This window comes from Doryrhamphus excisus, chromosome 1 (genome assembly GCF_030265055.1).
Source record: "Doryrhamphus excisus isolate RoL2022-K1 chromosome 1, RoL_Dexc_1.0, whole genome shotgun sequence".
NCBI lineage: Eukaryota > Metazoa > Chordata > Actinopteri > Syngnathiformes > Syngnathidae > Doryrhamphus > Doryrhamphus excisus.
The window spans coordinates 43,595,611-43,882,879 of record NC_080466.1 but is presented as its reverse complement, the minus strand read 5'-3'; the positions used below and the strand labels follow the sequence as shown (position 1 = coordinate 43,882,879).

The window sequence follows — 287,269 nt, the reverse complement described above, 5'->3', positions numbered from 1 at the left end:
GGTTCTCTGTCCCGGAGGAGAATAGCCCAAGTTGGACCCCGGCTGGACAGAGGCTCCTGTCAGCCGGCGTGTCGGCAGCACACACGTTCCATTCAGCACGGCTCGTAGGAAATTGGCATAGCATGTGGACAAAGCGGCGACAGTTAGAACATGTTCCATGCTCATCGCTCTGTGTGAGGGAGGGTGTTTACATGTGAGATCCTCTCTGTCCGTGCTCAGGAACGTGGAGGCGGAGGCGGAGTAGGAGGAAAGCCCCAAAGAAAGAAGCGTGGAGCGTACAAAGCACAGAGCTGTGCTCGGTAGAAGCACCCCTGGAACAGCGCAAGGTATGGTAGAGGAGTATTTTCACTTAGCCGGGTACACCAGGAATTCCGAGGCAAATTTAGCCATCATTCAGCCTGACATCTCTGAACATCTCCGTGGAGATGCTTTGAAGCTTGATTAGTGAATGACTGGAGATGGCAGTATTTCTCGGCAGAATAATAACGTCCTCTGGTGATATCCGTCCAAGTCCTTTCCAAGGAACAAGACACCTTTTGGAGTTCATATAGTGCGATACCACTCATTTCCTCTCTGATCAGATACCGCAAAAACGTTTTGCTGATATCGGCGTTACCAATCCGAAACTGAGACAGTAATCCCTCGCCACATCGCGCTGTCAACATCACCGTTTTTCATCCTCCCTTATTTTCTATGCCGCTTATCCTTACTAGTTTCTCACGGGCATGCTGGAGCCTATCCCAGCCGCCACTCTGCACTGGTGGCCAGCCAATGGCAGGGCTCATCCAGACAACAGTTCCCACTCGCATTCACACCTACAGACCTATTTAGAGTCGCCAAGGGGCGAATGTGCAAATCCACACGGAGATTCCCAAGCGGAGATTCCAACCCAGGTCTTCCAGATCTCCCGACCTTGTGGCCAAAATGAAGCATTTTCAAGCATACAAGAGGATAAATGAACCCACATACAAATCTAAAGCATTCAGAAAACTCATTCAAAGACATTGTCAGCATGATGTTGCATACCCCCCCAGGCGTGTTTACTTTGGAATCTAACTGTATGTACTTGTGTGATATCAGCATCTCGAGGCAGCGTATACTGTATAGTTCAGGGGTGCTCATTAAGTCGATCGCGATCTACCGGTCGATCGCGGAGGTGGTACTGGTCGATCGCTGGTCGATCGCTGGTCGATCGCTGGTCGATCGCTGGTCGATCGCTGGTCGATCGCTGGTCGATCGCGGCGTGACATTAAAAAAATATCATCCTAGCATCAATGCCGTCACTTGATTGACATACAGGGCAGCCATTCAGATGACAACTGAATGTTGCCCTTCGGGCGACCAATCAAATCAAACAACGTCTCTAAGTGCAGCAGAACTTACGATGTCAGCCCATCATCCATCCCCGTTACTTGATTGACATACAGGACAACCAGTCAGATGACAACTGAATTTTGACCTTTAGGTCACCGCTCATGCGTAAACAACGATGCAAAGTGCTAAGCTAGTCGGCGAATTGCGAGATTTTAAGCCCTCGCTAAAGTTTATGGTCACTAAAATGAGTGAAGGAGCTGGACCAAGTAAAAAGGCAAAAACTGGACCAAGTAAAAAGGCAAAAAACATATCACTTCCATACGGATATGGAATATTATACGGATATTATGATACGGATATTATCCATGACTGATAAACATTTGGAAGTGTGCTTGAGGCTGGCTATCAGCAGCTACTGTCCGGACTATGCATCCCTGGCTGGTTCAATTCAGTGCAAGTCATCAAAGTAAACTCAGGTAATTACAAAAAATGTTAATAGTTAATTATGTGTGTTTTGCAATATTGGCTCATTTGGTTATGTAAGGTACATCAACATACATTGTACGTACAAATAATCCTCAATACATTTGAAAATAAATAGATGTTTTGCATTTTTGTAGTGGGTAGATCATTTTGACTCGGTCATTTTAAAAGTAGCTCGCATGCTGAAAAAGTGTGAGCACCCCTGGTATAGTTCAACTTGAAATATTTGACCAAAGACCCTCCAGTGAAGAGCCTGCCCTCTCCAAACAGCCAAGAAGGTTTACAGGCCGTGACAGGGACAAGTGAAGAAGCTCACCTCCTAGCTGAATTTCACATGCACAAAGGGGGGGCGGGGGCGGGGCTAATGCTGGATGGAGAGCCTTAACAGATCCCAGACACTGTTTGGAAAAAACACCTGCACTGTCCAAAGTGGACTTTGGAGCGGCTCAAGGCAAATAGTGAATATGTGTGTGTGTATATGTGTGTATATGTGTGTATGTGCATGTGTGCGTGCGCACGCTGCTTTATAATACAAAACCCACCTGCCCTTCAGCTCGGGTCTGATGACAACAAATGCAACAAAGGCTCCATGGTGGTAGCACACAGCCCCCGGGGGCCGCATGCACGTCTGTATTCTTTCATTCATTCACCGCAGGATGATTGAATAGCCGTGTATATTTAAAAACGCTTTCATAGTGATGGAACACGGCGTTATGAATTAGCATGGAGGATGTTTGCCTAAACAAGGGTGGGGGTGTACTGGACTGGACTATTGTTGGAGTCATCCAAGGACACTCGAGGCCTTTTTGTCCGCTAACATCCAAGCTAGGAAATAGTGCATTTCCTTCACGTGCGCCACGAAAAGTATTGTTGTGCACAAACAAATGGGTGGGCCTCTTGTCAAGTTAACGCCATCGCTTTATAAAAACCTCATGTGTTCATAAAACACAAAAATCATAACCTCGTTAGCAAACAATCTGCTCAAAATTGAGCATTGCAGCAAATGTGTAAAAATGTTGACCTAAAACTTTTATGGTAATTTTAATATGATTTATGTTTATGTTGTATACATTGTTAAATTATTGAATCACAAATATTTGAATATTTGTATTTCCCCAAGGTCATTTTTCATAAGCTAAAACGTTTTCCTTTTGTTTTACACATTTATTTAATATATTATATAATGTGTAAAGTATATTATTATTACTGTAGTATATAATATCAAGTATCTTAAACATAAATCCGGAGGATCCTTTTGGGATCTGCTTTTTTGTGCGCCGAGTCATAAGAAACGATTCTGTAGCTTTAAAGGGGCGTGACTGCCATCTAGCGGTGGCTAAGGAGATGCACCGCTACGTGTCAATAATAATGCAAATAATGCCAACGTGAATATGCACATTTGAGGCAAGTTTTTGCAGGGTGCAGAACTTCTATCACTCTCACCAAGACAGGAAGTCCCGCACACGGCAGACATGCGGATAGGCTCATGTCGATACCATCCTTTTCCTACTGATATCGATCATAGCACCCCTAACATACAGTTTATATAAAATATGAACGTACAAATGAATAATAAACATATTCCAGTCAAATGCTAACAGTAACTTCTCCAGTCCGGACTGAAGTACTGTAGTACTGTAGTACTGTCAGTACAAAAGCAGTGTCAAGACTCAACATATACAACAACAGCCTTTAATTGGTATTTATACAAACACTGTTTTCAAGACATAACAACAGCAAAGAAAAAAGGCAACATAAAAAACCAATGTAACAAAAAGTGTGATGAATAACGAATTGAACCATTGAGTACCAAGTACCAGAGAGATGCTGATCAGCCGCCTGCAAGGACCTCCATCTTCACGAGTTCCAGATGCAGCAGCGTGTGTGACTGGAGTGGAAACATTCTTCCTCCCATTTTGGGTCTTCTTCATCCATCCAGTAACTTGAGTATGCTTTCCCGCTCCTTCAGAGCTTTCCAGGCTTGGTCTTTCTCCTTCTTGGTCGGCGTACGCTTCTTTTGTCTGGCTGCCATGATTCGCCGAAATCCCTCCATGACCTCGTTGTCGGACACCCTGACTCTCTGCCTCAGCTCCTGCTTGTGCATCTCCTCTTTTGCCAACCTGAGGAGCAGAAAGTGAATGTCTAATGGACCCAAAACACAAACCACGGGTGACTTTGTGGGACTGTACATCTTCTGGGTCGCCTCACCTGAGCAGCTCCTGCTTGCGAGCTCTGTTGTGAGCAATCAGGGCTTTCAGCTCCGCCTGCCTCTTCTGGAGCTCCACCAGGACCTCGTCCTCGCAGTCTCCTCCTGGACCGGGACGCTCCTCAGAGTCCAGGAGTCCCTGAGCGATCAGCTCCTCTTTGATCCGAGCTTCCAGAGAGCGTGTGTGAGGAGCACTGCAGAGGAACGTACAAGATCCTTGAACATTGCATCCACCATACTTTCCTCTACCAGAGGAGCTTCTCCCGGCCGACCTCCGTGGACGTACGGTGGGATAGCGTATCCGCATCTTGGATTCTACCGTAGGAAGCCAGTACGTCCATCTTGCCATGGAGGTGCCCACACATACGTCCGGTGAGTGAAGCATGTAACCTCCATGAAGCTACGTGCTCAACCAACTTCTTGAAAATGTTCTTCTCTTAAAAATATGACTTTATTGACATTATTCCGATATCCAACTTTTCCCCCAACCTAATTTTCCAAATACCATTTTGTTTGTCACAATATTACGTCTTTTCTTTCAATTTTTTCCCCATTTTTGCTGTTGTTTTCTATTATATTTTTAGCCAATAAAAAACACCCACAGGCTGTAAATGGCCCCGGGGCCACACTTTAAACACCCGTACTCTAACAGACACGATGTACCAGAGCGTTGAACAAATACCTAAAAGCTTTTCCTTGGCTTCGAGGAGAGGTCCCAGCGCCATCATTGGCATCCTTCCCTGAGATGTCTGGGATAGGAGAATCTTCCATGGGGGAGATGATGTTCTCCTGGGGGGGGCCAGAAAACCAGCTGAAATCTTCACACAAAGCCGTGGATCATGTCCACCGCATTTACCTCCACGAGAGCCTGGAGCAGACGTTGAGTGAGCGGACCGAAGGGGCAGCCGTCTTCTGGAGACTCGTGTTGGGACTCGGACTTTTTCAGCAAAGAGTCCACATCTACATGAGGATGAAAGACAGAGTCCGCCATTCATTCTGATGTTTAGATGTTTTTAGTGTAGGTGACAAAGCAAAAACACGGTGGACCCTCCGTTTGCGTGCTTTGGTTAACATGGAAAATTCGCTTGCTTAGTGTCCAATATGGCGCACATCTTGTCGCGTTATTAATATACTGTATTTTTATTTATTTACTTTTTTTAAAAACAAAAAACATCCTGCCGTGTCCGCTATGATGTCATCACTGGTTGACGCTCTAAAGGTTTTACAGTCGTAAAACAATTATTGTAAATATTCAGTGGGTTGAACATTGCCAAAATCGTGTTGCTAAACCTTTCATCATGCTATTGCTATTCGGGCTGTTCCTAACAAATCGATTCCCATGACGAAAACAGAGCGCCATCTTTTTTTTTTAAAGACACAAACAAGCAGGATGCCTTCACCTTTTGCATCAAGTTCAGACAGCGGACCTCCCAAAATACTCTTCTTCTTGTCATTGGCCCGAGCTCCTTCTCTTTGCTCCTCCAGCAGATCCTCCTGAGCCCACCGCTGTGAGTAGTGTTTCCCTAAAGCTGGAATCTACAATTCACATCAACGCTAAATATTAGCACACGGTCAAAAACAATCTGGAGGAAAGGCTTATTATGTCATACTTTAAAGTACTCCGCTTCATCATCTGGGGGTTTTAGAAGTTCCTCCAGCAACCGGATCTCTTCGTTTGTTATGTCAGCACAGTACGGCTCAACAGATGCCCAGAACCTGAAAAGACCAACAATCATTGCATTCATTTTAGTATGGAGACCCCCAGTATGGACCAGGGCTCACCTGTTGGGAGCATCATTTTTAGGAGTGCGGGGAATGTCTTGGGTGTCATCTGTAAATTCATATTCTTGGACTTTTGGTTGCAGGTTTTTGGATTTTGGTCTGCCCGGGCCCGGACCTGGCGCATGACTACTCTTGCCATCTAGTTTCTGCTTCTTTGGTTTGTGGCGAGATGACGCAGCAGGGTCCGGGTCTTTCCCCAGCTTCAGGAACCGCTTGTCTCCCTTTTTGTCCTGCCAGTCTGTGAGGATCTGCAATACAGGAACATTTTACCGAGTACGTGTTTTCAACCGGGATGGCAACCGCACAGTTGGTAGAATGCAGGGGTGGTTCCCTTGTGCTGCTCACCTGTCTCTGCTCCTCCAGAGCTCGGAGGCGCCGGTTGGCCGAGGACAAGAGCGTCTCCAACTCCAGCTGCAAAGTGTCCAGCTCCTCGATTCCAATGCCGTCGTCCTCCGAGCGGCCCAGCACAGCAGTGTACCGGGGACACACCTTGACGTGCTCCACTGGCTTGAAGTCATAGTACTTCAGAGGGGGGCAGTCCTTCAGCTCGCTCATGGTGACGGGTAACTGACGCCTGACTATATTGGGATAAACTGCACAGAAACAACATGGACACAGAAACAATGAGGAACGGTGAAGAGTGTGAACCTGTTGCGTCAATCATCATATCCGATTTTAAAAAGTGTGTAAAAAAATGGCGGTTTGGTTCATACATTGCCAGCCCGCAGGGCCTAAACCGTGAAGAGTGTTGGAAAATACCAACATCTACGACCGTACTTGCAAGGATACGCTTACCTATATTTTATGTAAATACGTTATATAAATCGTTGAGCGACATTAATGAACACGTTAGACATATATTTGTGAATTTTTACAAGCAACGATATTTACCGTCAGCGAGTGGCATCCATGATGGAAAATACCATTGTTGGACGAGGGATGTGAAACGTTAACTATACCTAAGATTGTAACAGATACATGAAATTTCAACAGCCATCTAAGAGCACAATGACGTTTTTGGGTAAATAAAAATGTTGGCTAATCAAGATTTCTCCAGTATTCAGAACGGATAATGACTTTACGATACTCGCTCTCATCCGGGAATGGTAGTGTCGGGTTAAACCATACTGTGTTATGGCATGGGTGAAAAGGATAAACAAATCCCGTCTCGCACCCTTTAATCTAGTTATTTGGCTGTAATAGTAAAATTGTTCAATTTTGTTTAAGAAAATTCTTTATACGGTGGCAGCTTTTAAACGAACAAAAACACAATCACTAAACAAACACCCCTTGCTCGGGCCAAGGAATTGAGTCATCCTTTAGGGTATGTTCGTTTCATTCAAAGCGTACACTCCACCTGGGCTGAGTGATGAGATTTAACAGCAGCACTGTATATTGCGTATCGAAATCTACTTCCGCATACAAAAAGATTCTAAACACAAGCGCGCCGTTTCGTTTCTGGAGTGTGTAGGATTTACGGAAGTGGAGTCACAGGCGTGGCTTAGGAACTTCCGTCTTTTACAGCGAAAAAATGGTAAGCGTTCTCTTCAAGTGTGTCTTTACTTACTTTATTTATACTTGTGCATTGTTTGTTTAAGACTAGATAAATGTTTGCCTGCTACCGTGGTGTTCCTGTAAACTGGGTCTTTCTGATTGCTTTAATGGAAGGACTCTATCCTCGTATAGATTAAAGCCACTCATCGTTATGCTGTCTTCCTTAATCGCCGTTCATTATATTTCTATTATCATTTGTGACGTCAGCTCTATATTCATTGACAGGGGATGCAAAGTAATGTTGGGAGATTCAAGAAAGCATCGCATCCACAACCACAATCATAAAGCAATGCATTAGCATGCATCATATTGAGGAATATTGTAATTTGCTCGGTAATTTATTTATCTCCAATTATAGCCATTATGTCCTTCATCGTAGCTTATTTTTAAACCGGACTGCCTTGGCCTTCATCCCATGCAAGTTTTATTTTGTGTCATCCATTTTCTTAGACAGCGACTCTGCGTCCCTACTTAAATGCTGTGAAGGCCACCCTGCAGGCGGCCCTATGCCTTGAGAACTTCTCCTCTCAGGTGGTGGAGCGTCACAACAAGCCCGAGGTGGAGGTCAGGTATGTGGAGGATCTGCTGGCATCACACAAGTTAGAACGTGTGCAAACTTGCGGATGGAAATCTACGAGGGCGGAGAAATGGTGCAAGCACAGGCAAGGTGCGAAGCTGCACACTCTTGGCAGGCATCAGGAGAACAAGATGACATTTTTCATATGGGACCACAGGGTGGGTGGGGGCCCGTTTAAAGCCCCCAGGCTGATTTGGGATGGGTATAAAAGTGCAGCTTGCCCCTATGATCCACCGTATTCCATTGTCAGTGCTTTCTTGTCGTTAGCCCAATGCTAACACGATGTCTGATGATTGCAGGAGCAGTAAGGAGCTGCTGCTTCAGCCTGTCGTGATCAGCCGCAATGACAAGGAGAAGGTTCTCATCGAGGGATCCATCAACTCCGTCAGAGTCAGCATTGCTGTCAAACAGGTGATGGGCTGACCCGCAAAGGCCCCTGAGGTCGTACAATTGGGAGTTCAACACAGATTTTCACAAAAGTATGCACCTAAATTAGCATCAGATTATAGCATTGATTACTTGGTAGACCATGGTGTCCATGGTTGATTAAATGGTAGACCAAGGTGTCCATGGTTGATTATGTGGTAGACCAAGGTGTCCATGGTTGATTATTTGGTAGACCAAGGTGTCCATGGTTGATTATTTGGTAGACCATGGTGTCCATGGTTGATTATTTGGTAGACCAAGGTGTCCATGGTTGATTATTTGGTAGACCAAGGTGTCCATGGTTGATTATTTGGTAGACCAAGGTGTCCATGGTTGATTATGTGGTAGACCAAGGTGTCCATGGTTGATTATATGGTAGACCCAGGTGTCCATGGTTGATTATTTGGTAGACCAAGGTGTCCATGGTTGATTATATGGGAGACCAAGGTGTCCATGGTTGATTATTTGGTAGACCAAGGTGTCCATGGTTGATTATTTGGTAGACCAAGGTGTCCATGGTTGATTAAATGGTAGACCAAGGTGTCCATGGTTGATTAAATGGTAGACCAAGGTGTCCATGGTTGATTAAATGGTAGACCAAGGTGTCCATGGTTGATTATATGGTAGACCAAGGTGTCCATGGTTGATTATATGGTAGACCAAGGTGTCCATGGTTGATTATTTGGTAGACCAAGGTGTCCATGGTTGATTATTTGGTAGACCAAGGTGTCCATGGTTGATTAAATGGTAGACCAAGGTGTCCATGGTTGATTAAATGGTAGACCAAGGTGTCCATGGTTGATTATATGGGAGACCAAGGTGTCCATGGTTGATTATGTGGGAGACCAAGGTGTCCATGGTTGATTATGTGGGAGACCAAGGTGTCCATGGTCAATTATTTGCTAGACCAAGGTGTCCGTGGTTGATTATTTGGTAGACCAAGGTGTCCATGGTTGATTATATGCGTCCTGTGATTGACCGCCGACCAGTCCAGTTTTTTTTTTTTTTTTTTGCAGAAAAAAACCTGCTTACTATTTTTTTTCCCCACCCCAGGCTGATGAGATTGAGAAGATCCTTTGCCACAAGTTCATGCGCTTCATGATGATGAGGGCAGAGAACTTCTTTATCCTGAGGAGGAAACCAGTAGAGGTAAGGAAGCGTGCTGTGAGTGTTTGTAGAGAAAGTAAAGTGACAGGATGTGAGTAAAATGGCGGCCCACGACGAATAAATGAACTAGTGAAAGTGGTGACAAGCGCCAAATTTAGTGAACATTTTTTGGAAAGCATATGTCGCTCTTGACGTTGTTACCCAAAAGAACGACCACAACTTATTACAAAGGGTGGAGAAATGAGCGGATTGCTTGCATTAGTTTGCTGCCTGTTTTAGCTGTTTTTATATCTTTAGAACACACAGAAAAGAGTAAGATGTATGTTCATGTTCATGCACTTTGACTATATGACTAAATCCACCCCCCCCCATTTGACAACCCACTCCCACGCATGCGTATGGTTGATTCGTGGTTAATGTACGCCCGTGTGATGCAGGGCTATGACATCAGCTTCTTGATCACCAACTTCCACACGGAGCAGATGTACAAACACAAGCTGGTGGACTTTGTCATCCATTTCATGGAGGAGATCGACAAGGAGATCAGCGAGATGAAGTTGTCCGTTAATGCCAGAGCCCGTATCGTCGCGGAGGAATTCCTTAAGAACGTAAGAAACTCGTAGTCTGTGAGCGTTCATTTGGTGCTTTGGTCTACAATATAAGTACTCCTTTGTTAATCATGTACGCAAAAAGAGTTACGTGGACCCGTTGGTTGTCTTTTTTTTCTCCCCCCACAGTTCTGAAGACTGCCTCCACTCGCTCTCCCACACAAAGTCTGTCACAGCCAATCAGGAGAGAGGAACTGGGCGCCTACCGCCAGTAGCGAGGGATCGACAACCAACGTGACTTACCCAGCAGTGGCGCTCGTTGGCTTTGTCTCCACGTGTCATCTCTGTAGTCGTGCATATCAGTGACTGTATATAAAGAAATACTGTCTGCCACTGAGAACTGATGCCCACACAAACCAAGGCGGGTCCTTCTAGTATGAAACACGCTGATATCCACGAACACAGAGACCACCAAATAGTCTGTCAGTCCGTCAGCCATTCGTCATTGTCTGTCTTGTCCTCAAATTCACATGCGGAAACTTGTGGAAATTAGTCCCCAAAATGAATGTGTAAAATAAATAAAGTTCCAGTGTTTCTACGTTCTGGCTTGGAATGATCTTTCATTTCCCAGTGGATGTGGATGTGGATGGTGCTGAACTGACTTTGTTGAAGCAGCAATCTGGAGGATTCTGCCATGCAAAATAGGACTCCCACGTTCAAACGAGATAACAATAAAATGAATCAATATGCAAATTAATTATGCATTACTGTATCCCACTGCGGCACTTCTCTGTGTGTAGGCCGCCATTTAACTATTTAATGCACTTTCATTGACATCTTTTTAGTGATAATGTCTGTTTGTGTACATTAAATGTATTTTTCGTAGCAATCCACGTTGAATTGAATTAGCCATACAAGACATCTGTATGTATTGTTTGTATTGAACTGTAGTAGGAGCTCTGGCCACCAGGGGGCGCCACTTCGCTCCAGTTTGGGTAATAGTCTTCCTAAAACAGTTGTGTTTTTCATGTCAAATTGTACATTTAAGCTCCTCTCTATATGTATTGTAGCCTTTTCCACAATGTGTTTATAATATAATATACTAAACAGTTAGTGCTATTGTGATGTGAAATATATAGTTTCGGTTATTAGCTAATTAACGAGTTCGTTTATTGACGTCGACGGCGCGGCAATATTGGATGTGGCCTTAACTTCCACAGGTAAGACTTAAAAATGACTTGGAACTGTATTTGGCCACCCTAACATATTTTTTTACTGGTTTTGTGACTAATAGGACGTTCCCGCTGTGAAACCAGCTAGCAAACAATGAAGAAAGGCACTTTATGAAATCCAGTCCTTTCCTCACATGAGTTCCATATCCAACATGGCGGCCCAAACAGGTGAGGCTGTTCTTAGGTACAAATGTCTATTTATAGATCTATACTGATGGTAGCTTTGATGCTGGTGGGAAAGTCCAGTTGGTTGTTGTCACATATTCCATATAGATATATATATATACATACTAGTACATATACACATACATGGGCTGCTCTAAAGTTGTGTTTCCTTTGTGTTAATATGCACGAATGATGTATTTGTAAGTTCTGTTGAATTCACACCCGATGCGGTGCAACACGCACGTTGTCATTAGTCGCGTTTACACATTTATCAACAGGAGTAGAAGTAGGAGAATTTGGATTTTTAACCAAATAAAAGCCTGAAAGACACTGTGTTATGTAACCAGCGTTCATTGCAGCGAAGACGATGGGTGACGAATGACTAATCCTTGAAGTGGAGAAATGTAACCTCTGATATGACCCAAAACACCAGCTTTACAAAGACAACATAAGAAAAAAACCCACAGCGGAGTGGGCATGGTCGGCGGTGGGCCATGGGTGGAATACATTAAAACAGAAGCCCGAAATCCAAAGAAGTACAGCTGAATAGTTGCAGATTCTGGAAGAACTAGAAAGCTTCCTGTGCTGGTTATTGAATGTAACTGCTCTATAGGAGTCCACAACTCCACACAAAGAGCCGAAAAATGAGCATAAACGGTCCCTTTTAAATGTACATGAATAAAACGCTGCTCGGACGTAACGTTTACGATACACGTGTGGCGTGAAGTCGGGCTTAGTTAGACATTAGTTGAGGCTAAAAATAGCATGTCTGCCTGTACGCTTCTTATCACACGTTATGTACTGTATATACTTATTGTCATGTCCAACACATACAAGTACACCAGCAGCTTATTCCAAATTCCTTCATTCTTCTCTTGGGAATACCGTATACAGCAGGCAAATAACAAATAAGTTAATATCATAAAAAAGTAACTAACTGTAATAGTGAACTGGTTACATGGTTGCAGTTTTAGTTCTTTACACTTAGTACACGTACCTTTGAGACAGTCATGCACGCTCCCACAAATTCCTGACCAAGCCGAGTACATGGAATACTGCATGTAGTGCACTCTTTTTTTAACTGGCCCCCTTTTCCCGGGAACTTCCAAGTGTAGTTTTCACACCGGGAAGTGAAAGGAGACGGAGCACAGGGAGATACCATTGAGCCATAAAAGGACAAAGAAATGGATAATCATAGTTTGGATACACCCACGTTTAAAGGGAACATAGAGAAAACAGATGTGTAGTGGGGGTTGGGGGTTGGGGGGCGGGGGGGATGAGTATATTGAACAGTTAAGACAAAGGGACAGCAACATTGTCACTGCTGTTTCCTGTCTCAGAGTCTTTATCCGATGGCGCGGAGACGGGCGTGTCTCGCAGGTTGTTTGGTCCACAGTTTGCTTGTCCTCCACTTTTGCCGGGCAAGTCTCCCGTAGACTCGGCGTCGGGTTCTTGCTGTGGAGCCGTGGCTAAAAACACAACAAAGTGTCAAATGCGGTATGGAATGGGGACTAGGGAACACAGCGCCCCCTTTGGGAAGCCCACCTGACTGAGTGCAGGACTTCATGTGTTCGGGCCAGTGAGCCTGCTGGCAGGGGTAATCGCAGTAGCTGGTGTTCCAGCAGCAGTAGAAGATGGCCTCCTTGCGGCAGTTAGCGCACCACTGTTTCTTCTTGGTTTCATCCACCGCTTGTTGCTTCTCCTGCTCCAGCTGTTTCTTCACCTCCGTCACCAGTCGCTCTCGTTCCTGCTCCAGACTTTGCCTCATCTCAGCCATTGTAAGCTCTGGAGTCGTGTACACAAAGTACGCAATATTATACACGCAGTATCAATCATTGACAAGTATTATCATTCATTCATTTTCTACCGCTTATCCTCACTTGCGTCACAGGGGGTATGCTGGAGCCTATCCCAGCAGACTACGGCCAAGAGGCAGGGTCCATCAGGGTCAATCACAGGGCACATATAGACAAACAACCATTCACACTCACATTCATACCTATGGACAATTTGGAGTGGCCAATTAACCTAGCATGTTTTTGGAATGGGGGAGGATGAACGGTGGAGGGTGGAATCGAACTCATGTCTCTTAGCTGTGTGGCCTGCGTGGAAGACTATATTGATGTGTTGTTTGCAAAACACACACAGAATTTCTGCCCCACAGATAATATTGACAGACTAGAGCAACATTGGAAATCCCTAGCATTATTATGATTATTATGATTATTATATTATGTTTTGGTGACTGCAAGGTTTGGCCACATGGAACACATTGTAACACAACATAACAACATGTATCGGTCAGAAAAGCCTCATTGGGGACCACTGAAGGGCCTAGACCACATGGATCCACTATCACACACACACACACACACGATTGATTGATGATTGATACTAAATCCATACCGAGGTTGTGCTTCATCTCCGCCAACTCCTGCTGATGTAACCACTGTAACTTTTCAATTTCAATCCTAAGTCGTCTCATCTGAAAGCAACAAAAGATGAGACCAAGCAACTTCATGGACACAAAGACCCTGTTAGGGCGCGGTATCATAATACCGTACGTAGACTGCAAACACCTACTTCGGTAATAGTACTTCCTGAAGAGCTCTTTGATAGGTCACTGTAGATTTCAGTCACCGTACCTTTGATCGCATCCATGATCTGGAAGACACAACCAAGTCATGCCACGCGTGTAGCGTGTGATCAACCCAACGTTCCCGGTTCATAATGCCTACTTTGTTGGTGTACTTGGCGATATCTGCAGCAACATCTGCCGAGGCTGTGGAGATGTACTGCTCGCTCTCCACCGATGAGGATGAAGAAGACGTGCCTAAACCCGACGCTAAGGCAGGACTGCTGGACACCAGGGTGACCGCTGATGTACTCAGTGGTGTGTCCTTCAGGTGCACGGCTGTCATGGAATATTCACACGTCAGTCATTGGAAACAAAGAGCTTGACGTTGTGGCGGCTCCTCAACGGAACCTGAAGTTGATGTGATGTACCTTTGATCGCCTGTCTGGTCTGATAACGTGTGCTTTGGGAAGATGCTGAAGATGAGGACGCTAACGTGGAGCCGTTGTCGGACGCTTGCGTCTGGCCCTGTCTGGGCGATGACGCTTGAATTTGGGCGGCCGCCCCGGGCTGCTGGCTCTGTTGCTGACGCACGGGCCACTTCTGCGAGGAGGTCTGGAGCTTGGCGGTGGGATTCCACACCACAGCGCTCTGCACTACCGGCACGGTCTCACGGGGCAGCAGAGGGCGCTGTTTTTTCAAAGCGGGTGTGGTAGAGGCTGACGAGGACGAGGAAGAGGGCGGGGTCGCAGGGGCACTGGAGACCGTGGCCAGGCTAACATTTGCTGGAGAAGGTGTGGTCAGGGAGATCATGGTGACAGGAACGGCCATCGGGGACTGCGAGGAAACGCTGGAGGGCGTGGAAGGGGTTGTGCTGTTTTGGGATGGAAGCGTCGAAGGGGTCAGGGACTTACCTTCAAGAGGAAGTACAGTACATTCGTTATTTGCCTATTGGACACATGAATCTGTCCGGATCGTGAATAAGGACGTCTCACCTTCACATTTAGCAGCAGATGACTCTTTAACAGTGCTATCCTTTTTACGTCTTCTCTTGTCCTTGTTGCCTTGCTCCTCCCCGAGGTCAATAACCAGCTCCCTCTCGGAATCAGAATCCTCCACGGGCACACGTTGCATCGCCTCTTCTGGCACCCGACCCTTCTCCGTGGACACGGGCGATGCTGGGGGAGATGTGCTTTTCTCTGGGCTCTCTTTCTCTTTGCTTCCTTTCTCTTCAGGCGAAGTTTCTGACGGCGTTGCACTGACATCCGCTGCTGCAGACTTAGATATGAGAGGGGCATCGGGTTTGTCCGCATGGCTGCATGGAGATGTTTGATCTTTGGCCATGCTCTCCTTCTGGACTTTCTCAGGGGGCGCGGAGTCCTGGGGATCTTTGACCTTTGGTCCCTCATCACTAGCATACTCACTGTCGCTAAAATCAGATTTATCAGAGTCCTCAGAGTCACTGTGCTCCACACCTTTGTACACATCAGCGGAGATCTCCTCGATACCTGCAAGGCATGGCAAGATGATGGCTGATGATGGAACACCAGGCAGTACTAGGTGGGCTGATTCTCATGCTATTGGATTGATGGCAACTTCAGCTGCTGGTTTCGCCTTTGGATCTGTTCTATCCAGTTCAGGGTACTGATGAAGAGCCTCAACGTCTAAGACAACCTGACCAGTCCAGTTGCCATCAATTCAATTCCCCAGTTTGAATGACATGCCACCATACGAGATGTTGCATAATACTGTGTTCACGTATAACACTCATGTGTTTTTCGGATGGACGTGTACTGACCCAGCTGTGCCTTACAGCTCTCAATGGTTTTGTCCAAGTTCAACTGGAAACGGCTCTTGATTTGTCTTTTTGGAGAGGTGAGAACAGGCGTGGTTCCCAGCTTCTGTTGAACGGTTTCACTCAGCTCTTTCAGGTCCATGTCTGCTTTACTGCGATCTGGAAGTACAGGACAGGAGTAAATCCCTAGCGGCAACGCTACACGCATTCGTATACAACAAAGGCCAAGAACATCACCTAGATGAAGGTTCAGGATGCTGCCTGTCAGCTGTGCCTTCTCCTGCTTGGGGTTGCTAAGAGATTGCGGGTGGGAAGGTTTGGGACTGTCCGATAAATTGGCAGCCTGACCAGTTCGAGTATGAGTCGGTGATGCTGGGAGATGCGGAGAAATTTACCAGTCAAGGAAAACATAGAAGTTGAAATTGTCTACAATTGTATAAAACGATTACCTGTAGGTTCTATGAATTCTTCTCCCATGCTTGCCTGGCTGTTTGGGGCTTTCATCTGGGACCTGTCTGTGGTGTCCTCCCCATCTGATCCAGTATGGGTTGAGGAGTTGGTGCTCATGGGGGAGCGAGGCATGTCACTCGGCAGTCTGCGACCTGTAGCGATCCCTCCGATGCCACTTCCACATAACATGGTTCTGGTTAAGGAGATCTTTGGAGATGATGTCATGTCAAAGCTGAGCTTGATTTTTTCCTGTTTCTCTGACTTGACGCTAGTGGATAAGGGGTCGGCGGGATCTTGCAGCATTTGAAAGCTGTTGTCTGGCGTGTAGGGTGTCCTGAAGGGAGCGTAGTTAAATACACCAAACTTCTTCCTCATGTTCTCCACGTAGACTTCCATCTCTTGCATGGCATTGTTGAAGATGCTTTTTGTCTTCTTCACGGAGAAAGGAATCTCTTTGGACATGAGGTAACAGTTATTTAAAGGGACCCAGGCCCTACAGGATCACATGAAATGTTAGCGACAAAAGGCTTGAGAGTTGACCACGCATTCAAACAAGGGAAGTCCAAAGAACCGAGACCTGTCATGCTGACCGAAGAAGCGAGCATCCACTTGGCCGTCTTTATCCCGCAGAGCTTTAGCTGGCCAAAAGGGAAACCCTTTCAATTTAGCCCACACCAGAGGGTGCGGGTTGCCCTGCGGACACAGTCAAACTTAGCAAACTTAGCAAACTTAGCGGAGCACCGTTGCTCCAATGGTGAATGCTGGAAGTGGTACAACGCCTGGTGCTTACACACGGCTCACAGAACCAGTTGTCCCTCTTTTGGCAAGCGGACAGATAACACTCGGGACAGACTTCAATCTCATTCATCTGCAGAATAAGGATTGAAAATTAGGGTTTGCTGAACCGATCGCTAATAATTAATCTTCAATACAAGAAATGACACAGACCGCATATTCACCTCATGTTCACAGATCTTAACGATGACTTTAGCCGTGGCTGTCAGTTTGTGATTGCCTGAAAGGAGAAATAACAGTTAAACAATTGATAGTCGTGATGCGACGGGAGAGAATGTAATTTTTGTGATGTACTCTTCTGAACACACTGTTTTGAGAAGCTTACTTAAGCGGCCCCACTAACTAACCAGAACCATGTTCCCGATCACGGAAATCCAACCAGAACTCACGGGACAAAGTGGGGGATAAGTCACAGTTGATGCACTACACTACAGACGGAGGTGTCATACAACCTCATGTCCAAAAATCCCAACTATCCAGTCAGTAATTCTAACTCAATCATCAGATGATGTCAGATGGTCATTTTGTGGCGGGGCTGAAATGCAGTGGAAATGGTGGTTTTGGGATTAAGTTCATTTTCATGACTATGAGGGACTTTGCAATTCATTTTATCACTCTTCATAATATTCTGGAATATGAAAATGTTGTTGTGGTCACAATATTGTGCCAATGATACAGTAGATTAATATAATACCTCCGTTGTATATGATGCAGTTGTGCAAAATCCATTTTGCATCTGCCAGGAAGGCCTCGGTGCAGCCGTACATTTTCTTTTTGACATTCTGTGTTGCAGAGAAAAAAGTGAATGTATATCATGCATATGTATTTAACATGTATTTATTGTCGATATCTAATATGAGTGTTTACCTTCTCAAGAGTGCAAAGATCCATCGGGTGAAAAATGTATTCGGAATAATCCGGGTGTTGTTCAAGAGAAACAGGTTTCTGGAAGAGCTCGGTCTTTAAAACGGAGCAAAAAGAAAAGATGAGGTTACGCTCAACTTGCATCTAATTCATTGCAAAGCCTTCCCCCTCTATCGCAGATGAGCACTCTACGACCATGCCACTACCAAATAGTCTAAAAGCCGAATCCAACAAAAGGAGCACAACCATGGAAGGAAGAAATCAAGACAGGGACTTGTTAGTGGTGTAATTGATTACCCAATTAAAAGTCTTTCTCTGCGTGGAAGCTGCATGGGGAGAGCGAGATGGCAAGCGAGGATGATCCTGAAAGAGAGCGAGAGGGGCAGCTGTATCCTTACCATCAGCTAGCATGTTTACTTTCAAGGTTCCCAGCCGGTTCACGGTTCACGGCCTTGCGAAGGTTGTGTGTGTTACATGAGATTATTTGGCCATGCAAATGAATAGTCTATCATGCTGGACCGCTCAAGGGCGCGTTCAAGGGAAGACTGATGAGATACAGTAGGATGATCGTAAAGCAGTGCATTGGCTGTCATAAGCGCTCTACACTGACCTGCCGGGAAAAACATGCTCGCAACATAAAATGGTTCGGAATTATAAATGGAAAAATATGACTTGACTTTGTGTTGTGTTGAAGCTTCATGCCCCGAATCCCCAGAGAGAGAGAGAGCGATACCGGAATACTTACACCGGGTTGTTTCATCTTCTGGAGAGCAAACTTAAGTAGATAAGACAGCTGCTCTATCGTCAGCATCATCATGGCTTTGCTCTGAGTCTCTATACATTCCGCAACTGTTATTTTCTACAAAAAAACAAAAACAATGAGAGGAAATTTGCGTTTGTGGTGTATTGCCCCAACTAAAGTCCCGAAGGTTCGAGGGTAGTCTTCGAATTTCTGTTTTCCAACACCCTTCCACTATAAATATTCCTGGGTGAGTACCTCGCACTCCGGACAGAACCAGTCGCCTTCAGGCTCGGCTGGTAGTTTTAAGCACTTGGCGTGGTACACCCTGGGGCAGAGCTCACAGCAGAGCACCTGACCCTCGCGGTGGCACAGCCAGCAGTAGAAGTCGTTCCTGCCATCCTGCGGTACAACATCAACAGGGTCTGTGGTGAGTGCTGGCTGCTTCACATAGTAAAAGGGACCATGTCTTAGTTCTGACTGGAACGCAGGCAAAAGAAACACAAGGTCGGGGGGGTCAAAATCAGGCAAAAGCTAAAGAAGCCAAGCAGAGATGCACAACAAGAGCAGACAGTTGCAATTGCTAAAAACAGTTTTGCTAAACCGTGACGGACTTTTAAAAGGCCCTGTTCTCTTCTCTTCACTTCTTGTCTAATATTAGCTAATATTGTGGATAAAGCCCTCCAATGTTACATTCTAAAACCAAGTCCAGTATCTTTGGCTTTTGATTGTGTTCCAAAGATAAGTTTCCCAGCTGATTTGGAGATATAGGACTTAGCGTCCTGCTGGTGCATAATACATTGCAGACTGCTGACATTGCAGTGTCGTATCGCTTGTCCTTAGAAACACAATCGGCTGATCTCTGGTGTTTCTGGTGGTTCGGTCCTTGTGTCCGTTTACAGTCCACATAGACCTGGCCTAAGGTCTAGATGTGGCCATGAAGGAGTAAGACCTACGCTTTATGCGATCATTCTCGACTATTTACTGATCTGGGTACATTTGCTTTGTTGCGGGCGATGGAGAAACACTTTGTTTATACTGTACTCCCATGAGGAGTACTGCCGTGTGTACTACCTGGTCTTTGCTGCTGGTAACGGCACCTGGTTTCTTTTTCTTTTTCACGGGGCCGGGGGAGGTGTCAGCAGACGAGTGACCATTGGATGAGTGGGAGGGACTTGGCATCTTTCGTTTCTGGGTCGCCCGCTCTGTTGACCCCGTGTCTGAAATTGATATGAATCAGCTCAGACTCGGTGATGGGCCCATTTACGCTCATACTGGATGTTGAAGTTGAAGCATTAGGAAACGCTTCTCACCTTTAGATCGTGTTGAGTTCTCCATTTCCTCAGTTAGAGCGTCAATCGTCTTCACTTCCTCTGCCACGCTGAAGTAGACAATAAGGTTTGGTTAATACGTCTCATGTACTGCAACTTGCAGCATAAAAGTGCTGACATAAGGTAAGATGCAAAACCGGACAGAAGACAACAGGACAGATGCTAACAAAGACATGTACAGTTGATCTGTGAACTAGTTTATTATATTTTCCACTCACCCCCATATTCTCACCACCCACGCTTGCCCTTGGAAAGACTTTTTGCTGTTTTGTTGTGGGTATTCATTGAAAGAGAACACCGACACTGGCTCAGCAACCTTTGGTGAGCCATTGGACACTAAGGATTGGTTCATAGTAGGTGCTGACGTCTTGGGTCAAAAACATACAGTAGCAGTTACCAAATCTGCAAAGAAGCCTCCCCTAGTGTTCATACGAAGCATAGACCTCAGCGCCACAGGGACGATGTAGCTGTGTGTAAGTGAGACCAGGGATGGTACCACCGAGATACCACCAGGAATGATCCCACTTTGAAGCCAAAAGGCTGCTGTGGAGGAACCTAATAATGCACATCAACATCAGTCCCTGCCACTCCTGACCATAGCAGACCATGTCCTCCCAAAAGGTAATCCTGGGAACGCCAAACACCTCACCAAACCCCCAACTGGAGAGCACGGTCTTCAGAATGGCTCAATGCCGACTGACACGCCTTCCTGCACTGCAACCCACCCAACCGTCCAAGCCTGATGAGATACCTGTGTTGTTTCCTTTTTACATTTTGTAATATGCAAAGGCAGACGTGCTGCTTGCCAACAGGCAAGGCAAGCAAATGTTTGGGGCCCTGGGCCAGGAGGGGGGCCCCCCCGAGGCATGACCTACTTTGATTCACTCCAGACAAGAGCGATGGGAAGACAGTGTTCCGCCGGCCAGGAACTCCAAAAAGGGTCCACGACTCATTCTGCATGTGCGTCCAGCGAATTTACCTCGGAGCTTTGAAACGTTCCTGGTGAATCTGTAAAAGTCCTCACGGCACCGGTGTTTTGGGAGACCAAATCCGGCAATTTTTGCAAATGCCTCTCAGAGTGGACCAATGCCAAAAGGACACAGATTGTCATACACACCAATAAACAAATGGCCCATTCGCTGTTGATGAAGTCACCCTTGATGCCAGCAGTGGTGGAAGACAACGCAACATAATGTCAAAGAGGGTTCTTCCTACATTCTGCATAGTCAGCATTCTTCCATCTGTGCTACAAAGTAAATTCACACTCTTGCTATCAACGACCAGCATTGGACAGCCTTTCTTCTTCTGTACCTTCCCCCCAACTATCTGCCCCTGCAAGGAGCGCCTCCTGGATGACACGTAATCATTTCAAAAGAAATACAGTGAGAACGTATTGATAATCCACGGTAGGGTTAAATATTGTGATTTTCACCCTGGCTGACATCGTAAAGTAATTACGTAGTTTGACAGCCCCCATTGACCGACCAATACGTAGAACAATGGGAAAGCTCATGGAGGTAAATGAAGATGGAAGGAAAATCATAGACGAGTGCCATTTCCAAAGCTACTGGTTGAAACAACTACACCAGTAAGACTTAGTTGGATGTGTTCACCACCACGTCTGATAGAAGACCAACTCCGTCACCCTCAGATGAATTGTTGTGTATGTACGGTAAAAACACAGGAAACTGGAAACTGCTGGAACATCAGTTTCACATTCCACGGTCATGCTGGTTTTAGATGACCATGAACTGAGTGGGTGCCAAAACCCAACACCTTCAAGCAGGCCTGAAATTTGCAGCTGCCCATAAGAACAAGAAAAATGCCTTGATGGCAAAAGTTTGATGATGAAATGAGGAGAACGATGGAGCTATTTAGCCACAAAGACAAGAAGTGCTGTATGTTTGGAGGAGTCAAGGCACGGCTTGCAAACCAAAAAAAACCCACGACCAAGGAAGCAGACCAAACCAACTACCAAGTATGATGGTGGTAGCGTCATACCCTGAGGATGTTTTGCTGCCAATGGTACTGGTCCACTACACAACAATGAAGTAGGAGGACGCCCATCAAATTCACTTCAAATCAACAGCTAGATGAAACTGAAACTTGGACACAGCTAAGTATTCCAACATGGCAGTGATCCCAGAAGAACACCAAAACTCTTTTGGAACGAATAAAGCAGGCTAAATTAAGATACTTGAACGGTCTTCCCAAAGCCCTGACCCTCATAGAACATTCATGGGCTATGTTGAAACCAACCAATAATACACAAACGCCTTGAAGAGTGGTGCGTTGTCCAGCCAGAATCATGCCAGAAGCTCGTTGATGGCTACAGAAATATTATCAGCGAAGTTGCATCCGTCTACCTGAACCTTGTTTATGCCCAAGATGAATATATGTCAACCTCTGGCGGCAAATGGACATGTGACCTAAACACCTCAGCGCCAACCCTTGCGTCCTTGTAGCCAGATTGCATTCCCGACTGCATGACATGGAGATGGTAATCTGTAACATGAAGAAGTCTGCAATGAAACGTCAACATCGGAACAGCTCTAGTGAGACGATGCTCCCAAATGAAAATCATTGTGAACCCAATCTCTGAGTCCACTGAATCCAGGTCTATAAATAACACAGAACACTATAATCCAATGTGACCGAGTGAAAAACAGAACAGACTCCTGGGTTGCCTTCAACCACCAAGTCAGGTTTGTTGATCGGGGGCTCTTAACAGATAAGCATCATGCTTTGTTAAATAGCCCCAACATTAACTTGTTGTGCAAAATATGGAGTCCAAATGCCCACCGCTTATTTGTCAGCATCAGAGCACCATTCACTTTTTAATAATGATGTTGACAAAGCCCCCAAACACCTCACCCGTCCTCCTCCTCTATCGCACAAGATAGACGAGGAGGAGATGAAATGTGAGTGGTCTGCCGTGAATGCCAACCACAGACGGAGAGAGACAGGAGTGCAGTGATGTGACATTACCGGCCTCCTCGTTCGTTCTGTTTGGATAGTCTCACGCAATTTATCCCAGCGACGGGCTTTGTAGGTCAGGAACACGGCAACAGACAACACGAGACATGTCAGACATCACATCCTCTGGTAGAAATAGCATCACACATTACAGCCTAGGTGCATACTGATACAACCATTTCTACATGCCGCATCCATCGCTACATCCATGCTTAAATGAAGGAAATGAACAGCATGCTTTGGTCTTTACTCACATAAAGACTCTTCTCCTATGCTTTCATGCTTTGCAATGATAGAGGCCGTTGTGGAATGAGGGAAAAGATGGGTCCAGGTATCCCAGAAGGCCTCCTCTCCCTGCTGCTTCCTCTTGCATTTGTCAATCTTTAACCTCAGCTGCGGGTTTCTGATTGGTTTGAGCAGAACTCGGAGAAGTCTGATTGGATGGAAAGCTCCATGTAGCACACAGGCTTTTCTGCTCCTCGGTCTTCTTAGCCTCTTTATTGCTGCAATGCAGAGGACTGCTTTTCACCCTTCCTGAAAACCAAGTCCCTCTTCCCCCCCAGTCAAGGCACAGCGAGGCTGTGCGCCTTTTAGCAGGCACGTGAAATGCAGCTCCACGGGCTGGACAGCGAGCGGATCAGCTTCCCTCCTCTCTGTGCTCTCCGCGGCGTATATGTATGGCATCCATTTTGATGAGACTTTCCCTCTCTCTCTCTCTCTTTCCGACAGCTCATACCGCAGACAAAACAAGTCCACGGCACCAGTTGAATGTTGAGAACAAGGACCACATGCCGCTTGTTACGTACCCCAGGGTGTTACTATGCAGTGGACACCAAGACCGGAGCTAAATGTCACAGGCCTCCCGAGGGCAGCTCTGAAGACAAAAGCAGTGACCGCCCCTTTCTCTGTTGCGTCCTCACTTTACACCGTGTAGGATATATCGGTTCTCTGCAACAAATCTAAAATATAAAATATAAATATGCAGCCCACGAACACGCCCAGGAGTCAATGCCGGATTCAGTTGCAAAATTTGATGGACTGGTAGGGACGAACAAGAAAAAGACTCTAAAGTTGCATTGATGGTTTTCAACAACGGGAAAGGAAAGTCAGTCTATAGAACGTCATCCTCGACTCAAACATTCAGTCAAACATTTTTGGATTTAGACTCTCCCGGCGGCAAGGTGTGAATAATATACTGTAAAGACAGTAACTGGCTGCAACAGCTTAAATCAACAACTCCATGGTGTGATTTTACCCGACTCATGCGTGCAGAAGGAAAACAAGCAACCGATATAGACTCTACATAGACACAAAGTCAGTCTAACCTGTTTGTCTTAGACTGGTTTTGGAGCCGAGGATGACATGAGATTTCGGTGCAGCGCTTCCCTGCTCCTTTCCTCCTTCTCACATTCAAGTCAGACAAGGGAAGCTCTCTAAGATGGCTGACACTCGGAAGCAGAGAACACTGGGAGGCAGTGCTCACCGTTTAAGCTTCAGCAATTCCTCCATTCTTGTGATACTACATAAAATACTATGCATCATTTCACAACACATACCCTAACACTGCTGAGTAGTCTACAGTCCTAGGCCGGTTTTTATTCCTAAGGGGGCATTATGTGTTACAGTGAAACACGTTTTATGTGAATGAAGAAAAATGTGGACTTTGGTCAAATAAATCAATTGGTCCCGGTCAGCTGCCAATAGCGCCCAGCCGTCCTGCGCTCATGCCAGTCAGAGGCCTAAATTAAACTTGCTGTGCTGTCAGTTTACCATCTGTTAATAACTACGGGTGTCCCCTTTGCAATGGTGCCTGTCTCTCCGTCTGCTTCCCTCAGCAGGCCGGACACCTTGAGAGACCAGGCCGCTGGGATTCACCGACATTCCCCGTTTCTGTTGACACTTTCAGTCAATACAGAGACCTCAGGGTTGGCTGGTGGCCTCAAACTGGGCATGTTCAGAGAGCAAATCCTGTTTAGCATTGGTAGTCTATGACAAAACATTTCCTCCCCTCCCCCGGGATTTGAAGGCATGGCTCATACGTGGCTGATGCCGTACCAACAGAGCAATACAAGTGAAAGAATGAAAATAGGGCTTACCTCTGTGGATGCATGTCTAACAATTCTGTGTGATATGTCAGTGCTTATGACAACATGGAGGACAGCCCTGTCAGCCCTCACCCTGCTCAGAGCACGGCCACGCTCTCCAAGCTGTCGGACGTGCTGCTCTCTTGTAAGGCTCGTCCTGACTGGACGGACAGGCGGGCGGAATGTAAGGCGGCTGCTGATTGGCTGCTGCGTTTCCGGGCTGCTCGTCTTTTGTGTCGCTCCGACAGGCGGAACCACGAAAGACGGAGCTTGAAATGCAGATCTCAGCATTCAGGTGTTGTGGTTTTATAGCCTTAATGGAGAAAGGCAGGGCTAAGACCGTGCTTCCATTAAAAGGAAGTCCATCCATGTACCCGCCTTTCATTTAAACAACACAGGAACCTTCATGTGTCTTTTCATTTAAAAAGTAAGGCTTTGGTGCAATTGGACTTGAGGTAGTCTCTGGATTTTAGGCTAGGGATTATCATCAATATATTTAAGCAGTTCAGAAATATAAAGTACTTGGCTAGGAAATGGACATAAGTCAAATAGCTGGACAAAACACAACTGGACTGACAATTTTTAATAGACTGGAATGACCTTTGACCACAGGTCAAGCATCTTGGCTCAGACTTGTTGTACTTAGTGTACTACTGTGCGACTGTTCTACTGTAGCACAGCTACTCAGCCATATAACCCTGTAAATGGATAGCGTCATAGCGTCGTTCACATACACGCTATGGCTTGATTCGCCTGATTGGCCGGATCATGACTGGTAATGGATTAGCCTTCAGCCACTGCCGTACCTTAGTCATCATTGAAAGTGGGGCGGGATCCCTGGGACAGCCACCCGGCCCTATAGCTCAGTGGTTAGAGCACTGGTCTTGTAAACCAGGGGTCGCGAGTTCAATTCTCGCTGGGGCCTTCTCATTTTAAGGTTGGTCAACAGGGTTTAAGTTTCTGGATTAGCTGAAACGATACATAGCCGTTTACCAATAATACCTTTTTGTACTGCCTAAAAAGTAACAATTTCCTTCGCAGTTGAATTATGGCTGACAGTACACTAAAAAGGAAAATATATGTATACATATACATAAACATGTAGCCCTTCTTTTTCTGCCATGATACCAACACTTACCTGCCATGTGCTTCTTTTTCTCGGAAGTCGTTCCGAGAAAAAGAAGCCCATCAATGACCTCTTGTGGTAAACATACACTGCAGCATCCCAGACAGTCCAATGATTTACCCTCAATGGTATCGTATGATCCATCTGTATCGATACTAACGTGGTTAGTTGATATATGACTATTGACTTTCACAAATATCAGTGTTTTGTTGTTGTTCATATCATGATATCATTACGTTGTTGTGTTGTTTACAAACACAGGGACCAGGTTATTGGAAACCGGACGTCCGTGGGGGCAAAAAGCCAAAGAGTTGAATAACAGCCATAGTAGTTTTTGCTTTTAAAAGGAGTGATTTTATTTTATGCATTAAAGGGAATAATTGTATTCATTTCTTGATATTGTTACATTGTCTCTATTGTATTATGCGACGGCATTGTGGGGTCAAAAAAGTCAGACATTACGAGAATAACGTTGTTTATTTACGAGAAGAAAGTCTTAAATTTACGAGAATGACTTGAATGACTTCCATAATACGACGACATATTAGGGCCATATTGACAAAAATCTAACACTTAATAAAGGTGTACATTTACGAGAATAAAGTCTTGAATTTCCAAGAAAAAAGTCGTACATTTCCAAGAATGACTCAAGCGACTTTCGTAATGTGACTGAGTATTCGGGCCACATTGAAAAAAACCTGATATTTCCGTCAATGTCGTACATTTACAAGAAATAAAGTTGTTTATTTATATTTAAATATATATTTATAATTTATAAGGAAAAAAGTTGTAAATTAAAATAATGAGAGATGATTAGAAATGACCTTATGTTACAGGCATCGCCTGAGACAGCTACGAAAAGGGGGGACTTGGGACCCTTTGTGACCTTTGCTCTTGGGCAAGTGGAGGGGGCGGAGTAAGCAAAGTGCACGTGAGAAGGGCTAGCCATGCTAATGTAAATGCTAAACGTCAACTGCTGTTTTGCTGCCATATTATAAATAAAAGCTTGCCTCAAGCAAGAAGAACGATTCCTTCCTTCCTGGAGAGCTATGCTCTATTTTCCCTCTGAAACAATAACATGTAATATTACGACTTTATTCTCGAAATACCCCGTCGTAGTATTTGTATATTATTTATTAGAGCATCGTCCACCCGGCTGGCAGGTTTCAATGATGATCTGCCATGTAATGCCTCCGGCAGGCCTCAAGATGGCGCTGTAGTGAGCCATTCCATTGCTTTTTCACATGACATGAATAATACTGTATTCACGTTGCACTTTGATTGTGAGGCTGGGATTCAGGATTCAGGATTCAGGATTCAGGGACGTGTCTGCTTAATATTATGATAGAATCAGGCAGTTTCAGGATCCAAGTAGCAGTAAATGTCAAAGAGTACTTGAAGAAGAAGAGAAATACCACCTTGTTATTGCGGCATATGAAACAACATGGACAAATTGAGGTTAGCATACATGATGTCAGATGGCACCAGTGGTTGTTAGCCTTGTTATTGCTTTGGGATGACATTGGAAAGGTTCACTTGGAAAAACTCAATCAGATAATGCAATGCAAAACGGATGTGTATATTTAAAACATAATTTGTTAATTTAAACATTTTAGAAATGTTTTCTGATGTACTGAAGCCGGAGCATGAAAGAACGCTTGATGTTAGCCGTTTGCAGGTAAACCAATCTGAATACAATAATGATTATGGGGCTATCTCCTGTCCTTTCAAACTGTTATCTCCTGTCCTTTCAAAGTAGCTTGACTGAATGAGGAGGGGGATGGAATTAAGTGTCTCACACTGGCTGAGGGGGAAGGTCAGTTTTGCATGTTTTGTTGGGGGATGGGGCACAAACAGGGGCCTCATGGCCCCTCTGTGGCTGGAATGTAATTGACTCTCTCTCTCACCCGGCAAATGTATGAACAGCCCCAAAAAGCACCACAATGACAAATTTGCTGAGCGGTCCTTTTATTTGTTGATTGTTGTGTGAGTTAGAGAATAAATGTCCATATTGCACAGGTCTACTGTATAATATGCTACAATGCATTTTTGGATATCCTGAGTGTGTTTGGTTAATTGCATACAAGGCCAATGACAATGAACTTCACTGATTTAGCTCTACAATTGATATCAAATATCATATTTCAATCAGGGGTGTCCGAACTATTGAAAAATAAACGGATGCAGGTTGTATTTATTTTGTAAAAAGGCAAAATTATATTATATACAGAAATGAGAATCAAAATCAAAACCTTTTGTGCCTTTTTTTGCTCCCTTTTTCTCACATTGTTGCATTTTTTTTGAGGGGGGGTAATTCTAATTGTATGTTGCAGCAATAAAGAAAAGAAGCAATTTCAGCCATTATGTTTCCATATGGATATCATTAAGAACTGCAGTATTATTAATGAGGAAAACAACAACACTTAGTTAGTTGAAGTGGGCATTTATCCGTAAATCAAGGTGACGTGTGTCCGTGGTGCTTTCTGTGAGGTTATCTTTTCTTAATGCATGCAAGGTAAAGCTTACCTGTACCTTCTCACCAGATGATGGCCTACTCCTGGTGAAGCAGGCGCTAATCATGCTGATTACAGCTGTGGATTAATAAGATAATAATTAATATGGATGAAAGAAATGTAAAATATATAATAATAATAACCACTAACGAGATCAGTGATTCCAGTTCATACCCATTGTGTGTTTTGTGCGCGCGCAAAGTGGCGTTCGCTTTAATGCGGTTTACAATGACTGTAAAACTACATTACCCAGAATCCCCGCCGCTCTGCCCACAAGCTGGCTCTCCGCTCAGGGAGTGTTTCCCATTTAAACAAACACGGTCCTGCTGAAGATGGCGGAGAGTTTGTAGAGACGTAAAAGAAACTGTTTCCCTCAATGAAAACGTCGAAGTCGGTGAGTTTATCCCAACTGCTTTTGTTGCCCTTCGGCGGCCGAGTTGAGGACACTGTTGCGTAGCTTGCGTTCGATTGCGTCCGTTCGTCCCAGACACAGTTGGTGTAGCTATGCCCGTTTCCGAAGCAGGCTGCGGTCCCTAAGCTGCCGCGGTACAACCAGACACCTTTCCGTTGCCACTTTCTTCTTGGCTTCTCGTTTATTCGCGACACCGCAAATGGCACATTTATGCATCGGATACAGCGATTGAATTCGATCCAACGGCGAGGCTTATAGCGCTTTGATTGCACAAACTTCAGCGTAATACCCAGTCCGCTGTCTTGGTCGCCGGTTGCAGCAGGATCCCCGATCACAGTCACAGTGGCTTCATGTATTGGCATCGATATAGTAGTACATGGATGATTGTTTATTTCTTGCCCCGGCGGACCGTGTGCTTGTACACAATACAACAGCTTTGCTTTGGGGGGGGGGGGGTATTTTTAGCCAGACGGGCTGACTTAACGTTCGCCCTCTTTTCAACTACCACTGGAGAAATTGCCTTTTAGAGTCGGTTACAAACTGACTCTAAATAGTTTGCTGCTCCACCATTTGAATGCTGGCTGGGTAACCCCCCCACACCCCATACCCCCCACTCCCACCCCACTTGGACTTCACTGCCTCCTGTAGTTGGCATTTTAGTCATAAACCTGACCCAGTAAGGGTGAGCTAACACTTGTCATTTTTGGTCTGGTTGTGGTGGACTGTGAATGCAGTCCAGGACCAAAAGGACTGGACCAAACAGGTGGGCCGAGACCACCTGAGAGGGTTTCTGGTGTGCAACCTATATAGATGCTTCATTGCCAGTAATATTTGGTCACACGTCATGTGATCAGATGGTGTGAACTCACTCCTCGATTCCATCGATGTTGGTCCCGTCTGCATCCCGGCACTGAGGCCAATTACTCGCCTCTGTGTTTGTGTTGACCAATAGGAGCTTAGAGCGGACCAGCAAACTTAATAATAATAATACATTTTATTTAAAAGCGCCTTTCAGGACACCCAAGGTTGCTGTACAGGAGAACTTGACCCGACAAGTTCCACAACATCTGTCTGTTATTTATTATTTGTAATCTCTGGTGACTTCCCAGTGCATGCTTTAATGGTATGTTGATTGTCAACACGGAGCCAGCATGGACGGCTACCTCACCCCTAGATCGGGTGTACTTAGATCGGGTGTACTTTGGTAGTAAGCAGTACCACTTTCAGATATCTTGTACGGTATGAGTGAAATTTCCTCAAAGCACTGACGTTTCCACTGGTGATGGACTCCTCCATGTTGGCTTATCTCCACCAGGAGCAGCTTTGCCACATGACGTTGGCGTCTTTGCTTTAGTTGGTCATGCAAAGGCTCATTCTGACTCCGTGATCTCTGGGTTGGATTTGGCTCTCTTTGCTAGGGGCCATTCTTTCCAGTTCCTGCTTAATTTACACATGCATGTCGAAAGCCAAGTCGTCCACTCGGCTTACTTCTTAAAACCGGAGGTGTTCCGCCCTGCAGAATCCTCCTGCTGACACAAGTTCTTGCAGAAAGTTTGCATAAAGCTGTGGTATGTTCATAATGTGGGTATTTAAGTTGCGTGACGCCGGGGATGAGCGAGTGAGGTTTAGCTGTCAGATGAGCTAACCCATCTTCATTTTGATTCCCATGGAATGCCGTTCCTCATGCCCACCTACGTGGTATTTTTGAAAGTGTCAGAATGACCACTGTGGGAATCTGTCCAATAGACTGCTTCTGCTCATATTCTTCGTAAATGGAGCCCCCTGTCCCCCATTCTCTGTCCTTTTATCTAGCACTTTTCTTTCTCCCTCACAGGGTGTCAGGCTGTGTTAACAATGAATCAATCTTTGGGGGCATTCTTTGACTGCAGATGGGGTGAAGAAGTGACTGGGATGCATGGCTTTGGCTCTTTGTCTGTCAGCCCGGTGCTCTCAATAATTCATTAACTTATCACTTTTTCTCATGAGACGGAGAAAAGTCGGTCTACAGTGGCAAATTCTTTGGTTGCATAAGCGTTATCAACTTCTGACTGCTCAAAATCCGGGGTGTCACTGAAGATGCAATTTGGTTATATTGCTGATATTTGGTATTGGTTTTTTACCAGTTGGTTTCATTTGACCATACATATGCACTTCCCGCATTTGTGGATTGGTTCCCGGTCTTCTATTGAGTACGTTTTGTGCACCGCCGTAATAAAAACATGACACAGATTGATGGACGTTTGGAAAAAAATCAGAAGTCTACTGCGATCATGTGATATGTAGTTCTCTATCCAGTTCTGTCACATAAAGGTATCGCTTTTGGAAAGATTTCTTCTGCAGGACCCCCATGTTTGACCGCTATCGGCGCGAGGTGGTAAAAACAAGGATAGTGTGTGGCAGTTCTATTTTTGATAGCTGTCACCAATCTGTTTTTGTCAGACCACATTTTTTTTCACTGATGTATGAATAGATAGAATTCCTTTCGTGTTAGTCTGTTTCTCCGCAGAGACTGGGATGAAGATAAGTTTCATTTGAAGCAACTGGCAGTCAGCAAGGTGGCATGTGTTCGTTTTAAGTTTTAAAAGACCGTTCTGTGGGATTTGCAGATTTCTATGCAGGCAAAGAATGCCTCCAGGCTGAATTACCTGTCTGACAGAAAATGTGGAACTTCAGCGTTGAACTGAGCCACACGGTCCCCCACATGGAAAATCTGCGACCATGTCTATGCTTATCTGCTGGGTAGCCATTTAATTTCCCTGCTTTGTTTTCACGTCGCTGGCAAGTCACGTTCTGCTTTTTGTGACAACCATGGTGTCCTCTGTGCTACTGGACTAGAAACATCTTAAGTTTGACAAAGTGTTCGGCCTACTCTTCAAATGCTTAGAGATCAGTAAAGTCACTTGGTTATTCTCCATCAGTGAGAACGTATCAATTGCAGGTTTAGTCAATTAGAACTCCCACCCGTCCCTCCTCCTCCTCCTCCTCCTAAAGTTCAGTAGACTTGACCTTAGATTACCAGTGTGTAGATGAGCCGGAGTCACAGTAGTCGTGACAACACAGCTGAAAGGGAAGCCTGATTGTATCCCCTAATTGAAATATGACTCCTAGGGCTGTTTGTCAGGCTGAAGTACCAGGCGGTTCAGAACTCGTCGAGAGAAAAAACACCAGGGTTGTTCACTAGGGGGCACGGTGAAATGTTTCATGTTGGTCATTGAATTTGAAATTGAAACTTTGTAGAGTTTTAGAGAATAAGTATAATGATTGTTTGTCTTGAGCGTTTGTAAAACCCCTCAAAGTTCAAGTTTGTGTCGTACCGGTGCTCTTGATCACCCTCAACAGGTAGGTTTGCTTTTTCTGCCTTCGTTTGCGCAGCTAAATATAGAAAACTCTGCCTAACAAGACAGGCGTGTTTCCACTGCTAAAATATTTACTGCTACTTTGCCCAAACAAGTGAGAGTATGAGGCCAGCCGCTCATACCAGATTGTTATTCACAGCTCAGAGGAAGCCAGACAGCCGGCTCTCGGAGTCGAGTCAAGCGGTGCAGGTTGCACTCGGACTCTATTTGAAGTCCCATCTCGGTCACCCGCTCATCCCCGAGTGTCAGGCACCCCGAGCCATATGTGGGCCACGCACACGTCTCAAAGCCAAACGGGCAGCCTGAAGCAATCATTGCACCCAATTCCAGTTTATAACCAGCAAGGATTTGGAACAGTTAACCCTCTGTAGTCTTTGCTGATTGGACCAAGCCGAGAGTTTATTGGCGACGGGGGTGCCAAGAGCATTGTCCCCCTCCCCTCCTTGCCCTTCCTCTTTAACTTCAACTCTCTCTTTAACTTTCTCTCCCCCAGCTGAAGAATGCCCATAAAACGGGTTCACCTGAACAAGTCCGTGGGGGTTGGTGGGTGGGGGGGGGGGGCTATCCCTGCCCCAGTTTTGGTGCCATTGTAAAGTCTTAGCAAGACCTTGTTTGTGTTTTGTTTGGGGCCGAGCGTATAAGAAATGCTTTGGGAGAGAGAGAGCGAGAGGGTGACAAGTTTGGTTTGTGTGCTAACTGCTACCAGATGCTCTCTCTGCCTGTTTGGCAGCTTCAAGTCAGGCAAGAGAGACTATTGGGGGGGGGGGTAAGACACTGCTGTCATTTCTGGGCAAACTTCTGAAATTGTACTTGGACTTTCTCCAAAAGCAGTTTTTCTGTTTTTTTTAATACTTTGCAAAAGGAAAAATATTTAGAGGCAGTGTTATAAATATTGTCACAGTTATCGGCAGTGACTGTTGTATTATGGTCGTTTGTTTTTGTGATGCGTTTTAATACAAATTTTTGAATCAGGGTCCTAGAACATATTATGGAACCAATTTGAGGGTTTGGGCTTCTACGGAAGACGTTGGAAGACTATACTTTATTATATTACGCGTCATTGTTAAAAGGGATAGATTGCGTTTTTTGTGTGGCATCCCCATCGGCAGTGTAGTGTATCAACGGCGACCAAAAAAATCCAATCTGTGCCTTTAATTCACAGAACGTCTGTGTAGATATTGAACATTCTAGTCTTTGGCAAGGCCATTATCACACTGTCAACACTTTATAACGTTGCACAAAACTTTTCGTGTTCCCAAATGATTAGTTGTTCAGCAGTGTTGCAACGTCGGTGAAGGGTCTTTCCTTTTTGATTACATTCCTCTGAGATTTACAACGCAGAACGAGACAACATTTTCAGTCTCTTCAAGTGCAATTTTGACTTTATAGCCACCTTCATTTCAAAGCTGAGTCTAGTCGGGAACAATCCCACAGCGCAGTTAAGGGCTCCAGACATACTGCAGCATGTTGACGCCGGCGAGGCATGTGCCGTATCGTTGGTTTTTGACAACCTCTGAATCTTAAACGCCACATTGTCTGATGCTCTTTGCCGCTAATAGCATTCTGTATCCTTGGAATAGAACTAGTGGCAACATACAGGGATTCTCATGCTTTATTTTGCTCACTGTCAATGTTCAAGTTCATTAGTGACGGGCTGTAACGGCCAGTCGTAATAAGGCAAGCTATCGGTGCATTCAAACAGGAACCCCCCAAGAATCTACAAATGGTTGTAACTGTGTTCATCCACAGTGGTTGGATCCAGGGAAGCATTCTCCTGCCATGAATAGAGAGGATAAAGGAGCAGCGGAATCATCAGAGGTTGAGGTGACCTCACAAAAGTCATTTTCCTCTGATGATTCTACCAAAATTGAGTTGAATGAAATATGATTAATCTGTGTTTAATCCGTGATATCGGGTGAGCAGGTTTGTAAGTAGTACTGATAATTGACAGATTCAATCAATGACATAACAAATAAAGGAGCCATTGGACGCAGCTTTAATATTTTGAGGAAGCAGACCGAATAAGACAAATAAGAAGCAACCCATCTACAATCCTTCTGTAGTAATTATACCGTATCTCCGCCATGTCCTTACTTCTCTACAAAGCAAAGTGCACACTTCCTTGTTTTGCACCTATCACGCACCACGGTCACATCAGGTCATACATAAGGCCCCTTCACTGATCTCTGGAATTTAGAAACACCCAGGTAAATAACTTCCCAGACTGCTGACGTTACCCAGTCGGTCACAATCGAGTACCTTTCACCAATTTGGAGTCGTTCATGAAAGGGTAAATCGGTAGATGCTGTAAATAAAGACGTTCTTTAAACCGACACCCTGTTCCCTCTTGTGACTGAATGGGTTGTCATATATCGGTTTATTTCAAGTCACTAATCTGATCCTGTTAAGTCCATTGTCAACATCTCGCCATCCTTACGAACAGTTCTTACTAAGAGTTGTGTGCCCGGATCCTATGGACGGGAACTGGGGGTGCAAGGATGGTTCTGGCATTGGCCATCGGCCCATATTTTTCCAGCCACCGTCTCCTTTAGCTTTGGCAGCCTGGAGCTAGCAATGGAGCTAAGGCTAGGGCTAACGCTAAAGCTAAAGCTAAAGCTAGGCTGGTAAAAGAGCCAAAGTTACCATGAGGAAATTTCAAGGGCATTCAGGGAATTGGACCACCAGGCATTAGTTTGTTTGGTAGATTAGATAATTTTATTAACTACATCACATTGTGATTTCCTTTATTTGTAAAAGAAAATGCTGATGTGCTCTTTATCTTTATTTTAGTAAGAGTAAGTTTTGTTTTTAAAATGACTAAAAAGTGTTATATTTTAGTCATTTGACCATTTGAATGTATTTTTGGCATAACTATCTCATGTGCAGTTCAAACAATACTTTTGTATTGTTCCGTGTTTTGGAACAGTGAAGGTGCTAAACTGGTAGCGGTAGGTCAGGCTTTTCAAAGATAGGTGAATATCGTAATGGGTGCGCCCCCAAAAAGGAGCAAATAGGGAGAGCGGTTCTGAGGCTGGCGTCACACCATCCTTTGAGTAAAATTCTTTGTAGGGGTCAGAGTTCAGGTGGCGCAGCATGGCGCTGTGATTGGCTGAGGAAAGGTGAAATGAAAACCACGGTAAACTTTTGACCCCAGCGCAGGAGCGCTGCAGGAACGCCCAGCCTCAGCTCTGGCGTGGTGGAACAGAGCCCGCTCTCTTCCTGTGTTTACTCCAGCAATCCAACAGGAACGTGGGGGGAGGGGTGGAGAGCACAGAGTGGGTGGAGAGAAAACACACAAGGAGGGGAGAGAGCGAGCGAGCGAGAGAGAGAGAGAGAGAGGGAATCAGTGCTGCCCTGCAGTCTGAAAATGACTATGTGAAAAATGTTCATGTACACACAGCCCCTGAAATGCAATTCTCAGTCCAAGCAGCTCATTTTGTCTCAACATTGGTTCATTTTTCAAAAATTGCATCAAATATTCATAACGGCTGACATATCCTGGCGCTGAATTATGTCTGGTAAGATGAGGGTTTTTTCAACGAGGTGTTATCACGACTGTAGCATGAATGCCGCTCCGACCCTGGCGCTGTGGTTCTGCTGATAAATGGTGACTTCGCCATTGATTCATGAACTCATTTCCATAATGTCGGACTTGTGCGGTCCCCGTTGCCGTCGCTTAGTTCAACGCTCGTCACTTCCTCACCCAGGCCTTACTGTTGAAGGACAATCTGGCACCTTAGGAAAGAGATGCCTTTATTAGATGGTAACTGTGTTGACGTTGGGAGCTCCTTGCTCGAATCCACGTGGGTCCTTTCCTGTTTCTTTCTGTTCTTTGTCTGCATTAATGATGGATTGTTGCAGGAGAAACACACACACACACACCATGGAATCTGCTTCCTCTTTGTTTCCACCTTCATTTATTTCTCGTTTGTAATTTGTAAGAAAATGGCAAGATCCTCACACGGCCTGCTAGAGCTAGCGCGTGTATGTTGTGTGCTGGCTGAGGGTGGGGGTTGTTTTTTTCGAGGGAAAAACACTCCTATGAAAGCTGCTTTGAATTATTGCCTCTTCCTTACCGCTGTCATGGTCGGACATGGCGTGGTTGGACATGGCGTGGTTGGACATGGCGTGGTTGGACATGGCGTGGTTGGACATGGCGTGGTCGGACATGGCGTGGTCGGACATGGCGTGGTCGGTCATGGCGTGGTCGGACGTGGCGTGGTTGGACATGGCGTGGTTGGACATGGCGTGGTCGGTCATGGCGTGCTCGCCCAGACTGACCAGGACGAGTACCTGAGTTGGTGTTTTGAATCATGGCATTTATGTGCTTTTTAAATGTCACTTCAGCAGCATTCATTGGTCAGATTCGGGCCGTTGCACTGCGGTTTAAGCTGGGCTATTGATAACTGACTCCATGTACCGTACACATCCTTTTACATCCTCGCCTGCACGGTCTGGATGTTGTTCAGATTGTTAAGATGGAGCATGGCTTACTTTTTCAGATTTATATGTAAGTTACATTTCAAATTGCGCTACGTATAACAGGGCTCTACGTTAAAAACAAAAATGACTTGCCCATGGGGAATCCTTAAGGTGAGAACTACTTGCCCGAACTTGCCCCATGTAAAATGAAAAGTGCCATAATGATATCATATATCAATATATGCTGATAATTCATCAGATAATAGTACTGATGCATTGTATTTGGAGGAATGTCTGAAAATTTGTGGAGATGTATTTAACATACATCTCCACAAATTTTCAGACATGCTACCTTACACATGGTAGTCGTAGTAAGCAGTGATATTTAGAAGTTGTGCACCACAATGAAACATTATTGAATAGACACATTTGTGTACTAGTAAAGTGTTTTTAATACAGAAAAAAGCTCAATGGTCAAACAATAATTTGTGAAGCAAAGGTGAGAAAAATACACAGAGAAATGGAAGCGCTAGATTTTGTAGCTTGTGCAAAATCAGCACTTGGTATTGGATCTAATGGGTGGTGTTTCATTGTGACCACTTCAAATAGTCACAGCAATGTGATTCACTCACCTGTGCCATCATTTGATTTGCTAACCGCTAATAAAATACTTGTTTAGGAGGCACTGCTTCATCACTTTTTGGTGTTTTCCTTCACAAGTTGTTGAAGAATTAGACCATGTTGGCAGGGACGCCATGATAGATGTTTTCCTAGTAAAACGATCGCTGATTGGTTGATCGCGAACAAGAACGGGTGTGGGTAAAACGCGGATTTGTGGATTACGGACCGCGGTCTAAATAAACTATTCTGATTGGTCCATTTCAAGATTTCCAAGGATTGCTTTGCAAATTACCACCGGAATTACGCAGTCCGTGTTTTACCAACACCCAACAAGAACCGTTTTAAAAAAACTCTTGGCAGTACGGCATGCTAAAGTGCACTTGCCCGACGGGAATATTAATGATTGGATTTACTTGCCCCAATTTTGTTTTAACTTGCCCCGGGCCATCGGTACATCGTTATTGTCGAGCCCTGTATAAGCACATTTAAGCAAATGTCACATATTTGTGGCCTAAATTGAGCATAAAAGTACTGTGTTTTGTACTGTGAAGTACAATGTAAGGCTTTCAGAAAACATACTGTACTCAGCGATTCAAAGACTGTCTTATTTATGTCCTATACTCTACCAGTCAACACTATAGTATATGTCTTTTCTCTCATGATGTCTGATACAAGTTATTTCATGTTGGAGGGGGTTGTAATGTTAAAAAATGTTTTCGGCCAATCAGTAATGTTGAATTTGGATTTGTAGTTGATGTAGAGCAGGGGTGCTCATTAAGTCGATCGCGAGCTACCGGTCGATCGCGGAGGTGGTACTGGTCGATCGCTGGTCGATCGCGGCGTGACATTAAAAAAATATCATCCCAGCATCAATGCCGTCACTTGATTGACATACAGGGCAGCCATTCAGATGACAACTGAATGTTGCCCTTCGGGCGACCAATCAAATCAAACAACGTCTCTAAGTGCAGCAGAACTTACGATGTCAGCCTATCATCCATCCCCGTTACTTGATTGACATACAGGACAACCAGTCAGATGACAACTGAATTTTGACCTTTAGGTCACCGCTCATGCGTAAACAACGATGCAAAGTGCTAAGCTAGTCGGCGAATTGCGAGATTTTAAAGCCCTCGCTAAAGTTTATGGTCACTAAAATGAGTGAAGGAGCTGGACCAAGTAAAAAGGCAAAAACTGGACCAAGTAAAAAGGCAAAAAACATATCACTTCCATACGGATATGGAATATTATACGGATATTATGATACAGATATTATCCATGACTGATAAACATTTGGAAGTGTGCTTGAGGCTGGCTATCAGCAGCTACTGTCCGGACTATGCATCCCTGGCTGGTTCAATTCAGTGCAAGTCATCAAAGTAAACTCAGGTAATTACAAAAAATGTTAATAGTTAATTATGTGTGTTTTGCAATATTGGCTCATTTGGTTATGTAAGGTACATCAACATACATTGTACGTACAAATAATCCTCAATACATTTGAAAATAAATAGATGTTTTGCATTTTTGTAGTGGGTAGATCATTTTGACTCGGTCATTTTAAAAGTAGCTCGCATGCTGAAAAATTGTGAGCACCCCTGATGTACAGTGAAGAGGAATCACTCATTTCCATCAGCAACACTGTCCTATTCATCAGAGGTTTTCCTTCTGGGCTTCAGCTAAGATGTATCCTGGAGGCTGTGGAGGCAGGCTGGATAGGAGGTGAGGAAGTTGTTGGAAGAAAAAGAAAGTCTTTCTGTATTTCCTTTATTGCACTTGATGGCCTGCGCTCACATGGAGCAGTACAATCTCTTTTCCTACCTTGTTGACGGCCAGATCAGTGGTTACCACAAGGCGACGTCTACAACACACTTAACTTGTCTCTAAATCCTCTTTTGGTGCTGCTTTTTTCTTCTTTTGCCGTGTTCATGTGCACGCACCCCAGTTTGTTTTGGGTGGGTCCGTGTTTATTGTTGGCCTACTAGTCATTGTCTCAGAGAGCTCAAGTTTCAGGCTTTTATTTCTGCTGAGCAGGAATGTCCTCTTCACTATTCTGGTCCTGGCTGCGTGACACTGCTGCTGTTCTGAGCTTTCGGGGCTGCTCACACAAATACAAATAAAAGTGGCTCGTTTACTCGTCATTGTTGGGAGTCAAAACACAAACAACTCAAAACTTTTGTCAGAGTTAACATTTTTGAATGCCACCGTTGTTGTTCCCATACGAGCACGCAAAGATGGTTGCTCGTGTCGCTCAAAATAATGTGCTTGATAAAAGGGAAGTCTTTAAGCGCGTCGCTCACTGAAAAACACCAAGCTGAGTATTAAAATGAAAACTGACAATAACCAGTTGGGGCAAGTTGGCACCTGACACAGGTACAACATGCTAATTACAGCGTCTTAAGGTGCTTTTGCACGACAATGAAAAATCTAAACATCCATTGCACAAGATTATTCACCAGTAAAAGTAGCCACATGAAAAGCGGTGCGTGACATATGCTTCTTAAAAACGGGCAACACGCGTTTATGCTGAGTTGCTGTGAGTCACCCAAAAAGGAATACATTGTCATGAATGCTAAACATTTTCTGTCCTGGTGAGAGTTGAAGGAGTGTAAGCTATTCACAACCAACAATGCATATAGTAGACCAGGGGTGGGCAAACTTTTTGACTCGCGGGCCGCATTGATATAACAATTTTTTGGGGGGGGGGCAGACTATATATTTTACACGTAACAGTCCACCTGGTATTATTGTATCTGTAAAATTGTCATGCAATCTGCTATTATTATTTATTATTTTATATTTATATTTAAATATTTTAAAAATAATAAAATATTATAATAATTAAAATAAAATTAAAATAATAATTATTATATTATTATTATGTAAAATATGCAAATATAACAATAGTATTATATATAATTAATATAATAATTAGCATTAATATAATAAATATAATAATCATAATAGTTATAATAATAATATAATAATTATTATTTTAATTTTTATTATTATTATGTGCTTGTGTCCCTTTTTTCAGGAGCACTTTGTAAACAACAGACCATGTCAAACAACGAAATTGATACAACCATCAAAAGGTTGGCTCAGGCCATGATGCCAGGTTGTATGTTGAGTTTAAATTAAATACTTTTGAAAGATTGGGCGGGCCGTATTCAAACACTTGGCGGGCCGGATGTGGCCCCCGGGCCGTAGTTTGCCCACCCCTGTAGTAGACAAATACCTCTCCTTTTCTCTATTTTTGTCTTGCACCCTCAGTGGAAGCTCCAATAATGATTAGCAATATATATATTATATACTAATCATACTGTATATAAACAAAAACGATTGACGACAAACACAATTTTTGAATTTGACCACATTTTGGGGCAAAGGTTCGCCTTCATGGTTACACCAAAACCTGGAGTCGAAACCATCAGGTGTTCAGCCATCACCAAAATATGAACTCTGTGAAAAGAGAGTGCCATTGTGATGGAAGTAGCTGCTCACGCTAGCACGCTAGCTGCAGGTTAACTAGCACATGATTAGTTTGGGACGGCGTACACCAGCGCCATGGCAGCAGGAGGTGATGTGACGTCAAGTTGAGCAGAAGGCAGAGCAGAAGGAGCAGAAGGAGCAGGGAGCCGCGGTTGCGAGGCTTAAGAGACGGGGAAATCCAGACATCGGGGTTGACTGCTAACATTAGTTGCCTACTCCGCTCCAGCCGACCAACTTGCCAATATACGGGGTCATCGGTTATCGAAATCAACACAAAACATTGCCTCTTCAGTTCGCCTGGCGTTTATGAACTTTGGAAACCTAGCATCTAGATCTCAATTAAGTTTCTTTTTTCCCTCCCCCATTTTCACACTCTTCTTTATCTACCAAGTCTGCATTGACTCCTCCCCCTGCCCTTACTCTACCAGTTGATGCTGCGGTCACATAACAAAGGACATCAGCATCATTTGACATCGTCTCAGCAACCTTCAGAGGCCGTCCAATCCGGGTAGCAGTGAAATTCGGGAGTTGAGTTTTTCCAGTTGACAAAAAGAGAAGCCTTTTGTCTGGCTGTTGAATTATTCAGCCGCGGCGTGAGCACAGCAGAGCGCCACCATCATGAGCGATGTGATCAGTGGTCCGCCTCGAAGCGACAGTCATGTGACGGTTAGAAAACTTTTATTACGCGCGTGCTTGTGTTTATGGCCGTGACTGAGATGCGGTGGTGGCGATACGCTTGATTTATGGTTTATAGTTTTCAGCTCCACCATCAGCTGAACGGTTCTTTGGATACAAGAATTTGCCTCGGCTCGTTGGTTGGCGGCAGGGTGCTGGCGTGAGTGTGATCCTGAAGGCAAGTCCTCGTAGTATTTGGGTCAGGGTTGGGACAAATCCCTTGATACCGGCGTGTGGCTTGAAATATAGTGCAAATGACTTTCTTAAAATGGGATAACTGCACACGGACATTCGGGAGCGGCCTGACAATGTCTCGTTTGTGTCTTGATGGGTTAGAACCACGACAGGTCAGTCAAGGTGTGTTTTTCCCACAAAGCCAGTAATTCTGGATGGGACGGTAGGGGGTGGTGTGGCAGGTGTGAAGAAAACATTTCATGACGTTATGTATTTAATTCGGACTTTTCCTACACTGTATGAGTACATTACCCCGGTTGGCAAGTATTTGTGCTTACTAAGCTTCTCGTGGTCAAAGCATGAGTCTAAACCAGAGTGACTTGTCAGAAGCAGCCTGATAAAAACAGTATGCAAATAGTGTGGATGAAATGGCAGCGGGCACACTTCCAGGAAAGGGAAGTGATGACGCAGTGGAACAAGCAGAGCAACGACCAAAACAGGATGCAACTTAATGTGGCTTTCTTGCTGAATTTTAGAAATCATTTATTCCCGTGCATTTCTGTGAAGCCGTTTGCAATGTTGCAGTAGGGACAACCTGTCAATCACGGTGAGATGTTTAGCCTTCATGATTTGGTTTGCTTTTTTAGGAGATGACGGCACACTGACGTCGCCCGGGGAACCTGGATGGCGCTGAGCTGGGGATTCTACACACCGAGGTGAGCATGCAGTATATCACAGAAGTCGGTACGCCCCTCACATATCACCTTCTCACACACAAACTACGATAGATGTACAACTTAAATACAACTTGGATCTGTAGGTGGACATCTCAGAAAGTCTGAGTACTGTCGTCCTCATACATATTTAACCTATTTAAGCAAAATCCTATTTATTTGCCTGAATTGATATCCAGTCCGGCTTGCAGTGCCGCTCACGCGGACCCCAGCAGGCACAGCGGCGAGCTCCTGCTCTGCCCTTGGAAACCCACAGCTGGACCACAGAGTGCTCCGGCGTCTGCGGTGTTGCAAACAAAAGTTAGACCGACAAGAAAGTCCTTTTTTAGTGTACATGTATACTGTGATGTACTGTACACTGACTACTCTAAAATATGGATATCCATATTTCCTGTCCCTTGAGAAGATGTACTGCCATGAACCTGGTTTCTGAAAGGTGAGGTCTGTAGAGACACACATTCATACCACTGTCCGGGCCTGGTACAATTTATTAATTATTGGATACCTGGCTGATTTTCAAACCATCTCATAAGATGAAAACGTGACGAGTTCTCATTCGGGGAAAATATGTAATCACAAAATAATTGAAAATGACCCTGATGATGTTGATGGCGTCAGTATTTTGCCATGTGGACGCTTGTCTGTGTTCCTTACCCCCGCCTCCAAGCAGGCAGGAAAGTTCACTCTGTCCGTAGGTTTCAGCACCTGGGTGCATTTGGTCCATAGAACAACGGCACGAGCAGAGTGAGCCCTTTTGTCAGCCATACACTGGCTGGAGGCGGGGCTGCTAGCATCCACACAGGCTACAAGAGAGAGCAACATGGTAGAAATTATTAGACACCCCCTCTAATTTCCATATTTCCGCGTTAAAACGCGTAGAAACCTGTTCCCCACAACCATAATAGAAAAGGCCACATTCCCAAAGGCTCCCATCCGCACTCCAGCCAGCTCTGCTCTTTCTCTGTCTCAGGATGTGATGACGTCTGAGTTTTGATGTCATCTTTCTCCACCGCCGCAGAGGTGAGCCGCAGGACAGGAAGGAAGGAAGTAAAGAAAAGAAAGAAGGGACCACAGCCCGAGGCAGGGACTTCTAGCTGGAGCAGGACAGACGATTGAATGTGGTGGAGTGGTGAAAGCTAGACGGACCAGCAGATTTATAGCATGGAGTGCGACTGTGAGACGGAACACCGTTCCACCACACAGCACCGGCAATAGTTGTGTATATTGATGGTGGGTGGGGGGGGGGCATAGCTGCATGTCCTAGCCTGAAACTGTGGCGCTGGAGTTTGCATAATTGCTCTCATCCGTTCTACACTTTTCAACCCAGGAATGAGCTCACTCTTTTGTGCTGAAAGACTGCTTGTTCCCGTGCGTTTTCCCCCACACAGACACTCTGTCTAGGACGGCGTGCTAGCGTAGCAGAGGGCTCCAATGCGGGAATAGGAATGAGGAATGACTTCACACGCTGGCTAACAAGGTTTCCTTCGACGTGAACCGAGATGAGGTCAGACTCGGAGCGAGCTGTGGAAGAGAACGAAGTGCAGCGTCACCAGCGCAGTAGTTGCGTCCCAACTAACCGAGGCAGGGGGAGAAGGGGGCGGGGGGGTTGTCTGAGGTTGGTATGCAAGGAAAGAGCAGTTAAAACCTTCTGGAGGGAAGAGCGGATGTAGCCTAGCGGAGAAAGCCCAGTAAATAGAATGCATACAGGAGTGCCTGAAATACTAAACTAGCAGTTTCCCTTTTCTTTTTCTGCTCATGCAGTCCGACGGCGAAGCGTTGCGCCGACTCCGGCATTCGCCTCGCGCACAGTGCGCTGCAGCATGCCTAAGCATGTACATACGTGCGCTAAAAAGTATATATACAGTACGTATGTGTCGCCGCTGCCGGCACACTGAAGAGGTACCATTCTAGCGGCCGAGCTGGCTGAACGCAGGATGACCCGTCTCCCCCGAGGCTTCAAATCACCACATCATCATCAGTCGCTCCTCACAGTGGAGCAGATGAGATTTCATTCCCATCAAGCACCAAGGCTGCTTTGCTAACTGGATAGTCTTCCCTCATAAATCAGAGTGGAAGCCATCGCGTTTATAAGCCCAGCTGCTTAGCGACTTGCTTCATTTCCTTTTTTTTTTTTAACTTCAACTTGACACCCGGCGTTCAACGTCGGCCTGAGGTTTGACATATTTTTCTGACATCAGAGGACACTTATCCTTTGATCACATTGTATGCTAGCATGTGCACATAAAACCACACTCCCGGCTCATTCCGTCTGATTTATTGCACTCTTTGTTTGCCGGTGGACGTGCTTAATATGTGGCTGTAAATTTCCAGGCGCTGATATGCTCTGACGATGAGCGGCATCGGAGACAACTCATTGGAGCCGCTGTGCTCGGACCGGAAACGTAAACTGTCCACCTGCGACACACCAGGCATAGGGTGAGTGCTGTTATGTTGAAATATCGAATATTTGACCGTTAAATGTGATTTCGTTGACTCAGTCGGCGCACGCCGTGCTGCTGCTTCAGGTATTCGTGTGTTTGTGCTGCCTTGCAACTATGTCAAGTAACGGAACAGCGTACCGTGCATACTGAGGGGCGAGGTTGTCTTGGCAACATGTCTAATCCCTATGGCGCCCTGGCAGGTGTGACAAGCGTCGACGGGAACAGGAGACCAAGTACATCGAGGAGCTGGCTGAGCTCATCTCCGCCAACCTGTCTAACATTGATAGCTTCAACGTGAAGCCTGACAAATGTGCAATCCTCAAGGAGACCGTGCGGCAGATCAGACAAATCAAAGAGCAAGGTACAAGCTCCGCCGTCCCACACCCACACACCATGAGCGCCGAATGCTGCGCGTGTCCTCTTTACTTGTATTCGGGGAATGGAGAGCGAATATGGTCTGGCGACATCGAGTGCCCGTCTGCGGAGCAGATGATGCTGGTGATGAAGTGGTGCTTTTGGTTTGCGGCCAGGCCTCGGATCGACGGCCAGTTTGGCCGTGTCGTGGAGGGTAAATGAACACGAGTAATGGAGACCGATCCTTGGTGGTCATGGCTCAAGGCCGCCAGCGACACTACAGATCTATTAGTCCAGGGGTGGGCAAACTACGGCCCGGGGGCCACATCCGGCCCGCCAAGTGTTTGAATACGGCCCGCCCAATCTTTCAAAAGTATTTAATTTAAAGTCAACATACAACCTGGCATCATGGCCTGAGCCAACCTTTTGATGGTTGTATCAATTTCGTTGTTTGACATGGTCTGTTGTTTACAAAGTGCTCCTGAAAAAAGAGACACAAGCACATAATAATAATAAAAATTAAAATAATAATTATTATATTATTATTATAACTATTATCATTATTATATTTATTATATTAATGCTAATTATTATATTAATTATATATAATAAAATTGTTATATTTGCATATTTTACATAATAATAATATAATAATTATTATTTTAATTTTATTTTAATTATTATAATATTTTATTATTTTAAAAATATTTAAATATAAATATAAAATAATAAATAATAATAGCAGATTGCATGACAATTTTACAGATACAATAATACCAGGTGGACTGTTACGTGTAAAATATATAGTCTGCCCCCCCCCGGAAATTTTGTTATATCAATGCGGCCCGCGAGTCAAAAAGTTTGCCCACCCCTGTATTAGTCCCAAAGCCTTCTTCCCATTGGAGACTAATGACCATCGGAACAATCTTATCTCTCAGCCATTTTGTGACTCTTCTACTGCTTTACCGTGATTGAATATGCAAATGAGGGCATTCTCCTGGCATGTATTAGCCTGATTGAGATGACACCTTTGCGTTTAAGTGGGCATGGCAGAGCAAGATACACCTCAAGCTGGCTTCACGGTCTTATGTCCAGCATCACGGGACCGCCAGGTTGCCATCGACGGAACGAAGGCCGCCTTTCTAAATGTCAACACATCTTCTCCTCCTTATGTACACATACTTTGAGTAGTGCAGTGGCATGGCAGATGGATGTGATTGGTCTCTGCGAGCGTGCTGTAGTCCAACCTGTTATGCTAGCGTGAGTTATCTGTAAAAGGACATGAATTCCAAGGTTACTATATTGTATGGCGTACTTGGCACTCCAGAGATAGCCCTGCTATATTGAGGGCTGTATAAGAAAGACTCAGACACATGCTGAATTTAAAAATAGAAAGGCATGTCAAGCCTGCATACGTGACTGGTGCTGCCACCTGGTGATGTGGAAAAGTCATTACATGCAATGGTTCCAAAAAGCCCAATGCTAGGGGGATTATCCTTCATCTTTGCTGTGCGTCGTTTTCTCAGGTAAAAATCCTTGCAATGCTGATGATGTCCAGAAGGCGGATGTGTCCTCCACTGGTCAAGGGGTCATTGACAAGGACCACCTGGGACCACTGCTTCTACAGGTGAGCATGTACTTTCTCACCCGGGCCACAAAGCCAACACAGCGTGCCTCGCCGTCCTCACAAGGCTTGCGGTTGACAAACGCCTCCACTCTTTCTCTCCTGGCTCCTTGCAGGCTCTGGATGGGTTTCTGTTTGTGGTGAACAGAGACGGCAGCATCGTGTTTGTGTCGGACAATGTGACGCAATACCTGCAGTACAAACAAGAGGAGCTGATCAACACCAGCGTGTACAACATCATCCATGACGACGACCGGGAGGAGTTCCACAAAAACTTACCCAAATCAAGTGGTGAGACAAGATACACAAACACCAGTATAATGTAGTAGTAGAAATACTCACAGAACACAGGCACAATATGTTGTAGTCATTTTTGGCAGTAACTTTTCTTTTGTGTCCAACCCTTGTAGTACCAAACGGGGCATCATGGGCGGGAGAGGCACCCAGACAAAAGAGCCACACATTCAACTGTCGCATGTTGGTGAACTTGGTCCACGGGTTGTCAGAAGAGAGGACCGGCGGTCAGCGCTATGAGACAATGCAGTGTTTTGCGCTCACCCAGCCCCGGGCCATGATGGAGGAGGGGGAAGGTATCCTTGGTCTCCTATAATAAACATATAATGCTAATATAATTCCAGTCAGTCAATGGAATATGACATTGAACAATTGTACTGTACCATGTCCCGATTCAGATCTCCAGTCGTGTATGATCTGCGTGGCGCGACGCATCACAGCGGTCGAGAGGACAGAGCGGTTTAGCACTCGCCATGAACTGTCTGGTAAGCGTCGACAGCAACGATTGGAGGATACGATGTGGTCATGTGACCACGCATTTCTACCTCCATATATTCTTACGTTTCATATACGTATATTCCACCTTGTCACCCTGCGTTCAATTCCTCCACTGCAGGTAAACTTATTGAAATTGAGCAGCAGAGCACTCTTCACACCACTATGCGTCCTGGGTGGGAGGACTTGGTGAGACGCTGCATGCAGATGTTCCTCAATCGAAGCGAAGGACAACCATGGTCTTACAAACGCCACTATCAAGATGGTTTGTATTTTGGAGGTTGCCAGTCAAGCACTGTGAAACTTTATGTTGTAGTTTATGTCTGGATATTATTATTATTATTATTATTATTATAAATGATCTCTCTGGACTACAATTTGTTCAATTAGAAAAGACCTTCTGCGGACCAACGTTCTCATTTCTGCTCAACAGCTGTCCACCACGGTCACGCAGAGACTCCACTGTACCGATTCTCACTCTCTGATGGCACCCCTGTCACGGCCCAGACCAGGAGCGACCTCTGCAGGAATCCCACCACCAACGAGCCCCACTCTTTTCTATCCACCCACTTGCTTCAGAGGTGAGAATTTAACCTTCGTTTAAAATGAATGTGATTTTGATGATACAGCACCATTGCCTCGCCGTCACTTAAATGGATATATTTTTAGGGAGCAGAATGGCTATCGAGGAAACCAGGTGGGAGGCATGAGGCCCCAAGCCATGGGGGTGAACAACCCCAGCCAACAGATGGGCATGGCCTATGGAATGGCTGACCAGGGAAACTCGGCCCAAAGAGGAGTGCCTCCTTACTCTGGGGGCAACCGCATGAATCAGATGAATCCCATGCATCAGATGAATCCCATGCATCAGATGAACAACATGGGCCCCATGAATTCCATGCATTCTATCAACTCGCTGAACCAAATGGGGCAGATGAATCAGATGGGACACCATGGCATGCATCAGCATCAGCACCAGCATCAGCAGCAGCATCAGCACCAACACCAGCATCAGCAGCAGCATCAGCATCAACACCAGCATCAACACCAGCAGATGGGTCAGTTCCATGGAGGTGGACCTGGATGTGGAGGATATGGGATGAGAATGACCAGTCCCCCACAGGCCAGCCCAGGGATTAATGCCCCCACACACAATGTCATGGGTTCGCCTCGAGTCAGGGGAAGTCCCAAGATGGGTGCCAGCCCCTTCTCTCCTGGAGGTATGGACCACGTGTCTCTAGATCTTTCAGCTTCATCACGATCAAGAACAAGATCTTAATTTCTCCTTGTGGCTTCACTTTTAGGGATGAACTCTCCCATGAGCTCCGGTCACCCGGGGAACTCGGGAAGTGGGACCACCACCTACTCCAGCAGCTCACTGAATGCTCTCCAAGCCATCAGCGAGGGTGTGGGCAACCCGTTGCCCTCCCCTCTTACCTCCCCCACCACACACAAGCCTGACAGCTCACCAGGTATCAATTCCACCAACCAGGCAGCCGCTGGGCCGTGCAAGCCCAGCCTCCCACCTCACTGCGACTCCAAGAGTCCGGGCAGCTCCATGGGGCCACCGGGGGACCAACAGTCTCAGCAGCACTCCCACACGCCCACCGGCGACTGCCCCCCCGACAAGCCAGACAGCCAGGCTGGCAGAGAGACGGGACCAAATATGGGAGAGTTAAATCGACGGGTACCTGACAAAAGCCACAAGAAGCTTTTGCAGCTCCTTACTTCTCCGACAGATGATCTGGCACCTCCTAACCACCCACCAAGCTCCATGCCGATGGATGGAAAAGAAGGAACAACGGGTGTCACCAGTCCGTCCTCCTCCAGCGGCGTGTCTTCCTCTACAGGCGGGGGCCATGGCGCGGTGTCCTCCTCGGGCAATGCGGGCCACTTTACAAGTCAGTCACTCCAAGAGAAGCACAAGATCCTCCACAAGCTCCTAAAAAATGGGAACACTCCAGACGAGGTGGCTCGCATCACAGCCGAGGCCACTGGGAAGAGTAGCTTAGATTCCGGCATGTCCGAGGTCGGAACGGCATCCGTGGGGGGAGGTAGAGGATCAGATCCAAAGCAGGAGCAGCACAGCCCCAAGAAGGAGAAACCCCATGCACTGCTTCACTACCTCCTCAATAAGGATGACACAAAAGAGGGTGTAGATATCAAACCAAAACTGGAAGAGCTCGAGGGGAGAGGAGCTCAAGGGGCAGGAGTCTCCAGCTCCGAGTCCCACAGCATGGACAGCAAAGTCAAGCTGGAGCCGTCTGATGAGGTAACAGTTGGACCCCACACGGGCGTCCTCGGCTTCGGTAATACGTTTCATCAAAAACGTGATTTGTGATTGTTCCAGACCGAGACCCTGGAGACCATCCTAGGAACCAGGAGTGTCTCGGCATTCTATCCGGAGCCCGATTCCAGGTCAGGGAAAGATGCGGGAAACAAACCTGGAAATCTGCCTGACGGTTTGCTTGGTAAGCAGTCAGATTAGATATTAATATAGCATTATTGTTTTATTTTACTATTGACATTTCCAGCCACGGTTTCCAGTGTCGGGACCGCTAACCCTTCTGTCGGGACCGCTAACCCTTCTGTCGGGACCGCTAACCCTTCTGTCGGGACCGCTAACCCTTCTGTCGGGACCGCTAACCCTTCTGTCGGGACCGCTAACCCTTCTGTCGGGACCGCTAACCCTTCTGTCGGGACCGCTAACCCTTCTGTCGGGACCGCTAACCCTTCTGTCGGGACCGCTAACCCTTCTGTCTGGACCGCTAACCCTTCTGTCTGGACGCTAACCCTTCTGTCGGGACCGCTAACCCTTCTGTCGGGACGCTAACCCTTCTGTCTGGACGCTAACCCTTCTGTCTGGACGCTAACCCTTCTGTCTGGACCGCTAACCCTTCTGTCTGGACGCTAACCCTTCTGTCTGGACGCTAACCCTTCTGTCTGGACGCTAACCCTTCTGTCTGGACGCTAACCCTTCTGTCGGGACCGCTAACCCTTCTGTCGGGACCGCTAACCCTTCTGTCGGGACCGCTAACCCTTCTGTCGGGACCGCTAACCCTTCTGTCGGGACCGCTAACCCTTCTGTCTGACCGCTAACCCTTCTGTCGGGACCGCTAACCCTTCTGTCGGGACCGCTAACCCTTCTGTCGGGACCGCTAACCCTTCTGTCGGGACCGCTAACCCTTCTGTCGGGACCGCTAACCCTTCTGTCGGGACCGCTAACCCTTCTGTCGGGACCGCTAACCCTTCTGTCGGGACCGCTAACCCTTCTGTCTGGACCGCTAACCCTTCTGTCTGGACGCTAACCCTTCTGTCTGGACCGCTAACCCTTCTGTCTGGACCGCTAACCCTTCTGTCTGGACCGCTAACCCTTCTGTCTGACCGCTAACCCTTCTGTCTGACCGCTAACCCTTCTGTCTGACCGCTAACCCTTCTGTCGGGACCGCTAACCCTTCTGTCTGGACGCTAAACCTTCTGTCGGGACCGCTAAACCTTCTGTCGGGACCGCTAAACCTTCTGTCTGGACCGCTAACCCTTCTGTCGGGACCGCTAACCCTTCTGTCGGGACCGCTAACCCTTCTGTCGGGACCGCTAACCCTTCTGTCGGGACCGCTAACCCTTCTGTCGGGACCGCTAACCCTTCTGTCTGGACGCTAACCCTTCTGTCTGGACGCTAACCCTTCTGTCGGGACCGCTAACCCTTCTGTCGGGACCGCTAACCCTTCTGTCGGGACCGCTAACCCTTCTGTCGGGACCGCTAACCCTTCTGTCGGGACCGCTAACCCTTCTGTCGGGACCGCTAACCCTTCTGTCGGGACCGCTAACCCTTCTGTCGGGACCGCTAACCCTTCTGTCTGGACCGCTAACCCTTCTGTCGGGACCGCTAACCCTTCTGTCGGGACCGCTAACCCTTCTGTCGGGACCGCTAACCCTTCTGTCTGGACGCTAACCCTTCTGCTGTTTTTGTGTCTTAAGATGGAGAAAAGTGTGCCATGGCCCCAGGTCAGCAGGGGCCCTACAAAAGAGCCTTGTCCATGGATGCCAAGTCGATGGGTGGGGAAGTGGGAGTTGGAGGGGGCTTGGCCGGAAGAAGGAATGTCCCCTGTCCCACACTCATAAAACAAGAGAACATGGACGCTCCGATCCGACCTGGGGGTGTTCCCAATGGCTTTCCAGGAGGCCCGGGAGTGTGCCCGCCACGAGGCAATCCAAGTAAAAAATCAAATTCTTAAAACCAATTAGAATCTAGTCCACCAACCAGAACCAGAACCAGTATCTGTCAGGCCGCTAAGCTTTGCTGTCCATGACCCCCTTGTGTTGAACAGGAGGCATGGGTAGAGGGATGGGAATGCCACAGCGCCCTCCAATGGCGGGGCCGGGAGATTGGGGGATGGTGAGATCCAACGCCCACCCCATGACTGGACCAGGTCACCCCGGTCGCTCCGGCCCAATGGGCGGACCCATGATCAACCGCTCCAACAGTGTGCCGGGAAACACCAGGTCCATCCTGCAGCAACAACTCATGGATATGGGTATGCCTTCTGTCCTTACTTGGATGTGGAAGGTGCTCCAATATACGGCACCGTGTGTGTGTACACTACTTTTGGCGACTGGAGTAGATGGTAGCATTGTCTAAACAGTCATCTCCATGGCAACAGATGTGTCTGAATGACATGTCTGCAACATCCTTTGGTGAAAATAGCAACCACTAGCAGTCACATGATGTGCAGACGGCCCCTTTTAAGTCAACGTTTATTGTAATATAGAAGTTTTAAATGGCTACTATTTCTTTTTAACATGGCCTGTGGATCATTTGGATTGTTTGGACCCCCCACTATTCCCTCTGTAGGTACCAATGATGGCAATATGGGCATGAGTCCATTTGGCGGGCACGGCCCACCACCACACTCCCCTTCTTGGCCGGACTCCGCCATCGGGATGGAACGACCGCAGACCAACGCCAATAGGTAAATGCACGGCTTTGCTCTGCTGGCCGGGGAACGGGTGTCGTTCATCGTGTTTGGCGCCTCACATTTTAGTCCTGACCAGACTTCGTTATAACAATCAGAGATAATGCATCAGGAGCACGTCACAGCGTGTGTTTCCGTGCACGGCCATTGGCAGGAAGGTCCTGCCAAACCGATGACTTCATACCTTCTGTTATCTTTTGTGATTAGGGAACAGTTTGGCAACCCGCTGGACGACCTCCTCGTTGCGAGCAGCGAGGGACCGAGTGATGAGCGGGTGCTTCTGGATCAGCTGGACTCTCTACTCAACACCGCTGACATTATTGCGCTGCAGGAAATAGACCGAGCTCTTGGCATCCCTGAAATAGTGGGCCAGGTATGGGAGGGGCTAAGGATCAACTGGTTACCCGGCACACGTCCGGTCTTCTTTTGGAAACCCGCATGCTCTTTGTGGTCTTTAAACCAGCTTCACTCCGCATTCACATTCAAATCCGCTCTCTGCACTGTAGACCCAGGGACCGGACGGCCAGGATCAGGGACCGTCTCAGTGTGCCCCATCAGAGCCTTTCTCACGACCGGACTCAACCATCGGCAATGAGCAAAAGCCCATGTATGGCCAGGGGTACCCCGGGCCACCCGGACCGCCCTCGATGGGCATGCAGCCTGCTTACGGTGGCAATGCGGTACCGGGCCAGTCTCCAGCAGGATTCAACCCCATGATGAATCAGATGGGCCAGACGGGAGGCTTCCCGGGCATGGGGGGCATGGGAAATCCCCGTGCCAACATGATGAGACCCCGCATGATGACGGCCACCAAGCCCCTCAGACTGCAGCTCCAGCAGAGGCTTCAAGGACAACAGGTGGGGGGTTGATGTGGTGGTACATACATAAAGTACTACATACAGTACTCAAGTACTGTTGTTTTCCTTGTCTGGCAGTTTATGAACCAGACCCGCCAAGGAATGAAGATGGACGCCACCCCTGGAGGAAACCCTGCCATGCGTGCCGGCATGCGGCCTGGCATGCAGCCGGGCATGCAGCCTGGCATCCAACCCGGCATGCAGGCTGGCATCCAACCCGGCATGCAGCACGGAATGCAGTCCGGGATGAGTGGTCAGGTACGTCGTCGCCCATCCATCACATTTCAAGCGCTGCGTCCATTTTCGTCCATCCGGAGTCAGTGTTTTTGTTTTTCGCTTGTTTGCGTTAGCCGGGTTTCCTGAATGCTCAGATGATGGCCCAGCGCAGCAGGGAAATGATGACCATGCAGATGAGGAAGCAGCGGATGCTGATGCTGATGCAGCAGCAGCAGCAGCAGCCGCAGCAACAGCAGGCGCAGGCACAGGCGGCAGCAGCAGGATTCAGTCCCCCTCCCAATGTGACTGCCCCGGGAGGGATGGACAACGCCATGGGAGGTCCGGCCATGAGCAAACCAGGACAGCCGGGATTCAACTACGGAGGTAACTATGGTGAGTCCAGTGAATGGAGATGTTCATCACCATGCTTGTTTGTGTAGTTCTGATGAGTTAGTCGACTCGGCCCCTTTCAACTTTCAACTGATGACATTTTGTTGCATGGCAGGGATGAGCCAGCAGGGGGAGCCATCATTTCTGGCCCCGGGTAGCAGCCCACCGGGAAACATGATGGCAGCGCGGATGGGAGGTCCTTCTCAGAGCAACATGATGTCAGGAATGCAAGGAAATCCCCAGGGAGGGGCCATGTACCCATCGGGAGACATGAAGGGCTGGCCCCCGGGGGGAATGCCTCGCAAAAAGTATGCAGCCTCCAATGTCCTCCAGCAGATATTTCGACTATTTCAAATCTTACAAGTCGTAGATTTTTACATTTTTTTTAACTTTAATTTTTCAACTTTATGGCATTTTTTCTCTTAAAAGGGGGCCTATTATTATTATTATTATTATTATGCTAATTTTCTACCCTGTACATAGAGTTGTGGACTCCTATAAAGCAGATGGACAGAAAACTTTTATATTTTGCAGAATCTGCACCCATTCCTATTTTTGTTGTTTTTTGTTACTTTTCATGTTTAATTGTATTTTTACAAAGTGCTAAAAAAGAAAAAAAAATAGCTGCAGGCCACACTGTCATCACCCTGGTGTGAAGAATCTTTCTGTGCTTGGCTCAGTTCTTCTTGTCTGTCTTCCAGCTCGTATCCCCAGCAACAGTTCCCACAGCAGAGCAACCAGGGCCAGTTTGGGAACATGATGATGAACAACTCCATTGGCAGGCCCGGTGCAGTCGCTGGGGCCGGCTCGGCACAAATGGGCCAGATGCCGGGCCAGATGCAGGGGCCCATGCCGGGCCAGATGCAGGGTCAGATGCCGGGGCCCATGCAGGGTCAGATGGGCATGAACCCCATGGGAATGGGTCGCATGCCAATGGGTCCGGATCAGGTAAGACGCTGCTTCTAACGTGTCACTCTGCTCATGTCGCACAACACATCTCCTCACCTGGTTTCCCTTTGCAGAAATATTGCTGAGGACACGTGGGGCCCTTGCTAGGAGGGGCCCGAAGATGGCCCTGAAAACACACACATTCTCCAGCATCAAACATGACACCAACATAAGACAACTCACTGCTCATCCAGGAGGAAGTTTGCCCCGAGGATAGCTGTGTGCCAGGTTTTATCTCCAATTGAAGCCTTGTGTGTGTGTGTGCACGTGCGTGTGCACGTGTGTATGACTGTTGAGCAGAACGGGATGACGGTACAACTGTCTCTGGCTGCACTTTAACCTGGAGGTTTCTGTATGGGGGGGAAAAAAAAGGATTGACGCAATATTTCCTCATCTCTACAGCCTTTCTGAAATATCGATGCCTTCATAATTTTGGAGCAATAACGTGTCTGTTCGTTTCGACTGTAACTGAGCATCTCAACCTCTGTTTTAGGCAAACAAACGGTACTGCAGTATTAGATGTCTCAAACATCGTCTGTGAATACGAATTGTAAATATTCTGCAAAATATATCAAACATGATTTTAAAGGCCTATTATTGCACAGAGAGTCAGACTTGCTTGTATTTTTGTGTCCAGTAGGTCAAAGCTCATTTGGTTGGTTTGTTTTTTTTTCCACCCCCAAACCTTTCCAAATATTACAGGTCTGATGGGCTCTCCCTTCCCTTCTTTGTCGTCTCCTTTTTTTTTTTTTTTTTAAACGCTGTATTTTTGTATTCTCTGAAAATGTGTTTATTTCACGTCTTAGTGAGGCACTTTTTAAATGTGACATGGATCTGACAAACTGAAGGTTTGAGTTTTATTGGAAGGGTTTTTCTGGACTGTGGGTCACGTAAAGATATTTTATTGGGTGGCGTGCGAGAAGGGCTTTGTGTGTGCGTCTGACTTGCAGCACCACGAACACAACAACAACAACACTTGCGGTCCTCGCAGTCTTCTCCTTCCTGCTCAGTTTCCATGGAGTGTATTTTTTTAGCCATTTTCGTTTGGACTCCGATTCTACCTTTTCAACATGCGCAATCCAAAGATATTTTTCCACGCATCTTTGTATAGTTTCTAAAGGTTTCTGGTGTACATTTGATGATGTGCGTTATTTTATTCAGATGGTAAATGGGTACATATCATAGATCTGTCAGCACGTATCCATCAGGAAAAGTTTTTCAACCCAAACCAGAAGACTCCACCTCAAGACATATCAATAGCTCATCTATTTTTTTAAGAAACAGCTTCATTTTATGGCCAGATTTTGTTACCTTTTTGGGGGGGATAACTTTTTAATGTTTGAATGAAGTGCAAAGAGATGCAAGAGATCCTATAGCTGTGTTCTCTTTGAGGTATGAAAAGCTGTCATTTTACAGGATGTATATTACAGATTTTTTTCCCCAGTTGATGTTGATATTGATGTAAATACAAATTTCTATTTAAACACTCTGATTGTGGTCCTCTGATTATCAGCGGGCACATCACCTGGTATATTATGTTTACAAAATAAACAAAGAAAACCACTACGTGTCATGTTATTGGTGGGAAAATATGGAGTATAAGTGCGGTATTGTAACACACAGACCAGGTAGGAGGAACAGCCCTCTTTATTGAAGTCCACGAAGCACTCCTGTCACAGCCGGAAGAGTCAATACGTCACTTCCTGTTAGCGCTCTATTTTCCTACCCTAACCCCGGAACTCTTCTTTTAATGGCAACACATAACAAAAAGGTCATTACAGTATTTTCTGACTACACACTGAAATACCGTCGAAGTATTTATATTTTTTAAAAAAATTGGCTAGGCTGTTTGAATTGCTTCGCATTCACCATTTGGAGTGTAACATCCGGGGACTGTTGCAATACAGTCCCCGGATGTTACACACAATGTCGGTATGAGAGCAGCCGCACGTGCAAGCCAAGAGCTGAAGAAGCGAACTGAATTGAAGACGCACCTCGCACTTTGGCCAGCAGGGGGCAATGTTGCCTTTCAACGGTGCCTCGCTTTCACCTCCTTACTGCTATAGCATAAAATAGGCATTAGAGGGCGCTAGAAACAACTTAACTGCAAATATTGGAGCCTTTATGTCCATGAAAGTCAATGGCTGGTTACCAAGGTTGAAAAAAAGACATCATGTTGACCAACTACATGATACTTTCTTTTAATATTGTATTAAATAAGGGGTGTTTTTTCCGAATAAAGGATTTTGTCATTGCCATACATATACTAGAAAGTGTAAAGCGAAAGTTTAAAAGTGCATTTGAAGAAATAAGTTGTCTGTATTCCCAGAGCTGTATGTGTGCAAATGATGACGTGTGTAGCAGATCTCTATCACAAGCGTGTAGTGTGGGAATCTCTGCCAAAGAGCGCGCCTCCCTCCCTCCCTCCCGCCCGCCCTCCCCGCGTGCTGGCGTGGTTCCCGGCCCATCTGCGGCCTGGCCCGTGGATTAGTGTTTGTTAATGTTTCAATCAGCTGTGTGTTGAGGAATGTGGAGCTATTTAACCTGAACTTCCCCAGGTGTGCCGAGGCGCCGCTCTGTCTAGGCCCCGCCGCCCTCCCCTGCCCTTGGCACAAAGCTATCACACAAACACAATCACACACTGGCCACGCCGGCCTGCAGCTGTGCGCATCGCACCGCAGGGAAATGGGAAAAACATTGCACCAGGGAGACAGAATAAATCTTCCAACGAATGGCCTCCCTCGCCAGAGCCGTGTTTTAACCCCTGATTTACACCAGAACACATCCAAACGCCACTTTTAACCGACGCCTTTTCTATCTGGCTGACACTTGGTCACGTCACCCGTGCAGGAAGCCGTGATGGGTTTTTACCATTAGAACGTTTTTGGATCCCTTCTGACGCATTGAAAACAAGTAGGCCGACTATTAAAACGGTCTAAGTCGTTGGACCATTTAGGTCAAACTTTGCTTCTCTTTGGTGGACTTCAAGTGAAACATGATCCCTTAATGAGCCAAATGAGCAGGTTTACTGTCTATGAGCACCGGCTTGGGGGTTTTATGCTCTCAGATGTAACCTTGGCTGACTTCACAGCTTCTCTGGAGCGTCCAAACTTTCCAGCAATGCTCGTAAACTCTCATACATTTCTCATTTTGGGCATTCAAGACCCCAAAAAAGGATTCCATGTAGGTCAATATATGCTTAAACTTCCTGATATTTCCTTTGGGTTATAGGTGATATTAATAAGGAATACATTTTTGGACTGTACAGAGGGCCACACATTGGACACCCCTACCTTAGGAGGAGTGTACTCATAGCATGACGAAGAAGATCAACAATGAACACATCACAGCCGGTATTTATAACCATAACCACGTGTAGGGAATTATATCATGTATATCAGGCGTGTCCAAAGTGTAGCTCGGGGGCTAATTTGGGCCCCAACTCATTTTTATTGTTTTTTAGTGCAGTCTAAAAATACAATAAATTGATTAATGAGCTATAGGTGTCCGCTATAACTGGGGGTGGGGGGACCAATCAATGGTATTGATTATATTCCGATTGGTAGTCGTGTTTTATTTTTATGAACTATTTAAAGGCACTATTTAAAGTGAAAAGTAACATTTGACTTATTATCGGATCAATACCAACCTCTCACCTATAACACAAAGGTTATGTTATGTTATTTACATAACTTGGCATATATTGCCCTACAATTGAGCCCATTTAATGAACAAAATGTATGAAACATTATTTAAAATATACTTTTGAAAGCTTGGACGTAAGCGTGTATCGCAAGGATAAACACACAGAGCCTCTCGTAGTTGAAAAATAATGGTCTTGTTTTAATAAAAAAACATGTAGATTGTAAGAAAACAATATGTTCACATAATGTGGCATTGTAATATACAATACAGTTTGTCGCTCAGGAATCTGAGAAAAGTTTCTTTACAGAAATGTGGAACGATGTCTTAAACACAAGATACAAGAATGGAACGGAGTCTTGCAGGTTGTGCAGGACTGGCGTCGGTCCCCCCCACACCGGGGGCCAACCCGTCTCCGTGCGGACACCTTCCTCTGTCGGGACCCTCAGATGAACGGAGAGCCTCCGTGAGACATCCTTAATCGGACATCTTCTCCACTGAGGAATGTCCATGCGACCTTTTGGGGGGAGGGAAGTGTAAAACGTCCCAACACAGTTCAAGGTTCCTCCTGGATGGTGAGATCCCGGAAGCCTTGCGGGGTTCTTGGGGATGCTCCGCGAGCTCTTAACGGCACATGATCCTGTCATCCGAGCACCCGTTCTGAAAGGAGAAGAAGAAGATAGGCTTCCGTTAGAACATTGAGAATTTTGAAGAGGTTTTTCAGCAGCCGACCAAGACCAAGCATGAGAAGACGCTCACCTCCACTGCGATGCTGGCGAGCTCCGCGTTCAGGGTCGTGAGCGGCGTGCGCTGCACGCTGCCGACCGCCTGATGACGGCTCTTCTCCGGCTCGTCCAGCTCGACCTGCAGGTCCCAGATGTAGTCGATGACGTGCTGCAGGATCTCCACTTTGCTCGCCTTCTTGTTGGTGGGCAAGGTGGGCACCAGCTCCTTGAGTTTGCTGTAGCAGCTGTTCATGTCCTGGAGGAAGGCGCTCATCTGCTCATCCAGCAGCGGGATCTTGCATTTGGAGATGGTCAGGCTCTGCTCGGAGAGGCACCGGACCACGTCCTCGCCGCCGACTTTGCTTTTCAAGGCGCATGTAGATCCCACAACCTTCATGTTGAGATGTTCTCGGCTCGTACGTTCCAAAGTGGAAAAGGTTTCTGTTCTCGGATCTCCTCCGCGAGTCAATGTTGACAGTTCGCGACTCCCACATGGAGTGGCTTCCGGGTTTATATAGCGGCGCGGTGGTTGGGGGCGTGGTCTATCCACCGCCTTTTCGAGGAGCCCAGCCAATCGCGTGGCCGCATTTGAATGAAAGGGCTGTACCCGCTCGACAATTCCAGCCAATGATGGAGCTCGCCTGGTTATCGGGATTTACAATCTGTTTGAGGGATGGCGTTACAAATGGAAACAAATGTGTGTCTTTTATGGCTAATATGTGGGAATCCAGCTGTCCACGGCTTGGGGACCGTGCAGGTGTGGATTGCCCGTGGAGAGTCTCGGAATGAATGCTTCGTGTTAATTAGGCGCCACACATTTGCCCATTGTTGGTGGCAGTGCAGATGTGCTGCACCGAACTAGCCTATAGCTAGCTTAGTTAGCTTAGCTAGCTTAGCTAGCTAGGAGAGCTAAAGACGATCCGGTGATGATGAGAGTTTTAGTGGCTTTTAGCACATTCCTTCACATGCTTCTGTGGGGGGTTGGATACATACATCTACATCAAATTCAGTATCAGTATGGTCTCAATACCAACGTTATAGCAGGTCTAGTCGCTTCTCTTCTGTGTTTATTTTCACACTGATTTGTTTTGTTGTTTTTGTCACAGTGTTATATTATGAGATATTCAGATATTGTTTTTGTCTCTGTTTACTTATTTTACATGATAAAGTCAACAAAATAAGTACATTCACATGATAAAGTTCGCCTAAAATCCGTGTTTTCTGATTAAAACCATAATCAATGAGTGAAAGGTTTTCAAGCAAGTATCGTTATCGAGTCGATACCAAAATGTGCATGCAGTATCGCGCCCTGTACAGAACCCCCCCCCCTCCCCCTCCCCCCCAGCTCCCTCCCTCCTCTCGGATTGTCCAAACAAGCCCGCGCAGACTGGCAGGCGCCAGCGCGGTGACGTCACCCATTCATTGGAGCCTTGACGCCTGTCAGCCTGGCGCCGCTCGGGCGGTCTCCATGGAGACGTCAAACAAGAGAACTCGCACTCCTCGCTCGTCCATTCACCTGCCCTGAGAACAAACCAGCTCCGGAGCTTTGTCTTCCATTTATCACCTTTAAGCAGCGAGATGACATTACCGCCCCGCGCACCTGCACAGGCGCCACTGTGGAGGGGGGAGGAGGAGGAGGAGGAGGAGGAGGAAGAGGAGGAAGAGGAAGGGTCTAAATTAACATTTGAAAACAACATCACTTGCATTCTTTCACATGATCACTTTCACGTGCTACTGACGGGTTTTCCCTCCTAATTCCTGGTCTGAAAAGTACAGAAATAGAATCATATCTTAGCCAAAACTACATTTATGAACTGCTAGCTTAGTTTTAAGCATTTTTTAAATGACACAACCCCAATTTAAAAAAAAGTTTTTAAAAATCCCATAAGTGTAACATTAAATGAACACATTGAATCAACCCATTAAAACATATATATAGCTATATATATTATTATATACATTTATTTTTGATGAACCAATATTCATGAGCATGTTAGCACAGCAGTATTTGTCACTGTTTTCAAAGGAAAACTATTATGTAAACACTTATGCTAGGTGCTAGCATGCTGACGTTAACATTGCTAGCATGCGGACATTAGCATAGTAGCATTTTAGCCGTTTTCAGCCATTTATATTTTATTATATCAATTTATTTTTGATGAACAAATATTCATGAGCATGTTAGCATTGGTAGCACGCTAACATTTGCACAGCAGTATTTGTCACTGTTTTCAAAGGAAAACTATTATGTAAACACTTATGCTAGGTGCTAGCATGCGGACATTAGCATAGTAGCATTTTAGCCGTTTTCATCCATTTATATATTATTATATCAATTTATTTTGATGAACAAATATTCATGAGCATGTTAGCATTGGTAGCACGCTAACATTTGCACAGCAGTATTTGTCAATGTTTTCAAAGGAAAACTATTATGTAAACACTTATGCTAGGTGCTAGCATGCAGACATTAGCATAGTAGCATTTTAGCTGTTTTCAGCCGTTTATATATTATTATATCAATTTATTTTGATGAACAAATATTCATGAGCATGTTAGCATTGGTAGCACGCTAACATTTGCACAGCAGTATTTGTCACTGTTTTCAAAGGAAAACTATTATGTAAACGCTTATGCTAGGTGCTAGCATGCGGACATTAGCATAGTAGCATTTTAGCCATTTTCAGCCATTGATATTTTATTATATCAATTTATTTTTGATGAACAAATATTCATGAGCATGTTAGCATTGGTAGCACGCTAACATTTGCACAGCAGTATTTGTCAATGTTTTCAAAGGAAAACTATTATGTAAACACTTATGCTAGGTGCTAGCATGCGGACATTAGCATAGTAGCATTTTAGCCGTTTTCAGACGTTTATATATTATTATATCAATTTATTTTGATGAACGAATATTCATGAGCATGTTAGCATTGGTAGCACGCTAACATTTGCACAGCAGTATTTGTCACTGTTTTCAAAGGAAAACTATTATGTAAACACTTATGCTAGGTGCTAGCATGCGGACATTAGCATAGTAGCATTTTAGCCATTTTCAGCCATTGATATTTTATTATATCAATTTATTTTTGATTAACAAATATTCATGAGCATGTTAGCATTGGTAGCACGCTAACATTTACACAGCAGTATTTGTCAATGTTTTCAAAGGAAAACTATTATGTAAACACTTATGCTAGGTGCTAGCATGCGGACATTAGCATAGTAGCATTTTAGCCGTTTTCAGCCATTTATATTTTATTATATCAATTTATTTTTGATGAACAAATATTCATGAGCATGTTAGCATTGGTAGCACGCTAACATTTGCACAGCAGTATTTGTCAATGTTTTCAAAGGAAAACTATTATGTAAACACTTATGCGAGGTGCTAGCATTCTAACGTTAGCATTGCTAATATGCAAACATTAGCATAGTAGCATTTTAGCCGTTTTCAAAGGTAAAGTATTATGTAAACACCTCTCCGTTTCCTTTACTATTTGAAGTATCCTGGTATATATTACACACAGGAAGTGAAGAAATGATTGCTGTTGTATTATTTATGAATATTGAAGCATGCAGTTGATGTAACTTTGTTAAACGTTTTTCTTTGTTTTGTAGCACTCTGTAGATATTTGCATGCCTCGCTACAATAAAATGAAACATGTGACTCGGTCTGACGTGAAATCAGCCATCCTGTCGCCACATTAGGAGACGTTTCTTTCCACACATCCAAGCAGCTCCAAAGCTGCTGCCGTAACCTGCAAAAAACTTTTTCTTCCAAACTTTCTTTTTTTCCCCTGTCGGCCCCCCTCTGCCCTCTGTCCCAGGTCGCAGCTGACGGGGCGGTGGGAGGGCCGGGTGGGCAGAACAATGGGAGTGCGATGCAGGGATTGTGGGAGAGAATCTAGGCTGGAGCCACAGTGTCTGGAGCACCCCTCCGCTCCCCTCATCCAGCTTTTGTTCAGCTGCAAAAGCTATCAGCACTTCCTACCGACACCTACAATAACTCCACACAGCTGGGCCCTTTTTTAGCCTGTTTACAGCACATCAAGGCGGGACAAGACACAAGGAAGAGGCGGCCAGAGGAGGGCAAAGAAAAGTGAAACATTTGAAGCGACACGACGTCGGTGCCTGCTTCCAGCGCCCCCTTCCCTCCTTCGTTACTGACACGGGTTTCATTTCCCAGAGGACTCGTTATGATCACTATTTTATATCGCTGACAGGCTCCCGTTTGTGGCAGTGCCTCGCAACGCCCTGCGGCTTTCCAACTGATTGATTTTCTGATTGTTTGCCGGAGGGGAAACAGATTTAGTAATACGCCCTGCAAATAAAGCACATTGCAGGAAGTTATCCGGGAAAAGTTGGGCGCAGTAATTCCTTCAGAGGAAATACGACATTCCAGCACACTGCTGCTGGAACAATACGTAGTGCTTATACTACTTCCTGAAACCAGACAAATGGCCGCCAGGAATAAATAGGTTCTTAGACAGAGGCCTTTACTATCAAGTGATTCATATGTTTAATGTACGCTTTATTTGTTGATCACATGATCACATGATTGACAAGTTGCATTCAGGAAAAATATGATTAAAATATTACACGGAACAAACTAATCATTTTTCCCTGAACTGTATCGTTCCACAGAATGCTAGCCTACACTGCATGTTTGTGACCACACCCTGCTTATTTTATTCAGTATTGGACTGGTGGCCAGCCAATCACAGGGCACATCTAGACAAACAACCATTCACACTCACATTCATACCTATGGACAATTTGGAGTGGCTAATTAACCTAGCATGTTTTTGGAATGGGGGAGGAAACCGGAGTACCCGGAGAAAACATGCAAGAGAACATGCAAACTCCACGCAGGTGGAATTGAACTCCTATGTGGCCTGCATGCTAACCACTTGGTCACCGTGCTACCAAAAATTTCCAACTTCATTCATTCATTTTCTACCGCTTTTTTCCTCACGAGGGTTGCGGGGGGTGCTGGAGCCTATCCCAGCTGTCTTCGGGCGTAAGGCGGGGTACACCCTGGACTGGTCGCCAGCCAATCACAGGGCACATATAGACAAACAACCATTCACACTCACATTCATACCTATGGACAATTTGGAGTCGCCAATTAACCTAGCATGTTTTTGGAATGTGGGAAGAAACTGGAGTACCCGGAGAAAAGCCACGCATGCACGGGGAGAACATGCAAACTCCACACAGGTGGAATTGAACTCCTATGTGGCCTGCATGCTAACCACTTGGTCACCGTGCTGCCAAAAAATTCCAACTTTATTCTCGTAATTTTAACTTTATTCCTGAAATTTTTTTAATGTCAAATATTGACATTATTATGATTGGTATTTTTTATACTATTGACACAATATTGACACAAGATTCCATTTTTCCATTTAAGTCTGATGACCTCCCGTGTTTAGGTGCTGTTATTCCGTAATCCAAAAGAATAGGGAATGTTTACGAATGGATAGATTGCTAATTCAGTGATGACAGAAAGAAAAGAAACTGTTGGAAACGAATGAGAACAAAACACATCACATCATCCACAATCTGTGCACACGCACACACGCTCACACACACACACTCACGCACACACACGCACACACACACACACACACACGCACACACACACACACTCAAGCTGCCTCCTCGCAGCTGTGGGATTAGTTTCCAGTTCCCAGTCGGGCTCTTCCTGTTTGCTAGATAATGATCACACCTGTGTGCAGGTGTGGAAAGGGCACACGGGGGGTGGGGGGGTGGGGTCAGCGTCAACGTTTTACCCCATCATAATGTCCCACGGTTTGTGTGGCGAGGACGGACGGGGACAGGAAGTCGAACGTGCGATTCGGTGTATCAGCCGCCGTGCGGTGGATTCCTGGAGACGCTGGTGCGCCGTGGTGCGCCGTGGTGCGCCGTGGTGCGGCTTGGCACCTCCCTGGAAGCGGCCCGGCCTCTGTAATGACTGAGGACCCGTGGTCGGGAGTCACTTCCTGTGGGAGTCCTGGTTCAGAGATGTGTCATCAGCAGCGCAGACTGGCCGGAGCCGTGTGTTGGGTGTTTTTTTTTCCCCGGCTGGGTGGGTGGATGCCCTTCTCTGGGAGCTACCGGGCAGGTTGCAATCTGCTGGTTAGCTGGTTATCTTTGAAGGACCACAGGTGTCTTTTGGTGTGCGTCCTTGGCTCGACAGCGACAGTTTGGTCTCGGCTTCTTGTGTGTGTGTGTGTGTGTGCGTTCAGCAGACCCCTCCTAACACCCCTGCGTCCATCTCCCTGTGCCTGGTTCCCACACACACTATCAAAGCCCTTTAATGGCTTCTAATTAGCTCCCCATCTGCTGGTGACAGCGCACTGGTGGCATGCTAAAGCACCCATTGAGAGCAAAGACATTGTGCTCTGGAATACTTTCCACTCCAGTGGCAATTGCCTGGAGAGAGAGCTTTAGTCGGGGGTGTGAGCGTGGAGGGGGGGGGTGTTTGGTGAGATGGAGGGGATGCTTGGTAGTGTTCTCCACGATCGGGCTCGGGGGGAGGGCGGGGTGGGAGGGGACACAATGGGAGACAGTGTTACGGCTTGTTGCGAATTTAATAACGCCCAAGTCCCTCATGCGTCCACTTCTTTTTTTTTACCCCCCTCTCTCACTTCTATCAGCAAACCGTTCTGCCGAAGACATCCACCCCCCACCCCCCCACCCCATGCACACACAGTGGATGGTCGGCTGAGTTTACATTGACTTCGCATTGAGGTCACAGTAAAACTGCCAACACAACCTGATGAGCTTCTCCATTGTCCCGCTGAGGCCGGCGGCAATACAGTGAACAATAGACGCACCTCCAAAGAAACTGTAAGTGTAGCCTAATGAGGCCTCTTCATTAGCGGAACCCGTCTAAGTGTGAATGCTAGCCTCCCAGGCTATGTCCTCTCCAGGACTCCAGCAGAGTCCGGGTCCACCGGTAGCAGAAGGGGGACCAGCTGTTCCCAGCTGGTAGCCAGAAGATGGCCGTGGGGGGGGACAATGCTGATGGCTGCTGGCCAGCTGCCCCGGCCAACCAACCCCCCCCCCACTCCCCTTAATATCAAACAAACAGCTATCATAACCTTCTTTTCAACTTTAAACTTATGATCAACTTGCTATCCACGCGGTATTCCATGGTTTCAGACTCCCAACCGCACGGAATCGGCATTCCGGGGGCCCTGAAACAGCACATGTTGAAACCGGCTTCCGGAGTAGGAAAATCTTTGTCACATGACCGTTTGATTGGCGCTCGCTGCAAATGGCTTCATAGGTTTCATAACATACCTCATACATAGAGGAGACCTGGGTGGACAATTTCACTACTTTGTTGCTATATTTAGCCAGCAAGGGTGCATCATGGGAGTTCCAGTTTACCAGTATGTTAACCAGTAGTTATGTAAAGAACTAACCCATGTACCCCTTTAAGCTTCTGGGGTGTAGTTTTATCCGCAGTGTAGTGGAAGCTAGGCTAGGCTAGGCTAGGTGAGGTTGAGGTGCTCAATTAAACCCAGACCCTCTTACACAGAACATAATGGATCTATTTGCTCTGTGTCCTCGCTTTTCCTCCTTAATTTGTTCCAAAAGGTCCAAAAGGTCCAAAACATGGGCAGTACGTCCCATAGGACAATAAAAATGCAGTGTGGGTCACTCCATCTCGTGGAATGATCCAGTACCGATCCAAAAGGACTGATTTGTTCCGTGCGATCCCGTATGAAAGCCAATGTATTTTTTCGAGATATGAAAAGCGAGGCATCCAAAAACCGAGCATCGAGTGTACACCCAAAAAGGTCACGGCGCCTCCACGGTCACGGAGACCAAGCCGATACCGGTTGTGAACTTTTTTACGCTTTAGCGTGCGCATGTCAGTCGTACAAAGACGAGCAGCTTGTTTTGTGCTTTAGGGGACTTAGCTCACAGAAACTTAACCACAGGGAAAAGTTCAAAGGTCAGGAAGTAATTACTGACAAGAGCCCGAAACCGAATACCCACGTTAAGTACACCATTTGACCAAACCTAAAAAAATCGATGAAAATAGAGAAAAGAGTGTATTTCTTTGGACCGGACATGGCAGCGTTTCCTAAGATTCCACGGAAAGCAAAGTTAAAAATGACAAGCGAGAGACTCCATTTGTGCGAGAGACGAATAGCCCGTCACCTGACCTCTGTGTTCATCTGGCGCTCAAACAAACACTCACATCCCCACAGCTGCACAGAGGCGTCCAGTCAGCACGGCCAGGGGACATGGGAGCCAAAGCCCAAAAGATGGAGCGTGGACAGTGGCAGCTGGGGAGCTGACAAAGCCCCATTCAGAGGGCCCGGGCCCGGGGACAATGGCTGGGCCAGGCTGAGCCCTCTCCTCCACTCTTCCACCCAAAGATTAATACTTCAGATGGGCTTCCCGGTGGCAGGCAGGGCTAAAAGGAGAGCCCTCCTGTTTGCGGCCGGGCATTGTGCGAGTCGCCTGAGAACCAACCTCTCGGATGGGCTTGACAAATGAGAGCCGCCATTGACAGTGAACAGATTGGGCCCGACACTTTTGTTTTGATTGTGGAGCGGCTATAATCAAGTTATTTGGGCCTCGGGGAGGTTTTTGTTTCTGTCTCCTGACGCTCTTGACACTTAAGTCGCACCTCCAGCTTGTCGGGCGGCGCTCAGGTTTCCGCGCTCGCTTGTTCTTTCTATTTATCCCGTCTGTATGGAGGCTGCAACAACAAGAGGAAGTTAATTTTCATGGGTGTGGGAATCTCTCGGCCCATTCACGCGCCCTCCGGACGGCGATTCAGGTGCGACAGGTGTAGGTATTCTTGGCGCAGTCAATAGGGCCACGCCGCCGTGTCATCGGGATGTGTTTCTGTCCCCCGGATAATGCGGCAAAGTACTCGGCAACCGGAGATCCTGTTAAGTAAAATGAGATAAGACGCCGAGCATCCCCGACCCCCCTCCCCCGACCTCCCGTTTCTAGCTCACTCTGCGTTGCAGGTGTTTAGCCCCCAGCAAGGCGGCAGTTCAGGTTAAACTGCAGGAACGCCGCCCGCCCTCACACTGGGAACCAGAAGTGGCTGCAGAGTACACAACGCCACACCTGCACACCTGCTCCCGAATGTTTGTTTTGCTGCTCCGATCGCATCGTTTCACAACAAGGAAATATTCCGGCACACCATCTCGCCCAGAGGGGAACACATACGGTATTTCATCACAGTTTTATAGGTTTTGGCCTGCTCGACAACAAAAATTCCATCACTCTTGCAACTGCCTGTTTTATTAGGCAACATGATTGAGGGATCTAGTTCCCACGTGATGTGTTTGTTTGTGAACGGTAGCTACAGTACGCCGGGCCTGACGCCATCTGCCGTGTCTGTTCGGCTGTTATTATTGTGCGTCCGCCCGCCATTCTCACGATGAAGGAATGCGCCCCTTGTAAACATACACGGACCCCCCGCGACTGCCAGGGGCTTCACTCCGCTCCTTTCATCGCTCCAGTCAGTGTCCCCATCACCTCCACCCCCGCCCCCACTGAGTCCCGCTCTGCCCAGGAGCATCCTCCCCTGGTTCCCACGTGAGAGACGCGCATCCAGGGCCCGCTTCCAGGAACGGGATGGCGTGAAGCTCCTATGCGGCAGAAGGTGCCCTACTTCCCAACTTCATTCTTCTCCCGGGAATTGTGTCGACGAAGGGGAAAGCAGGGTGTGCATTTAGGTTATACTTGTGTGGGCGTGCACGTGAGGGGAGGGCGGGGGGGATTATAAAGAGGAAGTAAATGGGAAGTACACACTTGGTGACAAAATAAGAGGGAGACATTCCTTTGCTGCCCCTCCCTCGCTCCCTGTCCCGCTCCGCTGTGGCAGGGCCTGGGAAAATCAAACAGGTGGTTTGGGCCTGGCAGGAAAGCTGGCTGGGCCCGGGGTGGGCAGGCCTACAGGCTGCCGGGGGCTATCAAAAGCTCTTAGGCCCAGCTTTAGGCCGGCACTCTGAATGGCCCCGGGCTTCATTATCATGTGAATTCTGGGAACGGCCCTGGGCCCCCAGTAACACCAGTGAGCTGCCCATATGGCGTTCGCTTGGCAACTGGGGAGACCCGGCAACCCCCTCCCGCCCCTCTCTCCCGTTTTACTCCTCCATTCCAGCACTCTTGATATCAAAGGAGGACAAGGAGGCAGAGAACATGCCCCCCCCGTCCCAAATAAAAACTTTTCTATAGGGGGGTCGGACCACACAGAGGAGTATTGGCCGGTCCTTAGGGACCCTGGATGACACATTTACCCCACGGGGCATTGCGGTGAACCTGGGTGTGGAACGATGTCGCCATTCAATCGGCGTTAAAGACGCATTCCCGAGCTGTCAATTCCACATCACCGTCCCGTCCGGAACGTCAACAGATAAAGATGTCAGCAGCCTCTTGTCTTTTTTCAGACATTATTTTCATATTCACGGCCTCGGGCTCCGCCTGTCTTCGTACAGGTGGCTTTCTGGATGCCGTTCTGTAGACTTGTGGCTACGATAATTCTTACAATTATAATTCATAAGTATTTCATAAGTATTATTAGCTTTGTAAAATCTGTATGACAATAAAATAATACAAATTGGAAAGGGGGAGGTATAGATTATTTATCAAGAAGAAGCCATACATTCAGTATATTGTGTGTATCTGGACACTATAAATTGGGGGTGTCCAAAGTGTGGTCTAGGGGCCATTTGCGGCCCGGGTTCTTTTTTTTAAATTGGGTTGTGACACATTGTTGAAACAAAAATGGGAAAAATAAGGCAATTGGAACCAGGCGATCAGTCCTGGGTGTACCCCGTTGTCCCTAAGGAGGGTTTTTATAACGCCACCAGAGGCTTCAGCCTACTCCTTTTGACTTTTGCTTCAACCTACTCCTTTTGGGCTTGGGATCAGATAGTTAGATAGATAGATAGATAGATAGATAGTTAGATAGATAGATAGATAGATAGATAGATAGATAGATAGATAGATAGATAGATAGATAGATAGATAGATAGATAGATAGATAGATAGATAGATAGATAGATAGATAGATAGATAGATAGATAGATAGATAGATAGATAGATAGATAGATAGATAGATAGATAGATAGATAGATAGATAGATAGATAGATAGATAGATAGATAGATAGATAGATAGATAGATAGATAGATAGATAGATAGATAGATAGATAGATAGATAGATAGATAGTTAGATAGATAGATAGATAGATAGATAGATAGATAGATAGATAGATAGATAGATAGATAGATAGATAGATAGATAGATAGATAGATAGATAGATAGATAGATAGATAGATAGATAGATAGATAGATAGATAGATAGATAGATAGATAGATAGATAGATAGATAGATAGATAGATAGATAGATAGATAGATAGATAGATAGATAGATAGATAGATAGATAGATAGATAGATAGATAGATAGATAGATAGATAGATAGATAGATAGATAGATAGATAGATAGATAGATAGATAGATAGATAGATAGATAGATAGATAGATAGATAGATAGATAGATAGATAGATAGATAGATAGATAGATAGATAGATAGATAGATAGATAGATAGATAGATAGATAGATAGATAGATAGATAGATAGATAGATAGATAGATAGATAGATAGATAGATAGATAGATAGATAGATAGATAGATAGATAGATAGATAGATAGATAGATAGATAGATAGATAGATAGATAGATAGATAGATAGATAGATAGATAGATAGATAGATAGATAGATAGATAGATAGATAGATAGATAGATAGATAGATAGATAGATAGATAGATAGATAGATAGATAGATAGATAGATAGATAGATAGATAGATTCCCACAGTAGTGAAATTGCCAAAGAAATGTCGTTGCCTGGCTCCCATATAATAACAGACACAAAAGAAGATAAGTAATAATAAATAATAATAATAATAATAATGTGGAGAATAAATAGATAGAATAGACACCAAATGTGAACAACATAATGTAAAGTGCAGCGTGAACAGTAAATTGCCCAAATAATTTAAATCATTAAAATAAATAATAATAATGTGAGTAAAGGTAGAGGGTTATATTTTGATTGATGTAAGAAAAGCACTGTAATGTTTCACATATTTGCCCAAATAAAGGGAAAAAAAAAAAAAAACAAGAGGTGATGACGTACCCACACACTAATTTTAAAAATAAAATCCATTCTTCTGATGCATTGGGGTCCAATGGTGCTTATAATAATAATAATAAGGTAGGAAAAACGCTTTATTTAGAATGATGAATAAAAATGCAACCGCATCAGTTCATGCACGGACACCACATCTGCATCGGCATTGTCCATCCCTAGCAACAGGTGTCCCAGCCCCCCGACCCCCCTCCCACCGCCCACCCCCGTAGGCATCCATATATTGTGTATGCATCTGTCGTAAACAACCTCATGAGTCATATTCTGTTCCTGGATGGGGACACCTTTGCTCAAGGGACATGTCACTAAACAACAGAGCAGGAATGTTGCTCCGGCTGCTGCAGTCGGCCACCTGCACTGCCGTGGCGTGTGTGTGTGTGTGTGTGTGTGTGGACGAGGAGGAAGTGTGCGAGTTGTATGTGTCACATGATCTCATGCTGATGAAGAACCTTTGGATGACTCCGGCATTGTTCATTGTGTGAATAGGCATGTGTGTGTGTGTGTGTGTGTGTGTGTGTGTGTGTGTGTGCTGAAGATGAGTTTTTAAAAGCATACTTCATGCGGTCATGTTTCCATTTGTGCAGTTTTACACGTCCACTTCCTGTTTAGCACACTGAGAATCACACATCATCCCAAACGGTGACGGTGCAGCAGCGGTCAGAGAAGGTCATGCATAAAACCCCCCAGCAATAATAACATTAAATATGAATATTTGTCCATTATAAATGTATTTTGTATATGATTCCAATTATTTTAACCCCACCCACCCACCCACTCCACAGGACAATGCGAGGAGCAGAATAGGCTCCTCTTTGAAGTGTGAGGTATGGATCAGATGATATGAAGCAGAGGAGAACTAGGAGGAGAACTTTGAGGAAACGCGCGGGTGATTCATACAATTACACACGCAGCAACCCCCTCCCTCTGCAGCTGTACGGGTCACATGTCCAATATGATTTCACAACATCTTGCCTGTCCTTGGAAATTCCTTTTCTTCACGCACGCTAACCCCTCCCTTGGTTCCTCCCGTCAGGGTTCGAGCATGAAAGAGAGGCAGGTGCAGGGCTTAGTCATCCTTCTCCACAACTGCTCGCTGAGCCGTTAGTCAGCTGGAAAGTTTGGTGCAAACGGCCTTGCTGGAGTCTTGCTGTCTTGCAGTAGGCTTCACGCTGCCCCTAGTGGTGGTGGTGGTGGGATGGTATCTTCACGCAGATGCCTTTTGATGTCAACAGCCAGCTGACAGCTTGATAAGTGACGGAGATGGAGAGTTAGCGTTTCAGGCTCTGCGGTGGTCATCCGTGCTGACGTTTTTATCATTATCATTTATCATTAATATACTAATACTAACACTCATACTAATACTCATACTAACACTAACACTAATACTCATACTAACACTAATACTAATACTAACACTGACACTGACACTGACACTGATACTGATACTGACACTAATACTAATACTAACACTACTAACACTAATACTAATATTGAGACTAACACTAACAATAACACCACTAACACTAACACTAACACTAATACTAATACTAATACTAATACTAATACTAATACTAATACTAATACGAACACTACTAACACTAATACTAATATTGAGACTAACACTAACAATAACACCACTAACACTAACACTAATATTAATGCTAATGCTAACGCTAACACTAACACTAACACTAACACTAACACTAATACTGACACTAACACTACTAACACTAATACTAATACTGACACTAATACAAACACTACTAACACTAACACTAACACTAACACTAACACTAATACTAATACTAATACTAATACTGACACTAACACTAATACTAATACTAATACTGACACTAACACTAACACTACTAACACTAATACTAATACTGACACTAATACTAAAACTACTAACACTAATACTAATACTGACACTAATACAAACACTACTAACACTAACACTAATACTAACACTAACACTAATACTATACTAATACTGACACTAACACTAATACTAATACTGACACTAACACTACTAACACTAATACTAATACTGACACTAATACTAACACTACTAACACTAACACTAATACTAATACTAACACTAATACTAATACTAATACTGACACTAACACTACTAACACTAATACTAATACTGACACTAATACTGACACTAACACTAACACTACTAACACTAATACTAATACTGACACTAATACTAACACTACTAACACTAACACTAATACTAATACTAACACTAACACTAACACTAACACTAACACTAACACTAACACTAACACTAACACTAACACTAACACTAATACTAATGCTAATGCTAACGCTAACGCTAACGCCAACGCCAACGCCAACGCCAACGCCAACGCCAACGCCAACGCCAACGCCAACGCCAACGCCAACGCCAACACTAACACTAACACTAATACTAACGCTAACGCTAACGCTAATGCTAATGCTAATGGCAACGCCAACGCCAACGCCAACGCCAACGCCAACGCCAACGCTAACGCTAACACTAACACTAACACTAACACTAACACTAACACTAATACTAATACTAATACTAACACTAACACTAATACTAACACTAACACTAATACTAATACTGACACTAATACTAACACTAACACTACTAACACTAATACTGACACTAATACTGACACTAATACTAACACTACTAACACTAACACTAACACTAACGCTAACGCTAATGCTAATGCTAATGCCAACGCCAACGCTAACGCTAACACTAATACTAATACTAATACTAATACTAATACTGTGGTGTCAAAGGTCAAACAAAGAATTTGTCATGTTTTCATTGGCTGTAAAAGATGATAGAATAGAATAGAACCCAAATATCTGCCCTCCAGTATGCATTATTAGGATTTACCTTTATTGAAAATGTGCCTGATCCCAAAGAAACGATGAGGCAGCAAGACTCCACACGGACACCACCTTCCTGTTTTGCCATGAGTTATTTGGTGTTTCTGACCAAGGAAGGCTCCAAGTACCAACCTTTTGATAAAGAAGGTGAACAACACAAAAAAACATGAAGATGGGGTCCACATTGGGAACATCTATGGGAACACCCACATCAAGAATCAGTCACCTTAAATGTTCATTTATCTCTTTCTTTCTTCATTTCTATGCACTTAGAATTGTTCCTCTTTTTGCCTCTTGCCCCCCCCCCCAAAAAAAACATACAAGACATACTATAAATAAAATATGTCTTGTTATTGAAAACATTAAGAGCAACAAATAACCCATACCATACCGTACTATTGTTTTGTTTTTGTTATCATTTATTTTGTGTTTGAGTCATCTCTCTCTGGGGCAAAGTGCCGTCAGCCCCAAATATGAAAAGGCCTGCTGGTCACGATGACCTCTGAACTCTGGCCAGCAATTCCTCCAGTGATCATTTATTCCAAGTATTGCTCTCTTTCTGGTATATCGTTCCTGTCCAGATGTTATCCAGGGGAGCATCTGTCTGTGTTCCCACCCAGGATTACGTACGTGTGTGTGTGTGTGTGTGTGTGTGTGTGTGTGTCGGCACAGTGATTCATCCCACAGCTGCCCCACAACTGGATGAAGCTCCGTAGTCCAGCGTGTTGAGCTTTCTATGCTTACAACAAGCTGCTTTCACTCATGGAGACAAAAAGGTTGAATTGTCCAAGACATGTGATTAGTGTCTACTTACGTAACAACACGTTTGCATTATGAGGCATAAGCAAAGTTTAGTGGATCATAACACAAAATCTACGCTAAATTAAATTACAGACAGGAAATAAACCTACTTAGTTGTGACAAAAGGAGAAGGCTGATAATAAATATGAGATTTTTTTTTTTTTTTTTAATAAAATTTTTTTTTAAATGAAAAAATCACAACATTTTTAACTATAATGATGACAATGGTAATATTAATGATGATTATAATGATGGTAATAATGATAAAGATTATAACAACAATGATAATAATAATAATAATATTACAATGAAAATAATAACAGGGGAAACAAGACAGTGGCATGAACATGATTATATCCTGCAAAAAGGGGTAGGCATTTATAAGCTTTTGCTTCAGCCTACTCCTTTTGGGCTTGGGATCAGATAGTTGAATACAAATGTAAATAATGGAAAGTTATATTTTGATTGATGTAAGAAATGCACTGTAATGATTCACATATTTGCCCAAATAAAGGGAAAAAAAAAATATATGAGATCATATGATATTGGGGCTGCCATCTTTATGTGGAGTTTGCATGTTCTCCCCCATTCCACTACTTACATCCCCCCGCTGACCTATGCCCTCCCCCATCACTTCATTGCACTATTGTACATATACTATCTGTTCATTCATTGATCATACTGTTTATAATTTATATAATCTGCAATAACCATACTCTACCCTAGTCACTCCATTGCAATACTGTACATATTACTGCTATTATATATTGTCATATCCATACTGTTTATAATGTGTATAATCTACAATAGCCATATTATAGTCATTTATATCCCTGTACATATCCTCACTGTATTATAGTCATAGCCTGTATAGTTTTATTTACATAGATCTGTCCATACTAATGTACTTATAAAAATTGCACTTCTGGTTGGATGCTAAGTGCATTTTGTTGCCCTGTACAAGTGACATGAGCAATAACAATAAAGTTGAATCTAATCATCTAATCTAATTCCAATAACATGCTAGGTTAATTGGCCACTCCAAATTGTCCATAGGTATGAATATTGTGTGATTCAAGCCATGGCCGAGACGGACGTGCCATGGCCGAGACAGACATGCCATGGTTGAGACGGAGTGAAAAAAAAAAGGTTCTTCTCTCATTTTGTGTGGAAGTGGTAAGTTTTGGGCTTTTTTTGTCCTTCTTCCCCACCCAGTTTGGAACACTTTCTTAAGTTTACAATGAGTAAACTGGATGTGGCTAATTAGTTAGCTCTGTAGCTTGCTTTGCTAGCATGTAAGCGTGACTATAGGGGTGTTATTTGATGTCTACAGGCTCTAATAGTGTTTAAAACCTGTATTTAGAAAGCCATAAACATATTTTCTATATTCTAACTACAGAAATATTCCGTTTATTGATACTGAATCCTACTTTGCGGAAATTCACTTCACTTATCGTAGTCGGGTCTGGAAACAATTAACCACGATGCCTGTGAATACTCTCGTTCATCCGCAGGCTTCATCAGTAAATGCTCAAAGACTAGATAGGACAGCTCTAGTCTAGTCTGAGAGCTACAGTAGGTAGGACACACACCAGTCAAACTAGGTAGGACAGCTCCAGTCTAGTCTGAGAACTAGGTAGGACACACACCAGTCAGACTATGTAGGACAGCTCTAGTCTAGTCTGAGAACTAGGTAGGACACATACCAGTCATATTAGATAGGAGAGCTCTTGTCTAGTCTGAGAACTAGGTAGGACACACACCAGTCAGACTATGTAGGACAGCTCTAGTCTAGTCTGAGAGCTACAGTAGGTAGGACACACACCAGTCAGACTATGTAGGACAGCTCTAGTCTAGTCTGAGAACTAGGTAGGACACACAGCAGTCAGACTATGTAGGACAGCTCTAGTCTAGTCTGAGAACTAGGTAGGACTCACACCAGTCAGACTATGTAGGACAGCTCTAGTCTAGTCTGAGAACTAGGTAGGACACACACCAGTCAGATTAGATAGGACAGCTCTTGTCTAGTCTGAGAACTAGGTAGGACACATACCAGTCATATTAGATAGGAGAGCTCTTGTCTAGTCTGAGAACTAGGTAGGACACACACCAGTCAGACTATGTAGGACAGCTCTAGTCTAGTCTGAGAGCTACAGTAGGTAGGACACACACCAGTCAGACTATGTAGGACAGCTCTAGTCTAGTCTGAGAACTAGGTAGGACTCACACCAGTCAGACTATGTAGGACAGCTCTAGTCTAGTCTGAGAACTAGGTAGGACACACACCAGTCAGACTATGTAGGACAGCTCTAGTCTAGTCTGAGAACTAGGTAGGACACACACCAGTCAGATTAGATAGGACAGCTCTTGTCTAGTCTGAGAACTAGGTAGGACACACACCAGTCAGGCTACTAGATAGGACAGCTCCAGTCTAGTCTGAGAGCTAGGTAGGACACACACCAGTCAGACTATGTAGGACAGCTCTAGTCTAGTCTGAGGACTAAGTAGGACACACACCAGTCAGGCTACTAGATAGGACAGCTCCAGTCTAGTCTGAGAACTAGGTAGGACACACACCAGTCAGACTATGTAGGACAGCTCTAGTCTAGTCTGAGGATTAAGTAGGACACACACCAGTCAGACTATGTAGGACAGCTCCAGTCTAGTCTGAGAGCTAGGTAGGACACACACCAGTCAGACTATGTAGGACAGCTCTAGTCTAGTCTGAGAGCTAGGTAGGACACACACCAGTCAGACTATGTAGGACAGCTCTAGTCTAGTCTGAGAACTAGGTAGGACACACACCAGTCAGATTAGATAGGACAGCTCTTGTCTAGTCTGAGAACTAGGTAGGACACACACCAGTCAGACTATGTAGGACAGCTCTAGTCTAGTCTGAGGATTAAGTAGGACACACACCAGTCAGACTATGTAGGACAGCTCTAGTCTAGTCTGAGAACTAGGTAGGACACACACCAGTCAGACTATGTAGGACAGCTCTAGTCTAGTCTGAGAACTAGGTAGGACTCACACCAGTCAGACTATGTAGGACAGCTCTAGTCTAGTCTGAGAACTAGGTAGGACACACACCAGTCAGACTATGTAGGACAGCTCTAGTCTAGTCTGAGAACTAGGTAGGACACACACCAGTCAGATTAGATAGGACAGCTCTTGTCTAGTCTGAGAACTAGGTAGGACACACAGCAGTCAGACTATGTAGGACAGCTCTAGTCTAGTCTGAGAACTAGGTAGGACACACACCAGTCAGACTATGTAGGACAGCTCTAGTCTAGTCTGAGGACTAAGTAGGACACACACCAGTCAGGCTACTAGATAGGACAGCTCCAGTCTAGTCTGAGAGCTAGGTAGGACACACACCAGTCAGACTAGATAGGACAGCTGGAGTCTCAGACCCGGGAGCAAAATCCAGTCTATTTGGCTCTCGGATTAGGGCTGTCCTATCTGGTGTTTGTCCCAACACACATACTGTATACGGAACCATTTCCAAGCGGTCGACCCCAATAATAATAATAACACGGACGACCCGGACTAGATGAGTTGATGACACATCCGGTTCGGCGCCATAATCGGGTTCGATACGTAGATGGTCACATGTCCGTTAGAATCGTCTGAAATGAATATGCAAAACATCTCATTGAACGTCTTAAATGATGTTGGTGGCCCACCGGTCGGACGGGGGTTCCATTTCGAATCGATTTGGAGCAGCTCTTTGATGGCGCCATACAGTTTGCGTCGGGAGCTGTATTCATCGTGTCATCAAGCATTCCAATTTCTAATCCTCCTCTCCTCTCACACACATCTCTTAACCCTCTTGGCGCCAAAGAGCCAGCAGGACAAGCTGAAAGGAAAGTAGAATGGGCCGTGGAATGGCGAGGAACCGGAGAGGAGCCGAGGAACAAGCGAGCGAGTGAGAGAATGAGAAAATGAGAGGGAGAGACAGCATGGATTCTTTTCTTTGGGGCCTTAAAGACATGTTTCCCTCAGATGTTGGCTCTTCTTCAGATGCTAATGGTTGCCTCTTATTCCCAAGCCGCGCCTTAGCATAACAATGCAGTGGAAGTGAAAGAGCTAAACCTCTGCTTTCTTAAAGAAGGCAAAGCCGGGCTTTTCTTGTGGACTAATGCCCCCTTGGCTCTTTGTGCTCCCAGTGAAAGGCCTGTGGAACGCAAAGGCCAGGTGATCACAGAGTGACTGAAAATGAGACTGAAACAACACACGGGCTCGGGTTCGAATTGCTCGGGTGAAGTCATTAGAAGCCTGGAGAAATGACCGAATGCAAGATGGTGGCCCGGAGCCGAGGCGCTGTCTCCAGCGTGATGACAGAAGCTGTATTGAATATTATCGGCTTTTGCTTTCAAAGCTGTACCCAATTACGTCTGTTGCTTGAATCCAACCCAAATGTTTTGACTTTGCGTCTCGTGCTGACTCGGAGACGTGCGGGTCCCATCGCCGGCCTGGAGGATTTTTGACCTTGACGCGGCATCTGTAGATATGCTTCTGAGGCCCCGATAGAGTCGGATAACAAACGGGGAGCGTGTGCGTCTTTCCTGTTATCCTTTATCAGGCGAGAGCGAGTCGACTGGTAGGCAAAGGACACGCGGGAGGACACCGAGATATTGTACAGGTCGCACGGAGACGTGATGACTTCATCTTATCCGTGGTCGCGTGAAGTCAAACTGTTCTTTTGTGTCATTCAGATGTCTGGATCTTCACCAGAACAGCCGTTGTGGGGGGGGGGGGGGGGGGTTCACAACCACAATAATAGGGAATCGCTTGGTGTTTACGACACCGTAATACTGCCTTGGTCGTAACATTAGGTACACCTGGCTGCTTGGATGGACGCTGTGTGTTTAGTGGAGGACGCATCCTGTTATTGTGTTGCTAAGTATTGGAACCCAGGGATGACATTCATGATGTGGTGGCATCTTTGTCTCATTGGATATTCCCATGTCGGACCAATCTGGGAATTTTCACATTTAACAAAAGAGTTGGTCTCTTTTTACTATAAGGTACACAGAAATACAGTCGTTACTGAGAAACTCACGGCAAGGCACATACATTTAGAGTAGTTACTGAGGAACTCATGGCAAGGCACATACAGTTAGAGTAGTGACTGAGGAACGCGTGGCTAAGGCAATTACATTTAGAGTAGTTACTGAGGAACTCACGACTAAGGCAATTGCATTTAGAGTAGTTACTGAGGAACTCACGGCTAAGGCAATTACATTTAGAGTAGTTACTGAGGAACTCACGACTAAGGCAATTGCATTTAGAGTAGTTACTGCGGAACTCACGACTAAGGCAATTGCATTTAGAGTAGTTACTGAGGAACTCACAACTAAGGCACACACATTTAGAGTAGTTACTGAGGAACACAGGAAGAACTCATGGCTAAGGCACACACATTTAGAGTAGTTACTGAGGAACTCATGGCTAAGGCAATTACATTTAGAGTAGTTACTGAGGAACTCACGACTAAGGCAATTGCATTTAGAGTAGTTACTGAGGAACTCACGGCTAAGGCAATTACATTTAGAGTAGTTACTGAGGAACTCACGGCTAAGGCAATTGCATTTAGAGTAGTTACTGAGGAACTCACGGCTAAGGCAATTACATTTAGAGTAGTTACTGAGGAACTCACGACTAAGGCAATTGCATTTAGAGTAGTTACTGAGGAACTCACGACTAAGGCAATTGCATTTAGAGTAGTTACTGAGGAACTCACGACTAAGGCACACACATTTAGAGTAGTTACTGAGGAACACAGGAAGAACTCATGACTAAGGCAATCACATTTAGAGTAGTTACAGAGGAACTCATGAAGAACTAATGGGGAACTAATGAGTAGTTACTGATGAAGTAAGTAAGACACATACATTTAGAGTAGTTACTGAGGAACACAGGAAGAAGTCATGACTAAGGCAATCACATTTAGAGTAGTTACAGAGGAACTCACGGAGAACTAATGAGTGGTTACTGATGAAGTAAGACACTTACATTTAGAGTAGTTACTGAGGAACACAGGAAGAACTCATGACTAAGGCAATCACATTTAGAGTAGTTACAGAGGAACTCATGAAGAACTAATGAGTAGTTACTGATGAAGTAAGTAAGACACTTACATTTAGAGTAGTTACTGAGGAACACAGGAAGAACTCATGAGGAACTAATGAGTAGTTACTGATGAACTAAGACAAGTACATTTAGAGTAGTTACTGAGGAACTCATGAAGAGCTCATGACTAAGTCAATCGCATTTAGAGTAGTTACCAAGGAACGCATGAATAACTAATGAGGAACTAATGAGTAGCTACTGATGAACTAAGACACATACATTTAGAGTAGTTACTGAGGAACTCATGAAGAACTAATGAGGAACTGATGAGTAGTTACTGATGAACTAAGACACATAGATTTTGAGTAGATAGTGAGGAACTCATGAAGAACTCATGACAAAGGCACATACATTTAGAGTAGTTACTGAGGATCTCATGAAGAACTAATAAGGAACTGATGAGTAGTTACTGATGAACTAAGACACATAGATTTTGAGTAGTTACTGAGCAACTCATGAAGAACTCACGACTAAGGCAATTCCATTTACAGTAGTTACTGATTAACTTATGACTAAGGCACATACATTTAGAGTAGTTATTGAGGACCTCAAGAAGAACTAATGAGGACTTAATGAGTAGTTACTGAAGAACAAAGACACATATATTTAGAGTAGTTACCGGGGAAGTCAAAACGAAGGCAAATACATTTAGAGTAGTTACCGAGGAACTCACGACTAAGGCAATTGCATTTAGAGTAGTTACTGAGGAACTCACGACTAAGGCACACACTTTTGGAGTCGTTACTGAGGAACACAGGAAGAACTCATGACTAACAATCACATTTAGAGTAGTTACAGAGGAACTCATGAAGAACTAATGGGGAACTAATGAGTAGTTAGTGAAGAACTCATGAAGAACTAATGAGGAACTAATGAGTAGTTACTGATGAACTAAGACACGTACATTTAGAGTAGTTTCCAAGGAACGCATGAATAACTAATGAGGAACTGATGAGTAGTTACTGATGAACTAAGACACAGATTTTGAGTAGTTCGTGAGGAACTCATGAAGAACTCGTGACTAAGGCACATACATTTAGAGTAGTTACTGAGGATCTCGTGAAGAGCTCACGACTAAGGCAATTACATTTACAGTAGTTACTGATTAACTTATGACTAAGGCACATACATTTAGAGTAGTCATTGAGGACCTCAAGAAGAACTAATGAGGACTTAATGAGTAGTTACTGAAGAACAAAGACACATACATTTAGAGTAGTTACCGAGGAAGTCAAAACGAAGGCAAATACATTTAGAGTAGTTACCGAGGAACTCACGACTAAGGCAATTACATTTACAGCAGTTACTGATTAACTTATTACTAAGGCATCTAGTACATTTAGAGTAGTTATTGAGGACCTCAAGAAGAACTAATGAGGACTTAATGAGTAGTTACTGAAGAACAAAGACGCATATATCTAGAGTAGTTACCGAGGAAGTCAAAACGAAGGCAAATACATTTAGAGTAGTTACTGAGGAACTCGGTGCATGTGAGTTGTGCCCGGGACTGAGGTAGACGTGCTACTCCATTTGTGATCAATGCTAACTTGCACTTTGATCAATAATAATCACCTTTCTTATTGGGATGTCATCTGTACCAATACTTGTCTAAGTACCCCTCAATGATCAGGTTTTACCCCATTAACACCTCTGATGCCCCCCCCCCATGCCTCTTTATGCAAATGAGCAGTCAGTCCAGGTGCAGCAATGAGGAAGTTAGCACCTTTTCAACACAGCAACTCGTTCTATTTACATGCAAAATGGCGGCTTAGGCGCTAAATGTGTGAACACAGGTGTGTGTGTGTGTGTGTGTTTGTGTGTGTTTGTGTGTTGTCACCGGATGGACTAATCCGTTTGTCCTGATGTTGTCTTGTTTGCTCGGACACCGTTGATTTGCGCTAATGTGTGACATTTCATCCCGTACTACTCCATAGTCATGGCTGGCGGAGGGCGAACGGGGGCGGCTGGTTTTAAAGCATCCCAAACACAAGCCTGCGTTCCCTCGGCTTGCAGGAAACGGTCGGCGGTGGCACCCGAAGTCATCTTAAGTGGAGCGCCTGGCGCCACAGCATCGGGGACATCACTCACTGGTGCCAGGCCGCCTTTCCCAGTTCGGCGAAATGACACACAGCTGGCGGCGGGGAGACAGATGTGACGGCCTCCCTCCCTCCCTTCCTCCTCTCTCACACTCTGGCGTTCAGCTGGGCCGCCCCCCCCCCCCTTCCTCCTCCCTTCCAGGATCCAGACTTGGTGGAGCCGATGCAGCAAAAACTCACTTCCTGGAGCTTGTGTTCACTTCCTTTGCTTTTTGTGGGACTTCCTGTGCTGCCTCTGCGATGGGCTGCTTGGAGGCGACTCTTTGGGAGCGACATCCTGATGCACAGACAGCTGCACTGATGATTCTCTGCTTCTGCTTCTGTCGGGGCTTCTATTCTTTCACCCTCCGTGTGCATCTCCAGAGCCCCCACATTCCCTCCGTACCGTGCTTCCGTTTCATTCCCAAAGCTGTGCTGTGTATCCTTTAGTGTAGCTAGCACGTACAGGCTAATGTAGCGCTACCGTGACAGGTGGACCGATGGTCATGTACCGATGCCCACGTGAATGGGAGCCAAGGAATGCAGAGGTCGTGGTTGTGAAAAAAGGCTTCACCGCACGTCTCAAAGCATGGTCAGCTGGTCTGGGATACGAAGACCAAGTGAGGAATTTCACTTAGCAAGAATGGAATCACATCGGAAATATGCCTTAAACAACCGGGATGACTTGGCCCTAACTGTAAACCCCATAATTACCCTCACATTGTAATTGTGCTTATATAACGTCGAGCGGACTACAGCCCAATACATCAATCCGTCCAGTTCAAGTTTTGGACAAATCAAATTGTGTTCCATGTTGCAAACCATCATGAATACTACGAATAATGTCACCTCCTTTCAGTGTCAGTGGCATTTGAATGACCAAAAAGACCCCCAAATCCCACCATTTTGGGCTTGGGATTGATGTCCAGTTGGGCCCATTCTGAAAACCCAAAGCCTACTTTGGGTTTTCAGAATCAGAATCAGAATCAGAAAAGGTTTATTGCCATGTATGATCAAACACATACTAGGAATTTGTTTTGGTGTAGTAGGTGCATACACATCTATTAAAAAAGAATGAGGATACAAAATATGAAATACAAAATATACAGAATAACAGTATAAATATATGTACACAGTCTGTTTTTGTTTGTCTGATTGTTTTTCCTAAGAGTCCAAACTGAGCGTTAATGTAACGTATACAATGAAAGTGTCAAAGTGTCAAAGTGGCAGGATGAGGCAGAGGTGGGGTGTGAAGAGTGTCAGGTGGGGTTCCGGGCCTTGTTGATGAGGCTGACAGCAGACGGGAAGAAACTGTTCTTGTGGCGTGAGGTTTTGGTCCTGATGGACCGCAGCCTCCTGCCAGAGGGGAGCGTCTCGAAGAGTCTATGTCCGGGGGTGAGAGGGATCGGCCACAATCCTTTTTGGTCCTTTTTGGTTTTGGTCCCTTGAGTGATTGAGTTTTTGGTTGATGTCGAAATATCGAGATTTGGAGTTTTTGCTGGGTATCACAATGATGACGGATCCCTGTTAGAATTGAAGATTATTAGGACGTAAACACGGCCACGGAAGCACCTCTGGCGGGCGTTGAGGCGGAGGCGAGCGCAGACATCCCGCAAGGAGGGGGGCCTCGTGGGTGAGCAAACATAGAAACAGGGAGCTATAGAGGAAAAGCAGCACAAGGAGACAGAGTGTAGGAGGTGCGGTGTTTGAGTTGAGACGCCTCTCTGTCTGAGGGGCCTCTCGGTCGTTCCCATTCTGCAACGCATCACCTATCATCCATGAATGTTATCTTAGTTCGTAACAGAACAATGTGACTCTGATACTAACTTCTGCATATGTTCACCTTATGAGGCTTTATTTGGGGGGGGGGGGCACCTGGGCCACATGTGACAGCCATGTAGGAGCAGGGTCAGGCTTGTGGAGAGATGACAGTGGGGAGCAGGACCAGCCTGGGGATAAAGGGTCATATCCTGGTGTGCAGGCCAATGCGGCTTACGGTGATGCTACGGACCGCTGAGAGTGACTAAGCTACCTCCGCATCGCCTGGGGTCAACCAGTGTGAGTCCCCTTTCAAAAAGGTGGGATGCAGCCAACATGTGGGCTCCTTACGGACAGGCCAACTTAGTCCGTGTCCCTAAGTTGGACCTTTTTGCAGTGGACAGATTCCCATATAGGAGGTCTTCGTCAGGGGTATTGAATAATGAACTGCTGTTGTTTCACCTGAACAGTCAATCTCCAGCCAAACAAGCCCAAGGGATGCAGTTGAGGTTGGACAGCTGCTGATGGGCTGCATGGCCTCAGCAGATAACATCAGTAGTCTAGAATCTCAACTATTCTGCACACACAAAAATAGCTGAGTGATAACAAACAAGTCAAGATTCCTCGGAGTGTTTCTCTTGCCGAGCTAGAAAAAACAACCCGCGGGATCAGATTTTATCACCGCGATCTCACTCTCAATCCGTCATAATTAAGATTGTGTAGTACTTGGCACTCATCCTCGGGAATAGCGAGGAGGATCCCGGGACTGATTCCTCGGCCTGCATGGTTCAGCATCGGATGGCGGCTGAGTGACAGGAGGACATGGCAGCCTGGTTTCCACACGTAGTCCACTTCCTGAGATGTGTGCCCCCCCCCACCCCCCCCAGGATCTCCACATGGCAGCGGGCTAAGTACGCACACAGGAAGAGGTGACATCTGAAATAGCAAATAGCGTAGCGGCTTGTTTGTTTGTTGTGTCAGGTGAAAGTTTGGTGTCGTGTAGATGAAATGTACACCATTGTTGTGTACATTTGTGTAAACTAATCCTATTTATTTTGGACCAAAATGGATAATCTAATACTTGCAAGTCCGTGTATCCACCCAAGCATTTTCTTGACCTTCTATCCCAGCTGGGAATGTCACCATAACAAACGTTCCTGGTTGGTAATTGTGCTACAAATGATCATCAATAATTGATTTTATTGGTCATTTTAGACCAGGGGTGGGCAAACTTTTTGACTCGCGGGCCGCATTGATTTAACAAAACGGGGGGGACGGGGGGGGGGGGGGGGGGGACTATATATTTTACACGTAACAGTCCACCTGGTATTATTGTATCTGTAAAAGTGTCACGCAATCTGTTTATTATTTAATTATATATCAAATTTATTATTTTATATTTATATTTAAATATTTTATATTTAAATATTTTATATTTAAATATTTTATATTTAAATATTTTATATTTAAATATTTAATGTATTATTATTATTATTATTATTATTATTATTATTATTATTATTATTATTATTATTATTGTGTCCCTTTTTTCAGGAGCACTTTGTAAACAACAGACCACATCAAATAACAAAATTGATAAAACCATCAAAACGTTGGCTCAAGCCATGATGCCAGTTCGTATGTTGAGTTTAAATGAAATACTTTGGAAAGAACGGACGGGCCGCATTCAAACACTTGGCGGGCCGGATGTGGCCCCCGGGCCGTAGTTTGCCCACCCCTTTTTTTTAGAACATTTTGTGGTTCCAGAGCCTCCAGGGGTGGTAAACCCGTGGGGCTAAACGCTCGGCTGGCACTTTCTCCCGAGGCGGTTCGGTTCCAACATGTTCCACATCGGATGAGACGAAGGTGGACCGGTTGCCAGTCGGTGAGGCACTAGCCTCGCCATCGCTAAGTGGGACCAGAACCCACACTGGCTGCTCAGCCACTTTCCATGTGATAATGATTTTTCACACCAAAGCTGCTGGCATGGCTCGTGTATGTGGCACAGAAAACCCAATAAAAATTATGTCATTAAACTAGTTCATATTTTGTGGTCGACCACTTGTGTTTTGTTACTTGAACTTAAGATTTCGGTATGTAACTAACAAATTCAACATGTGGAAGCAGTGAGTTCACAACAAAGAAAAAAAATGTGATATGATGAAAAAAAAAAAAACGTCACGAAGTGTCAAGTATTAGTGTGGAATAGATTAGAGCACGTTTTGTTTCATCGAAAAGGAGATGCTTTAGGAAAGCCCAGGGATGAATGTGTAATGATCTCGAAATAACCTAAAGCACATTTTTTTCTTTTCCTCTCTTTTCTGTGTCCTCCCTCCCTCCTCCCTCCCTCCTCCCTCCTCCCCTGGCTGTCCTTTTTTCTCCTCTTTTGGGAAACATGCCTTTCCCAGCTGCACAGCCCCCACAGCAAGAGGCCAGGCCAGGAGCACAGCTGGCCAGACTTGGTGGAGCCAGTCGACAGGCGCATGGAGCGCAGCCCGCCCAGGGCCCGCTTCCTCCACAAACATGCCCAGGTGTGGGGCCTCCGAGCTGGGCTTCTGATCTCCGAGCAGCACACTGTGTGTGTGTGTGTGTGTGTGTGTAGGGAGGGATGATAGGATGAGGGATCAAGAAGGCAGAAGGGGGGATATGGTGTGGATGTGTGTGTGGGAACGGGGCGGGGGGGGGGGGGGGGGGGGTGGTGGTGCTATCCCTGCCGAAGCTGTGTCAACATTGTGTGTTAATGTGTTTGAGTATGTGCATCTGTATCTGCATGTGTTTGCCTTTCGGGAAGCGAGGGTCACCCCTGGGGTAGACGGTGGGCAACAACAATTAGCGCAGCTTTGCAGCCCAATTGTTCACGCCGGCCCACGGCGGACTGGTGCCATCGTGAGGGGAACGTTGAGATTCCGGCTGTCTAATAGATGCATTGACTGTCCGTAGTAAATAGTCCGTATCTGACACTCGAGGTGTTCCTGCTGCGCCGTGGCTTGAAACGAAAACACACAGAACGTATCTCACTGAGCTCCGCCGTTACTCACTTCCTAAATCAAATTCATGTTGGTTTGCGCCATAACTGTCATATTGGCTAATTTGCTACGTGACCTTCCGTGACCTTTCTCTTGTGTTACAACTGATGGTGACCTTGCACTGGCCTGGTGGTCGTCCAGTCCAAAACAAGCATTCGCAAACTCCAAGACAATTTCAAACTCATAAATGCACCACAGGAACTCAAACACATTTCGCCAGATGAACAGGAGGCGTAAGTGCCGAGGTCAGATCAGATAAGGCGAGACCAGACAGCCTCGGATAAGCTCTTAGAACGGCTCTATCTGCAGCGTCAGCGTCAGCGTCAGCGCCAGCGTCAGAGAGACATTCACCCTGCAGCCGTCTCACATGATGACCGGCGGCCATGCAGCTGATGCTGGCTTGTTTGCGGCCTAGCGCTGCTACTAATTAACCGGGAGAGCCCAGGGCCTTCTGACTGACTGCCTTGTCTCTTGCAATGCCCCCCCCCCCCACTCAGGATTGCTCATGCATGCATGACAGACACTCACGCAAATACATGCACAGACACACAGGCTCCTATCTGTTGAGGACCGCTGGAAGTCTCACATGGTGGAGGTGGCCCTCTTGTGGAGGGATACCAAACATGGGTGTCTGTGGCGCCTCCAACTTGTACAACAGTGGCAGGCAGCACCTCCATGTCTAAATTAAGATGAAAAGTGCAACATAATTACGCCGTATGTTGGATGCACCTACGTATTATATTGTCAACAAACACGTATTGCACATTCATTCATTCATTTTCTACCGCTTTTCCTCACGAGGGTCGCGGGGGGTGCTGGAGCCTATCCCAGCTGTCTTCAGGCGTAAGGCGGGGTACACCCTGGACTGGTCGCCAACCACAGCCAATCACAGGGCACATATAGACAAACAACCATTCACACTCACATTCGTACCTATGGACAATTTGGAGTCGCCAATTAACCTAGCATGTTTTTGGAATGTGGGAGGAAACCGGAGTACCCGGAGAAAACCCACGCATGCACGGGGAGAACATGCAAACTCCACACAGAGATGCCCGAAGGTGGAATTGAACCCTGGTCTCCTAGCTGTGAGGTCTGTGCGCTAACCCCTAGACCACCGTGCCGCCCACGTATTGCACAATACTTTCAAATTTTAAACTGTACATTAAATGAAATAAATGGCCTCCAAATTGCATTACATTAAAAGAAATACACACTTCTTAAAATACAGTAAGAACAAGAAAATGTGACATAGCACAAAATAAGTATTTAATCCTGCTTAGTTTTCAGTTTTCTAGTGTGTCTCCATCTCCATCATACGCCCCACCCGCTTGTGTGCCAACCACGCAATAAATTGACGACACAACACAGTCGAGCCCCGCTATTGGCCAGACCACCCGTGGACGTAGAAAGTAAATGCACGTAGTAGAGACGCCCATAAAAATGTCTATTGTTGACACCCTAATACAGCCTGGATTATGCTGCCGCATCGAGGCGCCATCGTACGCCACGCAGACTGGCTCCTCCCCCTTCAAAGGTGTCCTCCATCTCGACATTGACTTTCTCCTCCGATTTTGAATGAACATTTGCAACAAAAGTGACTGCAGCGTTCCCTTGCTCTCTCCAAGTTCACCTTTCACGGATTTGCTGTTTGGTGGAATTTTGTTGTGCTTTTTTAAATAACTTTTATTAATTCAATAATTAAGGGTTTGAACGGACGAGACTGGCCCTTTAAGAAGAATTGCATTACGGGAGATTAATCTCTAATCTCAGTCTGATTAGCTGCAACGCCCATTGTATCCTGATTGTATCCTGATTGGCTGTAGACCATTGTCAATCAGTCACCTTGGTCCCGCCCTGCCGAGTCTCCTGTGTCATGGCTAGCTAGCTTGCTAGCTTAAATTCGTTAGCCCAGCCTTGTTCCTTCAGTGTGTTTGTTCACATGAATGCCTGGTACATTTGTTTTTTACAAATGTAATAATGACAGCAAAAGTAGGTCATACAAGTGTAATTTAAGCGATTATATTTAATCGTTTCCATGATTTTCTTGATCTTTAGCATCGGGTATTCCATGTTGTCATGTTCATTGTTTTCTTCTGGTGTGGTAACACACATTAAAATTGACTTCGATTGGACTTCTGGACATGCAGAATATTTTTAACAAGGATACAAAAACGCTACAGCACAGCGGAATAATACCAGGACGACAAGGCATGGGCACAGGAGTGAAATAAGCGTGCGTCAATAATTAATAAACGAATAAATGATTGCTGTTTCATGGGTGACCATGATCTATTAATAGTCAAAATATATTGAAGACAAGTCATCAGTAATATTGTGGTTGCTACTAGGCGTCGGTGATGTTCCATTAACGAGATATTACGTGCATTAAGTGGAGGCTAACTAGCTAGCTAGGTAGATTGTAAACTAAGTGTGCTACGTCTATGTTTAGATCAAAGTTAGACCGGCTGTCCTTTACACAAATAAGTGACAAAGATGGATCTTCTTTGTTGTTGTTAATGCCATGCAACGGCCCACATTGCATTCCCGATAATATGCCATCGAGTTGTGGAATGTCATCATCGCTTGTCTCTACGAGGTGAAGGTGACTATAGGGTGTTAATTAGCCGTCACATACAGTACAGGCCGCTGATGACAGTCTGCTTGGAAGTGTGTTGTTCCTGCTCCCACAGAGCGGAGGTTAAAGCCGACTTAACCTCAAATGTCCAGGAGAATTCCACAAGCTGTCAGCTGTTTTTGCAGGAGCGTCCCATCGAGGGTCGGGGCCTCCACGCTAGCAAATCTCTCGATGTATCTCGGCGACAAGTATCAACACAATTAAATTGTTTGAACAACCCCGATGCGCACGCGGGGCGGGGGGTTGGGCGTCTGTGTGAGTGCCGCCTGTGTGAGCGCCGCCGCTACTACCGGCATCTCACAGCGAGCAAGGACGCGTGACTTTAGGAGGATCGGGCGGGATTTGTGTGAGTGTCAATTTGTGCGTTTCATTGTTTTGTTTGCGTACTCAGGCTCACCTGTTCACACATACACACACGAACGCACTCATCCACATTGTGACCTCTGCATCTTTCCCCGTACTCACCTGTTTGCTCAGGGGACGCCTGCACCCCATCAATTTAAACACCGCTCCAATGTTCCCATGCTACCTGTTTGAACAGCTGAGTGAAGCGTTGACTCTCACACTCGGCACAATGGCGCACACACACACACACACACACACACACACAGGCCTCTTGCTTCTGTGTCCCTTCATGTGGACTTGGATGTGTTAGATCAGGGGTGCTCATTAAGTCGATCGCGATCTACCGGTCGATCGCGGAGGTGGTACTGGTCGATCGCGGCGTGACATTAAAAAAATATCATCCCAGCATCAATGCCGTCACTTGATTGACATACAGGGCAGCCATTCAGATGACAACTGAATGTTGCCCTTCGGGCGACCAATCAAATCAAACAACGTCTCTAAGTGCAGCAGAACTTACGATGTCAGCCTATCATCCATCCCCGTTACTTGATTGACATACAGGACAACCAGTCAGATGACAACTGAATTTTGACCTTTAGGTCACCGCTCATGCGTAAACAACGATGCAAAGTGCTAAGCTAGTCGGCGAATTGCGAGATTTTAAGCCCTCGCTAAAGTTTATGGTCACTAAAATGAGTGAAGGAGCTGGACCAAGTAAAAAGGCAAAAACTGGACCAAGTAAAAAGGCAAAAAACATATCACTTCCATACGGATATGGAATATTATACGGATATTATGATACGGATATTATCCATGACTGATAAACATTTGGAAGTGTGCTTGAGGCTGGCTATCAGCAGCTACTGTCCGGACTATGCATCCCTGGCTGGTTCAATTCAGTGCAAGTCATCAAAGTAAACTCAGGTAATTACAAAAAATGTTAATAGTTAATTATGTGTGTTTTGCAATATTGGCTCATTTGGTTATGTAAGGTACATCAACATACATTGTACGTACAAATAATCCTCAATACATTTGAAAATAAATAGATGTTTTGCATTTTTGTAGTGGGTAGATCATTTTGACTCGGTCATTTTAAAAGTAGCTCGCATGCTGAAAAAGTGTGAGCACCCCTGTGTTAGATGCTGACCCACTGAAAGACATTTTCCTCCTTCCTTTTAAATAGTTCCCTGATGGACTACAATGACAAATGTGGTTTTAAGTGCGTGTTTGTGGTCTGCATTGCTTACTATATATGGTCCAAGTCCTCCGGTCCAACGTCTAATTATGTGTTGCACATTGATGCAAGGATTACACACACACACACACTAAAACACACACACTAAAACACACTCACATCCAGCTGGAATCTGTTTGAATTTGTGTAAACGCACTCTGTGGATATAAAGTTTGGGAAGCATCGGGAAGCAGTGAGCTATTGAAGGAATGCCCTGGTGCCAGTGAGACTGGGACGCCCAGTGAAACCGGGACGCCCCGTGAGACCGGGACGCCCAGTGAGACCGGGACGCAGGCGGCAGACGATCTGTGGTGGAGCTAAATGAGGAGAGACACCAAGACGCACTCCTCTCTGATCTATCGGCAGCTGCACACTGTCGGGCATCCGCCGCACTCGTGTTGGAGTAAATATGCTCAGACGCACATCAAAACAAGACATTAAAGGCTATACATGGAAACGGGGATGGTATTTATTGTGGTCTGTTCTCACCAGGCTTCATTGGCGCTACGGGAATCTGGGAAGCTGAGGCCCAACATCTGCACTTTATACCAGTACTTATACCAGTACTACCCCCACCAAAGTGGACATATTGGCACGTCATGGGAAGTGGGACTAGTCTTATCCATCTTATGAACATGACTTTTACATGGGCAACGCAACATCATACAGCCTCATTTTCAGCATGAATGAAAGCATTGGCTCCCATTGGCTCCCATTGGCTCACATTGGCTTCCATTGGCTCACATTGGCTTCCATTGGTTCCCATTGGCTCCCATTGGCTCCCATTGGCTCCCATTGGTTCCCATTGGTTCCCATTGGCTCACATTGGGTCCCGTTGGCTCCCGTTGGCTCCCGTTGGCTCCCGTTGGCTCCCGTTGGCTCCCATTGGCTCCCATTGGTTCCCATTGGCTCCCATTGGCTCCCATTGGTTCCCATTGGCTTCCATTGGCTCACATTGGGTCCCATTGCCTCCTGTTGGCTCCCATTAGCTCCCATTGGTTCCTATTGGCTCCCATTGCCTCCCTTTGCCTCTTGTTGGCTCCCATTGGTTCCCATTGGCTCCCATTAGCTCTCATTACCTCTCGTTGGCTCCCATTGGTTCTCATTGGCTTCCATTGGGTTCCCATTGGCTTCCATTGGCTCCCATTGGTTCCCATTGGCTTCCATTGACTCCCATTGCCTCCTGTTGGCTCCCATTGGCTCCCATTGGTTCCTATTGGCTCCCATTGCCTCCCTTTGCCTCTTGTTGGCTCCCATTGGTTCCCATTGGCTCCCATTGGCTCCCATTAGCTCTCATTACCTCTCGTTGGCTCCCATTGGTTCTCATTGGCTTCCATTGGCTCACATTGGCTCTTACAAAATATAAAAAACTGGGCTTGGCTCATCCCAATCAATCTGGACTCGGGCAACAAAGCAACAAATGATTGAAAATGAGACAAACAATGACAGTTAACGAATTTTATCCAAGCCGAGACTGAGGGCAACAAGACAACGGGTCACAGCAGATCCAAGGCCCGGCAAACAGGCTACGCTAATGTTAGCATGTGTTTGATTTTTGACATTTTTTTACTAGGATCTGCTTCGCCATTGCAGCCATCCTCCATCCTTCCCAATCACACATTGTCGTACGGAAACATCCCTTCCAAAAGCAGACACTTTAAATGCATCCACGATGAATTTCGAGGCTCCAAAATGTCAACCAAATGACCAAAATGACAAGTTTGATCCCCTTTCAATTCAAACGTGCCGTGTGAACGGCTCCTCTAGAGCCGGCTTTATCGAATATAAGCAGTCAGGGAGACAATTACGGTCCGATTTAGCACACTGGGCTCATTGGCGTCTTGCTGTCGCCGGCCAGCCAAGTTTGGGGGTCCGTGCGGAGGGGTTTTGTGGCTGCGGTGCAGCCTGAGGCCTGGCTGGACTGATTTACAGGCGGCGTGGGGACGTGTGCTGGGGATACTCCCAGAGCAGCCTGGTGGGGGCCAGAGAAGCCACTCCGCTGCTGCCTGCACATCTGGAGTCTAGACTGAGTGGCTCTGCCGAGCGCCCCCCCCACCCCCCCTCCCTCCCTTCTTCACTGTGCACATCCACATCCATCCGTCCCCGTGTGCCCCTCCCACCTTCACCCACTGTTTGCGTAGCTGCCGAGATGCAATAGAAATAGAAGAACTGCTCTCACTTTTTCCCTCTCGCCCACTCACTTTCCTCTCTCTTGTCTCTCTCTCGCCCGTCTCCCTGATTCCTGGCCAGCACATCTGATCATGGACAAAATGCTCCCAAAATGTGTCATGATGCCCGTGCGGAAGGAATTGTTGTTGCTCCCTCTGAAAGCTGAAAAGTCTTCACAGGGAGGGGGGCCCCTCCAGGGATCTTTCAAGGAATTGAGGACCAGGCCACCGAGCTAAAGTTCAGCCATTGAAACACTTTGGCTTTTGACGTACCAGCAGCATCACTGGCGGCTCCTATTGGTGGCTGTCAGTAAAATACTCCTCTTTGGGCTTGACTGACATGTTAACCCCCCCATGGCCATTCCTTTCCCAGGACATCAGGCGTCCAACGAGAGGGTATTTCTTGTACTGCAGTAGCATATCTGATATTTATGGTAATGGTAATGGTAATGGTAATGGTAATGGTAATGGTTTTATTTCATTTGAACATGCATCAGATTCCAATTGAATGCATCCCATAATCAGTTCCCAGTTCCACATGTCCAAAAAGGAGTAGGAAGAAGCAAAGCTTATTAAATCCTACCCCTCCATCTGGTACTTTTACAATCACTAACTGTTACATTTGTTCACTTCCTGCTTTCCATAATACAGTTTAAGGTTTTTTTTGGTTGGTTTTTTTTTTAATAATGTACCTCGTACTGAAGTACTCGGTGATATGAGCATCCAATATATATATACGTAGTGATATATATGGCACATCATGACTGGTTGAAGACTCTTCATCCTTGTATTTAGCAAACATCAACTGCTTGTATCGTTTCTTGAATTGGCTCATCGTTGTGCATTGTTTGATTTCCTTACTCAATCCATTCCATAGTTTGATTCCACATACTGAAATGCTATGGCTAGCATAACGTAGTCCTAGCATAGAAGTGTTTCAAATGTACTTCTTCCCTGAGATCATATTTCTCCTCTCTTGTAGAGAAGTATTGGATGACATTTTTAGCTAATTGCTTATTTTTAGCCTTATGCATTATTTTAGCTGTTTGAAAATTAACTATTTATCCATGGATGGAAGGATGCCTGGTAACATTTGTTACCCTCACGCTGCCAGGACAGACACCGGACATCCAGACTGGGCCACAAACCTCCTCGTAAATGCCAAAAAGTAGAATATTATAAATATTCCAGAATATTCCAGCTGGACTCAACAAAAGCACTTTTAATTGGTGTCCTGAAATCCAATGTTCAGCTTTTGCATGATATTTGAACCTACTGACACCTAGGGCATCCACGAAGGAGGATGAATGTACCACCAACTGTGACACGTCACAGGGAATATCGTTTTCACGCCCTCAAATATACTTATACCATATACCAATATCCCGTAAACAACACCATGACCATCATGGCTTCCTTCCAACAGGCAGAAAGATGCTGTGATCCGTGTCACTATACGTATATTTTTATATATATATAATTTATTAACTAACAAGAGGCCTCCCTTTTTTCCATGTTGCCTGATTTCCTCTCCCAGTTTTTTTTACAACTCGGCTCACCCTATCTTATTCGCAGCGTGCCCTAAACTGTAGGATAAATGGTTGCGTTCAGCTGTGGGGTGTTTAACAGCTCATAAAACACGGCTACGTGATACTCTCCAACAAGGCTTGAACCTGTGTGGCTGCTCGCCTGACTGTCGCCTGCCCGGCCCACCCGGCCCACCGCCTTCCTCCCCTCAAATGGAACAAATTATCCAGCTGCTTGGGTAAAACAAGGTAATATTCATTTTACAGAGAAGGCGAGGGAGAAAGAAACACACAAAAAGAAAACATCTGGATATCAGCGCTTGGTGTTTGCCTTCTCTGGAAGCCATTAGAAAACAAACATGGCTCCTCGTTTCAATGCTCTCCTCTCACTCTCACATTAATGCAGGGATTCAACCTTCGGCCGTCCTCTTAGCTCCTGCATCAACCGGAGTTTGAGATGGTTGGGAAAAGAATTCCAGCATAAAATAACCGAGTCGTGCGAATCCAGACTCAGGAATAAAGGAATACGTTTTCTCATGTTGCCTGATTTTATGATGTTGCCTCCCGGGGGGGGGTCACAGTCCAAGACAGAGGTCCATGTCTTTTGTGTTTGTGTGTCATGGAGTCACGGTCTAGCCCAGGGGTGGGCAAACTACGGCCCGGGGGCCACATGCGGCCCACCAAGCGTTTAAATCCGGCCCGCCAGTTGCTTTTAAGTATTTCAACTTTTAACATACCAGCTGGCAACATGACTTTCAAGTCGGATGTCTTATTCAGTAAAAATAATAATAATAATAATAATAATAATGATGTGGTCTGATGTTTAAAGTGCTCCTGAAAAAAAGGAAATGAGAACATACTATAGCTGATAGTATGACAATTAAAATGAGACAAATAATTCACGGCGTAAAAATTATTAAAATTATTAAAATTATTATTCATTCATTCATTCATTTTCTACCGCTTTTCCTCACGAGGGTCGCGGGGGGTGCTGGAGCCTATCCCAGCTGTCTTCGGGCGAGAGGCGGGGTACACCCTGGACTGGTCGCCAGCCAATCACAGGGCACATATAGACAAACAACCATTCACACTCACATTCATACCTATGGACAATTTGGAGTGGCCAATTAACCTAGCATGTTTTTGGAATGTGGGAGGAAACCGGAGTACCCGGAGAAAACCCACGCATGCACGGGGAGAACATGCAAACTCCACACAGAGATGGCCGAGGGTGGGAATTGAACCCTGGTCTCCTAGCTGTGAGGTCTGCGCACTAACCACCAGACCGCCGTGCCGCCCCTTAAAATTATTAAAATTATTAAAATTATTAAAATTATTAAAATTATTAAAATTATTAAAATTATTAAAATTATTAAAATTATTAAAATTATTAAAATTGTTAAAATTGTTAAAATTATTAAAATTGTTAAAATTATTACAAATTATTTAAAATTATTTAAAATTATTTAAAAATATTGAAATTATTAAAAAGTATTAAAAATTATTAAAATTATAAGCGAAAAATTGTGTGTGTTAAATATATGTTCTGGCCCCCCGCACAATTTTGTTAACTCAATGCGGCCCATGAGTCAAAAAAGTTTGCCCACCCCTGGTCTAGCCTCTAGCCGGTCGTCAGGCGACAACCAGGCTTCCATCTCCTGTGAAGCTGCCTTCATCTCCCTCTAAAGCCGAGTCCTGCAGTTGAAACGATGCAGATTCTTCTCGTACCACGTCTACATAATCTACACTGATTGTTGCAAAGGCTTATAATCCTTAACATGTGTTGACGTCTCTGCAACAATTGAGGCCATCTTGCTGTGCATTTTAGGCTGTACTCCTATTTATTTTAGGATTGAACTAGATGGGCTTCACAACCTTCATTATTAATACGTGCAGTCCAAACAGTCGGTTGACGGACATCAGTGTGTCAGTGGCGTGGATCCTCCCTCACTGACTGACACCCCCAGCCAAGGAACTTACCAAAACCAGGATTGTGTAGACAGCTGGATGGTAACCAGTTCAATGAAACACACCAAAGTTTCCCCCAGTCTGAGGTAAGTTAGGTGTTTAGTTCAACGTCCTTGCACAATAAGCCCTGACTGACTGCTTGGGTGTGTGTACTTGTGGTGTGTGTCCAAACCTGCACATTTACACAACTCATGGTGGGACTCATCGAGTTTAAAAAGCAGCTTCAACACAGAGTTACCCAACACTGCGAACGTGGCGCAGGCATATTATTATTTGTTAGCTTTGTGTTTCAAGCGGGGATGATGCACGTTTCAACATGTTATCAGGCATCTTGGAATCAGGCAGGAAGAAATGCAAGCAGGCGGGCCAGAGGTGTTCTGGCGTGGTGGTGTACATGATGTGTACAGGATTTGAACGCTGACAAAGAGGCGACAGAGGAGGGACAGTTGTCAAGATAAACTATGACACTGAAGTGGAAGTGGGAAGTTCTGCTCAGTTTGTTTTTTTACTTTCCAAAACGTCCCATTGGCTCCCATTGGCTCCCATTGGCTCCCATTGCCTCCCATTGACTCCCATTGCCTCCTGTTGGCTCCCATTGGCTCCCATTGCCTCCCATTGCCTCCCTTTGCCTCTTGTTGGCTCCCATTGGTTCCCATTGGCTCCCATTAGCTCTCATTACCTCTCGTTGGCTCCCATTGGTTCTCATTGGCTTCCATTGGGTTCCCATTGGCTTCCATTGGCTTCCATTGGCTCCCATTGCCTCCTGTTGGCTCCCATTGGCTCCCATTGGTTCCTATTGGCTCCCATTGCCTCCCTTTGCCTCTTGTTGGCTCCCATTGGTTCCAATTGGCTCCCATTAGCTCTCATTACCTCCCGTTGGCTCCCATTGGTTCTCATTGGCTTCCATTGGATCACATTGGCTCTCACAAAATATAAAAAACTCATCCCAATCAATCTGGACTCGGGCAACAAAGCAACAAATGCTTGGAAATGAGACAAACGATGGCAGTTAGCCAATTTTATCCAAGCCGAGACTGAGGGCAACAAGACAACGGGTCACAGCAGATCCAAGGCCCGGCAAACAGGCTACGCTAATGTTAGCATGTGTTTGATTTTTGACATTTTTTGCTGGGGTCTGCTTTCGCTAAAATACATGATGTGTACAGGATTTGAACGCTGACAAAGAGGGGACAGAGGAGGGACAGTTGTCAAGATAAACTATGACGCTGAAGTGGAAGTGGGAAGTTCTGCTCAGTTTGTTTTTTTACTTTCCAAAACGTTATGCCCTGTAATAATTGTCAAAAGACTAGTAGAAAAAGCGGTGTGCTATTTATTTAACATTATTATTATTATTATTGAAGGAAGACGCTTTACAGTCATTGCCAACTGCATACTTACCATCCACAGATGAAAGGTGAAATAATTCCATACCGAAGAAACCTCATTTTATGCTAGCGTTGGCCGGGTGCCAATACAATCCATCCATTTTCCCTATGCTGGAGCCTACCCCAGCTGACTTTCAATCCCAGGGCACATATAGACAAACAACCCTTCCCACCCACATTCATACCTATGGACAATTTGGAGTGGCCAAAGAAGCTAACATGCTAACATGTTTTTGGAATGCGGGAGGAAAGCGGAATACCCGGAGAAAAGCCACACATGGGGAGATGCCAAAGTGGAGATTCCAACCCAGGTCTTCCCATCTCCTGACTGTGTGGGCATCGTGCTAACCACTCCAACCAAAAACAGCCCAATCCTTTTTGGTCCGTTGTTTACGTGATGGTAAACAAAAAAAGCAAACCTAAAGGAGTGAGGTGTCCAAAATGTTTTTGGATAAGACGAGGAGGACATATTTTACCGTTTACCAAAATGGAAGCACTGTAGCTGTCTCTTTCTGACAACTAGAACCAAACTAGAACCAAAACATGCTCGCTGAGAGGAAACACGAGATAATTCCTGAAATTAGAGATCATTGTTGAAGAATGTATGTGCAGGCGTCGGAGTGGGAATGAGTGTAGTTGTCCAACCTGTCAGGCGTGGACTTTGAACCGCCCCTTTATTGTGGACCTGCCGGAGTAGGAAACCGCTCCAAGTGTGGTAACTTGGTGGCTTGACTTGAGGGTTTGGACAGCCATGTCATGACGCCCACAAGGGTCCGTCATCTGCAGATGGCACACCACCGTTTACTTCACCTTTAGACACTGGACACTGGAACTGTAAACTGGAAGGGATTATTTACCATCAAGATGTTTCCATCAGCAGTCTTCGGGACCCAGAACAGCAGAAGCGCAGCATTGCATTGGCGTCCCGTATCAGCTGGTTCACAACAAGACCAGTAAAAACAGTGGCGGTATTACAATTACAACAACAACAATTTAGATATTTACACAGATTATGCGCTGCTCTACCCGGGTGTTGTACATTGTTGTTTCATCTGCAAAGGCTTTGTCAGCACCTTCAGGGCCCCGTTTCACGAAGCAGGTTTAGTGAAAACTCGGAGTATGTTAACCCTGAAATGAGGGAAACTCTGAGTTTTCCGTTTCAAAAAGGGAGGTAAGTCAAACCAGAGACAGAGGAGTAACTCCAGCCTGTTACACAGAGAGAGGTAACTTAACCTCGGTGTCAGTTACTATGGCAACAGACTCTGTGAACATAACCTGGTCGGGACCAGGTTTTCTTCAATGAACCTCGAGTTTCTTTCTGTCTCCGCCCTCTTACGCTACACACGGTGTGATTCATTCATTGTCGCGCGTGTTTAAAGCCAGTTTGGTCGTTTTTCATAATCACCATCACCAACAGCAGTAAAATAAACAGAAAGACAAAAAAAATTTTATTTGGTCTTCTTTATTTCCTACAAATAAGAAAAAAAAATGGTTTCTTACTTTTTAATTGTTACAATCATCAACACAATTCACCTATGACCATGCACCCACCTCTAACTTGTGTTTTAATAATTCAATTTCCAGATCCGTTTTAGTTATCTGGCGGTCCAGCAGCACCATTTCTTTTTCTGTTTTTTGGACTGTTTTTAATAAATGCACTTTGTCTGACTGACTGTTATGCTGAGGGCTTACCTGTTTGAACAATATTTTTATATTTCATCTTCAGCTGCTTCCACGTTCTTTTTTCGCCGGTGGGATTACATCTAAGTGACATAAATTGTAGCTGTAACACCATTCTACTTGTTTGCATCTGTAGCCTAATATTATTGTGATTACATAAATGTATATAATAAATTTAAACTTACGCATTGACTCGAGCAGTAATCTTCTCCCACGCCGACTCGCGTTCTTTCGCTGCTGCAGCCGTGTCGCTTTTCTTTTTAAAAACACTTTCAATGTTGCTTTTCTTTTTAAAAACGCTTTCAAATTCGCCGTATGACCGCATTAATATATCCAGTTCCAGAGGACTGAAATATGACGATCTTTTCTTATCACTCGTTGCCATGGTGAATCGAGGGAACGGGGCTCCATTGATCAGGGCTTTTTAAAGTCGTGGTGCACGCGCTTAACTCAGAGTGAACAAACTCTGTGTTGATTGAACCAAATGAAATCACCTGTTCTGAAACCCGTAACTCAGAGTTTCCTGTCTCAGAGTAGATCAACTCAGAGTTCAGGGTTAGACTCAGAGTTGGTTGAACCTGCTTCGTGAAACGGGGCCCAGAAGAACTGCAGAGGCCATCTCCATGTTGCTGCTTTGGCGCCTAAAAATAGAAGCCATATATTATCAAATAAATCGTAAGATAAGAAAAACTTGTAACAATGAAACGGCATCGAGTAGTTCAGGATCTCGCCCAAGGAAACGTCAACCGGGCTGAGCAGGAACGGACCGTAGGAAAAGCATTCCAAATGATGGAAGATGGTTTCTCCAAATAAGAGCTGAGAGTTAGAACTGCAAAGTGTCCTTTCGGTGACCTTTGTGCCTGGGGGAAATAATGAAAACTAAACACATAGCTTTGATGTGGACTCATGCAGCAGGGATCTACAAGTTATTGCTTCACTCCTCTCTCTATTGCGTCCCATTATTCCGGGATGATTTCATGTAATCCGGGCGGATTCTTGCCCCCGTGTACCAATTTTAACCTCAGGGATGAGAGATGCCATAAAGAAGGATGTCTGCCGTTCACCTCGTGAGATTGTTGTTGCATCCAGCCATCCACTTTCTCGGGTCGCTGGGGTCTATGCTGGAGCCTACCCCGGCTGACTTTGGTGATACAGTAGTTGTTTAATTCCTTTCAAATTGATTTTTACTAACAATTAAACAATATCATTCAGTATTCATCTCAACAGCAGAAGCTTGTATGCAAACATAATATTCAGCAATATTAGTAGTGTTATTATTTATGTAAGAATTTTTCATTGTTTTTTTCACTATTTTCATTTTATTTTATTTTTCTTTATGTTGAATTGTGCAAGCGTAAATGTGATGTGACTTGTTAAGCACGTCCAAAACTAATAACCATCCCATAAACACACAGATAAGGACATTAATACAATAATATGTTGCAGCATTATCATAAACAGTCTCTGATTGAACAAACTTCCCTTCAACCTGTTCTGCTGTTCTGGGGTCAGCTGCTCCTGGTGGTTTACTGTATTCGCTATGCCGGTGGCGCCCTCTAGTGTCGAAAGGAAAACTAATGATTTCTAAAGCCGTCTAAAAAAAAACTGACCTGCAGCGGCCAGAAACAGGTATTAACATGTCAGTCCGCTTTACAAAATTTACCGGTAAACAATCCAACACTTATACATCCAATTCAAGATGGCCATCCTTCATAAGCTCAGTAAAAGTTCACTTGTGGCATTCATCCCACTTTACTGTCTAGCAATGAGTTTAGCAGCTGAAATATATACATCCAGATGTAGCAGCCACAGATTTTTTTCGCCACAGGACTTCAGATTAACGAAGATATTATACTTTTTGTCTGCTTTGTCATTTACTATGAAATACCTAAAGCACACCAACCGTCAGCTGACCAAGTCATATGGCTGCTCCTGATTAGTGGCAAGACATGAGTTACAAATGGCTGTGAGGGAGTCACGTGATGGGAGGCTTTCTGTTTGTAATGATTCATTCCGTGACATTTTTTGTTGAAGCTTTCGGGGTCTAGTAGTGGCGCTTCGCCAGTCATTGTGCAAATTATCTTGATTTAAAATGCATTTAAATAATATTTAAATAAAAGGAAAACATCCGAACATCCGGTTTTGTAAACTATCAGCAGGTGGCGCTGTGAACCAAGGCGAGACCACAGATAGCGGATATGACGTCATGACAAACGAGGTACTGGGAAAAGTTCAGATTAATAACCAGTGACATTTTATGAGCTTTCGGGGTAAAATACACGCATAGATCTGTTATAGAATATTTATATATTCTATATTTGGTATTAGCGAATGAAAGTATGTTATATATATATTGAAGCGCCGGAGAACTGGAGTCGGAGGCGGAGTGTCGAATTTGGGAGAAAACTTTATTTTTCTTGCCAACATCAACTTGCACTCTTTGCTACGTCAAAACCTTTAGCAACCCGGCCGCAACAGGAGCCGGAAACCCCTTTTCCCTCACGCTTACGCCTCCGGGTGGCAACACCTTCCCTATCGATAGTTCCGGGGTGAGTTCTGTCCCGGTAACCTACCACTACAATATATATATATACGGTGCTAGGTACTCCTATGCAGTAGGTGGCAGTACGTACCTTCGAAGTTAGGGTTGCACTTCACCATTCAACCAACGTAAAGTCAAATCTACAGGTTTAAATAATAGGTTCAAATAACCTTAATGGCAAATACACGATGAAACCCGATGGCTCCATCATAACACAACATTAGGTATGATATCTCTTACAAAGTTACAATAACATTAGTTTGGGTTGCAAATGGTGCTTGGTGTAATTATTCATCTGGCTAGCTGAAGGCTACAGATCCATATTGTTCATGTCCTCCTCTCCCGGCAGCTCAGCTTCACCTGGGGCCCTGGGGCCTCACCTGAGAGTGGCTGGCATGTTCAGTAGAATAACCAAGGTAAGAGACATTAGCTTTTATATGAGGAACAAGAAATATTCTCATATTGTATATACTGTATATACTGTATTGTATATAACTCTGAGAAAAACTGTTGATTTTTGTTAATACTTGGGTCGTTTATATTGTTTATTTTTCTATATTGTGTATTTTGTACTGCTTAACTGACTCTGTACTCTTGCTGCTGTGCAATACAAATTTCCCCACTGAGGGACGAATAAAGGCATATCTTAATCTTAATCTTAATATTGTCAGTCTTCATGTTGTATGTCAGATACTATTTTCCATTGGGTAAGCACATCTGCAAAAATAGGAATGGCCTCTTTTTCTACTTATTTCTATTTGTGTCTAAGCCGGTTCTCTTTCTGTTCAACCCACTGACAGTCAAAGTGATGGAAATCTCCACTACACTAGGAATGTATAATTAAGTCATAAGCTGTCATAGTAAAACTGTAGAGGGGTGTTCCATCGGCCAAGCAACAATACACTAAAGCTTGGTGAAAATGTGGGTGGAGGTGTACATGCAGTACATGATATTATTTCCACAGTAGGAGTCAATCAATCAACCGGTGATGTAAGACGTTTGCACGCTACTGTACCGTTGTACCAGCACCATGTACTGTATCTCTGTAACTGTACCATAACTGTACCATCTCCCATCAGGCAACAGAATATGATTCTTCCCCGTCTTAAGTTTGCTGCTCACGCTCTCGCTGAAGGAACTCAAATCAATCAATTTTGCGTTCGTCATAAGTGAAGTTAGCGTAGGACAGGGGTCGGGAACCTTTTTGGCTACAAGAGCCATGAAGACCAGATATTTTAAAATGTGTATCTGTGAGAGCCATATACATTTTTTTAAACATTGAATGCAATAAAATGTGTGCATTTTTATGTAAGACCAACAGTTTTAGATATAATGGGCTCTAATTACGTAGACCAGGCACACTACCCCACGCCAAGGGGGTGTGGCCAGCACACTTTTGTGAGCAGCGCAGTGTCCAATAATAAATCAAATACTTGCTGCCATTAATGCAACTTCTGCTGCTGCATAGTTTTGCACCGTACTCAGTATATTTCATTCTTTTGGCCATCTTTGCCAGAAGGCTTGGTTCTGCAGCTTTAGCTAGGTGACTATTTGACTAAAGGAGGAAAGTTTACATTTACATCTTAATGACCGAGGTACACTACCGCATTACCCAGTAATAATAAGAAAATATCATCAGGAAAGATAGATATGGTCGGCCGTATTGCAGTAGAAAATAGATGGACGGATTAAAATGCATAAGAAAGTTGTTGATTTTGAATATTATTTTTAACAGTGATTTCTGTGATGTTTACTTTAAAATGTTAGCAAACATACATTTTTATTGTGGTAAATGCTTGAGAGCCAGATACAGTCATCAAAAGAGCCCTACCTGGCTCCCGAGCCATAGGTTCCCTACCTCTGGCGTAGGAGGTTAGAAAAATGACTTTTTGTCTTTCTCATACAGACGTGCCTCCCTCGAGTCTTCTGGCGCTGCAACAGGGTACCGTTTGGGACGAAACAGTCACAGTCCGATACTAAGGTCAGCAAATAAGTAAGTATAATCATAAGTATAAGTATAATCATTTATGAAGACAGTTCCATAATGTAGGCGTCATTGGCAGTGGAGTCCAACTGCTGTGTCTGATAATTGTCATATTTTCTTAACCAGGCGTCAAGGTACGATTGCGTTAGTAGCCAAAATTGTTATCATTTGCTGATGACGACTGTGGGGAGCGTGGCTTGCAATGTGCAAAGTTAATTGCAATATTTTTGGAGCATAGAAAACCTGTTTCCCACCATCTAAATATGTTTTTTTTTACCACTATTACAGCTCCTGACAGGAAATAACACCCCTATTGTCACTGTTACACTTGTATTAGCCAATATAGTCGACATAATCATAGAAATAAGCCATCTCAGATGCACAAGTTAGCGTTGACAATGTATTTCCTGGTGGCTACTGTCTTGTCAGGGTAATATTACATTACTGACAAGTTATGTAATAATGGTTAAGGAGAGACTCACCATGTGCTTGAATGAAACTTTATTAACGATCAGAGAACACATGTGGTAAACATGCACACAGGAGCTGCTGTCGGACACTCTCTACACTGCTGCTAGCACTCCGCTAACAGTCAACTGCAACTTCCCAGGATGCTCTTCTTAAAGGAGAACGCAGGTGACAGATACTGTATATACTGTACTGTACACTTTATGTTGCGTCTTTTCAATGCCATATATTCTATATCAGGGGTGCTCACACTTTTTCAGCATGCGAGCTACTTTTAAAATGACCGAGTCAAAATGATCTACCCACTACAAAAATGCAAAACATCTATTTATTTTCAAATGTATTGAGGATTATTTGTACGTACAATGTATGTTGATGTACCTTACATAACCAAATGAGCCAATATTGCAAAACACACATAATTAACTATTAACATTTTTTGTAATTACCTCCACATTACTCCACATTTCCCTTCTTTGGTACTGCGATGGTAGAATGGCATACGAGGCAAACGCACTTCGAAAAATACATTGTGGAAAAAAAAGTCCACCTCCCATTCCGTATGGAAGTGATATGTTTTTGCCTTTTTACTTGGTCCAGTTTTTGCCTTTTTACTTGGTCCAGCTCCTTCACTCATTTTAGTGACCATAAACTTTAGCGAGGGCTTAAAATCTGACCCAATTCGCCGACTAGCTTAGCACTTTGCATCGTTGTTTATGCATGAGCGGTGACCTAAAGGTCAAAATTCAGTTGTCATCTGACTGGTTGTCCTGTATGTCAATCAAGTAACGGGGATGGATGATAGGCTGACATCGTAAGTTCTGCTGCACTTAGAGACGTTGTTTGATTTGATTGGTCGCCCGAAGGGCAACATTCAGTTGTCATCTGAATGGCTGCCCTGTATATCAATCAAGTGACGGCATTGATGCCGGGATGATATTTTTTTAATGTCACGCCGCGATCGACCAGTACCACCTCCGCGATCGACCGGTAGATCGCGATCGACTTAATGAGCACCCCTGTTCTATATATTCTATTTCTGTTCTTTCTTGTGCTTGAAAATGATTGATTTAGGCTATGAATGTGTACATTGAGCTTAAATACGTATGTGTATATTCTTTACTAATAATAGCCATATTCCAGCATGAAACGGTGATCACTTAATTCACTCATTTTTGAAAAATATAGCGAGGGACGACTGTCGTCTGAAATGCAAAACAATATCCGCCAGCAGTCTAAATAAAGCCTGACTGATAAAGGTAGTCTTCTTCACAGGAAGTACCTTTAGGTGATTCCCACCAGGGTCAGCAACGTGATGAGTTGTATTTCTGCGGGTAGCACAACCGATCGCTTGATGGAATCAGTACATACGTGTATGCGCGTCACGTTTCCTAGGTGCTCATTCCACGTTGGCCCCGTGTTTGCTCTCCTCCGCTGGTGTATGATCGCCGCCATCCATCTGTGCTCATCGCCAGCCTGACTTTGTCTGTCCTCTGAATGGTTTCCAAACGCCTCCTGGTTTGATGTGTTCCTGCTTCTAATGAGCCAAGTGTTCTTGTGTTCCATTCCCCCCAGGGAGCACGGCGTGGCAAACACAACCGGTTGAAAACGTAGTCACCGCAGTGGGAGGGATTGAGGCTGACGAAAAACAAACCCTCTCCTCCGAGCGTGCCAAAAGTGAAAAATGTGTTAATGACAGTTTGTGACAGCGCATTCTTTTCCTGTCAATTAGGCTGTGGTTATTCAAAAGCAATTTGCAACTCCCCGCAGTGGAAAATGGACGCCATCTCCCGGGGCCTTACGCTGTGATTGTGGAAGTGATGGATCCATTCCATTTCTCTGTGGGTCCTGGCTGCAGAAATATTATTAAGGATATATACAAGCAACAGCACTCCATCTTTCACAGGAAGGTAGGAGGTGTGTGTGTGTGTGTGTGTGTGTGTGTGTGTGTGTGTGCGTGTGTGTGTGTGTGTGTGCTGAAAGACTGAGAGTGCAGTTTGGTATCGATACAGCCAGTGTTGCTGTTCCTGATTAATTGACATGACATTTGGCTGTTCTTGCTAAATGCCACATCCCATGCTGTGCGCTCGGTTCATGGACGCCTGCCCATTGCCCCCCCCCCGTTTGTCTCCCTCCGCCATCCACCTCTCCATCAAAAGGTTACGTGTGATTTATGAGCAAGAATAGACACGTGAGCGGGATCTCTTTTGAAGTCCGTCCTTTGACAGTTAGTCCAGGTGGGTTAGCAAGCTAGCAACGCCTGAGCTTCAGACTCATCCTGAGTTGAAAAGGAGCTTAAGGTTGTGTCCTTCACTTGAGTGGAATGATGAGAGCTGGGGAAGAGCTCTACCTTCACGCGTGCGTGTCCCCACAGACCCAATTTAGGTTTGTCTCTATATCTCTGAGAATTTGGAGGTGGGCGAGGGGGGCGGCGGGGCGGAGGTATGGAGAATTAGCTTTCATTCTGGAGTGAATGAGTTTGCTCTATCTTAATGAGGTTTGCCGTGTCAGAGGAAATAGTTCACAGCCTGCATGCTAAACAGGCAGCGTGGACCGGAGTGTTAGCACCCAAATTACAAGCATACATTCTCTCCCACAAGAGGCGGAATTCCAACTCCGCCGCGCAATTACCCTCATACACAATTTTATCTTGTCACTTCCAAATGGGAAGAAAAGCATCTTATATTTTTCTTTCTTTTTGCAGAAAACTAATTCCAGAATCTAATTAACTGCGAAAAACATGCCACCGGTTATGCAAATGAGGCAGAGAATTGCAGGATGTCGTCTGACAGAAGCTCATTCTGGGTGGTGCCGGGCCAGATAGAGAGATTACTCAGCCGTATCTGAGCGCAGGCAAACAGGAAGCGATGAGCCCCGTAATTTATTGTGTTGGTATTTCTCTTGTTTGACTTCAGACAGCTCATTAAGGGAGCGGCTTGTCACAGGGCCGGACAGAAAGACAGACTTTAATAAGCCATCCTCTGCTCCGTCAGCATCAGCGCTTGCTCTGCCCTGCACTGTGACGTCCTTAAAATGCATCGCCGGATGAGGTTTTGCACAATTCATCATCTCGCTCCCTCTCCCGGGAAGGAGTTATTATTTCATCCTCCCACTTGTCGTTAGTCTGCTTACAGGGCTGCTGCGGGGCAGCTATTCAGACATGGCCACTGGGTACAAATAAGACGAGGCGCTTTTTAAGAGGCGCTGTGTTTGGAGTAGGCGCTAAAGTGTCACTCTGCAGAGCCCACTAAAGGCCGTGCATATGCTCGGTGATCAACGTCCCATAAAACATCTTCATTTTTTGGCAGGATTTAGTATGAGGTAAAAATACTAGAACACCTCCCCGCAGCACTTGTGTGTGTGTGTGTGTGTGTTCCACTGTGGGGCCATTTGTCTAGCTTAGACCACGCCACCTCCTCTCTGCATTAGTGTTGGCTTGCAAATGCACATCGCCACACAAAAAGGAGAAAAGTCCACTCTGGTACAAACAAGCTATTAATTATTGAGAACACCAAACATGGCTGCTTGCTCATTTGCATATCTGTTCTTTTGATGAAGTCTTTTGATTTACAATTCAGGCCCCTCAGTCTCACTACTGACTTTAACATTTGCATTGAAGTGCACTTGAAACTGCAATGGAATGCTAATGTTGAAGGCAGGACATGGAATCGGAATTCTCCATATTCATTCACAACACATCGGATATTTTGGCTCCAGTTTGTGTCGGACTACATTGCAGTGTATAATATAAATATATCCATAAGTGGCCAAACGACGTACACTAATAAGACACTTGATGTAAGTCATCCAGTCAAGTGCAGTACTCACCAGTACTCACCAAGGCTGGCGGCGTAACATAACATAAAGGATCCCAGTCAAAGAACGCTTCTATTCACGTTGTATGTATAACGGTGACCGCCTGTTCATTCAATAGAATGGTCGCAAGCACGACGCTGCATATCACAACATCTTGGAATGAGTCTCCGGAATGCCTCGTATTTGTGTTTGTGCTCATTTTGCAATTTCCATTTGGCGAAAAAATGTGTAAAAACTAATAATAGATGGTTTGCAACGACAAAACGGCATGATTTATTAATTCAATACCAGCCATATTAGACGATTACGACGGATCTTTCAATACCGCACGGAATACCGTATTCTGTTGGCTGGAACCTACCAAAGGGAAGACTACAGTAAAAAAAAAAAAGTTTGTTTTTACCTTTTTGGCTTCTTTAGTAATCAGCAATAGAACATAGGTAGGTTTCCGGGAAATATCAGTTCCTGACTAAAAAGGGGAGTAAACCAGCTTTTTGTGAAAAGTTAAATTTCATAGATAACTTTCACTTTGACGGCTCCACATTATTATTATTATTATTATTATTATTTATTATTACTTATCTTCTTTTGTGTCTGTTATTATATGGGAGCCAGGCAACGACATTTCGTTGGCAATTTCACTACTGTGTTTTTGTGCAATGACAATAAAGGGAGTCTATTCTATTCTATTCTATTCTATTCTAGTATTGCAACAACTATTCCACATAATCCATGGACGTATAAATACGTCTTTGGTATGGAATGACTTCATTCGTAGCGTATTCCGACATCCATGAAGCATTATTTGGTCCCGTGTGACGCCACGCTACAGCAGTTTTGCTAGCTTACTTAATTCTTCAGTTTGCAAGGGACCTACAGGATGTTGAACTCCAGAGAAGCCCTCACTCCGTAAAAGAAAATGTATGTCAACATTAGGGATTATCTGGCAACATTAGGGATTATACATTATCTCTCAGCTGCAGAAAGGGAATGCGGAAAGAGCAGGAAGAAAGCATAAACCTAGCTAGAAGAAAGAAAGGCTGACGGAATTGCTGACTAGAAGACGTTGCTTTGGGAATTCTGGTTAGTTATTCATGGAATTCACAAGGAAGATCCAAGAGACTACACAAATAACTTGAGAATTCTCCCCGACTTGCTCCAGAAGTAGTGGAAAAGTTCATCCATCCACCTGACTGAGACTCCATTGGATACGCACCACCCGCATTGTTTGTCAATAAGTTCAGAAGATAACTCCAACATTTCAAATTTTCTTTGTTCACTGGAACGCAGCCCCCAACGTTGACACATCCTCCACACCTGTTTACCACAAATGTACTAATTGGTATGCAAAATTACGTTGCGGTGGTTGTGATGTCACAGTGATGGCAAGCAAATGTTCTTCTTCTGGTGTGAAATTGTCAGTCCTTGTGATTTAGCTCCTCGGCGTCGCGGCCCTGACAACGCATCAAACTGATTACAAATGTATTTGTGCCGAACACACTGGGGTGCCTTGTTAGACAAGCCCACAAGCGCTTCTTATTTCATGTTTGGCAGATATTAGGCTGAGCGCCGTACATTAGGAATGCAAATACCATGGCGTCAAAGGGGGTTCAGCTAATTACCCGGAGATAGGCTGGCTCTTGGCCCAAAGCACCTTGAGCTCCTTGAAATCTCAGACCTCTCGGGAAGACGGGTGTTTGACTGCGGGGTGGTGGGTGCTCTTTGATCTGCGGCTCCCACGGTTTACAAGCAGTTCTTCAATGGCTGTCACCCTGCAGTTTACTTGAACATACTGGGACGTGTGTGACTGGGCACCTTTTACAGGCAGTCATGTTCATAAAACCCTCTGTAACCGTTTCATACTGATGTTCTAATTATGAAATTCATTTGTTTAATTAGTGGTGTACTGTAGTCGGACACCTGCTCCGAGGAGACCCGGTGCTGCCATAATTAGCGTAACAGTGATTAAGGTTGCAGACAAGTCCGAACATCTACTATGAATTTCGATCTAACAAATATGAAGTAACTTTGATCAAACGCACTAGCTAAGATGTTTGTGTGAGAGCACACATTAAAACATTTTTAGAGAATAACAAGCTGAACGGCCAGCCCTCCACTCTTTTCCTTCTCAAACCCTTGAACCCTAAAGGTCAGTTAATCTCCAGCTTGTTGTTTCGATTAATCCGGTATCGGTTTGGCCCGAGATGGACCAAATCAATATGAACCAAAGTTAGCGGTTTGGTTTGCAATATATCAGAAAAGGGGCCAAAATAGTTGTCAATTGATTGGATCGTTGATTAATCATTGATTGTCGGATTAATTGTTGCAGATTATTCACATCTATCAAAGTCTGGAAAACGTAGTATATGGAATTTTAAAATGTCAAATCCATGGGAACCCTGTAAATAAATAACTTGACCTTATTAAAAACACGTACACAGGAGGAACAGTTGTATCCGGGGGGGCACTTGTGACCATGAACCAATAACCTAAAGAATAATTGGAGCAGCCGGAGAGAGGAATATAATACAATACAACGGTGTACTGATCAGAGCCCCCCCCCCTCATGCGGCCAGCTGACAAGGGAATATTTTTATCAGGCTGGCACAGCCTGTACAGAAAAGGAGCAAATTCATTTGTAACCACACACTCCCAGTCAAGGACACGATCTTAGCAGGATGGAACACTGCTGCCTCTCTGCACTATCATTCATGGCTATTTATGCACCCGCTTCTTTATTATTGTAAAATGCTTCCTTGCAAGGTCTCGCTCTGTTCCTGTCCCCAAGAAAACTCAAAACCCGCCCTCGAGGCCTGTTTTGTCTCAGTGAAATCAAATCATTCTTTTGTTGCTCGTCTCTTCATGACTCTTTTACGTTTTTGTTAGATTTGGAATACATCTGTTGATCTACATCCAATTCCAAGCAGGCCAGACGACGGAGAGTTGGAATATAAATAATCCATGCGCCTAAGTAGTGTCACTGGGCTGCTGTGTTGGCATGTCGGCACCGTTCAGTAAAAACATGGCCGCCTCGGGGGCATTGTCTGGGTTCCAGCATCCGAAAGTTCGATGACTCCTTTAATAACAGCCTCAGATATCATCTCGTACTCGTAGAAACTTTCCATAAAGGACTTTCCGACTGAAGAAGAAAACACAGTATATCCTGAATATAGTATAGCATTTTTATACTTTGAATCTTTTTACACCGACAGGAATTCAGCTTGGCTAAGCTGACAGATAAATGATCCATTGCAGGGCTTGTAATTGAAAACGCTGAGAGGGGGTGCACAATTAATCTTTTTCCACCCCTGCCTCAAATTTCCATGGAGAAATAGCAGAAAATTCAGATAATAGATTAGGGCGATGTTGTTTGGATGGCGAGGGAGGAGAGGCGAGGAGTTCTCCATCACTAATCCCTCTGGCGGTGACTGCATCTAAATAACCTGCAGAAAAGGATAAAGACCTGCATCCATCACGGGACTAGCATCGGGGACAGTGATTGATGCCTCGGCCCGCCGCTTTGCCTCTCCCTCCGTGGTCGGGGGTGGGAGGTGACACCCGTACTCGGGAGAAATATCTGGGATAAAACTATTGGGACTGAGGGATTCGGGGTACAATGCACATCCTGTGTGGATTTGAATAGTCCTCTCTCAGGTCTCTTCTGGATTATCGGTTCAGATCGATAGAAAGTGGTTTTGTGTCACCCACATTGAGTCCCTGGTTCTCTCCTGTGTGTGCCTGTAGGACCCCGATCCCCTGCCTTGTGTGCCTGGACCCACCGTGCGGCTTCCTGGCCCCGAAGGTGGCAGTCTGATGGATATTGTGTGTGTGCCAGGCTGTGCGAGCCTTTCCTCCCCACCCTAAGATTGATCCCTCATTACCTCCCATTCCTTTCTCTTGCCCCCCCCCCCCCCGGGTGCCTCTGAATAGTTGAAGCTGGCTGGCTCCAACAGATGGCCACGGCTCAGGACACAAAAGTAAGCGTCTGAAAACAGAAAAGCTGAAAAGTTTTGGCCGCTGGGAGAGCAGGCGAGGCGACAAACGTAAACAGCCAAGATAACCTCGGTGACAACATGCTCTGTGGTGACTGAAGAAGAAGAAGAAGAAGAAGAGAAGCGTTGGAGGGTTGGAGTCCAGCAAAATTGAATTGTAGATTGAGTGAACCTCTCTCCTCCCTCTTTCCCTCCCTCTTGTATTTATCCAGTGTGAGACCACGCCTCCCTCCTTTCACTTGTCAGTGCGTCTAGAACAGTGAGCTATCTGCACCGGGGCTGCGCGGGGGGGGGTGAGAGCGATCCTCACTCTGCCAGCGCAGGCGAGCGGATCCGAGCAGACCGGACAGGACTAGATGCTGCGGACTTGCAGGAGCAGGTGTGTGATTTCTATTTGCGTGCATGCGTGACATATCGGGAAAGGGAGGACTTGTCTCGGGTGCGGTGAAGGAGCTTTGCCCTAGTTTACACTTCAATACTCTGATGGCTTCTGTTCCTCCCTGAGATTTGTGCACCAAGTCATTACAGCGATGCGATGCGATGCTCAACGGGGCGCCAGTGTTCAGCAGCCAGACTGGGCTCTTTATGTGCTATTGGACTTGCACTAACCTGGGTAGTTGATGTATATTTCTATTTATTATACAAGTTGTTACTGTTAGGCTTCACGGTCATTTAATGCTTCCCTGTTGTGTTGAGCCTTCATCGGGGGAAAAAAGTCACTTCAGCCTTCTCAGCACTCTTTGTCTCCATGGGGGGGCCGCTTTTTAAAACATGCTACGCTCATTGTCTCAGTCTCGGTTTACTCATCCAAATATAATCAGGACAGTTGCTGAATGCTGTGGAGTGCTTCTCTAAATTTAGAAGCAGAACTGCAAGGCGGAATCCGTTTGCTTAAATGCGGGACACTTTTGGATTGTTTACCTCTCACAGAGTTATTTTTTACAGCCCCCCAACATCTGTCAAAGGTCGCCACGACGGCAGGCACTGCCCCTACTATAAAAGGCGTCCGGTGGTCTCGACCGAAGCCAATATTCTCGCCGTCGGTGTGTTGTCGATATCTTTATGGGTCAAAGCCCGTGTCCCCGCTAAGCTGTGGTAGTTATCATAGCGGAGGGGGTCCGTGAGAGGGGACCTAAGGTTGAAATATTCATGCCGGAGCCTGCTCAATGGGCCGTGCTGTTTGCAGCGATATGGGTGGATGGATGAACAAATGCAAGGATGGAGGCGAGTAAAGAAGCTCAGGGAGATACGTGTTCTTCCAGCATTCATTATTTATCACAACGCACTCTGCCATGGAAGCTCTAACCCCCACATCAACTGGCCTCTTTTTCTCACCGAGACGCCCGTGGACCCAAGGAGGCGGATGCTCCTGCTAAGTCTACCTGTCAGGTTGTCCCCAGGCATGTTCCGGTTGCAGCCAAAAGCACACCCGCGCAAACCCACGCATGCGCCCGACGTCTCTTCTCCACATACGATTTGTTGCAGCCACACTGCCTTAAAAGGAAGTGACCACAAAATCAGCCGCTTGTGTGCTCCCGTCCGTCCGTTTTTCACCTTCACTGGTCTCCTTTTGTGAGGCTAATGGACGCCGCTCACAATCGGTAGGAGTGGTGACCTTGAGACCTGTTGATGTTGTTTTTCGGCCGCCGTGCTGTGAATTCGTAAGAGACCGCGTGGGATTTGGGAGGCACTTGACATGCCGTTTTGTAAAGTGGCTGGAAAATGTGCAGAAGAGGTGGCGACGCAGCCAAGGCGCCGGCATGAATATGGATTGTATGCTAATGCAACGGCTGTTGACTCGAGCTGTTGATAAAAGCAAAGGACATGTCCCTCATGGCGTTGATGCGGCCACCATCGCTAGCCGCAGGGTGACGGGTGGCAGATATCCGTGACAGTCGCCAAGGTGACACCGCATCATGATAGAATGGCTTCTGCCCATTACGGTACCGGCTGGGGTTGGGCTTGGGGGGTTATCTTAATGGGCCTGAAGTCGATGACTGGCAGATTCTGGTCCTCTCGTTATCCACTTGCAGCACTTATGCCATATTTACATATCTGAAGTGTTATAATTAGGAATGTCCGGGATTGGCGTAAGCTGATATGCCGAAATCGTCCAACTCTCAACTACATTCTGCTAATTAGGGTCGGCATGGTTTACATATACGATGGTGGTGCCGGTACTTTGGGAACTTTTAGAATGTGCCCAAGCCGGTACTACATAGGAATATTTGTCCACAAACATTCATTCATTCATTTTCTACCACTTTTCCTCACGAGGGTAGCAGGGGGAGGGGGTGCTGGAGCCTATCCCAGCTGTCTTCGGGCGAGAGGCGGGGTACACCCTGGACTGGTGGCCAGCCAATCACAGGGCACATATAGACAAACAACCATTCACACTCACATTCATACCTATGGACAATTTGGAGTGGCTAATTAACCTAGCATGTTTTTGGAATGTGGGAGGAAACCGGAGAAAACCCACACATGCAAACTCCACACAGAGATGGCCCACAGGGTGGGATTGAACTCGGGTCTCCTAGCTGTGAGGTCTGCGCGCTAACCACTCAACCACCGTGCAGCCTGTGTCCAGAAACAAAGTTTTTTTTATTTTTACGTAATTTTGTTGACCGTGATAGTAATTTAAATACTTCAATACGAAGTTGAAATTAACTTGAGCAGTATGAGTTCAAGTCCACAACAAACTGTTCTAACGATCACAGAAAGAAACAGCCAGAATACACAACACAGGGAATGTGGAAAAGTACTTCATGGTAATGGTAATGGTTTTATTTCATTTCAGATTCCAATTGAGTGCATCCCATAATCAGTTCCTAGTTCCACATGTCCAAAAGGAGTAGGAAGAAGCAAAGCTTATTAAATCCTACCCCTCCATCTGGTACTTTTACAATCAGTAACTGTTACATTTGTTCACTTCCTGCTTTCCATAATACTGTTTAAGTTTTTTTTTTTTTTTTTTTTTTTAATAATGCACCTCGTACTGAAGTACGAGGTGATATGACCATCCAGGAATGTTGCTTTACACAACGTTATTTGCACAATGTCACCTTCCAACACATAGCGGATAAATGAGGCACTGATAGCCTCTTTGTACGCCGCCGGCACCGGTGCCACGACGATACGGTTTAAGTACGCTTCGTTATAAGTACAATACACGTTAAAGAAGCATGCTGTTACACATCGGAATTGAGAAGAATATTTATATCCGTTTGAGTGGAAATCCTTTTTGGCAAACACTGGTGTGTTCCAGTGTGAGAGGAAGCCGGAGTTTACCGGCAGCACATCTCAATGCTGCGTCTCCTCTCTGCTCTAACGATAACACAGCAGAGGGGCTCTCCGAATACAGCTTGCACACCATCCCACCGGCGTGGAGGGAGGGAAGGAGCAGAGAGGAGCACACAGCAAAAAGCACGGCTGTGACCGTCCGGTCCGTGTTCCGGTCCGTGTGCTTCACTCCAGCGTGGTTGGGCGATGTGAGAACAATCAGATTCCAATCATGGCTTAGTGTGGCTGAGCTGGGCTGCTGCAGCGAGAGCCTGCCAGCCAAAGAGAAGGGCTTCATGGCTCCTTCTGTCTCAGGAGACATGCCACCATTAAACCGGAAAGCTCGCACTAAAAACCTGCACTATCGCCACATTTTATGTCGGGGGGGGGGGGCTTCGTCCAATCGTTGTTAGATCCCGGGGCTACCCGTGGCCTTTTCGCCAGTTTTGTCACAGTGGTGTCAAACTTATGTGACGATGTTAACATCAGAGTCGTAATTGGCATGCTTCTAGACATTCATTCATTCATTCATTTTCTACCGCTTTTCCTCACGAGGGTCGCGGGGGTTGCTGGAGCCTATCCCAGCTGTCTTCGGGCGAGAGGCGGGGTACACCCTGGACTGGTCGCCAACCAATCACAGGGCACATATAGACAAACAACCATTCACACTCACATTCATACCTATGGACAATTTGGAGTGGCTAATTAACCTAGCATGTTTTTGGAATGTGGGAGGAAACCGGAGTACCCGGAGAAAACCCACGCATGCACGGGGAGAACATGCAAACTCCACACAGAGATGGCCACGGGTGGAATTGAACCCTGGTCTCCTAGCTGTGAGGTCTGCGCGCTAACCACTACACCGCCGTGCCGCCGCTTCTAGACATATCTCGTCCAATAAGCCGTATCTCATCACCATAATTACCACGTCTTTATTTTTATCCGCATTATCCACAGTTTGAGTGTCAGATGTAGATTTGAAGAGTTTTATCAACATTTTTAATCTTCTTGTCTCATCCAGCATCTAATGAGCGTCTCCTCCGGTGCCCCCAAATGGCTCCTGAGGTGTGTGCACATGTGCTCGCAATTAATATGGCAGACGCACTCCACTCGCCCCGGCTTAGTGAAACAGTCATTAAGAGCACTCAGACAACGACAGCCCGACAGGCGCTTTCATGTCACAATGAAATGCGTAGTGAGCGTACGGGAGATGTGCTGGGGTGTTAGAGCATTGATCCGCTCAAATATTGTTTTCACTCGTTTGCTTGAGAGAAAACATCACGCCGTCAGATTTTTTACCGTGTGATTTGATTCTAGGAGGGTTGAAAAAGGATTGCTGCGCTTGAACGTCACACGTCTCAAGGTTTGAAAATCGAGATCTCTGTCATCTAACATCAGTGACCTCTGACCGCACATCTAAAAACATACTGTGTACTGTATACTGTGTACTGTATACTGTATACTGTATACTGCAGATGTTTGAAGTTGGCGGCTTCACTCTATCACAGTTTTTCAGACATATTACTTCATAAATAATAATAATAATACATTTTATTTATCTTGCACTCATACCATTTCATGGTTGGCGTAGTATTAGCCAAAAATCTGCATATGTAAGCAAATTGTACAAATAGTTTTTGCCCAAATGAAGCATTTTCAATCCAAATAGAAGCATTCCAATTGTGAATGTAGTATTTTACGTTGGTCACCAGGGGTCGGTATTTGTTTGGTGAGACAAGCACCAGACTTGATCGCAGGCTTTTATCACAGGTTTAACTTATCTCACAACAAGCACGAAAATAATGATGTAATAGTCATTATCATGCCAAAACCCCCAAAAAGCTAAAACTCAACTCTGAACCCATGACATCACTTCCTGTCCTCCACATGGAACACATTTACTGCGACACACACAAGCACAAGTTTTATTTATGTCTTAAATGGTACTGTGACATCTGGCTATAGGGGTGTTATTTCATGTCTAGAGGACTCTAATAATGTTGAAGATTGTAAATGGGTTTTCTATGTATGAAAATATTTGATTTCTAAGTAAGGATGAATTTACTTATCACGGTTGGGGTCTGGAAGAAACTAACCGTGATAAGAGTGACTACTGTACAGTATTCCTTCCATTTTCTAATGATAGCTGGAATAGCCGGGCATTATATTTGCCATATCAGGGCTCGACAATAACGATGTACCGATGGCCCGGGGCAAGTTAAAACAAAATTGGGGCAAGTAAATCCAATCATTAATATTCCCGTCGGGCAAGTGCACTTTAGCTTGCCGTACTGCCAAGAGTTTTTTTAAAGCGGTTCTTGTTGGGTGTTGGTAAAACACGGACTGCGTAATTCCGGTGGTAATTTGCAAACCAATCCTTGCAAATCTTGAAATGGACCAATCAGAATCGTTTATTTAGACCGCGGTCCGTAATCCACAAATCCGCGTTTTACCCACACCCGTTCTTGTTCGCGATCAACCAATCAGCGATCGTTTGACTAGGAAAACATCTATCATGGCGTCCCTGCCAACATGGTCTAATTCTTCAACAACTTGTGAAGGAAAAAACAGCAAAAAGTGATGAAGCAGTGCCTCCTAAACAAGTATTTTATTAGCGGTTAGCAAATCAAATGATGGCACAGGTGAGTGAATCACATTGCTGTGACAATTTGAAGTGGTCACAATGAAACACCACCCATTAGATCCAATACCAAGAGCTGATTTTGCACAAGCTACAAAATCTAGCGGTTCAGTTTCTCTGTGGATTTTTCTCACCTTTGCTTCACAAATTATTGTTTGACCATTGAACATTTTTTTCTGTATTAAAAACACTTTACTAGTACACAAATGTGTCTATTCAATAATGTTTCATTGTGGTGCACAACTTATAAATATCACTGCTTACTACGACTACCATGTGTAAGGTAGTATGGCATGCCATGTTAACATACATCTCCACAAATTTTCAGACATTCCTCCAAATACAATGCATCAGTACTATTATCTGATGAATTATCAGCATATATTGATAGATGATATCATTATGGCACTTTTCATTTTACATGGGGCAAGTTCGGGCAAGTAGTTCTCACCTTAAGGATTCCCTATGGGCAAGTCATTTTTGTTTTTAACGTAGAGCCCTGCATATGGTGTATCCATACAGGAGAAGCTAAGGTTGAACACAGTTTGGTGAAAATGGCTGGTCAACTGTGCAGACATTTTTAAGCAACATCTCAACAATGTCTGCCTTGATTCAAATGTGGATATTCCGACATTTTTTTCTGCGTTGTCGTTGCAATCCATACGGCCTACGCAACGCACACTCATGCATGTGCATTAGTTGGGTAATAAGGATTGATTGCAGTGATAGGGATTTGGCAAAGTTTAGCTATCATTGAACGTATGGCCTATCATGACCACACAACGACTCTAAATTGATTATGAGTACGTGGACATGTATGTGTGTGTACGTGCATGTGTGACAGACATGAAGAGAAGGGCATGATGACAAATATAGATATTTATTTGTCCACTATCGGTACCATCTGATAGCCAGTGGTGGTCTTTATACTTTTTATGTGTTTTTTGTTTGTAAAAACAGCACCTTTACTCTGAATCCGAGCCGCTCGTCTTAGCTGCTTTCAGTCTTCCTTGTCTTCGTGACAGAAAGCAACTTTCCCTGATTTTCCACCCTCCAACTAACTTCCATTTCTGTGTCCATCACCCTGCCCACGCCCCGTGTTGAGCCTGGTCACAGCTTCAGCTCACACGCCGCCTCTCCGCCTGCTCGCCTCCACGCCTCCACGCCTCCACGCCTCAGGGTGCAACAACCATTGTGTTGCCGTAATAAGGTTTATGGAATTACAGATCTCTGAAATTGGATTTTCTCCCTCCACCAAAGCAGTGTGACTACAGGTTTAGAACCGCGTGCATCGGGGCACATGTGACCTGCGTCTGAACTGCTTTGTGAGCATAGTGCTGCTGTAATGTTTCTGTACAGAAAGACAAGCTGGCAATTCAATGAAATTACAGTCATGGCTTCCTCCTATTCCTAAGTCAACCAGAAATTCTACTTCTTGGAACTTTGTGTGTATTGATCTAATTCCTACCCTTGCCGCCTTTGCTGTACTTTGCCTGACACTCACATTGCTTTAATCCCTCCAATCCGGCTTCCGGTGGAGAAGTATAGCAAACACTACATGCTTAAATTTAATGAACGCTGAGATTCCTTGGCGGTCCCATCAAGCAGATCCTCCCAAATACCACCAGCATTGTCCAGTAGCTGGGAAGCGATGCGGAAAACGGGGAAGGGAGTGAGACGGGCGGCTTTGCGAGAACAACATGGAGGTGTTGGTAGGTACTTGGTATTCATTAGGAGTATTCTATAGTGGCGGCTTAGTGAACTCTTAATTGGAGAAGAGACAGCACTCGGGATGCGGGATCAATAAGATCAGTCCAGGGGTTCCAGCCCACTGAAATCAATCCGCCTCCCACCAGTGGAGAAGGCAGACAATCAGAGAAGAGACAATCCCGGGTTCCTGCCTGTTACTCCCCCAACTTCATCTGGATCAGCCTGGACCGGCATGAAGTAATCCTGGGGGGATCGAGTCCGTAGCTTGCATCTGTTCATCAATGCATTTTTTGATTTTATGCCAATAGTGTAACTGTAATAAAAGGTGATTGATTGATACACCCGTTAGGAGACGCATGCTGCTAAAAATAGACACTTTCTCCTCGTTTTCTTCCACCTGGTTTTTTCTCGCCAGCTCTCTCTCCCTGACTTTTTGATGTATTGTGCGCTTATTCACATCAAGGACGAGGCCAGGTGTCGCATTTTCCCTCGGTTGTCATGCTCGTCACACCACAATGGCGCCCGCAGCTCGTTCCATTCCACGCCGCTCTTCTTCTTCGTTCTATTGAGTCTGTCACTTCTTGGGTTTCGTGAGACAAACGGCAAGTATATCTCCTCTGCAGGCCGCCGCGTTAGCTGGGAGCCACAAGCTAATGCTGCGGATGTCACATTGATCCAGCTAATCCCGCCAAAATAAATCATGTCTGCAGTGTTGGCCAATTATGGCTTCTCATTCTTGTGTCCTTGGCTCCGCCGTGTTATTCCGATAGAATAAAGCTAGCTTTGACCGCTTCTGCATCCCCGTGTGGACTTGGCAGAACCAGTCGGGAACAGAGACACATACCTCCTGGCCCCGCCCCCAATACCGTGTGTGCGGCCATACATCGTGCAAACGCTGTCACCTGTCCAGTCAGAACATGGATCAGACGGCCAAGCCAAACCCCCAAGACCCCAGACACTGAAATAAAAGACCCAGGAGAACCAGGTGGAAACGCCCTTTTGTTTGTTTCTATGATGTCATCACCAGTTTACTCTGTAGTTCTTAGCTAACTAACACACTTAAACACCAAGTCTGTGTTTGCCTTAGTGGGGGATCATCCACAATGAAGCCAAAGAAAGCTGCAGTGGTAACAAAATGTTCATGCTTCCCTTTTATTCATCTTTTAGGAGTATTTATTTGTGTTCCTAATTATTTCCTGCATGTAAAACTATCATTGTTTCCAATGAAAGGTGTTTTGTATTAACATTTTTGGGTGTTTTGCGTTAACATTTTGCATTATTTATGTGAAGAATGTATTCACTTAGTTGTCCGTCTGCGATTCGGGAACAGATTCATGATGCTAATCAACATTCCCACGTCCTTTTGGATCATAGTGGTAGATCTGTGGCTGATGTCAACAACACGGATACAGTACATGCATTCCGCTGTCTTGCCAAGACGTAGACCATTGGTAGACCATTGGTAGACCTTAGGTTTCCTTAGGTTTCCCGTGTTTCATGAACATGTTCAGTGTGGTCAGTGTCTGTGAGAGGAGAAAGGATTGCTGCTGATTATTCTTACTATTATTTAGTAGCATCTGGATTCCTTTGGAGAGAAGTGTGAAGAGAGACAGGGATGATGCAGAAGGAGATTCTCGTATAAAACGTGCTCAGAATTGGAATGTTGTTTTGTCACAACTACTTATCTATTCTTTGCGTTTGCTTCACAGAGGGTGGAGTCTAACGCAGAGGGTGGAGTCTAACACAGAGGACGCTTGCTTCATTTTGAGTCAGGTAAGATTTTGTGTTTACAATTCCTTATGTCATGTGATCAACTTGCAGCCTGCAGATTTTGTAATCCTTGGTAATATTTAGGGATGCTCTGATCAGGGTTCTATGCTGCCGATCTTTCATGAGTGAAATCGATTACTGATAGCCATCCCATATATGAACAATTAATTCATGATGAGTATTCATCACAGAGGAATAAAAGATACACACACACACAGTTTCAGGTCAAATGTGTGAAGGGGGACATGACTAAAAAGTCTGGGAACAATGACTACCTCCCAGACCATTTGTGTTCCTCACTGTACATTCACATTTGGGTGCGTCAGCCATCAAACGCGTCAGCATCAAAGGAGAGGCTCCGCCTGAGCTCCAATGAGCCTCCATGCAAGGCCAGGCATCATCAGGTAGATGACATGAAACATCACAAACTCATCCGAGTCACGACTGTCAGATTAGTTATGGCTTCACTCTACATTGTGGATGATGAATTATTGGCTTTGGTGTTTTTTGTACTCGTTATACTCGGTTAATGTGCATGTTTTTATTCGCACAAGAACGTGTGCACGTTTGATCTCTGAAGTGTAATCTCAGCAGCTCGTTCTGTGGGTGCTTTATTATTCATCAGCCATAAGCAATCAATCCACAGGCACCACATCAAGTACATCTAATGCCATCCAGACCGTCTGCTTTTACCAAGATAATGTCAGTGCCGGTAAAGACATCAGGATTCGTACTCTTCTCAATGCAGCGTTTTTATCGTCCAAGTCTTTGTATTAGACCTCCTTGGCCTCATGGCTATCATTACCTGATAAAGTGGTCATTTAACTCATCCAGTCCCAGACAAGCAGTACCGACTAGTTTAGACCATTTTGCCTGATCTTTTAAAGGCATGTAGAATATTGTGTTCTATGGCTACATAAACATGGAACATCCCAAATGAAAGTTTGTTTCTACGTTTTTCTGTTCCTCAGTAATCAGCAGTAGAAGAGAGTTTCAGGAAAATATCAGTTCCCGACTAAAAAAGTTTTTACATCAAAATAACAGTTTTATTACAAAGGTAACACCTTGAACTATTTACAATCTTGGAGGTGGGGCCGCACGGTGGACGAGTTATCAAACGCACGTCTGCCACCTTGTGGCTGTTTTTATGGCTTAAAAGTGCTCCGAGTCTTAATGCATTAGTGGAGCGTTGCATCATCACCTCTTCTTGTCTCTCGTGCAAACCCCATAAAATTCATATCTATATATAAATTAGGGATGTTTCACCTTCCTTCAAAGAGCCATGCCGTCAAGATGGATTGATTGTTCCTGCTGTTGTTCAAATTCATCATATTGGTTGAAGCAAACAATACTGCAGACTTTTAACGTCAACACATCCCCCCCCGTGGGGGATCAATTCATTACATCCAGAGACAAGCAAGGCATCATGCAGATTCCGCTTCATCACCTCAGTTTATCTGTCTGACAGTGATTAGCACAAAGAATAGCGAGAATGCGTCCATGACGGCAGAGCTGCGTAGTGGTCCCGGCATATTCCCTTTCTCTGGCTGTCAAGGCCGTATGCTAATTAGGAAACGATGAGTATAGACTGAAATGAAAGAGCTCGTGAAGAGGGATGCTTGTGAGCACAAGAAAATATATATGAGAATTAATTAGCAAAGCAAGAAAAGTCAGGGATTATAAAGCAGTTGCTGAAATATAGCCTTTGCTTCTCAAAGCTTTGGACTGTAAAGCCTCTTCCCCACAAAACAGGACATATTTGTGCTTGATGCTTTGCACTTCTGGGCTTTTAACCACATTTCCACAGTTAAAGCGTAGAAAACATGACCTTCTGTATATAATTAGTAACAGTATCAGAGCATACCAGACATGAAATAGCACCCCTATAGTCACCTTTACACCTTTTATTAGCCGGTTTTGCAGACAAAATAACATAAAGAAGACTTACATAGACTCCCATGTTAGCTTCCAACGGGCGCCATTGTCCCAACAAGGTTACATTGCTGCCACCTAGTGACCAGTTTAGAATGCACTTTGCGACCGTATCCTCCGGATGCCTTAAGTTGATGTTTTTGTTCATTCAGTCACTTCTGTGCTTGACAGTACTTCTTTTAGGCCCGTCAACGAAACTGCAATGATTTCTGAACGTATTTTGAAAAACCACCAAATTAGCAACGCAAATAAAAATACACGGCAACTCGGGGGAGGGGCCTGCCATTCATGCGGAATCCTTTCTTTACCGATCACCGGAGGCGGCAGAACTTTGATTCTTCTTGTCTCCGTGACGTTACCACGAGTCGACAGGTGAATGACGTGTCTTTGGTAAGCTATTCTGTTTGAGGTCTTCTCAACCCCGGCGTGAGGACAGCATTCCCGTTTCTCTTTCTTCCTCCTCGTCTGGATGGCAGGGGCCTTCAGCGGTGCAGTACCAAACCCCCAAATTCTTCCAATCAGAAAAGTGTTTCAAAGGCACGGTTCATCTGGCGTGTGAAGACCTCATCAATTCGGTTTTCTCCTCTAACGTCAACAAGCTCAGCTTGTTTATGTGCCAGTTATATTTTTGCCGCGTTCCTTCCACTCGGCTGCACGTGTGTGATGTGCTTTCATATCCCGCGAGGCACTTGAGGTGATTTCCCCTTTGCAACGAGACCGGCTTGTTGTTGGAGGCTGTTTCTCGCCTCCTCGCTGATGTACGCCACGCACGTCGTCGAGCACGACGGGACCCCTTTTTCTGACCCTCATTTTCTACATCAGCAAGACCAGAAGTGCCAGCTTGCTTCCACGCTCCGCCGATTAGAAGTCAAATATTAAAGTGCTGTGTTGTGAGCTCAGCCTAATTGATTCCTTCCGCCTGGTGCACACATAATGGCCTGACAGCAGGCGATACCGCGCTTTGTCAACAACGGGCACGGTGCCCGGGACGACACCCCGGGAAGGCCCCCTGTGAGTGTGCCAGCCTGTGGCCCCACATGCTGAGAGGCCGCTTGGCAGACTCCCGAGGCCCAACGCCACATACTCCAGACAGCTCATTATCTGTGTCATCAGTCGGCTCTTTACAGGCGAGGGAGCGTGTGTGTGTGCGTCCCAAAATATATGACTTTTTTTTTTACAACTTACACGCTAACTTCCGCTGCTTGGGATAAATTAAGGGAGTTCCATTACCCGTTCGCGGTTATCACACCATTAAGGTAATTACGTGAATAGCTTTTGATGACGCTCTTTAACGAGGACCTACACATCTACGCAAACACGGGTGCCGCGATGGAGCTCGTCGCCGTCCAGCGTTGTTGAAAAATGCAGCTAACGTATCCCCATCCCTCTCTTGTCTGCTTAACCCGGGAATTTATAGGCCGTTTTACGTACATCTTGAATGGACTTGGCTCCCTATTTATTTTTAATGCCTTTCTATTTCACCCGCTGGAGTGCAAGCAAGGACCCCGCGTTATACGATGTTCATCCACGCCGCTTTTTCTCATGAATCTGATTGACCTTCTTGCTCGCCGTGATCCCCACTAAAAGGTTAAAGGTGCCTATTCATCTCCAGGTGCTCAGAAAGCTTGCCCAATCCCCGGTCCCGTGTGATGTTTAATGTTCCATAGGAGCTGATGGATGCCGCGTGAAAAGGTGGGGGGGTTGATGTCGCAGGGCTTGTCGACAGGTGCACTAATCACACTATTACCGAAACAGAACCGCGCTGACATTAATTGTGACACGGGGGTGATGAACTCCATCAAGGCTCTGCTGTTTTCTATTTAATGGAAAAGCGTGCGGCGTGCTTGGGAGAGAGCGGGATGCACGGTGGCTGCCGGGGATTGTGGGAGATGTCGAAGAGGACAGAATCCCAACATGTACCTTTTTTCCACCCGTGCAAATCCATTGAATTTTGGACTTGAACGTTTTCACATCCCATTTCGGTCTGACCAATCAGCGGCACGACCGCGGAACCCAGGGCGGCTTCGCCTCTAAAGACCCAGGAAAAGTAATCACAGTGTCCTCTCCCCTTGGGACCCCGGCAGGGCTTTCATTTGTACCTCCGTCCCACTACTCTCCTGCCATAGATCCCAGGGGGGTGACGTCTGACAGGAGGTCATGATTGCAACCACGGGAGGGGTGACAGTTGGCTTCCTTTCTGACAGCAGTCTAATAGATGGCTAATGGGGGTCCCAAAGACCCCCCGCCCCCGTTGTTGTCCCGTTGGAGGAAAGGGACTGAAAGGTGAAGCTCAAGAACATGCTGGCAGGCTGGTCCTTTCATCTTCTGTTCTGTTATATCAATATTCTGTTTCATTTATTAATATTGAAGCCAATGTAAGGCGGCACGGTGGAGGAGTGGTTAGCATGCAGGCCACACAACGAGTTCGAATCCAGTATCCTCCCCCATTCCAATGGTGTGAGTGATTGTGCCCTGTGATTGGCTGGCCACCAGTCCAGGGTCTACCCTGCCTCTCGCCTGAAGACAGCTGGGATAGGCTCCAGCATGATCGTGACCCTCATGAATTAATCACGGTCTGAACCAATTAACCTTAATATATGATTAATGGCTGTATATATGTAGAAAATATATATGAACTTGCATGCGTGTTCATATAATGAAGTTAAAACGATGAACAACTCGGTGTCTATCTCCTTTCTTTGTGTCAGAACAGTGTCAATCCAGCGCTGCACTGCTCATTTGATAAGACGTTCAAGTGCACTTTGTGTCAGGCAAAGGCTGTCAGACATCAACCAATCAGAGGACAGGAAAATGCTGATGTTATTATATAATTTCCAAATCTGAAATCTGGTTAAAACAGCCACAATACCAATAGTTTAGGTGACATGGGCCAGCACTTCCAACTCTGAAGGCCCTGGGCAGATTTCTTTAACATGGCAACACATAAAAAGCTACAACTACAAAACTAAACATACTGAGTAGTAGTAGAAGAAGCAGACTTCCTACTAACAGATGACTATATATGGTAATATGGTGGTGGTGATCAGCGAGTACCGACAAATGGAATTGTGAGTAAAAAACCCGTCAGTGTTTAGCAGTTGGCCCCCACTTGTATGCATCTGTTTGCTGTGCCTGCATGTGTATGCCAGAGGGATGAGATTTCCCCGCCCTCTGATGTAGATCAGAGGGCAGTCAGTCGTTTGGAAAAAGCCAATAAGAAGCGTCCATTGTAAAGGGATAACGAACGACGACCACCTGATCAATCAGAGCGCTCATTAAAAGGCTGCCAAGGTCTTTGCAACCCAATACGACATCAATACCGTAGCACCGCAGCGAGCCCCCCCCCCCCCAGAGCCGTTTGGCAAGCCGCTGGCAGCCTCGCTGTCATTGCAGGGTGGGCACCGCGCCAAGGACCCCCTTTTGAGGACCACTTAGGCTCCCGTGGTCCCCAAACGCAGGTCGGGACAGACAGATGGGCCGTGATGGAGGGAGAGGGATGGATCCTGGCCTGCAGAGGAGGAGACGGCCATGTGCTTCTCCCTGCATAATGGATGCTTTGTAATTTGACCATAGTTACACGCAGCTGCCGGGCTTTTATCCCGGGCCTTTTGGTAGAATTTCCAAGCGCATCACAAACAAACCGATGGAGCTTCCAAGGTGCTACACACAAACAAAAGAGCCGCCCGAAAGAAGAGAGATGCGCTGCATCTCCCAAAGTCCCCGCTGGGAAGGCCACTTTGAGTGGATCCGTCTCTGTGGCGTTCTTTAAGCAATCATGTGGAGGAAATCTAAGTAGCCTTGCAGAGAAAGCTTCTGTAATTCCAATCATTGAGCCAAGGTCTCCCCTCTGTGCTCCATCTTAACCCCCTACGTGGTTCCAATGGGGACGGAGAGATCAGCGTGTGCGTGTCTAAATCCCCATTAATCCCATGACAAAAGGTCCCACAGAGAGCTAGCTCGCCAAGCTGGGGGGTTACGAGCAAAAAGTGAAGGAGTGGTGGATGCCCCCTTCCAACACCAGAAAGAGACGCCGCCCCCCGGGACCTCCGGCACCCTGTAAAATTGTACACCACGTCGTGATGGCCTTCAGGTGTCCAAAGATGATTCCAAGGGAGCATCCGTAGTGGAACAGTAACTTCCCGCCAGGATGGCCATTTCCTCTCTGAATAATTGAGCAGGATGGGGGCCGTTGAAGGGATGCCGGCTGTAATCATGGTGTGTAACACCTGTTTACCTAAAATGATGCTAGGTACCATTCCAGTAATGGGTGATTGTCCTATGATAGGATGGCCATCAGAAGACTAGCTTTAGCTCAAGGAAGTAGTAGGCAGGAGACTGAATGCTTTTAAGTACAATATACTCCAACAAAAAATACAATAGTGTATACACAGATAGAGTAGAAACAATATGAACCTCCCACAGTTCTTAGAGGAACCCACATCAGGGTTTAGAACTGTCAGTCAGTAGGTAGAGGTGGTAAAGGGGTAGTGGCAAGGTGTGAAAATGTGGGGGGGGGGGGGTCACATGGGGAACAGCCCCCTACCAGCTGACGGGTGTCAGCGTGTCTCAGGTGGTGGAGTGATTGGCCCCCAACCTGAATGTCACGGGTTCGATCCACCATCCTCTGGTGATCATGTTGAAGTATCCTTGGGCAAGATACTGAGCCCCCGGGTGCTAAATGTGCTGACGGTGTCAAAGGGTTTTGAGTCCCTCGTGGGGGGGGGGCGACATACAAGTGAAAGACCGTTTACCATTTCAACCCTTTTGTAGACTCTAGGCCTGTAGCTCCGCAATTCCGCAATCCACCACAACATGTAGTGTTTCTTTTTCCGAGATGGCTAGGGGGGTGGCCGGAGAGTGGCCACCCCGTAACTCCAGTGCCCAATTGGTAGTGCCGCACCTGGTGACCAAATGTAGTCACGCCAACATTGAACCGGCAGCAACAAATAGTGAGAATTAAGGATACACAGGTATGCACAGAATTAGTCTGTACTGTAGAGATGGGACTGAAACTGAAACTGAAACTGAAAGCAGGACAATGCAATAAAATGGCCGACAGTGAAGCGTACCGGCGTTTCGAAGAGTCAAATTGCTGTGTTGCATGCGATGAATCTTGAACATATGGACAGGTCTGCACTTCCACAGAAAGTAGTCCCTGCCTCCCTGCCAGGGGGACCCGCCCCACCCTTTGGGAAGCACTGAGCTAAGCCAAGACCATTAACAAAAGTCCCCCACTGCAGGTGCTAATTGGATTGTTGATGATAAATAAAACACATCAATGCCAGAATATCCTTTTATTCAGACAGCAACAATAATAGTAGCCAGAAAAAAATATTAGCAACAGTCTTTCATTCGTTTTTTTGTTGGGATAAAGTGTTTAACAAATCATAACATGTCTAATTGCTCATTAGTGCTTCAGCAGTGCAAAGTCACGCAGAAGTGCATTGACTTTGTGAATCGGTTTTATGAGACGAACAATGAGCCCCAGCAGATTTGTCTGTAATCCATTTAGCCGAGATGTGATTCACCGTAGGAGGGCTTTGCCTGCTCCAAGTACGTGGCGGCCAGAAACAGCCATCACTCAGTAGGCTGTCCCGTCCGCCGGCTTGCTCACTTGTTTCAGCTGTCAGCCCCCGTCTCAAAGGAGCGGGCCATGGGCCGCCCTGTCAGAGGTACCACAAATGGCTCCTTATCTAAACCACAATAGGACAGGAAAGGCACGGACATGTGCGGACTGCAGAGCAGCCCAATATCCTCTCCACACGAGAAGAAAAACATTCTGATGTGAAAACAGTTACCGATTTACAAAAGTACTCTTTTTCTTCCTTCAAATCCAGACAGGCGGCAGTTTGGGTGGGGGGTGGAGGGGTGGCTAAGACCCCAAACGGGGACAATCGGGGCTCTGTTTGTGTTTTCTTTTACACCTCTGTGTTCTCTTTTGGGACCTCTTGGAGCGCACCACTGGCTTGCACAGGAGGGGAGGGGTAAATGTCGCGACCTTGCAGGGGACCCTTGCCTGAGACCACCGCGTTTGCCCCACATGCCGCTTGGTTGCTGTTGGAGACAGCGGAGCAGACAAGAGGGAATGGAGAAATCGGTGTGGACTTTGGGGACCGGAAACATGGCAACCCAAGAACAGCAAAGATCAGGGGCATCCATCGGGTCCACATAAAAAAATAATAATCCGATGTCACATGACGGGTGGCTTCATCCGACATCTTTTCTGACACATGGGTCACCACGCATTCCAGTGCTGCAAAACTCGAGCCATTCATGCTTCCGTTCTGTGCAAGGCATCAGTGTAGGGCAGGGGTGGGCAAACTACGGCCCGGGGGCCACATGCGGCCCGCCAAGTGTTTGAATACGGCCCAAAGTATTTATTCATTCATTCATTCATATTCTACCACTTTTCCTCACGAGGGTCGCGGGGGGTGCTGGAGCCTATCCCAGCTGTCTTCGGGCGAGAGGCGGGGTACACCCTAGACTGGTCGCCAGCCAATCACAGGGCACATATAGACAAACAACCATTCACACTCACATTCATACCTATGGACAATTTGGAGTGGCCAATTAACCTAGCATGTTTTTGGAATGTGGGAGGAAACCGGAGTACCCGGAGAAAACCCACGCATGCACGGGGAGAACATGCAAACTCCACACAGAGATGGCCGAGGGTGGGATTGAACCCTGGTCTCCTAGCTGTGAGGTCTGTGCGCTAACCCCTAGACCACCGTGCCGCCCCAAAGTATTTAATTGAAACTTAACATACAACCTGGTATCATGGTACAACCTTGGTACACCATGGTACAAGTACATATAGCTGATTACACTACATTTTTACAGATACAATAATTCCAGGTAGACTGTTACGTGTAGAATATATAGTATGCCCCCCCCCCCCCCCCCCCCCCGTCAATTTTGTTAAGTCAATGCGGCCCGCGAGTCAAAAAGTTTGCCCACCCCTGGTGTAGGGTCATGATAAAAAATGGAAGGAGTTGTATTCTCCATGCAGTAATCCAAGTACCCCAACATACAGTATACTGTATTGTACACATCAAGGATATTGAGTCAAATGTGAAACAAACACAATAGTACCAGGTAGATCATTGGACTCGGTTATTCCATATGTAGCTTGCATGCTAAAGTGTGTTCTATAACAATTACTCCTTCATTTACATATTTTATAACTTTGCCATAAAGATGCTCCTCCTCGGTCTTCCTCCAGGCCTCCTACCCGGTAGCATCCTTCTACCAATATATTCACCATCCTCTCTGACGTTTGTCATAAAGTGGCTAAAGGGCTGCTATGCCAGTCAAAAATAAGGTGCATGGGCATTTAGCATTGGGCTAAAAGAAAGTGTGCAAGTGAAAGCTGGATGGTTTGTACAGAAGAATCACAGTGCGGGTCTCCCCAAAAGTACACCCTGTTCAAATCCTGCACATTCAAATATTGTCTAACTCTTGTCCAGGCTTTTTGTTCCCAAGATCTTTTATGTCTGACAACAGCATGCATGCGTGTGTGTTGGGTTAGCATTCATAGGAATGTGACACACCTTTGTTCTCCAGAGAGAAGACATCTTGACGGGCCTTGTAGTGTCGACTAACACCATCATACGCTTCACTTTCAGCCCGTCTCTGCTCTCCCCCGTCTTTGCCTTCTTGACGTCTCTGGTCTTTTTATTTGCCAGTAAAGTCTTTGTCCAGCATCCCATCTGTCTCCCGAGTCAAACCATTTCCAAGATAATGGACCTTGCAGATCACAGAGTTGCAGGCATGGCACACGAGCATGATTAATATTTCTTTTCCGCGTCTGGGTGCAGGCCAAGCTCTTAAATTGTCGGGAATGCTTCCAAAAGGAGAGTAGGACTCCTCGGGATAGCTTACCAGTAGGCATGTTTCCTCATGTGGTGGCCATGCCGCTTATTTATTGACTGGACAAAGCTCTTTAAGGGAAGCCTTTATTTATACAACGCTTATGTAAGGGTGGAGCGAGGCGAGCTGATTGGTCGACTAAGAGAGTAAGTACTTCTACGTTCCGGTTGGAATGAGAAGAGGAACTGCTTCACGTTAGCTTGACCTTTTAGTTCCCATTTGATTCCTATCAATAATGCATCAACTGGATGATAGGACAGGTTGTCCTATCTAGTCGGACTGGTTTGTGTCAAGCTGTCCTATGTAGTCATGAACCGGATGAGGGCTGTCCTATCTGGTCTGGCTGGTGTGTGTCAAGCTATCCTATCTAGTCATGAACCGGATGGGGGCTGTCCTTTCTTGTCTGGCTAGTGAGTGTCCCACCTAGTCTTTGGGCAAAAACTGGATGAGAGCTATCCTATCTGGTGTGGCTGGTGCATGTCAAGCTATCCTATCTAGTCATGAACTGCATGAGAGCTGTCCTATCTGGTGTGGCTGGTGCATGTCAAGCTATCCTATCTAGTCATGAACTGCATGAGAGCTGTCCTATCTGGTGTGGCTGGTGCATGTCAAGCTATCCTATCTAGTCATGAACTGCATGAGAGCTGTCCTATCTGGTGTGGCTGGTGTGTGTCAAGCTGTCCTATCTAGTCATGAACTGCATGAGGGCTGTCCTATCTGGTGTGTGTCCCACCTAGTCTTTGAGCAAGAACTGATTGAGAGAGCTGTCCAATCTGGTCTGGCTGGTGTGCGTCAAGCTATCCTATCTAGTCATGAACCGGATGAGGGCTGTCCTATCTGGTCTGGCTGGTGTGTCCCACCTAGTCTTTGAGCAAAAACTGGATGAGAGCTGTCCTATCTGGTCTGGCTGGTGTGTGTCAAGCTGTCCTATCTAGTCATGAACTGCATGAGGGCTGTCCTATCTGGTGTGTGTCCCACCTAGTCTTTGAGCAATAACTAGATGAGAGCTGTCCTATCTGGTCTGGCTGGGTTGCGTCAAGCTATCCTATCTAGTCATGAACTGGATGAGAGCTGTCCTCTCTGGTCTGGCTTGTGTGTGTCAAGCTACCCTATCTAGTCATGAACTGGATGAGAGCTGTCCTCTCTGGTCTGGCTTGTGTGTGTCAAGCTACCCTATCTAGTCATGAACTAGATGAGAGCTGTCCTATCTGGTCTGGCTGGTGTGTGTCAAGTTATCCTATCTAGTCATGAACTGGATGAGAGCTGTCCTGTCTGGTCTGGCTGGTGTGTGTCCCACCTAGTCTTTGAGCAAAAACTAGATGAGAACTGTCCTATCTGGTCTGGCTGGGTTGCGTCAAGCTATCCTATCTAGTCATGAACTGGATGAGAGCTGTCCTATCTGGTGTGGCTGGTGTGTGTCCCACCTAGTCTTTGAGCCAGAACTGAATGAGATCTGTCCTATCTGGTCTGGCTGGGTTGCGTCAAGCTATCCTATCTAGTCATGAACTGAATGAGAGCTGTCCTCTCTGGTCTGGCTTGTGTGTGTTAAGCTACCCTATCTAGTCAGGAACTAGATGAGAGCTGTCCTATCTGGTCTGGCTGGTGTGTGTCAAGTTATCCTATCTAGTCATGAACTGGATGAGAGCTGTCCTATCTGGTCTGGCATGTGTCAAGTTATCCTATCTAGTCATGAACTAGATGAGAGCTGTCCTATCTGGTCTGGCTGGTGTGTGTCCCACCTAGTCTTTGAGCAAAAACTAGATGAGAACTGTCCTATCTGGTCTGGCTGGGTTGCGTCAAGCTACCCTATCTAGTCATGAACTAGATGAGAGCTGTCCTATCTGGTGTGGCTGGTGTGTGTCCTACCTAGTCTTTGAGCAAGAACTAGATGAGAACTGTCCTATCTGGTCTGGCTGGGTTGTGTCAAGCTATCCTATCTAGTCATGAACTGGATGAGAGCTGTCCTATCTGGTGTGGCTGGTGTGTGTCCCACCTAGTCTTTGAGCCAGAACTGAATGAGATCTGTCCTATCTGGTCTGGCTGGTGTCTTTGAGCAAGAACTGTTGAGACCACCTGGGGTGAGAGGCAAAAGGTCTGCTGAGCCAAGCGGACCAGTCCATCTGCACCCGCTAGGACGCCCTGAGAATACGATGACCTGGATGAGAGAGAATATTCCCGGGCAGGAATCTGTAGGCAGCATCTCTCTAAGAGCATCCAGATGTGTTTTTGTTTGTATGTTTTATTAATGAAATCATTTGTTTCTTTTCAACTTGGTGTTTTTTAGCTTGTTTTGCCAAAAGCGCTAAGCCTTTGTTGTTGTAAGCGACACATCCAGCATTGTGTGCTACTTGGGGATGGCACACAATGGGAGGAAAATAAAAACCGTTTCATAAATGCTGCGTTACAGCGGAGAGATGGTTTATGATTTAAAGATGTGTGCTTCTTCTTTCCACGGCGCTACCACACCAGCATGTAGCTTAGCGCCATGTTGAAATGTAGCCCTCATAAAGGACGTTACGGCCCCATAGTGGGACCACTTGTCACGTTTCCTGTCGGGTAAAAAAAGGCCAATGCCGGCATAGCGTTAGCGTGGAGGCCATGTTTGAAGGAGGATCTACACTGGGTGGGCAAACTACGGCCCGGGGGCCACATCCGGCCCGCCAAGTGTTTGAATACGGCCCGCCCAATCTTTCCAAAGTATTTCATTTAAACTCAACATACAACCTGGCATCATGGCCTGAGCCAACCTTTTGATGGTTTTATCAATTTCGTTTTTTTGACATGGTCTGTTGTTTACAAAGTGCTCCTGAAAAAAGGGACACAAGCACATAATAATAATAATAATAATAATAATAATAATAATAATAATAATAATAATAATAATAATAATAATAATAATAATAATAATAATAATAATAATAATAATAATAATAATAATAATAATAATTATTATTATTATTATTATTATTATTATTATTATTATTATTATTATAATAATTATTATATAATTATAATAATAATAATAATAACTATTATAATAATTATTATTATTATTATTACATTATTATAATTATTATTAGAACTATTATGATTATTCTAATTATTATATTAATTCTAATTATTATATTAATTATATATAATATTATTGTTATATTTGGGTTATATTTAAATATAAAATAATAAATAATAATAGCAGATTGCATGACAATTTTACAGATACAATAATACCAGGTGGACTGTTACGTGTAAAATATATAGTCTGCCCCCCTCCGTAAATTTTGTCATATCAATGCGGCCCGCGAGTCAAAAAGTTTGCCCACCCCTGATCTACAGCATATCAGTAGATTGATTTGTTTACGACCGTGCCTTCCATATTATCTCCATCTTCTGTTAGGCCTATGTTGGAATATGTAATCATAAGCTCTCAAATGCGCCTTCTCAGTGAAATTGGAACACCCACACATTATTCTTTTTGTCGGATTCCAAAACCTTAGGCATGATAGCGATAACAGCTCCACTATTCTAGGAAAGATTTATTAGATTTTTGCTGCAGGGATTTGCTGTTCTTCAACCAATTGTGATGATTATTAAGTTGGCTGGCTACTCTGCAATAAGCTTGACCTTGCAATTCTCCCGAAGCTCCAGCCGCATTCTTCCAGTTGTGCCAAAACGCTTTTGTATGAATGCAATATGCTATCGTTATGCCCCCTGTTGCTATGATTTAGGAAGCAGGTGGTTCTGAACCTTAGCCGGACGTTTCATCTTTTCATGGTGATTATCTTAGATCAAAGTACGATGGAAGCTCGGTTTTTGTACATCACAGTTTTTTATGAAAATGTCATAAATATGTATCAGGCGGACCAAAGTGTGCGCTGAACAAACCAGTCGATTTCCTGAACAAAGATGCAGAAGCGACTCTACCGTGGTCAATGTGACACACTTTTCAAGGGGGCGTTTAGGATTGGGGGGAAATGTTCCGCCCAAGAAGACAAAAAGCATGTCCGCCACCTACGCTCACATAAACGTAGACCGCTAAGTAGACCACGCTTAACAATTGACATGCTGCACAAACCTCATTTTCACACGTTGGATTCCCAAAGGATGCATTTCCTGTCTGCATATTGGAGCAGAAAAGTGGCGTTGGGGTTCTGACTCATCAGAAAATGTCTGCCAAGTGCCGAGCTTATCAGAACCTGAAGGAAATCTAAATTCAATCTTGCCTCAGAATGGGGATATCGGCCTTGGCGTTCATGACTTGTCATTCCCAATGACTGCAGTTTGCGATCAGGAAGTCAAGGTGCTTCCAAAGGTATTCCCAGATGTCCTCTTAAGAGCTGTTGGAAAACTTTTCAGCCGGATTTCCATGAAATCCTTTTAAAGGAGCACCGGTTGGGAATGGGAATGAGCTAGCGGTGTAGGTGGTGGTAGAAGATATTGGTTCAACGTAGGACTTGTCTGTCTTCTATGGAATATCTTGGAGAATAACAAGTGTGTTAGCTGAAGTCATGCTAGGTGTTCACAGAAAGCCGTTCCCACCACACCAAAACACCATAAGTGTTTTCCGCTCATCGACATTCTTCAGCACAGACTGTTCCTGGACTTCTGAAAAAAGATCCTGGGGGTTACCTGGAACTTTTCTGGACGTTTTCCTCGGGTAATTTTGGTGAAAATGTACATTTTCGGTACGACGGTACCTCTCATCCTAACTACACTATTGTACAGCCGATTTAAAGGGGACCTATTATGCTCATTTTCGGCACTTTGTATTGCGTTGTGGACTCCTATAGAGCCGCTACCCACAATAACCAGCACAGAAAGCTTTCTAGATCTTCCAGATTTTGCGCCTCTTTCTGCAGTGTGTCCATGGACTTCCTGCTTCCTTTACTCCAACCCCTGCCCTCCATTAAGTATGCCTACTCCGCTGTAATTGCTCAAACCCCAAGCACTCCAGAGGACTTCCCAGCCCACATTTGCAAAGTCTTCTCCGCTGGTTTGGACGGAACACGTACAATAAAAGCGGCAAAGGGAATAGTTTAAACTCCAACAATCTGGATCAGGGCTGCAACCAACCATGATTCCAATAATTTGAGTATCTTGATTACAAAAGATGTTCTAGTTTTTTTTTAAATCTACTTCCAGGAGTCGCTGACGTCACCCACCAACACACGTACGTCAGGGTGTAGTGTAGGTATTAGATAATGCATGCCGGGATTAAGCAACTGGACAATGTGGAGTGGAGCAGAAAGTGATGGATGGAGGATGGCAATGTTGTGACAATCACAGATCTCTCAGCCCCCCCCCCCCCCACCCCCCCACACACACACACACACACAACATACATACTAGATGTGTGCCGTTGCTGAATTTACATCTCAATGCCAAGTTTCCTCGGTAAATTGAAGGGTCCTTGGAGAGATTTTTCCGCATTCTGTTCCGAGCGAGACATACCAATGGGAACAAAGTCACACTTAAGCTAAGCCCTGCCAGCCTGGATTAGGACCAAAAGGACCGGCTTGACGGTGTCGCAGTGAAACCGCATTCAGCCCCCAACGTTGTCATTTCAAGGTTGCTGCCAACTTCCTGATTGTTGCAGGCACCGGGATGGAGAAGACAAACGTTCTCACGCAGAGGTTGCATTTGGAAGTGTTTAGTTCCACTTTATGAAGACCTCGTGTGCATCTTCTTGTGGAGAGAACTCCATCTGCAGTGGAGGTGCTTGGGCTTTGTTCTCGCTTGACGTTACGCCTCGAGCTTCTTTTCTGTTCTCACATTTTTTCTCCGCACCTCGTTCACGCTCAATATAAGTTAGAAGGAGAATCCTGGAGACGGTCTTTGGCCTCTGTCTCACCAAACATGGCTGATTAGATGACATGCTTCATATATATATATATACAGTATGTAGTACATACATACAGTATGTACATACATACATGTGTATATGTATGCTGCATGCGCCCGGCTGGTTTTCTGTCAGTATCTAATCAAGTATTTTTCTCTGTTTTCTCATATTCTAGGTTTCAGTCAGTCTCTGGGGGGGGGCAGAATGGATGAATCAGACTGGATGCCTTTCAACACTCGGTGTGTTTTATTTATAGGGAAAGAGTACATTAACGCCTCTGCGGTCTTTGGAAGATTTATCAAGCACTTTCCCAGCTTCTCTGCTCGCTTGAGTTGTGGAACTTTAAGAGTGCGGATGTGTACGCAGTTGGGGGGGGGGGGGGGTGTTGTGACATCCCGATGTGCGGTGTGCGTATCCACCCATGTCACAGTCGTACCGTCATGTCCGTGCTGTGACACGCTCGGCCGTGTTGTCACATGATTTAGAATTCAGGCTCATCAATAAAACATACGCGGCATTAAGTTTTGATCCGCTGATGCAGGGCTCCCGTCTCCCTGAGCCTCTTCCAAGCACATGACTTCACTTCCTGTGCTGACTTACAGGCATCGCTTGGCATTAGCATAGCCTTACGTCATCCCTGATCCTTCAACATGATGTCATGTTCTGGACTTTCTACCTTCAGTTTTAGATTTATTATTTTACTCAAAACAAAAATAGTAATGTCACAATATTGAAGGAACAAGAAATACTCTTTTTGAATTAAAAGTATTTATCCCCCCCACAAAAGCATGAATATACATATTATTAGAGCCCTGTGGACATGAAATAACACCCCTATAGTCACCTTTACACTCTTATTACCCAATATAGTTGATATAATCAGAGAAAATACGCCATTGTGTGTTGCAATAAATGTGTTACGGACGTGTGGACAGGAAGTGATGTCGGGAGGTTCAGAGTTGAGTTTAGTGGCATGACGGCCACAACAATAGCCGCATGTTGTTATTATTCAAGTCAAGTCTGGCGCTTGTATGTTTCACCTACTGACCTCTAGTGGCCAGTGTAGAATAATGCATATTAAAATTTGAATATAATAGACCAAAAATAGAAAAATAGACAAAATAGACCAAATCAGGCACATGGCTAAATGTAGTATATGTAGTGTCAGTACCATTACTTTAATGTTCGGTGAGACACAGAGGCAGTAGACTTGATCGCCGGAACAACAGGTTGTTTTTTTCAGGTTTGAATAATCTAACAATATGCTCAATCATCCTAATAAGAATCCCTAATATGAACACTGGTTCCAAGATAGTCTGCTTTCCCGGCACTGGAACACGTTTATGGCACCACATATTGGGTAACACAGGGGTAAAGGTGACTATAGGGGTGTTATTTCATGTCTAGAGGTCTCTAATGTGAAAAGGTGTACTTAAAAGGCCACAAACAGGATTTCTATGCTCAAACTATGAAAGCATCATGGAAATGTATGCTTTGCAGATTATTCTAATTTTTTTTCCGTTTTTCACCGTGGCCTTAGTAATGATTTCACTCGCCCGCCACATTTCACGCTGCATGTCGTCTGATAACAAAGAGAGACAAGAAAGCAGCAAAGTGGATAGAAAGTCATATATGTGTCGGTTGGAGCTGATAAAAGCCTGGAAATCCAATTAGTCTCCGGGTATCAGGTGGCGGGAGCAGGCCTCCCGGGAGTCATGTCAGGAATTATCCAGCGCTGCGGCGTGTCAATAGCACCACCTATTTACATACTCCGCTATTGATAGAACGCTGCGTAATGTTGAGCTTAATGTGTTCCCGGGACTATATTTGGCGCTCTTTTCCACTTTCCAACATTTATCAAAGGGAATAACTGTACATTCCACACCACAAATGATGAAAAGAAGAGCCAGTGGAAGAAGATCTTTTGAATGTGAGCACACTGAGTCCATTCTTCCTTGCCCATAGATGCCCTTGAATCCATTTTGGTAGCCGGGTATTCACTGCTAGTAGCAGACAGAGCCTGTTAAGGGACTTTCTTTCTGTTGCCAAGGTTTTTTTCCCCTTGGGTTTTCTTTTGTACTCGCTCTTTCTTCACATGCCAACAAGGAAAAAGGATACAGACGGGAGGAAAGTCTAACTTCTGTGGTTCTATGAGGAGTTTGGTCATATGCTGTATCTGTGCTCCGTTCCCCGGGTCTGATTGGGTCTGCGGTCTTATTTGGGGACTGCTCCTTGTGTCGCTCTTGTGTCTTCTCACTGTCATCCTTGTGGTTCGTTTCTTCCCCCGTGCTCCTGTTTTGTATTTCTGGATCCTCACGTTGTCCACCTGCCTCGTCTCCGCTTCCCCAGCTCTGACAATAACATGAAGCCATGCTTGAATGACGTCTGTGTGGAGGAACTTGGCTAGCCTGGACGAGCCCTGAGGTGGGATGGCCGCAAGCTTCGGTCCATGTGATCTTACATGTCTGGTATCATGCATGCATGCAGGGAAGGAAATCATCTCTACGTAGGTATATCTAATCTAATCTAATCTAATCTAATCTAATCTCATCTGGAGGCTGTCACTTCCCATCTCATCTAGTATTCCAGCCATGTTGTTGCAAAGGAGGAGCAGAAGTCCCAGCAGGCTGAAGTGTTGTTATTGTCTTCATCTGCTGACAAGATTTGTTCTGGCCACATCCTCATTGTGGTTACACACACACACATACACACACACACACACACGCACACTTCTCTCTGACAGCCCAGCATCTCAGTGGACATGCTTCAGCTGCCCCCAGGCTGTTTATGATTCTGGTCACTGGGGTGTCTGCTTTGATTGTGCCATTAGATAAACACGTTATTGCAGCGTCTTGGTTCTGCTTGCCGGCTTAATAGTTTGGATTTGCTGTCACATTCTTTGGCTATTTGACTTATTTAGTCCATGCGCTTATTACCTGCACTAAGAACAATCCTGGTATCTGCTGAGATGCTGGAGGTGCTATTCCCTCTACCAGGCAGTGAAAGCATGAACACGTGAATAGTTGGTAGTGTGCGCAAATCACAAAATTTAAAAAAAGAATGTATTTTTTAAATAATGATTTTAATTAGAGCTGTTGAAAATACAGCATTAATGCCGGAAACTCATTTAGTTATTGTGTCGACTCCTATAGAGCAGCCACACACCATAAGCTTTCTAGTTCTTCCAGAATCTGCACCTATTCAGATGGATTTCATGGTTCCTGTGAAAACGGTCTGTTTTAATGTATTCCACGTACGGCCCGCCTCCAGGCACGCCCACTGCGCTGTGGTTGGTCACACTCACAAGCACTTAAAAGGACTTCCGGTTTGTGCCGCTAGCTGCTAACGGCAATATATCTTTTTAAAATACGAGCTTTTAAAATACAGTTTTGCAACGTTCTCTGAAACCCAGCAGGAGGCATCTCAATCCTCTTTTAGTGTTCGCTTTCATTATCTGGAACAGCGAGGGGCGTTCACAGACACAATTTGCTTTTATTTCAGTTTGCTGGGAAATCCCAGAGAATATGTCTACATTCATTTACACTCAAAACCTGAATCCACTTTAAACTATGTGGTGTCTTTGAACGCAACGCAACCCACCATGGCTCATAATGGCGTTAAAGTGTCATTCAAATGTTCTCCTATTGAAGAGGCAGACGTGTTGTGGTTCCAAATTCATTTGGAGCTAACACATACAAATATATATATAATATATATATACATATTTCACACATCCTTGGTAATTGATTGAAAACGGATTTATTTGATGACAGTTTTTACTAATTTACTTGAATGTATTTAGAAATTGTTCATTGTTCAATGTCATATCTCCTGCCGAGAAGTACAACGTGCAGTTTCTGATATGCGATGTAATAAATCAGGGGTGCTCACACTTTTTCAGCATGCGAGCTACTTTTAAAATGACCGAGTCAAAATGATCTACCCACTACAAAAATGCAAAACATCTATTTATTTTCAAATGTATTGAGGATTATTTGTACGTACAATGTATGTTGATGTACCTTACATAACCAAATGAGCCAATATTGCAAAACACACATAATTAACTATTAACATTTTTTGTAATTACCTGAGTTTACTTTGATGACTTGCACTGAATTGAACCAGCCAGGGATGCATAGTCCGGACAGTAGCTGCTGATAGCCAGCCTCAAGCACACTTCCAAATGTTTATCAGTCATGGATAATATCCGTATCATAATATCCGTATAATATTCCATATCCGTATGGAAGTGATATGTTTTTTGCCTTTTTACTTGGTCCAGCTCCTTCACTCATTTTAGTGACCATAAACTTTAGCGAGGGCTTAAAATCTCGCAATTCGCCGACTAGCTTAGCACTTTGCATCGTTGTTTACGCATGAGCGGTGACCTAAAGGTCAAAATTCAGTTGTCATCTGACTGGTTGTCCTGTATGTCAATCAAGTAACGGGGATGGATGATAGGCTGACATCGTAAGTTCTGCTGCACTTAGAGACGTTGTTTGATTTGATTGGTCGCCCGAAGGGCAACATTCAGTTGTCATCTGAATGGCTGCCCTGTATGTCAATCAAGTGACGGCATTGATGCTGGGATGATATTTTTTTAATGTCACGCCGCGATCGACCAGCGATCGACCAGTACCACCTCCGCGATCGATCGGTAGCTCGCGATCGACTTAATGAGCACCCCTGCGCTACTGTATTCCCATCGCGTTTTGTCTGCTCCTGTACTCCCAGTTTGTGCTGTTAATCAAACTGGAATTATCCTTTGATTTGCCCTCCACATTACTGCTCACTGACCCCGCCCCCATCCTCTCCTCACCCCCTTTCCCTTTCGCCCGTCACTCACCTTTGCCCCCGTCCCTCCTTCACCCTCTCCCCGGGTAGCGAGGGCCGCCTTGGCCCCCATCCAGGTCCATTAGCCCCCAGCCTTGCAGGCATGTGTTCATCGCCAGAGATCATTACAGCCAGCCAATGACACCACTCTAATGCATCATTAATGATTGATTAATGAGCTGAGCTCAGCTCAAACGGGCGCATTTGTATGGAGGACGAGCCTGTAATGGCCGTGCACATGCTATTTTTTACCCGCCTCCGTTCATGTGCGTGTGTGCGTATATTCTCCTCTCTCAGGTGGAGGAAGCTAGCTGAAGCTGAAACGAACGAACGACCGAGACGAGGCGATCGTGATGGCGGAGCATCTTACGTTTCTTCTGCTTCTCCTTCTCCTTGGAGGAGTTCTACCAGTGGGTTCCAGCTACCTGTCTGGATACCGCATGAGGTCTCGCTTGCAAAGGGACCGACAAATGCGCAACATTCGACCAAATATCATCCTCGTCCTGACAGATGATCAGGATATCGAACTGGGTGAGTGTGATTACGTTCCTCCATCTGTCCGGAAAGGGAATGGTGGCCTAATAAGAGTCAAAGTCATGCCTCCCATCACTGGCAGGAAATACCGGCTGCCTATGCCCGCCATTGTTCAGGTGCCAAAGCCGCCCCCACTTACGTTCTTCAGTGGCGTATTGGAGTGGAGTGGCCGTATAATAGCCCGGGTGACATCCTTTGTCCTCCTCTGATGGCTAGTGAGAGGACTCTCATTGAAAAGCAGGAATTTATGGTCAAGCATCTGTTTCCCCAAACAATTACCATCAGCTTGAGAACTTTACTACACAGGAGGCCCAATGGGTCACACTTGAGCAAAAGGATTTATGCCGTAACGCTTCGCTCTCCGGTGCCCCGTCTTTATATTTTCCATCTTTTCCACCTCGAAACCTCACCTAAACCTCCGAGTCTCTCCTCAGGCTCCATGCAGGCCATGAACAAAACCCGCCACATTATGGAGAAGGGCGGCACGCATTTCTCCAACGCTTTCTCCACCACGCCCATGTGCTGCCCGTCCCGCTCCTCCATCCTCACGGGGAAGTACGTGCACAACCACCACACCTACACCAACAACGAGAACTGCTCCTCGCCGTCCTGGCAGGCCCACCACGAGCCGCACACCTTCGCCGTGCACCTGAACAACTCCGGCTACAGGACGGGTAAACGTCACGTCAGAATGTTTGTCATTCGTATGAAATCACACCGTGTGCTTTGTTTTTAGCTTTTTTTGGAAAGTATCTCAATGAGTACAACGGATCCTACGTTCCCCCTGGCTGGAGGGAATGGGTCGCCCTGGTCAAGAACTCACGTTTCTACAACTACACTCTTTGTCGGAACGGGGTTCGGGAGAAACACAGCAGTGACTATCCCAAGGTGAGAGAAAGATTGGAATTCTACGCCATCCTGGGATGATGATTGTTGGTGCTTGGACGTGCCGTCAGTGTAATGTGGAGAGCCGACGCCAACATCAGTGCTCGCTTTCAACACGGTCTTCAACTTGCACCCACGTTCCTCCATGGTCCCCCGCCCCCCACCGTATTATCCACCAATCACACTGAGAACAGCAGCATCCATTCCTTTATTGTTGTTAATAAAGCCACCACCATTTTAGGTTTCATTTTCACATCCAAAACTCTCGGAATGGTCGCCTCTAAAAACATCCACTGACATCCAACAAAGATCTTACTCACTGATTTGCGAGCATCACAGTATTTCAACAGTTAGTAGTACTTCTGAAGTAAAGGTGATGTCACAAGAGTAGAATTTAGCCATAAATTAAAGGGGACCTATGATGCTTTTTCCGCTTTTCCGACCTAAAAATGTCGGATTGTGGTGTTAAACCAGGACAACGTTTCAGATCATGAGGTGTGGACATTTGGAAGTGAGCCCTGAAAGACGTTTGGGATGGTTCTGAACGCTCGGTTCCACTGTGATGCCTCCTCAAATGGGCGTGCCCGGGTACCAATCACATTTTGGAAGACTGTTTTTGAAATTCAGCTGGAATAGGTGCAGATTCAGTAAGATCTAGAAAGCTTTCTTCGCGGGTTATTGTGTGTAGCTGCTCTACAGGAGTCCACGTGTCAATACAAAGGGGTGGAAAATGAGCATAATAGTTCCCCGGCTTCATTTACGGTAAATCAAAGATCTTTGTGTCTGACGTCCATCACGTGTCTCATCTCCACAGGACTACCTGACGGACGTCATTACCAACGACAGCATCAGCTACTTTCGGACGTCCAAGAGGATGTATCCCAACCGCCCCGTCATGATGGTTCTGAGCCACGTTGCGCCCCACGGTCCAGAGGACTCCGCCCCTCAGTACAGCACTGCCTTTCCCAACGCGTCTCAGCACATGTGAGAACCCGAGCCGTGGCGTTTTGAGCGAACGCGTCTTTTCCGTCCTTGGCCCGACACGGGAAGCCTCGTGAATCCTCAAAGTCGATCTTCCATTCCGACATCCACTTCTGTTTACTCGCTCATGAGACGTCTTCATTCTCGCTTCATTTCATTTTGCCATAATTCAATAACCGATTCAATCATCTCATCTCCATCTTATCTTCCCGCTGGCAGGACGCTCTTGGCAACGGAGCCTCGTCTGAGCGAGGCTGCTCGGCCCACTCCAGTCCGTAACGAGCCCTGCTAATTTGTACCATTTTGTCAGCCACGATCAAAGAGAGGCATGAACGTTGTCAATGTAATGCATAGCTAATGATGACGGACGCATCCACCCACGCGGCGGCCAGGCCTCGGTCCGCTTGACGTATCCGACTCCTGATTGGTCGACCGGCGCTGCTGGCTAATAGAGGGTCTGCTATTGGCCCCCGGAGACAGATCCAGGACCAGTAATTAGACTGCAGTTGCTACCCTTTCCCTCCGGCTTCCCATTCTTCTGATTAATCTACCCCCCCACCCCCCCACCCCCCCACCCCCCATCATTAACCTGTGCCATGCAGACTTTAGACCCAGAATAGTCTTCAAATTTGGCCCCAGTGCTTCCATACTAACTTTTAATTGCTCCTTCTCCGTACATTTGCATCCCTCGGGTCATTGTTCAATGTATACTTATTTTTTCACTGCATGCCCCCCCCCCTTCTCATTACTACATTAAGAGAGAGGCAGTGATTTCCTGTTGTACTGTTGATAAAACTTCTCACCTTGTTTACACTACATTACATTTGCGACCGTAAGCTAGGCCACAAGACATTAGCAGTTCTTTAGAGTCTAATCGATCCTTTTAAAGATTAAATTCATTTGCTTCTTGGACGTCCTCGGTGATTTAGCATTGTTTATTCCCAAATAATTGAAGGGCCGTGTGATTTGTAGAGGATATTGATCACCGCGCTCACCGCCATCGATTGCACTGCTTTGCATTTCACGTGTTTGGCACAGCTTCCTGTCCGGGGGTTGCATTAACATCCTGACGTCTACTTCGGGAATGAAAAGGTCAGCAGACACGGACAAAGGTCATTGGCGTGAGAACACAGCCAAGAGTCGATGCAGCACTTTGTGCTCCACGGTGGAACCTTTTGAGGTCAAACATTCTGGTTTTGTCCGATTTCCGCTTAGGAAATAATGAAAACGTCATCCATCGGCCGGAACTTTTCAAGCCGTCGTCCGAGCATGAAAAGGACTTCATAAAAAGAATCAAGCGCATATTCCCCAAACGTATAAAGTAAAGTTATGCTCCAGTGCTACTGAGCAACGCCAGCTGGCATCACACCCGCCAAGCCCTTCCACTTAGCTCCGTGTGCACCTCCAAAAAAAATGCAAACTGCGGACTGCGGCGCTATAATTAGTCTGCTTTTTTCATGCATCGTTTCCACTTCCACTCTCGGAAGCGCCGAAACGTCCACCATAACAACGGAAGCGAAGAAGTCAGCGAATATGAAGCCCTACCGCATGCCATACGGGAATCGTACAAGTGCTGCGGCTTGCATGTAACACGGGAATCGTACAAGTGCTGCGGCTGGCGATTCAGACAAGTCAACATTTTCCATCAGGACGACACTTTGACAAGACATGATGTTGTTGAACTGCACAGTTTGCAACGATACCGTACCAGAAATAGTTCCTCGATGTATAAAATGGCCGTGAGAGACATCGTGTACGATTTATGGTTACGCTGTGGGACCCACCGTCACCCCTCGGTGATCCAAATTACAGAAAACACAAACCTGTCAAATATGTTGACTTTAACGCGACCGTTGGAAACACAACACTGTCCTGTCTTCATGGCATGGTCTTCTCCAGCAGGTATCTGCAGCTGTGTGTCCTTGTCCTTGTGGCGGCGTATCGAGTGGCGAGCACACACAAGAACACGAGATGCATTCGCAGACATTGGGTCATCAGATTTAGATCCGCAAAGTGGCTCAGTGGCTCAGGCTCAGGTGGTCGAAGGTTGCGGGTTTGATCCTGTGTCCTCCCGTGATCATGTCGAAGTATCCTTGGCAAGCTACTGAAGCCCGTTGCTCCTGATTTAGCGTGATCAGTCGGTAAAAGTGGCGGAAAAGCACACATGAAAGACCGTTAATGTTGCAAAAAGGCCCGTTTCTGGTTCTGCGGTTGTCGTCACATTTCTGTGATGGCGTCATAAAACCGGAAAAGGCCAAAGAAAAAGCAAAACACTGATGGAATGAATCAATTAGACAATCTCTGAGCTGTGGTTTCATGCACTATACAGGAATAAAGCAGAATAATGTTGTTTATGAGGTTGTAGTGTTTTACTGTAACAACGATAGTTGGACTGGAGAGCATGCAAACCAGTACTCTACCTGCAAAAACCAGTGACTTACTGCTGTCTCCTTAAGGTCTCAAAGAAAATCTGAATTGTCTCCCATTCCTGTGTGTTCCTCTCCCAGAACTCCAAGCTACAACTACGCCCCCAACCCCGACAAACACTGGATCCTCCGCTACACGGGGCCCATGAAGCCGGTCCACATGCAGTTCACCAACATGCTGCAGCGCAGGAGGATGCAGACGCTGCTGTCCGTGGATGACAGCATGGAGAAGGTGGGAGGCCGACTGCAAGTACTACCTCCTCCCCCAAGTAGTACACACATTCCCACAAGAAAACACATTCCCAAAGAAAAACATGTCCTGAGAGACCCGCGCTTATCTAACTGGGACTGTTTCATGTATTCACTGACACACTTGTTACATCATTCAGGTTCCTTTTCTTTTAAAGCGCATGAGCGTCTAACATCTAACATCTCCTGTAGGTGTACGCCATGTTGGTGGAGACGGGTGAAGTAGATAACACCTACATCATCTACACGTCCGACCACGGCTACCATATCGGTCAATTTGGGCTGGTGAAAGGCAAGTCAATGCCTTATGAGTTTGATATCCGTGTTCCCTTCTACGTGCGGGGACCGAACGTGGAGCAAGGTGCCATGTGAGTGAAAGGTGCCCGTTGGGATGCCCCTTTTGCTTGGTTTTGAGTCCTCATGGTGTTCTTCTTGTGGTCTTTCTTGTCTTGCAGTAACCCGCATATGGTGCTGAATATCGATTTGGCGCCAACGCTGCTGGACATGGCTGGCGTTGATATTCCCGCGGAGATGGATGGCAAGTCCATCCTCAAGCTGCTGGACGCCGAGAAACCAGTCAACAGGTAGACACTCACTGGTATTTTTACCTTGGCATTCAAAAAGCAATTTAAAAACGCCGTTTGTGTTGGACTTGAGGACCACAATCTATTGCGGCATTTGCTTTGGCCTCATTATTTTAGGGCCCTCAATCTGACAATTTGGAGAATGACATTTGAAATGTTGGTTGAGCGCAAATATCACACACTTTATTCCTCGCTTTTAACAGGTTCCATTTAAACAGGAAAAGTAAAGCTTGGAGAGATTCCTTCCTGGTGGAGCGAGGGTATGCCGCATCCACTGACCTTTCATTGGAGGCCTTGTTTCCTGCTAATTCCTGGCTTCCTGGAAGTCTGGACTATGATTCATTCCCTGTTCTTTCAGAAAGCCTCCTCACAAGAGAGCCGATGGGAAGGAAATGGCCCAGGAGGAGAACTTCCTGCCCAAATACCAGCGAGTTAGGGAGCTGTGCCAGAAGGCAGAGTACCAGACTTCCTGTCAGCAGCCGGGACAGGTATCTGACCTTCACCCTTCCGGAGTGCAGCTGTGACGTATGCTGGGAGAGTTTGGTTGAAGGGAAGTTCATGAGGAGCAGGCAGATTGTCAATTCGCAGGAGCCGATCATGAGCTGTGAAAAAACTCACTACGAGCTTGCCGTCATAGAAGACGCATGGATGCTGCTTCTGTCCACTAGAGGGAGCCAGAGGAGCCCAGAGGGAGGCTGATGTCATTGAAGTGCCCCCGGGGGCCACCAATGAAATGCTTTGCTTGGACCAGATGCATTATGGGAAAAACGTTGAAATATTTTTGTATTTTAAATTCCTACTGGCGGCACGGTGGTCTAGGGGTTAGCGCGCAGACCTCACAGCTAGGAGACCAGGGTTCAATTCCACCCTCGGCCATCTCTGTGTGGAGTTTGCATGTTCTCCCCGTGCATGTGTGGGTTTTCTCCGGGTACTCCGGTTTCCTCCCACATTCCAAAAACATGCTAGGTTAATTGGCGACTCCAAATTGTCCATAGGTATGAATGTGAGTGTGAATGGTTGTTTGTCTATATGTGCCCTGTGATTGGCTGGTGACCAGTCCAGGGTGTACCCCGCCTTACGCCCGAAGACGGCTGGGATGGGCTCCAGCACCCCCGCGACCCTCGTGAGGAAAAGCGGTAGAAAATGAATGAATGAATGAATGAAATTCCTACTGATACTTTGATATTTCTTAGCTACTTTTTGAGTGTTAAGTTGCTGTGTGATGATTTTAGCACTCTTTGTAAAGTGACACTGTGAGCTATTTCCAGTGGGTCGACAAGCTCGTTGTAAGTTCACTGATTGGCTCCTGCCATATTTCAACGATTAGTCGTAGTTCTGAAGTCAAGGAGATGCCACAAGATTAGAATTTGTCCATAAATTAGCCGCACGGTTGTATAAGCCACAGAGTTCAAACTTTAAGTTTAAAAGTAGCGTCTTGTACACTAGAAATTAAGGTAATACTTTGACATGAAATGTCGATTTTTTTTTATATGATTCCATCTTGTATTTAATGTATCTTGTCATTCCTTTGATGACATTTGATTGCGACTCAGAAGTGGCAGTGCGTGGAGGACCCGACTGGCAAGCTGAGGCTGTATAAGTGCAAGGGCATGGCCAGTCTCTACGCCCCACGGATGCAGGCCCTGATGGCCAGCGGCGGCCCCCAGCTGCTTCCCTCCGCCTCTGCCGACAGCTGCAACTGCGGCATTGTGGGTGTGAAAACATTGGCCTTGAAGCGAAAGAAACTGCTCACTAAAAAGAGTAAGAACACTTTTTCCATCACTTATTCTTATCCTAGTCCCATTTTTTCGGAGGCACATCTTCACTTGAAATGTGGCCTACAAATTTTTGCATTTATTTCCAACTAAAACAATGAAAGAAGTGTATGTGCTGCCCCCCAGTGGCAAACCAGGGGAAGACACGGTATCAAATGAATCTGGTGTATGAGATAAAAATATGGAGGGTTGGTGTCATCTTGTCATTTTCAGAGATGAAATCTATCAAGTCTGAGTCCAGGAAGCGTTGGGCCCGCTCTCTGTCATTTGAGCTTGATGGAGACTTGTACGCTGTGGACCTGGAGGACTCCCACCACCATCCCACGGGCTTCCGGAACAGCAGCGGGCCCGGAGATGGAAGCAGAGGATGGGGGCACGGGCTGGACGATGAAGAGTCCAGTGGCATGGGGGTCACGGCCAGGCCCACCACGAACATGATTAGTCCGCCTTCTGCTCTCAAGGTCACATACAGGTGTGTAACTGTTACTATAGGAATACTAATAACAGTAAATTAGTTATTTATTCGCTACATTTGTTTTGGATGTGTTCAGGTGCTCCATTCTGATGAATGACACAGTAAAATGCGATGGTGGTCTTTATAAGTCCCTGCAGGCATGGAAGGACCACAAGCTGCATATTGAGCACGAGGTAGGGTCGTATTAATATGCAGTCGTCCCTCGCGACATTGCATTTTTTTTGGTAAAATTCATGAATAAATATATGATCACTGTTTTATGGTCAGCTGGGATAGGCTCCAACATAGAAAATATATGTTTTGGGGTTGACTATGGCCTATTATTAGTCAAAAACATTGAAAGAAAAGTTATACTGTATGTAGAATTCAAGAAATGAATGTAGTATCAAGTGTCCAACATGACATGTTGAAAAAAAGTTATCCTCCCATTCCGTGTGGAAGTGGTATAATAGTGGTCGAATAAATCATTTGTAGACAAACTAGTTAGCATAGTATATTGCTATTGCTATAGACAGTAGTAGTTGTATGTACATGTGTGCCGGATGCATGTCATCCTGGCTGTCCTGTTTATCGAGCGAGTGACAAACATCCTCGTGAGCATGGATGATAGGCTGACGTCAATCCTAATGTTAAAGTGTGAGTTATTATGTCTATTATTATGTCTCCTACATCCGCTAATGCGAGTATCAAGGTGACTATAGGGTTGTTATTTCATGTCTACAGGGCTCTAATAATGTTAACCACTGTGAAACACAGCTTTTGAAAAATATTCTTTTTACTAATATTGAATCCTACTTGGTAGAGTCACTTGTTGTGGTCAGGAACCAATTAACTGCGATGAAGGAGGGACGACTGTACAGCATATAAATATATAAGTAGTGTATATTTATATCAGCATGCTTATCTTTGTGCCTGCTTCTGTTTAGATTGAAACCTTGCAGACCAAAATAAAGAACCTGCGTGAGGTCAAAGGTCACCTGAAAAAGGTGCGGCCGGAGGATTGTCAGTGTAACACACCCAGGTGACAAACGTTCCACCACATGAAGTTTAGTGGTTTATTTTTGTTGTCCTAACTATTTTCAATATTGTATTTTTAAGTTATCCCATGGAGAGCAAAGACAACTTCATGTTCAGCACCGGCCGTCTGCATTCACTCAGGTAAGGGTGGTGCTAAACCTGACGTCGCACAGATTGCCCTCTCTCGGGGTTCTAATATTTTCCTTCTGGTCAGAGTGCCGTCAAAGCAGAAGGCGCAGTGGCTGCAGAAGGAGCAGAAGCGTCGCAAGAAATTACGGAAATTCCTCAAGAGGCTCCAGAACAACGACACCTGCAGCATGCCGGGCCTCACTTGCTTCACACATGACAATCACCACTGGCAGACTGCCCCCTTCTGGACAAGTGAGGACTTACACACATTTAAATATATACTCTATATCAGGGGTGCTCATTAAGTCGATCGCGATCTACGTGTCGATCGCGGAGGTGGTACTGGTCGATCGCGACGTGACATAAAAAAAATATCATCCCAGCATCAATGCCGTCACTTGATTGATATACAGGGCAGCCATTCAGATGACAACTGAATGTTGCCCTTCGGGCGACCAATCAAATCAAACAACGTCTCTAAGTGCAGCAGAACTTACGATGTCAGCCTATCATCCATCCCCGTTACTTGATTGACATACAGGACAACCAGTCAGATGACAACTGAATTTTGACCTTTAGGTCACCGCTCATGCGTAAACAACGATGCAAAGTGCTAAGCTAGTCGGCGAATTGCGAGATTTTAAGCCCTCGCTAAAGTTTATGGTCACTAAAATGAGTGAAGGAGCTGGACCAAGTAAAAAGGCAAAAACATATCACTTCCATACGGAATGGGAGGTGGACTTTTTTTTCACAATGTCTTTTTCGAAGTGCGTTTGCCTCATATGCCATTCTACCATCGCAGTACCAAAGAAGGGAAATGTGGAGTAATGTGGAGGTAATTACAAAAAATGTTAATAGTTAATTATGTGTGTTTTGCAATATTGGCTCATTTGGTTATGTAAGGTACATCAACATACATTGTACGTACAAATAATCCTCAATACATTTGAAAATAAATAGATGTTTTGCATTTTTGTAGTGGGTAGATCATTTTGACTCGGTCATTTTAAAAGTAGCTCGCATGCTGAAAAAGTGTGAGCACCCCTGCTCTATATAGTCCATAGTCTATATATATGTCTATATATGCCCTGCCAATGGGGACCAGCCCAGGGTGGACCCTGCCTCTTGCCCGTAGTCAGCTGGGATAGGCTCCAGCATACCCTTACGGGCCCTGTGAGGGCAAGCGGCATAGAAAATGAATGAATGACTGAATGTGCTGCAGGCGGCAAACGCTCCCCATGCCACATCAGGGCCTAACTGGTTAGTCGATTAATCTCAAGCTCGATATTAGATTAATCGAATTAGAAAATAATCATTAGTTACAGCGCTAATGATATATAATAGATAAAACTAATTCAGGATAAGTCAAACTTTTGGACACTTTCAAACGAGTGTGTCCAATTTTTTGAACCGGAAATGTGAGAACTTTCTGAAAACCCAAGCAAAAACGAGAATGGACAAATGGTGTGATGTCCTTAACTCGGCGTGTGGTCTCGTCACGCTGCAGTGCGTCACGTAAGGAACACGGAGATAGATGGATGACTGGAATCATCCCAGCGGTACCGCGTGGTGGAAAACGTCGCTATGTTTAGCTCCCGTACATTCCAGTACAGCTTTGATGAAAACAATAGTTTGGAACACGGTTGTTCTATCCGCTTCCCACCTCTCCGACCTCTCCCCCCCCCCCCAGTGGGCCCGTTCTGTGCGTGCACCAGTGCCAACAACAACACCTACTGGTGCCTGAGGACCATCAACGACACGCACAACTTCCTCTTTTGTGAGTTTGCTACTGGCTTCCTGGAGTATTTTGACCTCAACACCGACCCGTACCAGGTATCCTCCATTCCCCAGTCAGGAAATGACGTCCCGTCTGGCAACATTTTGGCAAAGCTTCACGTTGTTGGTGTTCTTCTCGCAGCTGATGAATGCTGTCAGCGGCCTGGACCGCAACGCTTTGAATTCGATGCATCAGCAGCTCATGGACTTGCGTGGCTGCAAGGGACACAAGCAGTGCAACCCTGAAAAGGGTGAGTAGGAAGAAGCCCCTCCAGGCGAAAGTGACGGATTGTAACGTCTCCGCTCCTGTCAGCGCCGGACTGATGTTACTTTTCTAATGTTACTTCTGTTTCTATTCAGGAGGCAAAGAGCGAAACTACTTTAGTGAGTACAGGTACGTTTCCCCCCCTTCCTTTCTTCTGATTACTTTTACAAACCCTCACAGATGGGATTCATGTTCCCTTAAGAACCCGGGGCGCTTTCAGCTGAAATCGGACTCCTCAAACAGAAGCCTGTGATTGGCCGCAATGCAGGAACCCTGTTCAGCGTTCGCTCTCCTGTTTTTTTCGGAATGAAGTCTAATTGATTGTCTCTGCTGTGTGTGTGTGTGTGTGTGTGTGTGTGTGTGTGTGTGTATATGTGTGCACGTGTGTGTGCGTTTGTCTACATTTGCTCTGCACGTGTACTCGTGCCGTGCATGCTTCAGGCCAGTTCATCGTCGAAAGAGGCCAAAAGTGAAGAAACCTTCCTCCAAATCGCTGTGAGTTTGTCATCACCAATTTGTTATCCTGTAGCTAGCCAAGCTTCCCCCCCCCCCCCCCCATCCACATTTGACGGTGGGCAAGCTGCGGCCCGCGGGCAAACAACCAAATATCTATACATACAATACCCATGCCAAATTGTGTTGATTGGGTCGTAAACAAGGAATAGTTAACATATTGTTATTGTTCAAACGTTATATTGTTGTTGACTACCCAGCATGCCTTGCGGGCATTTTGAAAGAGCAGTTTTCAGTTACTCACTATGTGTAGCGCTTGCTTAACTTTCTGTGTTGTTTTTGTTTCGTTGCACCTTGAGCAAGTCTGTCATCCCGCTTGATGCCGCCTCGCTACAGACGGCCCCTTTTAACCCTACGTGGCCCGCCAGTCAAAACGTTTGCCCACCTTGTCTCTCGATTCCATGTACCCGCATTGCAAACACGCCCCACCCTGCCAAGAAACAAGGCCATGACAAAGCCGTGTTGCGTCACCGTGTCATGTGACCGTCTCCGTAGATTCAGTTCTTCCTCTCCACAGTCCTGGCCTGGCAGGATCAGACCCCAACTGGATCCCTGCTCGGTAGCCAGCATCGCCGGTCATGACTCAACTTGCTGTGTTCTCTCGACAGGGGGCAGATTTGGGAAGGATGGGTGGGTTAACCTGCCCGCCTCCCGCTGCCAACCGCCAACGACATCCGATGGACCATCAACCTGAACTTCATGCGTCTGGGCTCTGATTGATGACGGAGCCACTCCCACCGACAGGAGGCATCAAGACAGTGGCGAGGAACTCATTTCATTCTCATGTTAACTCCATCGGCCGAGACCGTCCACGTGAACGGAGGGCTGCCATTCAACTGACGGGACAGTCGGTATGCTCCTCAGAGCTCCTCCGTCCCGATGCTTTGTAGATAATTAAGTATTAGCTTTAATCAGCTTTCACCCGTGTGACACTGGACTGGGAGGGCGGAGCCGCCAACGCTGCTGCTACTCATTCACGTCGTTCTGTGGCAACGCTTTTCTTTGTCCGCACGACACTTGTACAAACTTCCTTCCTTCAACTCTTACTGATGAATGTCCTCAGTGAACCCGCCTCCTCAAGCCAGTGAGGACGTGAGGCGCGGTCATCAAACTCCACGCAGTGTTAGCCACACCCTGAAAGGGTACAATCGTTGGCAGAATGTGTACAGGTATTAGCGACCCCCATCCTTCTCCTTCGGTACGGTCAGTAGCCCACAGTAGATGTCTCCATCCAGCTTGCTGTACCATGGTGCTACAAGATAACAACACAGACATCATGCCCTGTGCTCCACACTACACTTGGTAACTGAATGTATGTTGTGCAATTCATATAAATGTTTACAGTATTTTTATAATAGCGAAGAGGCGGACCTCACTGTGTGAGTTGAAACAAATGGACTTATAGATAGAAGAATGTAGATTGATCAATTCTGATGCCTGCAATTTGTATGTACCTGCAATATGTATGTCCTTTTTGCTTCTTTACATGGGAAACGCACTTAAAGGATTCACTGTGAATACATCAACCTGTAAAGTTTATGAGGAACAACACAACAATATCATGTACTTCATGATGGGATTTTAATCGATCTACCTTTTTTCTCCCTCCCCCACTTTGTTCGATTTTGTTTTAGTGGCAGTCCGTAGGCCTGAGTGCTGGTTGGTAGTCGTTGTGAATAAAGTGTTGTTTGACCACACTGTGTCCAGCAGAGGTCGCTGTCTGTCCGTTTGATGCTTTCTTAACGTTCACTTTTACTCCACAGCCATGCTGAAACATTGAAATTAAAAATATGAGATTATGATGACATTTAACTTTGAAATACTAAAACTGAATTGTGTTTTTGGTTTGTTGCTTAGCAACCGGATCTAGCTGACAGAAGGCTAGGTAAAACAGCTCAACTCACTGACTTGATGAATAACAAAAGTAAGCACACAAAAGGTTCCTGGGATCGTGTTACTAAATGAATTTAACATTTCGCCTAAGGTGAAGTTGAGCCAACAAAAAGTTGCAATGTTGGTTGTTCAAGACCAGAGATGGGAAGTTCGGCTCTTTTCCGAAGAGTTGTTTGAATTGTTTTGGCTCGTTTCCCAAACGGCTGTTCGCATCGTGCTATTAGTAGCGTCATATTTGATCGAATCGTGTGTGGACAAGCCCCTTTGCATTGTGTTTAACGATGCCGTATATATGATTCATATATAAGAAACCAATTGAATCATTTTTGTTATATACAGAAGAAAACTGAAACACATCGATCGAGTCACCGCTACTGTTGCTATATTTGGATCGATCCGCTCACCTGGAGTGACAACTGAGCGCGCAAAGAAAAAAGGGTCACCGACACTTCTGATTCACCCAAAAGCATCGATTCTTTTTCACGTCACCGCTTCAGACAGGGTGACCCCATACTGACTCACGTGCGGGGGGCGGAGACTCCTTTTCGGATTGACCAGTCTGGGTCGCCCCTCCTACCCTCCTCCTCCCCCCGGCCCCTCCTCCCCCACGCAACACTCGGCTCAGTGTGCTTCGTGGAAACTTCATCTCGGACCTCTGCAGCACAATCCTATCTTTCAGATTGCACCATTTTAGTTGAGTTTTGTTACAATGTAAAGAAAATGTCCGGGACAAGGTAAGTTGTATTTTAATGTCGAAGCTAGCGGGTGAACATGGAGGGTCAGGCTGGTCGGTTAGCGGCACGCCGCATTCAGCTCTGCTCTTCGGATTCTTTACTATTGTTTGTGTGAGTGGCTTTGGTAACTTTGAAAGCTCAAGCAGGAAATATTGTTTGTTTTTAGTAACTTTTAAAGATGAGGCAGTAAACATTGTTTGTTTTTTCTATATTTGAATCGTGACGTCGTCAATGCCTTGAACGTACAGCACGTAAGCTAAAGTGAAGTTTTTATGTTCGACTTACGTGGAGGTGGAAACGGCTGTGCTCAACTAGCAGCCCTATATCAGGCTGTATGTGGCTTCTTCTCATCCAGTTGCCCGTTTGGTTTAGTCGGAGTGATGTGGTTTAAGACGGCCTATAACCGAAACGGAAGGCAGATGTTCCGCGCTTCTACTACTGGATCCTGGTCTTATGGTCTCCACATGGTGGTTTCCTGGTTTCCTCAGTGCCAACCTTGACTGCTTTTCACTTTTATTACTTCCATGTGAAATACGTCTTACGTTCTGTGTGCAGCTACTGAAATATGTGCATTTAATAGCGGTGTAACGGGACACCTTAACCGCACCACGGTTCGGTACGTGCTCCACTTTTAAGGTCACGGTTCGGTTCATTTTGGGTGCAGCAAGGGAACCAAATCCAAAGCATAAACACAAAAGGCTGCAAAGGAGTGGCAGGGAATTCTGTCAAGTAAAACTGAAGATGGAGCACTTCCTATTCTGATATGTTATGGACCAAACCACTAAGGATTACGTTTGTCTTTGGATTGTGTTGATTTGGTCCGTTTGGGGCCTGACCGATGACCGGAGGAACTGAAACGGTAAATAGTGGTTAGTTGCAGTCCTCGTTCCAACCTGCGGCTCCATTCCCGATCTCTGCCGGCACACGGATTTCTTCTTATCCACTTGCCGTTTGTCCGTTTACGCAACTTCAACGACAGAAGAGGGTCTCCAAGCCATGCCACCGACTGTACAGAGTACAGGAAGCAATGCCATTGGCTGAGCCACATCCCAGAAATGCAGACTGACCAAACACAGAAATGAATGATTAAATGATCGTAGTATACTTTTAGTCAAAAAATATTGGAATATAAATTATGTGTATTTTGATCACAAGGTGGCGGTAATGACATAAAACATTGAGCCATTACCTTACATTGCATTACCTTAACACCGCGTAAAGTCATGAAGCTCTCCTCCCATTCTGTGTGGAAGTGGTATTTTTTGGCTTCTTAAGTTTAGGAGAAATTGAGCCTCACTGGTTTGTTGGCTAGCTGGTTAGCTCGCTAGCTGGTGGACGTCTCGACGCCATGCAGCATAAGAGTTGCGCAATGTGTTGTAAACCATGAATAGTACAAGTGTAACTACACAAATAATCCGTTTGTTAACATTGAATCCCATGTCACGGAAATGAATTCATCACGCTCGGAACCAATTCACCGCTATGAACGAGGGATGACTATATTTCCAATAACCGAGTTATGGTTAAAAGATTGGGGCGCCAGTGGAAGGGACACAAGTTATCCTGGGAGATTGTAGGGAAATAGTTTTATTGTTTCTTATGTAATAATCCAAAATAGGAGGATTGTTATTGTTTTTCCTTTGTAAAAGCTATGCTGTCCTCAGCAGTTCAACTGTAAAAGTACAGGAACAATGTGGAACGCTTCATATCTTCAAGAGCTTCATGACTTTACGCGTTGTTAAGGTAATGCAATGTAAGGTAATGGCTCAATGTTTTATGTCATTACTGCCATCTTGTGATCAAAATACACATAATTTATATTCCAATATGTTTTGACTAAAAGTATACTACAATCATTTATTCATTCATTTCTGTGTTTGGTCGGTCTGCACTTTTGGAATGTGGCTCAGCCAATGGCATTGCTTCCTGTACTCTGTACAGTCGGTGGCATGGCTTGGAGACCCTCTTCTGCCGTTGAAGTTGCATAAACGGACAAACGGCAAGTGGAAAAGAAGAAATCCATGTGCCGGCAGAGATCGGGAATGGAGCCGCAGGTTGGAACGAGGACTGCAACTAACCACTATTTACTGTTTCAGTTCCTCCGGTCATCGGTCAGGCCCAAATCAACACAATCCAAAGTCTATCTCCATCCTCGGGCAATGCCGTGGTTGACTTACGCTGTATATATTAGCTTAGCGCTATTCCCCTGACTTCTGTATGAAATTGGAAATATTTTGGGTATTATTTCTCCAGGGACTGCAGACTGGAAGCTTGACAGACTTAGCAACAGTAACTATGAAGGGGGGGGGGCAGGTCTTAGCGCAAGGTCACTTTCATGCCAACTTGCTTGTCCACATTTTTGTAATGTAATAGGTCAACTGGGGGGGTTTGGTCTAGTCTGCCCAAGACTAAAGTCCTTACACGGAACATAGTGTTGTCGTTGGTAACGGAGGCCACCGTACATTTTATACAAAACGTCTGAGGTCACGTTAGATTTGGCAAATAGCGCAGACTCCTCGTTCACTCTTGATTCAGTAGTCTCTTAAATCCTAATCCACCCCACTCTCCAGTCTTTAGGCCCACATAGACCCATATAGAACCACATGGACCTACATAGACCCGCATTGACCCACAGACCAATCATTAACATCTTCACAGGACACTTCTACTTCCTTTCGAGGACTTCCTTTCAGTCCGGTTCTTTCCTGTGTGGCTCCCCGGTCCGCCGCTGACCCCCTTCTCACCCTGTAACTCTACTCTGGGATTAGACGGTGGCCTCGTTTGTCATGTCAGCAGGGAGGTGTTCAGGGGGATGGTCGGGTCCGGATGAACACGAGTGGTCGTTTAGGTAGCGCGGGTCGGCTGAGGTTGTCGGTCTTGCCAGATACCGCGTGGCCCTGAGTAATCTAACAAGATCATTCCCAGGTAACTTGATGATTGAGCACTGTTCCATCCTAACGGGTTCATTGAACCTCTTGTTTGAACAAGCGGCCCCATTGTGGCCCCATTGCGGCCCCATTGTCCCTGCTCAGACAGCTGGGGTAGTGGGCAGCAAGGCCTCCCTGCGTGGAGTAAACACACTCATCCTCCCCACTCCCAGCGTTCCCTGCACATGTTCACGCTTGTCCACGGTCTTGGCCCCAAACATGGACACATGTTCCTAGAGTAAGGAAAAAAAGGGGGGGATTTTAGGGCGGATGGTGACTTGTGTTTGGTCGGGAGGCAACTTGAGGCTCAGAGAAGAAGCGTGGCTGTTGAGCAGAGCGGTTGCTTGCGGACGATGCCTGCTTGGGGCAGTGTACTCTTCTGGTGGAAACGAGCAAGGCAGGACTGGTTTTTATTGACTTGGATGACACCTTATACTGGAATTGGCGCAAAGGTAGGCAATACTATCTTAAACCTTATTGGGATTCTGAAGGGTGAAGTATTTTGCAGCAAGGAGATGATAATCAACCCGTCCAGGGTGTATAGAAAACTTATGGATGGGTCAAGAATCAAAGATTGTTCATCGGAAAGTAGCATGGGAACGCCCAGCTTTGGCCGAATGACCTTATTGGATCCGGTCTAATCTGGTGTCAACGTTGAAGGGAAGCAAGCCAAGTTTTCTGGATTAGGACAGCTGTTAAAAGACGTCACCCGAGAACTGATGGACTGGCCTCCCCTTTGCAGCTCTGATTGGCCCGTCCCGCCAGCGTGTGAGTCGCCCCCTGAGTGAAGTCCGCCTGTTGATTGGACAATGGTCGGCATTGTCGTGGACCATCCCAGGCCGGCCGGGAATGGGCGGCGTTTCATGGGCTTTGTAATGCATATGACTGGGAGTCATCACAGGACATTCTTGCAACTTGGTAACCATCGCAAATCTGAGCAAGACCACAGGCGTGACTGTTGGTGGGCTGAATGAGAAGAGAGGCTTTATTGTGGGGGGGGGGGGCTGTTACATGGGAGACTTTTTAACGGAAATGGGATAAAAGCTGGCATTTGGCGGCTCGTTTTTATGGTAAATGCATTTTGGAGATGTTTTGGAAAAATGCATTTATGCATTTGTTAAGTGTTGAACGAGGGCCTGCATGAGTACATCATGCCCTGAAGGTATTATCACATAGTACTAAGCCAAGTGATTTACTGCATCACAACTGCTGTGCTGTTGGCCGGCCATTCCTGGGAAGGTTGTCCTCGCCATTTGTTGATAGCAGCTCTCACTGTGGTTTGCTGGAGTCCGAAAGCTTTACAAATGTCTTTATGACCTTTTCCACACTGATAGATCTCGATTCATTTCAGTTCCATGTTAACGGGGAGGGGGGGGACCATTTGTTGTTTTTTTCCGCCTCTTTGACACTATCCTCTCACCTTTCGGCGCCAACTCCAAACCGGCTGCCTATGTGCTGAGTCAAGACAACGCAAGGCTGGTTCTGTCCAGTTTGACACGTTTATGCTGTGAAAGACGACCACTCAACCAATGGCAGCACAGTCCACAGTAATTGACACTGACAACTGGTACCGAGGGGTGGAAACATGGGGGGGGGGGGCATTTTGAAGGGCTTTCACATTTTCTATGCAATCAGGTTTTCGTTTTAGCCTCTGACTATTGGTATTAATGCACTGAACGTAGTTCTATCATTTATGCAAATATTCACAGAAAAGCATGCAACTCGTGGTTAGACCTCACAGCTAGGAGACCAGGGTTCAATTCCCACCCTCGGCACATCTCTGTGTGGAGTCAGTTTGCATGTTCTCCCCGTGCATGCGTGGGTTTTCTCCAGGTACTCTGGTTTCCTCCCGGAGGAAAACATGCTAGGTTAATTGGCCACTCCAAATTGTCCATAGGTATGAATGTGAGTGTGAATGGTTGTTTGTCTATATGTGCCCTGTGATTGGCTGGCCACCAGTCCAGGGTGTACCCCGCCTCTCGCCCGAAGACAGCTGGGATAGGCTCCAGCACCAGCGACCCTCGTGAGGAAAAAGCGGTAGAAAATGAATGAATGAATAAAATGAGAAATAAATAATAATTTTTAAAAAGTCTGAATGTGATTAACTGAACAAATGATGTTGAATGGGCTGAACAATTGATTCTTTTTGCTCTAGATTATAATGGAGTGATAATAATAATAATAATAATTATTATTATTATTATGGCGCTGACACGTGGCTCTTGCAGCTTTGAAATCACAGGAAAGCAGTTTACTGTAGTATATCTGTTAGGGATGCGTAATACTATATACTGTGTTTTTTTCAATCCGGTACCCATAACCTCCTGCTTCCTGATTTAACTGTAGGCTTTTCACACGTGGAGGCAACTCACACAAGATGTGTCCTTGCCAAACGTCACAACATCACTACTATTAACAACGCATACAAATGGCGGCGGCTCACAAGTACAAGGTGTGGCTCCAAGGGGGTTTACTAGCCGACAAAGATGGTATCTTCAACGATGGTAACCGGCTGGACATCCACAATTTGTGCTTTTCACACGCTGCAATGATAAGAACAAGCCCCGGGCACCCGGTGTTGCAACAATGCTGGCGTTTCAGGTGTTGAAGCGTAATGTTTATCCCTCGTTTTTGTAGAGCATTAGGGGCATTTGGCAAAATGTGCCCCCCCACCCCCCGCTCCGAAACCGTGACAAGTCCCACACGGGACTGTTTACATGTGAGCTAACCCACCTACAGCACAGACGAGGAATCTCACCTCATTTTATCCATTTTATCAATTTTTTAAACCGGTAGTGTGAGCTCATTTGTAATATTATTGGATGTATTGGTATGTAGTCATAATTTAGAGTTTGGGTGTAAGGTACACAAACACGTATGCATTGCACACGATGTCAAACATCATGTCATCGCTCAGAAGTCTGTTACTCTTTACAGACTCATCTGCTCTTGGCGTACTTTGTAATTGTACACGTGCACGGTGCTGCAAGTTTTACTGCCTTCGACGCTGGTGACACGCCCGGAATCAGAGGTGTCCAACAAAAGGGCCAAAGAATGTGATTGACAGGTGCAGTGCTTTTTTTCTGTCATGTGAAACATGCACTCTCCCCTCTCATTCTCGCTGCTTTGGATGCCTGAGTGACGGAGAGAAGCCTGACACACACTTGGAAATAGTCATACTTTTTAGGCTATATAATGGGTTATGTAATAGTCGTGATAATGCAATATGAATTAACACTGGAAGACAGCCCATTAGATTTTGCTGCAATACAAGTTTCACAGTCACGGTTTTGGTTTGGAACTTTGAACAAGTCATGTTTTATATGATATGGTGTTTATTATTTCAGGGCTCGACAATAACGATGTACCGATGGCCCGGGGCAAGTTAAAACAAAATTGGGGCAAGTAAATCCAATCATTAATATTCCCGTCGGGCAAGTGTACTTTAGCATGCCGTACTGCCAAGAGTTTTTTTAAAGCGGTTCTTGTTGGGTGTTGGTAAAACACGGACTGCGTAATTCCGGTGGTAATTTGCAAACCAATCCTTGCAAATCTTGAAATGGACCAATCAGAATCTTTTATTTAGACCGCGGTCCGTAGTCCACAATCCGTGTTTTACCCACACCCGTTCTTGTTCGCGATCAACCAATCAGCGATCGTTTGACCACGAAAACATCTATCATGGCGTCCCTGCCAACATGGTCTAATTCTTCAACAACTTCTGAAGGAAAAAACACCAAAAAGTGATGAAGCAGTGCCTCCTAAACAAGTATTTTATTAGCGGTTAGCAAATCAAATGATGGCACAGGTGAGTGAATCACATTGCTGTGACAATTTGAAGTGGTCACAATGAAACACCACCCATTAGATCCAATACCAAGTGCTGATTTTGCACAAGCTACAAAATCTAGCGGTTCCATTTCTCTGTGGATTTTTCTCACCTTTGCTTCACAAATTATTGTTTGACCATTGAGCATTTTTTCTGGATTAAAAACACTTTACTAGTACACAAATGTGTCAAATGTTTCATTGTGGTGCACAACTTATAAATATCACTGCTTACTACGACTACCATGTGTAAGGTAGCGTGTCTTGCCATGTTAACATACATCTCCACAAATGTTCAGACATTCCTCCAAATACAATGCATCAGTACTATTATCTGATGAATTATCAGCATATATTGAATATGATATCATTATGGCACTTTTCATTTTACATGGGGCAAGTTCGGGCAAGTAGTTCTCACCTTAAGGATTCCCCATGGGCAAGTCATTTTTGTTTTTAATGTAGAGCCCTGTTATTTATTTATTTTATTATAATTTTTTTATTATTCCTGTTTATTTGGGGCAGACTGTCTGTGGATATATACAGTTTATGGATATTTTACCTAAATATATTGGGATATGAGTTTTAGTCCATATGGCCCAGCCCAGGCAGACACTAATAGTTTATTTGCTCCAAAATGCATCTGTAGTTGAAATAGCAATTCTCCAACCAGTTGTGGTCACCCTAGACCAGGGGTGGGCAAACTTTTTGACTTGTGGGCCGCATTGAGTTAATTAAACTGTCCGGGGGACCAGAATATATTTTTAACGCACACATTATTTTACGCTTATAATTCTAAACAATCCACCTTGAATTATTTGTCTAATTTTATCTGTAAAAGTGTCAGACTATATGTTATCTTGTATATGTTAGCTATATGTTGTTGTTTTTTTTTTCGGAGCACTTTAAACATCAGACCACATCAAACTACGAAATGTAATTTTACTTTTTTTTTTGTTTTTAGTTGCAAGACATTCAAAATACGAAATTTAATTTTACAGGGTTTTTTTTTGTTTTTTTTTGTTGCAAGACATCCAACATACGAAATTTAATTTTACAGTTTTTTTGTTTGTTTTTTGTTGCAAGACATACGAAATTAAATTTTATAGTTTTTTTGTTTGTTTTTTGTTGCAAGACATACGAAATTTAATTTTACAGTTTTTTTGTTTGTTTTTTGTTGCAAGACATACGAAATTTAATTTTACAGTTTTTTTGTTTGTTTTTTGTTGCAAGACATACGAAATTTAATTTTACAGTTTTTTTTGTTTGTTTTTTGTTGCAAGACATCCAACATACGAAATTTAATTTTACAGTTTTTTGTTTGTTTTTTGTTGCAAGACATACGAAATTTAATTTTACAGTTTTTTTTGTTTGTTTTTTGTTGCAAGACATCCGACTTGCAAGTCATGTTGCCAGCATGTATGCTAAAAATTAGAAAGCAACTAGCGGGCTGGATTCAAACACTTGGTGTGCCACATGTGGCCCCCGGGCCATAGTTTGCCCACCCCTGCCCTAGACCCTAGACCCGAGACACGCTGCCTGGAGCACAGTTGTCCTTCGTATCCAAGAGCTTGTTTTCCAATATTTAGATAAGGAAGTTGCCTAGCAGCCACCTTCATTGGATGTTGTACAAGGTTGGCAAACAACCTTTACACGGAGGAAAAGGCCACTCAAAGTGGACTCTGTAACAGCACCCCCCCCTCTGAGTCTTCAGGCTTCCACCCTGGATAGTTCATTTGGCATCCTGGTCGGGGTAAACGCTTCTATTCTAAGTCATTACTTATTTTAGGAATGGTATCCAAGGAGAAAGTATGGTCCTGTCCTGTGTCTCCAAAGAGGAAAATGGGGTGTGTAAATATACCAAGCCGAGGGCGGGCCTTGGCACCTATTGATGTGCCTGGAGAACAGACAGCTAAGGTTTCGGAGATGAATGGCGAGCCCTGTGAGAGAATGCACCCACAACAGCCAGCTTAGAGTAGCCTGTTGTTGGAAAGGTCAAAGGTGAGCTGAAGAAATAGCTAAATAGTAATGGCGGCCTAACAGGCTTTTTGTCTCACTTGAAGAACCCGGTGTGGTGAACACGGCGTGGAACAGAGGAGACTGTGTGCCAGGACTAAGGTCTCTGATTACCGATGCTTTATTTGGTCAAACTCTTTTTTTTGACTTTAGCTTTAGCTCATTTAGCTCGAATCGTTCCACTTCCAGCACGCGAGGCCGCGTGTTGGCCGCTTCCAAGTCTACGTATTGTCCTGGCCTGTTTCCTGCTGCTGGGTGGGAAAAGTGCCAGTTACACTTTGGCGTTGACATGGAACAATGGGGCAGATTCCATGAACTATATTCCGGTGTTTCCCTCACGCCGGGGAAAACTGAACTCATTTCTAGTTATTTTTGGCGTCGAATGAACGCTGTGGATGATTGATGTTGTTCTCCTTCACAAGGAGGACTCTGGTTGATCGTACTTTGAGTAGCAAGAAGGTTAAGAATGAGCATTTATGTAACCGTGTCTTGCTGTGTTGGTCTATTTATGCCTTAGGACTCAATGGTACGCTCTGCTGAGACTTCTTTAGCAATTTGTTAAGGTTTATTTTTAGTTGCCATGAAATAAATGAGTGACCATAGTAAGCACAAGTTCTCCTTGACCCCCAAGAACAAAGACCAAGTGTACTCGAGATCTCCATAGACCTCCGGCAAACGAGAACAACTCTCTTTATATTGATTATCTAATGGATGACGGTAAATTAGGGCCTCACGGTGATGTAATAGTTAGCGTGGCATAGCGGCGAGATCAGGGGTGGGCAAACTACGGCCCGGGGGCCACATCCGGCCCGCCAAGTGTTTGAATATGGCCCGCCTGTTCTTTCCAAAATATTTCATTTAAAGTCAACGTACAACCTGGCATCATGGCTTGAGACAACCTATAGATGGTTGAAGTAGCTGTTTTATCAATTTCGTTATTTGATGTGGTCTGATGTTTACAAAATGCTCCTGAAAAAAGGGACACAAGCACATAATAATAATAATAATAATAATAATAATAATAATAATAATAATAATAATAATAACACATTCATTTTCTACCGCTTATCCTCACGAGGGTCGCGGGGGGTGCTGGAGCCTATGCCAGTTGTCTTGGGGCGAGAGGCGGGGTACACCCTGGACTGGTCGTAATAATAATGATAATAATAATAATGATAATAATAATAATAATAATTCATTCATTCATTTTCTACCGCTTTTCTTCGCGAGGGTCACGGGGGTGCTGGAGCCTATCCCAGGTGTCTTGGGGCGAGAGGCGGGGTACACCCTGGACTGGCCGTAATAATAATAATAATAATAATAATGATAATAATAATAATGATAATAATAATAATAATTAATTCATTCATTCATTTTCTACCGCTTTTCTTCGCGAGGGTCACGGGGTGCTGGAGCCTATCCCAGGTGTCTTGGGGCGAGAGGCGGGGTACACCCTGGACTGGCCGTAATAATAATAATAATGATGATAATAATATTAATAATAATAATAATAAATTTATAATGCACTTTACATCAAATAAATTATCTCAAAGTGCACATATAGCAGACTGCATGACACTTTTATGTGTAAAATATATGTGTACAATACGTGTAAAATACTATATATTGCCCCCCCCCCCTCGTCAATTTTATTAAATCAATGCGGCCCGCGAGTCAAAAAGTTTTCCCACCCCTGGTCTAGATGCTACATGCGTGTTTTCTCTGGGTTTCCTCCAAAAAACATGCATGTTTGGTTCATTTTCGACTAAATTGTCCACAGCGTGAATGGTTGTTAGACCATTGGTGTACTCCGCTTCTCGCCCAAAGTCAGCTGGGATAGGCTCCAGCTTAGCTCTGTGACCCTAATGAGGACAAGCAGTCTAGAAAGTGAGTGATTGAAGGTAAAAATAAGAAGTCAGTCCCTAGATATATATATCATTTTACACAGAAAGAGAGTATTTCTTATGTACTGGAGGTGTACTCAAACAGCCGTGTGTGCAAGAAGTTAATTTTAGATCAATCAAACATTTCTTTTGGAGATTGGCTGACCCGGTGCGGACTGCATTCCAGACCATTTATGAACATTGGCAGGACTAGGCAGGCTTCCACGGTACGGTGGAGTTGTACTCTCTCTACTTTAACGCCTCGCTCTCCTCTCCGTCAGCACAAAAGCACTCATTTGCATGGAATTACCAAAACCTCTCAACAATGAATAACGACGAGTGCAGATCTGCTCAGGCTTTTATTAGACCGTCCATTCCGGGCAATTATATTTTGATTGCTTATTTACTTGTCATTGTGTGTTGACAGCCAAATCCTGTAGCGCTGCAGTCCGCTTCTTTTCTATCATCCGTGTCATGGAAGTCTTTTAACGTTGAGTACTCCTTAACGGATGTTTCAGGAATTTTAGGCTCTGAACTCCGGACTGTCTTCCTGCTTATCTGGTCCTGTCAACAAAGCCCAACAGGTTGACACTCTGCTCCAACTGCTGTTTATTTATCCAGAGGGAACGGCCCTTGAGCAACCATGACACCACGTGCGAAGGAAACAGTCGGCCGTGCCCTCAAAAGTTGACCCTTCAAAGCCTGGCTTCCTGTCGCGGTGTTTGGGACGCCATCCCAGTGTGACATTTTAGCAGGCGACCGGGACACAGTATGAGGCGCACAGCCTCAACCTTCTTGGGTCTGTTTGGATTTGGACGTAAAGATGGAATTCCGCCACGCATGGGAATACTGCATTAAGAGAGATCATATTCTCTGTATTTGAATGCTGCTTTTGGAGGGCGGGGGGCGGGCGGCGGCGGCGGGGGCAGCAGCAAAGGCTCAAGGCTCCCTACTATGTGTGGGGGCGGTGTTGACGGTTTGGGCTTGCCTTTCAATGCGCCATTATTTGCGAGGCTTCCTGTCTAAGTGTTGCACGTCAGGTTTGGGGCCGTTTACACGAAACCCGGTGGAAAATGGATGAATCGTTCACGGCCTAACAACGCTAAATGCTAACAACGACATGTAACAACATGTAAAGATGAATTTTGATGAAATTTTACAGATGTTCTTGTCAGTCACTGAAATGGAACTGAAATGTCAGTCTTGTTTCGTGGTGATTGCCAAGGACTCTAGTACAGCACTAATACAGTATTAGTACAGCACTAGTACAGTACAGCCCTAGTACAGTATTAGTACAGCATACTAGTACAGTATACAGTATTAGTACTAGTACAGTATTAGTACAGCACTAGTACCATAGAGCATTAGTTCAGCATTAGTACAGTACAGCACTAGTACCATACAACATTAGTACAGTACAGCATTAGTACAGCATTACTAAAGCACTAGTACGTACAGCATTAGTACAGTACAGCACTGTACAGCATTAGTACAGCACTAGTACAGTACAGCACTAGTACAGTACAGCATTAGTACAACACTAGTACAGTACAGCATTAGTACAGTACAGCACTAGTACAGTACAGCATTAGTACAACACTAGTACCGTACAGCATTAGTACAGTACAGCACTTGTACAGTACAACATTAGTACAGCACTAGTACAGCACAGCATTAGTACAACACTAGTACAGCACAGCATTAGTACAACACTAGTACCGTACAGCATTAGTACAGTACAGCACTAGTACAGTACAGCACTTGTACAGCACTAGTACAGTACAACATTAGTACAGTACACCATTAGTACAGTACAGCATTAGTACAGTACAGCATTAGTACAGCATTAGTACAGCATTAGTACAACACTAGTACAGTACAGCACTAGTACAGTACAGCACTAGTACAGTACAGCATTACTACAGCATTAGTACAGTACAGCACTAGTACAGTACAACATTAGTACAGCACTAGTACAGTACAACATTAGTACAGCACTAGTACAGTACACCATTAGTACAGCATTAGTACAGTACAGCATTAGTACAGTACAACACTACATAGTACAGTACAGCACTAGTACAGCACTAGTACAGTACAGCACTAGTACAGTACAGCACTAGTACAGTACAGCATTAGTACAACACTAGTACAGTACAGCACTAGTACAGTACAGCATTAGTACAACACTAGTACAGCATTTTGTGTCTTTGTGACTGAGGCTTGTTGTACATTTTGTATACTTTTCTTCGTCAAATATCCCATTTTAATGAGTTTTATTGTCCTGTCAGCAGACACGTCAAATCATCTCGTCATAGATGGAACCCTGCTGCTCTCAGGGCTCCATCACCAAACATGTGGACACCTTCCCAAATGTTACCTCACCTGGTAGAGTCAAAAGGCGGAGCTTGAGCCCGGTGCACGTGGAGGCCCATAAGGTCAGGGCTGTGTGCTCGGTGTGAGGGACCGGACCAGATGGCCTCCCAGCATAGAGTCCAGGGACTCATGCGTGGACAGTATGAGGAACACTCTTGTTGGCGAATAAATATAGGGTCATGTTTTTACCCGATGACGTATTTGACTGATGTCATTGATTAAAAGGAGAGTAACAGAAGAGTAAGTCAAGGCTTTGCAGGTCAAAGATGGATGGATGACTCTATGGATGACGTGCACCAGGGCGGGCTTGGCAGCAGCTTGGGAACAAATTGACGGACACTGAAGGTTGCATTATCCATGCTATGCTTCACATCCCCTTTGATCACTCCGGATTGGCCGCACACAGAACGGTTAATAACCAGGACAAAGGTCAAAGGAGGCTTGGTCAGTGGGAGAACATTCAAGACAAACGTAGGATTGGTGAGGAAGACCACAGAGGAGAAAGTATTCCAAGGTGACGCTGGAAGGGTCCTGCTGACATTTTGTAGACTTTTTGCCCCATGTGGGGTTGTTTTTTCCACCAAGGTAGTATGCCTTGAAAGCTACCTATGCTAATCTGTTACATAAAGGATTGGTTTTTATGTATGTAGTCACAGCATACACACATAACTTGGCAATATCATTACTGTAGTATTACTCTACACCAGGGGTGCTCACACTTTTTCAGCATGCGAGCTACTTTTAAAATGACCGAGTCAAAATGATCTACCCACTACAAAAATGCAAAACATCTATTTATTTTCAAATGTATTGAGGATTATTTGTACGTACAATGTATGTTGATGTACCTTACATAACCAAATGAGCCAATATTGCAAAACACACATAATTAACTATTAACATTTTTTGTAATTACCTGAGTTTACTTTGATGACTTGCACTGAATTGAACCAGCCAGGGATGCATAGTCCGGACAGTAGCTGCTGATAGCCAGCCTCAAGCACACTTCCAAATGTTTATCAGTCATGGATAATATCCGTATCATAATATCCGTATAATATTCCATATCCGTATGGAAGTGATATGTTTTTTGCCTTTTTACTTGGTCCAGTTTTTGCCTTTTTACTTGGTCCAGCTCCTTCACTCATTTTAGTGACCATAAACTTTAGCGAGGGCTTAAAATCTCGCAATTCACCGACTAGCTTAGCACTTTGCATCGTTGTTTACGCATGAGCGGTGACCTAAAGGTCAAAATTCAGTTGTCATCTGACTGGTTGTCCTGTATGTCAATCAAGTAACGGGGATGGATGATAGGCTGACATCGTAAGTTCTGCTGCACTTAGAGACGTTGTTTGATTTGATTGGTCGCCCGAAGGGCAACATTCAGTTGTCATCTGAATGGCTGCCCTGTATATCAATCAAGTGACGGCATTGATGCTGGGATGATATTTTTTTAATGTCACGCCGCGATCGACCAGTACCACCTCCGCGATCGACCGGTAGATCGCGATCGACTTAATGAGCACCCCTGATCTACAATTACTGCTCTGTCATTTCTCTGAAATGTCGTTCATGCTGTAATTATTGTGCTGTAACCGTTTGTCCGGCTTATCTGCGCCCTTTGTACTTTTCTGGAAACTGTGTTGTCCCCTTCTGTATTTTGGGTATTTTTCACTTTTGGGCCTCACTACTGTCTCATTTTGTTGTTGTGTACGAGTATTCTGCTGAGCTGGCTGCTGCCACTCAGTGATTGTCGCTAAGCGCAGTGGTTTTTGTGTTAGCGGCGCTCGGCAGCGTATGTTCCTCTTTGTGCTCTGCTGACTCCATGCCTGGTGGCTCGCAGGGACGGTCCACCTGTCGCCTTGTTCAGGAAACACACAAGCACCAGCACTCCTTTGCTCCTGCCCAGTGCCTAAAAAGGATCCCTGCTCACATGGAAAGTCTAAGAATATATGGATTGTAGATCTTGAAGAAGAAATGAAAGCATATCTAAAATTTGGCATCGACTACGGCAAATGCTTTGGCGTCATATTAATCTGCTCAATGCCATAGTGGCAATAAAAAAGGAGTTTAGAACAGTCAAAGATTATCCCATCTATTGATTGCAAGCCAAGTGAGCAATAAGTGAGTTATTTAAATGTGGGCGAAAAGGCCAAATCACCGCCGGCGTTCGTGTCGGTTTACCGCTCGTGGGTAATGGCCGCAATGACTAACTAACGGCCACCTTCTCCATCTTGTTTTCATCCAGCTCTGATTGGGTGGAGATCCTGGAGCCCCGCTCCCGTGAGCGTATGTATGTGAACCTGACCACCGGCGAGTGCGGCTGGGATCCCCCTCTCGGCGCCCCCGTCCGCCAGGCAGACGGGAACCAATGGTGGGAGCTCTTTGACCCTCAAAGTGGCCGCTTCTACTACTACAACTCCAGCGGGCGCCGTACAGTCTGGCATCGGCCGCAAGGGGCCGATATCGTTCCTCTTTCTCAGCTTCAGGCCATGAAGCGTTGCAGTGACGCCAAGCGAGTGGGAGTGGGTGTGGACAGGCCCCGTCACGGGACCACAGGGAGTGTGGGCAGCATAGGGAGCCAAGGACAGGGCACCTCTTTGCCTGAGCAAGATGGAGACAGCCACGAGGCCATCGAGGTAGCGTCTCACCCAGAGCCGGACCCGGCTGTGGATGTCAGGTCGCAGGGAGACGGATGCAGCAACCAACACCGAGAACCGCAGAGGTAAGCCTTTAAATGAGACGTAACCTCAACAGGAAGTGCAGGGGGAAATCATCTGTGGCTTCAGTGACCGGGGAAAAAGGGATGGTGAGATATAGAATGTAGCATAATAGCTTCCAAATGTTTCCCAAATGAGAAGTTGAAGCATTATTTTGACTTTGGACCAGTTGGATCTCAAACTGTGTTTCCATTTTCCTTGACTTATCTGACCGTTCCATATGTTCAATGCTTTCTGTTCCACCGCCGTCGGAGTAAATGGCTACCAAATGGCCAGAATAGCCAGTTGTCCAACACGACCCCCCCCCCCAGATGCAGAGCGGCCCCAAACACTAAGTCATTGAAAGAGCCCATCATATGCTTGACGTTGTGGCCTTGTCCAAACCACCATCTCCTCCCTTAAATTCCACGCATGCCACTTTTGTTTCGTCTGGCAAACGGCCCCTGGAAGCGTCTTGGGGTCCTTCTGTGTGCTCACCACCGTCCCGGGCCGCTCTGATCCGACGCTCATTTGATTTTCCTAAAACAAACCCAGGCTCCGGGCCATCAAAGACCGTAAGGCCTCTTCGGGGTGAGAGTCTGTGCGGTCGCATGAGAAGCATGTTAGCATGTGAGCGTGTAGCCTGTGATTAATAGCAAGCCCGGACGCTACATTCCAGCTACATACAAACACGGCTAGCACTGCTAGACTTGCCCAAGCTTTGCCCCGGTGGCTCTACTTTCTGGCTCTCCTCACAGCCCACCTTCGCCATTGGGGGGTCCCTCTTCTTGTCTTTGGGATGGCGTAGAGTTGCAGGGTGAGCTAATCGATTAGCCATGCCTTCACAAAGAAACTGAAACGGTGTGTTTGTGTGTGCATGACCAGTTAACGTAAATCAAGGGCTGGGATTGGTCGGATTTTAGTACATCATTTTCAGTCTGCATATGACTCTTTTGAGGCCCGCTTTTGCGAGGGCGTTTTCTGATCCTGACCAACATTTGCAACAAATGTGACTGCTGTAACACGTCCATTAGTCGTCGCTTCATCCACACGCTCTCTCTCTCCTGTTTCCAATGTGCTCTGCAACTGTGACAGATGTCAGACGGCATGCAGTAGGCTTTTATTTGGAAGATTCCCCATGTTCTAGACCAGGGGTGGGCAAACCTTTTGACTCGCGGGCCACTTTAATTTAACAAAATTGTCCCGGGGGGGTGGGGGGCAGAATATATATTTAATACACACTATTTTACGCTTATAATTCTGACAGTCCGCATTGAATTATTAGTCTAATTTTATCTGTAAATCATACTATCAGCTGTCACTATCAGACCACAGCAAATTACGAAATTTAATTTTACAGTTTTGTTTTTTCTGAATCAAACATCCGACTTGACTTATGTTGCCAGCTGTTGTTAAAATTGTTAAAATTTGAAATATTTAGAAGCAGTTGGTGTTTGCTAAATAATCACTAATAAATACAATAAATCACTATATTGACAGTTACTGTGGTACCCATTATGCCATGGTATGGTCATATCACCTCATACTTCGGTACGTGACAAACAAAAAAACAAAAAAAAAAACCTTAAACCATATTAGGAAAGCAGGAAGTGATCAAATTATTATGTCATTGTACGGTCACATCACCTCGTACTTCTGTACGAGGTACATTATTTAAAAAAAAACAACAAAAAAAACCTTAAACTGTATTATGGAAAGCAGGAAGTGAACAAATGTAACAGTTACTGGTTATAAAAGCACCAGATGGAGGGGTAGGATTTAATAAGCTTTGCTTCTTCCTACTCCTTTTGGACATGTGGAACTGGGAACTGATTATGTGATGCATTCAATTGTAATCTGTTGCATGTTTAAATGAAATTAAACCATTACCATTACTATAGAAAGCAACTGGCGGGCCGGATTCAAACGCTTAGTGGGCCGCATGTGGCCCCCGGGCCGTAGTTTGCCCACCCCTGTTCTAGACAAATCTGGCAACTTGGAGCTATCGTTCAGTGTATTACTCCAGTAAGGTCAAAACTTGTTATTGAACGCAGTAGCCTAACATATGATCCAAAGGATCGCTCAAGCTAAATGGCTAATTTACCTCGCGACAAAAGTGACTCAGAGGAACAACGGGAGAGCGAGAGGCTGACAAAATGTGTGATGCAGGAATTGTGACGCTGTTCAATTGTGATGCTGAAAAAGAAATTACGGTAAACAGAATATTGGTGTGGCTGAAAGGACATTATGTAAACTAAAAGTTTTTCTAGTTACTATAAATGTGTAAACATTGTTGACTTATCTAAGTATTGTTGTCCTCTGTGTTATGGCGTATGCGGTGGAAGTTCCTTTTTAGAGTCTTCTCACGGTGCACACACGGACGCTGGCCATCGTAAAAGACGGCACTTGGTTGGTGTAGTGCAGGGTTGCTCATTAAGTCGATCGCGAGCTACCGGTCGATCGCGGAGGTGGTACTGGTCGATCGCTGGTCGATCGCGGCGTGACATTAAAAAAAATATCATCCCAGCATCAATGCCGTCACTTGATTGACATACAGGGCAGCCATTCAGATGACAACTGAATGTTGCCCTTCGGGCGACCAATCAAATCAAACAACGTCTCTAAGTGCAGCAGAACTTACGATGTCAGCCTATCATCCATCCCCGTTACTTGATTGACATACAGGACAACCAGTCAGATGACAACTGAATTTTGACCTTTAGGTCACCGCTCATGCGTAAACAACGATGCAAAGTGTTAAGCTAGTCGGCGAATTGCGAGATTTTAAGCCCTCGCTAAAGTTTATGGTCACTAAAATGAGTGAAGGAGCTGGACCAAGTAAAAAGGCAAAAACTGGACCAAGTAAAAAGGCAAAAAACATATCACTTCCATACGGATATGGAATATTATACGGATATTATGATACGGATATTATCCATGACTGCTAAACATTTGGAAGTGTGCTTGAGGCTGGCTATCAGCAGCTACTGTCCGGACTATGCATCCCTGGCTGGTTCAATTCAGTGCAAGTCATCAAAGTAAACTCAGGTAATTACAAAAAATGTTAATAGTTAATTATGTGTGTTTTGCAATATTGGCTCATTTGGTTATGTAAGGTACATCAACATACATTGTACGTACAAATAATCCTCAATACATTTGAAAATAAATAGATGTTTTGCATTTTTGTAGTGGGTAGATCATTTTGACTCGGTCATTTTAAAAGTAGCTCGCATGCTGAAAAAGTGTGAGCACCCCTGGTGTAGTGACTATGAAGAAGTGTTAAGTTTCCCACTCGGCCCCGGTGACTCAACGTTTCCTCAAGCGGCCATTTATGCATCTTCCTAAAACAATGGCCAGCTGCGGCTGCGGGGGCTCGATGCCGTACTTGACCGTACAGCCCCCTCGCAGGCTGACTAGATAGCACATCCTGGCAGGTAGTTAGAACGCTGGTCCAAATGCACAGAGAAGGTGGAATGTGAATGCTGAAAATGTCTGAAGTCCAACAGCGAGCCGTGCTCGTCCTCAGATAGTACGCACCTTATTGATAATGACACTGATGAATGGCTGAGGGGGAAAGTTGAAATAAATATAAAGCTGAAATGGTCTCATGGTTTGCGGTTCTTCCATAAATGTGTTCCACCCTTTATGGAAGGCTTTGATGGCGATATAGCTGTCTTTAGAAATGATGTTTGCTTTGAATATATCTTCCAGAGCTCACGTCTCTGCTTGTTTGCTTTTGTTTTGCTTCATTGCTGAGATCTTAGGAGAGATTGAATGACTTTTGACATTTGGAAAAACAAAACTGTCCTCTGTGGAGCGAGGAAATCCCGGTTGTTCCACCACCAGTTTCCCTTTGTTTTTGGTTATTAATAAATCTGCTCAGGATAGATAAGACACTTTTCATTGTTTGCCCATGCAGTCTGCCAAAGGTGAGATAATGTTTGAATTTAGTAAGCGGAACCTCAGCGTTTGTCATGAATTCGTTCCAAAAGGTTTGACAAAAGCCGAAACGTCCAAATGACGAATGAAATGGAGGAATGGACATTTAACATCACTTTTATCTTGACTGAAAAGACCTGTTGGTGAGCACGGGGATGAGGATGGAAGAGTCACCATCACGCTGCGTCATTCTTCACTCAGAAATATGCGCTGCTCTTGAATGCAGAATCTGTCTCTAGTGTCCTATAGCGTCACCAATATGTGGACACTTGACTGTTTTGCTCTGCTTGATGATAAGCCACACAGCGTATGAAAACCATCAATAATCTTGGTCATGTCAGGGCTCGACAATAACGTTGTACCGATGGCCCGGGGCAAGTTAAAACAAAATTCGGGCAAGTAAATCCAATCATTAATATTCCCGTCGGGCAAGTGCACTTTAGCATGCCGTACTGCCAAGAGTTTTTTTAAAGCGGTTCTTGTTGGGTGTTGGTAAAACACGGACTGTGTAATTCCGATGGTAATTTGCAAAGCAATCCTTGCAAATCTTGAAATGGACCAATCAGAATAGTTTATTTAGACCGCGGTCCGTAATCCACAAATCCGCGTTTTACCCACACCCGTTCTTGTTCGCGATCAACCAATCAGCGATCGTTTTACTAGCAAAACATCTATTATGGCGTCCCTGCCAACATGGTCTAATTCTTCAACAACTTGTGAAGGAAAAGAGCAAAAAGTGATGAAGCAGTGCCTCCTAAACAAGTATTTTATTAGCGGCAGCCAATCAAATGATGGCACAGGTGAGTGAATCACATTGCTGTGACAATTTGAAGTGGTCACAATGAAACACCACCCATTAGATCCAATACCAAGTGCTGATTTTGCACAAGCTACAAAATCTAGCGCTTCCATTTCTCTGTGTATTTTTCTCACCTTTGCTTCACAAATTATTGTTTGACCATTGAGTTTTTTTCTGGATTAAAAACACTTTACTAGTACACAAATGTGTCTATTCAATAATGTTTCATTGTGGTGCACAACTTATAAATATCACTGCTTACTACGACTACCATGTGTAAGGTAGCATGTCTGAAAATTTGTGGAGATGTATGTTAAATATATCTCCACAAATTTTCAGACATTCCTCCAAATACAATGCATCAGTACTATTATCTGATGAATTATCAGCATATATTGATATATGATATCATTATGGCAGTCTTTTCATTTTACATGGGGCAAGTTCGGGCAGGTAGTTCTCACCTTAAGGATTCCCCATGGGCAAGTCATTTTTGTTTTTAATGTAGAGCCCTGCATGTTATGTTTTAAAGCCTTATCAACAGGACTACTGCATCCAAGTGAAGGGCTGCAACACGTATATGTAAACAACATAATCATAACTCCCAAAGATGCCAGCATACATCTTATTATGGTTATAACCCATCTTTGACTTTGAGTGGAAACCTTTTTAAAACTATTGTCAGATTTAGGATATTTGGTGCGAACATGAGAACCTTTCTAGAAAGACGGAGAACCACAGTTTTTGCTCATCATAAGTACAACCAAGCTTGAGGGAACCATTGGCTGAGTCTTATCACATGTCCTGGGAGTCCTGGGGTACTTAAAGCCTGTGGCGCTCATCAGGAAACTGCGGTTTCCACAGGTAAACATGCCAGTCACGTGTGGTTAGCGGTGCAGGAAACGCACAATCTGATCTCTTTCCATGATGTGGAATGGTAAGCGTTATAAATAACATGTGTTGATTTCCACCGCCATTTCAACGCGTGTGTCTGTTTGCTGTTGCCATGAGCCAAAGAACATCTGCAAGGTATTTGGCTGCACATAGTTTGCGACGCAAGTGTGAGCAGACCAGTGTGTGTGGGCTTCCTTCCAAAGAGCTTTCAAGTCGGTGGAAGACGGCCTATGTGGTTGACTTGGGCTGCTTAAGTTGTCTGTAGTCGTACGGGCGGGCCGTAGCTGCGAAACATAATGAAGCACTAAAAAGAACAAAGGCTAAAGCCGGTTGTTCCTCTGGTCAAATAAAAGCTTTCTCTTGGCAGCGAGCCAAAGCGGCGAGGGCTAGCGACACTAGCATGGCTTGTTTGCCTTCTCGTTTAGCGCGGGAATCTTCCAGTCATGACGCAGCGTTAGTATCGTGCTTGAAAAAACATCTAAAAAATCTCTAATATTATGACACCCTTATTTTGTTTACACAATGAAACATTATGTGGCAAACGGTGCTCTTATTTTGAAGGCAGGAAGTGTCTGCTGACATGTAAAATATGCCTCCATGCCTGTTTAACTCAAAACTCAGCAGGCATCGTAAAACCCTCCCCTGCGTTAAGGAGCGATAAGACACTCACACAGCTTCACTAGCATGCTCTGCTAAACTGAGCTAACCCTGCTAGCTTACCATTTAGCGCGGGAATCTTCCAGTCATGACGCAGCGTTGGTATCGTGCTTCAAAAAACATCTAAAAAATCTCTAATATTATGACACCCTTGTTTTGTTTACACAATGAAACATTATGTGGCAAACGGTGCTCTTATTTTGAAGGCAGGAAGTGTCTGCTGACATGTAAAACATGCCTCCATGCCTGTTTAACTCAAAACTCAGCAGGCATTGTAAAACCCTCCCCTGCGTTAAGGAGCGATAAGACACTCACACAGCTTCACTAGAATGCTCTGCTAAACTGAGCTAACCCTGCTAGCTTACCATTTAGCGCGGGAATCTTCCAGTCATGACGCAGCGTTGGCATCGTGCTTCAAAAAACATCTAAAAAATCTCTAATATTATGACACCCTTATTTTGTTTACGCAATGAAACATTATGTGGCAAACAGTGCTCTTATTTTGAAGGCAGGAAGTGTCTGCTGACATGTAAAACATGCCTCCATGCCTGTTTAACTCAAAACTCAGCAGGCATCGTAAAACCCTTCCCTGCGTTAAGGAGCGATAAGACACTCACACAGCTTCACTAGCATGCTCTGCTAAACTGAGCTAACCCTGCTAGCTTACCATTTACGCTCCATAAGAGAGGAGATGCGTTTTTAAGGTTTTTTTTTTCTGTCAACTTTCGCCTGCGTTTCAGGTGGCCGTTTGGACGTTTTAGTTCACGAGGAGTCGGCTGGTGTTGTTAGCTAGTGATGATTCCGCCAAGGAAATGTTTGCCCAAACAAACTTGACGGCATTTAGCTCACATTTCTGTGAGATTCCTCGTTTAACTGTAACTTGATTCCGTTTTCCCGGCCAATTCCATGATTTTGTTTACAGCCGAATCAAAGGGCCCCCACTACAGTGTTTCTCAAATAGTAGAGCTTGTCAATTAAATCAACCTGCCAAAATGTACACATTGATAGTACTAAATAAATTCATTCATTCATTCATTTTCTACCGCTTTTCCTCACGAGGGTCGCGGGGGGTGCTGGAGCCTATCCCAGCTGTCTTCGGGCGAGAGGCGGGGTACACCCTGGACTGGTGGCCAGCCAATCACAGGGCACATATAGACAAACAACCATTCACACTCACATTCATACCTATGGACAATTTGGAATGGCCAATTAACCTAGCATGTTTTTGGAATGTGGGAGGAAACCGGAGTACCCGGAGGAAACCCACGCATGCACGGGGAGAACATGCAAACTCCACACAGAGATGGCCGAGGGTGGGGATTGAACCCTGGTCTCCTAGCTGTGAGGTCTGCACGCTAACCACTAGACCGCCGTGCCGCCCTACTCAAATAAATTATTAAATATTATCAGTTTCTCTAGTATTTCAAAGTGGGTGGGGCGGGGGATCAACTACAAGAATGGTGTGTGTGTGCGTAAGGAAGCAAAAGGAGTCCCGTGGAAGTCCTCATCGGAGTCCATTGGGCTGGTTCAGGAAAGGTTTGGTAGAAGTTTCCTTCTTTCTGCTCTTAATGAGCCCCACATTGTGTACATGTGTACAACGCTGGTCTTTGAATGCTTTTCCATCTGTCGCCAGCCTGGAGCATGTCAGTACAGACGTTTTATGTTTATTGATTTTTTTTCATCTTTGTGCTTCTGGTGTGGTTAGCTCGTTTCCAGCTTTTTCCCGCATGAGCCTGTTTAGAATCACAAATGAGGGTTTCGTTGCGTTTTTTTTTTTGACACTCTCATATTTTAAGGGCTTTAGTCTCCAATCGGCCGACATGTCTTTGAAGGTTCGTGTTTTCAAACGATATGGGTACGCCTCTCTCGCGCCGTATCAGTGCTGGCGCATTCTTTTCCTTTATTCACTGCTCGCTTCAATCGCTGCTTATGTCATTTTTCTTGTCGTTTGTCTTTTATTTTTTTTAGCATTTTACACTTATTTTTTACTAGCATAGCATGTGTGCTTTTTGGGTTTGTGAATAAAATATTTGTTAATGAAATGCAAAAATCCATATCTATTGATGCAATACATCCATGGACAATTTAGCCCAGTAATTAAGAATATGATGTAGCCTAGCTAACTTTTCTAATGCACACATTGCTACGTAGTCTTCCACAAACTGTAATGTCTCTGCTTGTAGTCGCAGGTGCAATTCCAACTGCATATGTGTTGGATTTTGTTTTATTTTTACACATACATGGGGAAAACGGCACTCTTATTTTGAAGGACGGTCATAGAAGTGTGTGTGTGTGTGTGGAGAATGTGTGTTTATGGCCAATACGAGCTGCGTTGAATAATAACCGTGCTTCTAGTAATCGTTTCTTCCATTAAAGTAAAAAACAAAGTAAAACACAACGCGGTGAAAATGTACTCATCGAGCCCGAGTGACCACACAAACGTGCTAAACTACGCTACTAACTGCTGCTAGCTTCCATTCATGCTCCTGTTTAGGTCGGGAGGGGGCCGTTTAGCGTTCATATCCGCCACGCTTGAGCCATCCGTGGGGAAATACTCCCCCACACTCCTCACGAGGACGACGTTCATTCACATTACGTCAATTCCCGTGAGATTCCGTGCTGTAACAGGAGCTACCCTCACAAAAAAAAGAAGTGTTCAGGAATTCCAAATTCCAGAGGCGGGTCGACTGGATATTGCTTCATGCTAGCCGTCAATACGATAGCAGTGGATGCTGCGTGGCGGAGCTTGGCACTTGGCAATAGAGACATGCACAGCTGGTAGACATCTTGGCTCGGAAGGAGGCGGTCAGTTCAGCTGTTGCTGGACACATGACTCTCCAGCAACGTCTCGGAAATGTTAAAAAAAAAAACAAGGCAAAAGTATAACAATTTGTTGCTAGGCAAATCCAATACAAGGAAAAAAACACATTAAGATACGGAATACCAAATTGTCCCGAGCAAAATGCCTTTTGTCTTTTTCAGTTTCCTTCCGCCACAAAGATTCCAGTGATCCCGTCTGGACGGTCCAGTGAGGTGTTTGTGTAGCAGAAGCTTGGCTTGTGCAAACTCATTTCCTCTTCCTTCAGAGCCAATGTTAATAATAACCACTGTTTTCCGACACCACTATTCCCGGAGTGTATATTTAAGAACAAATCAGATCCATAAACGTCTCTGCCAAGGGACTCCGTGGATGGTTTTCCAACACCTGCAGCAATCACAACGGAGAACGACCACAGTAACGGTCCAAACAGCGAGGGAGGTATCGGACACTTTGCTATGTGAATGCGAGACCCAGACCTGCTGAGACTAATTGAAGTTTGCTGACCGTTAAGTTGATTTGCTGCCCCGGAAGCCAATCGGATTAGGATGCGGTTTTCCCAAAGGGCCTCTCTCTAACTTCATTTCATCCCATATTTTTCTGATTCCTAAAGGTCTCACAGCTCACGTTGGGCTTTGAATGAAGGAGATTGTCTCTCGTGATGTGATCTGTTTGAAGACATGCTTCCTTGCCGGAGGAGCAGTCATTTATCTTTTCGGAAAGAAAATGAAGTTGTTGTGGCAAATGGACGTGAGTCTTTCTGCTACCCGCCTTTTGCCGTTCTTTGTTTGGTGTTGTCAGAGCCTGTTGGACCAACTCTGGAGGTTGATGATTCAGGTTCAGCCTCAGTCCAATCCTCCCCCACCTTGCACCGGCTTTGTCATTTCCAGAGGCGTCTCCGTGACGATGGCACAGCCATGCATTGTCAGAGACGCCCCACACAGCCACAGAGGCCCCTTGAAAGAGCTCTGAGGAATGCCAGCTTTCTCGCTCATTCCCTTGCTGCACTCTCCCACGACTAATCCCAACCCCTTCTCATTTCCACATGCCCTTACGCTCCTCTCTTGTCTCTGCACTCCCTCACTCCCACATTGCTCTTTCCACGGCTTCTTGCCGCTTCCGCTTTCTTCTCTACCGCTTTTCTTTGGTCAGGTCATACTTTATTTAGCCGGTCCTGGTTTTACTTACTGTAGATGCAAGTGGTGTTCTAGATGAGTGATGGCTTTGGATAGCAACCAAAGACGCGACACAGCATAGCCTTCCTGCTGGAGGTAGCTACTGACTGACCACTTCGGATAGCAACCAAAGACACGACACAGCATAGCCTTCCTGCTGGAGGTAGCTACTGACTGACCGCTTCGGATAGCAACCAAAGACGTGACACAGCATAGCCTTCCTGCTGGAGGTGGCTACTGACTGACCACTTTGGATAGCAAACAAAGACGTGACACAGCATAGCCTTCCTGCTGGAGGTAGCTACTGACTGACCACAACGTCATACTCGTCAACATGAGCTCATATTCGTAATATTAGTATGTCAATCGAACCGTTTTCACAGGAAGCACGGAATCCAAAGAAATACTGCTGGAATGGGTGCAGATTCTGGATGCTCTAGAAAGCTTTCTGCGCTGGTTATCATGTGTAGCTGTTTTCTATCTTTGTATTTAGTCCACAGCTCGATACAAAGGGCCAAAAAAGGAGCATGAAAGGTCCCCGTTAAGGAGGCTAATGAGTTGGGAGCCCACGGCAGCGAGTCCGCCTGCTATGATACCTCCAATAGCAGTGGGTTTCAAGGTCCGGCTTTGCAGTCAATCATGATGTTGATGGATGGGTTTGCTTGAGAGATGAGGACGAGTATCAGAAGTGGATCAGACGTTTTGACGCCTGTCGGTGTCGTCGAGACGGGGGCGGACCATTTCTGAGCCCGGTGACGTCATACTATGCAAGTTAGATGACACAAACGTTGCTTTTTATCTCCAAACATTTTTAAGCTGCTACCGTTTGAAATATTAATGTAATATTAATGTCCAATGTAATATTAATGTCCAACCTGAATATTTTCTTGAAGAAACGCTGGCAGCTAAAGGGTTAAGATATGAACGTGAGGTTTTTAAGCCAATGGTGGTGAATAACAGACAGCATATAGTAAAGATTCTTCTTCCTTGTGATAAATGCAGGGTGTTTGTGCAGAATGAAAGGAAGCCCCCCCCCCCCCCCCCCCATCCACCGATCATTCTCCTCTTGCAGGAAATGCTTGCCGCTACTGTCTCGGGGTCAGTTGATGTAGAAATAAAAAAAAGGGAGAAGGGAGATCGCATGACCAATGCATGAACCCCAGAAGTTGATTTGTTTTGTTCCCGATGTGTTTGCTGATAAAAAAAAAAGAGGAATGTGGTGATTGCGGTTCCACGTGTGAGGTCTTTTGCTCCTCAGCCAACCAGAAGAAGAACCTTGAAGCTCCATGTGTGACTTGCTTCTGGTCTGGCAACCTGGTGCAAAGTGGTCAGCTGTGTGTCGACTGCCAAGGCGGCAATGTTTGTCTTGAGTGAGGAAAAACCATACAGTGCTTTAAAGAGTACAACCCCCACCCCCCCCTTGTAGCACGTCACACTAGCTTGTGACAACCAAACACTGGTGATGAAGGGCGAGCTTCTCGTCTTCACACGCGTCCTATTGTGTGTCGGGCAGTAAACCCTTCTGATTGGTGCCGGGGGGGTAGAGTGTTTTGGCGCCTTCCCAACAGCCGGGGGTGTCGTGGTGCGGCCTTCGCTGGCGTGGACCCAGCAAAGCTCGGATGGTCAATCTATGGGAGCGTTTGAAGATGAGAGCTTGTTTACGTTCAAACTCTTGCGGTGCGACTCTCCACACGCTCAGCCGAGTCGAGTCGCAGAGCGAGGGGAGGCCGCGTTTCATTTGGGGGGGGGGTTACAGGAAGTGTACCGTTGGACTTTGGGCCTTCAGGGAATTGTTTCAGCATTGTTCCAGAGAGATGTGGTGAGAAGGAGCGGGGGCGGGAGGGGGCTCACTCCGCCTTCTTCCCTCCTCCTTCGCGTCCCCTTCCTGCTGTTCCCGTGCAATTCTCAACAGACTCGTGGTGCACTTGGAAAAAGGGAAGCCTTTGAACATTTGCTTGGGACTCTGAAGTGTTTACATCTGGATTAACGCGACAGGAGGCGATCGGCTGTGTTTTCCTTCGTCACGTCGATGTTAAGTCCCGACAATTAAGGTACGTCTGTCGCGGCGTTCCGGTTAGGACTTGGATGAACGTATGTTGAGATTGCCCCGTCTTTCCTGCGTCACATGTTAATTCCTGCGTTTGTTCAACTAAAGAGCTGGCCTAAGAAGGAATGATAAGTCCCAATTTGCGGGGAAGATTACGAGGCGGCACAAGAAAGGAAGGCAGCAGACCACAGCAGGGTGACCAGATTGATGGCAGATTGCTCCAGGTTAGCTCAGCCGCTCAACCAAAAGGAGACCAATTAACCTTTGGAACCAAGCAAAGGTCTTCTCAGTCATGAGCGACTGCGAGCCTGACTTCTCTAGACTTCCGCCGGCTAACTTTGCCAAGGGTCTTATGAACGGTCTATGGAAAATACATGGACTTTATTGTGTGTTTTTTCAAACAACTGATCCTTCTAATCAACTCAATCATGATCGTTTACACTGTATCTTCTCCTCAGGGATGCCCCTCAAAGATGGCAGCCTGCACCAGGTTCTAAGGCGGCCATGTTGGTAAAGGTGAACAGCATGAGTCGGAGCCAGCCAATCCCGGCTTCGCAGCAACAGCAGCCACCGCAAGTCCAGCACAACAAAGCCAACACCTTCACGCTCCACCCATCCAGCAGTAAGACCCCAGGCGGATGCATTGGCCCCACCCAAGGATACAAAACCGCCCCCCCTGGCAAAGCGGCAGTGGACCCGCGCCAGGCACATCACCTGAGAAAAGCCAGCAACGGCAGCTTTTGTTTAGCGACAGCAGACAGCGGCCACCCCAGCCCCCTCCTTCACAGGTCCCAGACCAGCACGCCACGCCCGGTCTCCCCCCAGTACGGTTGCGGTGCCCCCATCTATGACGTGCCGGTTACAGACTGTCCCATATATGACGAACCCCCAGTGGACATGGAGGTGGAGGGGGCGCACCTCTACGCTGGGCAGCCGCTGTCCCGCCTGACACCCACCCAGAGCCTCCAGAAACCGAGACTTCTCCAGCACCCTGCCCCGCCCCCAACAGGTTCCAGACACAGAAGAAACCCTTCCGCGTCTGACTATAGCCCAGCTGGTCTGGAGTGCATCAAACATATGATCAACGTGGACCCCAAACAGGGGCTCCTATCCGGCTCCCCCGTACCCACACGCACCCCCTCGCCGATCGCCAGGCAAGACCTCGTCCCGCCCCAAGCTCAGGCTCAGCCACACCCCCAAGCGCAGGCTCATTCCTTGCCCCAAGTTCGAGGCCAGCTGAGGGACAGAGAAGCGCTGCCCCCGGGCCCGAGTACCCTGGATAAGAAGCAGAACTGGCGAGTCCTGGAGGCCACGGTGCAGCGCGCCATGGAGGCCCGCCACAGCAGGCAGAGCAGCCAGGCCTCGCAGGACTTCACTTCCTCTACACCGCAGGCGGCCGCCAACTACCAGGATTCCGGCTACTCCACCGGGCCTTCCCCGAGTCTGAGAAGGAAAAGCCGGAGAAGGATGGGACCCGGGGGGGGCGCCGGAGGCAGGCCCGGGTCGGTGGGCAGCAGTGGGGAGCTGTGTGCCCTCAACGAGAGGCTGATGGCCGAGATGAGGGAAGTCGTGAGTCGTTCCAACACGATGAGGGAGGTGCGAGTGGGACTGGATCCCGAGATCGGCGAGAGGGCGATCGTGTCCCGGACACGCTCCCCCGCAGACTCACTCCGCTGGTATGGAGGAGGGGGAGGGGCATCAGCGAGCGGGTGCTCATCCCGAGAGGACATCGCCGGGGCTTCCCGCTCTCCCGGGAAGGCGGGTAGCGCTGCCCTGACCCCGCTGGAGATCCCGGGGCGACAGAAAAGGACGTATGAAAAGGTGGACACCTTGGAGATGAGCATGAACAGCCAGGCCAGCCTGTCTTCACCCGAGACGCCGGGGCCACCCTCTCAGGTAAGCCTCGCCGGAACCAAAACTGTGGCGGTTTTTCACAATAAAACGCCAACATGCATCTTGATTCAGCAAACACGGTGCAGCTAATCCATCCGTACACGTGGTCCGTGATCTTAAAGGATCTTTAAGAAGGATCTTTAAGATTAGGGCTTTATTTGTCACATGTGCAACGTACAGTCAAACACGGCGTTATTATAAGTAGCAAGCATGTGATAGGAATGATGATAAGGTCTAGGTCCAAGAGAAGCTGGAAAAAGAGGAAAAGGGACCGCTATTTGTTCTTTGAAACAGAAAACCAACCATTCTTAGGACTTCTCCCCCACCAGCAAATATCTCCTGGATTAGCAGGCCAGCCTGGACAGATCATAGCGGCCATGTTCCCGGCGTTACCTGTCATCTTCCATCTGTCCTGCTCCGTAGGAACCGTATACTCCCGTGCCAGCTCCATGCTTGGCATCTGGGGCCCGAGCCAGACCAGAGAGATTCAGGACATGGCCTCCCTCCTCCAGGAAGGAGGGACGCTGGGGTCCATATGGTCCATGCTTGGCAGCAACATTACAAGAGGAAGACGAGCACCAAGCCTTGTTTGTCACACTGTAGCTCTTGTTTGGTCCAGGCAGGTCCTGCTAAGTCTGTCCTGGAATGTTCCTCAGACCTGCTGGAAAATGGCGATGACTGCCATATTTGAACAGTTTTACTGCAAGACCTTCCACTGAACTTGTTCACTGAGAATAAACTTTTCCGGCAAATTCCAGTGATTCCTTATGAGCCACATACTAATTTGTCAACGTAACATCGTGTGGAGTTTAGATACGGCTGGCTAATTGGCCCAACTGCAACAACCTGAACTTAGACCCGCTCCAGTAGACCGAGAAACCACACAACTAGAAGTCCGAACAAAGTTTACAACATCTGGCATGAAGTGTTCCGCGTTACATCAGGATACGATTCCGAAGACAAGCCGTCTGTTTTAATGTTGGCAGGTGAATCAGAGTTTGGATTCTGGCTGATTTGGGTTTATGATGGATCAGGACCAGGTCTTGGCTTTTCATGGGCCTATTGGTGGTGGTGGGGGGGTGCAGATCTCAACGTCCCCTGAAGCATCGGCGCTAGAGAGCAGGATCGCCATCTTTCCGCTAAACTTCCCGCTTCCTGTTCTCCTGTAGGTGGGCACCCTTGAACTGCAGGCTCAGTCGGAGAACAGAAAGAAGGACCTGCTGGACGGACGGAGCGCATCGCTGGGCCCGCATCGGCCCGCCAACCACGACAACCGCGAGGGATCCGATGGAACGAAAGCCGCGGAAACGTCCTACCAGTTCTCCTACGCCACCCTGCGACAGCCACCACCTCCAGACATGGGCATGGAGGACTGGGCCAGCAAGCACCTCAACATGCACACGCAAGGCCTGTTCCGGCGCCGCGTCTCCATCGCCAACATGTTATCCTGGAACCGAGGTTCCATCAAGAAGCCCATGCTGGTCACCAGCAACCGTGCCGTCAGGAAGGAGGCTTGCGAAATGTTCAAGCTGGTCCAGGCCTACATGGGGGACAGGCCGTCTCGTCTGGACCGCCGCCACAGCGCCCTGCTCATCGTCACCAAGTGCTGGGACATGCCGGGCCTGCGGGACGAGCTCTACGTGCAGCTGGTCCGGCAGACCACGGGCAACGCCAGCCCCCGAAGCTTGGCGGCGGGGTGGGAGCTGATGGCCGTCAGCTTGGCCTTCTTCGCCCCGTCGCCCAAGTTCCGCTGTTACCTGGAAGGCTACATCCAGAGACACACGGAGCCCACCAGCGACAAGAAATGTGAGTCTCAGACTGAGCAGCACGGTGGGTCACCTTTTCTTCCCCTTCCAAAACTCCGTCTTGTCTGCCTGTCGGCTTTTACTTCTGTGAGACGCAAACCGTAAATGCGTCGGGAATACCGTGTGACCTTCACGTCTGTCTTCCGCAGTGACTCGGTTCATCTTGGAACAACAGGAAGTGAAATTAAAGAAGAACTCAAAATCCAGGAAAAAGCGGAAACAAAACACAGACGAGGAAGAAGGTATGTTAAATCATTTATCCTCCTCCAAAATGGAAGCTTGCCCCCCCCCCCCCCTGAGTGGAACCGTTTTCAGTGGGAGGGAAAACTGAGCTTGACAGACGCTATCGGATGAAGCCGAATGGCTTTCACAGAACGTTTCTACGTGGGAGGAGAATTTCAGAAGGTTCTGTTTTCTCTCAATGGGACCGTCTGTGAATCACATCAGTGGTCTCCAAACCTCACGGGCACGCGGCCTCATTAGAGGAACCCACACTGCCTGCTGCGATGATGATGATGATGATGATGTCATCCGTGAGGACCACAGTCATCACCTCTCACATGGTGGGGCAGTGACTCACGCTCGCCGCTCTATGCTGACTAAGACATCGTAGAGAGACCCCGGTTGGGGGGGGGGGTCACCTCGATGACTCGTCACTAACCAGAAACCCCAGCATGTTTAAAAATGGCTTTTACTGCTAGAGGATGTGAAACACTTACTGTATTGTCTGAGTTTCAGTATGAAGAAGCTGCTTTGTTTTCAGCTGGCCTGGTAAACAGCAGCATCATCATCATCATCATCATCATCATCATCAGCGGGTGTGCTCGCCCCTCCCCCTTTGTACCGTACGCTCAAGCCAAACGAGCTCACATTATCGCTTTGGACTTTGGTTGCCGTGTTCATAACAAGCTGGTAAATATATAGAACGGCGGCCATGTTCAAGCACAGGTCCGTGCAGGTTTGGCTTTCTGTGGGAATAATCCCCCAGTCCCAAGATCCACCACGCTCCCCTTCTCACCAGACATAATTACCGTGGAGCGGTTGAGTCAGATCAGCAACAGTTTGGGTCGACTCGACGCTGCGTGGGAGTCACCTGGTTGCTATAAATCTGACGAAAGGGAACATGATGGAACATGTTTGCTACTCTTGGAGATCCCGTCAGTGAGCGTGTCCATCTGGCCGTGGTTCAGCTTCCTGGTGTGTTGGAGGACTGTGGAAAGTGAGATGATGGATACATTTACTTGGGGTGTCCATGGCGCATGAAGATCTAAACGACATCCATGGACTACATCCATGGAATGTAATAAGAAAAGGGTGCTTTTACTTTGTATGGCTGCCCTTGTAAACTGGATCTTGGCCTTCCAGTAGTTCTAGACCAGGGGTGGGCAAACTACGGCCCGGGGGCCACATGCGGCCCACTAAGCGTTTGAATCCGGCCCGCCAGTTGCTTTCTATAGCTTTCTATAGTCCTGGCAACAGATTACAATTGAATGCATCACATAATCAGTTCCCAGTTCCACATGTCCAAAAGGAGTAGGAAGAAGCAAAGCTTATTAAATCCTACCCCTCCATCTGGTGCTTTTACAATCAGTAACTGTTACATTTGTTCACTTCCTGCTTTCCATAATACAGTTTAAGGTTTTTTTTGTTGTTTTTTTTTAATAATGTACCTCGTACCGAAGTACGAGGTGATGTGACCCTACAATGACAAAATAATTTGATCACTTCCTGCTTTCCTAATATGGTTTAAGGTTTTTTTTTTGGTTTTTTTGTTTGTCACGTACCGAAGTACGAGGTGATATGACCATACCATGGCATAATGGGTACCATAGTAACTGTCAATATAGTGATTTATTGTATTTATTAGTGATTATTTAGCAAACATCAACTGCTTCTAAATATTTCAAATTTTAACAATTTTAACAACAGCTGGCAACATAAGTCAAGTCGGATGTTTGATTCAGAAAAAACAAAACTGTAAAATTAAATTTCGTAATTTGCTGTGGTCTGATAGTGACAGCTGATAGTATGATTTACAGATAAAATTAGACTAATAATTCAATGCGGACTGTCAGAATTATAAGCGTAAAATAGTGTGTATTAAATATATATTCTGCCCCCCCCGGGACAATTTTGTTAAATTAAAGTGGCCCGCGAGTCAAAAAGTTTGCCCACCCCTGTTCTAGACCTCTTGGTGTTCCCTCCTTCTCCCCCCCCCTCGAGGCCTTCACGTGTGTATAGTGATGAATCACCTGGACGTTGAACGTGTAGGCGGACTCTTTGTCTAAAGCTTTTGTTGAACAGCAGTAAATCTTCTCTCAATCCGACACTTTAAGGGCCCAGGCCCCCTCTAATCCCCATATGCTGGACTCACCCTGTCAACATGTCTCTCCAATTACCACTCCTTGCCTCTACGACCGGCTTTGACATTTGTGGGAATCGTACCTCATGTCTTCTTGTACTCACTTTGTTTTTCATGTTGTTAAATGTGTTTCAACTAATGCCCGCCCGAGGGGCCTCGTTGATGAATTCCCTTCTTCTCTGAACCAACAGGCTTGCCTATCAGCACGTATGCCAAGTTCTGCCATCGGAAGCTGCAGAAGGTGGCCATCACGGGAGGCAAGAAGGTACAACAGGAGTCTATTTCATATAGTATAGTTCAGGGGTGCTCACACTTTTTCAGCATGCGAGCTACTTTTAAAATGACCGAGTCAAAATGATCTACCCACTACAAAAATGCAAAACATCTATTTATTTTCAAATGTATTGAGGATTATTTGTACGTACAATGTATGTTGATGTACCTTACATAACCAAATGAGCCAATATTGCAAAACACACATAATTAACTATTAACATTTTTTGTAATTACCTGAGTTTACTTTGATGACTTGCACTGAATTGAACCAGCCAGGGATGCATAGTCCGGACAGTAGCTGCTGATAGCCAGCCTCAAGCACACTTCCAAATGTTTATCAGTCATGGATAATATCCGTATCATAATATCCGTATAATATTCCATATCCGTATGGAAGTGATATGTTTTTGCCTTTTTACTTGATCCAGCTCCTTCACTCATTTTAGTGACCATAAACTTTATCGAGGGCTTAAAATCTCGCAATTCGCCGACTAGCTTAGCACTTTGCATCGTTGTTTACGCATGAGCGGTGACCTAAAGGTCAAAATTCAGTTGTCATCTGACTGGTTGTCCTGTATGTCAATCAAGTAACGGGGATGGATGATAGGCTGACATCGTAAGTTCTGCTGCACTTAGAGACGTTGTTTGATTTGATTGGTCGCCCGAAGGGCAACATTCAGTTGTCATCTGAATGGCTGCCCTGTATATCAATCAAGTGACGGCATTGATGCTGGGATGATATTTTTTTAATGTCACGCCGTGATCGACCAGCGATCGACCAGTACCACCTCCGCGATCGACCGGTAGATCGCGATCGACTTAATGAGCACCCCTGGTATAGTTCATCTGTCGTCTGAATAGTGGTTCATGTACAGTTGGGACACTATAGACAGAATCCAGACAGGGAAACCTTTAATTCATTTATTCATTTTCTACCGCTTATCCTCACACGGGTTGCAAGGGGTGCTGGAGCCTATCCCAGCTGTTTTGGGTGAGAGGCGGGGTCCACCCTGGACTGGTGGCCAGCCAATCACAGGGCAGAGTCCTTTAATAATCGTTATTATTTCTTCATGCAACAACTCTGTCTTCATACTCTTTTCACGTACTGTGCCGGGCACTGATGATGCGTTCAAGCGCACTGCGTATTTCTGTGTGTTAGGGGAACCTTTTGATTAGGACAAGTGCCAGAACTATGATAAAGAAGATAGGAAAAGCCAATGAAGTCAAGAAAAAGTCGTATCAAAGTACCAAGTTAGCCGGTTTGTAACGTCAAAGTTCCTTGGATGCGATGTTGCAGGGGGAAGGCTTTAAGGGGGACACGTTACAGAAGGTTTCAGGAAGATTTGACCTGCTGCTGAAATTCCATGTGGAACAGCATCCTATCATTTCTATTCCTTTTGCTTGTTTGAATACGTTTGGCTACCTGGAATGGATTTATTGGATTTATATGATTTGTAATTTATTTGGATTTTAATGACATTAGGCAGCTAGAAGACAAACATGAAGACTTATTTGTATCTGCGTAGTGGATGGGAACCTCGCCTCGGGTTAATGTTGGCATTTTTAATGAAGAACATCAAAGTGGCTCCGGCATCTTTCCGTTTTTCCCTCTCTGCGCTCCTTTGGGAAATATTCGGAAGCCCTGCTGTAGATGCTCACAGGTGAGGTCTGACATCAGCAAAACGACTTCCAGCCGTGTTCTTCCCAGACGTTGTGGTTCACTTCCAACTCGTACAGCTTCAAGGACATCCGTGTGTAGTTCAGTGGTGTTGCGGCCCACGGCTGTCAAAGTTGATCCCTTCCACGCGTGTGATTCATCTTCTAGTCACACTGCTACTCATAGTCGGAGACGTAATTACAGCGTCGCAGGTAGACACCAACATAGACCCGCCACAGCTGTAGATGAACCATGATTGCTGGAATGGTTCCTGACATTGTCAGCTCGTAAATCTGTCACTCTTTGCCCTTCTTGCTGCCTGCCAGGGGCTACGGAAGCCCACCTTGGAGGAGGTGGACCACAGTCGGCGAGCCATCATCACCCCATCCCTGTTTGGGAGCTCGTTGGAGGAAGTCATGGAGCGCCAGAGCGAACTCTTCCCAGACAGGAAGTTGCCGTGGGTGCAAGTTCAACTTTCCCAGTATGTTCTTGCCCTGGGTGGGGCTCAGACGGAGGGCATCTTCAGGTAAGCCACTCCCAAGGCGGCCATATTCATGCCTCAACATGAACACACGGAGAGTCCGGGAAATGGGAAGGGGGTCTTGGTCTTGAAGGGGGCACCCTGGAGTCTGGCACCGTTTCAAATGATGCATCATAATGTGTCATCTGTTTCTCCAAATCACATTCTATTATTAGATTTTGTTGTTTTTAACCCAAATTCAGAATAAGACCCAACAGGAACTCTCTCTGCTCTCATAGTCCAAGTACAGTGTAAAGGTAGTACAAGGGCTCCCTCTTGTGGCCACGTTGAGTAACCGACGTCTCTTTTAGAGTGCCCGGCGACATCGATGAAGTCAACGCATTGAAACTTCAAGTGGACCAGTGGAGGATCCCCGAGAACCTGTCGGATCCCAATGTTCCAGGTGAGGAGTGATGCTGTCACGTGGCAGCTGGTGTTTGTGTACCCGGGTACTGAACAATGTCCTCCGTCAGCCTCCCTGATGAAGCTGTGGTACCGGGAGCTGGAGGAGCCCCTCATCCCCATGAACTTCTATAAGCAGTGTGTCAACAACTGCGATGACCCGGTGGCCGCCATTGCTGTGGTCCAGTCTCTGCCTGAGCTCAACAGGCTGGTGCTCTGCTACTTCATCCATTTCCTACAGGTACAGGTGTTGTTGTTTGGACTGGTATCAGTATAATCTAATAGGTCACTATTTCAGTTCCAGTACTCGTATTTTCCTGAAACAACGTCCATTATGTGATATAGTGCACATAAAATGTAATATACTATAATATAATACAGAAGAACCTGCTAAAGTCAGTCTCACATACGTCACCAACCATGAAGTCCCGGTCCGATTTCAACATTTTTATAATCTCGCACGTCCAATCCCAACAACGTATAGTATATATGTCTTTTTATTTTTTTTTTTTGCGCAAGAGGCAAAAAGCATTAAGAGGCAAAAAGAGGCACTAAAGCAGGGGTGGGCAAACTTTTTGACTCGCGGGCCGCATTGATATAACAAAATTTCCGGGGGGGGGGGGCAGACTATATATTTTACACGTAACAGTCCACCTGGTATTATTGTATCTGTAAAATTGTCATGCAATCTGCTATTATTATTTATTATTTTATATTTATATTTAAATATTTTAAAAATAATAAAATATTACAATAATTAAAATAAAATTAAAATAATAATTATTATATTATTATAATGTAAAATATGCAAATATAACAATATTATTATATATAATTAATACAATAATTAGCATTAATATAATAAATATAATAATCAGAATAGTTATAATAATAATATAATAATTATTATTTTAATTTTTATTATTATTATGTGCTTGTGTCTCTTTTTACAACCACCATTTTATACAACCATCAAAAGGTTGGCTCAGGCCATGATGCCAGGTTGTATGTTGAGTTTAAATTAAATACTTTTGAAAGATTGGGCGGGCCGTATTCAAACACTTGGCGGGCCGGATGTGGCCCCCGGGCCGTAGTTTGCCCACCCCTGCACTAAAGCATTAACGACTAAGAGCAAATGTAATCCATAAAACGGCCACACGGTGGCAGAAGTGCATTGAGAGCTCAGCAGGGATTTGTTCATGGAAAAATTCTAAATGAAAAGTTGATAATTCTTCTCTTATATGTTGGCGTGTGTTGTCTTATTGTCAACTTCCAAAATAAGCCTCCACATAAAAGCATGGGATTTTTTTTTTACACATAGAAAAGCTTTATTGTCATTGTGGTCTCGACGCAGCAGCTCAGTTAGATAACAGATTATTGTGATATCAGCAGGATGACAAATCAGCCCTTTTGATTGGCGTTTCCAAAACGGCACCGTATACTTCACAGCAGGCCGCACTCCACTCTTGAGTGCAGGCTCGGCAACTCCTCTGGTCTCTTGGTACCCCCTGTAGCCCAAGCCCTGAATCACAGCTGAAGACCACATCTCATACTTGCATTGCGACGGTTTGCCTGGAAAGACGAGAATCAACAGTGGAACAATGATTCTTGTTCATTGAATGCCTGGCACCAACTATTGGTACCTGTTGTAGATTTAAGGATATTTCATCATCACTCCTTCTCCTTTGTTTGTTTCGTGGACAACCACTTACGTTGACGTCATAAGTCTGAAGGGCGTCGAGATCAGCGGGTGTGTTAACCATTTACACTGTTTGAAGTTGATAACCCGATAAAGATACTGGTGTTCACACAAGTTTATCTACGCTAAAAAGGTTAAGAACAAGCAATGATGAATTTTGGTTCCTGTTCTGATGGCGTCGTTGTTGTTTGCATCTTGGCAGGTGTTTGCTCAGCCGTCTAACGTGGCCATAACCAAGATGGATGTGAACAACCTGGCCATGGTGATGGCCCCAAACTGCCTCCGGTGCCAATCAGACGACCCGCGCATCATCTTCGAGAACACGCGCAAAGAGATGTCCTTCCTGAGAATGCTGATAGTTCACCTGGACACCGGTTTCATTGAAGGGGTGGTGTAGGCTCACCACGCCCTCGCCCCCCGGCCCTCGCCGTCTCTCTGCCGACAACACTGGAAACCCTTCGCACATGACATCTTGTTCACAAAGGCGTGTGATGACAAAGAACTGTTTCCTACCAGAAGTAAGCACATAGAACTCCACCTGAGCTCATCCAGTACTTGGACCCATGGAGTCCACCTGAGCTCATCCAGTACTTGGACCCATGGAGTCCACCTGAGCTCATCCAGTACTTGGACCCATGGAGTCCACCTGAGCTCATCCAGTACTTGGACCCATGGAGTCCACCTGAGCTCATCCAGTACTTGGACCCATGGAGTCCACCTGAGCTCATCCAGTACTTGGACCCATGAGCCGATGCTTAACTTCTGTGGTATCAATCACGTGTTCTGTCGTGTCGTTTGGTGCTCCCAAGTAGTTCATCCGGTCACTGGTCTTGTCCCGTACGAGGGAAATACCAAGAAAGCTATTTTTATTGAGGTTTGCTGATTTTCTTAATTTACGTCTTTGTGATGTGGGAGCTTCATTCTTCAATCATGATTCTGTGTCAGAAACCTTTCAGTTGGATTTGTGTTCTTTAGTCTCTGTGATCTGTGTGTTTTGTGGCTCAGGTCTTAAGATAAAACGGGTGGGAGGGTGTGGGTGGGGGGCTACGTGAATAAACATCAACATGTCGACACCCCCAGAAGGGAGTGTTGTTGGACTCAAGCACTATGAGAATGTAGATGAAGCTTAGTGAGTCTTCCAGGACTTCCCCAGTGTACATACAGAGTGTAAATAGTATTAATACTACAAGTGTATCCAAAATGAAGGCTAAGGGTGAGAGTGGCTGTGAGAGAAATTAAAAAAAAAAGTTTGTCATTTTGTTTTTTGTTCTGCTGTAACCGCCTGCCTTTTGAACATAGGACTGACTCAAACCACTCAGTGTGTGTGTGTGTGTATGGTGTACCTCCTTGTATGAATATGGAACAATTGTTGGGAAATAAAGCTTTGTTCAATTCTACGTATTGTCTTTTTGGAATTGTGAGAGATGAAAATGGGAATGAACACCATTAATGTCTCCCAACTGAATATTACCTCATAATTTAGTCAAATTAGATATTTTCTTGCACATTACAAACAAATTGGCACATAGAGCATTTCACTCAAAATAAATTGTTCTCTTGTTTGGCAACAGGGGTAAATGATGTACATACTAATACTGTATTCAGTGCTAATTGTGGACAGAACATACATACTGTATAGTATTCAATCTTTTTAGAACGATCATAAATGTTCTCATTGGTATATACGAGATAATTTCAATGCATTATTAATGAATGCATAATTCGAATGCATTAAAATGAGAAGAAAAATTGTATTTGACTATGTTTTTGTAGTTCACTGTATCATCACAACACAACACATACTCGAGGATGACGCCAGGGACCGTTGCCCGCGCATGCGCACCGGCGAGCCAGGCAGCCCGCGCCGGTGGTGAATGCAACCGAGAGAAATTCAACTGCGTGATCTGCGAAGCAGGCAGGCGGAGGCGGCGGTACCTGTTCTCGGAAGGATTACGCCTCTTATTCTACACCCACCCGGACACAACGTGATTGGGGAACAGGTAAGGCGGCCGGATTGTATTCTTGACTTCATAATTGGCAAATAGAGCCTTTGGGTGGAAGCATCAACAACGTAGCTGGCTTGATGCCGCATGTCGGCTTTTTGAGTTCAAAACAAATGCGACAAAGTCGGTAAGACGATGTTGATACGGGTCATACGCGGTATATTTTGTGTGCTTGCCGGCGTGTGATCTTGTCTGGCTTCCATGTCGGTGCCGTTTGGGCGGCTGTGAGCTTTTATACTTGAGGAAGTTGAAGGCTTTGTGTTCCCACGCCGTGCGCTCCTAGCAAGAAAAGTATGGAGAAGTAAAGGCCTAGCGCGAGGCCCAGCGCGTTTATTGAGTGACAGCCGCTTGGCCAATCAGACAAACCAGACGAGACTCAATCCACCAATCCTATTGGCCGTCACGCTTTACGTCCGCAAACGTTACGCCCACTGGTTATAAAACCGTACAATAAAAGTATGACGTCCTGGCTAAGATGTCCAACAACACAGCAAATAAGTATATGGTTACAACAGTTAAATGTGTATTACAGCGCCCTTATGCAAAGTGTTTATGAAACGCATACGCACCTTTTCTAATCGATTAATAATCGATGATATCACACACAAGTGCATTGTTCCTGGAGTTACCTGTTTTTTAGTCATCGCGTGTCTTTGGTCATGGCTGTGGCATCCTTGCGTGTCGCTTCCTGTGTGGCCGGGCTTCTGTCTGGCTGTCACTCTAGCGTCCTTGGTCCGACCATAAACATAAAACACATCATGTTTCATTAGCATTTGGTCATTTTACACTTTTCAGCCTTTTATGGTGTTATCACAATGTCGGCATAATGCCAGTGTCGTGCCTGTTAGCATCGCCTCCCATTGTGTCTGAACGTGAGTGAACACGTGGGCCGAGCAGCGTGTGGCGATATCCGGTTTGTAGGTTAGGCTGAGAGACACTTGCTCTGTCTGCATTGTCCCTTCTACGTAAGATATTGCTATTTTATTACATCCATATATGGATTTGATGGCTCAACTCGTCCCCTGAATGTCACCCGTAAGACGCGCTATTATGGGCAGGGCTTGGTCATCGTCTATGATCCACAAAAGACCACCCTTGACCGTTGTGCCTTATATAACGACGGGACGTTACCAGTGGAGCATTGTCTTTTGTTTGATTCTGTTAGAAGATGGATCAAATGTTTGCTGTATAGTTATACAATGGGACTGGTTACTGCAATGATGTTGCTGAACTCACCATCCATCATTGGACATGCTTGATTCCTATGGTGGAGTGTTTTTTTCCTTTCTAAGGTGAGGGGGACGCTGATCCTGAACCTTAACAATATTTGTAATTCATCTCATTATCATTCAGGGGCCTGGCTCACCTTAGCATCTTAGTTTCCCCTTGCTGTGTTGCATCAGCAATAAAACCTTGGATGTTGACTCTCCTCACATTTCCCACATGCAGCTCACTAGTTGTTCACTAATTGGGATGCAGTGGTTTAAGTGATCTAATGGTAAATAAATAGTCAGCGGAGGCATCGTTTACCAGTAGCTTAACGGAAGTCGTTGTAGTTTTTACCGGAGCGTTCATTGGCTGATGTGTGTGTTTGTGTGTGTGTACAGGAAGAGAGCCTTGATGTGTGCAGTATGAGTAAGACGCCCCCTAACAGAAGAGGGATAACATTTGAGGTGGGAGCTCAGCTTGAGGCCAGAGATAGCCTCAAACACTGGTGAGTCATGGCCTCGTTCATTCCTCTCCATCCACATTCACTTTTGCTTTACACGCCTTTTGGGACAGCATCTAGTTTTTGGCTCTGTCTGCTGTAGCTACTCGTACTTTGCATTATGTCACCGTTCCCCTGGAATCAGCGGTATGATATCGCAAGTTGATATCAAAGCGCTCTCAAAGGCGTCGTATCAATCAGCTGCGAGGAAGCCCTCATGTAATGTGATTGTTTACACCGTAATAATAACCACAAGAACAACATCCCCGCTTTTCTCTCAGGTAGACTCGCACGAGGTAGAATTCTAATTGTCCTTGTATTTTCGTGGGTCCAGTCATTGATCACAAGATGAGGTGCACGTATGCATTCTCCTTCTGGAACTAATTAATGATGCTAACCAAGGTTCCACCGCTGTTTGGAATGGAATGGGATCCACTTCTGGGTTACCGTATATCCTGCTATCAAGACGGACGCGTGCGCACAATGCAGGCTCGATTGACGGATCGATGGTTGCACTTACTTGCAAGAGGGAGCTGGTTTCCAGGCGCATAATCTAGGCATGATAATCCAAAGTCAGACATGATCTAATTAAGGTGTTTACATGTGTTTAAAAAATAATTTGTGTTTTTTCATGTAACCGTTGTGGCTGACGTAAAAAGGACTGTATTATGCACGTCAGACCAGTAAGTCGCCAACCACACTGAACGGATTGCCCCCCCCCACTCCACTGTCTTGTGAATACCTGAATCAGCACATATGTCAATGAAGACTGCGTCAAGTAGCGTGACTCCACTTGACGCAGTAGCATTGTACTAAAGATAAATAGACTACCGTGTTCCGCTGGAGAAAGCGTTATAATGCGATCATACTACGGAACTGTGTTCCACCAACTCATGCATGCATGCATGCCCAAATCCTCAAACACAGTTTCCACCGTACGGACTTGGACATGGTCAAAATTCTTGTCCTGGAGCTAATAAGGGTGTCACAAGAGCTCATGTCTCGAAATCTCCCAAGATGAAAACGTGATGGTATTTCTTGTTCAGTCTGTCAGACTGTGAACTATGGCTACTGTGAATGATAATACACGTAACATGGGTAGCGTTGTGCCAGGCAGGACTGGAACCGCGCATTAAGTGCTTTACACACACTATAAACCTTGCTATCCTACCTGAACTCGGCGTTCCCGGCATCACCAACCTGTGACGATAGCGGTCTTATGTCATGTCCACGGGGCCCTAATAATGTTAAACTGTATTTAGACAGTCATAAACTACGAAAATATTGTGTTTATAAACATTGCGTCATATATTGTGTATACCAGGGGTGCTCATTAAGTCGATCGCGAGCTACCGGTCGATCGCGGAGGTGGTACTGGTCGATCGCTGGTCGATCGCGGCGTGACATTAAAAAAATATCATCCCAGCATCAATGCCGTCACTTGATTGATATACAGGGCAGCCATTCAGATGACAACTGAATGTTGCCCTTCGGGCGACCAATCAAATCAAACAACGTCTCTAAGTGCAGCAGAACTTACGATGTCAGCCTATCATCCATCCCCGTTACTTGATTGACATACAGGACAACCAGTCAGATGACAACTGAATTTTGACCTTTAGGTCACCGCTCATGCGTAAACAACGATGCAAAGTGCTAAGCTAGTCGGCGAATTGCGAGATTTTAAGCCCTCGCTAAAGTTTATGGTCACTAAAATGAGTGAAGGAGCTGGACCAAGTAAAAAGGCAAAAACATATCACTTCCATACGGATATGGAATATTATACGGATATTATGATACGGATATTATCCATGACTGATAAACATTTGGAAGTGTGCTTGAGGCTGGCTATCAGCAGCTACTGTCCGGACTATGCATCCCTGGCTGGTTCAATTCAGTGCAAGTCATCAAAGTAAACTCAGGTAATTACAAAAAATGTTAATAGTTAATTATGTGTGTTTTGCAATATTGGCTCATTTGGTTATGTAAGGTACATCAACATACATTGTACGTACAAATAATCCTCAATACATTTGAAAATAAATAGATGTTTTGCATTTTTGTAGTGGGTAGATCATTTTGACTCGGTCATTTTAAAAGTAGCTCGCATGCTGAAAAAGTGTGAGCACCCCTGGTGTATACATATCGTTGGAAGGAACCAACCACCCGCTATAAGGAAGTGATGACTGTTTATTGTTTATTTTTAGAACATTACCACCCTCGTATCTTATCCAGTAACCTCAAAGCAGCAGAATATACTGCATATACTTTTTATTGGGCCATGAAGGGCTCAATATGTGCTTACCTTTGCTCCGTAGGTATGCTGCCAACATTGAAAAGATTGATTACGATGACGAGAAGGTGCTGATTCATTACCGTCAGTGGAGCCACCGTTACGACGAGTGGTTTGACTGGACAAGTCCGTACCTGAGACCCGTGGAGAGGGTCCAGCTGAGGCGTCAAGGCCTGCAGGACGACGCTCCTGGGCCTGTGAGTCAGGAAGGCTGTTGGCTTCCATTTCTTTGTTTATTCCGTGACGCCATGTTCCTGTGTTAGTCGGTCTAGTGATGCAGCAGGCAAATATGATTAATATGCAGCAATTAGTAAAACATTTTTGAATTTAATGATTTGTCTATTTTCTGAAAAAGCCTACGTGAGGGGACCTTAGCAACAACCCCATCGCCTTCATTTCAATGCAGTAAACAATACTGTGTTGAGGGGGGGCTGAAATGTTTGTTTTGTTTTTCAGGGTTTTCAAGTGAACGATAAGGTCCTGGCAAGCTGGTCTGACTGCCGATTCTATCCTGCTAAAGTCATCTCCGTCAATAAAGATGGTGGGTGAACTCACAAAGCGTATGACATACTGTATGTTCCATGTGGAGTAAACGTATCGTTTCTAATATATCCAAATAGTTGTTTTTGATGACTATTTACTCTTATTGTCCTGCTCAGCATCGTACACTGTGAGGTTCTTTGATGGCGTCATTCAGACAGTGAAGGGAATACACGTGAAACCTTTTAAAGAGGTACTTGAGATAAATATCCATAAAACCCGGCCTTGCTACTCGACTATGTCATTTCCTAACCCGGTGTCTTTGCTCGGCCAAAAACAGAGAGGTGCGGGGAAACCTCGGAGCTTGGAAAGGAATATGGTTCGGAGAGTGGCCAACCGCAGGAGGCCCCAAGTGAACGGGGACCCCAGGACCAAGCGGGCTCGACGCAGCACCTCTGACCAGGAGGATGAGAGCAACAGTGAAGACGACGAGCATGAAGCCAGAATGGCGAACAGGAAAAACAAGAGAGCAAACGGTAAAATGGAGCCCTCCCCCGCTCTGAAACAGGCAGAGGAGAAAATAGTTCAGGCGGACCAGAAGAAGCCCGGTGATGCAGAAGCAGGCGCTCGGCTTACAAATGGCGCCGCTGACTGTCATAAGGAGGATGAGGAGTTGCGTGTGAATGGCCAAGTGCCAAAGGAGGAAGCGGACATTGAGGCGGGCGCAGCACAGCCATACCCTGACACGGACAAGCCATACACACCGGTGCCCGACCACGCCCAGCCCGCGCCCGCAGACTCCAATGGCGACGTGGAGCAGAAACCAAGCATCCAATCGGAGAGCTCTCAGCCCGCAGTGGATGTGGCGCCGCCGCCTCCTCAGCCTGTGAAGCGTAAGTCTTTTTACACTAAAGAAGGAATGCATACTTCCTGTGAAAGTAGAACGAGTGGACACTAAGGAAAGATGGTGACTATTTTTATTTATTGACAGCGGTGAGGAAGCAGGGCTTCCACAATCCAAACAGATTCAGCAGAGAACCACGTAAGTACCTCCTAAAATGTGTGCTTTTGGTACGCAAGTTACTTTGTAATGGAAGCTCCTGACTCATGCTGGACCTGTCCCGTGGCACGTTGCAGTGTACCGCGTTATCAAAAACCAACCCCCTCCCGTGCTCTCCATCAACCTGGACCATAACCCCTTCAAGTGTAGCGCCCCTGGCTGCACCAAGTCATTCCGTAAAGCCAAGCTGCTGCACTACCACATGAAATATTACCACGGCGAGGAGCAACCTCTGGAGGCCGAGTGCAGCCCCTCCAGGAGCATCCAGACCAGGGCGTCGGAGAAGCAGGCCACCGGCTCCGGCTTGGACGGCCCGAAGAGAAGGCGAACCATCTCTGCTTCCATGCGTGAGTTCTGTTTGGGAGTTTTGTCTTTTCTAATTGGATAAATGGAGGAATTTAGCGCCAGTGTGCTAATCAAGCAGATTAAGCTGCTTCTGAACTGGTTGTGTTCCTCTCAACACTGATTGTCTACTGGCGCTAACGTTATTGGTTACTATGCGGTTACTGTACCAGCCATCTCAACTGGCCCGACGCGTGGCATGTTTCCGCAGACACCGTCGTAGCTGCTGCAGCCACTCGAGGTGAAGTGAAGGCTGCGGGCAGACGCACATCCGCTCCCTCTGCAATCAGCACACATGGCCATCAGCAGAGGGCGCTACTGAGGGAGAAGAGCAAGGAGAACCAGCTTGACAGAAACGGGTGCCAGCAGGATAAAGTGACAGACAAGTGCGGCTTCGACAATGGTCAGCAATATTTCTCCCCCTTCACGAACGACCACACTATTGGGGGGGGGACGGGATTTACATTTGACAACTTTTCTAGGTCCCATCAAAGAGAGGCCAAAAGAAAAACCCAAACAGAAGGACTTCCTCCGCATCAAGCTAAAGAAGAGGAAGAAAAAGAAGAAAGTCCAGTCTGGTAAGCAGGGATTGGGCGCATCGAGCCGCATTGCAAACATCCGCTACGCTGCATGTGCACTCACTCACATTGTGGAAGTGGCTTGGCTGCACCGTGTGGAAGCCCTCCATTTTGTCCTCTTGGTGTGGTGGCTGAAACCTTTGTGTGTGGGAGAAGTGTTGCATCGGCTACCGGACCCTTCACCGCATTAAGCCAGCCCAACAATGTTCTCTCACATCTCTTAGGTTAATTAGATAGTCACGGTAATTAAAATGTAGAATGTACTGCTGTGGAATTGATAAGAAGTAAAACACGTTTACACCGTATTCTCTGTTTTGCATGTTATACGTATGCCCTCCGCAGATGTCACATGTTAACCTCCAATGTGGTACAGCACATCTAAATTGTGATACGTGTTCTCCAATTGATCACATTGTTCCATCATGCTTGTCCCCCCCCCCCCACCCCAAAAGGGCATATGTCAAATGAACTCTCTTTTCAAACTTGTTCTACGTCTGCTTCCTCCTTTCCCTGTATTAACAGACTGCACAGGTAGTGAGGAGAATATTGACATCTCAGTATTGTGCCCTCCACCCAAATTGAAAATGCCACTCAAACATCCCCCCTCACACAATCACAAGGCTGAGGCCTACCCCAGCAGGCCCGGATACAGCGACTCAATGCTGATAAATGTGGATGGTGGGTATCTCCCGACTGTGTGTGTACCCTGTACCCTGAACCCTGTACCCTGTACCCTGAATGCGTGTGACTGTCCCATGGCCTCCGAGCCCTTTCATTCTTCTCCTTCCATCCTTGCCTGTCAGCTTCAGCACGCCTGCTTTCCGTGTCCAAATGCTCATGTCACGCAGGACTCTGCTTAGATGATGATGGCTTAGACCAGGGGTGGGCAAACTACAGCCCGGGGGCCACATCCGGCCCGCCAAGTGTTTGAATACGGCCCGCCCAATCTTTCCAAAGTATTTCATTTAAAGTCAACATACAACCTGGCATCATGGCCTGAGCCAACCTTTTGATGGTTGTATCAATTTCGTTGTTTGACATGGTCTGTTGTTTACAAAGTGCTCCTGAAAAAAGGGACACGAGCACATAATAATAATAAAAATTAAAATAATAATTATTATATTATTATTATAACTATTTTGATTATTATATTTATTATATTAATGCTAATTATTATATACATTATATATAATAATATTGTTATATTTGCATATTTTACATAATAATATAATAATTATTTTAATTTTAATTATAATATTTTATTATTTTTAAAATATTTAAATATAAATATAAAATAATAAATAATAATAGCAGATTGCATGACAATTTTACAGATACAATAATACCAGGTGGACTGTTACGTGTAAAATATATAGTCTGCCCCCCCCCCCGCCCCCCCCCAGATATTTGTTATATCAATGCGGCCCGCGAGTCAAAAAGTTTGCCCACCGCTGGCTTAGACGCTGTTCCTTAACTGGTCGTTTTAGCATGTAGCCCACAAATATTTATTGCTGGGTGGCACGTCACGTTGCAGTATTGACCGGCTTGGGGGGGGGGGGGTCAAGGCAATGACGCGTTTGTAGCTAGACGTCAAGTCAGAGCTCTAAAATAAAACTATAGATTGACAATTTCCTCATACTGCTTTTTAAATGCTCCAGCTGTACAAGTGTCAGATAATTGTAAATTTATTGAATATGAAACATGTTCTTTATTCAAATGAAGCAGACGTGGATAAGCGCTACACTTCCTCTAAAATGAACCAGGGTCAAGACACAACTCCCATCTTTGCTCTTATAATTTAATGTGTCAGGCAAACTCCTGGCTTAATTGTCTCCATGACAGCAGTTAGAGTATGTAGCACAAAAGAAGCAGCAGCGCCCCCCCCCCCCAAGCCCAAAATGGCACCTTTTTGTAAGTCAATGTAAAGCCAAAGTAGTTTTCTCAAATGTACAAAAATAATTGAATTGTGCTTAAAACCAGCAATGTAATGTTTGGCATTGCACACATGAAATAAACTCAATACGTTAAGAATGATATTATCTATTATTATTATTATTATGTAATATTATCTATTCTGGTCTGAATGTGTCGTTTTCATTGCTGCTGTGTCATCGCTGTCCTTTGGTGTCGCCATGTTGTCGCTGCTCTAGATGAAGATAGCTTAAGTGACTGGTCCACCGACAGCTGTGGGTGGAGCGACGAGGACTATGGGGTGGATGTGACCACCCCACCCCTGAGCCTGGACTCTGGTGCCGTGAGCAACGACCAGGAGATCGTACGATGCATCTGTGAGGTGGAAGAAGAGAACGACTTCATGATCCAGGTGGGATTACTTGGATTTAGTCTATTCTCTTCATGTCTTTCATTGTTTTGTCAATTGGTCATTTTCAGTGTGAAGAATGTTTGTGCTGGCAGCATGGTGCGTGCATGGGCCTGCTGGAAGACAACGTTCCAGATAGATACGCGTGTTATATCTGCAGAGACCCCCCAGGTGAGGAACCTTTTATCCAGTTTCTTGGACATAACATTTTGAAGACAATGTCTCCCATGATACGATGGTTTCCAGGCCAGAGGCAGAGTCTGCGCTACTGGTATGACCGCGAGTGGCTGAGCAACGGCCATATGTACGGCTTGTCCTTCTTGGATGAAAACTACTCTCACCAGAACTCCAAGAAGATCACCACCACACACCAACTGCTGGGAGATGTCCATCATGTGGTGGAGATCCTCAACGGACTGCATCTGAAGATGAACATTTTACAGTGAGTCCAGGGGTGCTGCATGAAGCCGATTTTTGTTGTTGTTGTTTTTTACAACAAAAATGGAGAAAGCAAATCTTCCCCCCTCCTCTCAGGAGCAACACCCATCCTGACCTGAAGCTGTGGCGCCAACCTTGGAAGCGCATCGCGAGGCCAGCGGTGAACCCTGACTCCTGCCGCGGCAGCAACACGGCTCCCTCTCCCGTGACCCCTGATGAGGACATGACTCGAGGCGAGATTTTAATGTCCAATGCCCTGGAGAAGCTGAGCCGGGCCGCTGCCACCTCGTCCTCGTCGTCATCCTCGTCCTCGTCCCCATTCCCGTCATTCCAGGACTCGTACATCACCAGCGAACACTGCTACCAAAAACCGTGGGCATACTACCCGGCGGTGGAGCAGCGGCTGGTCGTGGAGACCCGCCAGGGCTCGGAGCTGGAAGACAGCATGAGGAGCACAGAGGAGCTGCTGGAGCGAGAGCAGCGTTTTGGCAGCCTGCTGGAGGCGGACAAACCCAAGTCCATCACCGTCAAGAACAAGGTTGGTTCTCCAATCAAAGGATTGCTGCTACGAGGCGGGAATTAAAAATGGGGGGGTGTCGGTCATTAGAATCATTTAGTTACAATAGTTGTGTACATAAACAGAGTAGTATGTCAGTGAAAATAGCTAGAGTACGTAGTTCATGATGCATACTTGATGTAGGCTTGGTATAATCTGGCTTTTTTTTGCTGCTATTCATATTCATATTGGATGGGGACACCCCTATTGTTTTGCTAGCAGCACACCAGCCACTAGGCCATAGGCTACAGCAGGGGTGCTCATTAAGTCGATCGCGAGCTACCGGTCGATCGCGGAGGTGGTACTGGTCGATCGCTGGTCGATCGCGGCGTGACATTAAAAAAATATCATCCCAGCATCAATGCCGTCACTTGATTGATATACAGGGCAGCCATTCAGATGACAACTGAATGTTGCCCTTCGGGCGACCAATCAAATCAAACAACGTCTCTAAGTGCAGCAGAACTTACCATGTCAGCCTATCATCCATCCCCGTTACTTGATTGACATACAGGACAACCAGTCAGATGACAACTGAATTTTGACCTTTAGGTCACCGCTCATGCGTAAACAACGATGCAAAGTGCTAAGCTAGTCGGCGAATTGCGTCAGATTTTAAGCCCTCGCTAAAGTTTATGGTCACTAAAATGAGTGAAGGAGCTGGACCAAGTAAAAAGGCAAAAAACATATCACTTCCATATGGATATGGAATATTATACGGATATTATGATACGGATATTATCCATGACTGATAAACATTTGGAAGTGTGCTTGAGGCTGGCTATCAGCAGCTACTGTCCGGACTATGCATCCCTGGCTGGTTCAATTCAGTGCAAGTCATCAAAGTAAACTCAGGTAATTACAAAAAATGTTAATAGTTAATTATGTGTGTTTTGCAATATTGGCTCATTTGGTTATGTAAGGTACATCAACATACATTGTACGTACAAATAATCCTCAATACATTTGAAAATAAATAGATGTTTTGCATTTTTGTAGTGGGTAGATCATTTTGACTCGGTCATTTTAAAAGTAGCTCGCATGCTGAAAAAGTGTGAGCACCCCTGGGCTACAGTGATGGGGACCAAGCACCCCACATGAATAAAAGTTAGCATTGTTCAGTTATCTCTAACACAATCAGCCGCTTGGGAAGAACGTGTAGTAAAATTGTTACGTTTTATGAGAAATGTCATTTCTTGATTAGATGTAAGCTGTCATCTAAAATGAAGAACGACATTCATTGAAGGATATCGAGATAAACCCGTTTTTGGGTGTCTACATTTGGCTTCATTCATGTTGCGTAATCCTATTTGTGTCGCTTGCATGTGTTTGTCAGTGTGGTTTCATTTTTCACCACGGACATCCGCAGGCTGTGACGGGAAGCTCTTGGTCTGAGGTGGAGATGAAGAGGGAGGCCTGGCATCACCCCGAGGAGACTGCAGACACCAGACCACAACAGCAGTGGCAGATCAACTTACTGGATCACATCGATGCAGTCCAGGACGAGGTCTCGCACAGGATGGACTTCATTGAGCGCGAGTTGGATGGTAAGCCTTGGATTTCATTTGCAACCGTCATCGTAAATGTGAAGGGAATGCAGCTACTCGATGTTTGAAATGTGATCTTTGAGTATTTTCAGGCAAATTGCATACGTGACTAAATATATTTCCAACAAATGATTCATGTATTGCAAAGATGGTTGGCACATCTCTAAGAAGAAGTTAGTTACATTTGATGTTTTTCCTCAGTGCTGGAAAGCTGGTTGGACTACACCGGGGAGCTGGAGCCTCCTGAGCCGCTGGCCCGCCTGCCTCAGCTCAAACACCGCATGAAGCGGCTGATGTCCCAGCTGGGAAAGGTGCAGCAGATCGCCGTGTTTAGCTCCACATGAGGGCGCCAGAGAACGGCAGCAGAGAAACTGCACGCAGTCGATGGACGACGCGACACTGGTTGTCCAGTAGTTGTCTCTGAGCTCAAGTTTGCGGCCGTTTCTCCTCCTTTTCGGGGTTCTACGCGGTGAAATGGGATGCGACAGGGAGGTGTAATACTGACACACTTACACAAACACGTAAGGGAAAGGTCAGCGTTATCAATCAGGATTAAACACAATGAGTAACCTCGTAAATGCAATTGAAAGTCCTTTGGACCAGATGACACAATGGTTCCCATGCAACCTGACAAAATGCCTTTTGTCTGCCATACAGCTAAAGGTCCTCGTGTATTTTTCTCGGTGCACACTGCAGTAAAGACGAGCTTTATATTCCGGTTGTCGTTAAGTTCCGCCGTTGATTTGAAGAAATGGCTGCGGTTTTTGCATCGGCAATGTTCCCTTATTGTATCGTTAAAGTGTCATCTTCAACACGCCGTCTTGTTTTGGAATGGCACTTTTACATCCTTGTCAAACTCTTCCGTCTGGTGTTCACTTCCTGGATGCTTTTGGTTTTCTTCTGCACTGTGAAGTTATTTTTGTCCTCAATCAAAGGTATCTTCTTACAGAAACGGTGACATGCGTGGATTCTGTTTTTGTCCAAACTGGCGCGTCTCTCTCTCTCTCCCAGTTTCCTCATCAGTGTGCTGTTGTTTGTGTTTCAGTTACAGTATTCCTTAATCCGACTGTTTGCTTATTGCTGCTGTAGCACTTAACTACTCATTCTAGATTCATTCTAGATTCATTCTAGACCGTCTCCCTCCTTCAGTTGCACCGTGGGCTCCTTTGGCTCATGACCAACGCTCTGTAGACAACCTGGAAATGTCTTGTTTTGTTTCTCCTTACTATCGTTTCACTCGTTAGTTTACAATACTTTGGTTGTTTGTAAATATGTTCATTTAAATATGCCCTTTCCTGAAAACATTCTCCAAATACAGATGTCCTAAGCTACTGTACTATCTGGCGTAGAGCAGGGAAAATGTCGACACATTTGCTGGTACATAAATAAACTATCATTATTAATCATAATGCAAAGTTTGTTTGGGTTTTTTTTATCAGGCTACTGTCACAAAATTGAAGTTGCATCATTTGCAATTTGATGTAACATGTTTTCTTAGCCGATTTGGGCTCTTACACAATCGGATCTAAGTGGGGGCCAACAGTCTGTGACTAAATGTTTCCTGAGCTACAGAATAAACACAGCTGATTCCTTTCCCTATGCCATGCCCCATGAGCATGGCATTCATTCCCCTGACGACGCCATGCCTTGACGGGGGAAGAAGCACAGACACACCGAAACGGATTTGCATCCATATTTGATATAGTTTCATAGCCGATTTGTACCGTTACATAATCAGATTGAAAATGGGCATTTGATGGCAGTTTTACTCAGTTAATCCCTCAATATTATAACCGGCAACCGGCCTGGTGATGGAGCAACACGAATTGTGCCATACACATGACATGAAAAAGTGAAATATTACAAATTTCCCCACTGAGGGACGAATAAAGGCATATCTTAATCTTAAATATATCTTTATTTCATACCATTGGTGTTGAAAGTGCTCGTCCTGGGAGCACAATTCATTATTAGATGATACACAAAGCCGAGATGTTGGCTAGTTTTTGATAGCTTAATACATTGTCCTATACTGGATTCATGTTAGCATCTTTAATGTATAAAAGTGTCCTGTACGTGAAGTTAAACGCTTTATGTGTTTCACAACACTCCCGAGTCGGAGGACGGGAGCCAATGTAGAATACATATATTGGAAATTACAATTAAATCGCATTATTTGTTAAAGAGAACCTAGTTTATATAGCTAGCTCTTAATACTCGGAAGCGTCTTTTGTCTTCCTGGTCGCATTTTTCGCGGTCTTCAATATTCAGGGCAGAGTATGACCTCTATCTCTTCTTCCTGTCTCTGCCGCTCAGCGCCTGCTCTGATTGGCTGCCCGATGTCTCCGACGCAGCGTGTAGCTCCGCCCACATCACGTCGAAATACTAGTTAGAGCAGAGGAAGCGGCAGCCGAGTGCGGCGTATTTTTATTTTACATTTGACGTTCAAATCCCATATCGGCAAAACCCGCAGTGGACTTGAGTGAAACTCACCGGAGAATTATTGTATCGTGCAGGTAAGCCGACCCACGTAGTAGTTAAAGATGTGCCCGGATAGATGGTGGATTTTCCAACCTGTTCGTGTTCCTGTCATGGAGTCGTTTGTCGGAGTCGTCGTGACCGCCGTCGCTACAGCCTGAATGCGTTCGTTGCAACATGCTGGATGGCTTCAAATAGTACGGACATGCGGTTTCAATGGAATGAGTTCGCTGCTGTTCACAGCGGCGCTGCCGTGTAGCTCTCTCCCTTCCGCGCTCGTCTCGTCACTTTAGCAGCCTGACTTTATCTTCTGTTGTCTTGCATTACATCGAACATCTAACATCATTTCAGAGATTTGGAGCACAACGAGGCTGTAGTCTCGATGACTGACACCCTGAGTGTGAGCTCCAGCTATAAATAGTAACATTTCTGTCGATTAGCTTTAGCTTGCTCCTGTACTTCCGATCTATCACATTCACGTCAACATGTGTATTAGGTTCTTATATTCAGATTATGTATTATGATTATGATTATTTGTGGTGGAATCATGCTTGCTCCCCTGGAGTCATCATCATCATTCCAACTGGTGGCTGCTTCAGCTCAGATGAGCCACGCTTAGGACTTTGTTAGGTAGAACCACATCTTCCACGCTAGCCCTCTAGCTCTTTCACTTGGTACACCCCCCCCCCCCTACCTAAACAGTGTCTGGGACATTTTGATCCATCATTTGCAGTGCGATCAATTCAAATGATATCAGAGCAGTCAGCACTTGATGGCGGTCAATGTCACGGCGACCCTGCGAAGGTCACACAGGTAGGACGTCAGGTGACGTGACGTAGGCAGCAGGTGTTTGCCCATCTTGGAATTGCCCCCCATGTATTTCGCATCGTACCCTCAAAAAGGGCATCTTAAAATGCAAAAGTTACCGTAAGACAGTCCATATGGATCATACGAATTTGCTGAATTTGGGTTTTCACCCCCCCCCCCCCCCCCCCCCCACTTCCCTGAGCAATGTCTCATGACCAGGAAGTCTTGAATCCCGTTGATGCAATAAACAGCCAGCAGTCACGCTTGTTTACAGTCACAACACTGGCATTGTTCGCACATGTAGCATCCACAGCTAGCTAGCAACAGGAAGCCTTGCCTTTTGTTGACTTAGCACAATGTGGGTTTATTGGCGTATCCTTGGAGGTGCTTGTCCTGGTTGATTATTGAAGGAAAAGTATCAGGAGTTGTTCATTAAACCATCCGTTGGAGTTTAGATGGTTGGGATAAGATCGCTTTTCAACGGTGCCCTGAAGACGAAGTCGTGTCAAGTATTCCACTTCAGGTTTTCTTTAAGTTGGTGTGTAATAAAAACACCTTGCTGTGGGTGCCGTGGTTGGCTACATCTTGCGTCACCGTTCATTGTGACCCGAGCCACCTAAGGTCTCTACAATGTGCCTAGCTACACAAACATACAGCGGAACCATGAGACCAGATAGTATTTCATATTACTTTAAAGCAGGGGTCGGGAACCTTTTTGGCTAAGAGAGCCATGAAGACCAGATATTTTAAAATGTGTATCTGTGAGAGCCATATACATTTTTTTAAACATTGAATGCAATAAAATGTGTGCATTTTTATGTAAGACCAACAGTTTTAGATATAATGGGCTCTAATTACGTAGACCAGGCACACTACCCCACGCCAATGGGGTGTGGCCAGCACACTTTTGTGAGCAGCGCAGTGTCCAATAATAAATCAAATACTTGCTGCCATTAATGCAACTTCTGCTGCTGCATGGTTTTGCACCGTACTCCGTATATTTCATTCTTTTGGCCATCTTTGCCAGAAGGCTTGGTTCTGCAGCTTTAGCTATAAGTGACTATTTGACTAAATGACCGAGGTACATTACCGCATTACCCAGTAATAATCGAGTTTTGGTGTTTGACCTGGAAAATATCATCAGGAAAGATAGATATGGTCGGCCGTATTGCAGTAGAAAATAGATGGACGGATTAAAATGCATAAGAAAGTTGTTGATTTTGAATATTATTTTTAACAGTCATTTCTGTGATGTTTACTTTAAAATGTTAGCAAACATACATTTTTATTGTGGTAAATGCTTGAGAGCCAGATACAGTCATCAAAAGAGCCCTACCTGGCTCCCGAGCCATAGGTTTCCTACCTCTGCTTTAAAGAATACTACAATGACTAGACCAGGGGTCAGCAACCCGCGGCTCCAGAGCCGCATGTGGCTCTCCAGCCTCTTTGTTGCGGCTCCCTTTGCAATGCTTGAATATTTTTTAGCACCCGTGTGGTGAAAATGCACGTCTTTGTTATGAGTTTACAAAAATCCAACTTTGTGTGAGACCATGAATGCATCCTGACTGACCAGTTCTGACTGGTGACTGAATGAGCAGACAGGATGCTATCCAGTTCTCTCTGACAGGTTAACATGAAGGGAAATGAGTAATACTTTGAGTTATTTGAGTTATTAATTATTATTAATGAGTTATTTGACGATTCTAAAAAATAAATTAGAGCTCATTTAAAAACAAAAGTTTATCTCCAGTACTAGCAAGAGTACTCCAACTCGTCTTTTTTTCCCCTCCAATGTTGTTTTAAACATACAACGTTTTGCCGCTCCAGGCTATTTTTCTTTAGTGGGCAAGTGGGTGAAATGGCTCTTTTCATAGTAAAGGTTGCCGACCCCTGGACTAGACAGAGTCTGGACAACGCGGGTACATTGTGAAATGAAATATAACTTAAGCGTGTATGATGCAACGTAATGTAAATAAAAAGAGGAAGCACAACAAAGACACGTCGGCAATGAGGGACGAACGTGTCGTCACTTCTCCAGGAACATGACACTTAGGCTAGGCTAACGTGTTAACAAAGTAGCAAGGGGCAGACATGATGGCGTCCTGTGGCCGTGTTTTGACCAAAGAGAGGAAGCTATCAAGGCTTAATGACAATGGAATCTTTTTACAAATATATTCCTTGAGATGTTTTCCTGACTTTCTTCTTATTTCATTGAAATTAGTGGAATGTAATCTCTTATCAGAGTAGTTCATGGCACGGCTCGACAAATGATACTTCTAACAAATAGTACATATGGATTACAGGGATTAGAGTTCTATAAAGCAAGAAGAGCTTTTTGGGCAGGGATGAGTGTCGGGGAAGAATATCCACGGGAGAGACGAGGATGGTAATTAATCCACGATGCTGACAGCTCGTCTTCCTCGTGTTCGGTCGCTTCCTCGCAACCGTCTTTGTGTGTGACGGAGTTGTGACATTTACAGTAACTTTGACAAATGAAAGCTCCTAGGCTGTGCATCCTTCTTGGTCTTATTGTGATGGCCGTTTTTGAACCATTGTTACTCGGACCTGTTCTCGTCGATTTCTTTGGGGGGGGTCAGTAACTGAGCCGCATCCATCATTGAAGCTGTTGCAGGTGTAGAATTACACAACCGCTTCAAAACCACAGAAGAAAAACAGCTGAGACTAACACAACTCCGGATCCCTGCACCCCTGAAGCGTGCACAGTGTCCGTCCCTGCTGGGATCACTGCTGGAACAATACGTCTTCCAGGCCCCTTGCAAAGCACCAAACACAGTGAAGACGCTCTGTCCTTTTGGTGGCTGTTCACACGGGAAGAAGGTGCACCTTGTGTCATTTAGGGCTGCAGGCTTCATGTAAGCCTTCCTTCACTAAGAAGAAGAAGGATTCTCTGTCTAAGTTGGCATTGGCATTAAGATTGCAAAAAATCGGATTTTTTTTTTCTCATTGTGATTCACTGAGATTATTTATTTACATTTGCTTGCCTTTTAAAGAAATAACACTTTAAAAAAAACATAATTATATATCATTATTATTATTAGATTCCTCGTTTTTCTGATTTAAAGAAACTTCATGGAGGCCTGAGGACAGGGGTATCCAAACTATGACCCGAGGGCCATTTGACGCCTGTAGCTGTTTTTTTTTATTGTTAGCAAAACACTGTAGCAAAAAACAAAAACAGCAACGATGGAAAAAAGAGCAAAAGGTGTACTAATAGGTGAGTAGGTGGCTTTTTAGAATGTAAAAGTATCAAAATGACCTCCGCATCTTTTGGCTTTTCCATATGTGGCCTTTGTGGGAAAAGTTTGGACACCCCCATTAATTGTTCCATTACATGTTGTTCCATTAGTAATTCTACAAAGGATCCTGAGATGAGTAGAAGGATTTTATGTAAATGACGAGGGGGGGGAAAGGTCATTGGATCTGAGCGCCGTTACCAAGGACACCGCCCGCCTCCTCGGCGCCGGCGTGGGAGCGGTCCGGCCGGAGGAGCCACCCCTGTTTCTCAGGGAGATTGGGTTGTCTGTGTTCAGTCCTTGTGACAGGCACGCTGACCGCACGGATCTCTCCATTAGCCGAGGTCGTGTTCCGATGAGGAAGCACGTCTCCTAGCAGCGATTCCGACACTGACTCACGCCGAGACGTGCCGGGCATTCACAGACGGAGGTCTGTCGATCCTCGCAGCGCACGACCTCTCCTGCCTCTGTGCTGTCTTCATATTTAATGAGTACTCTTTCTTAGGTAGAGTGCTGGTGGGCGCAGCTGCCTCCACCTGACCTTTGGCCTCTCACCGAAGTACACACCTTGCTTATGCTGAAAAGGCCGCCATGTTCAACTCCATTGCTTTCAACCTGCCGTCCAGTACAGTGCAGCATTTCCACTGTGGGCAATGTGGACGGGGTGGAGACGGTTGCATCAGCTATGGAAATAATATGACATCATAGCAGCATGAATTCATCACAAGCAAGTCAACAAAGGCGCTAATGGAGGACATCCAGCCTCTAGCGTTGTTTCTTGTAGGCATGTTTACTCCCAGAAGATGGCGGTAGTTTTCTGAGCCTCACATTACCTTCTCATTACTTTTAAGAAAACTACAATGTCAAAAAATATTGCAATGCATTTCTATGTTCTATTTCTTCTGCACTCTGTGTGTAGGCTAGCAGACCCGCCTCCACCCAACGAGACAAAGTGACCATAAGAGCCAAAAGTCTCACTCTGAACATGCTGTTGTTCTATAGAACGAATGCGCCAAGGTCTAGATTTGTTATGGTCCCAAGCCTAGTGCCCACGAGAACGTATATTGTATATGCATGACGGATGATGGATGGATGGAACACTTCTGATTCTGGTTTCACAAACAAGTCATTTGGAATTTGAGGTGTAAAACCTGCGTTCTGGTCTTTGTACTTGCTCTACCGGATGAGTTTTTTGTAAATTGGCACTGGCCTGTTTTTAGTTTCCGAAAGTGGCGGCTAAGAAGAGGCGGTTATGATGGAGTAGAGACAGAAGAAGACATCAGAGAGATATTTCATCATTGTTTTTGCGATGCTGTCAGAAGAAGCAAAGGGATCTGTCAGCTTGTTGTCAGGAGAAGCCTATAAACTTCAAGGATGGCAATGGAGTCTGAGAACGGCCATAATTAAGCATGGGGGGTGCGTGTGTTTGTGTGTGTGTGTGTGTGTGTGTGGGCTGCACGATTCTGCAAAAAATGTGATTCGCCATTTTCTGGCTTATAATTGAGACAGGGTTTTTGTGCAAGTGTTCATGGGCAATCCCGCCCATGAAGTCGCACCATCCAGCGCACAACCGTGGGGTGCCTCGGTCCGCAGGATGTCATCGCGATATCGCAGCAGTTGCCATGGAGACCACCGTGACCGGGCCCCAGACGGTTAGAAATCAACAGAAGTGGGTGAAAGACCGCAACCATTCATAGTCACAGTCAGAGTGTCAGAGCGCTAACGGCTTTAGCCGCCATGTCAATCATGAGGGGCGGCTGATGGGCACGTTGGACTGCTGTCATCGTCTTCTGATTTTTGTCTAATCCAATCAGCAACAGAGCGTCATAGTTCCAGATAGGGAGGAGTCTTCCATGTGCTTAAGCGAAAGAATCGGCCTATGAGCAACTTTCCTTCCGTCAGCGTGGACAGGTTGTCCTGAACGAACCCGAGCTTCTCCTTGAGAAGATTGTGTCAAATGCATGTAGAGACGAGTTAATCGGCATGATTCAGATTTGAAGAGCTAGGACTAAACAAGACGTGGGAATAGTGGGAAGACGAAGACAAAGGGAAAAACATGTCTTTAGTCATTCATAGCTGCTAGCGTCTGATGGCAGACATAAGCACCCAGACTATCAGCTTGACCCGAGGTTGGGATGCTGCGGTGTTATACTTTACAGCAGGGGTCGGGAACCTTTTTGGCTACGAGAGCCATGAAGACCAGATATTTTAAAATGTGTATCTGTGAGAGCCATATACATTTTTTTAAACATTGAATGCAATAAAATGTGTGCATTTTTATGTAAGACCAACAGTTTTAGATATAATGGGCTCCAATTACGTAGACGAGGCACACTACCCCACGCCAAGGGGGTGTGGCCAGCACACTTTTGTGAGCAGCGCAGTGTCCAATAATAAATCAATTACTTGCTGCCATTAATGCAACTTCTGCTGCTGCATGGTTTTGCACCGTACTCAGTATATTTCATTCTTTTGGCCATCTTTGCCAGAAGGCTTGGTTCTGCAGCTTTAGCTAGGTGACTATTTGACTAAAGGAGGAAAGTCTACATTTACATGTTGACATCTCAATGACCGAGGTAGACTACCGCATTACCCAGTAATAATCGAGTTTTGGTGTTTGACCTGGAAAATATCATCAGGAAAGATAGATATGGTCGGCCGTATTGCAGTAGAAAATAGATGGATGGATTAAAATGCATAAGAAAGTTGTTGATTTTTTATATTTTTAACAGTGATTTCTGTGATGTTTACTTTAAAATGTTAGCAAACATACATTTTTATTGTGGTAAATGCTTGAGAGCCAGATACAGTCATCAAAAGAGCCCTACCTGGCTCCCGAGCCATAGGTTCCCTACCTCTGCTTTACAGCCTCCACTTTGCTGCAGTGTTCTTTTCAAGTCTCCTCGTATAAAAGAGCTAAGGCAAGACAACACTCTGCGGTGGGAAAAAAAAGTGGCATTTTTAGATAAGTTATTCAATTGGCAGGGAGTGGCGTTTTTAAATTGAGGAGTTGGGTGCCATCTCAGCAGTGCACATTTAACGTGCGCTAGCGTAGCACAAAGAAAAAGGGACATATCCATTAGGCTTTATTGTTTGGTTGGTGGCAGCATCTATGGAATTTGTTCTGGCCCAGTTTGTGTCACGGTGCCAGGGCTGCTCGCTCCTTGTCAACGCCGGGCTCCGGTTGAGCACGGATATGTTGTTGAAGAACGCAGCCCATGGAACAGGGGTGCTCATTAAGTCGATCGCGAGCTACCGGTCGATCGCGGAGGTGGTACTGGTCGATCGCTGGTCGATCGCGGCGTGACATTAAAAAAATATCATCCCAGCATCAATGCCGTCACTTGATTGATATACAGGGCAGCCATTCAGATGACAACTGAATGTTGCCCTTCGGGCGACCAATCAAATCAAACAACGTCTCTAAGTGCAGCAGAACTTACGATGTCAGCCTATCATCCATCCCCGTTACTTGATTGACATACAGGACAACCAGTCAGATGACAACTGAATTTTGACCTTTAGGTCACCGCTCATGCGTAAACAACGATGCAAAGTGCTAAGCTAGTCGGCGAATTGCGAGATTTTAAGCCCTCGCTAAAGTTTATGGTCACTAAAATGAGTGAAGGAGCTGAAAACTGGACCAAGTAAAAAGGCAAAAAACACATCACTTCCATACGGATATGGAATATTATACGGATATTATGATACGGATATTATCCATGACTGATAAACATTTGGAAGTGTGCTTGAGGCTGGCTATCAGCAGCTACTGTCCGGACTATGCATCCCTGGCTGGTTCAATTCAGTGCAAGTCATCAAAGTAAACTCAGGTAATTACAAAAAATGTTAATAGTTAATTATGTGTGTTTTGCAATATTGGCTCATTTGGTTATGTAAGGTACATCAACATACATTGTACGTACAAATAATCCTCAATACATTTGAAAATAAATAGATGTTTTGCATTTTTGTAGTGGGTAGATCATTTTGACTCGGTCATTTTAAAAGTAGCTCATATCAGAGATTTTAGATGCCGGCCAGTATAATCTGTATTGTTTCCTTTCTATAGTTTAACGGTAGCTTCCTTTCAATGCACTCAGAGGTTTGTAAATATAGGTCACTTCATTTCCTCTGTGATTAAAACCAATCTAGGTTACCAGTGAATACCAGTGAAGTGCGGAGTTCGTGCATGGTCCCGGTTATTTCTATCATGCGGTATTAGGGGATTACTTCATCACTACACAGCCCTCGACCCCAAGCCACATTTGCTATAAACACACTGAACGTCATCTGTGAGTGCTGACGTCAAAGGGACACTTACGGTGTTCTTCCTTTGCTAGCATGGCAATATGCCCAGTGGATTTACTCCAGGGAGAATCTCCAGAGATCCAGAAGCAGGTTAATACCGGGGAGCCACATCGGCATTAACCTTGATCAACCTGCACGAGAGGATGTCAGGTTTAAAGTCCAGTCATGACGTAAAAAAGGTTGGCTGTGAATGAATGTGGCACAAAACAGCTGCCTGGGTTTTATCGGACTTATCAGGCTTAAAGGTTCCCCACACTGACTGATTGAGTGTGAAGAGAAGAGGAGGATGAGGAGGAGGAGGCCATGTTGCTCATTGATCACTCGACGCCATCTGCTAAAGTGGCAGCTATCGGGCTCCGTGCGATAAGCTCTATAAATCCTCCATAGGTGTTTTGACCTGTGCCTCTCGTCCACATGCAGGTTCTATTCCCCGTGATGCTCCGGGGTACCCGAGTACTGGTCTGACCGAGAGCTGACTGTAGACTTGAAGAAACAAAGTTGTTACTTTCATTTCATCCAACTGTTTACAACGAACACTGGCATCACACAAAGTGTTTATGAGAGCAGTTAGCCTCTCCAGATAGTCGTACGGCGAAGGCCACAGAGACTTGTTCTGCATCATTAGCTCTATCAATCCTCTCGCTCCACAACAACACTAACGGCACAAAGATGAGGCAAGCGCTGTGGATCGCTAATGGGGTTTCCGTCCTATTGCATCGGACTACATCGCATCAATTCAACACTGAGCTTTGCTGTTGCGTTCAATGTCCATCACGGCGTGAGGGGTTGACTTTCACCGTTGATGCACGTCTTGAGCTGCACCGCAATCAGCGCTAATTCCTACCACAATTCACTCCCCTGGTTTCCTCGCCCCAAATCTTTCCCTTGGGGATATCCCATCTTGGAATTAAGCATCAGCAACAAGCTTAGTCTCCATGGCAACCATTGCATATGCTGAACAGTGCATGGGTACCAACTACCGACCTTCTGTCGGGATTTGATGTCAGGTTGTGGGGAGATGCTTGATGTTTTCAAAAGGAAACTAAACGTTGAAACACTGGCTAAGATTTGGTGATTAGTTAAGGTCTTATTTTCATGAAATGAAAGTAGCCTCCTCGACTAAGTAGGTCTCTCTGTAAAATTACCTTGGATCTTGCCAATTTGGAATTTAAGTTTTAAAGTTAAAATTAAAGTTTTGCCAAAATGTAGACCAATTATGGCTCCTCTGGTGAGAATGAGCCAGGTTCAGCACCGGGATGGCAGAGTCCTAAGTCCCAAAGAACAACGCAGTCCAATAAAGCCAAAGGTCATCATGGGAAACTAGCCAAGATACGGATTCTTCTATTGGAACATTGATGTTCATCCTTTTTAAAAGCTAACTCGCTAATTTAGGGTGTGGCTGTGATGTAAATGGAACATTTTTAACGTTTTTGAGGGGGATTTAGCATCAAAATACATATTTCCCATGGCACCCATTGTTAGCTAGCTCACATGAACTAGTTTTCCCATGCAGGAATGCACAGAAAAAGGTAAGAAATCTTGCTATTTGGAGCCGTGGAGTGATGGCACCTTTAACGTGTACCATGTGTAGATGTCCCATAACACCCCTAGTGTGGTTAGCTGCCCGTCCAATTCAATATAAAGGGTCGGTGGGGTTGGGCTGAACCCCAGTCAAGCTGTTCATTGGTCATGCACACCCAGATTACCCGACTGACCAGTTACAATTCAATCATTCTGTGCCTCCATTGCACTTCCACGAACAACCCAAGGAAGTGTTGGATTGGTCCGTCCAATCCGCTCAAGCATGCCGAGTATTTGTTGTCCTTTATTCCTTGTTCAGTTGTCTAAATATTATTTAGTCCACGCTTGAGCCGGATTTGTCAGCAGGGATTTTGCTGGGCTTGTTTTCCCTCCCAGTCATGCAGATTGTTGAGCGTTTTTTTCTAGTTTGTTTTATGTAATTATAGGATTGTATCCAGCTGCTTTCCGAGTTGTTCCCAAGCAAGTGACGTGATCTCTTGACCTCTGACACGATACATGCGTCAGCAGGACGCTTGTCTGTTCAGGCAGTCCGAGGATGTAACAGACACTCGCCCATAGCGTCGCTGCTGCTACCCCACGCTGGTTTTTGGCCGCTCTCTCCAATCGGTCTTCAAGGTCACTTCATAACAGCAGCCCAAGGTCATTGCATAGGTTGCTGTGCTGCATCAGGACGTGTTGGGCGGCCCTTCCGCTTATCTTTGTGTACTCTGGATTGTGTTGCACTGATGGGATCTCGGTCTAAGGGAACTTTGGGGAGGGGAAGCTCGGGCAGATTCCATTTGCATTGACCGAGACCAGCCCTGCTGTGGTGGAAGATGCGGCACTCTCCATGGCACTGCCAGGTAACTGGAGAGCACTTCCTGTCGCCACCTGATGTAAGAGGCCAATCCTAATTTCACGGAGAGTGGGAGTGCTTCTTGTTCAGTAATTAGGAACAGGGACAAAGATCGGACTTCAAGGGGAAAACAAATGAGGGTGGGGGTTGGAGCTTCTTGTAAAACCTGGCCTGAGCCATCTTAGCATGTTTGTGTATTAATGAGTGTCTGAACACCACCTGTGCCGACTGGACGTTTGACCTTTCCGAGAGAACACATTGCATGGTGCATTATGGGAGGATGGAGACTAAAAAGGCTCTTCTTTTATTCTTCTCTTCCGCATTCATTCCCTCTCTACTTGATTGATAAAACAGGACATGACACCGAATAATGTCGATACGTACTTGGGATGTGTCCATTAGGCTTTTTTTGTGCTGCTGATTCCATCTGAGTGAGATCGGCCGATAGCGATCGCATGGATTAACTGTACATTTTTCAATGTTTTTATGATGAGTCGCCATTGGGCAATTCCAAGGCCGCTGGCAAATGTTTGGAGGTCTTTGAAGGACAAGACATAATTAATATAACAAGAATACACTTGCAAAAAGGTAGTACTATGTTACCCGATGGATGTAATATCCACTTTGGGACAAAACTAGCCACATTGCTAGTTCACTTCACTGTACCTTGTAAAACATATCAATACAGTATTATAATTAACTTATTGTTAATTGCAGACCACCCGTACGTCATGACAAGATACTAAACTAAACGTCGAAACACTGGCTAAGATTTGGTGATTAGTCAAAGTGTCTTATTTTCATGAAATGAAAGTAGCCTCCTCGACTAAGTAGATCTCTCGGTAAAATGACCTTGGATCTTGCCAATTTGGAATTTAATCCAAATTAAAAGTTTTGCCAAAATGTAGGCCAATTATGGCTCCTCCGGTGAGAATGAGCCAGGTTCCGTACCGGGATGGCAGAGTCCTAAGTCCCAAAGAACAACGCAGTCCAATAAAGCCAAAGGTCATCATGGGAAACTAGCCAAGATACAGATTCTTCTATTGGAACATTGATGTTCATCCTTTTTAAAAGCTAACTCGCTAATTTAGGGTGTGGCTGTGATGTAAATGGAACATTTTTAACGTTTTTGAGGGGGATTTAGCATCAAAATACATATTTCCCATGACACCCATTGTTAGCTAGCTCACATGAACTAGTTTTCCCATGCTGGAATGAACAGAAAAGGGGAAGGGAATCTTGCTATTTGGAGTCGTTTGACAAGATCAAATTCAATTGTGTTTTATCTCCTTCTTTTTTCCAATTATGGTATTCACTTTTCTTTGCCCCCATGGCGGGTTATGTAGCAGTCATGTAGGGTGTTTTGTTTGGATGCTTACCTTTGCTGAACGATACAGTACAGAACCAGCAGACTAGTTTATTGTACTAAAACCGAGACGGTGTACAAAGAACAAGGCAACAGCTTACACAAAAACGGACACATACAGACAACCAGGGTTACATTTCCATAATTAAATTATTATGTAAATATAAAAACATTATTTTTTGGTTGCATTTTTATTGTTGTAAATTGGAAATGCGTATCAATACAAGCCAAGTTTGTGAAAGTAACTATGGCGATGATATAATGACATGGTTAGGACATGAAAGAGCACTTTCTCAACAACCTGAGACTGGATACAGATACAGATACGGAAAGAGAATGGGCCGATCATGACTAATATTTTCCTTCTTGTCTGAAGCAATCCACAGGAACCAAACAGGATCATGGATGAGCTCCAGGACGTCCAGCTGACGGAGATCAAGCCCCTCCTCACCAATAAGGTGCGTCGCTTGTGACCCTCGCCGCAGCGTGTACGCAAACACCACATGAACACAACGGTCACGGGCCGCTCCGTGTCTGAGAACCGCAAACAGCACTCTCGGTCAAATGCATACGCTAATACTGCAGGAATGCATACTCTGCAGTACTGTTCATCAAAGTGAATTATTCATATGTACTCAACTGAGAGGTAGAAAAAAGGGAGAGGGATAGAAAAATAGAAAACGGGTACAAGTAAATTTTTCTTTTTTTACTTTGCAAGGGCAAATCATATGAGTGTGGAGGGGGGGGGGACTCTGCCTCTTTGTCAGCCTCTGTTATGCTGACCAAAAACAGCATATGTCTAGGGAGCCATTGGAGTGTTTTGTTGTGGTTTTGAATGAATTGAATGCCTGAGAGCACAGGCCTTTGACGTATCACATATTACCTCCGTGGTGGCTTGGGTGCCATGCGGAGGATGACATCTCTGCATGAGAGACGGGCCCTGAGTCCTCGCACCACCTAGTGGCTAGCTCTGTTAAGACAAAAACACAGAAGGACACACAAGATGCACAAGGGACTGAAATGTAACACGGTGATGCCACCGGGGGCCCCAGCACAGTTAATTAAGAACACGTAGCAAGGCGTCATTGGTTTGTGGAAATCATGCACCCCACTGAGCCCCACAGCTCGCTTCTTTGAGGATTTCTTCCTGCAAAAGATGCTGCTGCAGTACGTGGCATCTAGCTAGAATTTATATTTAATGTGCGTTGGACAATGAAAATGTACTGTTTGGTAAAAATACACACACACTCATCAAGACGGCCATCGTTGTGAAGTGTGTTGTCAATAGCTCTACATTTGCAAAATGTCACATTCTAAAAACGACTAAATGTATTCTTTTTTTTTTTCGCAGAATGCACGCAACTTTCAGGATTTTGACTGTCAGGTGAGTGTCTGTTTTTTTTTACTTGTTTATTTACTGTATAGGGGTTATTTGACAATATATTTGCCTATATATTGGTGTCAATCTCAGTGATCTATTGAGTGTTTACAAAACGCCAGCCACATACTGTAGCCCAGGGGTGCTCACACTTTTTCAGCATGCGAGCTACTTTTAAAATGACCGAGTCAAAATGATCTACCCACTACAAAAATGCAAAACATCTATTTATTTTCAAATGTATTGAGGATTATTTGTACGTACAATGTATGTTGATGTACCTTACATAACCAAATGAGCCAATATTGCAAAACACACATAATTAACTATTAACATTTTTTGTAATTACCTGAGTTTACTTTGATGACTTGCACTGAATTGAACCAGCCAGGGATGCATAGTCCGGACAGTAGCTGCTGATAGCCAGCCTCAAGCACACTTCCAAATGTTTATCAGTCATGGATAATATCCGTATCATAATATCCGTATAATATTCCATATCCGTATGGAAGTGATATGTTTTTTGCCTTTTTACTTGGTCCAGTTTTTGCCTTTTTACTTGGTCCAGCTCCTTCACTCATTTTAGTGACCATAAACTTTAGCGAGGGCTTAAAATCTCGCAATTCGCCGACTAGCTTAGCACTTTGCATCGTTGTTTACGCATGAGCGGTGACCTAAAGGTCAAAATTCAGTTGTCATCTGACTGGTTGTCCTGTATGTCAATCAAGTAACGGGGATGGATGATAGGCTGACATCGTAAGTTCTGCTGCACTTAGAGACGTTGTTTGATTTGATTGGTCGCCCGAAGGGCAATATTCAGTTGTCATCTGAATGGCTGCCCTGTATATCAATCAAGTGACGGCATTGATGCTGGGATGATATTTTTTTAATGTCACGCCGCGATCGACCAGTACCACCTCCGCGATTGACCGGTAGCTCGCGATCGACTTAATGAGCACCCCTGCTGTAAATAGATACTAGTGTTGTGCAGTCAGGGCCAGCAAGGCCTTCTCTGCTGGCCTAACCGTTACCAGCAGCACTTACATTTCAAATTTAAATTGTTATTTACTTCTTCCATGAAATTATCTACCTTTATTCTCTGTACATTTAAGTCTATGGTCTTCATTTTGTGGTGTGATCCAACTTTGAGTAATAAATTGATCATATATTAAGATTAAGATTAAGATATGCCTTTATTCGTCCCTCAGTGGGGAAATTTGATGATTATATGATTAACTATGCATTATTTCTGAAATTGTTCGACATGTACGTTCATTGTGATGTAGTTTACTAGGTAAATATCATTTTCAGAGGTTCAAATCTCATGTTATTATGTCAGCATTGCTGAAGGTGTCCTATTTTAGGATTGTTTTCCCTCTGCGGTGCCCCAACAGAAGGCTGGTCCAGGTACAAATGGTGTTCTTGCTTGTTTTAATGACCCTTTTCACAGCAGACATTTTGGCAAAGTAAACAGTAAATAGAAGGGCAGATAGTGGGATTATATCATCCAACAAGAACAGGGCTGTGTATTGTTCCTTTTGACGAGCCCACTTGCAGTACAAGACAATTGCTTGAGGCTTGCAAGGGAGAGAGGGGTCATCACCCCCGACTGCACCATCGCTCCATCCTGCCGATGGAGGGACAAAGCCAGCTTCTCCTGTTGTTGTGGAACTAAAGGTCCCCTGGCATTCCAGCAGCCGTGCTGGAGGATGCATGGCTGTGTGTACAGCAAGGTAGCACGCAGAGCGAGTCGGGAGAGGACAACCTCTGTGCTAGGTGTGGTCCTGCTGCAGTCCTGTGCTATTTATGACATTCCCGCTGTACGAGGGTGGCGTGACTCAGCGTCCTCCACCCATGGGAACTGCCGGGCTTTTAATGCGCATTTAGGAACACAGGGCCATTTTATCCAGAAGAAAATGTTCCGCAGCAGGTGGTGCCTTAAATTGAAAATCCCCCCCGCCTCCCCTTTTTTTTTTTTTTACCTTTTCTTGAACTTGTAATAGCAGTTTTTGGTAGTATTTGTCATAATTTGTAACGTATTAATTATTACTTGAAATGTTTTGCTTGTAATAGCAAAATCTATCACTGGTAGTTTCCTGTTGTGCCCAGCAGAGGGCATCATTAGTCCGTTTATGGGATGGCTGTAGCAATTGAAGTGTAGTGCACTTCCATTCTTCCATGTAAGCATGCACAAATGAAGTTTTATACCATTGAATTAGATAAGAAGCACCATTACCAGGTTTTGAAATATAGTCTAATACAATGCAAAGCTGCTAAGGCTGCAGGACAGTAATAATGATGAGAGATTCTAACCTTTGGCAACAATCTGGGGAAATGCTCTTCCTGTCCCAGCATGACTGTGCCCCAACGCCCGTGGTCCATAATGTTTTGATTAGTTTGGTATGGAAGAACATGACTAGCTTACACAGCTGTAGTCCCAGCCCCATCAAAACCATTGTAATGAACGACAACAGAAAATGGAAACGTCCATCTTCATCTGAGGTTGGGGTTGCGAGGGCAACATCCCAAGCCTAGACCTCCTGGCTGATCCCAAGGTGTTTCCAGGCCAGCTGAGAGACTTAGTCTCTGGTCGGTGGAATGTGCCCTGAACACCTGGGAGGCATCCTCACCAGATTCCCGAGCCACGGTTCTTCTCCAAGCTTGGCTGACAGTCCTTCTCATCTTATCTCAAAGGGAGAGCCCATCCGCTCGGTCACTACCTGAAGCTCATGACCACAGGCGAGGGTAGGAACGCAGATCGACCGCTCAATTTAGTCGACCGATTCAGTCTGCATTGCTGCAGATGCAACACCAATCCGCCTTGACTCGTGAACAAGACCTGGAGATACCTGAACTCCTTCACTTGGGGCAGGATCTCATCCTTGACCCGGAGATGGGACTCTGGTGAGGAAAATGCACACATAAAATCTTGCATTTTTCCCCATTTCAAGTAATGACCAGCTGTCCCAACACTTTTGTCCGTAATATTTCCTTTGTGCCAGTAGCGCCCTCTGTTGGTCGGTTTTATGAATGGAATTGGTCTACAACCAGCATGCTGTTGCGTGCTCATCCCATCTGACCAATGAGAGGCGCGTGTTTTCCAGAGTCCCTCCCCCTGCTGTTGGCAATAGGCTGCCAGGGATGCCCTCCACAACTACATAGAGGACAAAGGAGGGGGGGGGGTGGAAATCAATACACTGAGCAGGTCACATGACTGGAGAAAATGGGACCGTTTTGCTATTAAATCCTGCTGAGCGTTTTACCACACCGAGATGACGATGTTGGTTTAGTGTGGCGTACATTGATATGATGGTAGGCAATGTGATGAGACCCCATTTGCTGGGGGGTGCAGAGGGGGGGGGGGAGTGGTCAAAGTCAGTCTTTTCATCATTTTCTCAGCGTCACTGCATGATGTCAGCAGCCTTCCTGTTTTCCTGGACAGCCTCTGCATCCTTTGCACCCCCATCAGCCCCCCCCCCCATCAGCCCCCCTCTCTCTCTTTTCTGTTTTTCTCCCTATAGCTCCACCTTCCACCCACCTGACCCTCCGCAATCCAATTAGATGCACCGTTGGCTGACTGTGCGGACGCACTGTGACTACTAAGCACAGTCTGCGCTCTCCCACTCCTCCCACTGTCTTTCCCTCGTCTCTCTCCCTCTCTGTCGATCGGCATCCTCGCCGCCCCTCATCCTCCGCTTCCATTCAGATTATTTACCATCTCTCCTTCGCTCCCTCTCCTTGTCTCTCCGCGTCGTGTTGCTGCTCTCGCCACCTAAGCCTCCATCCCTTCCTTCCTTCCAACATTCCCTGCCCTATTCCTCCTCCTGCCGGAGCTCTTCCTCGCTGCCTAGCACACGCTGGTGCATAGCATAACACAGCCCTCTCCAGTGTGGGGAACAATGTCCGCTATTCTGGATCTGGACCAGATTGCATGCTCTGGCAATGGAGTGGTGAGTGACAAACGTATCCTGCTACACCTGACTGGATGCTTGCAGCTAAGGGCTTTGCTTCAGACTGGGGGGGTCTGGGGGGGGGTTGGTGTGTGATTTCCCCATAGACTCGCTAAAAGCAGCCGAGAAGGACGAAGCTGCTGGTGGTCCTTCAGGCTCCTTGTCACCACCTTCGGGGCACAGGGACTTTTTTGGGGGGGGAAACGGGCAGCTGCTAGACCATTTGGCGTGTGTGTGTTGTTTTGTGTGTATGTGTGTGTTTTGTGTGTGCGTGTCCATACGCAGAGGCGGCTCAGCATGTAAAAATACTCGGGGTGAAGTGCTGTGACTAGTCACTCTGTTTCCTGTGTAGCAGCCGCCAGCGAGGGTCCATGAGGGTCCATGAGGGTCATGTATGTTTGGGTTTTGTGTCCCACCCGGGTGCGTGCTTGTGTCAATCCACCGTGTGTTGCTTTTCTGTGTGTCATCATTCTTTGTGAAAGGTTCAACTTGTTTCATTGTAGTCTTCTGGAGAGGTCACACTGTAGCAGCACCCCCCCCCTTACCTTGCAGAGACCTTGAAGTGGAGCTTTCAAGCTTTGATGATATACAAACATTGCCAGATTGGAAAAGGTTGTGTCATAAGCGATGAAAGAAAGACTTTATTCCTGTAGAGCATACAGTATGTACATGTACTCTGTGTACTCTACGTGTACTCTGTGTGTACACTTGGAAGCTGCTGACTGCTCAGGGTTTCTGCTCTGTAACGCTGCACTCGGGTGATTGATATCACTCCAGGCAGGGCGGGGTGAACATTGGGGGGGGGGGGGTTGATAAGAGATTGCGGGAAGAAGGAGAGCATGGCATACTGCTCTCCTTCTTTACTGCACCTCACCTTATTCCATTCTCTTGTATTTCAGGCTCCCAGTTGCCTTTAGCAACCGTCCTAATACCAAACCTCAGTCATCAAAGCAGCCACAAAACAAGAAGAAAGAAACACGCCGCCGTCGCCATGTTGAAATCCTTTTTCCGTCTTAAGCTGCAGCCCCACCCCGTGTGTGTTTTCCTGTCATGCTGCTGCTGTATGTTTGTGTTGGACAGGAAATGATTTGAGAAGCATCTCCCAGATCAATAGAGCTTGCCGGTGGCTAAATGCATAGAAGCATCTAATCTAATCCTCTTTTGCGTCCCATTTATGAGAAGGCATGATATATTAAACTGACGCCTCCCTTCCGTTTCACTTGGTCACACCAGACTTCTTTTTCCTCCCGCATCTGTCAGTTACGCTCTACTTGCTCCCATCCGTTTATGAACTCCCCAGATCTTTTTTTTTTTTTTCCGTCTTTGTGCCTTATCAACTTGTTCTCATTGCTGTTTTTGTCACATTCCGCTGGTGGGACGTACTTGCCGGCCTACATAACGTGTGCCACACACCTCCTTTCACGTCCTTGTGTCGGATTTTCAAAGTCACAATTCCTCTTACTTGTAACAAGTTGGTGGATCTCCATCCGTACGTACATACCACCCAGGCCGTTTATACGAGAAGACCTTCAGCTCCATGACAACAGGAAATGTCTTCATCTTTAGTCGCTGTAGATTAGGACTGCAATCAGTTTTGTTTGGTTGCGCATCGCCGTGAGTCGGCACCCACGCGAAACGAGGATATCTGATTTAGTGGTGTCGGTGGCGCCATGCCGTGGTCACCGCTGATTGCTCTCGGAAACGACTGCAGCCTTGTCCTTGAGACCTCGAGGGGGGGTCGAGGTTAGAGGTTGTGGCTCATGCATCCAAATGGAGCGATGGGAGATTGGACCCGTCGGTACCCAGCCTGCTCGTCACGACTGACACCCAGCAGGCCTTGGGACCAGGCTAGCGCTAGCAGCCTGACCGTGACCGTGACCGTGCAAGTGTTGGTGTACTGTCTCGTAAAGTGAAGCCGTTACTCCTTTCACTCGTATCACCTCCCACATGGTGTTGGCTAGCTACCATTCACACCGCTTCCACAATGGGCTCTGTTGTTGTTTGGCCAAAGCAGGTCTTCCTTGTGCCGGGTACAAAAGAAAGAGGTGAATAGAATGATGAGGCTGGAGTGAGTGCTCTGAATTTTAATGCGGCCCTCTGCAGAGACTCTGCAAAGCATTTTTTCTGCAGAGTCATGCTTGTGAAAGGGCTCTGCATTTTCAACCCTCTTTTCAAATGTGTTCATGTTAAATTCTTCTTCCTTTTAGTGGGGGGGGGGTTGGGCATGCTTTGCATCCCTAAACAGAGATTATCAAAAGATGCAAATGCATTAGTTTTTGTTCAATGGGACTTTTCAACTATTTATCCTGTTTAGAAAACACAATCATCATTTGTTTCCGCTCAAGGTGGAATGTCACTCTACCTTATGAATCAGCATATTACATGCTCTATACCAGGGGTGCTCACACTTTTTCAGCATGCGAGCTACTTTTAAAATGACCGAGTCAAAATGATCTACCCACTACAAAAATGCAAAACATCTATTTATTTTCAAATGTATTGAGGATTATTTGTACGTACAATGTATGTTGATGTACCTTACATAACCAAATGAGCCAATATTGCAAAACACACATAATTAACTATTAACATTTTTTGTAATTACCTGAGTTTACTTTGATGACTTGCACTGAATTGAACCAGCCAGGGATGCATAGTCCGGACAGTAGCTGCTGATAGCCAGCCTCAAGCACACTTCCAAATGTTTATCAGTCATGGATAATATCCGTATCATAATATCCGTATAATATTCCATATCCGTATGGAAGTGATATGTTTTTGCCTTTTTACTTGGTCCAGTTTTTCCTTTTTACTTGGTCCAGCTCCTTCACTCATTTTAGTGACCATAAACTTTAGCGAGGGCTTAAAATCTGACGCAATTCGCCGACTAGCTTAGCACTTTGCATCGTTGTTTACGCATGAGCGGTGACCTAAAGGTCAAAATTCAGTTGTCATCTGACTGGTTGTCCTGTATGTCAATCAAGTAACGGGGATGGATGATAGGCTGACATCGTAAGTTCTGCTGCACTTAGAGACGTTGTTTGATTTGATTGGTCGCCCGAAGGGCAACATTCAGTTGTCATCTGAATGGCTGCCCTGTATATCAATCAAGTGACGGCATTGATGCTGGGATGATATTTTTTTAATGTCACGCCGCGATCGACCAGTACCACCTCCGCGATCGACCGGTAGATCGCGATCGACTTAATGAGCACCCCTGCTCTACAGTATTCTATGGTATTCGTCACCTTTCACAGCCCAAGATTGTATCGGTGCTCTGAATAAACACACATATATCACCTCTATTATCCACTTTAATAATTCATTACTAATTACCTCTGTCAAGGCTGTTATGTTTTCACCGCCGTTGATCTGGTTCTTTATGTTTAAAATAACTTGAAAAGTTATCAGACTTGTCATTGAAATTTTAGGGGGATGAAACTCTGGGGCTTGTCCTACGGTTCTCTTTGGAGCCACAAAAAGCTAAAATGGGGGGGCGGACGGACAGGGAGACCCTAAAACATAAAAAAATAAATAAAAACTCAAAGGATTCAGACGTGTTAATGTACTATATACATAGTTATGAATGCTATCAGGCTAAAATGAAATGTTTGTGCTGTTTGGTATAATTCAGTCATGAGATGTGTGACAAAACTCGTCATGCAGCTTTTCTGTTTCTTAAATCCCCCCCCCCCCTCTCTCTCTCTCTGCGGCTGCAGGAGCACGACATTGAGACTCCTCATGGCGTTCTTCATGTGACGATGAGAGGCGTTCCCAAGGGCAACAGACCCATCATCCTCACCTACCACGACATCGGTCTCAATCGTGAGTCAACACAACGTTCACCAAACTATTTAGTTTTTAGTGTGAACTCATTTTTGTCCTGCGCCTTCCCAGACAAGTCCTGCTTCAACACCCTGTTTAACTATGAGGACATGCAGGAGATCACGCAGCACTTTGCAGTGGTTCACGTAGATGCACCCGGACAGCAGGAGGCGGCACCCCCCTTCCCCAGCGGGTGCGTGCCAAAATTAAGATCACATGTTATGGCTGGCGTGAGCTGGCAGTTCATTTGCTAATGGAAGTACATGTCTGTACTCCCCAACCTGTGTGTGTATATAGTATTATTACAGTACTATATACAGTATTTATGATGAACCGGACTTCCTGTATTCATTTGCACGTAAAGAAGCAATCCAATGGCATGTCATCTGTCCTCAGCTATCGCTATCCTACCATGGACGAGTTGGCCGAGATGCTGCCGTCTGTGATGACTCAGCTCAAGTGAGCGTCCCTCCCCTTGATAGCCGATCAATAATTGCATGCATTCATTGAGTGACGGTCTTCGGTCTTACGCCAGCCGTGGTTTCCCCGCAGGGTCAACAGCGTCATCGGCATCGGCGTGGGAGCAGGCGCATACGTCCTCAGCCGTTTTGCTGTGAGTGCCATTTTCTTCCCAATTGATCCTCCTTTTGCATCGCCCTGTAATCGATGACGCTTGTCCAGGCCTCACATTTCGTTATGCTGGACACCAAACCTCCCATTATTCCTCTGGGCCGGCCCCCCCCAAGGGCGGCATGGTCCTTAACAGTCTGTCTCGCTGATGAATCACCTTGTTGGCTCCGTGCTTCCTTTCCACGCTCCACGCTTTAGCCCTGCAATGAGTGGCAAGTGTGTTCATAAGCAGAGCTGTGCAGTAGATTTGGGGGGGGGGGGGTGCAGGTTAGAAACCCAGTGTGAGGGAATGTTGCTGCGCTTGTCTTGTGAAAAGAGCGAATGAAGGGAAATTGGTTCTGACATTTATTTGCTGTAACCGACTTGGAACACGGAGTTCTCCCGTGGAGGATTCATGGCCGCTGTGGCAGGACGCCATTTGTATTCCGCTCTTATCCAGCATTTAAGATGGAGGAATCTTATGGACGCAAGGAGGTTTGTGCTGCTGATGGTTGCCTTTTGGGTTCTACCAGCATTGCAAGCTACGCAGTACAGTTTCAGTTCGGCTTCATGTTGTTCAAAATACACATTTTATAAATAATTTGTAAGTGGAAACGTCATGGGAGTTTACAGTAAGTTTGACTTTGTAGCAGGATACTACAAGTGTTTAATCTTGCAGGGGAAATCCTGGTTCAAACTGGCAGATTTGTTGCAAATGGCGTGTAGTTTCTACCCCACACTCTGCATCGCTCCGTGCCACGCACACGGAGCGCTACTTCCTGCATTATTACTTAGTGAGGCCGCACCCCGTCTTAGTGTCGGAGGTCCCTGGTGCAGCTCGTAGGTATGAAGCAGCGCTGCAGCCAAATGGCATCCTCTAATGCAGGGGTCGGGAACCTTTTTGGCTAAGAGAGCCATGAAGGCCAGATATTTTAAAATGTGTATCTGTGAGAGCCATATACATTTTGAATGCAATAAAATGTGTGCATTTTTATGTAAGACCAACAGTTTTACATAGAATGGGCTCTAATTACGTAGACCAGGCACACTACCCCACGCCAATGGGGTGTGGTCAGCATACTTTCGTGAGCAGCGCAGTGTCTAATAATAAATCAAATACTTGCTGCCATTAATGCAACTTCTGCTGCTGCATAGTTTTGAACCGTATTCAGTATATTTCATTCTTTTGGCCATCTTCACCAGAAGGCTTGGTTCTGCAGCTTTAGCTATTTGACTAAAGGAGGAAAGTTTACATTTACATGTTTTTTTGACATCTCAATGACCGAGGTAGACTACAGCATTACCCAGTAATAATCAAGTTTTGGTGTTTGACCTGGAAAATATCATCAGGAAAGATAGATATGGTTGGCTGTATTGCAGCAGAATATAGATGGACGAATTAAAATGCATAACAGTCATTTCTGTGATGGTTTACTTTAAAATGTTAGCAAAAATGCATTTTTATTGTGGTAAGAAATGCTTGAGAGCCAGATACAGTCATCAAAAGAGCCCTACCTGGCTCCCGAGCCATAGGTTCCCTACCTCTGCTCTAATGGGTGGTCTCTTTCCAGCTGAACAATCCCACCCTGGTGGAAGGGCTGGTGCTCATCAATGTGGACCCGTGTGCTGAAGGCTGGATCGACTGGGCGGCTTCCAAAGTCAGTACGAGCGCGGTACCCTTTGCAGCATTTCAATTATTTACCTTCCATCCTCTGTGCCGTCTTTCTTTGCACACCATTGTACTGCTACTTGCTTACCTATGCTAACTGCTTATCTATGCTTACTGCTTACCTATGTTTACTGCTTACCTATGCTATTCATAGGCCGTAAAGCTAAACAGATCCGTCCTCTGAAAGCAGAATTATGGATGCTTCTTTTATTCTCTTAACTATGGATGTCACTGGACAAAGGGAGAAGCGGAGGGTTTGTTGTCTTGTATTTTTTTCATTGTGAACTTAAGCGACTGTCCGTGTCTTGTCGCCCCCAGCTGTCTGGATGGACCAGTAACCTGGTGGACATCGTCATGGCTCACCACTTTAGCACTGTGAGTTCAGGCTGCTTTTATTTCTTTGTCTTCACTAGAAACGACACACTTTATTTTCACTGCAGTTCATTCACCCATTCAATACCAAGTTAGAGTCGGGACTATGCTGGAGCCTATCCCAGCTGGGTTTGGAAACGCATGCAAACTCCACACAGGGATCCCCAGGTGGAGATTCCAACCCAGGTCTTCCCGAGAAGTGCATTTAAAAGGTGTAACCGCTATGCCAAAGACGAGTTCATACGTTTTTATAAACCCAAACACGGGGAGAACGTGAACTTGGATGGGAAAAACATGGATGACAGGACAGGAAGGAGGAAGTGGAAGAACGCGGAGCAGTGTAGCGTGCAGAAGGTCACGTATTGTAAGGAAATATGAACGTCTGCGCACTCGCAGTTCAGTCCCGAATGTGGAAATGTTAAATAGTAAATGGTAAATAAATATTATTTTGATGTAAAAAAAAACAAAACATTATTGTTCTGAGATATTTCAGCTATCACAAAAGCAAAAAAAATAGGAAAAAGGTGAAAGTTATGCTTGGTATCATTTTCCAAAAGTTGGTGTATTCCTGAAGCTATCACATCCTGGGTGTTTTGGTCCATGAGATCTGCATTTCGAGATCTGGCCAACAGCGAATCATCTTTTCATCCTGTCCGTTATCGACATAAAAGCGGTGCAATCGCTGTTTTCCATCCCTAGGATGAGCTGACCGAAAACCAGGAACTGATCCAGACCTACCGTTTGCACATCGCCCAAGACATCAACCAGGACAACCTGGCCCTCTTCTGCGGCTCCTACCAATAGTAAGATCATCACCACATGTTCCGGTGAGCTCATTGGAGCTCATTTTCATCCGTGTTGTTGTTGCTCTGACGCCCAACAGTCGCCAGGACCTGGACATTGAGCGGCCGGTGGTGGGTTTGAACGAGCACTCTGTCAAAACGCTGACGTAAGCAAGCCTGGCTGCCGTTATTTCAAACACGTAAGCCTTTATTAGGGTGCGGTTCGTTAACATCTCACCACCTGTCCATCCAGGTGCCCCGCTTTGCTGGTAGTTGGAGATACGTCACCTGCTGTGGACGCCGTGGTAACCTTGCACTCCATCCCTCTTAGTTAGCTAGGAGGCTTTTAGAAGGAGAAGCACTCTTGATTGTTTTTCTTTGGAGTTGAACAAGGTGTAATGGCTCTTTCAGGTGGAGTGCAATTCCAGGTTAAATCCGACCAAGACCACCCTGCTAAAGGTGACTCAGTCATTGTTGCCGGTTCTTCCATTCCGTTCTACTGGAGCCATTGAACTCCATTTCAACTGATGATGTTTCTCCATGTTCTTCTCTTAGATGGCCGACTGTGGGGGCTTACCCCAGGTTGTTCAGGTGGGTATTGTTGCTCCTTCAGACGTGCACATCCATCACGTTTCTTAAATTTGACTTTACACCTTCTCTGACAGCCGGGGAAACTGGCTGAGGCCTTCAAGTACTTCGTTCAGGGCATGGGCTACAGTAAGTAATCATGTCCTGTACTGCAAAAGTAATAATGATGTGTATAATAATATCTCTTGGTGCTGATGATGCATTTGCGGCCACAGCCTGTCATGGCCGTGTCCTGTAAACGAGCACCAGTAGACAATAATCTGGTTTCCTCTCTGCTCCCTGCAGTGTTTGCTAGCACTGCTAACTCTTTGTAGGTGAGGCGGGGCTGAAATGCTGTGTCTCTCTCTCTCTCTTTTTCTTTCTCTCTCGCTCTCGCTCTCTCTCTCTTATTGCTGTGCACCGTTAAAGAGGCCTCCATGTCTTACATGACTAAAGCACATTAATGTCCACTTTTTTACTTATAAATTTATGACTTTATTGTCATAATATTACAACTCTGTGTTGTAAATGTACAACTTTTTGGCGTAATATTGACAAAAAAATTGACTTTTCTCGTAATATTACAACTAATTTTAATAAAATTATGATTTTGTTCTTGTAAATTTAAGATTTTTTTATCTTGTAAATGTATGACTTTTTCGCTCAAATTTACGACTTTTTTCTTGTAAATTTATTTATTTATTTATGTATTTAAACTTTTTTGTAATTGTACAACTTTTTTTATCATAAATATACGAGAATAAAGTCATGATAAAGTAGTAAAAAAATTAAAACTTTATACTCGGAATATTACTTTTCTGTAAATGTAAAATTTATTCTCTGAAACTTGACTTTTTTTTCGTAAATGTATGACTTTGTTTTTGTCAATTTCCGATTTTTGTTCTTTTAAAAGTCCAACTTTTATTCTTGTCAATGTAGGACTTTATCGTGGTAAATGTACATTTACGTTGTGTAAATCCCAGATCTATTAGACCCGTCTTAGGGCGTCAGTGAAGACAATATGGGGGTACTTGGTAGGACTTTGTCACATGACGAGTGTGCAAGTGCACCAGATGTTGTTGTTGAGGGTACATGATGAAATGTCACGTGACGAAGCTTATGCTGCAGAGCTCCTGGCCATAAATTCACCTTATTGTCAAACTTCATAAATCCATGTTGCCTGCTGGAAGGATGGAGATGCGGTGCCTAAATGAGAAGCGGTAACGATAGTTAACTATAGTTTCTACGTCACCATATCGCTATTCTTGTCCAGGGTGACTACAGAATGCTATCATTTATCTTCTGAAAAAGACTAAAATGTTGTCCATTTATGAAATGATTGTATATAATTTTTGTACATTTCTATGGAATATAAGATGTGATCCCATGACGCCACTTTAAACACACGGAGGCGTGTTCAAATCAGGTGTGAACTTGTGACACCGTGTCATTCGGTCGAAAATATGTACTTGTTGTGCCCCCCCCTCCCCAACCGTGAGAGGCCCCCTTTGGCGCTTTGCTTTAAAGGCCACCGAGTCCTCCTGTTGAGTAAATGCCACTGAAGGATTAGCCCAGATTAAAAAGAGCGTTTCCATGCAGAGGAAAGTGTGGAAAATAAATCTGAACACACCTCAGCGTGCTCCCGAAAGCCGCTTTCACCTCCTTAGCACCATGGCGCTGCGTGCATGGCAGGAAAGGAGTCATGGGAGGGGGGCGGGGGGGGACGCTTTGTACTTGGGCTTTTCTTGCTCGGTTGCTGGACTTCCAGTACTGAGTCAGGAATCAGTGGATCCTCCGCACATTCGTCATTCTTTAAAAAAAAAAAAAGTTTTTATTTTTAGTTTTCAGAAAACATCGTGATGAGTTCAACACTAGGGTTGTCACTTTTAGACCACAATCCTTTAGTCCAGGGGTCGGGAACCTTTTTGGCTACAAGAGCCATGAAGACCAGATATTTTAAAATGTGTATCTGTGAGAGCCATATACATTTTTTTAAACATTGAATGCAATAAAATGTGTGCATTTTTATGTAAGACCAACAGTTTTAGATATAATGGGCTCTAATTACGTAGACCAGGCACACTACCCCACGCCAATGGGGTGTGGCCAGCATACAGCGCAGTGTCCAATAATAAATCAAATACTTGCTGCCATTAATGCAACTTCTGCTGCTGCATAATTTTGCACCATACTCAGTATATTTCATTCTTTTGGCCATCTTCGTCAGAAGGCTTGGTTCTGCAGCTTTAGCTAGGTGACTATTTGACCAAAGGAGGAAAGTTTATATTTACATGTTGACATCTCAATGACCGAGGTAGACTACCGCATTACCCAGTAATAATCAAGTTTTGGTGTTTGACCTGGAAAATATCATCAAGAAAGATAGATATGGTCGGCCGTATTGCAGTAGAAAATAGATGGACGAATTAAAATGCATAAGAAAGTTGTTGATTTTTAATATTATTTTTAACAGTAATTTCTGTGATGTTTACTTTAAAATTTTAGCAAAAATACATTTTTATTGTGGTAAGAAATGCTTGAGAGCCAGATACAGTCATCAAAAGAGCCCTACCTGGCTCCCGAGCCATAGGTTCCCTACCTCTGCTTTAGTCTGAGGCTCTTTAATGACCTGATTGTGACCTTCTCATTTTACATTTTTATGGGCGTGTGTTTTTCTGCGGCCCCCTTACCCCCCCCTGTGGAAAAAAAGCATCTACTGCATGCTGAGTTGGACTGAAACAAGGAAAAACTTTCAACCTTTCTTCCTCTTTCTTTCCCTCTTGAATGTTTGCCTCCAGTTCCATATGTTCTTCTCAGTCATCTGAGCAACGAATCAGGTACCCGGGGTCTTAAGAAGCTGCCCGCTTTGAAGCCATATGGCCTCACAACCCCCCCACGGTGGATGAATGTCATGTAGAAAGTATGCAGAAATTCCGTGTTTATCTGTTGAGGAGGATTTCTGGCAAACTTTGACACACATTCATCCAATTGTTGGAGACCTGCTGAGCTTCTTCTTTAGCATGCTTTCTGTTGTTGCATGGACTGATGGTGCTTTATTTTGTTGTCGTGATACGTGGACACATGCAGACCTTTTTTTCAGCTCACTCCCCCCATAGTTATACGACGTGTAAGACGTGTGTGCATGCCTAGCACAGCACTTAAATGTTAGCGCTTTTGGATCAGACCATCCAAACGTCCCCATAGGATACTTTCCTTACACTTTTTTGTCGTCCCCCCCCCCCCCAGTGCCGTCTGTCGGGATGACTCGCCTGGCTCGCTCACGCACCACCTCCTCCTCAAGCATCACCTCCATGGAAAGCAGCCGCAGCCGCCAGAACCTGAACAGCCTGCTGGAGAACAGCGCCACTGCGGGGCTCGACCGCCAGGCCAGACCCCAGACCATGGAGGTGTCCTGCTAAGGCCCCCCCCATACGCACGCCCCCCCCCCCCCCCCCCCTTGTAACTTATGTACCCTCGCTCCCCCGCTTTCTCTCGCAGGTTCTGTAATGAACTTGGAGCTTAGAAGAAAAGAGGATGTTCTAGTTCTATTAACAAAAGCATATGGGTGAATATTAAACCCAAAACGTTCCTGAGACCACGACTACCGCTGCATTCAGACGTCTTGTATGTTCAGATGTGATCCGCTCTTGTATTTATTTCATTCCTAAGTCCACCCCCGCCCCCATGTGGTCGGTATATACAGTATTTCCTGTCTACATAAGGTACTATTTCCATCTTTGGTTTCAAGTCTAATCACGCAGCCTACATGGATTGTGACTCACTGTGTTGCGTTCGTGTGTTTTTTTGAAGTTGATGCAGGGAGCTATAAAAACCGACGTGGCGGCAGAAGTTCGATGATGCCAGTTTGGAGGAACAGGAAGTGTTGGATGTCTTTACCCTTGTTTACATGGCCGTAGCTTTCACTCTTTTTTTTTCCTGATGGTTGCATTCAATCATAACGCAGACTTTAAACTGCCTGCCACGCCTGGTCCAGGGGTTCCTTTCACTTGTCTTCTCATCCATCTTCTTTATATTACTACTGACTACTGAATAAACAGGTAGAGTATGACTGGCTTCCACGTGTTTGCTTCCGTGCGTATAACAACAAACGTTTAAATGAGAGCCTTTTGCTTCACCTCCTCTTATTGCAAAAGTGAGGCAGTTATGAGGAGTTAGTTTAGGGCCGCACTTCTTATTATCACAGTTCAAGTCTTTGTTACAGACTAGCTCGTCTATACTTAGTGCACATTGGAAGAACGGTGGCTTTTCTGTGAAATGGGTATAATTCTCCCCTTCAAGGCCAGAGTTACCATCTACAAGGCCTACATTCGACCCCTCATGGAGTATGCATCACCCATTTGGAGTGGAGCTGGCAATACTGCTCTCAGTATTCTATGCAGACTTCAGCGGAAGGCCTTGCGTCTTCTGAACATTGAAGACCCAATCAATGCTGGTATTTACCCCTTGGAGCTTAGAAGAGATGTTGCTACTCTCTGCACATTTTACAGACATTTCTTCTTCAAGCCATCGTTGGAAATTGGTTCGATCATCCCCCGGTGTTTGCTAGTTTGAGGACAACAAGATCCTCCTCTACTGCACATCCATACTGTGTGACTATCCCCAGGTCTCGCACACATCTTCACCAATCCTCTTACGTACCAAGGGCATGCCGTCTATGGAACTCGCTGCCAGCTCACACCTTTCCCACTTTACCAAATATGGATATATTCAAGAAAAATATTAATCAGCATTTAGTTGCTATTTTGACTTAAAATAATTAGTATTATTTCGGTCCTTAAATGGAAATTAACTTTAGCTTAGTGGACCGCTTTTCATCAATTCTCTGATGGCAACACCAGGTCCCATAGTTATTGTAATAATTAAAAAAAAAATTCAACACTAGCATGGACTAAATGATGAAAATGTCCACTAACTTTTTTAATGCATTTTTAAATAATATACCTCTGATATTGTTTTGTATACTGCACACAATAATAAGCCATTTCTAAAAGTCCACATCATATGACTATTCCACAAACATGATTTATATTCCTCTTTCTTCCTGATTGTGTTGAGTGATTTAAATGATAACACAAATGAACACAAAATACACATCATTAAAACTTAGTATCGCTAAAGGAGAAAAACATCCAAACTTTCATGGCCTTGAGTGGAAAAGTGGTTTCCCCCCTAAACTTTAACTTAGCAGCAACCACTGCAATCAAGTGTTAACTTGCTATGAGTCTCCTCCAGCGCTGTGGAGGAACTTTGGCCCACTCCTCTTTGCAGAATTGTTGTCATTCGGTCACACTGAGGGCACCAACGGTTGGGCGGACATTTTCCTTCAGGCAGAATTCATTCTTCCATTCATCACAGCAAGTCTTCCAGGTCCCGACGCCGCCAAACGGCCCAAGACCATCACACTGCCACCACCGTATGTTACTGTTGGGATGATGTTCTTTCATCCATAGCGTAGACCTTAAACGTGGAGGCCCTAAACGTCCCAGGAAGCCATTGCCATGACATGCTGTATGTTGTGTACATCATGCCCAGACGCAAACCTCCTACATTGCTACTTCCTGGTGCACAGCAGTCATAGTGAGGCAGAACCTGTGCTTCCATTTGCATTCGGAGCGTTTGTGTGCTGGAGGCAGATTCCTTCATGGATTGAATCACTTCTAGAGAAGACGTGGACATTTCAGACATTTTCCTTTGAGGATGGTGAGATTTTTGGTAAGTTTTGGAGCATTTTTAAATGATTCCAAATATCATCACTGCATGTTGTGCTGGTGTGTCCTCCTGTATCATCACCCTTTATGTTTGTTGTGTAGCTAATCTGTTTGAAGGGATTTCAATGCATTTTCCAGTAGCGCTGCTTATCTCTTAGCCACAGCAGCTTCTTCAAATCAGCAGGAGGCTAAAAAAAAAAAAAACCCAAACATGGGTATCTGCTCGTTCAGATGCAGATCCAACCCGGATCCAACCCAGCAGCCTTACCAAATTCACCAGACTCTCCTTCAGCAGGTACTTCATCTGTGCTCAAGACGTCCTTGCACAAATAAACTAAAATAAGACCTTTTGTAGCCTCTGAAGAGAACCTGGTTGCTCTCTACGAATTCCCGTCCTTTGGTAGCACGGTTTTAATAAAGTTATTATTTCCCTATCAGAAATGGTGGTGTTAAGATGGTACGGTCCACTATCGCATACAGAAAGATACGTTCCCAGCAAGTACACCGCCAAGGTGACCCATAGGTTGTAGGCTGTGTGGGTGGGTGGGTGGGTGTGTACAAATGTATTACAAAGTACTAAGAAATTACATGTGCATAAGTATCCACAGGCTTTGCCATAAAGCTGATCATTTAGATGAGGTGCATCCTCTTTCTACAGCATGATAGAAACCCATCTCTGGTCAATTCAGGTGATTGGAAGACACGCCTTATGTAAGATCTTACTGTGACAAAATAAATAAGGCTGTGAATACTTATGTACATGTGATTATCTTAAAGGGGTTTTAAGTACCGATCATTGAGAGACAATATCCTTCATACTCGTCCTACAATAAAAGACCAAATCTGCACTTCTTCACGCCTTCTTCTCTCTGAAGCACCTGGTGGACCTCTATTCAGGTTGTACAGTACAATCCTCCAGCTCTTATTTCTGATGGAATAAAAAGTGAAACATTTTTAACATCCATCACTTTTACAGAGTCGGCAGATCTAAGAGAGCCATGCTTGGGGGTTTGGACCCCCCCAGGGGGTATCAGGAGGGCCACACACTGGAGGTGCATCAGCAGGTGGGGTCTACTTTTACTTGGATTCGGGACTCCAGAAGACATTGATGTATTTATGAGCGAGAACGTGTCATGAAGGAACTGTTTTGTAGATCCATGATGCTGAAGAGGACCAGAACACGTTTAGACGGGTCAGTCCTGAGCGAGGGCCTGAGGGACGCCGTCAGCTCCTACCTTCAAATGACTGCAACAATCATGGCTGGGACACTTGAGCAAATAGAAGAATTTATACCACTGTACAGTACATTTTATTCTTCTTAATGTATTAATCCATTCTTTGTCATGTAAAACTGCCAGTGTTCTACTGTAATAACATAATCCAATAAAATGGAGTCAGAAAAAAATCACATGCAAGTCACTGGGTTATTGATATAAAAGTTCTACATGAACACAAATGATTATAATTGACAATAAGTGAATTGTGATAAATACTGAAGTTTCATGCAGTTACACGGGGTACATACATGTATAGAAAATAAATCAATACATGCATAATATAATTACGCACAACATAATTATGCATACATGCATAATTAGGCTGTAGTCTTGGTGACTACATCACGGCATATCATAACAGTCTTTGGCTACTACGTAAATATACCCCAATATACCCCAATAGTTAGATAGTGTATCCATGACAGTATATTGCTGCAGTGCGCTTCTCCGCCAGCAGATGGCGCCAAATTCGCCCGAATGGCCGATCGGAGCATTTACTTCCTGCCTGAGCAGCTCACTTCAGGAAGAAGAAATAATGGCGACGCTTAAGGGGTCCGAGACCCTCTGTACAAGAGCAAAACAAAGAAATTGCAAAAGTAACATCGTGTTCAAATTGACGGACAGTAAAATTACAGGCCAGACGTTCAGTCGCGGGACGCAGGTAAGAGCTACACATTCGTCCGTAAAGACACCCGAAAGTTGGTGGCGTCAGACCAGGGACTTGCGTTGTGCGGTGCTGCCTGAACCCAAGACGCTATCGGGCAGACGTGATTGACGATGCGGTCTGCAATTTCACTTAGAATTGTGCTTCCGGCGGTGACATTTGGAGCATTTCTCTTAACTGTACGAAGGAAACACGTAGCCTTCCTTAGCGTCGTCTTGTTGCTGATAAGGCAGAAATGTTAGCAACACTGTAAGCATCATCTTTTGTTGTTAGCCTCACGTTAGCTTAGCAAAGGAAATAAGGAGCTGAGTCGAGAGGACGCAGGTTGACACACCGTTTATTGTTTAATTGTTCATTTTTTTTAACGAATCCGTATTTACAGTACGGACGCGTAAAGAAAACCGTGGCAGGTTTTTATTTCGACACCCGGTGTGTTAATATGATTGGCCAAGCTAACTAGCTTAGCTAGTTGAACGATTCAGGCGATTACGTAACGCCCAGCAAGCACAACAAGAATGGTTTCCATAAAAGGACGCACAGCAGCTGTATTGATCAATGAACCTCATTGATTAACCTTATCAATGATGTGCAATACTGCACCTCGACTAAACAATAGATTTCAACATGTTTGGCTTTTAAGTCAAGGCCCACCTGTCCTGGCATTTAAACACATGACACCCGGACACTTCATTAGGTACATTTGCACACCATAAAAACATATTTCTGTCTTTACATTCATAATAATGTGGCAGAATGAGTGAGCATGAATGTAATAATACACAGAGTAATACTTTGCTTCATTGGGGATGTGTACCTGTAAGGTACATGAAAGGCGGGGGTAGAATAGAACAGTATTAGTATTAATAAGTACTGGAACACATTAAATTTTTGCCCACTTGTGTTTTGGTGTTTGGGATGAATTATAAGTAATTAGTCAAAATCTGCATAAATAAGCATCATCATAGATTTGCTTTCATTTTCCACACTAGCATTATTATCAATACTGACAATACTGACTTGGTTAGAGCTAAGGCAGCTCCTTGCAGGCACTGTGTGTAACCATGAACAGGACCCGTGATGTTGCATGGTAGTATTTTTCTGCAGCGTATGCAGTAACTGTGTATTGTAGCTCCCAGGAAGCCTCCTTCAAGAGCGAGACAAGCGGGCCAAGTGGCAAGGCATCCCTACTCTGCTGCAGAAGCTCTACGAGAGCAGCCATCCCAACAGTGACCTCTCGCACGCCCATGGCCTACTGAAGGTACACTTGGTCTTCCTTTCTTAGCTTCTTCTTGAACTTCTCTGTAGACCAGGGGTGCTCACACTTTTTCAGCATGCGAGCTACTTTTAAAATGACCGAGTCAAAATGATCTACCCACTACAAAAATGCAAAACATCTATTTATTTTCAAATGTATTGAGGATTATTTGTACGTACAATGTATGTTGATGTACCTTACATAACCAAATGAGCCAATATTGCAAAACACACATAATTAACTATTAACATTTTTTGTAATTACCTGAGTTTACTTTGATGACTTGCACTGAATTGAACCAGCCAGGGATGCATAGTCCGGACAGTAGCTGCTGATAGCCAGCCTCAAGCACACTTCCAAATGTTTATCAGTCATGGATAATATCCGTATCATAATATCCGTATAATATTCCATATCCGTATGGAAGTGATATGTTTTTTGCCTTTTTACTTGGTCCAGTTTTTGCCTTTTTACTTGGTCCAGCTCCTTCACTCATTTTAGTGACCATAAACTTTAGCGAGGGCTTAAAATCTCGCAATTCGCCGACTAGCTTAGCACTTTGCATCGTTGTTTACGCATGAGCGGTGACCTAAAGGTCAAAATTCAGTTGTCATCTGACTGGTTGTCCTGTATGTCAATCAAGTAACGGGGATGGATGATAGGCTGACATCGTAAGTTCTGCTGCACTTAGAGACGTTGTTTGATTTGATTGGTCGCCCGAAGGGCAACATTCAGTTGTCGTCTGAATGGCTGCCCTGTATGTCAATCAAGTGACGGCATTGATGCTGGGATGATATTTTTTTAATGTCACGTCGCGATCGACCAGCGATCGACCAGTACCACCTCCGTGATCGACCGGTAGCTCACGATCGACTTAATGAGCACCCCTGCTGTAGAGGACTGGAAGGGTCTTGGTGAGGTGGATTTATATGTCATATTTATATGTCATATTTAAAATATGGTGGAGACGTGAGATCGGGGAGGGTGTGTATGTGTGTGTGTAGGATTGAAGGAGTTGTCCCAAACTTGGCATGTCATCCTGATAACACAGCGGTTGCCGTGGAGACAGTTGTGGGCGGGCTCAGGCCGAGACAAGAAGCAACAGGTGTTCATGAAGAAGAGCAGCTCAACTGCAGCAATCTCCTGGAGGAGTTGACGACCTTGGATGGGGCGGGGGGGCAAACAGTGGACTGTTTGGATTTTGTACGAGTAGACCCAGCTTCCTCTGTTTGTCCATTCTGGTCTCTGGATCGATCCATCTGCCTTTGCAGAGATGTTTTCCTTGTTGTGGTTCCCCCACATGATGGGCAGCTTCTCCTGCCTTCCCAGTTCTGATACGCCAGTGCAGTATTATCATGGTTGCCAATAGGTGGACTTCTTAGATGTCCTCCATGGGAAGAGTGGAGGTCGGAGGTGCGGAATGAAACATTTAAACCCGACTTTACTTTGTTTGTGTCCAGGTGTTATTGTCCCAGCTGTCCATGGAGGCCATGTCTTTTGTCACCGAGGACAGGAAGACCATCCAGGAGTCCACCTTCCCCAACACACACACCTTTGACCTTTTTGGTGGAGTCGATGTAAGGCTTTATTTGTCTTTTTTTTTGCTTATCATCTTTGTCTCATCTCCATTTCTTGTCATCGTAGCTGCTGGTTGAGCTCTTGATGAGACCCACACTAACTATGCAGAAGAAAAAGGCCAAAAGTAAGAAAGAATTGAGTGTGGCGCTTGATCCTAGTCACCTAATTCCACTCATTTCTATGTTTTTGTTGTTCTAGTGAATGATGATTTGGTGAAGGACTGCCTTAGTATTCTCTACAATTGTTGTATCTGCGTAAGTATCCTCATTTTCTTATTTTCATGTCACTTTTTGCTTCATCGTTTACAAATGGTCATCTTTGGATTCCCAGGCGGACGGGGTGACCAAAAGTTTGGCGGCTCGGGACGACTTTGTCCTCTTCCTTTTCACCTTGATGACAAACAAGGAGACCTTCTTGCAGACCGCCACGCTGATGGAGGACATTCTTGGAGTTAAAAAGGTAGCGCTCTTACCGTCCATCTTTAGATGAAGCCTGCCGGGGTTTAAGATGAGCTGTGGTTGGTCAGAGTTGATGTCATGTCAACCCTGACCTTTACGCAGCAGGGGTGTCCAAAGTGTGGGCCAGGGGCCATTTGCGGTCCGTAATTTATTATTATTTTTTTTATCAGCCTGAGGCACGCTGAAGTAAAATGAATTAACATTTCCATCTTACTCTGTTATTTTTTTTTTTTAGCTATGGGCTATTATTATCAATAAATATTGAAAGACAAGTTATATATAGTATTATGGCCACTAGATGTGATATTGACATTAGATCAGATTACCTTCACACATGGGATGTCCAACATGATAGAGTCCTCCCATCCCGTGTGGAAGTGGTACATTTCTGTGTTTTTCCTCAGTCTGAAACGCTTCCTCACAGAGATGTTTTTTCATTTAGGAGATGATCCACTTAGATAGCATCCCCAACCTATCAGGCCTGGTCCAGAGCTTCGACCAGCAACAGCTGGCCAACTTCTGCCGCATCCTGTCCGTCACCATCTCGGAACCTGATTTGGGGAACGACGACAAGCACACCCTGTTGGCGAAAAACGCCCAGCAAAAACGCAACTCGAGCCCCTCGCGTGCAGAGGTCAATCAAGGTGAGCTTTGGTCCGGGTGCAACTTGAAGGCCTCGCCGTACAGACTGATAACGACTCGCCTGTTTCTACAGTCACCTTGCTGAACATCCCCGAATTTATTGAGCGTCTGTGTAAGCTCGCCACAAGGAAGGTGTCGGAGGCCACGGGCGCCAACTTCCTGCAGGAGCTGGAGGAGTGGTACACGTGGCTGGACAACGCTCTGGTGCTGGACTCCCTCATGCAGATGGCGACGGAGGAGGCGGAACAAAGCAGCACAGGCAAGGCGGCTCTCGTCACGGTGGTCCTTGAACCCCACGGGTGCCACAAGTGAAACCTTCATGCTGGTGTGGAGGCGAGGCGTGGAAAGCAACCACACATAAAATGGCGGACAAAATGACGACATTCATTTTCATTTGTTGCCCCACGACATTTTTTTTTCTGGAGATGAAATCTGGCGGCACCGCCATTTGAACATCCATATGACATCTTGTCTCGTCTCCAGAGTCATCAGATGAAAGCTCCCTGGCCACCAGCCCGCTGAGACATCGGCTCCCGCCATCCATGAAGATCGTCCATGAGATCATGTACAAAGTGGAGGTGCTCTACGTTCTCTGCGTGCTTCTCATGGGCAGACAGAGGAACCAGGTGGAGTCTTCACGCCGAAGTCCAGAATCCAGCCGAGGTCCGAGTGTCCTCCTGACCTTCTAGTTTGTCCCTCCAGGTCCATAAGATGCTGGCTGAGTTCCGTCTCATACCAGGCCTCAACAATCTGTTTGACAAGCTCATCTGGAGGAAATACACCGTCACCAACCATGTCGTCCATGGCCAGAACGAGAACTGCGACTGTAGCCCCGTACGTACCTATCGTGTCCAGATATCATTTCCATATATAATCATCTCGTTCTCTCGTGGCGTAGGAAATCTCTTTCAAGATCCAGTTTCTGCGTCTTCTCCAAAGTTTCAGCGACCATCACGAGTGAGCAAACCTTGAGTCAACTTTGGTTTGTGGTTTAACTTCTTGGTTCTTCCTTCCTGAGCAAACGTCTTGGTTTCAGGAACAAGTACCTCCTGTTGAACAGCCAAGAGCTGAATGAGCTGAGTGCCATATCCATGAAGGCCAACATTCCCGAGGTGGAGGCTCTGGTCAACACCGATAGAAGTCTTGTATGCGATGGGAAGAAGGGCCTCCTCACGCGCCTCCTCACTGTCATGAAGAGGGAGCCTCCGGACTCGTCCTTCAGGTCAGAGACGCTTTTTCACCGTGGACCTCCTGTTTGATTAAACGTATTTGTGTTGTGGTGTAGGTTCTGGCAGGCGAGGGCGGTGGAAAGTTTCCTGAGAGGAGCCACTTCCTACGCCGACCAAATGTTCCTCCTGAAGAGAGGACTACTGGAGGTGCGAGTCTGGCAAGCGAATACGTTTGACTTGTCACCGTAGCAAGGATGATTGACTTGAGGCTGACATGTCCATCACGGGCCCGTCCGTGCGGGTGCCCACAGCCGCGACCAGCTCTGGCCCCCAAATTTGGCGGCAAAAAATCCATTTTTATCTTAAATGTTGTTAAATATAAAGACCCCACAGACCAAATGTAACGGAAAGATCCTGGTAGGATCCAATCATAGCTGGTCTAGCTGCCGGATGCAAGACTAGGCACACAAGCAGACGGCGGTACTCCAAAAGCGTGTATTCTTGTACACTTTGGGACTTGGTCCCGTGTGAACCGATGTCTCCTAACTCCTCCCTTTCCTGTGACAGCACATCCTGTTCTGCATCATCGACAGTGGCTGCACTTCCAGAGACGTCCTCCAGAGCTACTTTGACCTTCTCGGGGAGCTCATGAAGTTCAACATCGACGCCTTCAAAAGGTTCAACAAATACGTCAACACCCCCGAGAAGGTGGGACGCATACTTTTGAGGGACGGATACTTTGGTGGGACGGATACCGAGTCTCACATGGGCGATTTGTCTTCCCAGTTCCAGATGTTTCTGACCCAGATCAACAGTTCTCTGGTGGACTCCAACATGCTGGTGCGCTGCATCGTGTTGTCCTTGGACCGATTTCAGAGCCAAACCGAGGATGTCAAAGGTGAGGATGGTCCTGGACACCAGCCCATGTAGGTCTCGGTCAGGGGTGGGCAAACTTTATTATGACAAAATTTACGGGGGGGGGGGGCAGACTATATATTTTACACGTAACAGTCCACCTGGTATTATTGTATCTGTAAAATTGTCATGCAATCTGCTATTATTATTTATTATTTTATATTTATATTTAAATATTTTAAAAATAATAAAATATAATAATTACAATAAAATTAAAATAATAATTATTATATTATTATGTAAAATATGCAAATATAACAATAATATTATACATAATTAATATAATAATTAGCATTAATATAATAATTATAATAATCATAATAGTTCTAATAATAATTATAATAATCTAATAATAATTATTATTAATAATAATAATTATTATTATTGTTATTATTATTAATAATTATTATTATTATTAATAATAATTATTATTATTAATAATTATTATTATTAATAATTATTATTAATAATAATAATAATAATTATTATTATTATTAATAATTATAATAATAATAATTATTATTATTATTATTAATTATTATTAATAATAATAATAATTATTATTATTATTAATAATTATAATAATAATAATTATTATTATTATTAATAATTATTATTATTATGTGCTTGTGTCTCTTTTTTCAGGAGCACTTTGTAAACAACAGACCATGTCAAAAAATGAAATTGATACAACCATCAAAAGGTTGGCTCAGGCCATGATGCCAGGTTGTATGTTGAGTTTAAATGAAATGAATAAAAAAAGGAAAGATTGGGCGGGCCGTATTCAAACACTTGGCGGGCCGGATGTGGCCCCCGGGCCGTAGTTTGCCCACCCCTGGTCTAGGTTCTAGTCTGTTGCTGTGGTGCTAGGAATCAAACACGACAATACAAGGATTATGTGGGGGGGGGGCAGTGTCGAATCTTCCCTATGAATTAATTAGCCTCTGTGCCCCCCCCCCCCAGTGGTGGAGGTGCTGTCCGAGTGCTGTCTGCTGTCCTACATGGCCCGGGTGGAGAACCGACTCTCCTTCCTGTTCCGCCTGGTCAACATCATCAACGTGCAGACGCTCACGCAGGTCTGAGGTCCCAGCGCTGGTTTGGGTGCACGGTCCCTCGTCCTCACTTCTGTCTTGTCCCCCCCACCCCCACCCCCAACACACCTTCCTCAGGAGAACGTCAGCTGTTTGAACACCAGTTTGGTGATCCTGATGTTGGCCCGCAGGAAGGCCAAGCTGCCCTTCTACCTGAGCGCCTTGCGTGAGAAGGAGTACGCCGAGAAGTACCCCGGCTGTCTGCTCAACAACTTCCGTAACCTCCTTCGCTTCTGGCAGTGCCACTACCTCAACAAGGACAAAGACAGCACCTGCCTGGAGAATGTGAGTTGCCCCGCCCACCTCGCCATTCCAGCACACCCGTGTCATTCTTACTGACGCCACAGCCGGTAGTAGCTAGCTTGGGTAGCTTCACGTGAACGTCGGCTTCATCGATGGCCAACTTTTTTACCTGGCCAATCCTCAGGATCCTTGGTGTAGATACCACTCTGAATGTCATCTTGTGGGGGGGGGGGGGCTTATAGAAAGATCTAAAGGTTCCAGTGGAACTTTGCTATTCGTGTATTCAGTGCGAGTCATTAACGTTATTTATGTCTTAATTATCTTAACGGCGTATTCATACGTAAAGAGAGGCGATGATGCAACTCTCCACTGGTGCATTTCACTACAGAGCACTTTGACGTCCATTTGGGCCCTGCCATTGGCTGGCCTCCAGTCAGCTGGGATAGGCTCCAGCATGCCCCCGTGAGCCTAGTGAGGATAAGCGGCATAGAAAGTGGATGTAAAGAAAAGGAATACAAATCATATAGAAGCAATATTTAGTGTAGAAATACGGTAAATAGAAGGAAGTGTAGATGTTCCACGTTCATGCAGCCATAGAACTCCATGATCTTCATGTCTTCATGCCTTCAGAGATCAGTCAAAATGGTCAAAAATGGCCGATAGCTGGAAAATTAGTTAAGTGCATCTAAGGGAAGAGATGGTTGACATACCGGTTGGTGCGTGTTGATGATGAGAAGCAGTGTTGTCGTTTACGTTGCTACGGCAACGCAAAAGTGAAAATGTCTTCTCCCCCCCTCCCAGAGCTCCTGTATCCCCTTCAGCTATTGGAAGGAGACGGTGTCGGTGCTCCTGGGCTCAGACAGGACTTCTCTGTGCGCAATAGCCAGCTACATCGACGAGCCCTTTATGGACCTGGACAGAGACCTTCTGGAAGATTGACCATCGCCGTGGAGACGGCAAGCGTGGACGCCTGACGCTCGTGCGGACGCCACTGAGCCGAGCCGTCGGGGCCCCCGGCGGCTCGCCCGCGTGCCGCACGTTCCTCCCCACGGAGTCTTGTCTCCAGGTCCTCCACAAAGGAAGCACACCCCTCCGTGAGGACTACGGACCTTTTGGGAATGACCCCCTCATTGGTTGTTGCTTTAGTTGGAATCAAAATAGAGCTTTTTATATTCATCCAAAATTCTATGGCGACAAATGTTCCATTCGGCAAACGGTTCTGATCGCAATCAACAAGCTTTGGACGTGGCCGCGCCCCCGCCCTCCGCCCTCCGCCCCCCGCCCCCGGTCCCTCAGCACACCTCCATGGCCTCATGAAGGAAATAGGGACTCCTCGGCCATCTTTATTTCCTCTCCTTTTTGTCGTCGGTGCTCTCTGGTTGCATCGGTTAGCTGGACCGCAGGATGCGTTCACACGTTCAAACCCCCACATTCATTCTCCATTGGGCGACGTCTTTCATTTGCTTTTAGCTGTAGAATAAAACGCTGTTATTGTTTATTATACATTTTGTTGATGAATCAAATTAATTTTGTATCCTTTTGGGAACCGCTTTGGGAAGAGAATAAACTATGCAGGCGCTCCAGGTTTTACATTTAGCCGTTTGATTTCTGACATCCGTTCTCCGCTGGCTTTCTCCCGACGACAATCTGGCAGAGCGGCGGCTCTTTTTTGCACGTTTCGGGGAGTAGGGAGGTGCGGACGCGGCGTCTCCACGGAAGGATGCTGACGTGGGAATGGATGAGCTACCTCATTGCATCGCTCAGACGGGACACTTGGCCTCCCGGCACGTCACGGGTCGCGACACGTCACGTGTGAATGTACCACTTCCACATTGCTGCTGCCTTTGGGTCGCCCGCAGGCGCTCAGACCTTTTCTTTGCATCTTCCGTCACTTAGCATGTCTTCGACTCCAATGCGAAAAGTTGCTTTGTCGTGAGCGTCGCCAAGGAGGAGATCACACGGTCGCTCCTAAATGATGAGTCATGGTTGCTACGCTACTTTGCAGGTTAGCTGCTTTACGAGCGCGAATGTTCTGGTTCAGTTGACGTGTAAACGCGACGCCATCGCTTTTGTACGCTGGATGGATGTCAAATAAGCCTTAGCGTGGAAAAAGCGATGCGGGGGCGCGGCTCAAAACCTTGCCGATGCATCGTGTGAATGTTTCCACTCTTTGACGTGAACTTCAGCACAACGAGGACGTGTCCAGTAGAAGTATCTATCGATGGTCCTACTCGCATGCAGGGAGACTTCCTCATGGAAGGACACAGGAAACACTCATGGCGGCGTTTATTCAAACATCTGCTGGTACAATTTGTGCTTGAAAATAGCAAAGCTTGTTACAATCACAGTAAACTTGGTTTGGCGTCTGTAAGAACCTCCTTCTGGTCTCCACGTTGAAATTCATTTCCTTTCTTTAACCATCGTTTGTCCAATAAAGTCACTTCTTCAGACCGTTACTGTTGGATTGTGGGATTCTTCTACGGTAAATTCACACAAAGCTTCCAAGCCACGCTCGCCGCCGTCTGGGGGACGCGGCCTGTCCATCACTCCGCCTGTCCATCACTCCGCCAGCTGGAAGACAAAGGGGAGATGTTTGAGCTTTGAGTCGGTGTGAAGAAGCCAAGTCGCCCACCTTGGTCCCTTGGTCTCGGGTGCGGACGCGGAGCTTGTTGACTTGGGTTTCGGCCATGTCGGCTCTCTCCTCCGCATCGTCCAACTCGTGCTGGATCTTCCTGTACTTGGCCAGGTTGGTGTTGGCCTGCTCCTCCTTCATGCAGGAAAACCAGGATGAGAAGATTTCTTTTCCTTCAAGGTGACCAAATAAAAACTCACCGCTTCCTCAGCCTGACGTTTGTAGCTCTTCACTTTGGCCTGCAGCTTGTCGATGAGATCCTGAAGGCGGACCAGACTCTTCTTGTCCTCCTCGGCCTCGACAAAGCAACAAGAGCAACACCTTGAAGGACAACGTACCTCCTGATGTGGCGCGTGCACTGACAACTTCTACCTGATAGGACAGCTCTTTGACTCTCCTCTCGTATTTGCGGACTGTCTTCTGCTGCTCTTGGTTCCTCTTTTGCTCCGACTCCAGCTCGTTCTCCAGTTCCTTCACCTGAAGAGCACAAGATGGTCAGGAGCAGCGAGGAGCATTGAGGAGCAGCAAAAAGACGAGCTCTCACTCTGGCTTCCAGCTTCTGGAGCTGCTTTTTGCCGCCCTTGAGGGCGATCTGCTCAGCCTCGTCCAGACGCATCTGGAGGTCTTTGATGGTCTGCTCCATGTTCTTCTTCATCCTCTCCAGATGGGCGCTGGTGTCTTGCTCTTTCTTCAGCTCCTCCGCCATCATGGCCGCCTGCGAGGACACCCGTCACCGTTAAAGGAGCGTGATCATCTTGTGGAGGGGAGGGGGGGGGGGGGCAACGCGTGCCTTACATCAGTGATGGCTTTCTTGGCCTTCTCCTCTGCGTTGCGGCACTCCTGCACCGCGTCGTCCACCTCGTTTGACAGCATGGACAGATCGCTCTCCAGCTTCTTCTTCTGGTTGATCAGCCCCGTGTTCTGGAGCCCGGAGGTCACATGACCAGCGGTGAACAACGGACACATCGACAGAAGGAAGCTGCAGGATTTCTTCTCACCTGCGAGTGCAGAAGGTTGACCCTCTCGCTGGCTTCCAGGAGCTCGTGTTCGGCCAGCTTGCGAGCGCGGTCGTTCTGCTCCTGGAGAACCCTGAGCTCCTCCACCTCAGCGGCCAGAAGGTTGTTGCGGCGCTCGGTCACGGCCACCTGCTCCTTCAGCTCCTCGTTCTTGTGAACGCTGTCGTCCAGCTCCAGTTGCGTGTCCTGCACGCCGCCGTCAAGATGTTTGATTCCGTGGAGGAGCGTCGGCGTGCAAGTGAGGACGCGTGTGTCCGTCGGTCACTCACCTTGAGCTGAACCTGCAGGTTCCTCAGGAGCTTCTGGGACTCGGAGGCCTGCCTGTTGGCGTGGTTCAGCTGCACCTCCATCTCGTTCAGGTCGCCCTCCATCTTCTTCCTCAGCCGCACCGCCTCGTTGCGAGACTTGGCCTCGGCGTCCAAGGTGGCCTGCATGGAGTCCAGGGCTCTCTGGTGGTTGCGGCTGAGACGTGAGGCGGAAGGCTTCAGTGGCGGCTTGGCCATCGCCATCGCCATCGCAGGCGGACGACAACGAAGCTGAACTCACCGAAGGTTGTCGATTTCTTCATCCTTCTCCGCCAACTTCCTGTCCACGTCCGCCTTGATCTGGTTGAGCTCCAGCTGGATCCGCAGAGATTTGCTCTCTTCGTGTTCCAGCGTTCCCTGGGACGCAAACAATGATGACCTCGTCAATCGCCGTTTGCTGTGCTGCCTTCAGGGCTGCTGGGAAATTTCACACCCGTGCCTCACAAGGTCTACTCTCGAAGCGTTTTAACGGAAACTAAACAATAAAGTTGGGAAGGCGGAAATAGTGTTAGTAGTAGTAGTAATAATAATTAATAATAATAATACTTTATTCTAATAACACCAACACTTATTATTTTTATCATAAGTTATAAGTATTATGAGAATTATTATGAGAATTTATGACTGTATTCAGGTAAATGTATAATTTTATTCTCATAACTTTTCCCTGTAAATTAAGACTATTCTAAAAAAAATATATACCTTTATTTTTGTAAATTGACGACTTTTTTATTCTCGTAAATGTTCAACTTTATTCTTGAATTTTTCTCGTCAATTCATGACTTTATTCTCATAACTTCATGACTTTTTTTTCATGTACATTTATGACATACGACTTTTTTCATGTAAATATTATACTTTTATTCTTGGAAATTTAAACTTTATTCTTGTAGTTCTTTGACTTTATTTTTGTATGTTTATGACTTTGTTCCCAGAAATTTATGACTTTATTCTCCTAAATGTTTTCCATTTTTAATTATTTTATTCTTGTCATATTATGACTTTTTCATGCAAGTTTATGACTTATTTTATTCTTTCAATTTTTGACTTTAAATATATAATTTTATTCTTGTAACTTGATGGCTTTTTTATTGTCATTTTTTTTACTTTATTCCAGTAAATTTGGGAATATTTTCTCGTAAAAGTTCATCGTTTTTACTTTCTTCTGGTAAATACACGCTTTTATTCTGGTAAATGAATATTCTTTCCTGTAAACGTCCAACTATCTTCTGGTATCTTCTGTCCAAGGTTCTACTCGACTACCTTTTGATGTGTGAAGATGTTCATGTCTTGGTTGATTGATCAGCTTCCAACGACCGTGATCACGGCACGAGAAGACAGCCAGAACTTACTTCGACTTCCTCCAGCGCCGCTTGGATCTCGCTTTTCTCCATCTCCAGAGCCTTCTTGAGCTTCTCCAGCTCCTGGATGGTCTTGGTTCCCTGGCTGATTTGGTCAGACAGGTCAGCGATCTCCTCTGAAGGAGAGAAGGTGGTCAGGACGACGTCAGAATGAGCCGAGCGTTCCAAGCTGACGTCTAAGGAGACACGCAGGTCTCACACACGTACCTTGCAGGTTCTTGTTCTCCCGCTTGATGGTCTCAAGATGATCCAGTGTCTCCTCGTAGGAGTTCTTCAGCTTGAAGAGCTCGGTGCTCAGGCCACGAGCCTCCTTCTGAGAACTTTCCAGCTCCGTCTGACACTCCTCATACTTCTGTTTCCACTCAGCCAGCACCTGAAGAAGAAGCAGGGAACCTTTGAGCTCCTCCAAACGTCAGATCCATCCGTTCCTCCATCGCTACCTTGTCAAAGTTCCGTTGCTTCTTGTCCAGGGCCGCAGCCGCAGCGTTGGCCCGCTCCAAATCGATGATCAGGTCTTCGATCTCTGTCTGGAGTCTTTGCTTGGTCTTCTCCAGAGAGGAGCACTTGGCATTGGAGGCCTCCATGGTCTCCTCGGCCTCCTGCAGACGCGTCACCAGCTTCTTCCTGAGGGTTGATATGAAGGCTGACTTTGCTGCTTTTATACGTAATACAGAGCAGCGAGTCCATATGATTCATCATGCTATGATCATCTCAAGATGATCCAAGAGGAGGTTCAGAACCGACGGACGTGGTCGGGGACTCACTTGGCTTCCTCCAGCTCTTCAGTCCTCTGGATGGCGTCCGTTTCGTATTTGGTCCTCCACTGTGCAACCTCAGCGTTGGCCTTGGACAGAGCTCTCTGCAGCTCCGCCTTGGCCTCCTGCTCCTCGTCGTACTGCTCCCTGAGGAGGTCGCAGTCGTGGCGAGAAGACTGAAGGGCGTGCCCCAGGGCGCTCTTCGCCTGGAGATGCGAGCCGCCGGGTGAGAGGAGAGACGGCGGGACCGTGAAGCTTCACACGGCCAAGAACTCACCTTGGTTTCTTCTTCCAGCTGCTTCTTCAGCTCCTCCGCATTTTGGCCGAAGGAGGTCTTGGCACGCTGGAGCTGGGAGACGGTGGATTCGCGTTCTTCCAGCTTCCTGCCCAGCTCGGCTGTGCGGGGTCGGATAAAACGGATGTTAAAAGTCCGGTTGGTGCAGATCTAGATCTTCTACATCTACATGGGTTTCTATGTTCTTGACCGAGGACGTCCCACGTCAGGTTCCTCACCGCTTTCAGCCTGAGCGCGGGCCTTGAGGGTGCCGCTCTCGTTGAGCTGCCTCTGAAGCTCCTCCGCTTTGGCTTTGGCCTCGTTCATCTGGTCTTCATACAGACGACACGTCTTCTCCGTGTTGGCCTGCAAGGCAAAGAAGAGGGCCGTTTGTGGCCGATGCCACGCCAGGCGTCCTCCCGAACGCTACCTTGGCCTTGGAGAGCTGCTCCACGGTGGAGGCCAGGTCGTCGGCCTCCATCTTGGCCTCGCTCCTCTCCTTCTCCAGCTTCTGCTTGACTCGCTGCAGGCTGTCGATCTGCTCGCTCAGCTCGGCGACGCTGTCGGCGTGCTTCTTCCTCAGGGCGGCCGTGGTGGCCTCGTGGTGCAGCATGGCTTCCTCCAGGTCGCGGCGCAGCTTCAGGAAGTCCGCCTCTCGCTTCTTGTTGATCTCGATCTGGACCGACGTCGCCCCGCCGGCCTCCTCCAGACGCTCGCTCAGGTCCTCCAGCTCCCTGGCCACGTCGCCGCGCTGCTTCTCCACTTTGGCCCGGCAGGCCCTGTCGGCTTCCAGCTCCTCCTCCAGCTCCTCGGTGCGGGCCTGGGGAGGGAAGCGTTATTGTTTTTACTTCCTGGTGCTTTTCTCGGGCGAGTACGATTCCCACCAGCAACTCCTTGATCTTCTTCTGGAGCTGGTTGACCAACGCCTGCTCGTCCTCGATCTTGGAGCTCATCTCGTTCATCTCAAAGTCTTTTCTGGCAGACACACGCAGGATTTTAACGACACGCGCGTCTTAGACCCGTCACAGGCGGCGAAGGAATCAACGCTACTTTTTCAGACGTTCCTCGGTCTGCTGTTTGTCGTTCTCCAGATCCATGAGCGACTCCAAGGACAGCTTCAGGTCCCCCTCCAGCTTCCGCTTGGCTCGTTCCAGGTCCATGCGCAGCTTCTTCTCCTGTTCCAGGGAGCCCTCCAGCTGAAGGACAACCACAAGCCCCCCCAACCATGATGAAGATGTTTATAAAGTCATCAACATCGTAGAACCTTCACCCTCATTTCACATTTATGACATTTTTTTAATTTCACAAATATTTCTTCAATAAGCTTCATACATTTTAGCATCATCATAATAACTTTATGTGACTTTATTATTATTATTATTTATTATACCTTTTTCTCCAACCTCATTTTCAAAAAGTACAACTTTATTTAGTTTCTCATAATATTACAACAAATTTTTACAGTACTTTTACAGTACAGTACTTTTGCTGTTCATATTTCCACTATATGCTACTAAAATGACATCATTTTTCATCATAATATTACAACTCTATCGTTCTTGTGAAATTACAGTTTGTTTATCGTCAATAAATTCAAATATTTCATTGTGATTAATCGCATTTGTCCATAGTTAACTCAGAATCATTACATCTAATCACAGATAGAAATATGATTTTATCAATAAAAAGTAAAGATTAAGGATTATTTCTTGTTTGGTTTGTTTCTCTTAATATTAGATTTTTTTTTAAACTTGGTTTGTCTTTAACATGGAAACTTTATGCTCCTAAAATGATGTTATCAACTAAATCAGGGGTGGGCAAACTACGGCCCGGGGGCCACATCCGGCCCGCCAAGTGTTTGAATACGGCCCGCCCAATCTTTCCAAAGTATTTGATTTAAAGTCAACATACAACCTGGCATCATGGCCTGAGCCAACCTTTTGATGGTTGTATCAATTTCGTTGTTTGACATGGTCTGTTGTTTACAAAGTGCTCTTGAAAAAAGAGACACGAGCACATAATAATAATAAAAATTAAAATATTAATAATTATATTATTATTAGGGCGGCACGGCGGTCTGGTGGTTAGTGCGCAGACCTCACAGCTAGGAGACCAGGGTTCGGTCCCCGCCCTCGGCCATCTCTGTGTGGAGTTTGCATGTTCTCCCCGTGCATGCGTGGGTTTTCTCCGGGTACTCCGGTTTCCTCCCACATTCCAAAAACATGCTAGGTTAATTGGCCACTCCAAATTGTCCATAGGTATGAATGTGAGTGTGAATGGTTGTTTGTCTATATGTGCCCTGTGATTGGCTGGCGACCAGTCCAGGGTGTACCCCGCCTCTCGCCCGAAGACAGCTGGGATAGGCTCCAGCACCCCCCGCGACCCTCGTGAGGAATAAGCGGTAGAAAATGAATGAATGAATGAATATTATTATTATAACTATTATGATTATTATAATTATTATATTAATGCTAATTATTATATTAATTATATGTAATATTATTGTTATATTTGCATATTTTACATAATAATAATAATATAATTATTATTTAAATTTTATTGTAATTATTATAATATTTTATTATTTTAAAAATATTTAAATATAAATATAAAATAATAAATAATAATAGCAGATTGCATGACAATTTTACAGATACAATAATACCAGGTGGACTGTTACGTGTAAAATATATAGTCTGCCCCCCCCCGTAAATTTTGTCATATCAATGCGGCCCGCGAGTCAAAAAATTTGCCCACCCCTGAACTAAATGTTAGCTTAATCGCTAACTTTCCAGCAGACACGACTGTCACGGAGCAAGGAGGTCTCTCTGGCTTCATATTTTTGGAATGATATTTTCGGATGAATTGGATTAGGATTATTTCTAACAGGAAAAATAGATTAGGATTCGGCACATTAGACGTTTTGGTTCAACCTTTTGATGCAACCTGAGGTTCCTCTGTTGGAGCAACCAAGACCTACGTCATCCACTTGCTGCTCCAGCTTGGCCTTGGCTTTGGTCAGAGTGTTGACTTTGTCTTCTTCTGCCTGAAGGTCATCCAGGGTCTGCTGGTGGGCCTCCTGGAGGGCTTTCTTCTCCTTGGTCAGCTTCATGATGTTTTCATCCAGAGCGGACATTTCCTCGATCAGGTTCTTCACCTGCGAGATAACCAGCGTGTCAACCACAAGGAGCATCTTTACAGAAATGGAAATACATCAAAATATTGTTGGATCATAACTCAATCAATGTTGCAGGATTTAGTCGGGAGCTTTTATGGACAGCCGTGGTTCCTGGTGGTTGCTAATGGGGTCCACCTGGTGGCTGGTAAAGTTCTTGTCATGCGTGGCTTCACCTTATTCTCCGTGGCGTGTTTCTCCTTCTCCACTTTGGCCAAGGTGATCTCCAGGTCGTCGATGTCCTTCTTCAGCTCGGCACACTCGTCCTCCAGCTTTCGCTTCTTGGCCAACACATTAGCGCTCATCTCCTCCTCGTCCTCCAGCCTCTCCAGGAGTTCCTTGACTTTGGCTTCCAGCTGGATCTTGGTTTTGATCAGCAGGTCACAGCGGTCTTCGGCGTCCGCAAGATTATCTTGCTCCTGCGGGGGGAAAGAGACAAGCAGACTATTGGCGTGCTCGTCCTCCACCCGACATCGACGTGTACGCGTTGGGAATAAACACTCACCGCCTGGAGCTGGAGAGAGAGGTCGTTCTTCTCCTGGATCAGGCTGACCTGCCGTTCCTCCAGCTCCTTACGCTTCACCTCCGATTTGTCCAAGGCCTCCTTCAGCTGGGTCATCTCCTCCTTCAGAGCGGCCAGCTCCTTCTCGGTGGCCGCGCTTCTCAGGAGGGGTTTGATCTTGAAGAAGAGCTTCATCCAGGGCCAGTTCTTCACCGTGTTGAAGGCCCGAATGTTCCACTGGATGATCATCAGAGCCTCCCTGCAAGCAATTGCAATGTTATCAATACCTTATCAATACTTTATTAATACTTTATCAATACATTATCAATCCATTATCAATAGTTTATCAATACATTATCAATACTTTATTAATACCTTATCAATAGTTTATCAATACATTATCAATACTTTATTAATACCTTATCAATACATTATCAATAGTTTATCAATACATTATCAATACTTTATCAATACCTTATCAATACATTATCAATAGTTTATCAATACATTATCAATACTTTATTAATACCTTATCAATCCATTATCAATAGTTTATCAATACATTATCAATACTTTATTAATACCTTATCAATACATTATCAATAGTTTATCAATACATTATCAATACTTTATTAATACCTTATCAATACATTATCAATAGTTTATCAATACATTATCAAGACTTTATTAATACCTTATCAATAGTTTATCAATACCTTATCAATACATTATTAATACTTTATCAATACATTATCAATCCATTTTCAATACTTTATCAATACATTATCAATAGTTTATCAATACCTTATCAATACATTATTAATACTTTATCAATACATTATCAATACATTATAAATAGTTTATCAATACATTATCAATACTTTATTAATACCTTATCAATACATTATCAATACCTTATCAATACATTATCAATAGTTTATCAATACATTATCAATACTTTATTAATACCTTATCAATAGTTTATCAATACCTTATCAATACATTATCAATACTTTATCAATACATGATCAATACTTTATCAATACATTATCAAAACTTTATCAATCCATTATCAATACTTTATCAATACGTTATCAATACTTTATCAATACTTTATCAATATTAGGGGTGGAACCATCAACCTAGGAGAAACACGACATGCTACAGATGCTACAAACGTGGGCACTGTGGCGCGTCCCCACGCGAGATGCATTCAGGGACACTCCGAACATTTTCTGATGTTCGGAGTGCAAGTCAAGACATAGTCGTTAATGGTGATTAATGATGGTTAATTCATTTGAAAACTGTGATTAATCTGACTAAAATCATTTGCCAGCCCTATTTTATATTAGTCTTTATTATTTTTATTTGTACATATTTATTCATTTTATTGTGTATTTGTCCATGTAATCCATATTTTGTGTTAGTATATTCAACCTAGTATTATTGTGTATTTCATTCTTCAGTATTTGTATTTACGTGTATATAATAATGATATTTTCATGTTCGACTAATTCTTTTTCATTTTGTATTTCTGTAAATGTTGCTTGAAATGAACTATTGTGTTGTTATTTTTTGACGAGCCAAGAAGGAGCCGCCCCCGGCCCCCGGCCCCCATAGACGCGCATTTGAAGAAGCTGATAAAAAGTGTAATTGTAGAGTTGCGTATTTCTTTATTTAGTGACTCGCCCTTGATGCCGAGTGTCTGTAATCGCACGTGGAAGGATGCGATGCCGTGACACGATACACCCAACCCCGCTTTTGATGTTTCAGGCGGACCCCGCCGGGTTAGCGGATTGGTTTAGTCTCGGTAGGGCGGCTTCTCACAGCCCTAAATATGGAGCCCCAAGCCAGCGTCAAGGACTTCCCGTCGGTTTAGAGGGTGAATTTTAGTGGCGGCGCACACGCCCCGGGCGACCGCGGGAGGTCGAGTGGGCCCATTTCATTTTTGACATGACTCCGCGCCGGGCGCCCCTCAAAGGTGGGCGTCTGTGTTTTTATAGCAACCCAAACCTTCTGTCCGACGGCAGGCTTTAATCCTGCGTCACCCACCACGCATCCCATCCACGCACTCGCTCAGAAGCACAGGCGCCGCGGACAAAAGGGGCCAGAGGCCACCGGGCACCAAGAAGGGGGGGCTATTTTTAGGGCGGCCTGAGCAGCTGCCGCCTGACACATGTCGCCATGTGGCTCTGAGGACAGAGTCAGCATTGTTTGCTCCAGTGAGAGAATGGCGTACGAGCGTGTGAGCGTGCGTCCGTGTGCGGCGGGACATGCCTGGAAACCGTAAAAGGCCTCGCACACGCCTCGCACACGCCGTCAACGCCGGCCTGGCGTGTCGCACGTCAAAGAGCACGCGAGGGAACGCCGAGGTGTGGCGTGCCACAAGATGATCCGGTTGCCGTTTGCTGAAACAGCTGCTGTTTTTTTTTGAGACGTCTCCATCTTTTACCTCCTTTCCGTCATCTTCCTCAGCTCCATCCTCATGATTTTGCCTCGGGCGACGGCTTGCAGCAGCGTCAGAACTTTAGCCAGACGTTCATCCCTCATTTCCTCCAAGTGGCCCAGCAGACCGGCCTTGAAGAAGACCTGCAGTCCAGCAAAAATGCGTCATAATTATCATAATAATAGCTGACGAGTCATGGTGCCTTCATGGTGCCTTGTACCTTAGTGTGTCCAAATCTATACTGGTTATGGTCGATATCCAAGGACGCCAGCAGCTTCTCTGCTCCTTTCCTGCTGTCCACAAACTTATCATCTGGGATGGCTTGGGGGTTCAGGATACGGTAGCTGCATGAATGCAACACAAGGGTTTCAGTCATTTCATGTACAATCATGTCTAGCATATATGTATGTAAAATAATGTCTAACATATATGTATGTAGAATAATGTCTAGCATATATGTAGAATAATGTCTAGCATATATGTAGAATAATGTCTAGCATATATGTAGAATAATGTCTAGCATATATGTATGTAAAATAATGTCTAGCATATATGTATGTAAAATAATGTCTAGCATATATGTAGAATAATGTCTAGCATATATGTAGAATAATGTCTAGCATATATGTAGAATAATGTCTAGCATATATGTACAATGATGTCTAGCATATATGTAGAATAATGTCTAGCATATATGTAGAATAATGTCTAGCATATATGTAGAATGATGTCTAGCATATATGTAGAATGATGTCTAGCATATATGTAGATTAATGTCTAGCATATATGTATGTAGAATAATGTCTAGCATATATGTAGAATAATGTCTAGCATATATGTAGAATAATGTCTAGCATATATGTAAAATAATGTCAAGCATATATGTAGAATAATGTCTAGCATATATGTAGAATAATGTCTAGCATATATGTAAAATAATGTTGAGCATATATGTAGAATGATGTCTAGCATATACGTATGTAGAATAATGTCTAGCATATATGTATGTAGAATAATGTCTAGCATATATGTATGTAAAATAATGTCTAGCATACATGTATGTAGAATAATGTCTAGCATATATGTAGAATAATGTCTAGCATACATGTATGTAGAATAATGTGTAGCATATATGTAGAATAATGTCTAGCATATATGTATGTAGAATAATGTCTAGCATATATGTAGAATAATGTCTAGCATATATGTATGTAGAATAATGTCTAGCATATATGTAGAATAATGTCTAGCATATATGTAGAATAATGTCTAGCATATATGTAGAATAATGTCTAGCATATATGTAGAATAATATCTAGCATATATGTAAAATAATGTCTAGCATATATGTAGAATGATGTCTAGCATGTACGTAAAATAATGTCCAGCATATATGTAAAATAATGTCCAGCATATACATATATATAGTCATATACTCTACATTGAATACATTCTTACAAAATCCATAAATTAAAGAAAAAGCTTCCAAAGTTGTTGAAATGCACATTTTATGAAACTCAGTAACTAACAACAAGTTCTCTTCCACGATGGCGGTCTTCACGTACGCCTCGACCTTGCCTTAAAGGTCACCCTGCATAAGTACACCTCCTAGCGCTAGCGTACGAGCCGACATTTTGGACATTCCACAATTCATGATGAACAGCGGGGGTGTCCACAGTGCCGCCCGGGGGGTATTTACCACCCTTGGCACATTCTAAAAATACAATTACTGTAAACGAGGGTAGGAATACGGGAATCTTTTTATCAAAATAAAGTCAAAATATTAGTTGAATATTGTAAATATATGAATAATATTAGGAGGGACCGTTCTTATGAAAACAAAGTTGTGTTGTAATTATACAAGAAGTCATATGATGAGGAAAAATACAAAGATTTTTTATTTTTATTTTAGAATAGATTACAATAGAAGGAAAAGCACACATAATTAAAATAACATTATTAAATACTAATAAATATACAATTTTAAAATCACCTTAGGAGCATAATACTGAAATATGAAATAAAAAATATTGTTTTTTAAAAGTCATAACATCATGAAGAACAAACAAAATAAGACTGTAAGTTTTGGAAAATTATGCTAAGAAAAATATTATGGAAATGAAGTCATAGTGTTATGAGAAAAAATATTGCAAGAAAAAAATGTACCTATGTAATGTATAATGTATAAATGAGGAAGAAAGTGTGAAAAAAATGGAGAAATTAATTATTGTTAAAATTAGGGCTGCAACTAATAATTATTTTAATAACCAAATAATCAGTCAATTTAATGTTCTGTTAAAAATAATATCACATCATGAAAAATGTCCAAATGCTTCACAAAAACACGAAATGGACAGAAAAATATAATCATGTTCATTGTCTTAGTCCGTGGATGTGAAGCTGAGTGGCTGAGTGATGGGTTAGCATGCTGCTCGGAATAATGGAGTGATGGGTTAGCATGCTGCTCGGAATAATGGAGTGATGGGTTAGCTTGCTGCTCGGAATAATGGAGTGATGGGTTAGCTTGCTGCTCGGAATAATGGAGTGATGGGTTAGCTTGCTGCTCGGAATAATGGAGTGATGGGTTAGCTTGCTGCTCGGAATAATGGAGTGATGGGTTAGCTTGCTGCTCGGAGTAATGGAGTGATGGGTTAGCTTGCTGCTCGGAGTAATGGAGTGATGGTTTAGCTTGCTGCTCGGAATAATGGAGTGATGGTTTAGCTTGCTGCTCGGAATAATGGAGTGATGGGTTAGCTTGCTGCTCGGAATAATGGAGTGATGGGTTAGCTTGCTGCTCGGAGTAATGGAGTGATGGGTTAGCTTGCTGCTCGGAATAATGGAGTGATGGGTTAGCTTGCTGCTCAGAATAATGGAGTGATGGGTTAGCTTGCTGCTCGGAGTAATGGAGTGATGGGTTAGCTTGCTGCTCGGAATAATGGAGTGATGGGTTAGCTTGCTGCTCGGAATAATGGAGTGATGGGTTAGCCTGCTGCTCGGAATAATGGAGTGATGGGTTAGCTTGCTGCTCGGAATAATGGAGTGATGGGTTAGCTTGCTGCTCGGAATAATGGAGTGATGGGTTAGCTAGCTGCTCGGAATAATGGAGTGATGGGTTAGCTTGCTGCTCGGAATAATGGAGTGATGGGTTAGCTTGCTGCTCGGAATAATGGAGTGATGGGTTAGCTTGCTGCTCGGAGTAATGGAGTGATGGGTTAACTTTTTGTGACATGTCGGCCAGTAAAAATAGACCCAATGTATTTAGTTTTTATATGCGAGTGTTGCTATTTTAATATCATAAAATCGTTCTTACCGTTGCTTAAACTCGGCGTAGAGGATGCGGTTGGGAAAGCCCTTTCTGCAGATCCTGATGCCCTCCAGCACCCCGTTGCAGCGGAGCTGGTGCAGCACCAGAAAGGAGTCCATGATCCCTGCAGGTTTGAAGTTAGATCGGCCTGACAAAGCCAAGGGTGACTAAGCCGAGCCTACCTGGCGTCTTGGTCTCGTTGGGGATGATGCAGCGCACAAAGTGAGGCTGGGTGCTGCGCAGGTTCGTCATCAGCTTGTTCAGATTTTCCTGAATGGAATAAAACGAGGAATGAGGTAAAAAGAAAATAACTTTTTTGGAATAAATGTAGAAAAGTTGTGAGACTGACGCAAAGTGGGAGGAGTCAGCACAGACTTAAAGTGATGTTCATGTGATCAATGCCCTAAACATCACTGCAAGTCTTAACTGCCTCCATCCCAGAGCTCCTCTGATGGCCGCCATCCTTCCCAGCCTAAGCACGGCTGAAATGCAACAGCACACCTTGTGAAGCTGAGACACGGTCTGGAAGGAGGCGGCCTTCTTCCTCTTCTCCTTGCCGCCCGTCTTCGGATCTGACAAGCGAAGGTCAGCACAGGGATGACGTTGAGCGGCCTTTGGAGAAGCGTGCCACACAAGTCTACCTGAATCCGAGCCAATGTAGTTCTCATAGAGCGAGGCCAGCAGCTTGTTGGACGACTTCTGGAAACACGCCACCACCGTCTCATTCAGTGGGTCTTTGTTTTTGTCCAACCAGCCAATGATGTTGTACGGCACCTGCCAGGTGAATCCAATGTTAAGTACTCAAGTCAATCAGTCAGTGAACGCAGCTTCCCGTCAACTCACCACTCCCGCGTAGTGCACCAGCTCGAAGTGGGACTCGTACTTGCGCTTCTTGTCCGGCCGTGGCTTTTGGAAATTGGGCGACTTGCCGATGTGATTGTCGTACATCTTGGCTTTGAAGCTGCTGTCCGTGGCTTTGGGGAACATGCACTCCTCCTCCAGGATGGACATGATGCCGAGAGGCTGCAGGGACCACCACAGATTCATCACAGATGGACATTCATTATGATTCGTTAGGACTAAGAACGTTAGTTCTTAGTTCTTAGTCATAGAACATTTGAATCACACTTTAAACCGTGTTATTACCAGCGAAGGCATCATCTAGTTTGAGGTCAATTTTCTCGTTTTCAGTGTTTTGTCCATCATACTTAAATGTAGCGAAGTGTATATCCGAAGGGAATGATGGGAATATCCATGTCATGTTTTTATTTATCTTCCTCTTTATTTACACACCTGCTCTTTTTGTGATGTTTGCAGTGTCCCTGAATGCATCTCGTGTTTTTGTACGCATGTCTGTGAGTACGTATATGACGTTGTAAAAGAGGCCTGGGTGGGGACGCTCCACGGTGCTAACATGCTAATGTGGAGGCGTGCTAGCTCTCGTGTCCATGTGTTAATTACATACCAAAATGTGATGTAATTAATGAAAAAAAAGTGCTATTTTTGACAGTAGAAAAAAATCATCCTGATGATAAAAGGACTCATCTACCTTCTCAATGAGATCAATGCAGGCTTGAAGGTCCAGGCCGAAGTCAATGAAGGTCCATTCAATGCCCTCCTTCTTGTACTCCTCCTGCTCCAGGATGAACATGTGATGGTTGAAGAACTGTTGCAGTTTCTCGTTGGTGAAGTTGATGCACAGCTGCTCGAAGCTGTTGAGCTGCAATGAAGCACGAAAAGGAGACCTCACACAAAGAGTCCAGCAGAGTCCACACTAGAGACGCTTCCATCTATCAGAATCAGGCTCCTTTACGTGAAAAATCACACAACGCCGCAGCGATCCATGTCCTGCCTTAACTAACATCTCACACTTTACTCCACAGTCCTGGAAGATCCGTATCGGCACTATTAAAGCCTGATCGGAGCATCCCGGGTCCACACCACCCACAAAAACTTACGTCAAAGATCTCAAAACCAGCGATGTCCAGGACTCCTATGAAGAACTGGCGAGGCAGCGAGGTGTACAGGGTCCTGTTGATCCTTCCCACCAGCCATTTGAACATGCGGTCGTACGTGGCTTTGGCCAGCGCGCCGACAGCATAGTTAACCTACACACACACACACACACACGCACACACACACACACATTGAGAAGGGTGCAGCTGTCATTCACACTTATAGCATCAGTTGCTTGGAGACCAGCGAGTGTATTGATGGAGTGAGGATTATGATCGTCCATCATGATGTGTGTGTGTGTGTGTGTGTGTGTGTGTCCTCACCTGTTCAACATTCTGCCCCTTCACCACATACTCATTGCCCACTTTCACTCTGGGGTGAAGGAGGCCTTTGATGAGGTCGGCTGAGCTGACCCCCATCAGGTAGGAGGCCTTGTCCGCACCTAACCAAAACAGCAACACATCACACGACTCGTCTTTCACACTTTGGCTCTCATTCTGCGTCCACTGTGGACTCTCACTCTCGGTGCCATCGGCCTCCGCCTGCTCCTCACGCTGCTTCTGCTTGAACTTCATGTTGCCGAAGTGCATTATGGCGCCCACTATTTTATAGCAGCCGTACTTCTCGTCGGGCAGGAAGCCCAGGATGTCCATGGCGTGCTGCGGAAAGACCCACAAAGATTACCTGGTGGAGCCCAACAAGGAATATCACAGAAGATCTGATCTCTTACATCAGTGGCCATCAGCTCCTGTCCATCGTCCAGGTTCTCCACAGTGGTCACCCCCTGGGAGCAGAAGTGGTAGTCGTACGGGTTGGAGGACACCAGCAGCATATCTACAACAAAGAATATCATATTTCACATCATACACTCCAAAGTTATGAAAGTCAATAAAACAATGAAGGACCCACCTAAGAGTTCTGGTTTCTTCTGAGACATGATCTGGTAGTAGATGTGGTAGCTCCTCTCGCCCGGCTGCTGGAAAATAACTCTGGATTTTTCCAGAAGATCTGAGGAGCAGACGATCACAAAGGAGGAAGTAATAAAAAATAAAAACATAATAAATAAAAGTAACTTACATATGTCGATGTCAGCAGAAGCCAGTTTTCCCGTAGGGCCGAAGTGAATCCTGATAAATTTCCCCTGAATGAAATAATGATAAGTTATGAAGACAATAATAAAAACTATTCATTATGAAATCAATATTTTTCGAGTCCTCACAAAACGGGATGAGTTGTCATTCCTCAGAGTTTTGGCATTCCCAAAGGCCTCCATGGCAGGGTTGGCCTCGATGATTTGGTCTTCCAAGGTCCCCTGGAAGACAGGCATAATGTAAAGGCGCCCCGCCCCGATGCATGAGCGACTCTTAGACGGACGCCACTCACCCCCGTCTTGGTGGCAGGACCCTGCTGCTGGGAAGACAAAGCAAACGGAGCGTGAGCGTGGCATCGTGATCATGCTGCTCTCAACCAAAACATTAGGAACTGGTGGTTCAAGCAATGTTTTACGTGATGAGGCGTGGGTGACAACATAGAAAAATCAAAAATGGAAGAAAAACTTTAGAAAATATCTGCAGCAAAAGAAAAATGAGAGGGGATAGAAAAAGAATCGAAAATGTCAAAGGGGGCTGCACAGCACATGAGGTTGGAGACATGAATGGAATCGGTTACGTATGGGAATACGATAAAGGATTCCTGCTGGGAAAAAAGGAAACAAAATGCAGCAAAAAAAATCCAAATAAAAAGGACTGCAAAAGGGAAAAAGGGAGGAGAGGAACCAAAATATGTGTTGCCATGTTGGCCTTACTGCTTTCTTAGCAGATGCTTCCCCGAGAGCTGCCACAATGGCAAAATACTGAATGACACGTTTCGTGTTGACAGTTTTGCCAGCACCGGATTCTCCGCTAGTGTGAAAAATAACAGGTGAAAAGAGGAAAGAGAACTAGCAAAAGAAAAGCAAAAAAAAATGTCAAAAAGGAAAAATACCTTTATGAATTGCCAGCTCATGTACATATCATTAATGTTGTTTTTTTTTTAAAAGTGAATTTCTCGATAGAAATGTTTGTAGATACGTACGTGATGAGCATGGACTGGTTCTCCCGATCTGAAAGAGACACAATTTTGTCTTATTGATATGATTGTGTGTTGTATACTATGTAGTATACTATGTAGTATACTATGTTGTATACTATGTTGTATACCAGGGGTGCTCATTAAGTCGATCGCGGAGGTGGTACTGGTCGATCGCTGGTCGATCGCGGCGTGACATTAAAAAAATATCATCCCAGCATCAATGCCGTCACTTGATTGATATACAGGGCAGCCATTCAGATGACAACTGAATGTTGCCCTTCGGGCGACCAATCAAATCAAACAACGTCTCTAAGTGCAGCAGAACTTACGATGTCAGCCTATCATCCATCCCCGTTACTTGATTGACATACAGGACAACCAGTCAGATGACAACTGAATTTTGACCTTTAGGTCACCGCTCATGCGTAAACAACGATGCAAAGTGCTAAGCTAGTCGGCGAATTGCGTCAGATTTTAAGCCCTCGCTAAAGTTTATGGTCACTAAAATGAGTGAAGGAGCTGGACCAAGTAAAAAGGCAAAAACTGGACCAAGTAAAAAGGCAAAAAACATATCACTTCCATACGGATATGGAATATTATACGGATATTATGATACGGATATTATCCATGACTGATAAACATTTGGAAGTGTGCTTGAGGCTGGCTATCAGCAGCTACTGTCCGGACTATGCATCCCTGGCTGGTTCAATTCAGTGCAAGTCATCAAAGTAAACTCAGGTAATTACAAAAAATGTTAATAGTTAATTATGTGTGTTTTGCAATATTGGCTCATTTGGTTATGTAAGGTACATCAACATACATTGTACGTACAAATAATCCTCAATACATTTGAAAATAAATAGATGTTTTGCATTTTTGTAGTGGGTAGATCATTTTGACTCGGTCATTTTAAAAGTAGCTCGCATGCTGAAAAAGTGTGAGCACCCCTGTCGTATACTATGTCGTATACTATGTCGTATACTATGTCGTGTGTGTGTGAGCACTCACTACGCAGCATGTCATTGTAGGCATTATCTGCGATGGAGTAGATGTGCGGCGGCGCCTCAGAGCGGCGTTTGCCTTTGTAGGCGGCAACCACGGGGGGCGTGTAGACCGGCAGCCATTTGTACGGGTTCACCGTAACGCAGAAGAGGCCCGAGTATGTCTGAGGTGACACCGAAAGGTCAGTAAAGGTCGCAGGCGTTGGGGTTGAGCATACTCACGTAGATCATCCAGGACGAGTAGCGTCTGCGTAGGTTGTAGAGGACGGAGGCCTCGTTGAGGTGCGTCAACATGGCCATGTCTTCTATCATGTCGTACTTGGGTGGGTTCATCTGCTGGATGTCGCCATCCCTCACGGTCCGCGTCTGTGAAAACACGACAAGGATGAAGCGCCGGAAGAACAATAAGTGGGATTCTTGTTCCGTGCGGAATACCTTCCCATCTTTGGTCTGAACGATGACTTTGTCACCAGCCAGCTCCTTGATCTCAATTTCGATGTACGCTTCTTTCTCATCAGGGATCCACGCTCGCTTCTTGCCTACAAGACAGAGGAAAGGGCAAATTATTATTTTTAATAATGGAAAAAAAAGTGTTATTGGCTGCTGGTGATAATATTCCAATAATCCACACTCAGACAGAATTGGTATAGAAAATAGATGCATAAACATGTGTATTAAAATATGAATCCATCATCTTATATGGAGTATTTTGTATGTTAAAGTACAAAACAGGTTGATAATAGGGTTCAATGAAAGAATCATACTATCATACTGTCTATTAATATAAAATATGTTAATTGTTAATGTAAATGTTCATCATTAGAGTACAACAAACCAAATGTCTTTCTTTTAGCAGTCATTTCCTCCATCTTCTTTTCTAATTTTTAAAAATCAGGCCAAACTGCATGTTTATTTCCTCAATACTTCCCCGTGAAATACCGCGGAAGGAGGCCTACCGTCGAACGGGATGGTTTGCAGCGCCAACTGCTCCAGTTCGGACTTGCGTAAAAACGGCGCCGCTTCACCGAACTCCTTCACGTCGAAATGAGACATGGCTCCGACTCCTCACCGGGCCCGGGCAGACAGACGGCTGGGGGCGAGACTTCCATGCAAATGCAATAAAGCAGGTTAGGATTAAATCACCACTACCGTTGACTTTTACGCGCTTGAGGTGCAAATCAAACGCGTAAAAGTCAACCCAAAGTATGAAAATACGCTCCAAACTGTGACACAACGCTACGTCAGAAGAAGAAATAACCAATCTCTAAAACAGGAGCAAGAAAGATGAATAAAAGGCGTCGGCATCGCGCCTTAGCGAGGAGACAAGCCGTGCGTAAAAGTGGAACCTACCAAAGGAAATGCGCAAAGTCGCCCGCTGACGAGGAAATAACAGCAGGGCGAGAAGTGGCGTCCTTTATAGTGCGTGGCCAAGGTCACGGTCAGTGGACATTTGTCCCTCATTAGTTTACGCCGCCTCCTCCGGCGCCCATTGGTGCGGAGCTGCCGTCTCAATTGACACAAAAGGAAAGCCACGTTTTTGTCATTGCCGGCTATTTTTGCAGCCCGCTTATTAACACCGAGAGAGGACATGGCGGCATCCCCGTGGATGTGGAAACGTCGTCCACTCCTGCAACTGGAAGTCAAATCGCGGTGACGTCATTAGCACGTGAAGCATTGAAAACGCCATGGAGTCATCTCGTTCTGAGGAACTTTTATGTTTGGATGTTTGCTATTGTGCCTCCATGGCCTCCACGAGGATGCAACCTTAGAGGAGATTATTTCAGGAGCTGTGCGGCATTAAACAAGCGTCTATAAATACGCCAGCTTTTATTAATAGAGAGAAAGATGGCGTGGGCGGCACCTACAAACAAACCTACAAACAAGGTGCGCCTCAACGGTTTGTAAGTCACACATGGGAGTGCCGATATGGAATAAACGGATTGGGAATGTGACTCCAAGGATCGCCGTTTGGGCCTCGGATGTGTTAGACGAGCACACGTGTTTTTTGTCTTTCATTTACGGGGTCATTTCATGGCGGCCCTCGTACGCTGGCTCTCCTGGATCTGACCTTGAGAGCAAGGGGAGAGGTTGGTATGGGAGCGGGGTGACAGTGCAGCTTGGGGGGGCGGTGGGGGGGTGTAGTACAGGCTCTCAGAATAGACAAAGCCAGAGCCCAGCATTCCACATCGAGACCCGGACGCCGCGGATTCTTCCAAAAGTAGCAAAACGAACCCGTGCGGGCGTTGGTGAGCCGCCTGGACACAGTTAGTGTCTCAAAATGGCCGCCTTTTGTTGTTGATGGCGTTATCTGCGTTGCCGTGGCAGACGCTGAGGTGTCGCCGTGATGGCTGAAACTTTGCGAGATATCGAGGGGGCCGGCGCTATTCTGGGACCGAGGCTTCTTCAGAGAGGCTGCTTTATGTTCTATGTCACTCGCTGCAGCGTTTCAAACGCTGGCATGCTGATAACACATGCGGGGCCGCATGAATCCGCAAAGTCCCCAGAGCTACTGGCTTGAAATAAGTGTGTAAACACACACAGATACACAAACACGCAGCGCTAGCGGCGCCCCCCCTACCCCGGCACATCTCTCCGCAACAGCTGACTTCTGCAGGCTTCTCCTTACGTCCCCAGTGTTCTTCAAAATCATTTACGCTAATGTGGCCGGGTCTGGCTACGCTCCTGTTTTCCCGATTGGACATTTGCGCAGGTTCCGGTTACCTTCTCGGATAAAACAAATGGAGTCGAGTCCGGCTGAGCGGTAGGCCAGACCTCCACGCCTCCATTCTGGGGATCGGGCCCGGCTGTCATGTTGGTGATGTGCAAGCCCGAGGACGACATTTTGGGCATCAAGACTTGATCTGTGGGCCGCTGACAGTTGTTTTAGATCGTCATGCGCCAAATGCCTGCGGGATTAGGCGGGGAGATGGAGAGAGATTGGGAATTACGGCCGCAGTCGTTTTCATCAGCGCTTAATCGCTCTTGACGCAGCCCAACTCCATCTCCGCGTCGGACCCGTGCACAGGTGCCGGCGCTGATCACCAGGTCAAATACCAAAAATCAAAAATGCAACTGCTGCTGCTGCCTTTCAAAATATCTTGTCAACATTCCATGGCTGTCAAGTACAATCAAACCTCCATTTTGTTGGACAATATTGCACGTTGCGTACGAGTCCATTCGCCCTGTCCCGTTTTGTCCTACTAAACAGACGGCCCAAATAAAGTCCAAATAGAGTCCATGCATTTCTTTGTTGCATGTGACTGCAAAATAACCCACCATGGGGCCACACTTTGGTAAAGAGGGTAAAGAACATATAGAACACATAGAACATATTATCCTCTGTATATGTGTTGATATTTTGGCTTTCCGGGACAGATTCATTGTATGGACATTATTCCCTGAGGGAAAAATTGCCTTGGTTTATGTTGAAACTTTTGGAATGAATTCATAAGAAAAACTGAGGTAAAACTATATTCCATTTATTTATCTTTGATACAAATAAAAGTATCTAGACACTTATTGTCAAATGTTTTCACCTGAAAAGTAAGGATATGTAAAATAATTATACAAAGATATATAATATATAATATATAAATATATATAATAATAAAATCACCTGAAAAGTAAGGATATGTAAAATAATTATACAAAGATATATAATATATAAATATACATAATAATAATAATACAATAATACAAAATGTAATAAAGGTTCATTAAACATATGTTTAATGACCTTTTATGACAATTTTTTATTTTCATTTTAATAATAATAATAATAACAATAATAATACAAAATGTATAAAAGTTCATTAAACATATATGTTTAATGACCTTTTATTACATTTTGTATTATTATTACAAAATGTAATAAAATGTAATAAAAGTTCATTAAACATATATGTTTAATGACCTTTTATTACATTTTGTATTATTATAACATATTATATAACATATTCATTAAACATATATGTTTAATGAACTGTTATTACATTTTGTATTATTATTTGGCCTTGTCATGCATATTTGTCCCTTTTGACCAAAAGTTATAAGCAACAAACAATACTTGAGTTTTTTGGAGATACGTGCTTCTGGATGGACGGCACCGAACAGGTTTTTCATGTCTCGTATAACTCAAGGTTATAACTCAAGAAATAAATATCACAACGCCCCCGAAGAATAAAAAGGTCGGTGAGGCTGCGTTTGGATCAAAGCATTCATCGCCGGCGGGTATTTCTGTAATCGCCCCGTGCCGTAACCACAATGCCTTGCAGCGCTGCTGTGGGCTCAGGTCTTAGCCGCCGGGTCATCGCAGTGGAGACGGGCTGGCGCGTGGCACAAACACACCCTAAAGCCCCAATTATCCCCCCCGCCTCGAGACACACAGGCCGGCTAATCAGCGTTGTAGCTATTAGCCCGTGGCTCCAGACAATAGCCACATCTCTCATTGTCGTCTGAGTCAGTCGGCCCGGCCCGGCTTGCACGGCCAGACCCGCCCTCACTATGCACGGCCGCCCTCAGCTGTCTTTCTATTTCAGGACGACGGAGGCATACCTCGACCCAGCTGGGGCAGCGGAGACAATGGACATGCCGCCTTATCCAAACATAGGCCCGCAGACAATCTGACGCACTCCAGGATCTTAGAGGGAGCCTCATCGCGCCAATAAAACCCAGGGAAAGAGTTAACAAGGCTGCATACACATGCTGTACGTTATGATTGATGGGAACGTCGTAGTCCGTCTCCACTCTGTTAAATCACATGCCAGTATATCACTTACATGTTTTTGTGACACCGTACGTCACCTTTAGGACGCTGACAGTCGCATCTACTGTATAGATATGCTCCATTCACACACATGCACTTTATGCATTGGAGATGCTAAAACCGATCCATTATATGTCAATATAATGGATATATACATGCATAAAAGCTAACTAACTAACTAGTGGAATATATCTAATTCAGGGGTGCTCACACTTTTTCAGCATGCGAGCTACTTTTAAAATGACCGAGTCAAAATGATCTACCCACTACAAAAATGCAAAACATCTATTTATTTTCAAATGTATTGAGGATTATTTGTACGTACAATGTATGTTGATGTACCTTACATAACCAAATGAGCCAATATTGCAAAACACACATAATTAACTATTAACATTTTTTGTAATTACCTCCACATTACTCCACATTTCCCTTCTTTGGTACTGCGATGGTAGAATGGCATATGAGGCAAACGCACTTTGAAAAAGACATTGTGAAAAAAAAGTCCACCTCCCATTCCGTATGGAAGTGATATGTTTTTGCCTTTTTACTTGGTCCAGCTCCTTCACTCATTTTAGTGACCATAAACTTTAGCGAGGGCTTAAAATCTGACGCAATTTTCCGACTAGCTTAGCACTTTGCATCGTTGTTTACGCATGAGCGGTGACCTAAAGGTCAAAATTCAGTTGTCATCTGACTGGTTGCCCTGTATATCAATCAAGTGACGGCATTGATGCTGGGATGATATTTTTATAATGTCACGCCGCGATCGACCAGCGATCGACCAGTACCACCTCCGCGATCGACCGGTAGATCGCGATCGACTTAATGAGCACCCCTGATCTAATTCATTAAGAGATATGTTGTATAGCCCTCAGTAATAGTCAGGTAACAAAAGAACCTTCAATTTATTGATATGATTCTTTTGAGGTTCATTTTACCATTTTTAGAAATTGAAATCGAGGAGTATAGTGACAAAAAAAAAGCCTACACGCCCACACCAAAAGTATTAAAACCAACATTTTCATGTATGAGGAAGCCTAAGAAGGTAACCAAGACATGAGAAGCAAATTTGATGGTAACTTATTGTTTCGTTAACACAAGAGATGACACCAAAAAAAGCTAACACATGAGGAAGGTTAACTCGTTCAAACCTTTCAGTAGCGGCCATTTTAGACCATTTTGGCAGATTTTTCATGCCATACAGAATATTGTGTTCTACGGCGATATAAACAAGGAACCTACCAAAACAAAGATTAGACTTGCATCTTTCATATGACGAAAAAGGGCGTGTCTACCTTTTTCTGTTGTGCTTTAATCAGCAGTAAAAACTAACTGGAGGTCATTTCAGCTTAGAATAGGGAAGAAAAACACCTTCACAACATGGACAACACAAAAAGGGTAGTTTTACGTGGAAATAACAATATATTGACAAATATAACACCATGAACTATTTACAATTTTGACATTTGGAACATGTGTAGCATGGGTTAAAATTTCCCTACGTAACGTAACGTACATGCTACACTCCTCCACGCTCGCTCACTTCCTTCTTGCTGTTGGGTGTGTTTTTATAGGCAAAGCATCCATGCCAGGCTCTTATCAAATGCTCTTCTGCCACCTTGTGGCTTAAAACTGCTGGAAAAGTCTTTCGGAGACAGTTTTCCGTTTTTTTTTTTTTTTTAAATGTATAATACATCTTTGCCATTGAATGAGTTAATATGCAGAAAGCCATGAAAAATGTCAGCAGTTTGGACACCCCTAATCTACCCTGTTCAGGGTCCCGGATGAGCTGAAGCCTATCCCAGCTGACTTTCCTGGACTGTCTGCCAGTCAATCACACAAAGTCTTGTCCGTCTTCCATCAAGAGATGTTTGCTGTCCGTCCAATGAGAGCGCCTGACAGACGTTTAGGATGCAGATGGCCAGCTCGTGTTCATCGTAACCGTCTCTTCGTTAACCCAGGGCCCCCCGGGGGCCTTGCTACTTCATTCCTACACGTGTGCACGTGCATTTTCTCACCTGTCATTCTTGGCAACTGTTCGAATACCAAGTTGAAGTGAACTGAAACAATGGGCGCACAGGGGAAACTTAACTTTAAAAGTTATTTAAAAATCACTCCTGTTGCCGCAGTAACAATGAATGTGATTTGTATCAACCTAAGAACCGCTTTAAAATGCAAATCCATCAGTGTCCAGGGGTATTATCTTCATACTTTAAGATACCCTTTCATAAACAACCATATGACCACATACAGGAAGTACAAATGGTGGGCAAATGGTGTTATTTTAATTCAGCGGTTTTCAAACTGGGGGTGACGGGGCTCCCATAAACTCTTCAGAAATGTTCAGAATGTTCCACACACTACTTGCTACATTTAATCAGATTTAAACGATCTATAATTACATTCCTCCCTTGTTTATCACGGTTAATTGGTTCCAGACTCGAGCGTGGTAAGTGAACTTCCACAAAGTAGGTTTCAAGATTAATAAATATAATTTTTCATAGTTAGAGCCTGTTTATATCTTTAAAATTACGACTTTTCACTATGATACATGATATAGTCTTTGTTTACAAGCCATTACTGAAGTATTATGTCCAGGCTATGGCATTACTACGCTAGCATAGCATGCTACCGCGCAAACTAGTTAGACTCTCCAATTTTGTTACTCTAACTTAGGAAAGTGTTTGAAAATAAGAAGCCAGTATCTTACCAATTCCATATAGAAGAGTAGAAGAAGAACTGGGATGAGTAAGGAGTATAAGTGGCGTCGGACATTCCACGGCTGACAACATGACGTGTGAATGAAGGTAACCGTGATGTTATGTTATGGAACATTACTGACACCTAGTGGCCAGAATACTACACTGCTTTTCCAATGTTGATTGACAAGTACTAGTCCGTAGTCAGCCACAAAACAGAGGTCATTTGTACATTAATTTCAGAAAATCTGCAATATAGCGAGGAAGCAATGTTCGAAAACACGAGTTGTTATTCTAATAAACCTTTGAGATAAATGATATGACATTACATCATGTGCCCGCGAAGCCATGATGTGAGGCCCCCCGATGCCGAGCAGGATGTGGGGCCAAAAACAGGAGCAGGTGAAGACGGTCCTGAGGGGATGCCTCCCTCCCCGAGACGCAACAGAAGGATCAGCTTGGAATTCAGCAGCGCTGCAGACGTTTGGACAGCTGTTACTGGGAGTCTGGACTCTCCTCTCATCTTCTGCCCACCGCAGCGTGTCAGCCGCCTGTTGTCATCTCCAAGTTGTCAGGTTCTCCTCTTACATGAGGGAAAAGACGAAGCTGAAACATCTGAATACGACATACTGTAGCTACTGTCTGTGACTCGAAACACTTGAGGCTGCCCAATGGTGCCCCCTAATGGCAAAAATATGCGTGGCAGTTTGATGCCAAAGCCAAGACTTGTGTTTCGGTGTCACCATTTTCTGATAGGGAGAGTAAAGAATAGAGAATGTGATAATAATAATAATAATAATAATAATAATAATAATAATAATAATAATAATAATAATAATAATAATAATAATAACAATAATAACAATAATAATAACAATAACAACAATAATAGTAATAATGATAATAATAATAATAATAATAATAATAATAATAATAATAATAATAATAATAATAATAATAATAATAATAATAATAATAATAATAATAATAATAATAATATTTTTTCTTCAGCCAGAGCTGAATAAAAGGAACAAAAAAGGCAATGGGAGTAGAAACACATGACAGAATATTTGTGCAGTAATAAAGAAAATAAAAAAATAAGTACATCCTATCGCAGTGAATACATTTTTTAAAAGTTGTAATTAATAATTAATTTCAAAAAGTAAAATAAATATTTTACACATTGTTCTTGGTGGTTTTGTCTGTAAGGCGTTAATACTTTATAGCCAGCAGATGGCGACAAACTCCTGTTTCTCAGCATTACCAAGTTGATTTGAGCGGAAACAAACATATTTGGGCAGTACATGGTTTAACTGACAGGGGGCGCTGACGTCTGCACTGCACTGGTATTGACACATAACTCGGAAAAAAAAAATCCCACACTCATATTTTGCGGTCAGAATGCCTTCTGTGCTTCAGAAGGTGGAGTCGAACAAGAGAAGCAAAGAAATCCTTAAAGGCAACCTGCAGCAAAACTGAAAACACTGATTACAGATGGGATGTATACGATTCTTATACAAATACACAACTTGGTTTACTGCAAATAAGCATGGAAATTACTGTCTTGAGTCCTGGGCTGTTTAGGACTCAGTCGTAGTAGTTTTGTCTGGTCAATAATCTTGGACTCTGACTTGGATATGGATGTGAAAAACGTCGACTATCAGGCCAGCAAAGTCAGCCTGAATGGGAGGAAGTTTTGTAACAGTGACTCATAAATTAGTTTGATTGCCAGGAAGCTCGGAAATTCTGCTGCAGCCTCTTGAAAGTTTGGAGAACAAGTGATCCTATTGTATTTACATTTATGCAAGCTATAATAAATGCCATTTAGCATAGTCAGGGGTCATTTTTAGCTCCACGTTATACATTTTTTACACATTTGTAAAATGAAATTGCGTCAAAGTCCACAGTTCTGTATGTTTGTGGACTCCTTAAGGATGACCAGGCCTTGGTTTGATGTTGTTTGTCAACTCTACCGATGACTCCGCCTTCTGCATGTGGAAAACAGCGCCTTCTACTGTTAGGTCAGGATATTCTCAAGCCTCTCCGGGCCTGCTCACATGCGGTCCAGAGGAACGGGGTTTCAGTTACTGAAGATCTAAACTAAAAGAGTCTGTCCAAAGACCTTCACGGTGGCATTCACTCTAGAATATTGCTCATTTGAACAAAGCGATTGAAATAGTAGTGTTTCTCAATGACAGGAAGGGGCTATCGCATAGGAAGTGGAAGTAGGAGCGTCCCTCTCGCAGTCACAAAAGCCCCCACGGTCGGCCACTCGCCTGCCCATCCTGTAGCCGAGCGCCGTGCGAGCCAGGAACACCCCCTCTCCGCAGGCCGATGGTTGCCTGCTAGTATTTTGGTAGTCGTCATCCTCTCTGACCTGCTGGCCCGATCCTGGCGCCAGGAGTCTCCACACACACTCTCCACCTCCCCCGGCCGCCCACCCCCCCACCCCACGGATAATTCAAACCAGCTGTTGCAAGGTGCCGGCGTGCAACCGATGCCAAAGTAAAAGCACCACAGAAGCAATGTAAACACGCATCAGATAGTGAAAGGTATTTGAAGTACTAGTACTAGTTCTTTGTCTGAAGTATGACATCACGTAGTCAGTACTGCCTGCAAGAACGGCGGCGCTGTCGCTGACGCAGGTGGAAACACTTTGAAGCGCTTCATACAAGTTTATTCTCTGGGACGGCAGATCAATGAATGGCCTTGCATTGATACGAGAGCAGAGACACACAAAGAGGCCGGGAGGCACAAATCTGTTTTTAGTTTTTGGACTTCTTTCTAATCATTTGAACATTTTCATCGGAATGAAAGCATGTGACAGCTGAGAAAAGAAAACGTTCTTATGCGGAGGCTGCTGACGTTCCCCGGACAAGCGAGCTCAGCTTTAGCACACTTAGCTTTTTGTCTCACAAGAGCTGGCGTATTATCACGTCATTCACACCAAAGTCATGGGACGCGTTACAGAAGCGGCAAGTATTCGGCTTTTATGTTCCACTGGACGGGCGATAGTTATGTTTTTATGATGTTATTTGTCAACTGCTAATACTGTAGCGTAACTACATCTGTCAAATGTATGTATGTACTGTGTCTAATCTACTACAGTACTGTGCAGTGTGGCTCTACGTCCATTCTAAGTACTCATGTGACCCGTGGCTGTTTTTTATTGCCTCTTGCATTAGAGAAATACAATGAAACGGCAATAAACCAGTAAAAGATGGTGGTGGTAGTGTGATGGCCTGGGGCTGTTTTCTTGTTTCAGGACCTGGAAGACTTGCTGTGATGGATGGAACCATGAATTCTGCTGTCCACCAAAAAATCCTGAAGCGAGAATGTCCCGCCATCACACTTTGATGTTTGAGACCATCAAACAAATTTAAATACTGAACCAAAACACTTTTTATTATTAAGGGAGAAAAAAAAAATCCAAAGCTACATGTCCCTGTGTGATAAGTTCTAATAAGTGCTTGGGCCACCCTGAGCAGCAACAACTGCAATCAAACCTTAATGGTAACTTGCAATGAGTCTCTTCCAGTCTTTGCAGGATTGTTGTCATTCAGCCCCATTGGAGGCTTTTCCATCATGAAGCCTTTCAAGGTCATACCACAGCATCTCCATTGGATTCAGGTCTGGACTTGGACCAGGACACTCCAAAGTCTTCATTTGGTTTTTCTTCAGACATTCAGAGGTGGACCTGCTGGTCCTGCTGGAGAACCCAAGTTGGTTCCAACAGATGGCCGGACATTCTGCTTCAGGATTCACGCTTCCATTTATCACAGCAAGTCTTCCAGGTCCTGAAGCAGCAAACCGGCCCCAGACCATCACACTACCACCACCATCTTTTACTGTTGCTATGATGTTCCTTTTCTGAAAGGCGGCCTTCCAAAAAGTTAAAAGGCACTTTTGCTTCAAAGTAAACAAAACATTGATAAGTAAAATGGCCCCCAAACCCTATGCGGCTCTCGTGGGGAAGGACTGGACACCCCCACGGACTTTCTTCCTGGCTCCTGCATTAGAGAAATACAATGAAACGGCAATAAACCAGTAAAAGATGGTGGTGGTAGTGTGATGGCCCGGGGCTGTTTTCTTGTTTCAGGACCTGGAAGACTTGCTGTGATGGATGGAACCATGAATTCTGCTGTCCACCAAAAAATCCTGAAGCGAAAATGTCCCGCCATCACACTTTGATGTTTGAGACCATCAAACAAATTTAAATATTAGTCAACGACAACACAACTGAACCAAAATACTTTTTATTATTAAGGGAGAAAAAAAAATCCAAAGCTACACGTCCCTGTGTGATAAGTTCTAATAAGTGCTTGGGCAACAACTGCAATCAAGCCTTTGCAATAACTTGCAATGAGTCTCTTCCAGTCTTTGCAGGATTGTTGTCATTCAGCCCCATTGGAGGCTTTTCCATCATGAAGCCTTTCAAGGTCACGGTGGTCGAGTGGTTAGCGCGCAGACCTCACAGCTAGGAGACCAGGGTTCAATTCCACCCTCGGGCATCTCTGTGTGGAGTTTGCATGTTCTCCCCGTGCATGCGTGGGTTTTCTCCGGGTACTCCGGTTTCCTCCCACATTCCAAAAACATGCTAGGTTAATTGGCGACTCCAAATTGTCCATAGGTATGAATGTGAGTGTGAATGGTTGTTTGTCTATGTGTGCCCTGTGATTGGCTGGCGACCAGTCCAAGGTGTACGCCGCCTCTCGCCCGAAGACAGCTGGGATAGGCTCCGAGCGACCCTCGTGAGGAAAAAGCGGTAGAAAATGAATGAATGAATGAATGAAGCCTTTCAAGGTCATACCACAGCATCACAGGATCCAGGTCTGGACTTGGACCAGGACACTCCAAAGTCTTCATTTGGTTTTTCTTCAGCCATTCAGAGGTGGACCTGCAAGTTGGTTCCAACAGATGCTTCCATCCATCACAGGAAGTCTTCCAGGTCCTGAATCAGCAAATCGGCCCCAGACCATTACACTACCACCACCATCTTTTACTGTTGCTATGATGTTCCTTTACTTTGACGCCAGATGTGATGGGACACACACCTTCCAAAAAGTTAAAAGGCACTTTTGCTTCAAAGTAAACAAAACATTGATAAGTAAAATGGCCCCCAAAGCCTATGCGGCCCTCGGTGGGGAAGGACCGGACCCCCCCACGGACTTTCTTCCTGGTTCCTGCTCTGTACGAGTGGTGGATTCGATGAATTGTTGATGCGGCTTTTGTGGAAGTTGCTCTTTCTGGTCCGTCAGTGCCCTCTTCCGTTCCTGCGACTGACCTAATGAAAAGGAATGTGTGTCACAGTGAAATGGGGGGGAGGCGTACAGAATTCAGCTCCTCATTGGAATCACATGAAGAGCATGTGCATCTTCCGTGATCGAGTGATACAGAGAGGAGATTTGCGATAATTGGCCAGGAATGTTTGTCGTGAGCACAGAGGACGCTGACGGAAGAGAAGGAACGGCAGGAAGAAAACAGGAATATTTTACAGCGTATGCGTGTTTCTTTTTTTCCCTTGAGTGTTTTTGGCATATGGGGGGGGGGGGGTCTGTGCGAAATAAGGTGCCTCGCTGTCTGTGGCCTGACCACAGCGGGACACTGTGCTGAGATTTAGGGGAACCCCAAGCTTTTGATCCCCAATCCGCAACCCCCAGCGCTGCTGAGTAATGGCCCACAAGTGAACTGAGTACATATGTGTGTGACAGAGGTTGGGATTGTTTTTCTCAAGGCGCTAGTGCTGCGGTTGCCTCCTCCAACAGCAGTGGATGGTTATCAGAGACAGAGGCCCGATGGAGGGGGCGGGCGGACGCTACAAAGAGCTGCTCTGGTGGAACGCTGGAGAAAAATAGTTCATGCTGCATTGGGATTTCCTGCCTTTGCCCAGGCTGGCCTCCCCCCTTCTGGTGCCTGCCCTCTCAGTAGTAAGAACCGTATTTCACTGTGAGACTCAGATTCCCATAATTCCAT

General features: G+C 45.2%; 11 protein-coding genes and 1 non-coding gene across 38 annotated transcripts; 8 read left to right on the top strand and 4 right to left on the bottom strand.

Moving 5' to 3' along the window:
* Window positions 1–3,475: 3,475 nt before the first annotated feature.
* tada3l (transcriptional adaptor 3 (NGG1 homolog, yeast)-like) lies at window positions 3,476–7,041 on the bottom strand. 3 transcript variants are annotated; one of them, XM_058079343.1, is made up of 9 exons: window positions 6,677–7,041; window positions 6,131–6,378; window positions 5,786–6,033; window positions 5,614–5,719; window positions 5,404–5,539; window positions 4,860–4,963; window positions 4,686–4,792; window positions 4,006–4,197; window positions 3,476–3,917 (listed from the first exon to the last, which is right to left on the bottom strand). In XM_058079343.1, exons 1-9 carry the CDS (start codon window positions 6,690–6,692, stop codon window positions 3,725–3,727), a joined length of 1,350 nt encoding a protein of 449 aa, XP_057935326.1. In that variant the 5' UTR covers window positions 6,693–7,041; the 3' UTR covers window positions 3,476–3,724. The 3 variants fall into 3 exon arrangements, with proteins under 3 accessions (XP_057935326.1, XP_057935408.1, XP_057935239.1); XM_058079425.1 differs by lacking the exon at window positions 6,677–7,041 and adding an exon at window positions 6,581–6,600; XM_058079256.1 differs by lacking the exon at window positions 6,677–7,041 and adding an exon at window positions 6,499–6,517.
* A 97-nt stretch (window positions 7,042–7,138) lies between these two features.
* arpc4l (actin related protein 2/3 complex, subunit 4, like) lies at window positions 7,139–10,595 on the top strand. Its single transcript, XM_058079557.1, has 6 exons — window positions 7,139–7,319; window positions 7,790–7,908; window positions 8,216–8,327; window positions 9,396–9,491; window positions 9,887–10,057; window positions 10,187–10,595. The coding sequence occupies exons 1-6, from the start codon at window positions 7,317–7,319 to the stop codon at window positions 10,190–10,192; spliced, it is 507 nt and encodes a 168-aa protein (XP_057935540.1). The 5' UTR covers window positions 7,139–7,316; the 3' UTR covers window positions 10,193–10,595.
* A 492-nt stretch (window positions 10,596–11,087) lies between these two features.
* ncoa3 (nuclear receptor coactivator 3) lies at window positions 11,088–56,687 on the top strand. 5 transcript variants are annotated; one of them, XM_058078908.1, is made up of 24 exons: window positions 11,088–11,217; window positions 11,292–11,397; window positions 42,442–42,510; window positions 44,860–44,964; window positions 45,170–45,330; window positions 46,850–46,950; window positions 47,064–47,238; window positions 47,358–47,537; window positions 47,640–47,726; window positions 47,858–48,001; window positions 48,170–48,317; window positions 48,406–48,956; window positions 49,041–50,008; window positions 50,087–50,207; window positions 51,715–51,951; window positions 52,065–52,271; window positions 52,589–52,706; window positions 52,917–53,082; window positions 53,216–53,566; window positions 53,645–53,824; window positions 53,917–54,175; window positions 54,288–54,480; window positions 54,874–55,120; window positions 55,195–56,687. In XM_058078908.1, the coding sequence occupies exons 4-24, from the start codon at window positions 44,879–44,881 to the stop codon at window positions 55,204–55,206; spliced, it is 4,692 nt and encodes a 1,563-aa protein (XP_057934891.1). In that variant the 5' UTR covers window positions 11,088–11,217; window positions 11,292–11,397; window positions 42,442–42,510; window positions 44,860–44,878; the 3' UTR covers window positions 55,207–56,687. The 5 variants fall into 5 exon arrangements, with proteins under 5 accessions (XP_057934891.1, XP_057934910.1, XP_057934901.1 ...); XM_058078927.1 differs by lacking the exons at window positions 11,088–11,217; window positions 11,292–11,397 and adding exons at window positions 28,886–29,036; window positions 43,499–43,548; XM_058078918.1 differs by lacking the exons at window positions 11,088–11,217; window positions 11,292–11,397 and adding exons at window positions 28,886–29,036; window positions 43,499–43,608.
* Window positions 12,258–25,114, bottom strand: zmynd8 (zinc finger, MYND-type containing 8). 8 transcript variants are annotated; one of them, XM_058078968.1, is made up of 21 exons: window positions 25,016–25,114; window positions 19,926–19,993; window positions 19,687–19,832; window positions 18,871–19,092; window positions 18,619–18,732; window positions 18,171–18,236; window positions 17,877–17,969; window positions 17,704–17,791; window positions 17,174–17,229; window positions 17,005–17,082; window positions 16,792–16,907; window positions 16,214–16,707; window positions 16,002–16,136; window positions 15,768–15,923; window positions 14,965–15,477; window positions 14,401–14,883; window positions 14,133–14,308; window positions 13,978–14,058; window positions 13,801–13,879; window positions 12,940–13,179; window positions 12,258–12,863 (listed from the first exon to the last, which is right to left on the bottom strand). In XM_058078968.1, exons 1-21 carry the CDS (start codon window positions 25,027–25,029, stop codon window positions 12,688–12,690), a joined length of 3,594 nt encoding a protein of 1,197 aa, XP_057934951.1. In that variant the 5' UTR covers window positions 25,030–25,114; the 3' UTR covers window positions 12,258–12,687. The 8 variants fall into 8 exon arrangements, with proteins under 8 accessions (XP_057934951.1, XP_057934967.1, XP_057934947.1 ...); XM_058078984.1 differs by lacking the exon at window positions 25,016–25,114 and adding an exon at window positions 23,174–23,770; XM_058078964.1 differs by lacking the exon at window positions 25,016–25,114 and adding an exon at window positions 20,162–21,474 and having other exon boundaries at window positions 18,871–19,014.
* On the top strand, window positions 25,856–25,928 carry trnat-ugu (transfer RNA threonine (anticodon UGU)). Its single transcript has one exon. It is a non-coding gene; the product is annotated as a tRNA-Thr (tRNA).
* A 2,252-nt stretch (window positions 56,688–58,939) lies between the features above and the next one.
* id1 (inhibitor of DNA binding 1, HLH protein) lies at window positions 58,940–59,985 on the bottom strand. Its single transcript, XM_058077369.1, has 2 exons — window positions 59,522–59,985; window positions 58,940–59,422 (listed from the first exon to the last, which is right to left on the bottom strand). The coding sequence occupies exons 1-2, from the start codon at window positions 59,882–59,884 to the stop codon at window positions 59,387–59,389; spliced, it is 399 nt and encodes a 132-aa protein (XP_057933352.1). The 5' UTR covers window positions 59,885–59,985; the 3' UTR covers window positions 58,940–59,386.
* A 43,996-nt stretch (window positions 59,986–103,981) lies between these two features.
* Window positions 103,982–157,482, top strand: sulf2a (sulfatase 2a). 4 transcript variants are annotated; one of them, XM_058069407.1, is made up of 26 exons: window positions 103,982–104,112; window positions 104,238–104,304; window positions 105,795–105,881; window positions 107,916–108,017; window positions 108,111–108,250; window positions 123,491–123,554; window positions 144,328–144,561; window positions 144,999–145,238; window positions 145,301–145,452; window positions 146,264–146,433; window positions 148,938–149,088; window positions 149,298–149,473; window positions 149,561–149,689; window positions 149,893–149,949; window positions 150,048–150,177; window positions 151,243–151,450; window positions 151,678–151,936; window positions 152,016–152,112; window positions 152,866–152,960; window positions 153,038–153,097; window positions 153,171–153,337; window positions 154,776–154,918; window positions 155,004–155,112; window positions 155,222–155,255; window positions 155,568–155,621; window positions 156,248–157,482. In XM_058069407.1, exons 7-26 carry the CDS (start codon window positions 144,384–144,386, stop codon window positions 156,276–156,278), a joined length of 2,640 nt encoding a protein of 879 aa, XP_057925390.1. In that variant the 5' UTR covers window positions 103,982–104,112; window positions 104,238–104,304; window positions 105,795–105,881; window positions 107,916–108,017; window positions 108,111–108,250; window positions 123,491–123,554; window positions 144,328–144,383; the 3' UTR covers window positions 156,279–157,482. The 4 variants fall into 4 exon arrangements, with proteins under 4 accessions (XP_057925390.1, XP_057925388.1, XP_057925389.1 ...); XM_058069405.1 differs by lacking the exons at window positions 107,916–108,017; window positions 108,111–108,250; XM_058069406.1 differs by lacking the exons at window positions 103,982–104,112; window positions 104,238–104,304; window positions 105,795–105,881; window positions 107,916–108,017; window positions 108,111–108,250 and adding an exon at window positions 113,279–114,527.
* Window positions 157,483–158,134: 652 nt separating this feature from the next.
* arhgap46a (Rho GTPase activating protein 46a) lies at window positions 158,135–198,330 on the top strand. 3 transcript variants are annotated; one of them, XM_058066511.1, is made up of 10 exons: window positions 158,135–158,266; window positions 173,545–174,021; window positions 186,786–188,223; window positions 189,390–190,026; window positions 190,175–190,267; window positions 192,579–192,652; window positions 194,647–194,846; window positions 195,152–195,243; window positions 195,314–195,483; window positions 197,144–198,330. In XM_058066511.1, exons 1-10 carry the CDS (start codon window positions 158,253–158,255, stop codon window positions 197,336–197,338), a joined length of 3,390 nt encoding a protein of 1,129 aa, XP_057922494.1. In that variant the 5' UTR covers window positions 158,135–158,252; the 3' UTR covers window positions 197,339–198,330. The 3 variants fall into 3 exon arrangements, with proteins under 3 accessions (XP_057922494.1, XP_057922485.1, XP_057922504.1); XM_058066502.1 differs by having other exon boundaries at window positions 189,390–190,050; XM_058066521.1 differs by lacking the exons at window positions 158,135–158,266; window positions 173,545–174,021 and adding an exon at window positions 186,068–186,331 and having other exon boundaries at window positions 189,390–190,050.
* A 457-nt stretch (window positions 198,331–198,787) lies between these two features.
* phf20a (PHD finger protein 20, a) lies at window positions 198,788–211,675 on the top strand. 6 transcript variants are annotated; one of them, XM_058066533.1, is made up of 17 exons: window positions 198,788–198,941; window positions 200,552–200,658; window positions 202,971–203,142; window positions 203,402–203,486; window positions 203,605–203,678; window positions 203,766–204,318; window positions 204,417–204,467; window positions 204,563–204,832; window positions 205,039–205,230; window positions 205,310–205,405; window positions 205,928–206,083; window positions 207,556–207,728; window positions 207,797–207,896; window positions 207,972–208,167; window positions 208,260–208,701; window positions 210,089–210,266; window positions 210,468–211,675. In XM_058066533.1, exons 1-17 carry the CDS (start codon window positions 198,816–198,818, stop codon window positions 210,608–210,610), a joined length of 3,114 nt encoding a protein of 1,037 aa, XP_057922516.1. In that variant the 5' UTR covers window positions 198,788–198,815; the 3' UTR covers window positions 210,611–211,675. The 6 variants fall into 6 exon arrangements, with proteins under 6 accessions (XP_057922516.1, XP_057922562.1, XP_057922526.1 ...); XM_058066568.1 differs by lacking the exon at window positions 198,788–198,941 and adding an exon at window positions 199,049–199,071; XM_058066561.1 differs by lacking the exon at window positions 198,788–198,941 and adding an exon at window positions 199,773–199,909.
* Window positions 211,676–212,615: 940 nt separating this feature from the next.
* On the top strand, window positions 212,616–242,080 carry ndrg3a (ndrg family member 3a). 3 transcript variants are annotated; one of them, XM_058072327.1, is made up of 17 exons: window positions 212,616–212,782; window positions 225,236–225,317; window positions 226,211–226,243; window positions 233,907–234,012; window positions 234,085–234,205; window positions 234,409–234,471; window positions 234,565–234,625; window positions 236,193–236,279; window positions 236,609–236,665; window positions 237,362–237,465; window positions 237,546–237,611; window positions 237,698–237,749; window positions 237,856–237,903; window positions 238,000–238,035; window positions 238,110–238,161; window positions 240,810–240,848; window positions 241,258–242,080. In XM_058072327.1, the coding sequence occupies exons 2-17, from the start codon at window positions 225,261–225,263 to the stop codon at window positions 241,428–241,430; spliced, it is 1,155 nt and encodes a 384-aa protein (XP_057928310.1). In that variant the 5' UTR covers window positions 212,616–212,782; window positions 225,236–225,260; the 3' UTR covers window positions 241,431–242,080. The 3 variants fall into 3 exon arrangements, with proteins under 3 accessions (XP_057928310.1, XP_057928319.1, XP_057928328.1); XM_058072336.1 differs by lacking the exon at window positions 240,810–240,848; XM_058072345.1 differs by lacking the exons at window positions 212,616–212,782; window positions 225,236–225,317; window positions 226,211–226,243 and adding an exon at window positions 229,822–230,187.
* Window positions 242,081–245,504: 3,424 nt separating this feature from the next.
* trpc4apa (transient receptor potential cation channel, subfamily C, member 4 associated protein a) lies at window positions 245,505–255,488 on the top strand. 2 transcript variants are annotated; one of them, XM_058046133.1, is made up of 18 exons: window positions 245,505–245,678; window positions 246,811–246,939; window positions 248,397–248,513; window positions 248,581–248,638; window positions 248,713–248,768; window positions 248,845–248,973; window positions 249,415–249,616; window positions 249,688–249,873; window positions 250,098–250,240; window positions 250,317–250,448; window positions 250,513–250,571; window positions 250,651–250,836; window positions 250,900–250,990; window positions 251,351–251,491; window positions 251,570–251,681; window positions 252,662–252,774; window positions 252,868–253,074; window positions 253,834–255,488. In XM_058046133.1, the coding sequence occupies exons 1-18, from the start codon at window positions 245,553–245,555 to the stop codon at window positions 253,969–253,971; spliced, it is 2,325 nt and encodes a 774-aa protein (XP_057902116.1). In that variant the 5' UTR covers window positions 245,505–245,552; the 3' UTR covers window positions 253,972–255,488. The 2 variants fall into 2 exon arrangements, with proteins under 2 accessions (XP_057902116.1, XP_057902117.1); XM_058046134.1 differs by lacking the exon at window positions 245,505–245,678 and adding an exon at window positions 245,689–245,930.
* On the bottom strand, window positions 255,304–281,516 carry myh7ba (myosin, heavy chain 7B, cardiac muscle, beta a). Its single transcript, XM_058046132.1, has 44 exons — window positions 281,308–281,516; window positions 274,786–274,931; window positions 274,265–274,368; window positions 274,052–274,195; window positions 273,837–273,993; window positions 272,832–272,859; window positions 272,563–272,659; window positions 272,142–272,168; window positions 271,978–272,070; window positions 271,836–271,899; window positions 271,668–271,766; window positions 271,489–271,592; window positions 271,279–271,417; window positions 271,082–271,200; window positions 270,761–270,910; window positions 270,352–270,522; window positions 269,646–269,825; window positions 269,444–269,576; window positions 269,304–269,374; window positions 268,985–269,072; window positions 268,809–268,926; window positions 265,719–265,842; window positions 265,505–265,641; window positions 263,056–263,311; window positions 262,727–262,969; window positions 262,356–262,532; window positions 260,426–260,571; window positions 260,260–260,350; window positions 259,806–260,195; window positions 259,615–259,741; window positions 259,379–259,497; window positions 259,111–259,307; window positions 258,787–258,970; window positions 258,554–258,719; window positions 258,338–258,462; window positions 257,227–257,342; window positions 256,950–257,142; window positions 256,663–256,866; window positions 256,460–256,585; window positions 256,209–256,379; window positions 256,037–256,141; window positions 255,865–255,960; window positions 255,665–255,799; window positions 255,304–255,603 (listed from the first exon to the last, which is right to left on the bottom strand). The coding sequence occupies exons 2-44, from the start codon at window positions 274,880–274,882 to the stop codon at window positions 255,592–255,594; spliced, it is 5,823 nt and encodes a 1,940-aa protein (XP_057902115.1). The 5' UTR covers window positions 274,883–274,931; window positions 281,308–281,516; the 3' UTR covers window positions 255,304–255,591.
* Between the last annotated feature and the right edge of the window lie 5,753 nt (window positions 281,517–287,269).

Bases quoted from the DNA above. Each gene is read 5' to 3' on its own strand.
- phf20a (XM_058066533.1), top strand. From the start codon at position 198,816: ATGCAACCGAGAGAAATTCAACTGCGTGATCTGCGAAGCAGGCAGGCG. The intron at 204,468-204,562 runs GTAAGTACCTCC...GGCACGTTGCAG, and splicing joins CAGATTCAGCAGAGAACCAC to TGTACCGCGTTATCAAAAAC. The intron at 206,084-207,555 runs GTGGGTATCTCC...TCGCTGCTCTAG, and splicing joins AATGCTGATAAATGTGGATG to ATGAAGATAGCTTAAGTGAC.
- myh7ba (XM_058046132.1), bottom strand. From the start codon at position 274,882: ATGTCTCATTTCGACGTGAAGGAGTTCGGTGAAGCGGCGCCGTTTTTA. The intron at 262,970-263,055 runs GTGAGTGTTTAT...TTCCCCCCGCAG, and splicing joins TCTCTCTCCAGCTCCAGGCG to GAGCAAGATAATCTTGCGGA. The intron at 256,867-256,949 runs GTGAGTGACCGA...GGCGGCGTGCAG, and splicing joins ACCTGCAGGTTCAGCTCAAG to GACACGCAACTGGAGCTGGA.
- arhgap46a (XM_058066502.1), top strand. The intron at 190,268-192,578 runs GTATGTTAAATC...CTGAACCAACAG, and splicing joins AAACACAGACGAGGAAGAAG to GCTTGCCTATCAGCACGTAT. The intron at 195,244-195,313 runs GTGAGGAGTGAT...GTCCTCCGTCAG, and splicing joins GTCGGATCCCAATGTTCCAG to CCTCCCTGATGAAGCTGTGG.
- id1 (XM_058077369.1), bottom strand. From the start codon at position 59,884: ATGAAGGTTGTGGGATCTACATGCGCCTTGAAAAGCAAAGTCGGCGGC. The intron at 59,423-59,521 runs GTGAGCGTCTTC...TTCTCCTTTCAG, and splicing joins TCGCCAGCATCGCAGTGGAG to AACGGGTGCTCGGATGACAG.
- zmynd8 (XM_058078948.1), bottom strand. From the start codon at position 20,295: ATGAACCAATCCTTAGTGTCCAATGGCTCACCAAAGGTTGCTGAGCCA. The intron at 15,924-16,001 runs GTGATGTTCTTG...CTGTACTTCCAG, and splicing joins CATCCTGAACCTTCATCTAG to ATCGCAGTAAAGCAGACATG. The intron at 14,059-14,132 runs GTAGGCATTATG...TGTGTCTTCCAG, and splicing joins TCGCCAAGTACACCAACAAA to ATCATGGATGCGATCAAAGG.
- arpc4l (XM_058079557.1), top strand. The intron at 8,328-9,395 runs GTGATGGGCTGA...TCCCCACCCCAG, and splicing joins TCAGCATTGCTGTCAAACAG to GCTGATGAGATTGAGAAGAT. The intron at 9,492-9,886 runs GTAAGGAAGCGT...CGTGTGATGCAG, and splicing joins TGAGGAGGAAACCAGTAGAG to GGCTATGACATCAGCTTCTT.
- ndrg3a (XM_058072327.1), top strand. From the start codon at position 225,261: ATGGATGAGCTCCAGGACGTCCAGCTGACGGAGATCAAGCCCCTCCTC. The intron at 226,244-233,906 runs GTGAGTGTCTGT...CTGCGGCTGCAG, and splicing joins TTCAGGATTTTGACTGTCAG to GAGCACGACATTGAGACTCC. The intron at 236,666-237,361 runs GTGAGTTCAGGC...TTCCATCCCTAG, and splicing joins TGGCTCACCACTTTAGCACT to GATGAGCTGACCGAAAACCA.
- ncoa3 (XM_058078908.1), top strand. From the start codon at position 44,879: ATGAGCGGCATCGGAGACAACTCATTGGAGCCGCTGTGCTCGGACCGG. The intron at 45,331-46,849 runs GTACAAGCTCCG...TCGTTTTCTCAG, and splicing joins CAGACAAATCAAAGAGCAAG to GTAAAAATCCTTGCAATGCT. The intron at 54,481-54,873 runs GTATGCAGCCTC...TCTGTCTTCCAG, and splicing joins GGGGGAATGCCTCGCAAAAA to CTCGTATCCCCAGCAACAGT.
- trpc4apa (XM_058046133.1), top strand. From the start codon at position 245,553: ATGGCGACGCTTAAGGGGTCCGAGACCCTCTGTACAAGAGCAAAACAA. The intron at 248,974-249,414 runs GTAGCGCTCTTA...TTTTTCATTTAG, and splicing joins ACATTCTTGGAGTTAAAAAG to GAGATGATCCACTTAGATAG. The intron at 250,241-250,316 runs GTGGAGTCTTCA...TTGTCCCTCCAG, and splicing joins TGGGCAGACAGAGGAACCAG to GTCCATAAGATGCTGGCTGA.
- sulf2a (XM_058069405.1), top strand. From the start codon at position 144,384: ATGGCGGAGCATCTTACGTTTCTTCTGCTTCTCCTTCTCCTTGGAGGA. The intron at 149,690-149,892 runs GTAGACACTCAC...CGCTTTTAACAG, and splicing joins GCCGAGAAACCAGTCAACAG to GTTCCATTTAAACAGGAAAA. The intron at 149,950-150,047 runs GTATGCCGCATC...CTGTTCTTTCAG, and splicing joins TCCTTCCTGGTGGAGCGAGG to AAAGCCTCCTCACAAGAGAG.
- tada3l (XM_058079343.1), bottom strand. The intron at 5,540-5,613 runs GTATGACATAAT...TGTGAATTGTAG, and splicing joins ATGAAGCGGAGTACTTTAAA to ATTCCAGCTTTAGGGAAACA. The intron at 3,918-4,005 runs GTGAGGCGACCC...TCTGCTCCTCAG, and splicing joins CGCAAGCAGGAGCTGCTCAG to GTTGGCAAAAGAGGAGATGC.